The sequence below is a fragment of the Ovis aries genome, chromosome 7, assembly GCF_016772045.2.
Source record: "Ovis aries strain OAR_USU_Benz2616 breed Rambouillet chromosome 7, ARS-UI_Ramb_v3.0, whole genome shotgun sequence".
In the NCBI taxonomy this organism is placed as follows: domain Eukaryota; kingdom Metazoa; phylum Chordata; class Mammalia; order Artiodactyla; family Bovidae; genus Ovis; species Ovis aries.
The window spans coordinates 49,373,551-49,661,908 of NC_056060.1; the positions used below are offsets into that span (position 1 = coordinate 49,373,551).

At 37.0% G+C, this 288,358-nt stretch overlaps 3 protein-coding genes and 2 non-coding genes across 21 annotated transcripts; 3 read left to right on the forward strand and 2 right to left on the reverse strand.

Annotated features, from left to right (window-relative positions):
- Positions 1 to 4,556: 4,556 nt before the first annotated feature.
- Positions 4,557 to 88,786, reverse strand: RNF111 (ring finger protein 111). Of its 8 annotated transcripts, none has more exons than XM_042252387.2 (15): positions 88,436 to 88,786; positions 87,850 to 87,906; positions 55,268 to 56,166; positions 40,627 to 40,753; positions 37,811 to 37,974; positions 34,495 to 34,689; positions 27,223 to 27,542; positions 23,377 to 23,635; positions 18,182 to 18,530; positions 16,668 to 16,793; positions 15,324 to 15,450; positions 11,083 to 11,175; positions 9,064 to 9,159; positions 7,918 to 8,021; positions 4,557 to 6,212 (listed from the first exon to the last, which is right to left on the reverse strand). In XM_042252387.2, exons 2-15 carry the CDS (start codon positions 87,852 to 87,854, stop codon positions 6,095 to 6,097), a joined length of 2,982 nt encoding a protein of 993 aa, XP_042108321.1. In that variant the 5' UTR covers positions 87,855 to 87,906; positions 88,436 to 88,786; the 3' UTR covers positions 4,557 to 6,094. The 8 variants fall into 8 exon arrangements, with proteins under 8 accessions (XP_042108321.1, XP_060273839.1, XP_060273837.1 ...); XM_060417856.1 differs by having other exon boundaries at positions 7,918 to 8,045; XM_060417854.1 differs by having other exon boundaries at positions 16,668 to 16,820.
- Positions 88,787 to 103,760: 14,974 nt separating this feature from the next.
- Positions 103,761 to 103,822, forward strand: LOC114115923 (U7 small nuclear RNA). Its single transcript, XR_003590028.1, has one exon. It is a non-coding gene; the product is annotated as a U7 small nuclear RNA (small nuclear RNA).
- A 12,592-nt stretch (positions 103,823 to 116,414) lies between these two features.
- On the forward strand, positions 116,415 to 159,928 carry SLTM (SAFB like transcription modulator). 8 transcript variants are annotated; one of them, XM_060417857.1, is made up of 21 exons: positions 116,415 to 116,615; positions 117,582 to 117,669; positions 128,503 to 128,588; positions 131,191 to 131,388; positions 132,354 to 132,401; positions 140,201 to 140,228; positions 141,533 to 142,001; positions 142,622 to 142,671; positions 144,802 to 144,920; positions 146,730 to 146,879; positions 147,276 to 147,379; positions 147,478 to 147,644; positions 148,104 to 148,189; positions 148,403 to 148,566; positions 151,245 to 151,425; positions 152,142 to 152,266; positions 153,144 to 153,314; positions 154,065 to 154,370; positions 154,477 to 154,621; positions 156,635 to 156,795; positions 158,858 to 159,928. In XM_060417857.1, exons 1-21 carry the CDS (start codon positions 116,454 to 116,456, stop codon positions 158,964 to 158,966), a joined length of 3,117 nt encoding a protein of 1,038 aa, XP_060273840.1. In that variant the 5' UTR covers positions 116,415 to 116,453; the 3' UTR covers positions 158,967 to 159,928. The 8 variants fall into 8 exon arrangements, with proteins under 8 accessions (XP_060273840.1, XP_060273842.1, XP_060273841.1 ...); XM_060417859.1 differs by having other exon boundaries at positions 147,478 to 147,563; XM_060417858.1 differs by having other exon boundaries at positions 141,587 to 142,001.
- A 40,390-nt stretch (positions 159,929 to 200,318) lies between these two features.
- On the reverse strand, positions 200,319 to 281,896 carry MINDY2 (MINDY lysine 48 deubiquitinase 2). Of its 3 annotated transcripts, none has more exons than XR_009601207.1 (10): positions 280,963 to 281,896; positions 263,070 to 263,127; positions 248,143 to 248,207; positions 241,855 to 242,013; positions 230,315 to 230,417; positions 223,914 to 224,056; positions 210,154 to 210,327; positions 207,378 to 207,602; positions 204,060 to 206,822; positions 200,319 to 201,253 (listed from the first exon to the last, which is right to left on the reverse strand). XR_009601207.1 is itself a non-coding variant. In XM_042252390.2 (10 exons), the coding sequence occupies exons 2-10, from the start codon at positions 268,244 to 268,246 to the stop codon at positions 206,694 to 206,696; spliced, it is 1,059 nt and encodes a 352-aa protein (XP_042108324.1). In that variant the 5' UTR covers positions 268,247 to 268,295; positions 280,963 to 281,110; the 3' UTR covers positions 200,319 to 206,693. The 3 variants fall into 3 exon arrangements, 2 of the variants coding, with proteins under 2 accessions (XP_042108324.1, XP_027827596.2); XM_042252390.2 differs by adding an exon at positions 268,244 to 268,295 and having other exon boundaries at positions 200,319 to 206,822; positions 280,963 to 281,110; XM_027971795.3 differs by having other exon boundaries at positions 200,319 to 206,822.
- On the forward strand, positions 209,676 to 209,782 carry LOC114115995 (U6 spliceosomal RNA). The gene has a single exon (XR_003590092.1). It is a non-coding gene; the product is annotated as a U6 spliceosomal RNA (small nuclear RNA).
- Positions 281,897 to 288,358: the final 6,462 nt, after the last annotated feature.

Below are 288,358 nucleotides of genomic sequence, written 5' to 3' on the forward strand. Positions count from 1 at the left end.
AAACTTTAGTGCCTGAGCCATGTTCTTGCATTTGGCTTTCTGAGGGCACAGTTTACTTAGTGCTGAACCATGGATCAGATGTAACTGAGAGCCTAGGAAGCACTGAACTGGTCTCATAGAATTTCTGGCCACGGAAGTCCAAGGTCTGGAGACTGGATCTTGATATAGGGGATAAGACAGTTACTAACTATAGTATTTTAAAAATATGTACAGAAATTCTTGCTATACCTTCCTTCAAATTTTGGAACCCAGTCAACTCTCCTGAGTAGAGGCTATAATTCGTAACTTGCTTCTAATGAATATAATATTGCAGAAATGAGAATATTACATCAGACTAGATGAAAAATCTCTTTGTGGCTTCCTCCTTGCTCTTTCTCTGTGGTCGCCAGCTACCCTGCTGTGAAGACATTTGAGCAGCCCTATGAAGGGGCTCTTATAACAAGGAAGTGGGGTGGGGTCCCTTGGCCAACAACCAATACTGAACCAAGTCTCCCATCATCAGCCATGTGAGTGAACCATCTTCCAAAGAGATCAACCCGACCCAGTAATGACTACAGATGACTGCAGCCCCAGCTAGCACCTTGACTGTAACTTCACGAGCCACCCTGAGCCAGAAGCATCAAGCTAAGCTGTTTCCAAATTTCTGATCCACAGAAACTAAAATGTTTAAGGTTGAGCCACTAAGTTTTATGGTTACCAAGCAATAGAAGGTAATACAAAGCTTTGGGATTTGGGGTATGTGTAGCTAACAGTAAAGGAGGACCTTAGGAACATTATAACTTATTCTCTAAGCAAACACTAATAGAATGGTAGTCTAGATAGTTCAATAAACACATCTATCCCTTATTAAGGGCAAGCTGGGAGACTACCACATCTCTTCCAATTCTCTTGTCAAAACTCTTCTTAAAGAGGCTCCTGAGAATCTAAAAAACAGAATCCTTAGGATAAAACGTTTGGAGCATCCCATATTATGGGCCAGCTTGGAAATCTGAGTGTCTTGACCTGTTCTACCAGCCACATAGGCCGTGGCAGAAGCCAATCTCTTTCTTTCTAAATAACAAAATAGATCAGTAAAAATCTAAAGAATTTCATTTTAAAAGTCTCCCCACCCACCCGGCACACATATTGAATATTGCCACCTAAGGTAAAACTCACTTGGAGTAGCACACAATGAAAATCAGTGAATCTAACCATTCTGCTTTATTGATTGATTATGCCAAAGACTTTGACTGTGAGGATCACCACAAACTGTGGAAAGTCTTCAAGAGATGGGAATACCAGACCACCTTACCTGCCTCCTGAGAAATCTGTATGCAGGTCAAGAAGAAACAGTTAGAACCGGACATGGAACAACAGACTGGTTCCAGATTTGGAAAGGAGTACACCAACGCTGTTTATTGTCACCCTGCTTATGTAACAATGCAGAGTACATCAGGCAAAATGCCGGGCTGGATGAAGCAAAAACGAATCAAGATTGCCAAGAGAAATATCAATAACCTCAGATACTCAGATCTAAAGAGGAACTAAACGGTCTCTTGATGAAAGTCAAAGAGGAGAGTGAAAAAGCTGGCTTAAAACTCAATATTCAGAAAACAAAGATCATGGCATCCGGTCCTATCACTTCATAGCAAATAGACGGGGAAACAATGTAAACAGTAAGAGACTTCATTTTCTTGGTCTCCAAAATCACTGCAGATAGTGACTGCAGCCATGGAATTAAAAGACGCTTACTCCTTGGAAGAAAAGCTATGACCAACCTAGACAGCATACTAAAAAGCAGAGATATTACTTTGCTGACAAAAGTCTGTCTATTCAAAGCTATGGTTTTTCCAGTGGTCATGTATGGATGTCAGAGGTGTACTATAAAGAAAACTGAGTGCTGAAGAATTGATGCTTTTGAACTGTGGTGTTGGAGAAGACTCTTGAGAGTCCCTTGGACTGCAAGGAGGATTTCAGGCCAGTCAGTCCTAAAGGAAACCAGTCTTGAATATTCACTGGAAAGACTGATGCTTGAAGCTGAAACTCCAATATTTTGGCCACGTGATGTGAAGGACTGACTCACTGGAAAAGACCGTGATGCTTGGAAAGATTGAAGGCAGGAGGAGAAGGGGACGAGAGGATGAGATGGTTAGATGGTATCACCGACTTGATGGACATGAGTTTGAGCAAGCTCTGGGAGTTGTTGATGGACAGGGAAGCATGGCATGCTGCAGTCCATAAGGCTGCAAAGAGTCAGACATGACTGAGCGACTGAACTGAAGTGAACCATTCTCTGTAGTGATGATAAAGGATTACAAGAGACATGCGGTTTGTCTGGGCTAATCAAAAGCTTCCCCTGGAAACCTACACCTTCTACAGTCATAGCTCTCAGCATAAGAATAAAGCTTAGAAGCAGCTAATACAACATACGTGGCTCAGTAGTGTGCTTAGTTAACCGTTAGTGGGCAGCAGATCTCTATATAACACAATTTGATGGGAAAAATTAGGAGAGATTGAGGAATTCTGTTAATTTCTCCATAATATTTATTTTCTTTTAGCTCAGAAAGGGTGAATGGTTTCATATTCTGTGCCAATTCTGATCCACTGGCAGCAACCTAAAACACAGCATTAGATGGTTTTTATGGGCAACTATGTGCCTCATGTGAGTTCAAGGCAAAGGAAGAAAGCACACGTGCTCTGAATCTTCCATTCCTCTGGTAGAAGAAAAAAGGCCAACCTTTCAGAGAAGGGCTGAAAAGGATTGTTCATTCTTATCTAGTAATCAGTTGGTTGAATCCAGTAAGAGAAAGATTGCAGTAAACACTGATCTACGGTCCAGCACCTGCCTTTGCTATTATTTGTTATGAAGGGCAATCGAATCTGGGTGGTAGGGTGGAACAGAGCAAGCACTGGGAGAACTTACTTCTTAAGTATATCATACATGCAAAGCTCTTTATACTCATCTCATTCAATTCTAATAACAAACTATTTCTGTTATAGCTAAGAATGATGGAGCTCAGAAAGCTTAATTTTTTTTAAGTTGCACAATTCAAAGCCCAAGTCTTTCTGACACCAAAGACTATATTCTTTCCAAAATTTCAAAAGATCAACTGTGTAGCCTGTGAATCTGTACAGGATACAGAGGAGAGAGATGAGATTGTGTCCAGAAGGCACAATCACAGAATTGATAACATTTATTTTTGTAACTCTTATTTCAAGGAAATGAGTGAAATCTATAACTGAGAGAAAATATTTCAACCTTAATACATCGAATATTGTGACATGTTAAGTCTTGAATAAGCAACAAAATTTACTGTGTTTCCAGAAGTTTGGAAAGTTAAATTAGAAATCAGGATGCAGTAATAACCTAAATGGGAAAAGAACTTGAAAAAGAATAGATATATGTAATATACATATCTGAATCACTTTGCTATACACCTGAAACTAACAAAACATTGTAAATCAACCATACTCCAATATAAAATAAAAATTAAAAAAAAATCAAGATGCATTTTCTACAAAACTAAGTTATTCTCACTGATGAAAAACTAATAATGAAATGTCCACAGAGTCAACATTTTAATGTTACAAATGTTAATAGCATTTTTAAAACAGAGCTAGTTTCCTGTCAAATTGTTATGATTCAAATGATGAAACATGCTAGCAGCTAAAAATCACCAGATAAGAAAAATGCTTCAAGTATCACTTTATAACCTCCATATTAACAAAAATGAACATTAGGATTTGCTGACAAAAGAATTTTAGTTTTAAAGAATTTGGACAGCTATCACTGAAATTTTCACTTTGACATAAAATGTAGCAGGATATGGAAGACACCAAAACAAAGCACAAAAAGGTAAAATACTAAAAATTTCCTTCCATATTTGGTTCAACACTAATCACATTTTTCTGCAACTAACTGTAGTAGCTTAATAAGCTCCTACATAGTTCAGGTATATGCCACAAATACCTGCATAAAGTAAATTTTAAAGTAATGATAGTTTATATTTTTTAAAAATCAGTAGCAAATGTTAAATCAACAATTTAGTTGTGCATCTAAATCTGATGTAATAAAAAAATAGAGAAATCTGTATGTATTTGTGTTTTGGGGAGCATCAAGAGGACTTCGTTGTATAGAATTCTCCCCATTTTATCCCTTGGCCTGGACCACAGGTTTTCCAGTGGTAAAGTCCTACATCTAGGCCAGCAGAATATGGGCTACTAGCTCTTCTCCCCAGTAATATGGCAAAGTCTCTCTTTCTCTTTCTCATTCTGTCTTGCCACCCCTCCCACAACCCTTTCACAACTGCTGCTAGCATTCTTATTAATTGTATTATTTTATATCCAATTTTCTTAACCATAATCCACCCTTGATCTCTAACACCTACTATGCTGAAGCATGTTGATATTGACAATTACTCAGTGTAACATTCACTAATACAAAAAAAAGGCAAGTAGCCATAACTGAATGAATACAAACAAAATTAGGCAAATGTCAACCTGAGTGAGATCACTGTTTTTGAATCCCATAATGTTCAATGTAGGCAGTTTTATAAAAATGAATTATGAAACACAAAGACAATAGAAATATAAGTTATTTATTAATCAATCCACTTACAAAGCAGGTGGCTTAATGCAAGCTTATCGACATCTTCACATATGATCCATGGGAACATGTCTTCCACATACAGACAGTGATGTTACTGACTGATGCATTTGCAATCTGGGGCATATTAAGCATATTTAGACAAATAAAATTAGGCTATCCTGTATATGAAAGTATCTTGATAATATGCATCCTGAAGTGGATTAAAACTTTCTCCAAAAGAGAAATGTTAGTACATTAACTTAACTTTAATATTCTATATTATGCAGTAAATCTTAACTATAGAAATTAAAAATTTTAAATCAGTGATCGACTCTTGGTAATGTATGAAGTGGGAGTCTAAAACCAGAGCAACAGTAGGTTGACAGTATAATTTGTGCCTCACAGTATCTGCAGATTTACTGTTTTCAAGCTTAAAGAGAAATAAAACAAGAGACATGTAGATTCAGCTGACTTTATTTATCTTTAAACTAATAAAAATCCCTTTAAAAGTGATTCTGGGACCTTTAGAAGTTCTATGAATGCATAGATACCTGCCAATGACTGCAATTCTAAATCCTGACTAAATGTGTTTACAAAAATCAATGTAAGCAGATATCTTTACTACGCGTGCTTAGCAGAAGACTGAGTGAAATTCTACATGTCTTCTTCAATTTCCCTAAAATTTTGTTAAATCTGCAAGTATATACAATCCAGCTAATTGAAATTAATATTTAGTGTTCATCAGAGCTGTTTCACAGCAGCAAAAATTGGATCTGGGAAATAAAGTTCTAAATGATGGAGGAAAAAGATAAATACAATAGGAACAGCAGTCTAAATGTATGGTATTAATATTCAACTCTATCTGCATTGTGCTAAAAGGAAAAGGATACACCAAGAAGAATTCTATTGATCACTCTGGTGATGTGAGTACCACCTGCATCTGATTGAAAATGGTTTGTATTCTGTTCCCGGTATCAAGGGTGGTATTGAACTCAGAACTCCATATTGTAAATATACAGCAGCCATTTTGTCCTAATTAAGGAATGTCTTAATACACAATATTATCATTTTCTAGAGGATCTTTATACATTAAACTAAAGTACATGATTGATTAAATTAAACGTTAGTAATGGATAAAAAAATTCATAATTCTCAAGACCTGGTACTATGTAAAAACCAAAAAGACCACAAAATTCTACTTACTAAAGCAGCTAATCTTGCCTGCAAGTTTAGGGTCACAAGCCCATAATATGTGCAAAGAAATGCAATACAAGGAACCATGCAAAAATACAGTAAAATGATACAGGAAAAATGTCAAATCTAGAAAAAAAAAAAGCTTTTATAAATACATCAAAATCAACTGTATACATAAACTGTAGGTCTAGCATTAGTTGTACCATGTAGCAGAGCCAGCACTCTTAAGTTCAAGGCTTCCGAATCTGCGCAGGTAAGTCATGCCATCTTTGGTTGACTGCAGTACCAGGAGGGTGGGAATGAGAGGGAGGGTAAGAGTTCTGAAACATGGTGTCAACTTTCACTTGGCAGCTGGGCCTCAATGTCCACTCTGCAAATGGGGCACTTCTTATTGGTGATCAACCACTGGTCAACACACACTTGGTGGAAAAGGTGCATACAGGGAAGGCGTCTATTGTAAGTAAACAAAACAAAAAGCAAAAGTTTATTTTATGACAAGTGCAGTGGCATTTAAACAAATGATACATGTAATACTTCAGTAATATTATGAAGTTACTAAGCATTTTCTCTTTTGTTAAAAAAAAAAAAAAACCTCCCTACTCAAGATTATATACCTACATTAAATTAATACTTTGGGCAATGTAATGTATTAATGACCAAGATAATTAACTGTCACAGTTGAAGAATCAAATTATATAAAATCTCAAGAATTTTAAGAACAACAACTACAGTAACAATTATTCCAACTTTGTTTCTATACATGAGCTGCCAATTTATTAGAGTTGGCAATATGTTCCCCATAACATAATGCTGTAAATATATTTTTAATATCAAATCACTGTATTTATGAAGCACTTTCCAAAAAATTCTCACTTAATTCTCTCAAAAGAATTCTGTAAACACACAGCAGCCATATCATACTAATTAAGGAATGTCTTAATATGCAATATTATTTTCTCTCTAGAGGATCTCTTTAACACAATTAAGTACATGATTGATTAAAAGTTATTAATATTGTTTCATGAGATTATTTTCATGTTATATCATACTATGCTACTCTTCTAAAAGCAGATTAAAGAGATATGTTTGCTTTAGTACACTACACTATCAATTAGAAATAGAGAAATAAATAAAGCTTCCATGCACTAACATGCTAACATCAAACCTAATGGTAGAATAAAGGTTACTGACTTGAGTGTCAATTTCAACTTCCACGTTGAGTTGTTGTACATTTCAGATTTCATATTTTGTAAAAACAGCTAAAAAGAGGTGCTCTAATTACTCTGTACAGTATTGTCAATACTGTAAAAAACAATTATCTATATTTATAAATCTTCATTGGAAATACAGTGTTCAAACAACCTTCTATGTGATATAGTAGACAACAAAAGTTTTTTTCTCTTAGTCAACTGAAGAAATAGGATACAGTTGTTATATATATTATAGAACTTGCTTCATATGGGATTATGTTACATTAGCAAAAACAGAATAGGAACAAAATAGTTACTTAACAGATTATAAAAGGAAAAGTCTAAAATATTTGGTTAGCATAATAACATTTTCTAAATCACATAGTTGCAAGAAGAAAATAGTCTACAAATTGAGAGGAAATTTTAGGACAAGATCACTTTATAAATGATGATGTAAAACAAACTGCATGGAGTTACTCTGGATCCCTCTCTGTAAGCTTTGGAGAAACATTAATATACATGTTTTGGCCTCCAAAGTCTCTCATCTCTCAAGTTCTCCGTCCTACAAGATTCAGATAAGACAATATTGACCACAAAATCCCCCTGGCCAAGTCTTGGTGTGGCCCTAAAACAGGTAGTATATTTCTCTTTGATGTTAATACAGAAACTTAATCTTTTCACTGTTTTATTCACTATTAGAAGGCAATTCTACATATCAGAGACTGGTAACAGGGTACACTAGGAGTAATCTTTATTTGGTTTCTGGTCTGCTTTATAATAAAATTCCTCTTATTTTGGCTGTATTGCAGGTCTGTGGGAGATTAGTTCCCCGACCAAGGACTGAATCAGCACCCTCAAGCAGCTCAAAGTGCAGAGTCTTAACGACTGGGCGACAAGAGAATTCCCTCAAATAAAATCTCTTGTCCAGTTTTGACAATGAATTTTAGATAATTAGTGTTTAGTTACCTCACATCTTCACCTTCCTCTAAAATAGACAAACAGATAGTACATTTTTCCTCTGTGTCTTCCTCAGTCCCTTCTTCCCCATCTTGTTTGCAGTGCAGTTTCCTCTGTGAGAACCAATCAGTTGTTACCTTGTTAGTAGAGATGACATTATTGAACAACTGAGTGAAGTTCGTGTTTATTTGAAAAACAAAACAAACAAAACCATACATTCACCCACAACATATTTCCCAGATAAAATTGCCATGAATTAAAGGATGAATTAAGTGACTATTATCAACAAAGTGTTCTCGTAAGACCCTTAAATAATCAGCATCAAAATTAAAAGTAACATATTCATTAGTCTGAAATCTATCATTTCTAACCCACAATCAGGATCATATATACTGTTCTGTCCCATCATGAGACATAGACAGATACACTTTGTTTCATTAATATGTGTTTCAGATAATGTTCAAAAATGAATGCTAGTTATAGTATTTAGCTTAAACAGTTGAGAGGACTTACATTTAATGGTAATACCCCATTAATAATCTTAGGAAAAGGGTGAAAAATACAACAAACAGTCATTTTCAAACTTCATTAGTCTCTACAGTATAGAACATTGTTTGTTGAAAGAAATTTATTTAACATGCCTACTGCACATCTTCTAGATGTAACGCTACATAAGGATATAAGGGTAGAATGTAAGAAATGTAGGTCAATTAAGTTCCCATCCAAACAACTGACTAGCTGAATTATGGTACCACTATAGGATGGAATTCTGTATAAGCTATTAGTAGGAATACAGGTCATCCGTCGGTGCTGATATAGAATAAACAGAAAATGGACAAAAACTGTATGCATATTAGCCCCTTTGAGTTATTTTCAAAAGTGGAAGAAAAAATATATACATATGCACATTATTAAAAATACTTGGAAGATTACCTAAGAAATCTTTAAGCATGATTTTTCTTCTGGGAAGGAAAACTAGGATCATTAGAGCAACAGACTTCAATTTATAGTTTTAGATTTTTTAACCATATGCATATATTGTTTTAATAATAAAAAAATGTAGTTGATAGATTCCACAAACTTAAAAAAAGTCCATGATATTAAATGTTATGCATTTCAACAATAATGTAGATGTTTCACAGAATAAATGCTTACCTTTTTGTATTTATGTGGATATGTACATCTTTCAATTGTCCCCTGGGATGCTCCACGATTAACATTTCCTAATCTTTCTTCTAAATGAATAAGTTCCTGAAGAAGAATAACCAGTATTAAAAGCCAGCATTATTCCTTGAACAGCACAATCAGTATTATAAAAGCAATAAAGTACCATATTTATAAACATGCAATGTAAATAGAGTATTCAAAACCCATATATGGTAAGGCAAATGGCTGTTTATTTCTCAGCTAACTGAAGTGGTATGGCAAAGTTATCTTGGTAGACTAGAGCAACGTATTACGACATGATCCTATATAAGTCAGTAAGCATGTATACATCTAGAAGATGAAGTCACTGCAGTAAAATAGGGAAATAAGTCAAACAATAATTCTTGATTCCAAATTCCAAGCTGACATGAAGAAACAAAACTTTAATCATATCTAAATGATCTGTTCTTCCAGAAAGTTCAAAGATATTTGGCAAAAAACTGAATTACTTAGGTTTGTTTTTCTATAGCAATGCTTCTCTAAAAACTAAGCTTAGTCAAAAAGCATTAGGCATTGATTATAGTAGAAAAAATATTTTAAAAACCTAAATGTTTTCCTAGAAGAATGGTTAAATAAATTATATTCATCTACCCATGAGAATATCAGAACTATCAAAAACAATGTACTCGTCAAAAAACTGATAGTACTTATTTCCCAGATATATTGCAAAGAGTAAATTTATAGAAAAAATGTTATCACTAAATTCTAATGTATTACAAGCATCACATGGGTTAAGTAAAGCATATAAGTCTAGTGCATTAAAAAAATTTTTAACTTCTTATTTTGTATTGGGGTAGAGCCAATTAACAATGCTGTGATAGTTTCTAGTGAATAGCAAAGGGACTCGGCACATACAATACATGTATCCATTCTCCTTCAAACTCCCCTCCCATCCAGGCTGCCACAAACACTGAGCACAGTTTCAGGTACTACATTTATCAAAAAAAAAAAAAAAAAAAAACGCATTAAGGTTTTTCTAGCACATTTAATGGTATGGTTCTTTATCTGATATTTATATTTATTTAATAAAATTCTCAACATTCAGAAAACGAAGATCACGGCATCTGGTCCCATCACTTCATGGGAAATAGATGGGGAAACAGGGGAAACAGTGTCAGATTTTATTTTTGGGGGGCTCCAAAATCACTGCAGATGGTGACTGCAGCCATGAAATTAAAAGATGCTTACTCCTTGGAAGGAAAGTTATGACCAACCTAGATAGCATATTCAAAACCAGAGACATTACTTTGCCAACAAAGGTCCGTCTAGTCAAGGCTATGGTCTTTCCAGTAGTCATGTATGGATGTGAGAGTTGGACTGTGAAGAAGGCTGAGTGCCGAAGAATTGATGCTTTTGAACTGTGGTGTTGGAGAAGACTCTTGAGACTTCCTTGGACTGCAAGGAGATCCAACCAGTCCATTCTGAAGGAGATCAGCCCTGGGATTTCTTTGGAAGGAATGATGCTAAAGCTGAAACTCCAGTACTTTGGCCACCTCATGTGAAGAGTTGACTCACTGGAAAAGACTCTGATGCTGGAAGGGATTGGGGGCAGGAGGAGAAGGGGACGACAGAGGATGAGACGGCTGGATGGCATCACTGACTCGATGGACTTGAGTCTGAGTGAACTCCGGGAGTTGGTGATGGACAGGGAGGCCTGGAGTGCTGCAATTCATGGGGTCGCAAAGAGTCGGACACGACTGAGTGACTGAACTAAATAAATTTCTACATTCTTCTATTATTAGATATTTTCAATTACTCTTCTTCAATATTTGGGTAATTTCTGATGCTAAGATTAATATTACTAATAAATCTTTCTATAATAATCCCTAGAATCAATATAGATGTGTTACTGCCTTTTGATCCTCAGTCACTGCAGCAATCCTATACTTGTAACTATTAATATTACACATACTCTCTTTTTACATTACAGATACTGTGGCAAATATCTTCATTAATGCTATTACATACCTCAAAATTGCCCCTGAAAGGACCTCTGAATGATGTTCCATCCAAGCCTGATGAAATGTAACGAATGTGAGGATAGCCTGCCATGTCAGGAACCTATTTTAAGAGAACAGGTAAGCTAAATGAATTAAGAACAGGCTCAAGTTTTATTGCTACCATCGAATAATTCAGATACGCAATTTTCTCCACATAGCTTCTCAAAAAAATCAACTTCAGGAAGTATACATAACTACTAAAAAGGCATTCTGTTAACAGGTTCCTCTTCAAAACTGATCTCATTTATAATAACTTTTAAATTATCATCAGAAGGAAAAAAACAGAAACAGCAGTTCCATGAGATAACAGATTCTCTTCTACTTGATTTATTTTGCACAAAGAATCCTAAGTAGAGAATACTCAAGCCTAAGAATGATGCTCTTAGTAGCCTAAACATATACAGAGCAAAATTTTCATAAGATCTGGTCAATTTCATACAATATTATACAGTAGTTAGCCTTCAATTAAAATAAATAAATTTATATTAAAAAAAGATCTGGTCAATTTCAGAGAGCTTTATTATACAGTATTAAGAAACAGAAATGCATAAAATTTTCTAACAAAACTTAATTTCAGGATAAAAGTTTTATTTCCCTTTCTCTAGGTTCAATATCTATTTTGTCAGCATTCACAGTAACTCTATAGTACATTAACTACCATGAATAACAAAGGCACCTTTGGCTGCTCTTTTGGTTTGGTTCTATTAGTGAAAGTTTAACAGTTTCTATTTTTTTGTTAGCTAAGGTCAATCTTCACAATCTTATCTGTGAGCTCACCTACTTGACAGAATTTGTTTGTAACTCCAAAATCAATAGTTGTGCTCTCACAAGTCATCCATAGACCTGCACAGAGCAGCAAAAAAATCTAAGTTACCCAATACATGCTCCCAGCTGAGGAAGAACAAGACCCTGCCCACTTGTTTCAGTTCTTACACTGTAAACAAGTGTCTTTTTTGCAATGTATTAAGTGCAATGTTCTTCACATTTTTGTCCTTTGTATAGGTCATTCTGTTGTTTAAACTGATCCCCAAACATAATGCTTAATTGTTAGTTAGGGTTCCTAAGTGCAAGAAGGCTGTGACATGCCTTATGGAGAAAATATGTGTACATAAGCTTCATTCAAGCATGAATTATGGTATCATGAGCTTGGCCATGTGCTCAATGTCAATGAATCAACAGTATATATCAAACAAGGTGTCTCTAAACAGAAAAATACATTAAAACAAGGTTATGCATTGGTTGCTGGGACTGGAGGTTTGCAATAACCTAGGGCTGTATTTACCCTGGGAATAATGGTTCAATATCTATTTTGTCAGCATTCACAGTAACTCTATAGTACATTAACTACCATGAATAACAAGAGCTGACTGTAGTGTTAGGAAAGGGATATTCTAAGACCATTCTTGCATTTTTATAAACAGATCTCCAGAATTATGTGGCTTCTACTAAATCATAATACACTTCTAGCATGTTTTACAGCTTTAAAAGACAGTTCACACATGGAAAAGCATTTAAAATAAGCAATAATTTTTACCCTTTAAATAGTCTATTATTTAAGTATCTGCAACTTTCCTTATAATCAAGATCAATAGTATCCAGCTCTAAGCAGATAACCTATCTTCCTACACATCTCCAAGAGAAATGAAAAAATCAGAAAGGAACTCAGGCCTTCCAATTACTTAAAACCTGCACGTCTCTTATAACCCTCTCTAGCCTCCTTTCTCTAACTTTTAGGGATAAGCTTCCTCTTTCTCTTACCCAAAGGTGAGCTCTATCATTTGCTCCCTCTTTCTCTTGTTTCCCCAACCTGGACCATCCTTAACTGCTACCCACCCTTTTCCTGTATGTCTTCAAACAAGTCCTCTCTGTTACCACTGTTTTGTCTTAAACCTAAAATTACCTTCAAGTTTCTCCAAACCCAGGTTGTCTCTCTAATCCTAATAGTGAGAGAGTGTTAGTCACTTAGTTGTGTCCGACTCTTTGCCACCCCATGGACTAGCGCCCGCCAGGCTCCTCTATTCATGGAACTCTTCAGGCAAAAATACTGGAGTGGGTACCCATTCCTTTCTCCAGGGGATTGCACCTACCCAGGGATTGAACCTAGGTCTCCAGCATTGCAGGCAGATTCTTTACCATCTGAGCCACCAGGGAACAATCGTGGACTAAATGCCAATGCTATTTCCCACTTTCCCTTCACAGCCAAGTTTATAAGGCAAGTAGTTTATATTCAATCTCCACATATTTTAACTTTCCCTACCTTACTGTGATCTAAGAGGCACCCCAACCTCCATCCCTCACCATTACTGAAATCACTTTGACAAAAGCTGCCAGAAACCACTCTAATGCCAAATGCATTCAACATTTTTCAAACTTTACTTTTTTGTGATGAAACACTACTGACCATATTATTTTGACATTATTCTAACTTTGTTTCTCCTCATTACCCTAGCCAATTCTTGGAATTATTTGTTTGAAGTATAGTTGTTGTTGTTGTTTAGTTGCTAAGTTGTGTCTGACTCTTTTGTGACCACATGAACTGTAGCCCGCCAGGTTCCTCTTAGCACTGAGCCACCCAGGAGACCCTGAAATACAGTATTATCATTTAAATACAGTATTATTATTGGCCAAGGTTCTTTCAATCTCTCATCAGTTTGCACATTTTTCTTAGAAATCTAATCCTCTTCCATGGATTCATGTAATATGACAGACATGTGATACATGTAATATTTTATATTGACAGATCACAACCTATCTTTAACTCAAAGACCAGTTTATTCTTTGGAGATCCAGACCATAAACCCAACTTCCTACTGGACAGTCCACCCTGACACATATATCTCAGATTCAATATGTCCAAAATCTAACTCACCTAACCCCTTCCCTAAATCCTCATCTAATATTCTCCAAATTAGTGAATGGCAGCACCATACATACACCTAACAACCAAAGCTAGATATCTGGGAATCATCTTAAATATTACTCAAACAGAGCCCATCATTTTTAGGTCAACTGCCACTGCCCTTGTTCAAGCATTCATCAACTTTCATCTCTTCTACTATAATGCATCCTTGCTTCCATCATGAAAACTATTTTCCACACAACTGAAGAGATGGTCTATTTAGGTGCAATCTGATTAAATCATTCTAACAACATAAACATGATCAAGACATTACTCTTTCAATGAAGTCTAAGTTCTAGTTTCTTGGCAGTGCACATATTTCATTGCTGAGTAACCTTCACCCCTAAGATCTAGAAACAGCAACTTGGATTTCCCTGTGCTTATGCTATCTGATGGAGAAGGCAATGGCACCCCACTCCAGTACTCTTGCTTGGAAAATCCCATGGACGGAGGAGCCTGGTGGGCTGCAGTCCATGGGGTCACTAAGGGTTGGACACGACTGAGCAACTTCACCTTCACTTTTTACCTTCATACACTGGAGAAGGAAATGGCAACCCACTCCAGTGTTCTTGCCTGGAGAATCCCAGGGACGAGGGAGCCTGGTGGGCTGCCGTCTATGGGGTCACATAGAGTTGGACACGACTGAAGCGACTTAGCAATAGCAATAGCAATATGCTATCTGAAAGCTCTTTACATGATGTAGTCACTTTAAGAGGACCATGCTCAATTTCAAAGCTTGCTTAGAAGTTGCATGTATAGTAAAGTGTCTTGGAAACCTTCTCTGCAATACTTCTACCCCTACAAAACTACTTACTTCTCTGTATTATGCAATATGTATTATGTGAAAAGAAAACTCAATTTTTGCTGAATTTGCTCTTTAGAACTCAACCTGGTATCAACAAAATCTGAATTTGCTCAAATCAGTTACAGAGAATTAGTAGAGTCTTTCTACTGATCAGAAAATAAAGTATGAATGCATCAGAACAGACCCATTACCATTTATGATGATAAAGCAGATATCCCACTAAAAGCGGATAAAGATTATCATGTTGGTATAAACTGTTGGTATAAAAAATGTCATTTTTTACATCAAGAAGAGTATATGTAACACTGCAGATACAAACACATATTTTACTGTATCTAATATCTTCTTATAGCACAATTTCAATCTAATAATAATAATTCTAATCCTCTACTGAAACACCTATTAACAACTAATACATTTAAAATATTTCCAAAAAATAATTTAGAAAAGGAAGAACAGTTTTTGAAGGCAACTATGTCAGAATTTTGAAATCTTCCTATTTTACCATTAAAGGTAGAGCTCCTAATTGCAGGTGATGAAGCCGAGGTGGTGCATGGTAATGGGCCAAGTGAGGATGCAATGCTCCAGGTGTATAAGTAGCTGCAGTTACTCCAGCTTCAATTCCCAGTTCCCTGACAAAGGAGAACAGTTTAAATGTTAGACATCCTTACAGTGTCTATTATCAACAGAAATGCAGGAGTATGTTTACATTTTTTAATGTCATCTGAAGATTCTTATCTTACTTAGCTGAGAAAAAAAGATAATTTAGCCCAAAAGATATAACTAATAATTTCAAGTTCATTTTAGAAACCAAAATTCAAAGGTTCAACTTTGTGACCATGAGGAGCAAGGTATCTGTATCTAGTTTCACACCTTACAAAGGAAGGACATATGAGTGGCCCTAAGGTTCCTTCCAATCTAAAAGTCTGATTTTTCATAAGAAGCATATACAATTGAGTTTACTTTTTTGGTTTATATGAATATTGCCCCCAGGTCTTTTGTTTGTTGGATAGTGCCTCTGGATTGTTGGCATCAAGGATAATTCAAAGAGTAAACACTTCTGTACCTTATAAAGCAAGGGTAAACAAAATTTTAGAAAGTAAAACTGGTAAATATCAAATCTTCATTTATTTATTCTCATTTTATATTCTGTCTGAAAAGTCAATGTGGATCAAGATCTCAATAGCTACCTATAGACAACAGATTCAGAAAGAAAATTAATGCAAATTTGCCTCCATTTCTCTAGGAAATAACTCAAGCCTGGAGGATCCAGGCTGAATTTCCCGTATCAATAGCAGGGGTTAAGGGAGGTACAGCAAACCTGAGTACAAAGGTGGGGGTGCTGGATAAAGAAGATGAAAAATTTAGGGGTTTTACTTTGATGGTAGATCTCTGAGAAACAACAACAAAAAAGTTCTATTCCAGTTTGACAGGGTTCCCTGCCCTAGAACTCAAGTTGCTACTCTTTCCTCCCCAAGTCTCTTATGACTCACCCAGAGACAGTGAGTCACAGCTAAGCTGTAATTCAGTTTCTCTGTATTATCCTTAAAAAAAAAATTTATATATCTAGCTATTTGCTGTGCTTAGGTCTTAGTTGCAACACTCAGGATCTTCAATCTTGTTGTGACATGTGGGATCTTTACTTGCGGAATGCGAACTCTTAGTTGCAGCATGTGAGATCTAGTTCCTTGACCAGGGACTGAACCCAGACTCCCTGCATTCAAAGTCCAGTCTCAGCCACTGGACCACCAGGCAAGTCCCCACATTACCCTTCCCCTACAAAGTATCTCTTCCAACCTTTTCTACCACAAGAAACTGATCACAGCTCTGAAATAAATAAGATACTGACCAGGCAGATCTCTCCGGAGCCTGTCGAGGATGTGAGGACATAGTCTGAGGCACATGAATATGATGCCCATGACCATAATTTGGGTGCATCCTATGTGGATGGGGTGGGGGGCGTTCATGTGCCCGCCTGGAAACACAGAACACAAAAAGACCACTGGAAATAATTGAATAATTGGTTATTTCTTAATGTAGAAAAAAACAATCTAGTATTAATATTATAAACATCTATAGATTAGTCTTGAAATTAACTCTGTAACAATAAACTTAATGATTAACAATAAATCAAGAAACCATAGTCCCACAAATTCTCACTACTCATTTATTTCAATGTCTCCAATCCAAATATCATCCAAGGGAAAAAACAGTATGTTTATAATATGGCAGATAGTTTAAATAGAATAACAGGAACTAAATGAAAATAAAACTTAAAAAATTAATACTCCAGCATATGCTTTAGACACAAGGAAGTTGTTTATATAAACATATAAAACAGAAGAAATGGAAACTATCTTGCTTCATCTTTTTGCTATAATAATACTCATCTATTTTAATGGATAAAACTTCTAAGTTAAAAAAAAAAAACTTCTAAGGAAAAAAATTTAACCTGTGCATTTTCTTCAAACACATGCAAATACATGTCAACACATCTGGGAAACTGGTATTACTTCTATTCACACTCTTTATTCATCAGTCCAGCTTACTATATTTTCTCTTTCTAAAGTCTGTCAAATTTACAAATGTAAATGGTAACAAAGTTCTAAACGAATGGCACTTGAGAAAAAAACAGTTCTAGGGATTCATTTTTATAGTCTAATTCTCATTTTCTACTAGTTTCAAACACATACACAGTTTTCATGTTTAACCTTAATGATTCAGAACAAGTAATTTTCTAGATACTGGAAGATAGAAATATTAATTGGCAACTTTCTATATAAAGAGGCACTGTATTAAAATGACAAAAATAGTCACAGATTCTAAATATAACCTTAAATGATATAACTAAAGAAAGAAGTTACATAAGAGCCAGATCATTGATTAAATCAAGAGTCTGCAAACATTCTGTAAGGGCCAAATACTTAATACTGCTTGCTCTATAGGCCACATGGTTTCTGTTCTAACTACTCAACTTGGTTTCTGTAGTGTAAAAGAAGCTACAGACAATATATAGATGAACCAATGTAGCCATTTTCCTGTATAACTTTAATAGGCAGGCAGAATAAGCCCAACAAAGTACACTGCCCCAAATTAGAACATCAGATCCTGAGTTTTCCAAAGAAAATAAAAAGTTCTTTTTGTTTTTATAGTCTTTTCATATGAAATAACCCGATATAAAATTTTTATGTCAGCACCTACAACTCAGGATAAGACATTCTGGTTAGTAAAAAATTAATTTCCTAGTGAACTGAGGATTAAGTATAGCTATATCGCTTCTGAAGACTTCACAGTTTTAAAAGCCAATGGAAATAGAAGGCAAAGAATAAAGGGTGATTATCTTTCTAAAAATGTAGAACATACGTTGGGTGCTGCATCATTCTCCTTCTTTGAACTTCCATCCTCTGCATCATTTCATGAGGGTGCAGTCTTTGTGCTGGAGGTGCTGTGGTTGGAATATGGTGTGAAATTGGCTGGTGCGTGGGAGGAAGATGCTGAGGGATTGGTGCAGCTGTACTGGCTAAATGAGTTGGAGGTGGGGGTGCCACGGGGTGAGATGTTGCATGAGACGATATTTGAGAATGGAAAGCATGAACAGGATGAGGAATAACATAATCCACTTGAGGTGGAGGCTGAGTCTGAGGAGGAGGGTTTCCATGAGAGTGGGGGCAGGCAGAGGTTTGATGATGAAGTGGTCTTGTCAAAGAAGCGTCTGTAAGAAAAGCACAAGCACCACAACCTTAAACATATATTGCCATAACACATTCATGTTATACTTTACAAACATATTAGTGTATTTTATTTTATAAATACTTTATCAATGCTTGAGTCTGCTTAGTCTTGTTTGGCAACCTGCTTTCTTCTTTGAGTAATCATAGGTATCTTCTCAAGTCAATATATATAGCTTTACTTCATTCACAGCATTTCATTACAAGCTAAGCTAAGCTAAGTCACTTCAGTCGTGTCCGACTCTGTGCGACCCCATAGACAGCAGCCCACCAGGCTCCCCCGTCCCTGGGATTCTCCAGGCAAGAACACTGGAGTGGGTTGCCATTTCCTTCTCATCATTACAAGAAGGCACCAAAATTTATTGAAGAAATCGCCGTTGATAAAAACTGGAAGCAGGCCAAAGCTGCAATAAACATCTCTGTATAATTCCTCTTGTGCTCTCTTTCATACATGCCCCTGTACACGAGTGTCTGAACACAAAGGCACACATTCATACACACCACTCACAGAAAGTTTCTACAGCATAAATTCCTATAAGCAGTTCTGAGTCTGAAAGAATAATTTAAATTCAGATTACTGTTGTTGATCATGTTCGACTCTGTTATTCCATGGACTGCAGCACGCCAGGCTTCCTTGTCCTTCACTGTCTCCCAGAGTTTGCTGAAACTCATGTCCACTGAGTCAATGATGCCATTCAACCATTTCATCCTCTGTTGCACCCTTCTCTTGCCCTCAATCTTTCCCAGGATCAGGGAAAGATTGGCTCTTCACATCAGGTGGCCAAAATATTGGAGCTTTAGCTTCAGCATCAGTTCTTCCAATGATATTCAGAGTTGATTTCCTTTAGGATTGACTGGTTTGATATCCTTGCTGTCCAAGGGACTGTCAGAGTCTTCTCCAACATCACAGTTCAAAAGCATCAATTCTTTGGTGCTCAACCTTCTTTATGGTTCAACTCTCATATCCCTACATGACTACTGGAAAAACCATAGCTTTGATTATATGGACCTTTGTTGGCAAAGTGATGTCTCTGCTTTTTAATATAGTGTCTAGGTTTGTCATAGCTATTACTACAGGAGCAAGTGCTTTTAATTCCATGGCTGCAGTCACCATCCACAGCAATTTTGGAGCCCAAGGAAATAAATAAAGTCTGTCACTGTTTCCATTTCTTCCCCCATCTATTGCCATGAAGTGATGTGACTAGATACCATGACCTTAGTTTTCTGAATGCTGAGTTTCAAGCCAGCTTTTTCACTCTCCTCTTTCACCTTCATCAAGGGGCTCTTTAGTTCCTCTTTGCTTTCTACCATTAGGGTGGTATCACCTGCACATCTGAGGTTATTGAGGTTATTTCTCTCAGCAATCTTGATTCCAGCTTGTGCTTCATCCAGCCCAGCATTTTGCATGATGTACTCTGCAATAAGTTAAATAAGCAGGGTGATAATATACAGCTTTGACGTATTTCTTTCCCGGTTTGAACCAGTCAGTTGTTCCTTGTAAGGGCCTAACTGTTGCTTCTCGGCCCACATACAGGTTTCTCAGGTGGCAGGTAAGGTGCTCTGGTATTCCCATCTCTTTAAGAGCTTTTCACAGTTTGTTGTGATCCACCAGTGTAGTCAATGAAGCAGAAGTAAATGTTTTTCTGGGATTCCCTTGCTTTTTCTAGGATCCAACGGATGTTGGCCATTTGATCTAAATTCAGATACTAGTTGACAAAACACTTTCCCAAAAGTTTACCATAATTAATTACCATCAACAGTACACGAGAGTTCCTGACTAATTACACTGTCACATTTTTTACACGCTAACCAGAAAAAAATTTTGTATTCATTAATCAATTATATTTCTTCCCAGAATTATCTATTCACATTCTTAGCTTATAATTCACCTTTTTCTTATTGATTTATAAGTATTCCTTGTATACATGGGAGCTTTGTCATAAGAAAAAGTATAGTATAAACATTGTCATAGTATAAACATTTTTCCAAATTGTCTCTTGGCAATTTTACTTTGCCATAAGTGTTTTGCTTTTGTAAAATCAAAATGTATAAATTATATATTTATAAACACATAAATCATGTTTTCTTTCATCATTAATGGTTATATAGCAGTATAGAGAGGAAAGGAACTTGCAAGTCCTAGGCACGCCTGTAAACATGTATTTTCACCACTGCACTTCTCTCCCTGCCGCATGCTATTTTTCCTGTGCTATATATTAAGTAGAGGGCATATTTGCTAGCAACTTGCCATGAAAATCAGCCTTTATCAAGATGGTTTCACCCATTTCTTCAACCTGAATCTTTATGTTGCAAAATGACTGTTGAAAGGTCCCTTAAAGGAATACTTTTCTCTCTTACTCTTAAGAGATAAGCATCAGTTTGAGGTCTAAAAGTAAGTTTGTCTCCTCCATGGATTTCAGCCCTAATTTCATTTTATTTGTAAGATTTTCTTGGTAGCCTGGTATGGAGCCATAGCATTTCTCTAGTTTCATTACAGAAAGATTACCTTCAATTTTTAATTGCTTTGATTCGTGCAGCAGGGGTGAAAGTTAGGTAACCACAGACTCATTCAGCCATACTTCAAAGGAAAACGTGTTAGATATATTTAAAGGAAACTTTCACTGAGCTCAATTTAAGTTGTGAGACATATTTTTAAACTAATTTTCTAAAAGTTGTATTTTCAAATCAGTGTTTTACTCTAAGAAGTCACAAAGCTCAGTACTTCTTAGTCATCAAAAAAGAAGTCACTAAGTTCTCTAACTGTTAACTATTCTTCCTCAAATTTAGAGCATTTTGCCCAGTTTCACAGCAAGGTTCTCTAACTCTATAAATAATTATACAAGAAATAATATTCAAAAATATCACAAAATGCTAAAGTTTTGCTTTGGAACGAATCGATTTATTTAACCCTTCATTAATCATTTTTCAACTTTACTGAGGTATACTGAGGTATAATTAACAATTAAATCAATATATCTAAAGTGTATAATATGATAATTTGACACATTATACCACATGAAATGACTACCACAATCAGTTTAATTAACATATACATCACCTCACATAGTTGCCAATTTTTGTGTGTGGTGAAAACGTCAGCCATCATTATAATGCACTGTTTATCTAAACAAAATAATTACTAATCATTGTATAAAGGTGATATATTCTGCAATCCCACAGACCATTTCCCTTCTTCTCTGTATTATGTGTTCTTGCCAGTAAAAATAAACAAACAAAATTGTTCTTGATATTGTTTCTTAAAAGTTTAGCATGTCACTTTAACCCAGCAGTATCAATCCTAGAAGTTGCCCTACAGACTAGTAGAAAACTACAAATAATTTAAATGTTCATCAACTGAGGAATAATTCAATATACAATGGAATATTATGAGGATATTAAAAACAATGAGCTAGAATTTTATATTTTACAAAAATCTGAAACATATTGTTAAATTTTTTAAAAATAAAAAATGAAAAAGAGGGAAATACTATGTTTGATATGATCCCTTTTTTTAAAAAAAAGGAGAGATATGTCATAGTAAGAGATGTATCATAATAACATGTGCAGAGAAAGAAAATTTCTGAAAGGGTTTATAATGAACTATAAAACAGCTGCTATTGGGATTAGTGGGAAGAATGGAGAAGGACTTTTAACTTCTTATTTTATATTATTCTGTGATTTGAATTTCTTAAGGTGTACACAAGTTACTTTTATGATAAAAAGAAAACATTAATTTTTTAGATTAGGACATAAAAAAGCAAAGGATACACTTATAAACTGCTTCAGTATATTATTTTTAAAGAGGAGGGGGAGAAAACCACACATTTTGAATTTCCAATAAAAGATGATAAATGAAAGATGAATATCAACAACTATTACAGAACAGCCTGCACATCCTTCCAGCATTCACACACGGAATTCGTCCGCTGGTTAATGCTTTGCAAAAACTTGCACTCTTGAAAAGATAAATGATGTATCACCAGATTTCACTGTACAAATTCTGGGTTGACTCTAGCTGTATATGCAGGACACAGATTTTTGAAATTATAGGACTGGAATTGTTAAGAAGATAAATAACTGAACATTATCCCTCGTATGTAATCAGGGGACAAAAGCAAATTTCCTTGCCAATGTTTTGCTTTACTCCTGGCATGAATTTTCAGTGCTTTTTTAAAAAATCAAAATATTTAATAAGTTTCCATCTGATTATTAGCCTATGATTTAACAAAGCAATAAATACACAGCCTAAGGTTATTTCTCATTTCTTGTATCTTATAGATTTCAATTTCTTAGAAAAGTTATATCTGATTCTATTTTAATTGCTTGCATGAAAAGAGAACAGATAACCTTTCTACAATTGACTTTCTGTCAAGGAATTTTCTCCTGTATCTCAGTTAAGTTTCAGAATTCTTAAAAGTTTACTTTCCTATGCACAGAAACAACTACTAAACCTTCCAATTTCTTTTTAATACTAAAGGATAGATATAAATTCCTTAAAATCTCCTTTTATAGGAATCTAAAGTGCCATTCAATGTACTTCTAATAGACAGATATTAAAACATAAATGTTAAAATGTATATCAGACAAATATGACACTTTTTATTATTTTCCCAGACCTTTTAAAACAACATCTGCCATTTTTGCTTAAGAAGACCGCTTTAGGTATATGAGGTGAAGGAAGGATGAAATGGGAAAAATACACTCCACTTTTTGGTCAAGGAAATACTAGAAATTTATAAATTAGAATTACTGAAAGGTTATTAAATGGAGGAGAGTACAATGCTTCATTTATGTGCCTCTAAGTTCTTTGCCTATTAAATTTATACTTACAAGGAGGTGGCATATAATGTCGACAAGATGACAGTGAGGCTTGTGGAGGGGGCTGGGGCTGGGGCTGGGCAACCATGCTTGATCCATAACCATCTATTGATAATGGCTGACTCGGGGCAGCGGCAGCAGCAGCCTGATGGCCAAAGATTGCAGCTCGGGAAGAAGAAACAGGACAGCAGGGGTCAAATGCAGATGCTCCATGAAAACCAGCACTTCCATGACTTCTGATACCACTGCTGCTCAGGTCTACTGGCAATGCCTGCTGTATAAAGAGGAACTATGTTTTATCTTTCTAAAATTTGGTCAAAACATTGTTTATGGTATACTGTAAAAGTACTCAACGTAATCTAGAAAAATAGAATCAATAAATTTGAAACTGGTAAAATTTTGAGTGTGAAGACCTACTGAGCACCAAAATATACTATGTGTATCTTGGATTGTAAAAATTATAGTGCTTATCCACTTAAAAACTATAATCAATTTTAAATAACCAAGCATGTGATAGTGCTTGAACAAAAGTTAATGTATTATTTTAAGATCTATTTATCTTCTATATACTAGGTCTTAAGAGAAAAACTTTTAAATCATACTTTGATATCCTCCTTTACACCAAACTCTTCACTGGTAATTTAGGACTCCTTCAGAAAACATATAATCATGCCACTGAAAACATTTAAGGTTTCAGGTAAAAATCTGTCTCATTTTTAAACTGTACATAGCAAGGATTCAACTAAAACTCAAATAGTGAAAACATCCAAGATAACAAAGGGTCTAAGATTATTCAAGCTAAAACCATTAGTTAGCTTTGCCTCACAATCTTTTTCACTTAAAAAAAATTAAGCCATGATTACTTTTATTAGTAAGGTAATTTTAGGGAAGGATCATTTACCAAGTTGAAAAATCAAAGAGTCTAAATTCCATCCTTACTACAGCACTTTGAAAAGTCCTAAGGAAAACACTTTACCTTCTACTCTAGAGCAGATAACAGAAACAGAATTGCTTCTTTATAGTCTTAAGTATTTTAAGCATAAGCCTTTGCTTAGTGTTCAGTACAGCTGCAATTTTTAAAATATGATTAAAGAAAATGAAGATGTTATATACAGAATCATATGTAGGGATTGTTCACTATTGAAAGCTGAGGGGCTAGAGGTGAGGAAAGCTAGGGTAATGCATTTATTAGAGGCCCAGGTCACTCAGTCCAGTGAGGAACCATAGCGGTCTTAGTATATTTTAAAAATTTATTTTATTATTATTATTTTTAGAGACAGAGTGGTCTTTGTGGTTTCAATGGCCACCCTGTTCAGAGGATAATAGAAACATAAGAAACTCTGGATATTAAAAGGGAAGGAGGAAGACGGTACAGAATGAGGGAAGGACAATAGAACTACTTTCCTCTTGTATATTACGTGTCTACAATCAATTAAGTACATGTCTGACATCTTTCTTCTGAGTTGGCAAATATCAGCTTCTAATTTGAATAAGGTTTAAGAACAATATTTTAAGATCATGAATTATTACTGATGATTCAAATCCTTTGTGTATTTCCTATTTAGGTTAAAATTTGGCAAATGGACTGGAATATTAACATACTAGCAAGGTGAGCAAATTTTCTATCTTCTTCTTCAGTCAGTGATTAAGAAAACTCTCAAAGTGTGAGTAGAGTAGGGTGAAGGTCCTCGTAGAAGCAACCGAGGGTAAAGTTAACAGTAGAGAATAAAAAGAGGGAAAAAACCAACAGAGAGAACCCTCTTCTTCACAATTCTAAGAGTTCACTCAATTCTTCTTCTAGAAGGAAAAGAGCGGTTAAGCAAGATGGTACAGAAATAGCAAATATTACTTTTTTGTTGTTCAGTCACTAAGTCCTTGCGACCCCATGGACTGTGGCCCACCAGGCTCCTCTGTCAATTGGATTTCCCAAGCAAGAATACTGGGGTGGGTTGCCATTTCTTTCTCCAGGGGATCTTCCTGAAGGGAAGGCCAAGAATGCTGGAGTGGGTAGGCTATCCCTTTTCCCGTGGATGTGCCCAACCCAGGAATCAAACCAGGGTCTCCAGCGTTGCAGGCAGATTCTTTACCAACTTAGGCTATCAGAGAAGCCCTTTACATCATAAATAATGCATAACACTAATTAAACTATTCTATCGAAAGAGAAAGCTACACCCAAAGGAGCAGTATGATAGAGTTAAGTGACTACTAAAACTTCTCTGTTGTTAAGACTAATCCTCCCCAATCTTTCTCTGCCTATCTACAGTTTGACAATCATGAGACACCACACAATTATAAATCCTAAGATCAATCTCCTTCTCCTCAGCTTCCTACTATGTCCACACAGGTCTCAAATGTAGACTATATGAGGCTATCTCATGTACATGCGGTTAATTTCAGAGTCCTACAAAGAGCTACACGAATCTCAAACTGTTCATATCTCCAAAACCTCACTCTTTAGCGTCATATCCATTATCACTATTGAATGCCTGATCCTGCTGATTTTCCTCAAGGTTTGTGTATAGTCCAAATACTTCTACTTAGATATAGATGTTAGAGAAGATCTCCTGGAGAAGGAAATGGCAACCCACTCTGGTATTCTTGCCTGGAGAATTCTGTGGGCAGAGGAGCACGGCAGGCTACAGTCCACAGGGTCACAAAAAGTCGGACACAACTGAGCAACTAACACTTGAGAGAGAAACAGATCAGTAGGTTACACCTATATTTGACATAAAACAAAAAAGAGATTCTACCTATAATTAAGTCACTCAGGTGCTTTTTTAGGCCCAAAAGGTAGAACAGGTGTAGTCAACCAACAGATGTCCGTACTTAAAACTGCTGTTACCAGAGCCAAAACATCACCTAAGATCTCTTTAATCACATTTCCTACTAAACCCTTTCCATTTTTTTTAATATCAGCAGCTAGTTTCTTCTTCTTAAGGGAACACTTCACTTTCTTAATTTTAATTTGTCAGAACCAGAAGAGATAATCATCAAAAATTTAAAAGATGAAGCAAGTAAAGTACTTGAGGAAAGAGGAGAGGGTACAGTGGAGCAGTTACTCTGAATTTCACTTTAACTTTTTCTAGCCCATTTTTTTAAACACATGTGTCACTTACCATTTTATATTACCCATTTTGTTTTTTAAAGTATGCACCACCCAGGTTTACATCACAATTATATACAGAAACAACACAGCAAAAATTAAAATAGCACATAATACCTCACTTTAGTTACTCCATGTGATCACCAATACGAATTTAACATTATTGACATTTTAAGTACTCACTAATAATATCAACCAATTTACTTAATTAGCAAAAAAAATTACTGATAATTTTTTCTGCTGATATTTCAATTTCCCAGACACTAAAAACCTAATCTGCTCCTGAGAAACAAGAGGTTCCTCCCATATGGTTTTGCAGCTGAGAAGTCTGTTTATTTCTAGATGAGTGGAGATTACCAGGAGGCTCCAGAAGAGGAGGTAGAGGAGGAAAAAACTGGGAGAATTCCCCAATTTCTCATGAATGAGGCTGACACTACAGTTTCAACACCTTTGAAATGAAATCCTAAACATTAAATCCACTTATATTTAAGTAAAAACACTGAAAAACATTCCAGAATAAAAAATAGTATTCAACTATCCACATCCCTGGTCCCCTCAATTGGTTGCAATCATTTAAAAAATGAGAAAATCCTAAATATTTAATTTTAAAAAATCACAGATCATTAAATTACGCCACTCTTGCAGGGGCAAAAAGAATGACTTATTTGGTATATAAACTTTATCACTAGATTTTTTTTCTCCGGCAGGAACTGCAATTTTAAAAAATTAAGAAGAACTCATCAAATTCCACATACCTGGTCATGGTAGCTGGTACTAGACGTACTATTTGCTCCACAAGGTGGTTGTACTTGTGGAGGTCTTTCCACAGGACAAGTAGGATCACTAAAGGAAGGAGAAACTGGGACAGCTGGGTGGGGAGTATGATGATGGTGGTGATGATGCTGAAAATGGTGGCCATGCTGCTGAAAGCAACTTGTGTGTGGATGTCCTAATGCATGGTGATTCTGCGATGACCCTCCACAGGGCGAGTGCTGGGGACAGCAGGACGGTAACCTAGGCATTGCAGGAGGGCCAGTTTCTGTTACAGCATTAGATGCAGTTCTCCTCGAGTCATCTTGAAATGAAAAAATGCACAGATCAATTAAATGATCAAGTATCACTGTGTAAAAAATACGTGTGTGTGCTTATCTGCTCAGTCATGTCTGACTCTTCACAACTCCATGGACTGTAGTCCACCAGGCTTCTCTGTCCATGGGATTCTCCAGGCAAGAATACTGGATGGAGTAAGGTAGCCATTCCCTTCTCCAGGGGATCTTCCTGACCCATGGACCAATTCGGGTCTCCTACATTGCAGGCAGATTCTTTACCAACTGAGCAACCTTGTGTATAAATGTGTAAAAACAGGTGAATAATAAGTGATTAGTGAATTCAAGTATCTGTAAATAATAATGTGATATAATCACATTCTTAACATGTATATCCTATAATTTTAGGCAGTGGTCTTCACTGGGATTTTCTTCCAAGCTTCAAGAGGCTTGTATTTACCAAGACATTTAAATATGGCAATAAATCACCTTTTCCTAGGTCACGATAAATTTTTAATTTTTAAAAATAAATTATTAGTTTTAAATGCATTTTAAAAACTCCAAAGTATCATGGGAGTCCCTCCATTATATACAACAAATACTCTTAATACTATAAATCATTCCTATATAATGAAGACTACTATGTCACTTCTTAAAATCTTAACTTCTAAAAGATATAACCATCCAACTCAGAGCATATCTGGCTAAGTCTTACTAACTTCTAATTTTTTTCCCTTTCTCTGGTCTCTAACCTCAAACCCAGTAGAACAAAAGAAATGATAAGATTCTACCTGGTTGAAAATTAAAAGTCTCCTGTAATAATTTTGTGAATCAAAGTTGAATAGTGGGATAAAAGCATGAAGTCAGATGGGCTTAAATTCTAATCCTGAGCCTGTCTAATCTGAGTAATGCGACCTTAAGAAAGTTATTTAATCTCTTTCTCACCTATTAAATGTAGCAGTAACTATCCTGCATGGTTGTTCTTAGAAAAGATAAAAATCTTCTAGGTATAAAACATCTGAGTCCTAATTATGCTCTGTTGCATGCCCAGAGTTACTTTGAAGGTACATTCTTCCAGGCCAGAAGAAAAGCAAATGTGTCCCCAGAAGGTTTACCCTAGTGTTTCAAACTCCTCTAAGAAAAAGCACCCTTTCCTCAAACTACGTATGTGCAAATTAAAAAAAGATAAAAATGGAGATACATTTTTTACTTAAAAAATAAACATTAGAGGAATAGAAAACCCAAAGCCTTGTCCTTCCTTTCCCTCACATGAATCATGAGGCATCTCCTCAGAATTCTTAGGATTCTAGAGGAACACCTGTGTTCCAGTCATATTTCTAGAATAACCAATACCAGGGATACCCTACTCCTATTTGGCTCACAATACAAACCTATTCTCTTCTGGGTCAATGTACCAATTAGGAATCTTCTGGTTATTTATAAACAATACAAAAAATCTAACCAAAACTGGCTAAAACAATGAAGGGAATTTACAGACTCACATAAACGAATCTGGGTGGCTCTGACTGATGACACTTTCCTGTAATTCTCCAGGGTCTGCCCTCCTATACATGTCTTATTCTGCAGTTGCTGAGTCTCTTCTGGGCAAACCTAAACTCTTCCTAAACCCTGTTAGGCAGTATCTCTATTCTAAATCTCTGAATATTGTTTTTTTTTCCCCCCTCAAGTTCCTATTCTGGCCTATTTGGGCTAATTTCCTAAGCCCTTTTGTATGGGTTCTTAACCTGAGAACCAGAATTCAGGAGTCTGTAAACTCAAATAGAAAAGAATTACACTAATCTCCAGTAGCCTCCTGGAATTAATACTACCTTGTTATCACAAGTTGAGAGGTTAAATATCACAAGTAATTTGTAAGAAAAACAAAAAAGATAAAAAGAAAACAAGTTGTTTACTTTTAAAACATAAATGATAGCAGATTCAAAGTCAGTTTGATAACTACATCCCTTTCATTCATTTGCATTTCAAATTTCTTGAGTAACCTGGACAGAATCACAACTGGCATACTAGAAACTATGATCAACAGCTATCTTAGTTATGCTGAATCAAAAGTAGCTATTTTCTATAGGCTGTAATATTTATAGCAATATCATTATTATCCGATCTTCACTTCCTACAACATTTCTGGGGTTATATCTCCGTCTCCATGTCAAAATGTTACACAAGTAAATGTCATTTATTATGTGTTACTTCAGAAAAGAAAAGAAAATACCTTTAGGACACTAAATCCATTCAGTGGATGGACTAAATGACCTTCATGGTTCCTTCCAAGTGTGACACATTAATTCTACAAATCAAAAAACTCTAAGACTCAGGAGATGAGTCTGTAACCAGAGCAAGAGACCTAGGGACTGCATGACCAAAGTGATAGATACGACATTTATCTGTTTAAAAATGACTTGCCCTCTTGGTCTTCAATTATTCCAAAAACAAAGGTCAGAGTGAGAGAGTACTATAATATCCTTAAGGCTGAATATATATATAAGGGGTTAAATGATTAACAGTATGCCCTTCAAAAGAGAACTGACCTTATAGCTCTACTTTTGCTCAAACAAGGTAGAAATCCAAAGTAAAGACAACCGAATCTCCTGTTGTTCAAGAGTTAACAACCAAAGAAAATTGCCAGAGCAGAGTGAAATACAAAGATATCTGATTAAGTAAATAAACCCTGCCCTTTTTAAAAATTAAAATTAGCCTACTGAGTGTCCACTAAAAATAGATCATCACAAATCTACATCAGAGAAATTAACTCCACATCACAGTGACATCAAGCTGGTTAAAGTATTTTTACTGTAATTCAAGAAAGAATACTGAGATGTACTCATGCATTTATTCATTTATTTGGCAAGTCTTACATATAATAATAACATGGCTAAGGATCTATGAAGATACTGGAAAATACAACAGTAAAAAGGAAAGTCTTGATCATTAAAATAATTTAGGGATATTGTCTGCTTTTGTTGTTTTATCTCTAGCAACTAGAAACAAACTACAACATAGGCAGATCAATAAGCACTTGCTAAATTTAAGCTAACCTCACAAGGGAAAAGAGGCATGCCTGCATGGGAGAAGCTTAGTGCTAAAAAAAGGAAGACTTGATCTTTGGTCCTCAAGGAGCTCATCATCAAGCACAGAGAAAATTTTAAAAGAAATCAACCAGTATTGTCACAGAAGCACTGGGTTCTAGTACAGTATAGAACAACACTGTCCCCCAAAGAGTATCCAGCAACAACTGGGGATACTTTTGGCTCTCACAATTGGAGGGGAGGGGGCACTAATGGTTATTCAGTGGGTGGAAGCCAAGAAGGATGCTAAGTATCCTACAATGCACAGGAGAGCCTGCCTGCCCCTATAGGAACTCTCCAGCCCAAAGACAAGAGTACCAAGGTTGAGATATCCTGGCATAAAGAAGAATACAGGATTCAAGCTAGACTTTGTAGGTCTGAATTCTGGCTCTACTGTCATAAAACCTTAGATAAGTTACTTCACCTGCAAAATGAGAATAATCATAGAATCTGTCTCAAGGGGCTTCCCTGGTTATTACAAAAGTCAGAGCTACTATAAATAAGTAACCAATATTATGAGTTCAACAGGTGTTAGCTATTATTATCCTCTACAATTGTTAGCTTTTTTTATGTTGTGTTCCCAGTGTCTAGAACAGCGCCTGATACATAGCATGCAATCAATAAATAGTTTGCTGAGTAAATGAATACACAAGATATGTACACATACGCTAGGAACACATTGAGAAATCATACAGATGATAAGCTGACTGGAGGCATGCTGAGTTTGAGGTGATTGCAGAATGGCCCAGAGGAGGGGAAGCTGGATATGAAAGTTTAAAACAAGGAGAGCACTCCGGAAGCACAAAATGGTGAGTCATTGACTACTGGTGGCAGGTGAAAACACCTACACTTATGAGATGGATCAGTGAAAAAAAGGGATGAGAATAGAGTTCTAGGAGAAAAGAAGATGAGAAGAAAATTTACTGCCAGGTTTTAAACATCATGTTTGTTTTAAAAGGAGTCAAAGTTAAATGAGGGAGTTTAAGGTAAAGAAGATCCCTTAGGTGTACACAGACTTAACACAAATGCACAGGTACATGTATGAAAGGAATGAAACCAGCGCAGATGCTGAACACACAGGCAAGATTAAAACAAGCTCAAGGACACAAAAAAGAATAGCATGAAGAGCATAGATAAAGAAACTGGAAGCTACAGGAAGGGAGTTAAGAGACCAGCAGTTAGGAGATATCCACAGGTATAAACATACAAAAGTTTTTATTAAAGGGGTTGGAAGTTACAAGTATTCATGCATGAGAACCTGCATTTATTTTTTTAATCCTCCTTCCACCCCCAGAAATGAGAATCTTAAGGAAAATAAGACAATTTTGGAATAGACACTGAGGGGAAGGAAAGGGAAAGGAACTAATTGAGGTATCATACTATCACAACTTATTACCAACAGCCCCAAGATTTGAATCCATAAATTCAGGAGGCACTGATCTGCACGGTTCTATGATTTCTATCAGCCCCATTTAGAAACCTGAATAAGAGAGAAGCTAGACAGCTCAAGTGATTCAAGGTTGGACATATGCAAGAAGGTGCAAAGTAAAGACAGGATATGAAGAAAATAGGTGAATGATATTCTACAGTCCTGGAAGGAAATGAAGCCAGCAGAACTGAATGCCCCTAATACAGTCTATCTGTATGTGCTTTTATCAGATTTATACAGAGGAACAACTTGGCCTTGAAAAAGATTCTCCTAGTCTAGAGAAATGTAACATGATTAAGTCTATCAAAAGGGCCATCATAAAAACATAGAATAAATATCATGGAGAGGGTCCACTCATGCAATGATGTTACTACTTAATACATTAAATGTGAATCCTAACTAAACAAGTGTGTTAAAAAAAAAGTACATAAATAAAAGCTTTGAGATAAAGTTTTCTTGAAATAAAGTTGGGACTGTTTCAAAGTTGTCTTGAAATAAAGTTGGTACTGTTTCACATAACATCTAGTTAAACACAAGGTACAGAATGCAACCAGAAAAGAGTGTGCAGTCAATAAATGAAATAAAAGCCCATTTCACTTCTGCCTACATTTTCTTTTTCAAACATGCAGTATTTAAAAGATATCCCTAGGAAATCTTGTTTCCTCAAGGTTCACCTTTAGTTTCCAGGGGAGGGAGATCTAAACCAGACACAGTTTTCCAATCTGCTCAACGTTAATTTATAAGGATGTAAGAATTAAACATATTATTAAAAGCAAAAAAAATTGATATAAAATATACGGTGGTTTCATTATTAATGGTGATTACTATTATTACTGGTGATAGAGGCAATCTACGACCTACAGGGTCTATGATGTCTCTGTTAGTAAACAGCAAGTTCCTATCTCTGTACCATCATTCAGGAGAGAAAAAAGACTAGTTTAAGATCTAGTCAAACAGCTGATAGGAAAGAATCAGAGATAGCACTGCTAACTGAAACTTAAGAAATAATCTATAAGCTGAAACTATAAAATTCTCTCTTAAAAATTTTTTATTGATCAGTTTCAGGTATTAAGTGACTCAGTTATTTACATATATATATATATTCTTTTCTGGGGTGTGGAGTGGGTGGGCTTCCCTGGTGGCTCAGATGCCTGGAGAATTCCACGGACAGAGAAAGCCTGGTGGGCTATGGTCATGAGGTCACAAAGAGTCAGACACGACTGAGTGACTAACACTTTCACACGTCTTCTTTTTTTACATTCTCTTCCCTTATAAATTATTATAAGATATTGAGTATAGTTCCCCTGAGCTATACAGTGGGTCCTTGTTGGTTATCTGTTTTATATATCAAAGTGTATATATTTTAATCCCAAACTCCTAGGGATGAAGGAGGAAACATGTTGCTGCAAGAAGGAAATTGTTCTAGGACTAGTGAGAAGACCATCAGCTCCTACTGCACACAATCAGCACCATCATATTCCCTTAACTCCCCGGAGGGCCCTTCTTGCATTTATTTCTCCCCTTTATTACAACTATAAAACTCTTAAAACATAAGAGTAAATCTTTGCAACCTTGGGTTAAGCAATAGCTTCTTAGACATGACACCAAAAGAATAAACAATAAAACTGGGGAAATGGACATCATCAAGCTTCTTAAAACTCCCACTCCTATTTTCAATTCTTTTGGATATGTATTTAGGAGTTGACTTTTGGGTCTTATGGTAACCTCGTAGTTAACTTTTTAAGGAACCATCAGAGTGTCTCCTATCATTTTACACTCCTACCAGATGTTAATAAAGGTTCTAATTTCTCAATATCCTTATTAACACCGGTCATCCTCTGATATTCTTGTTTCTTGTTTTTGTTTTGTTTAATTATAGGCATCCCGGTAGGAGTAAAGTAGAATTTCATTCTGGTTTTGATTTGCATTTCCCTAATAACTAATGTTTTCATGTGCTTCTTGGTCATTTATATGAATGACCTTCTTCTTTGGGAAAATGGCTACATACATTCTTTGCCCATTTAAAAACTGGGCTGTTTTTCTTTTTACTGTTAAGCTGTGCAAGTTCTTTATATATTCTGGATACCAGATACTTATCAAATATACGATTTTCAAATATTTTCTCCCATTCTGTTGGCTATCTTTTCACTTTCTTATAATTACCCTTAATTTACAATAATTTTAAATTTTGATCAAGTCCTATTCATTTTCTTCTTTTGTTGATTGTATTTTTGGTGTCAGCCATTCAATTCTCCCCCATCTCTTTCAGTTGAGCTATAATACTCTGGTAACATAGCACACAGAAACTCAAATATGAAGTCATAATCTAATTCTAATACAGACCACTTTGTTAACATATGATGTTTATTCTAAGAATATACTTTTGCTAACACAGCTAAAATCTTAATAACAACAATTCTTTTTCTAACGAAGAGTCCCTCCCCGCCCCTTTTTATTTTTTAAACATACCTCCTGCAGAAGTACCAGTCATACTATTGCTTGTGAGAGTAGTTGAAGTCTCTGACACTGTGGAGGGTTGGCTACTAGTGACAGCTGCAGCAGTGTCAGAGGCCTGCTCAGAGGTAGATGGATTTGAATTGTTAATGGAAGCGCTTGTGGTTTGTGATTCCATTCTCGCAGAAGTGGTTGGTACTACAGTAGGTTCTACAAAATACAAAATGGTTACTTAGCATTTCAAAACAAATTAGGCAACGGGTTATATTTTAATGAAAGTTAATATTTTTATAGCTATTAAACTTAAAATGTGAACCCTCTGTAAGTACAATAAATACATAGTTTAAAAAGAAAAGCTTTCGTAAAATTAAATCAACATTAAAATGAAATGTTACTGTATTTTTAAACACGTGTGCATATTCCAATAATTCAAAGGACTAACATAGTTTTTTGGGTAAGGACCATGTAAGTTTTCTGATCACAGAAAGGTAAAGGAAAAGTCCCTCTGCTATGTTCACACACATTGTCACAGGCTGTTAGAACAGCACACAAATTGTACTTTCTCTGGTACCTATGGATTTTAGAGTCAAGCGGTTTGGATAGAAATTCTGATTTCACCACTGACAGATTGATCCAGGAGAAGTTACTCAACTACTCTCCATTTCCTCATCTACAGAACTAGTAAAGTACAAAATTTTCTTCATAGAACTGTTGTTAGGATGAACAGAGATCACACATATGAAGTACTTATAGATGATGCTTTACAAATAGAAGTTATTTAATAAACATTAGCTGTGATTTTTAATATGTTTAACTTTTCACGTCTTTTTGTATGTTTTCCCCCAATTTTTTTGCAAATATTTTTATCAGTGCTTTCTAATAACAATTAAAGTTTCTGTAGTAGAAACTGAAAGAAATTTCAGGTAGACCTTAACTTATGAATGAGTTCTATTTTAGACTCCAATTGTTACATGACTTTAATAATCAGTAATGGGAATAAATCTGTCCAAAGCATAGTCACAATAATTAGACTTGCAAAGAAGATATTTAAAAGTGATACAGAATAGAATGTGAAGACAACCATTCTATACCATACAGTACAGGAGACTGATTACTGAAACACAAATAGTGCCTGTTAGTCTATATGGAACCCTATACTTCAGATGCTTAAAGAAATATATTTGCCTAAACATAAAAGGGAGAGGAAGGAACTTCTGTTTATTTGCCAATAGTTTATCTCAGTTTCTCAATCAGAGGTATTGACTTTTTTGGTTGAATAATTCTGGACTGGTGGTGGGAGTGGCTTACAGGTGGGCTGTCCTTTGCATCATAAGATGTTTAACAGCACCTCTGGCCTCCACTAGATGTTAGTAGCACTCTCCCTCCACTCTGAGAATCAAAAGTGTATAGATACTGCCTAATGTCTCCAGGCACACAAAACGGTCACCAGGTAAGAACCACTAAACTTATGTTTTAGATTTACTTTTAGTAAGATGAAAGCCTTACCCTGAGAGAAGGGAGTCTGTCTACTAATCACTGGAATACTTTTAACATATAAGTATTCTGTTTGAACTAAATTCAAGTGGATTAAAAAGTTACTTAGATGGCAGGTGTCACATGGGTAAACACAAAAAGTTTCCAAAAGAGTCATCAATATTTAATTGGGTAATCTTTAATAAATCCCTATTATATTAACCACTTCTTACAGATGATTTATGGTACTTCCAAAATAAAAACCAAGACATTGTTAACTGAAATGTAGACATTGAGAAGAAATTCTCTCTTCATAAACACCTTAACTCCAAAGTACTGGTACTCTGAAAGTTATGATCATCCAAACTGCCAACAGCCAATATTAGAGTTGATTTCACAAGGCCCCTAACTCTTCTGACCTAGCAAATGTATTCTTCATCTAATTTATAGCTAACTGCCAAAACTAATGGGCTTCCCTTGTGGCTCGGATGGTAAAGAATCCAATCCATATATAGCTTACCAAATATTAAGGACATTATGATTGAGGGCTTCTTTTTAATTTATTTTTTATTGGAGTATGGTTGCTTTACAATGTTGTATTAGCTCCCACTGTACAACAAAATGCATCAGCCATACATATACATATACATATATCTCATCCCTCCTGGACTTCCTTTCCATTCAGGTTATCACAATTCATTAAGCAGAGTTCCCAACCATTTCCTTCTAAGATGTAACTATCAGTATCTGAAGATAATTCTCAATTTGAGGGAAAATTCACAAATGTATTCATATATTCATACCTGCTTACCACATTTCCTAACCTCTGCTTTCCAACTCTAGCATTGTTTCCTCAGTTACTTGGGTGTAGCTGTATGTAAGCCAAAGAAGTGAAGTGTAAATCTTAGTCGCTCAGTCATATCCAACTCTTTGCAACCCCATGGTCTGTCCATGGAATTCTCTAGGCAAGAACACTGGAGTAGGTTGCCATTCCCTTCTCCAGGGGATCTTCCTGAACCAGGGACTGAACAGGGTCTCCTGCATTGCAGGCAGGTATTTTACCATCTGAGCTACAGAAGCCCTGTAAGCCAAAACGAAACGCTAAAGCTAAGCAGCACATAAAGTAACCATATTATTACACTGAAAGATAACGTAACTTATAAAAGCAAATTCAACATCTCAAATAACTAGTATTAATCATTTAAACTCAGTTACACTGCTTTTCTGTTCTGTATTTTAAAACTGTTGTTTCTATTTTTCACAGTAAAGTATGACAGCAATATTATAAATGAAGTAACACATAAGTCTGAGAATAGATCAAACTACCACTTGTAAAAATAATTTTTTCTAAGAAAACAACTACCAAGCAGCGAAACAATAACCAGAAAGAACTTTTAGACACAACTTACAAACTAGGGTTATATTATCAATTGAAAAATAACATTAGGATATCTGCCAACTTCTCTGTAATTTAATATTATTGACATATTATTATTATCAATAATAAGTAGCAATAAGAGTTTCTAACATATTAAGATATTTCATTTTACTAAACTATCTTCATAATTTCACACTGCTAGCAATGGCAACCCACTCCAGTACTCTTGCCTGGAAAATCCCACGGATGGAGGAGCCTGGTAGGCTGCAGTCCATGGGGTCGCAAAGAGTTCGGCACTACTGAGCAACTTCACTTTCACTTTTATGCACTGGAGAAGGCAATGGCAACCCACTCCAGTATTCTTGCCTGGAGAATCCCAGGGACGGGGGGGCCTAGTGGGCTGCCGTCTACGGGGTCACACAGAGTTGGACACGACTGAAGTGACCTAGCAGCAGCAGCAGCAGCAGCACTCCAACTTACCATCTTCATCAACAGTAAGGTCCACAACTTCTGCTGCATTCTGCCTCAAGGGCTGTATAACAGTAGACATTCTATTGCGGTTCCGTGGCTCCTGTGGTCGACTTGTATGAGAACTTGAACCTTGGTTCCAGTGAGATCTATTGTGTCCAAGGGCTGACCGAGACCTAAATAACAAAATTTTTAGTCACCTAAGAAATCATAAGCCTTTCTTACAAAATAAGTTATGAAATTCTTCATGCAAGAATTCTCCAGAGAGATAATCACAACAGAATTTTAAATTATGACTAGCATAATGCCGAGCACTCAATAAACATTTACTGAATGAAATATTTAATAAATGTTCACCAACCAACTGACCTAAGAAAACAAAAAATATGTTAGGCCTATCATTGATGTAAAAATATAGGATTCTGTTTCAAGAATGCTACTCTCTTTTCAAGGTGTACTTTGAACAGTCACCTGGGTTATAATCAATCATTTACATTTTATGTTAATACCTAAATTATTCACCATAGATACAGTAACAAAAATATCAACACTCTAAACATTTAATAACATTCACATGATCTTCAGCGTTGGGAGTCCAGAACCAAGTTGTTTTTGGGACTGTCCTAAAAGAGATTTGAAGTACAAGAGAGATTTCCTGCTATCAGGAGAAGTAAGGATAGCTGTAGCTAGTTTACTGCAGCTAACTATACTTTGGCAGCTATACATAACATCATTGTTTGAGCCACTTTATGCTTTAAAGGCATATAACTACAAACCCTCAATACTGAATGCCTTTTACCATCTTTTAATTATTTGTATTGTACTAAATTACTTATAGGCATATATTTTATTATTAAAAAATTGTAAAGGATTCACTGTAATGATCTGGATTAAAGGTATAGAGACAGTATTTAAAATATGCAGTTCTCAGGAACCAAGGAGAAAAAAATAAATGTTTTAGGAAGATGGGGTTTATTACAAAGTTGGTTTTTCCTCCTGCCCCAAATGAATGTAAAACTGCCTATATGCTTCTATGCATGTATGTCAGCAAGTATGGAAAAAAGTGAGCCAGATTCACTAACATGTAGTCGTATGTGTGAGATTGATCACTCAAAGTTCATACAGAGAAGTTCAGAGAAGAACTCCAAAGTTCAAACTGAGCTGAAAATGGCCTCAGCAATCATAGAGCCTAGAAGTTTAGAAAGAACTTCAAATTGTAAAATTAAATTTTCAAGTAATAGGAGTATAGAGGTTAAATCCTGAGACACAGATTAAAAGAAAAAAAGAAAAAAAGACAGTGTATTCCAGCAAGAATTGTACATATTAAGGCATGAGGATAAACAAATGTTTCAAGATGAAATAGTTTTAGATAAGGAGAATGAATTCTTGAGAAACCAAGAGTCTTTGATGAAACTGAGCAGTCTATTATTTCTGATAAACTGTTAATAGCTGAAGAAACTTCCAGGTCTTTGCAGTACTTTGGTGAAAACTTCACAGGATATACTAACTCCAAATATAATGTTGAGTGAAGTACCAGCAAAAAGCCTGATGTATAAGGACAGTTTCAGAGAGGCCTTAGTGGCAATTATCAAATCCTGACACAAGGAGATCTGAAACACGGATACATTCTCTCTTAGAGAGGAAGGGCGAGGAGCCAACTGAAGTAACAAAGTTCGTGTTCTATGTAACCATAAGGAAAATAAATATGAGTAATGAGCATGCATGTCTTTTTCAAGAGTACTGTCTACCACTATGTGAATGCATTTGCTTCAATATTTACACATCTGCATGGTAAGAAAGTTCTTCAATTCCATGAAGAAAACAGGTTTTTAGTTTCAACAATCATTATAGCTCATAAAAATCAAGTTAATGTTTTATCAAGCACTATGGGCAGTCACAGGTATCAATGGCACATACCATGGAGTATCAATTTTCCTCCAAGTATGGGAAAATCATTTAAATTTAAACAAGGACATGTTATAGAGTGCTCTCTTCCATGCCATTAGAGCAGTACTCCAATGAGAAAGTGTTAAGAAGCAGTTCAGATATGACTGCAACATGAACTTTTTTTTTAATCAGTAACATTAAAATACATTTTTAATTCATTCTAAATTTCTAAATTCACTTTAGAATCCATTTCTAAATTCATTCCAACACAAAAATTAAGGTTCATCCATAGATTAGTTTTGTGCATGAAATGAAAGCGAGGACCAGTTCACTGCTTCCTTTACCAGTATCTGTAACCATCTAAAGCCCAAAATGAATACAGTATTAGGGTCTCTCTCTCTTTTTTGGTCAAAGTGATTCTCAAAAGGACAATGTCATTTCAATTATTTATCAAACAAACGAGGATATCCCACTCACTTTTTATTACAGAGCTTATAACAAATTACTGAGTGAAGGACAAAAAAATTTTAAAAGAGGTTTCATACAAAGTTGTCCTAATATAAAAGCATAAACATCACTGGTATTAATGAGAAACCAGGAGTTTGTGAACTCTGAATCATAAAACAAACTCAATTTTATAAAACACCAAGTAAAATCAATATTTATCCAGAGCAATGACTCAACTCTCACTGTATACTAGGGGTGCTTAAAAAATACTGATTCCTAAGATTCTGGTTCAACTGGTCTGGGCCATGATCCAGCAACAATATGTATTTTATAATCTTCCCAGATGAATCTAACTCAGCCTGGTTTAACAACCACATACTCACACTAGGTTTAAAAAAAAAAAAAAGTAAAACAATGAAAATATCTGCAGCACAAATGTGTCTAAATATTTATACTTAAAACTTCAAATATACAACTAGGAATTAAAATCTTACCGATAGCTTTCCCCAACTGTTACTATCTCCACTTCACTGTCAGTTGAGGTAACATTAATTTCTTCATTGGCAGTGATCTGGGGAGTGGAGGAAGCTTCTATCACCACAACATCTTCATCAATATTTCCTAGAAAGAAAATACATTTGAAGGGTATATGAGATAAAGTTCTACTGTACAGCATAGAGAACTATATTCAGTATTCTGTGATAAACCATAATGGAGAAGAAGAAGAAAAAAAAAGAATGTATATACATGTGTAATGTTATCAACTTGCCAAACAGAAGAAATGAACACAACATTGTAAGTCAACTACACTTCAATTTTAAAACTTAAGGGCATATGCCTGTCAGCTAACTTATAGACAAAAAATTTTGACAGAAATTAGTCACAAAAGTAAAAATTTTATCTGTCAAATCAAAGTATTTAAAACCAGAATTCACCACACATAGTGAAAAGTTACTTACTCTTTTTTAAAAATTTTATTTAGTATTTATTCTTGGTTATCCTGGGTCTTCACTGATGCGCGCAGGCGTTCTCTAGTGGCAGCAAGCAGGGACTACCCTCTAGTTGCAGTGCGCAGGCTTCTCACTGCGGGGGCTCTTCTTGTTGCAGAGCACAGGACTCTAGGACACGCAGGCTTCAGGAACCGTGGCATGTGGGCTCTAGAGTGCCCGCTCAGCAGCTGCGGAGCACAGGCTTATTTGCCCTGAGGCATGTGCGATCTTCCCAGACCAGGGATCAAACCCCTTGCACTGGCAGGTGGATTTTTAACCAATGGGTCACTAGGGAATTCCCTTTCTTAATCTATACATATTCATTTTTAATTCTTCTTATGATTTTTGTTTATGCTTTACAAACTTTCAGTAGTTTCCATATGAATTTGCATAATCACATAAGGACATTAACACTGTAATATTAGGAAGTAGTCATTTAAGATCTTATGTAAGATAGTCACATTCTGTAAGATATTAACCCTTTAACATATAAAATGAAGACACTACACTCTCTGCACACTTTCTTCAGGGTTGTTTTTATTTGTGTGATATGGTATTTTTTAAGAAACACAGTGACTTTTTAGTTTAATGCTACAAAATCTTTAATTTTTCTGTACACAATCTTTTCTAAAGTATTGTACTTGGAAAGTGCTTCCTTATCTAGAAGACATTATATTGGGTTCAGTGTGTTTCCTTAGTATTTACTTCACCTAGAACTAATTTTTACTTATGGCATTAGATAAGATTATTACTAGAATTTGGCCCTGCTAAATGAAATAATATAGTTGTGCGCACACACACACACACACACACACACACACACACACACACAGAGTATGATTTCACTTATGGGTGACTGTCTAAAGTAGTCAAATTCAAAAGTGGAATGGTGGTTACCAGGACTGAGGGGGGAAGAAGGAAAAGGGAGCTGTTAATTAGGTATGGAGTTTCAGATTGCAAGAAGAAAAAGTTCCAGAAATCCATTTCACAACAATGTGAATATTCTTAAAACTACTGAACTGGACCTTTTAAACTGGTTAAGATGGTCAAATTAAAAAAAAAAAGGATAAAAGTTACGCTCCATTTCTTCTCTTGCTGTATTTTCCACAAATCTAGGGCTAAACTATCTTTTTTAAAATAGTCTTTTCTCTTCATTACTATCACCTGTCTAAAGGTCCGCCAACAATTTCTAAGACATGTTTGAGATAAGAATTTTCCAATAATAAGGATACTGAGAGCTTAAAATTTCATCCACTTTAAGTGTACATTTCACTGACTTTAGTACATTCATGAAGCATAACCATCACCACAGTCCAGTTTTAAAATATTTCCAATACCTAAAAAGATCCCACAAGCCCTATTCCAGTCAATCACCATCCCTCTATCTGCATCCCTACACCCCTACAACAGGGAGAAGGAAATGGCAACCCACTCTATTATTCTTGCCTGGGAAATCCCACGGACAGAGTCTGGTGGGCTACAGTCCATGGGGTAGCAAGAGTCGGACACAACTTAGTGACTGAACCACCCCTACAACAACTGACCTGCTTTCTGTCATTATGGATTGATTTGTATTTTTAAAAGCTCAATATAAATGGAGTAATATATTATAGATACTTTCATACCTGGCTTATTTCACTAAGTATACTTATTTTGTGATTTATTCATCTTTCTAGCATATCAACAGTTCATTTCTACTGCTGAGTAAGCATCCTATCATATGAATATATCACAGTTTATCCATTCTTTTGTTACTGATGGACACCTAAATTTTTCTCGCTTTTGGCTATTATAAATAAATGCATGTACTTCATTGTATACATGTGATTTCATTTTTCTTGGGTAAATTCTTAGGAATGCAATTTCTAAATACTATCATAAATTTATGTTTAGCTTTTTAATGAAGTACCAAATTGTTTTCCTAAGAGACTGTTCAACTTCACATCCTTGCCAGGAAAATGAGGGCTCCAGTTTGTCTACATCTCTGCCATGAATTATTATTCTCTTTTTTATAACTGTTCTAGTGCATATATAGTAGTATCTTATTGTGGTTTAATTTTCATTTCCACAATAACTAATGATGTTGAGCATTTCTTCAAATGCTTATTAGCCATTGTGCCAAAATATCAATTCAGATCTTTCATTCATGTTTAACTTGGACTTTTGTGTTGGATTATAAAAGCTCTTTATATACTCATTTTCTTAATGGTGTCTTATGAAGCTCTGTCATTTTAAGATGGTACCGAAGAATTTATTTGCAGGGCAGCAATGGAGAAACAGACATAGAGAACAGACTTACAGACATGGGGAGAAGGGAGGAGAGGGTAGGATGTATGGAGAGAGTAACATGGAAACTTACATTACCATATGCACAACAGATAGCCAACGGAAACCTGCTGTACGTCTCAGGAAACTCAAACAGGGGCTCGGTATCAACCCAGAGGGGTGGGATGGGGATGGAGATGGGAGGGAGGTTTAAGAGGGAGGGGATATATGTATACCTATAGCTAATTTATGTTGAGGTTTGACAGAAAACAACAAAATTCTGTAAAGCAGTTATCCTTCAATTAAAAAATAAACAAAATTAAAAAGAAAAGAAGTCTTTCATTTTGATGAAACGCCAAGTCAGCAAATTCTTTAATGGATCACATTTTTAGTGACTGTTTAAACAAACCTCTGCATAAGCAAAGGTGACTGAGAATTTGTATGTTTCTTTAGCAATTGTGTAATTTAGCTCTTAACATTTATGTCTGTGATCCATTTTGTTAATCTCTGTGTCTGGCATGATATGAAAGGTCTAAATTCACCTTCTGAGCATGTAGATCTATAATTGTCCCAACATCATTTGATGAAAGGACTAAAATAATTCTATTTTGATACCTAGTACATTCAGGTTTTCTTAATTATTCTTCAGGATTGTAAATCAAAGGGAGAGAAAAACTCCTGAGATTTGGACTGGAATGGTGGCATTAGACATCACTTTAAAAGCGCTGATATCTCTAAAACATATATACTTCCATCCAAGATCCTATCTTGACATCTACCAATATCATAATTATAAACCCCTAAAACAACAGAGAATACGGTTTGATTATAAATGTAATTCTATAAAGTTACATAATTTTCTTCAGAGAAGCCAAATGTACTCACATTGAGATTATTCTTAGACACTGTATTCTCTTTGCTGATTTTGTAAACATGTTACCTTTTTCTCATTGTATTTTCTACTAGTATGTTGGTATTCCATTGATAGTTATATTCAATTTTATCCAGTTTTGACAGAACGCTTGCTTACCACATGATAACAAATGGCTCAACGTTTTTCTCAGTGTGGAGTTTACGCAGCCTACATTCCTTCACCTGAGGCACCATTTCTAGACCTAGAATTTCATCTGTAATATAGCTGTGTCATCAAATATCTGCACTACTTCAAAAGCTGACCAGTATTTGGAGGAGGTTACAAGTCCATGATTAGATATATAACATATTCTCTGATACTGATACTCCAAAGAGGATAACAAAGCAAGCACTAGTAAATCATAGAGACAATGAAAGATGTTATGATTGGAGAAATAGTTATTTTAAAAATATTCCATAACATTTCTATTTTGGAATACTTGTAAATTGTTCTATCCACTAAATAGAAAAAAAAATTAAGATTTGAAAACTATGAGATGTGCAAAATTTTAAAGTAGTTTCTAAGTCCTAAAGACTATACACATAGACATGTTCAGGTCAAATGTTTGTTTCTCGTTTGCTTGTTTTGTTTTACGTTTGGGAAACCAGGAGATGCCTTCTCTCTGTTTTTTAATTGTTTTCAATTTATTTATTTAGCTGCACCAGGTCTTAGATGCGGCATGCAGGATCCTTTATTTGCAACATGTGGGATGTAGTTCCCTGACCAGGGATCAAACCCAGGCCCCCTGCATTTCGAGGGCAGAGTCTTATACCAACTGGACCACCACGGAAGTCCCTAACTGTATTTTTAACATCATAAATATCTTATACACAGAGAACAACAAAATGGCGGCACTTAAGTGTCTACTTAATATTCTCAATTCAATTTCCAAAATACTTTTCTAATTCTTCATAATCTCATACATGATACAGATTAAGACAAAAGCTCCCAGCAATCATATATTTAGAACTAAAAGTATTATATATAAAAATAAAACACCATGGACTAAAAAAAAAAAACTCCCTTATTTTAAACTATCAAGTAGACATTACCATTTTACATGGAGAAAAGCTACATCTGCATATCAACTTTATTGGTGTTCCCTCCATGGTATGTATATATGAAATTTCTTTACAAGCCTGTAAAGAAATCACCTAACATTGTTGTTCAGTCACTAAGTTGTGTCCCACTCTTTGCGACCCCATGGACTACAGCCTGACAGGTAATATTAAACACCTTTCACATAGTTAAGCAAAGTGAAATATCAGATCCAATGATAAATGATACAAAGCTAGCTTTGCTACTGTATTAAAATTCAATTTGTATCATTTTTTATGAATATAGAGGTTGTATAACTAAAAGTTATATAAGTAAATCATTTAGGCACTGCTCCTCTATTTGCTTAAATGTAATTTTTCCAAAAAGAACCTTTATAAGCATTACTTGAACACACTACCCAAAAATCATGCAACTAAATAACATCACAATTAGGCAAGATTTGGGTATCTTTAGAATGACTATTATTTAAAACAAAATTTAAAGGAAATATCCCTGAAATTATGAAGTTAACCCTAAGAAAGCTTTAAAAAAATCAACAGGTCACTTCTTATTGAACCAATTTCATTTTTATGTTGTTTTTTACACATAGAAATATTAAATGACAAGAAATTTTAGTTTAACTAAAAGTGATGGGACTGCAGGTGATTTAGCTGTTTAAGTTTACTTATTTTATTTGTATTTCATGAGAAAAATAAAATGTAACAACCTGGATAGTGTAACACTGGTAACAAAAACAATGGTTGCTCTCATAGACTTCTTCAAGAATCCCTCCATATCACTTGTTATTTTCATTTCCCTGTGTCTTAAGTCTGGTATGATGCCAATAACAAGAAGAGCTTCCAATTTGTGAGCATATACTCTGTCCCATGTTTAATATTCTACGTTGTCTAGCTCCATAAGAACCTGAAACTTAGAAAGTTTAAATGACTTGTCAAACAAACATAAGCAACACTTGGAATTAACACCTAATTCCAAATCTGAACTCAGACTCTTTATATAAAATATATCATCATGTAACACATACTCAACAAGCTGATGCTTGTTACTATCAAAAGAATCTTCCTGTTACAGTTGCCATTGCTACTGCTCCTGTCTTTTGTAGTCACAAAGTTACTTAAGTTTTAATAGCTTTGACTCTTCTTCTTAGGGAGCTTTTGTTGGGTATCTATTCAAAATAATGAAAACATATACATACACAAAGAATCTGTACCCAAATGTTCACAAATAGTATTATTTACAATAGTCAAATACTAGAAACAATTAAATGTCCACCACCTGACAAATGGTAAACAAAATGTGGCTTATCAATACAATGGCATATTATAAAGGAACTAAGTAATAAATTGAATAGAAGTAAACAAAAACAAAGTGGAACTAATTACTGATATCTGCTACAACACAGATGAACCTCAAAAACACTAAGGGAAGTGAAAGAAGCCAGATACAAAAGATCACATATAGTATTATGAAATGTCCTGAAAAAGCAAGGCTATAGAGACAGCAGCAGATTAGAGGTTGTATGAGGAAGTAAGTGTAGGACAGAGACTAACTGTAAACAGGTAGGTGGGGTCTTTTGAGATTAATGGAAATGTTCTAAAACTGTACTGTGGCAATGGCTTTAAGTTTCCTAAGTCACTGAACTGTATACTCAATAAGGATAAATTTTAGACAGGTAAACTATACCTCAATAAAGCTGATAAAAAATCTACAAAACATTCCCTGCAAGATCAAAATTACATTTCAGTAAATGAAAAGACATTCCATACTCTGGAATAGGAACACTCAAAATCTTAAAGATGTCAGTTCACTCTAATTTAGCCTACAAATACAATTCCAAAAAATATATCGTCATGTGTCTCCCCACTACCACCATCCTCAAATAAAAAGTTTATTATACGTTCCCTTGGAGGAAAAAACAGGAGAAAATAATCAGGAAACTATGAAAGAGTCTATAATTAAAACTGTGCTTCTAGTGCACGGACAGACAGACCGACCAATGGAATAGTAGGAAAGCTCCATAAATAGATCCAAATGCTTATCGAAATTTAACATACGACAAAGGTGACATCTCAAGTCAGTAGGAGAAAGAACATTTTAAACGGTTTGGTTTGGGACAGTTGGATAGTCACGTGAAAAAAAAGGATCCATTCTTCACACTGTAAACATCAAATAGATCTGCACTTTGTAAGGGGGGAAAAAAAGGTAAACAATACAGGGGCCAGAGGGAAATGGGTTAGTTCCCTTATAAACTTGGAGTGGGAAAAACTTTACTAATTACGATCAAAAACACAGAAACAGTAACAGTCAATAAATGTGACTAATCCAAAACAATTTTTGACACTGCAGAGTCAAAAACTAAAGAAAATTTTGAGGAAAATGTGTGATACAGAATACATCTCTCTAATATATATATAAAAAACTTCTAAAAATGGATGGAATAATAACCAATTTTCTGAGAGAAAAACAGGCAAATGAAGTGACTGATCTCAAGAAAAGAAATGCAAATAATTTTAAATACACGAAGACACACAAAGATTACTCATAAAAAAATGTAAATTAAAATACACTGATATACTACTTTTCCCCTATCAAATGGACCAAAAAATTAAAATCTGATAACAGATGCTGCTGGAAAGGCTTTGGGGAAATAGGCACTTTCATACAACGATGATGAATCCAAAATGGTTACAATCTTCACAGAGAAATTTGGCCATATTTTAAAAATAACATACTCTTTTCTCTTTGACCCAATAATGCCCTCCTAGAATTCTATCCCAAAGATACAATGGCATAAACTATCAAATGACATATACAAAAAGCTATTCATTGCAAGCTGATTCATAATAGCAAAAGTGTGTAAATGTTCATCAATAGGAGACTGGTTGAACAAATTAGGATATAACTATACAACAAGCACTGTGGACCTGTGGAAAAAATAAAAGAGGAATGAAAAGGAATGAACAGAGGAATGAAAGCCTACATATCATATCCATTTTTTTATTCCTCTATTATATCTCTATACTCTAACAATTGAATATATTGTTAAGTGAAAAAAAGAGCTATGTTGTGAGTAAGGGGAGGATGTGTATATGTAAACATATATACACACACATATATATATTTGCTAATCTTTTTGAAGAGAAAAATGGAACAAACGAAGACAAAAATAGTGTGAAATGACTATTAGCGAGAAAAAGACAGGAAGAGAGGGCAGAGATGGAAAACTAGACCTCAGTGAATGCATCTTATTTAAAAGTTTTGATTTTGTTCAGCCGCTAAGTTTGACTCTCTGCGACCCCAAGGACTGCAGCATGCCAGGCTTCCCTGTCCTTTACTATCTCCCAGAGTTTGCTCAAACTCATGTCCATTGAGTCAGTGATACCATCCAACCATCTCATCCTCTGTCACCCTCTTCTCTTGTCCTCAATCTTTCCCAGCATTGGGGTCTTTTCCAATGAGTTGGCTCTTCACATCAGGTAGCTTCAGCATCAGTCCTTTCAATGAATATTCAGGGTTGATTTCCTTTAGGATTGACTGGTTTGATCTCCCTACTGTTCAAGGGACGCTCAAGAGTCTTCTCCAACACCACAATGCCAAAGCATCAATTCTTCAGCGCTCAGCCTTCTTTATGGTCCAGTTCTCACACCCATACCTGATTACTGGAAAAACTACAGCTTTTACTATATGGACCTTTTTCAGCTAAGAGATGTCTCTGCTTTTTAATGCCCTGTCTTGGTCTGTCATAGCTTTGCTTCCAAGGAGCAATCGTCTTTTAATTTTGTGGCTGCCGTCACTGTCTGCAGTGATTTTGACTTCAGAACCAGGTATGTGCTTCAAAGAATTAAAAAGCAAAACTAAAAATTTTTACAAATCCTTTAAAAGAAAAAAACAAAACCTTGCAGCAACCATGAAACAAATGATCCTAAATGCATACTAAATTGGTGGCATAACCACACAGAAAACCAGCCAAGGGCAACAAAGAAACACACAGAAAAAATTTTGTATTATATTCAACAGAATTATTGTTAGTAATAATTTTAAGTATTTTCATTTAAATTCATATATGAATGTTTACTTCTGTGTATTTATAGTTTGTATAGAATAAAAGTGAATATTGTTAAGAATCAAGATTTTCAATGTAAGAGTAAACAGATCAAAAAGTAAAACACAAGTTTACATAAAAACCCTAATCCTAAATTTTCAGTGGAAATAGTCACGTGAATTAATGATTTATCTTTCTATAATCTTTACAAACCACATCCATTAAGAAAGATGAAAAGCAGTGATAACCCAATAGAAAAATGAGCAGTTTTGTTCCCAGTGTATAACTTCTAAATATCATTTCTCAATAAAAAGCAATCAGGAGTACTTGGAATGACTAGTTCCAGGTTTGGGACAGGAAATGAAAAGGATGAATCTGGACTATCTTGTGAAATCAGAGAGTAAGGAAATTATCAAAGTTTACTTGAGTGGTATCAGAAGGACACAGACCAACTTGAAAATGCTCCCACTGGTCAAAGATGAAACTATGTGAACATCAAAAAGAATAAGAAGACTGCAATACATCAACTATGCCAAAATCCATGATCTCAAAACGGTACTTGAAAATGAAAAATCTCTTTAAATATTGCTAGAGTTTATTCTGAAAAAATAGCAAATGAAGGTTAAGATTCAAGCATTTGTCTTACCTTTCCTGTATGACCTACATTTCAGAGTAACCGATTAGTTGATGTAGAGAAAATTCTTCCTTTTAAGAGAACTCAGTTAATAAATGTAACAGAATGACAGAATTAGGAAGTCAGCATTTTAGAACCCTTAATGAAATAATGTATCTAGATAAGATCATCAAAGCTGCTAAAAGTATTTTATGAAATGTTGATGGGAAATTTTATGGTGGAAGGATCAGAACGACACAATCTAAACCCATCAATTTTAACATGTGATACAACAGAAAGTGCACAGCATCACCAAGGAAATGTTGCTAAACTGAACCTGAATCTAATCAAGCTTTTAGATCTACCAATCTGTAGGAAATACGTAGTATATAAAACAAATTAAATGGTATGATGTCAGAAACTGTTCTGAAATTCTCCATTAAAAAAAAAAGTGAGAGGTAAGAGATGAAATAATGGCAGAATGTTGAAAACTGAAGTTAGATTCTGAATATGTAGGAGTTCATTGTATACTTACATATTTTTATATTAAAAGTGTGAAAATTCCCATATAAAAATTATAAAATAAAAACTGTTATTTTTAGAAAAGAAATATTCATTAATTTAGATATAATTCATAGTGTAAGGACTTTACCATTCCAAGGGTTGAGCATCTTTACAAGCTGAGTACACTTGTAAATCCCTTAAGTCAATACAGTATGGAGTACAGTCACAAAACATGAACATACACCTGTTGGATACATTTTTAAAAGCTGTAAATAAAGTGTATACCTATGAGATATAAAACAAAACAAAACAAAAAACCTACGAAAAAGGGATTTTCCAATCATAATATAAGGAAAAAAGGTATATGTAGTTTGGGATAAAATTTCCAGTACAGCATCACTCATGGAGTCAGCAAGTGCTATATCTTACACAAAGATGAGAATAATATGATCTTGAAAACTGTCCAACTTAAAATGTGGTTCTAACAATTACCAAGTCACTGGTACCTAAGGTGCCTGTGTGAGTAATAATAATAATAATTATTATTATTATAATTCCTATTATAAGGAAATATAGGTACTGACATGCAATATTTCTAAATTGATATTTATTCAACATTTTATATATGCAAATAAATTAGTAGTGATTTAGTCTTAAGACTAAAACTACTACTTTAGATATGCTACTGCTTTAATTATAGACCTAAATGTATATATTTCAAGAGATTCAAAACTTTTTTCTCCTCAGTAGGCAAGTGGGACTGACATATTCTAGCTCTCTTATTTGGGGACATACATGGTATTTACATTTCCTTCAAGTCTAGAGGAAATAGAACCTATAAATATTTAATTTAAAGTTAGTAAAATAAGGAGATCCTCAAAAGCACAATTAATTGGGAGAAACCAAAGCCTATAGTATTATATAATAAAAATTTAAACAGCAGTTCAGAGAAGGCACACTGAATAATAGCTCTCTAAAACTTAGGGCCACTAAGTTACTTTAAAATATATGAAGTTCTTGGCAAATACTGAGAACAAAACAGGATGTATAAATTCTCTACCCAATTGGCAACGGGAGATAACTCAATGTCCAACAACTCAAGTTGTGTATCATTTTGGTCTTCTATGCTTCAACAGAGAGCTCTAATAAATTTAAAAGACAATAATGATAAAGCAAAAGGCAAATAGGGATTATATAGAAATCTGCTGACTACATATGAACTAATTTTTTATACAATATAAAGTACTGACTTAAATACCTCATTCTTGGTAATCTGGCAAAACCCCTTAATTATCTACAACAGTTTTGCCTTAAGAGAGTTTGAAGGTTAAACAAAAGACTTAACATGTAAAACATTGTTTCCATCAGTTCACTACAGTAATAATCAATAAGCGCTGATGAACGGCATTATGAAAAAGTTGTCCCAGTACTCCAGATAATGCCCATCCACATTACAAATCATATTACCTAAGTTCAGTAGATAAATCCTCCCCAAATCGTTTACACACACTAAAACACGCTAGACCTAGAGTCAAAAAGCCAGGACTAAAAATACATCTAGAAGAAAATCCTACCTCAAAGAATCTAAAGAATCCAATTTTTTGAGAGCACTAAAAATTTTTGACAATACACCATTCGCTGTTCACCTGAAACTATCATAACATTGTTAATCGGCTATACCCCAATACAAAATAAAAAGTTAGAAAATAAAGAATAAAAAATACAATAAAGTGGAAAAAAGAAAAAAATGTTTGACAATACAGCTAAGTCCTATCAATATTTAACTCTTCTGTATATAAATTATTCTAAAATGGTTTTCTAAATGCTTCCCTATGATATGAAGATGATAATGACAGAATCTACCTCCAAAGAGTGGAAGGATTAAATGAGAAGACATATAAAGCACTTAAAACATTACTGTGCACGCGTGCTAAGTTGCTTCAATCATGTCCAACTCTGTGATCCTATGGACTATAGCCCACTAGGCTCCTCTGTCCATGGGATTCTCCAGGCAAAAATACTGGAGTATGTTGCCATACCCTTCTCCAGGGGATCTTCCTGACCCAGGGATCAAATCCACACCTCATATCTCCAATACTGCCGGCAGGTTCTCTGCCACTAGCACCACCTGGGAAGCCCAGAACATTACCAGCACAGAGTAAATACCCAACAAATACTAGGTGTGTTTTAAATTTTTATTTACTTATTTGGACTAGTGAAGTCACTCAGTCGTGTCCGACTCTTTGCGACCCCGTGGACTGTAGCCCACCAGGATCCTCTGTCCATGGGATTAATTCACTGTTACACATGGGCTTCCTCTAGTAGCGGCAAGTAGGGGCTTCTCTTTGTTGCAGTGCACAGGCTTCTTGTGGCAGTGGCTTCTCTTGCTGCGGAGAGCGGGCTCTGGGCCCTGGGTTTCAGTAGCTGTGGCTTGCAGGCTCAGTAGTTGTGGATCACAGGCTTAGCTGCCCCATGGCATGTGGGATCTTACTGGACCAGGGATTGAACTCGTGTCCCCTGCATTGGCAGGCGGAATCCCAACCATGGGACTACCAGAAGTCCCCAATACTAGGTACTTTTACTATCATGATATCCTCCACTGTTGGGGAGTGAAGAACTTGAGGCAAACTCCTTGGAGGGCATCCTGGCAACAACGGCTACCAAATTTTAAAGTGCATACACCCTGTGATATACTTTTCAAATTATTCCTTAAGATATGCTTACTTAGACATGTAAAACATGCATGCAGAATGCTAAATACTGATGACTAGCAAATATCAACAAAAATAAGTTGATTAAATAAACTGTGGAACACGTATACAAAGGGAATACTATGTAGCTTTTTTAAAAAAAAATGAAGTAACTATACATACTGATATTTTTAAAACCCACATTACTTATCTTTATTTATATGTACTTCCACATTTTTTGAAGGAAGTAAGAAACTGCTAACTGATTACTTTTGGGTAGCAAGACTGGAACCTAAGAAGAGGTAAACTTACTTTTTACTTTATACTTTCTTGGAACTTTTAAAATTTCATACCAAATGAATATTATTATTAAAAACTAATATAAAATAAAATTCTCATCTAGAAACGAGAAAACATCAGGATTACTTGGCTTCAACTTTTGGATCTGTGTTTTCAGAGACAAACCATTAAGGGTAATGTTTGAAAATAATGAAATTCTTACAAGAAAGTTTAAAAACCCACATGCTACAACAGTACTAAACAAGATTTTTAAATGAATTAGAGTTTGAATTTATCTTGAGTATTTGAAGGTATACGAACTCCTTTCTTCCTAGATAAAGACACTGACCCAGACCTACATTTACTCTCCTCTTATGCTTCCTTACAAATACCAGTTCCTTGGAACTTCTGCTTTACATAACCAACCATGCTGTCTCATTAATTTCAAGCAGACACTAGATTATGTTACTCCTACTCCCCAAACTAGTCCTCACATTCCAATTACCTGAGAAAATGTAAAATGTGACATTTAAGCAAGACAATTCCTATCATCACTTCCCTCTTTCTCAAGAAACTTCAAGGAATGGCTGCTGTAATCTTCTTTCAAGTGATCTCAATGAACTTTTTTAAAAACAAGTATTTGGGTAGGTTTTAAAAAATAACGAACTAACCATAGCTAAGACTAAAATTAAGAACAAAGTTGCTGATTTCAGTGTTCTGGCAAGGATAGAAAAATAAACATAGAAGAGGAAAGGGAGTCTTTCAAAAAAGGAAGGGACCCATATAGAAGGAGAGAAGGGGGAGAAATGGTCATCTGCAGAGAAGGCTAGCAGGCTTTGCTCTCAACAGGAAGACACCAGGCAAAAACTGGGAAAGTTCTGCCAGTAATTGGAAACCATGATCTTTGCCCCATAAAAATCAAGCTCTCTCAAATCGCATTTTCCTTATACTTTCACAAGAAAGTAATCTTTTACTTCAGTTCAGACTTCACTCTTCAATGCTCACTTCATCAAACTACCTTAAGTGACTATGAAGTGTAAAAATGGTTTGTATGTAACATTTACTTTAGAGACTATACATAAACTTATTCCAATTAAATGTAACATTTACTGTGGTGAGGCGTGCACTCTAGCTAATGATTAATCCACTTTTAACGGACTAATCACAGGCTTGACTGAGCACTGTCAGGACTAAAAGTTTGTGTTCCAGTATCACAATAAAAGCTACCTCTCAAATGCTTGAAATTATTTTTTGGTTATAAAGAACATGACAAAAGAATCGTAAACAGTAAGAATAGAGTGCTTAATGAAAAATAAGTGTCTTTTTTAGTGACCAGAATTGTCCCTACTGTGGCTGAATGTAAAAGAAATCTGTCACATAGCTATCTAAAAAGGCACTCATAAAAGGTAATCATATTAAAGATGCACTATAGAAGAAAAAAAGAAACTGTACCATAAATCAACAATTCTTAAAATATAATCTGATAAGTATAAAATGAAAATTTTTTCAAAACAACCCTCAATAAAATCTCTTGCTTCATTTTCATCAGAAAAATTGAAAAATATACAATTTTCTATTTAAAATTTTAGAAAATTTAAACATTTGTATCTCAGAAGAGGAGTCATGGCTAAATAAAGTTGGTTATTTGTACAGCTTAAACATAAAATAGAGCCTCATATTCCTTTTAAATATAATGAAATCACCAAATGTAGAAGAAAATAAGGACAAACACAATCCAATAGCTTCCATGCTATACTAAATTTAAGGAACAAAATTTTTACCTGAGGCAACAGTTGGATTGTTTTGGTGGTTTTCACTGGTAGAAACAAACAAATCTTCTTCTCCTTCAGTTGATGAGCTGGAAGAGGATTCACTGCTGAGGTCATTCTCACTGGAACTACTAGAACTGGGGAGCAATGCATATTTTCTTCGGGCTAACACTTCTCGTTTTTTCCTCTGCATTAATATCCTCTCTTTTTGTTTCTGTGTCCTCTGTGAGGAATTATTTTTCACAAATCTCTTTCTGCATGGAAGTCTCCTTAATGAACTGCTATGAAAACAGGGTCTTTTCATTAACAATCCTGAAACGGATTCTGTCTCAGTCCGAGGCCACTTATGGGACCGTGAACTGTGAGTTCTACTTTTAGCACTCAAAATTGCCTGGGAATGTCTTACAGAGACTTCTTTATCCTCATCTGAAGTCACAGTATCAGAATCTCCAAAATGTAGACTAGATGAAGGAGAAGACAGACAATCACTAAAAGAGGAATCATTATCTTCATCACTTGGTGTTTCTAGGTGTTGTCTCAATCCTAATATTCCCTGGTTCTCCTTAGCACAATTTTGCATGTATGAAGGGCCAGCCTGCTGGCTTTTGCGTTTCTTCCTCACAACAACACTTTTTTCTTGCTCTTGTTGGTTACCATTCATGTCCTTCTCTTGTTTTTGAGAATCATCACACAAATGAGAGAATTCATTCCCCACTTTACTATTAATCATCTCAACTCCAGCAGGAAAACTTTTGGCTGCCCCAATGGGCTCTGGATGCAAGAGGATCCCTTTCAGACTCTCCTGTGTCTTTGGTGCATCAGAAGGAATCTCACTCTTCATATCCACTTTTAAGGTGTACAGCTTGTTATATTCAGGAGTCCATTGAGACATGGGAAACTTTAAGGAAGGCCTAGAAGACACAACACGATATTTAAAAGATTGTTAATGTGTTTTATTAGAATATTTAAAGAGTTCTCATATTCCACTGAGAATATTCCTGTGCGTGCATGCTAAGTTGCTTCAACCATGTCTGACTCTCCAACTCTTTGTGATTCCATGGACCGTAGCCATCAGGCTCCTCTGTGCATGGGATTCTCCAGGTAAAGATACTGGAGTAGGTTGCCAGGCCCTCCTCCAGGGGATCTTTCCAACCTAGGGATCAAACCCACATCTCTTAAGTCTCCTGCATTGGCAGGCAGGTTCTCTATCACAAGCGTCAATTGGGAAGCACGAATATTCCTGTAACAGGGCAGAAATGCCTTTTTCTCATCAGGATATAAAATGGCTATAACAAGTCTTTTTTCTCTGATACTTCTTACAGATCCAATTTTTAGAAACAGAGTAAAGACCTTAGAACATAAGTCCACTTCAAAACTTATATCAAAAAAGCTGATCTTATTGTATCTTCCTAACATCATCAGCATAATGTATTTGGTCAAAATCAAACAACTTCTCCAAACCCTATTATAGTAAAAACAGATAAAAAGATCAGAATTCAAAAGACTTTGATTAGTCAATGTTTTTCTTTTGGTATCACATTTTAAATTATAATATATAAATTATATAATATATAAATTATATAATATATAAATTATATACTATATAAATTATAATTATATCAAATACTTTCTGTACATCTTGATGGTTACTGTGATAGATGGATTACTATAAATAATGAATATGAATATAGCTTCTCTTTCATGGTTCTTTCCTTCACACCACACTAGTCTCTTAAGGAGACCCAACTCACCAACAGACAGCAGGCACAACTACTACATTTCATGAAGTTGTAGATACATATAGAAAGAAAAAAGCCAAGACTGAGTTGCTTCAGATCACTCAGTTAAAGCAACACAGCAGAACATAAAAATCAAACTCTCTACAGCCAATCTAAAAACCTAAATCACTGTATCTCTAAAATTATGAGCTGCACATCTGGGAAGCCCTAACAAGAGAACCTGAAATTAAAACATCTATACCAAAGCAGTGTATATACAAGAATGGTGATAATGTAAGGTATTAAATATCATGACTCAAAATGGAATACATTCTTGGGATGGGAGGTGGGAAGGAGGTTCAAGAGGGAGGGGACATATGCATACCTATGGTTGATTCATGTTGATTATAGCAGAAACCAACACAATATTGTCAAACAATTACCCTTCAATTGAAAACAAATAAATTTTTTAAAATGTATATATACTCATTTAAAAGGTAGTTAATACAAATGAAGATCTTTACTAGTGCTAAAAATGATTTTAAAAATGTTAACAATTTTAACTTAAGATTTTACTGAAGTATAACAAAAACACATGTATTCTAAGTTTACAGCCAATGAATTCTCACACACTTATGTAACTAGCTCCAAGATCAAAAAACATAAGATAACTAGCATTCCAGAAATCCGCTTCCAGTCACTCCACCCGCCAAGAGTTTTAACCATTATCCTAACTTCTAACACCATAGATGGATTTTTGTACTTAACACCCACTTTGTAAACTACTTCCAGAAAAAGAGGAAAACAAGATAGATATTTAGTAGCAAGAGTTTTCTTCTCCACAGTTGACAGTTACAGGAATAAACAATGTCACAGGTATATATTTTTGTTTGTAACTATTATCAAATAGATGAAGAGAAGATAGCGATTAAGAATTGAAATAACCTATTTCTATACGAAGCTATCAAAATCTCTATCTTCTTCAAGGGCAGGTAGTGTTGTATCCAAGATCAGTCATCAAGCCCTGTCCGGAATTCACCAGTATCAGCAGTAAAGGAGGAACAAAAGATGGGTTTACATATGTGTAGAGCAATGAGCAAACTGTAAGAGGCAGCCAGTCATACAAGGATTACCATAATTAAATGCAAGAAAAACAAGTCACAGTAAGGCACAGGTATATATGATTCAAGATTCAAGCAGGTTCCTTAGGAAAGCTACAATAAAAACTACAGATAATAACAAATGTTGACAAGGAAGTAAAGAAACTGGAACCCTCACACATTGCTGGTGAGAATGTAAAATGGTACATATACTTTGGAACAGTAGTCTGGCAGTTCCTCAAAAGATTAAACACAGAGTTATCATATGATCCAGCACTCCCACTCCAAGGCATAACCCAAGAGAAATGAAAATATATATCCACACAAAACTTTATACACAAATATTAATAGTTCCATTATAGCCATTCACAAGAGCCAAAAAGTGTTAACAAATGTCCATCAACTGATAAATAAGGAAGTCCACAAAATTGATTAACACTCAGTCATCAAAAGAAATGAAATACTGATTCACTTTACAACATTATACGGACCTCAAAAACACTATGCTAAAAAAAAAAAAGTCATAGAAGACCACTTATTTAAAGACTCCTTTGATGACTGTTCAACTCAGTGAATATTCTAAAAACCACTGAGTTCAGTACACTTAAAGTGAGATGTGTATGGTATGTGAATTATATCTCAATAAAGCTGTTGTCAAAAAGTAAAGCCATAATTAAGAAGCCATCAGATCGTTACGATCACCCTCTGGGTCTTGGTAAAGCAGATCCTGAGAGGCAATAAAAATCTGCCAAAAGAACAAGATAAATTCTGAGAACAGGAATCCGTAGGAGAATTTACAAGGAAATGATTCACAGCATAATTTACTAAATTCAATTTCTTTTCCATTACTTTATGCCCCAAGGCCAAAACAATTAACTCTTTATGTTAACTCTGCTCTGATTTTGGTGAATTTTGTCTGCTCAACTCAAGGTGGGAAGGGAGTAAGGGAGAGAAGTGTGGAGTAAGGGAGAGAAGTATGGTGCAGCACGTGGTATGTGCATTTGTTTGCCAGTAACTGTTCTCTCTACTGTCAAGCAGTCCTTAGATGCAATATTAACATTCCATATTACCTAAGATGTTCCCACCAAGGGAGTACAAATGTATGCTCTACTTTGAACTAAGAAAAAGAAGGGGAGCAAGGTCAGGAAAAGAAATAAATATCAATTCTACATCTTTTAACTAAAAAAGCAACAAAATTGACACAAAAGATCAATAAAGAATGCTCTGAACTACTTATTTAATAAGGTTACCATCTAGTATTTTATTTCTGTAAAAATTATTGGTTGATCTAATTTATAAAGGTAATTTTGTACTAGATATATCTAGTTCCTTGGCCCGATTATGAATGGTTTGATATTATACAGTGTTTCAATACTGAAACCATAATACTAGTTCTTCTTTGTACTGGTTTGATTTAATCACTTTACTGCTATTCACAACAGCAGCATACCAATTACTCCTGATATTAGTTTAGGATATAGAATGAGTAGTAAATCCTGCATGAAAGAAGATAACAGCTAAAAAGGCTAACTTTTAAAACTAAAAATTAGGGTTAGGATTTGGCAATTTACATTATAAATTAAGTTTATGTGACGGTATAAGTTTAATAATGGGGTAAAAATCCACTAACTTTATCAATACAACTTTTAGGAACTGTTACTTCAACACAGTGATAAAGTTTAGAAAGAGTCATCATTATTGGTACGAACCTTCACTACCAATGATAAATATACTTTTCTATGATTAACAGAATATTTTAAATTTTTAAATAAAAATAATTTTACAGAACCCTAAAGGAACAAAATTTTAAAAGGAATACATAAGATAATTTTGATTTTTCTATTAAAGTTTTAGAAGTTTTCAGAAAATGAACTAGAAACAAGTTTGCTCTTTATTTTCTTTCATATGTGAAAGTCGCTCAGTCGTGTCCGACTCTTTGTGACCCCATGGACTTTACAGTCTAAGGAATTTTCCAGGCCAGAATATTGGAGTGAGTAGCCTTTCCCTTCTCCAGGGGATCTTCCCCACCCAGGTCTCTGGCAGTGCAGGCAGATTCTTTACCAGCTGAGCCACAGGGGAAACCCAAGAATACTGGAGTGGGTAGCCTAAGCCTTCTCCAGTGCATATTCCCGACCCAGAAATTGAACTGGGGCCTCCTGCATTGCAGGATTCTTTACCCACTGAGCTATCAGGGAAGCCCAGCAGCCCCTTTCATATAATTAAATGGGAAAAAAAAAGGGAAAGAAATATAGGATAATGAAGATATAGGACAATGGAGTTTAGAACTGTCAGACTCTGAAAGTTGCCTTAGGAGAGGTCTGCTCAGGATCACTATCTCCCCTGAAAGGGTAAAAAGGAACCAGGAAGCACAGAGAGCACCAAGTTTACATTTAGAGTTCACACAGTCTGACTATCTCATCTAAGGCTTACTCTGTGAATGCAAAAGGCTTGTGCCCCACCCTCCCAGTACAAACTTGACCTCAAATGACTTAGGGTAGAGAACTAGCCAACTAACCAAACCACCAAGAGGAACATTTCAACACAAAGATATTTTATATCTCCAAAATATTCTAGGAAGCTAGAGGAAATAAAGGCATGACACTAATAATCAAAAAAGTTATAGTGAATTGAAGAACTTCGGGAAAATATTAAGGAAAAAGATATACTGAAAGGATACTGAGATCAAATTGAGGAACCAGAGATCAAACTGTCAACATACACTAGATCACAGAAAAAGCAAGAGAATTCCAGAAAAACATCTATGTCCGCTTCAACTGTGGAAAATTCTGAAAGAGATGGGAATACCAGACCACCTAACCTGCCTCTTGAGAAATCTGTATGCAGGTCAGGAAGCAGCAGTTAGAACTGGACATGGAACAGACTGGTTCCAAATAGGAAAAGGAGTATGTCAAGGCTGTATATTGTCACCCTACTTATTTAACTTATATGCAGAGTACATCATGAGAAACGCTGGACTGGAAGAAACACAAGCTGGAATCAAGATTGCCGGGAGAAATATCAATAACCTCAGATACGCAGATGACACCACCCTTATCAGAAAGTGAAGAGGAACTAAAAAGCCTCTTGATGAAAGTGAAAGAGGAGAGTGAAAAAGTTGGCTTAAAGCTCAACATTCAGAAAACGAAGATCATGTCATTTGGTCCCATCACTTCATGGGAAATAGATGGGGAAACAGTGGAAACAGTGTCAGACTTTATTTTGGGGGGCTCCAAAATCACTGCAGATGGTGACTGCAGCCATGAAATTAAAAGATGCTTACTCCTTGGAAGAAAAGTTATGACCAACCTAGACAGTATATTCAAAAGCAGAGATATTACCTTGCCGACTAAGGTCCGTCTAGTCAAGGCTATGGTTTTTCCAGTGGCCATGTATGGATGTGAGAGTTGGACTGTGAAGAAGGCTAAGTGCCGAAGAATTGATGCTTTTGAACTGTGGTGTTGGAGAAGACTCTTGAGAGTCCCTTGGACTGCAAGGAGATCCAACCAACCCATTCTGAAGGAGATCAGCCCTGGGATTTCTTTGGAAGGAATGATGCTAAAGCTGAAACTCCAGTACTTTGGCCACCTCATGCGAAGAGCTGACTCACTGGAAAAGACTCTGATGCTGGGAGGGATTGGGGGCAGGAGAAGGGGACGACAGAGGATGAGATGGCTGGATGGCATCACTGACTCAATGGACGTGAGTCTGAGTGAACTCCGGGAGTTGGTGATGGACAGGGAGGCCTGGCGTGCTGTGATTCATGGGGTCGCAGAGAGTCGGACACGAGTGAGCCACTGAACTGAACTTATCTGCCTCTGGAGAAACCTGTATGCAGGTCAAGAAGCAACAGTTAGAATCAGACATGGAACAACAGAGTATGCCAAGGCTGTATGTCAAGGCTGTATATTGTCACCCCACTTATTTATCTTATTAGAAGAGTGAAAAGAAAGTGAAACTGAAGTCACTCAGTTATGTCCAACTCTTTGGGATCCCATGGACTGTGGCCTACCAGGCTCCTCCGTCCATGGGATTTTCCAGGCAAGAGTACTTAAGTGGGTTGCCATTTCCTTCTCCAGGGGATCTTCCCGACCCAGGGATCGAACCCGGGTCTCCTGCATTTACAAGTAGATGCTTTACCCTCTAAGCCACCAGGGAAGTCAGAGTATATCATGTGAAATGCCAGGCTGGATGAAGCTCATGCTGGAAGCAAGATTGCTGGAAGAAACATCAATAACCTCAGATATGCAGATGACACCACTCTAATGGCAAAAAGCAAAGAGGAACTAAAGAGCCTCTGATGAAGGTGAAAAGAGGAGAATCAAAAAGCTGGCTTAAAACTGAACATTCAAAAAACGAAGATCATGGCATCTGGTCCCATCACTTCATGGGCAAATAGATGGGGAAACAATAGAAACAGTTAGACTTTATTTTCTTGGGCTCCAAAATCACTGCAGACGGTGACTGCAGCCATGAAATTAAAAGATGCTTGCTCCTTGGAAGAAAAGCTATGACAAACCGAGAGTCTATTATAAAGCAGAGACAGTCTGACGCAGGATGCAGCATGCTTGGGGCTGGTGCATGGGGATGACCCAGAGAGATGTTATGGGGAGGGAGGTGGGAGGGGGTTCATGTTTGGGAACGCATGTAAGAATTAAAGATTTTAAAATTTAAAAAACTAAAAAAAAAAAAAAAAAGCAGAGACATTACTTTGCTGATAAAGGTCCATATAGTGAAAACTATGGTTTTTCTAGTAGTCATGTATGGATGTGAGAGTTGGACCACAAAGAAGGCTGAAACTGAAAGTTGCTCAGTCATGTCTGACTCTGTGAGACCCTCTGTATAGTCCATGGAATTCTCCAGGCCAGAATACTGGAGTGGGTAGATGTTTCCTTCTCCAGGGGATCTTCCCAACCCAGGGACTGAGCCGAGGTCTCCCACATTGCAGGCAGATTCTTTACCAGCTGAGTCATCAGGGAAGCCCAAAGGAAGAAGGCTGAGTGACAAAGAATTGATGCTTTCAAACTGTGATGCTAGAGAAGACTCCTGAGAGTCCCTTGGAGAGCAAGGAGATCAAACCAGTCAATCCTAGAGGAAATCAACTGTGAATATTCACTGGAAAGGCTGATGGTGAAGCTTCAATACTTCGGCCACTTGATGCAAAGAGCTAACTCATTAAAAAAGACCCTAATGCTGGGAAAGACTGAAGGCAGGAAGAGGAGGAGATGACAGAGGATGAGATGGTTGGATGACATCATCGACTCAATGGATATGTGTCTGAACAAACTGCAGGAGATAGATAGTGAAGGACAGGGACGCACGGCGTGCTGCAATCCATGGTGTTACAAAGAATAGGACGCAACTTAGCAACTGAACAACAAAAGATACTGAGTGAAGGGAAGCTTGTAATCCACATTTAAGTGGGATCACTGACAAAAAGGAGTAAATAGTCAACCAAAATTAAGTGTTTTCATTTGTGTACTACAAAGACCTGGATTCAAGTCTCTGGTTGTGACTAGCTGTGTAACCTAAGGCATATTATTTAAACTAACACTGTTTCTCCTCTATAAAATTGGGACAATAGTAGTATTGATCTTGTGAAAGTACTTTTAAGGGTTAAATGAGAGTACCTACCACAGTGCCTAGCATAATGGCTGTTATTCCTTTTTCAGAGCAGCAGTTATACATATAAGGTTCACAATGTTTAAGGTCTTCCCTTATAAGCAAAAATAAATGAAATCCTCAGAGTCAAAGAAAGGCATAAAATCATCTGTTCCTACAGAACCTTAAAGTATAGAAATAAAGGACAAAGATTTTTTGGCACAAAACCTATGAACGCTAAAAATTCTATGATGCTGTATGGCAGAAACCAGCACAATACTGTAAAGCAATTTTCCTCCAGTTAAAAAATAAATTTAAGAAAAAAATATTTGAAACTCTCCTTTACTATGGAGGATTAGCTGAGGAGCAAGATGCTTCAGCTCCCTAATTTCTAATACAAGACATACTACTTTTGGAAAAAGAGAAATTAAATGTCTTTCAAATAATAGGTTTCTATTACTCAGTCAACTTAATGATTTTCTTGTTTGTCTTGTTTAAAGTACTCTAAAATCCCTAAGTATTAGTCATCACAGAAAAAATCAGCTAGGACCTATTTAGGTCTCCTATCAGTACAAACCGGGTGGAGTTCAATATATTATAGAGAGTCTACTGCTGTAGTCATGATTGTGTTATTATCATGGCCAGTAGCAAAATGTAGGGTGTATCTACCCTGCCAAGTCTGAAGAGTATCTGGCAGTCAGTTTCAACTGGTTAGGAAGGCAGTATTGCAAATTATAGGGTACAATGCACAAATGTCTAACATGGCTGGCTGGGACTCTGGAATTCATATTACAACATGAAATGTGAGATATAAAGATATTGCTAATTACCTATTATATAAAATATATTCTATCAAGAAAAAAATGAAAGAATCAACAAAAAAAGGCCTATATGCAATAAACTATAGAGCTGTACAACACACTCCTCATAAGTGGAGAGATAACCACATTTCTAAATGAGCAAAAACTCCAAATTGGCTCTGTTACAAATTAGAAGATAAATTTTTAAAATTTTACCTAAAGATTAATTCAAATTCATACTGTCTACATTCAGTTTCTCATCATTTTGCTCACTGGAAATTTCAAATAACATTTAATTAAAAATAATAGCAACTATATGGCTATGTGTGTAAGGAGGGTAGAAGTAAAAGGGCAAATCTGAACTCAAACTTTTTTTTCCTTTTCTAAAATCAAGCAATAATTTTACAACAAAGACAAAATTAGGGTATGTTCTGTTATCACTTATATGTAGAACCTAAAAAATAAAACAATGTTAGTGAATGTAATAAAACAGAGATAAGACTCACAGATACAGAGAACAAAGTAATGATTACCTGTGGGGAGAGGGAAGGAGGGAGAGCAAGACAAGCATAGGGGATTAAAAGGTACAAACTACTCTATATAAAATAAATAAACTAGAAGGATATACTGTACAGCACAGGGAAATACAGCCATTATTTTAAAGTTGATAAAATAATCTGCTATGCAGGCTTTGAAAATGAAGCAGCTTCTGTACAATAATTTTTTAAAAGCAGATTGCAAATAAGTCTGTTAAAATGTTGTCCTATTTTGTAAAACAACTTATGTTTATACATGCATGGAGAAAATACAGAGAAATATACACTTAGTTTGGGACTGTAATTGTGAATGGAGATTTAAAGCACAGGTTAGGAGCATATGTATTTTTATGTTACAAATTTCTGCACGGTTTGAATTTTTATAAAATGATCATTTGCCACTTTTGAAACCAAAGTACAAGAATTTTTAAAGGAGTGAAAAATAAGAACTGACTATATTCTATTTTTCCTCTAGACTAGGACACAACTTGTTATTAGCAGATTTCTATATAAATCAAATATATGATAGTATGATTTTTACGAGAATCTTGGCTAAGCATAAAATTTCTCATTAGTGACCAGAAATGACCACCTGTCCTGGACGATTTAATAACAAAATAAGGCAGAAACTGATAGATGGCAATTAATTGTTGGCAAATTTGAATGAAGTTGTCAAATTTGAGAATTGATTATCCTTTTTAGTTAATGATACTACTCTATAGTCCTAGGCATGTTGTTTCTGAACTTATCTCTATGAGGAAAATTTTCATGCTTGGAAAGTAATAATCCATCATCAAAGCATTTCACAAAATCTTTCACCAATTAAAGTATAATAACTGTTATTATTGAGTTAAATGAAAAGTATCAGTAAAAAGTCAAAAAATGTGCAAGGAAAACAAACCTCCACAATCTTGCATTCAAGTAATCAATCTGTCAGCTTTCAAAAGGCTTCAAATTTACAAACTACTCTTAGAGATTACTATTATTTAAACTTTCACTTTCCGAAACTGAACTTCAAATGGCCTCCAGGTTTCCTTGGCGATTGGAACTCGGTGAATTGAGAATTCTTTATTTTTTAAAGTGACAGAGGCCAACAAAAAGACATATAAGTGGGAAGATATCTGCTTTTAACTTGCCTAATATCTTATCAAAATTTAATAATATGCAAGAGCTAAATGTAGAATTAAACTATACTGCTAAATAAGATCTGAAATCTTCATCGGAGCACATTTAACATTTTGAACTAATTTTTGTCAGTAATTTTAAGAGATTTGGTCTTTTACTTATGAATAAACAGTCACATATGTTGAATGATGCCAAAGAAGGAGAAATAAAAAATACAAAAATAAAAATTACTGTAACTTATGCAAACCTCTTTGAAGAGAACCTCAACAAAGCAGTGAGCACATCCTTGTGAGAAGCAGGAAATACTATTTAAGATAGGTAGGGTGGATTCAAATGATGGTAGGCTGAGAAAGTCAAAATGAAAATTTCTCACTGATACAGTGTATGCCCAGTTATTCTATTAATTAAAGAATGACTAGAAGTCTACGTCAAAGGCAAATGCAATGACCAGTTAAAGTGCATACACAAGAATCACTACCTATGATGGGCTTTATGGTTCTGTGGGCAGAATATAAATAAGATACAACAATAAAAAACATGTAAGGAAAACAAAAAGAGACCAGGGAGAATGCTTTGCAGTGATGGGGGCAAAAGGTGGTTTTAGGAGTGGAGAGTCATGTGAAGGAAGGAGAACTTATTTACCAAATCAAGGGTTGCATATCTAGCATCAACCAAACTTGAGTCAAAATACCAAAATATGACCTTGAAGCCTTCAACATTTTTTTCAGAGCACTGGTCAACAAGCGAGCCAGAACTACAAACTGTAGAACACTACAGAATTATGCTATTTTGCAATGAATGTTGTTTTTTGCTGATACCACACTTGGTCCTAAATTTCATACTCCCATCCAAGCAAATACTCATGTTAAAATATGCTATATCTTTTATAATTCAGTAACTTATAATTCCTTTGCATAAAATACTCAAGTTTTATCATGTTGAAATAACTCCCCTTTTCTCTAAGGCAGAAATAAATACTCCATTTATTTGGAAGTCAGATTTATAGTAATTTTAACTCCTGAGAACAGAACCTAAAGGGAAGAGATTCTATGAAGGTTAAAAATAATTATCAGGAAGGTCACAGGCAATTAAATACTCAAAAACTATTGTTTCATATTTAATAATAATAAGCTTTTATATTATTTTATATTTAATGCTAATAAGCTAATATTAATAAGCATTGTTTGGATTTAACAGATGTAATACTGGTGGCAGCACCTAAAAATTAAAAGACAGAAGAACTAAAGCACTTGTCCCAATAACTAAAGAGTCAGCAGTTTGTCTAGATTAAATAACATTATTTATGTGAAAAGATTCTGAGGGCAATACTGAAATAAAGCAAAGAATAAAAGCTCATGTTCTGAATCATGATTCTGAGCCCTCCAGAAGACAGACTGTTCTCAATAAAAGAAGCATAGTTTCAGACATATTTATAATAATATGGGTAATTTTTAGTTGCTTACCATGGTTAACATGGTTACATGTCAACTGTGACTAACAATATCATCTTAATTTTTATTGAAAATGTACAAGATGACAATGTCAATAGTACAAAAAAACTGCAAATAAATTCACAAAAATGGTAAAAGCATAAAGTTTTTAAAAATACAAATTATCTTCAAAATAGGAAACTATATTCATAAATGCAAATTTTCAAATGATAAAGAAAACGCAGGTGACTTCTATCTATAATGTCTTTTTTTGAGAAATTCAGAGAGCAAAATAACCAAATAGAAAAAAAAGGAAAGAGATTCAGCTTTGTTATTTAAAAACTTTAATCCCTAGTGGGTATCATTCCTCAGATTTAAGTTGCTAAGTATAAGTAGGAGAACAAAGGCTGAACTATAGAATTTTTAAGACAAGAAACTGGAGAGTTCAGAAAACCTGTGAGTATCACTGACTCTTTCTTTAACTGTTACAAGGATGAACTCTGCTGTTCTGACTAAAACCTTTTCAGAGAGCTACAGTTACTATTTCAAATCAGGTTTTCCAAGATAATTCAACAATAAACTCTCTGCATGATCCAGGTGCATCCATTTTCTAAAATGTTTAATAAAGTTTCAAGGAAGAAATAGATTTAAAAGCTCCAATTTCCATTACTTGGAACCCAAGTCCAGCAAAAGCAAATTGGAAAAAGGTTCCAACCTTCCTAATCTTTTAACTGCCCTGACAGTCTGCAAATCATTACCCAAAATTTCAGCATTATGGAAAAGAAAAGACTGAAATAACAGCAGTTACAGCAAAATAATACAAATATTATTGATGATGACAGCAACAAAGATGAAAACGATGGAGAGGAACAGACTCTAAGAAGACTGCAATGTCTGTAAGCAGAAGTTCTCAAACACACTTCTTTGTCCATTGCAGGTTTCTTGATGATACCCTTTCTTTTTGCATCCAGAGAGTTCATTTTTAAGTTCAGAATAGAACAGAAGAACCTAATGATTCTTCCCTATTTGGATGCCCTACAACAAGCATGCCTTAAAGCTTTCTAAGTTTTTAAAAAACACTTAGAAGTACTTTTGAAAAGCTGCTTTTGTAACTCCACACCAGAAGACAAAGTCAACACACACAGACACTACCAAGTGCATGCTCAGCCTCTCAGTCATATCCGATTCTCCAACTCTTGGTGATTCCATGGACTATAGCCTGGCAGGGTCCTCTGTCCCGGGTATTCTTCAGCCAAGAATACTGAAGTGGGTTGTCATTTCCTTCTACAGGGGATCTTTCAGACCCAAGGATCAAACCCAGGTTTCCTGAACTGCAGGCGGATTCTTTACCACTGACCCACCAGGGAAGCCAAATACTTCAATTAATAAATGTATCTCCTGGCTTAAAGTGTTCAGCAACCATACATTAACAATCAATACATACACAAAGCACACGTGTCCAGATGTGTGAGTGACTGTGTTTTAATATGCTTTTGTGATATAAAGAGTAAAGGAAAGAAAACTTATCATATCACATGAAAACAGCTAGGAGCTACTTCCAAGCACAAATGTTACAGTGTCTTAATCACTAAATATATACTGTGTGTGACTGTGTGTTTTATCATGTTTTTGTGATATAAAGAATAAAGGAAAGAAAACTTATTACAGGAGAACAGTTAGGTAGTACTTCCAAGTACTAAATACTGCAGTGTCTTAATCATTAAATAGATACTACAATACATTAAGACAAAACACCAGAATTAAGCCATTTCTTCTTATGCAAACTAGGAAATCTTTGGTCCCAACTTTGACAAGCTTGGTTTGGCGTTAGACCATAACGAATCTTCTTCAGCTAGAATGTATACCAAATCAAAGAATTCATGTGTTATGGACTGAACTGTGTCCCATCTAAATTCATACGTTGAAATCCTAGCCCACAGTATCTCAAAATGTGACTATATATAGGTCCCTTTTACTTCTTTAGAAGCAATTAAGATTAAATGAGGTCATTATGAATGGGCCCTAATCCAATTTGACCAGTGTTCTTTATGAAAAGAGGAAATCTGAACACTCATAGGGACACACTTGTTCTTGGACTTCTACTCTCCAGAACGGTGACAAAATAGATTTTTAGTGTTTAAGTCACCCAGAATGTGGTATTTTGTTATGGAAGCCATAGCAAACAAATACACCATGCAATAAACATCTCCTAAATATCTTAATGTGCTAGACTGTCCCAAAAGATGAATAAGACATAGACTTGTCCTTAAGAAGTTCAGTCAGTTCAGTCGCTCAGTCATGCCCAACTCTTTGCAACTCCATGGACTGCAGCACACCAAGCTTCCCTGTCCATCACCAACTCCAAGAGCTTGCTCAAACTCATGTCCTTCGGGTCAGTGATGCCACCCAACCATCTCATCCTCTGTTGTCCCCTTCTCCTCCTGCCTTCAATCTTTCACCATCAGGGTCTGTTCTGATGAGTCAGCTCTTCACATCAAGTGGTCAAAGTATTGGAGTTTCAGCATCAGCATCAGTCTTTCCAATGAATATTCAGGATTATTTCCTTTAGGATTGATGAGTTTGATTTCCTTGCAGTCCAAGGGACTCTCAAGAGCCTTCTCCAACACCACAGTTCAAAAGCATCAATTCTTCAGTGCTCAGATTTCTTTATGGTCCAACTCTCATATCCATACATGACTACTGGAAAAACTTTGGAAAAATTATTGGAAAAACATAGCTTTGACTGTACTGATCTTTGTTGGCAAAGTAATATCTCTGCTTTTTAATATGCTATCTAGGTTTGTCATAGCTTTTCTTCCAAGGAGCAAGCGTCTTTTAATTTCATGGCTGCAGTCACCATCTGTAGTGATTTTGGAGCCCAAGAAACGTGCAGCAGACAGAGAAACCTATCAGTAAGTAATTAAAATACAGTGTCATGAAGGAGGTATGCACTGGAACACACTGAAGTAGAATCTAATTCAATTCTGAAGGGGAGGCTGTACCAAGGAAGGTTTTTCAGCAGAATAAAAGGGAAAAGTGAAATGGCAAGAAATGAGACTTGATTACCCTATTTTCCACAGTAGAAGTTCTCTGAATGAACTACATACTTAATGATGAAGTAAACCTACAAAATTTTAAAAACCAGTGATCTGAAAGACAACACATGATCTTCTGAAAGACAGCATATAATCTTCAAAGATGCCATTTCACTTCAAACAATTATGTCTAGAATTATTAATACTGTTAAGAATAAAAGAAGAAAATAACATGACTTCATTTATTTATCTACTTATTTATGACTGTGCTGGGTCTTCCGTGCTGCACAAAGATTTTCTCCAGTCGTGGTGAGCAGGGGATACTTTTCATTGCAGTGCTTGGGCTTCTCATTATGGTGACTTCTCCTGTTGTGGACCATCAGCTCTAGGTACAAGGGCTTCAGTAGCTGCAGTGTTCTGGTTCAGCAGTTGCGGCACATGGGCTTTGCTGCCACGCAGCATGTGGGATCTTCCTAGATCAGGATGGAACCCATATACCCTGTACTGGCAGGTGGATTCTCAAACACTGAACCACCAGGGAAGTCCAAGATGACTTCTTGGGATACTTATCACCATACAAAAGAAGAAACAAAGGTCCACAGAATTACAAAATTTCTCCCAGAAGTTTTCTGAATTTAACCTGAGACAGAGGAATCTACCTCACAAGAACTAAAGCCCTATGTTCTCCTTTAACCTCTACCTGTAACACTAAGCTCCTACCACTCTCATCAGGCAGCACAGTCTCAACTTCATTACCCTTCAGTAGACAGAGAAGAACTGTAAGCTAGAACACATTTAAAACAGAATAAAGAGCAGTCCCAAAACTTGTCTGGAAATGTACAGATAATCAGCAACATAAAATGAGATGTATAATTAAAAATTAGCCTACACCATGAATTCTAAAAGCTGTTTTCAGCAATGATTTCACATGAAAACATAAATGGAATGTTCACCGTAGTCTCAAGTGACACAAAGCTAAAAAAGAATTAAATATAAACTGACTAACAAAAATAAAGACCTGAAAGTAAAAGTTTAGAATGAGATGAGCAAAATTATTTAAAAGTAAAAACTTTATTATAAAGTACAACTAAGTATACCTTATATATAGATTAAAAACATAGGAGAGGAATTTTTACACTTTTCACCGAATAATTTCCCTAAAGTCAATAACTGCATAATTCAGAGATAGTCACTTACAAATGCTCCAAGGTGTAATTCTGGTCTAGTTCTACAAAAAGAATATATGACATAACCATCCTTTTTGGGGGCCTTAAATGTGAAAGTTTTCTGCTCTGAATTGATCAACTTTAAATTTTTCATGATTTTCATAAATCATCACTGTGTGGTCACTTTTATGAAAGTAGAATGAGAAAAAGTGAGTTCTACCAGCATTTTCCTCATCGATACTCACCTTCACAAGGATAATTCTCTAGACATCACTCCCAAATTTCAACAAAGAAATTCTCCCCAAACTAATAACATGCAAAAGTAAAATGCATGTCAATATAATAGTGCAAAGCACAGGAGGGAAGCAAAGAGAATAAACCATTGTAAGTTTCTTGTATTATACATGAAATAAACTATTATTCCTTGAAGGCAGACTCTCAAAAAAGTCAAAAGAAGGTAAGCAATAGGGAGAAAAAGGAACAGAAGAGACGGGACAAGTGGAAAACAAACAGCAAGATGACATTAAAGCCAACTGTATCAAAACAGGGTGCTATTAGCACACGGATAGACTGGCAAGTCCAGAAATAACCTCACACATATTATCAAATGATTTTCAACAACAGGTCCAAGACAATGGGGAAGGAGACAGTCTTTTCAACAAATGGTGGTAGAACAACCAGTGAATTACATGGGGAAAATTTCAACTCCTACCTCACATGAGACAAAAAAATAACTCAGATCACAGACTTAAACCTAAAAGCTAATACTTTGAAAAGAAATGGGCAGAAAATGTACATAATGACACCATGGGCAAAAATTCCATAGATCACAAAAAAGACTAAACATTTTAACTGATAAACTGGACTTTATCAAAATAAAAACCTACTCTTTAGAGATACCATTAATACCATTAAGAAAAAAGTCAAGATAGCAAGCTTAAGACAGATAAAATTACACATACATACACATAATTCAAAAAACTAAGATCATGTCATTTGGTCCCATCACTTCACCTCAAATAGATGGGGAAATCATGGGAACAGTGACAGACTTTATTTTCTTGGGCTCCAAAATCACTGCAGATGGTAACTGTAGCCAGGAAACTAAAAGACGCTTGCTCCTTGGAAGAAAAGCTATAACAAACCTAGACAGCATATTAAAAAGCAGAGACATTACTTTGCCAACAACGGTCGGTACAGTCAAAGGTATGACTTTTAGAGTAGTCATGTATGGATGAGAATTCAGTTCAGTCGCTCAGTCGTGTCCAATTCTTTGCGACCCCATGAACCGCAGCACGCCAGGCCTCCCTGTCCATCATCAATTCCCAGAGTCCATACAAACCCATGTCCATTGAGTTGGTGATGCCACCCAACCATCTCACCCTCTGTCGTCCCCTTCTCCTCCTGCCCTCAATCTTTCCCAGCATCAGGGTCTTTTCCAACTCCATGGTTTTTCCAGTGGTCATGTATGGATGCGAGAGTTGGACTATAAAGAAAGCTGAGTGCCAAAGAACTGATGCTTTTGAACTGTGGTGTTGGAGAAGATTCTTGAGAGTCCCTTGGACTGCAAGGAGATCAAACCCGTCAATCCTAAAGGAGATCAGTCCTGAATATTCATTGGAAGGACTGATGTTGACGCTGAAACTCCAATACTTTGACCACTTGATGTGAAGAGCTGACTCACTGGAAATCCCTGATGATGCAAAAGATTGAAGGTAGGAGGAAAAGGGGATGACAGAGGACGAGATGGTTTGATGGCACCACCAACTCAATAGACAAGAGTTTGAGCAAGCTCTGGGTGTTGGTGATGGACAGGGAAGCCTGGTGTGCTATATTCCATGGAGTCTCAAAGAGTCGGACATGACTGAGCAACTGAACAACACAACACATAATTTACATGTATGTATCACACAAATACACAGCCAACTTGAATCCAGAATATATGTAAAACTCTTACATCTCAGTAAGACAAGCCCACCAAATAACAGATAAACAATATTTAACATTTTTCTAAACATATACAGATACAAATGGCCAGTAAGTACACAAAAAAATGCTCAATACTTTCCATTATCAGGGAAATGCAAATTAAAACCACAAGATACAACTCTACACCCAAAAAGGGCTAACAGGCTAAGAAGACCAAAACACCATGTGTTAAGGGACGTGGCACAACTGGAACTCCACATACAACTCAAAGCAGCTTCAAATAAAGTGACATTGATCTAACCTATGATTCAGTAATTCCACACCTAGAATGGAAAATACAGGTATACAAAAATGTTTGTATGCAAATGTTCACTCATAATAACCAAACAGTGGGAAAAACAAATCTCCAAGTAGTGAAAAGATAAACAAATTTCGATATATAGGTACAATGGGATACCAAACAGCAACAGTAACAGCAGCAAAGAAGGAGCTACTGAAACAAGTAAACATAATAGATGAATCTCAAAAACATCCTGCCAAGGGAAGGAAATCAGATACAAAATATCTATACTAACTTTATCTGCATGAAGTTCTAGGATAGGCAAATTTAATGGAAGATAAAAATCAAAACAGTGGTTGTATTCTACAAAGGACTGGGAAAGAACTGAACATAAGGTACATGAAGGAACTTATCTGAGGTGACGGTAATGTACTCTCTCTTCATAAGATTTTGATTACACAAATGTATACATTTGACAAGACTTAAATGGTACACTTAATATTTGTGCATTTAACTATATGTAAATTTTACTTCAAAAACAAAGAACTATATATAAGTATTCAACTCTAGTTAATGACATGGAAGCTGAATTTGTTTAGGGGTAAAATGCACTGTTTGAAACTTAATTTAAAATACAAAGCCAAACAGCAATTGACTTGAATGGTAAATGATTACAGGAATGGATAGACGGAAGGATATGTGATAAAACAAAAAAGCAAATTGGTAACTGTAGAATCTAGGTAATAGGGAAATGGGCATTTGCTGTACAATTCTTTTAACTTTAATATGCTTGAAATTTTCCCCAGTAAAATGCTAGCGAGAAAACACTTGATGAGCAAAAGAAGCCAGACACAAAATAGTAATAATATATAATTCGTATGTATATGACATTCTAGAGCAAACAAAACTAATCTATAATGTCAAAAATCAGATCAGCGGTTGCCTGGGACAGGAGCTAGGGATGACTTAACAGCAAAGGAACAAGAAAGAACTTTCTAGGGTAATGGAATGTTTTATGTCCTGACGGGTGTTGGTTACATGGATGTATATATTTGCCAAAACTCACTGAACTGTACAGTAAAATATGTACCTTATACTTTTATAAAATTATACTTCAATTAAATTGATTTTTTAAATGTGTTCACTATAAAAAATCTGAAATACACAGAAAAAGCACAGAAAAATTAAGTCCCTCATAATCACACCATCTTTCCTTCTCTTTCGACAACAGCCATGCCCAGTGGAGAAAAAATACAGCTTAATGTTTTCCTGAAAGGCCATACAGAAATACACGTTAAGCTCCTGAATTCTGGAATTCCTTTCTTAGGTTGACTCAAACCCTAATGAACTTAAATCCCTTCAACCGCATCATTGCTATGAGCCTTCATCAAATTACTAACCATTCTGTGCCTAAATTTCCTCACCTAAATAATGGAAATATTTACCTCAAAGTTTTGTTGTAAATGTTAAGCAATCATCTTGGCAGAAAAAGTCCACAATCTGTCCCTGCCATGATTTTTTTCTTTTGCAGGCCTTCAATTCTGTAGGTACACCCACCTCAAAAGTCAGTCTTATTTGAGAGAACCTCAAATTCCTCGTTGATCAGACTGAAACCCTGAGTTGTTAAAGCCCGAAAACAAGGACTGGGGTAACAAAATAAAACAGAAAACTAGATTAGAAAAGATGTCCGTTGCATTGAGAATGTAAGATCTAACATCCTGAGCAACAGTATCCAAGGGTACAATTTCTCCCTGAGTGAGTTCCAAGATGTATACTTTGATACAAGTTGTTTCTGCTTTATCGATGTGATCTAGATCAAAATATGGAACCTGGAGAATATTCATTAAAGAATATGATGTTCTCAAGAATAAGAAAAAGAGTCATAAGAGAAAAACTGACATTTTACAACTGAAGGTAAAGACATGCTGAAAAGTGGATGGGGGAACACCTCTAGAGTGTACATCATATAAACTGAACCTCATGAAGAAAAAGAAATTAGACCATGTAGATCATGCCTGCTATTCTGCTCAACAAGTAAATGCCCAAAATGGACACAAAAATGAAACATTTTACTTCTTTCTAGTTGGTCTCACTTTCCATGCGCCTCTCATGATCTTAGCATCTTGCTGTGCTGTCAGATTCTAATGTTTAGAGCCATTTATTTTTCCTAGAACATGGACCATAAACACAGCCTACTACTTCATCTAGTGTTTAACAATGAAACACAATTTGTTCCAATACTGAAGGAAAAATAGGATGTTTGGGGCTTTTAGAGACTGTGTATCTGCATTTTACATTTTATGGGCAACTTTAGGGATTTCCAAGGTTATTTGGACTAAATGACATTTACGTCTTCCTTGAATCTGTGCATTCAGATAGCAAGTGAAAATCTTTTGTGGCAAAAAGCAAAACTAGCAAGCTATTAAACAATCCTAGAGTACTGGTTTGGGGAAACCAAGGAGTTACTATCCAGTATACTAATGTCAGCCACTTTACTCAAAAGAACCTTCTGAATTTTTTTTGCTACCAGTAACTGCTCAAGGTGATAATTTAAAAGATAGTTAAAACACTACCCTGTTCCAAGAATTTCACATTCTACAAATACAGAAATCCTAACCCTAATATGGATTCGCATACATGTTAAGTCTAAACTTCACTTACGCATATACTTTTGAGGCAATCTTCAGGATTTTAGCTTTAGTGTACGTAAACTGTGAGTTCTTCCTGTTATGGAAGACAGTGGCAACGGAGAGGCAACTAGGGATCAGTAAAGATGACGGAAGGCAAAAGAACAAAAATCTTTTAAATTGAAATTTGTTCAAAATAAAGGCAGATGACTGAAAAATAAGTCCAGGCCTTAGAACTGCTACCCAGAACTGCTATCCATGAGGAAAAATATTCACTTACACAGGAATAAAATGGGTAAACGCAAGTCTAGGAAGAAGGTTTTAGGAAGACCAATTCAGTTCTAGCAGGATAATAACAGATTAGGCTACCCAAACTTTTTAATTCCAAACATCTGGAAGCAGATCAGGATCTGGAAACAACTCCCAAGTAATAGAAATGAAATTTAGAGCAGTTTATTAACATGTTAAGAGATACAATATCACTGATAGTATATTAGTTACCATTTACTTATGTACTGTGGTCAGTCAATAAATATTTATTGAGAGCCCATTACAAGTTCTAGACACAGGGATCAGCAGTGAATGGAATATAAAAAGTTTCTTAAGGAATCTGCATGCAAATGAGGACAAACAAAACACAAGGAGACAAATAAATAATCAAGATAATTTTAGAAATATGTGCTCTTAAGGAAACAAAACAAATAGTAAAGGTTAACTATCAACACTGTCTTAGATAAGAAGCTAAAAGACACAATCATGAGAAGAAACCCACCAGTCAGCCAAGCTACACAGTTCTGGAGGAAGAGCACTCCTAGCAGGGGGAATAGTAAGGAAAGATCATGTGGCAGGAACAAACTTAACATGTACAAAGAACAGGAGTGGGATCAACCAGGGAGGATGACATACAAGGCAATCAGAAGTGGTCAAGGGCCAGGTCAGATAAAGCCAATAAGAAACTACAGGCCATCTTTTTATTTCATTTTATTCTCACTAAAAACTATTATCTCCAGGGAACTGAGAACTACTGAAGTCAAATGACTTGCCTAAAGAGTTCTGACACAAACACTTGGATCTTAATTCCTACAAAAATTGCTGGATTTGGTCTCTCTTTTTAAAAACTAAATGTATTGTTATGAGGGCTTTTACATGTTCACTCAATGCTTCAGTTCTGAGATCTTATTTTTACGTATAATCACTATGTTGCTGCTGCTGCTGCTAAGTCATGTCAGTCGTGTCCGACTCTATGTGACCAACAGGCTCCTCTGTCCCTGGGATTCTCCGGGCAAGAACACTGGAGTGGGTTGCCACTTTCTTCTCCAATGCATGAAAGTGAAAAGTGAAAGTGAAGTCACTCAGTCGTGTCCAACCCTTAGCGACCCCATGGACTATAGCCTACCAGGCTCCTCCATCTATGGGATTCTCGAGGCAAGAGTACTTACTGGAGAGAGTTGCCATTGCCTTCTCCGATAATCATTATGTTGCTAAGTCGCGTCAGTCATGTCCAACTCTATGCGACCCCATAGACGGAAGCCCACCAGATTCCCCCATTCCTGGGATTCTCCAGGCAAGAACACTGGAGTGGGTTGCCATTTCCTCCTCCAACACATGAAAGTGAAAAGTGAAAGTGAAGTCACTCAGTCGTGTCCGACTCTTAGCGACCCCATGGACTGCAGCCTACCAGGCTCCTCCGTCCATGGAATTTTCCAGGCAAGAGTACTGGAGTGAGGTGCCAAGTTACTCAACCACAATTTCTTCTCTTTATCATGAAGATTTTCAGAACTCAGCCTCCAAAGTGAGGGAATGCTTTAACTTTTAATAAAATGAAATAACTGCTAAATAAAGATAAGAAAAGCACAAAATACTACAGAAGAAAAAAAGGAAAGGATACAGATTCTGGAGGAGAAACCACAGAAGCTTACGAGCTGGTCCTTAAAAGGAAATGGCAACCCACTCCAGTTTTCCTGCCTAGAAAATCCCAAGGACAGAGGAGCCTAGTGGGCTATACAGTCCATGGGGTTGCAAAGAGTCGGACATGACTGAGCACACAGGCAAAAATAAGATTTCCTCAAGTGGAGAATAAGGATAATGGCAAATAGAGGAATGGCAGGCAGAAAGATGGTTATGAAAATAAAATGACCACTTTTATCTGTTACTATATATAGGTCTTTAAAGAAATGTGATTTCAGAGAAATTACAATTAAATCCTTGAAAATGAATCACAATCTGCAGAAATTCTGTAATTAAAATTTTTATCACATGATTTTATTAAGACTACTCTGTGTTAAAGAATACAGATGTTAAAAGTAGAAAAAGGTTTTATGAACATATTTACTGCATATATTTTTAAAAAGCTTTATTTATTCATATATTTAAATATGATTGAACCAATAGAATTAAGAAAAAAGCCCATTTGCATACCAACAATATAACCTGCTCCTAGTAATACTGTTATTATTTACCAAAGTAAAAGTTCACATTTAAACATGGTAAATTATACACATATATGTATCTCAAATTTCCATGCAATCCCCACTAAACTGTCAGTAAAAGTATTTTTTAAAACACACACACACAAAACTAACAACAAGTATGGAACAGCAACAAAACACGATCATCTGACTTTACAGCAATTACAAAAACAGAATAGAGGAAAAAACGACTAAGAAGTTATGAAAGCTAACATAAAAATATTTCCTAAAATCGAAGGACATAAACCCTTGCTATCTTTGCCCTGTTGTTCTTCAGTTGCTAAGTTGTGTCTGACTTTCTGCAGCCTCATGGACGGCAACCCATCAGGCTCCTCTGTCCATGAGACTTCCCAGACAAGAATACTAGAGTGGGTTGCCATTTCCTTCTCCAGAGGATTTCACTGATCCAGGAACTGAACCCACATCTCCTACATTGGCAGGTGGATTCTTTACCACTGAGTCACCAGGGAAGTCTGCCTTTGTCCTCTTAAAACATTTATATTCTTATGGTAAAAGGTTAAACTGATATTTATACAATAAAAGAGGGAATATGAAGTATGTTCTTAAAAAAACAAAAACAATAAAGCAAAATAATCTAAAATTGTGATTCAACTATATTAGGAGAAACAGTAAAGAAAGAAGTGTGAACTCCTTTTCCATAAGCAGTCAAAAGGTAAGGCTTTAAACCGCTTAATACTGGGACCTCCCTGGTGGTCCAGTGGTTGAGAGTTCACCCTGCGATGCAGGTGATGTGGATTTGACTCCTGGTTGGGAAACTAAGATCCCACATGCCTCGAGGCAACTAAGCCACAACACAACTACTGAGCCTGCTAGCCACAACTAGAGAGTCCACACACCGCAACGGAAGATGATGCAACAAAGCTCCCACATGCCACAATTAAGACCCAATGTAGACAAATTTTTTCTAAAAAAAGGCTAAAAAACTGCTTAATCCTCCACGTTAACCAGTTGTAGCAGCAGTTTTCAAACTTTTTGACTTGTGAACCCCTTTACACAATAATTGAGGAACCTAAAGAGCTTTTATTATGTGGGTTGTATGTATCAGTATAATATTATAAAAGTTGGCAAATGTTTTAAAATTTTAATTCTAAAAACAGCAATAAACCCATTCCATGCTAATAAGTAACACTTATGAATATATTTTCCAAAAAAACTGAGTGGCACTGCTGCTCATTTTTGTAAATCTCAATAGAGAAAACTGGATTCTTATATCTGCTTCTGTATTCAATCTAAAATGAAAATCTATTTCCACATAAATATGTAGCTGATAAAAGGAAGAATTTTTTTAAATTTTATTATGTATTTATTTTTGGTTGCTCTGTGTCTTCACTGCTGTGTGCACGCTTTCTCGAGCTGCGGTGAGTAGGGGCTGCCCTCTAATTGCAGTGCACAGGATTCTCATTGCGGTGGCTTCTCTCATTGCAGAGCACAGGCTCTAGGGCATACAGGCTTCAGCAGTTGCAGTGCTGGCTTACCTGCCCCAAGGCATGCGGAATATCCCCAGGCCAGGGATCAAATCCCTGTCCCCTGCACTGACAGGCAGATTCTTAACCACTGGACAACTAGGAAAGTCACAAGGAAGAATATTTTTAATAGTATTTTCAGGTAAGTGTGGATATTATCCTTCTTTGATATTAAGCTAAAACTTAAAAAGTGTAATTCTATAACAGTAAGTTGCAAAGTGGACTCTGCAACCTTATCAATTAAACTTTTCAGACCATTTCAGTTAAAATCTATTGCTCTATCTTTCACTTAAGTAGGTCTTACATCCACAACATGATTTTATAATATCATGCATGGACCTTTTGAAAACAGATGGTCCACTGCGTTATGCACACTTCCAAACACTGACACACTTCACTGTAAGATAGCAAAGAAAAAAAAAATCACATGTTAACATCATCAATTTCATCAGCAAGGTCCTAAGAAGTTGCGAAGATCATAGTGGCAGATATGTTTTCCAAAATTCTAATTTCTGCTTGAAAGCCTTAATTTTATATGGCAATAAATTTTGCTGGTCCAAGTGACAGGCTCACTTCATTTGTTTTTGAGAAAATAGGTACAAATATCCATGTTTAAATAACTATAGTTTGTTACTCTTTCAAGTAAAAATAGTGTTCCATGAAAAAAACAACCAGCTAGCTAGTTCAGCTCACACCTCAATCACACAAATATTTTTCTTCAAGACAAACATCATAGTTTGGTATGCAGCAGTAGTGTCTTATAACATTCTTCTCATTTTGTCACAACAAATATTAAAAAAAAAAATCTACTCAAGCATCAGGATTAATGAAATTAACAACCTCTACTGCTTCATGGAGGATATTCTTAAATGAAATCAGCTTTCCCCTCCCCAACCAAAAATGCAAAGCAATGAAGAATATGACTACTGGTACAATTTTTGCCACTGTCTTGCTATGCACTGCAGGACCCGGAGATTTATGCATCACTCTGTTTGTACCACTAATTCAAATGTCAACAGAGTAAAGTAGCAAATAACTTAGTATTATTATGAAATAGTTTCAAACCAACAGGTAATTTGAAACATTTGATGATCCTCTCAAGACTTCACAGAACACATTTTGAGAACTGCTGCTCTGGAGATACATATAAAATAAGAAGAGGAACTAAATCTCCAGGGGAAAGAACTCCATGGTAGGAAGACAGGAATGGTAAGGAGACATCTTTCCCTGTATACCCTTTGTACTATGTGAATTTGGTATTCCTTGTATGTATTTTATCTTAAAAAATTAGAAAATTATTTTCTTTAAATGTAAACTGACATCTTACAGTGGCTAAGTATATATATAAGCATATTATCTAAATATAAAGGTCAATATACCCAAAAAAGTTTTTTTAAGAGCTGAAAATATTCCCATTTAGGAAGCAGAACTAGGAGACAGGGAGAAGTGGCAGAGGAGACTGCTGTTTTTTCACTATAAGCCATTTGGAACTTTTAAACATGTACATTTTAATTGGTTCAAAAATAAAAAATCATTCAAAATACTGAATGGAAGAATACAAGCTAAAAAGACAAATAAAGCAAATACCTAGGCACAGGTGACAGAATGGCTATGAAATACACCAAGATGTACCAGCAAATGCCTGGAATAATGTGCCTGTGAGTTTTCACTCTTATATAAATATTATTGTGTATTATAACAAAAATATTTTCATTTAAAAAGCTAGTTTAAAAAAATTAAAACTTAGTTTAAAAGCAAAAATTTCCTTAGACCAGAATGTCTAACTCAGTTAAAAACAGTTAAGTATGTAAATCTTGAGTCATTTTTAACAGTTAAGTGGTTAAACCTTCCCCCCACATATCCATATCCACACACATACACAAATAACATAAAATAATCTTTCATTTTTTCCTTCTATTTCATTTGACCACAATTAAAATCAAATCAGAACTTATTTATTTGAAAAAGAAAATAAAAGAATAGCTTTATGGTAAATATAATTGCTGCTGCTGCTACTGCTAAGTCGCCTCAGTTGTGTCCGACTCTGTGCGACCCCAGAGACGGCAGCCCACCCAGGCTCCCCCGTCCCTGGGATTCTCCAGGCAAGAACACTGGAGTGGGTTGCCATTTCCTTCTCCAATGCATGAAAGTGAAAAGTGAAAGGGAAGTCGCTCAGTCGTGTCCGACTCCTAGCGACCCCATGGACTGCAACTTATCAGGCTCCTCCGTCCATGGGATTTTCCAGGCAAGAGTACTGGAGTGGGGTGCCATTGACTTCTGAAATTACTTCATAAACCCACTATCAAAGTCAATTTTAAATATAGTGTCTCATAAGATGTCCTGATCAGAAGAAGTGATTATTTCTACATATAAAATAGGTAACTCAAAAGCAAACTGCATTACCCACTATATGGACCCAGGGCTCCTTGGAGAATGCCTGAATCCAGGACTGAGATAGAAAAGATGTTAAGTTAAACTTAGAACATTTTGCTGTGCAAAAAGAGAGAATATACTCCAGAAAAAATGAGTATATCAAAAAGACAAAGAAGCCAGGGAAGAAAGGCTCCCACAGGACAAATCCAAGACAATCTGAGCAACAAAATAAATAAAGGCAGTAACGGTATAAACCATTGAGTAAGACAGGAAGTACATAAGTCCGTATCAATGAGATAAAAGGATTTTCTTCCTTAAAACAGAATGCCTACTGACATAAAAGAAACAGTCAGAAAATAATCATTCTGCAACCATCAGTGTAAACATCAGTACAGGCAAGAAGCATCAATGGATGTTAATATAGGAGGGAAATTTGATGAGGATACAGATCTGATTAGTAGCAGGATATCTGCACTATCTCAAAGTTATACCCAAAGATTGCTTATTAGGTGAAGAGAAAAATAATAACTATATACCCCTGTGAAGAAACCAAACACCACCATGATCAGAAACTAAAAAACTAACATCACCACTGAGGGGCAGGCCAACGGCATGTACTTCAAAATCATACCCTGGAAAGGATACAAAATCCCCAGTTGGGGATGCATAGCCCAAAACTAATTATGAGGAAACATCCACAAATCCAACCTGAGAAATATTCTATGACATATATAAGCCTCTATTCTTCAAAAATGTTAACACAATGAAAGAGAAAGCCTAAGACACTGTTCCGGATGAAAGGAGACTGAAGAGATATGACAACTAAATGCAGCTGGCAATCCTGATGCAAATCCTATGGGGGAAACACTGTGTGTGTGTGAAAGTCGCTCAGTCATGTCTGACTCTTTGCGACCCCATGGACTAGCCTGGCAGGCTCCTCCATCCATGAATTCTCCAGGCTAGAATACTGCAGTGGTTAGCCAGTCCCTTCTCCAGGAGATCTTCCCAACCTAGGGATAGAACCCAGGTCTCCTGCATTGCAGGCAGATTCTTTACTGTCTCAGCCAATGGTGTAATGGTACAAATGCTATTATTACTGGGACAAAGGGACAAGACAGGAATAGAGACTAGAGATTAGATAATGATATAGTATAATGTTAGATTACCTGAATCTCATTAACTGTATTGTGATAATGCAAAAGAATACAATACACAAAGAATATTTAGAGACATGGTTTAATACATGCAATTTATTTTCAAATGATTCAGAAAAGAGTACTAAAGCAAATGAGACAAAATTTTTAAAATGGTACATCTGACTAAAGAATACTGAAGAGTTCTCAGTACCATTTTTTAAAACTTTTCTCTAAGTGTGAAATTATTTCAAAATTTAAAAAATTTAAATAGAGGCATATTGGATGTCAAAAGGTGGTTTAAAAAATTATTTATTCTGATGCCCTATAACACATATAAACAGGAGAAATGAATGCAACAGTGACTCAGACTGGCACACTGCTGCATATAGAACTTCCTAAACTCTCAATTCTCTAGAAAAACAAAACAAAACAAATTTTGGGGGGTTGAGAGGGAGGGGGGGCAGTTCTGTATGGCATGTAGGATCTTAGTTCCCCCACCAGGGATCGAACTTGTTCCACCAACTCCCATCCTCAAATTGGGAGTGTGGAGTCTTAACCACTGGACTGCCAAGGAAGTCTCAAGAAAAATGCTTTTTAAGTAACCACATAAACACTAAGATGCTGATCCTGTATACCCTCAGGAAAACACAGAAATCTATGACTTCATGTCAACACAGACCACAATGAGGGATTCTCCATTCATCCAGCAAACCATAAGCTCCTTTGCAGGCAGGCCTTAAGGTCCTGCTCTTTGTTTTAACTCAAGCATTGACACAGGGCCTGAAATACAGCAGACATATTTGTTGAATAAATGATGAATGTTTAGAAAGAGGAATAAAAGTCTACATGTTCTCAAAATTGAGAGAAAGAGAAAGAAAAGGAGAAGACATCTAAATAGGGTATCAATTATTTTAAATGCATTTTAAAATATGAACATTTTCAAACCTCACAAAAGCACAGAATATTACTATGCATATACCTACCACTCCAACACAATTATCAGGATATTTCACAATTGCTTCATCCACACTCATTTCTCACATCTTTTTTTCGCTCTGAAATACTTTTAAACAAATACCAGACATCTTATTTCTCTTCCTCATTCTTCAGTTTTCATCTCTATAAATGGGAATTTTCTTATACAAATATAATGCCATTAGTATCCTTCACAAAAACTAACAATAATCCCTTGATATCATCTAACAGCTATCTACATTCAAATTTCCTCCTAAGTGTTTCAGAAATTACTTTCTACAATTGGTTTGAGTCAGGACTTAAATAATGTCAACACATTACATTTGGTCACTACACATAAATATTTTTAACCTTTTTACTACTGTCTATTAGTAACTGTGAAAAACTCTATTAGACAAACCAATTAATTAATTCACACTTGTAGTTTCTCTAGAATCAAACCCAATCTAATGCATTTACTATTCCCTCTGTCTGCAGCCATCTTCCTCCAGATTGCCACTATAGCTGATTCTTTCTAACCACTGATTGCAAATCAAATATTACCTCTAAAAAAAACAGCCCTTTCTAACCTCTCAATGCACAGCAGAGTCCCACTTTCATTCATTCTCCATTATATGCCCCTGTTTTCTTCATGGCACTTACCACTACATAATGCTGTTCTGTTTATTATTTCCTCTAATAAAACATCCACTTCAAGAAGGCAGAGTGCCTGCTTCACTGAAGGCCAAGAATAATGTCAATAACATGAGACAATCAATAATACTGAATGATTAAATAGCAAAGCAGTTAAAGTTCAGTTCAGTATTTTTTAAACATTTGTAGCTCACTGCTCACACCATGATATAAATTGAGTACCTGCAGAAACTCAGGCCAGCTGTTACCAAGACACTATGGGATACAGCAAATAAAGATTAGCGGTATAAGGCATTCAAAAGCATTTCTGGACTTTTACTGAACAATGATTACAGGTTTCTGAAAGAAAATGTATTCAGAATGATTTAAAGCACATTACCAGGAGTAAAATAAAGTTTCATTTTTTTTAGTATCATATGAGAGCTATTAAATTAGGCGTTAATATCTACAAAGGGACAGAAGTATTATTTAGACCACAGCTCACTCGCTTTTTTTCTTCTCCCTCCCCCCACCCCATCTCTAATATACATATACCATGGAAGAATTTTACATTTTCAGATAGCATTTCTTTCTGGGGAATGGGTCATGATGAATACAATTAATACTAAAAACACCTAACTAAAAATGCAAACCATTAAATTTGAGACCTGGAGAAAACTAGAGTTATCTGCCCCACACTTCTCATTTGACAGCTGAGAGAGATCTGAGGCCCAGGGTGGTCATACAAAGTCACAGACCTAATGAACAGAAAGCAAAGCTACATCTAAAATCCGTATCTCCTGTCTCCAACCCTATACTCTTTCATAAGATAATGTCACTCATAGAATGCTAATATCAAGTTATAATATTCTTTACATCATTTTTAGTAATGTCACTTCTTTTTTTCCTATTGAAATCCTAGTCACCAGAGGAAAAGTCAAAACAAGGACACCTGTAATTATACTCTAAGTAAAGCATGTTATAGAAACCCCTTTTTGACAAAATAATACAATAAACGTCTGAAAAAAACTAACTGGTTTGATTCAATCAAGTTTCTATTCCAGTTTACATTTTAAACTGAAAATAACTATTTAGAAATATCTGCTGATTATTCCTTCATTTTAAACAAGTAAATTGTTGACTTCTTATATTAAAGATCAGTATAGTTATTTTTCAACTACTTGCAGAAATTGAGTACTGATGTGAAACCTGTGAAGGTGAAACTTCCACTATGATGCATTCAAAACGAAATTATTTCTTACTTTATCTTTCTTCAAAAACCAACTCCAGTGAAGAACTAACATGCAAGTGACCGAAAGACACTAAGGGGGAAAGTGACAGAAAGATCCATACACATAAGATACAGCAACCCTGATAAACAAGAAGAGGCTCTACTCTTCCTAGTTTCCCTACAATATTATTCAGACCTATTCATAAATACCCTTGTCAGTTCTTAGAATACTAGTAGGAATTGTAGAGGCAAATAAATGCACAGGAGAGATGTCATTTGTCCAAGGTTAAAATGACAAGAGATGGACGAGAGTAAAACAAAGCAAGGCATTAAAAAATAATTAAGATTCTTTTCCGAGTGAAAGGGTTCTACTTGTTCTGTCTCATAAACACAACTAAACGCTATTGTTTGAAATGAAAAATAACTGCTTACACTGACATGAAAATTTTTACCAAAAACATACAGTAACAAAGTATCAAAATGTAGACTTTCACTCTAGTGAAATCAGTATTTTAAAACTTGTATGTGATATCCAAATCACATACTAACATTTGAAAGCAATGACAAAAAAAAAAAAAAAAACAGAAATGGGAAAGGAAATGGAACCTTAGTTATCTTTTTCCCAGTCTGTGCTTTTTGGTTAAAGAGATCCCTAAAACAAGAAAATTAAACATAAAACACCAAATGAAATAAAGTTTGGATTAAGTCAGGTACAAAAAGCGTTATGAACTATAAAATGAAATCTATGTCAGCTGGCATCTTATCTCCCCAGAGAGCTCTAAATTCATCCTGCACATAAATCAAGAAACAGGAAAGCATGCAATACAATGGAGTCACCCCACACTACAAACACGAACAAATTAAACGAACACCCTATACTTCCTGGTATTTTTTTAAATGTTAAAACTTAGACCTGAGTTAAGTTATCTGTAAAGATCTACTCTAACCTATTTAAGAACTATGTGACAAACCTCATTTCTGCAGCACAAATATTTCCACAACAACATTGCTACCGGCTCTGATAAACTCTGTAAAAAAAAAATAATGATAATAATAAAAATATTAAGCTTTTTTAATGGCCAGCCAACCAACTCTTTACAAAATCTGACGCGTCTGTATTTCTGCTGTTCTGCGGTCTACGTTTCCTTGATCACAGAAGGAGGCAACTCCCTAACCGTCAGGGCTGCCTTAGCGCCCTCCAACTCCCCGGGTGCGGGTTACCTTCATCACTCCATTGTCAAATCGCACTCCCACGCCTCAGTCCTCAGCCCCTGTCCTAAGACTCTAGAGAGTCAAAAAGGGGAAAGAAATCCCCTCACCCACCGTCCTTTACTGAGGAGGGTGGGTGTGTCTGTAGACGAACGCTCTGTCAAACACAATTAAATCTTCCGCGGAAACCTCGACCCTAAGCCACAACGGAGCCAGCAGTAACCGGCCGGCCGCCGACCCCAGCCTTCCGCGGCCGCAGCCCTTCCTCTTTCTCCCCTCCAGCCCGGCCCCTCCCCCGTTGCGCGCACGCGCGGCCTCCAATCGATCCCCTCCCCCCGGCCCCCTCACCTGAATCATTAGCCACCCTCTTCCCAGGCTCTGGGAATCGCTGGCCCAGGAAGGAAGACAGGAGATGTGAGCGGGGAAGAGGATGCGTCGAGAGCCAGTGATCTGCGCCTCAGATGTTGGCCTAAGAGGCCCCTACGGTCAAGAGCAGCGTCTGTCACCGCCACCAAAACTGTACCAGCGGCAGCGCCTGGTTCGGCCCAGCTGACCCGGCTTAGGGTCAGAATGCCTAATTTGGTCCCACGGGAACTCGTTCCCCGAAACTGCGGGCGTTTCTATGCTGCGCAGACCGAACACCTCGCCACCGTCGCCGCCACTGCTGCTGCTCTCCAGTCGCCGCCGCCTAACCAATCCCTCCTCTACCGAGGAAGCACGACACTCAAAGCTTTACGACAGTTCGCAAAGTGAGAGCGCAGTAGCCTTCAATCCTCCATTAACATCTGTTTGTTTCTGCGCTTGCTCAGATGCCTGTTTCTCACCGTCCGGCTCCCTCTTCGCTGGCCCTCCCCCTTTGTACTCGCCTTATCAGTCTGTTGCCGAAACCTAACGAAGTCCTAAAGCTCGTTTTATGTTCATTTTTGAAATGCGTTCAGTATTAAACAAAATATTGACTACATCTTGGTTGATTTTTTTCATAACTGAAAGTTACAACCACAGAATTAATAACTATACTTAAGGTAATGAACAAAAACGCCATGGTTTAGTCTGTCACAGCAAATGGTACTCAAATCATCCTTACCAATGAGATCATCACCGTTGAGGTGAATTTGCTTTCAAAATCAGATAAAAAATGGTAATAGATATCCTGGGAACTAACTGTACAATCATATACGTTTTCTTATTTTATAAAAATCAGGAGACAACAGATGCTTCATTACTTGCATTAATAGGCTGTAGGCAAAAGGGATGTAGGCCTTGGAATCAGTAAAACTTCCTTTCAAATTCCAGTGAGTGAACTTAGAGGTTTGGGGAAGGGGTTGGGAATAGGGATAGATGGGGCGTTTGGGGTTGACATGTACACAGCACTATCTGTAAAATGGATAACCAACAAGAACCTACTGAATAGCATAGGGAACTCTACTCAATATTCTGTAATAACCTATATGGAAAAAGAATCCATTCAGTTCAGTCACTCAGTCAAGTCCAACCCTGTGACCCCATGGACTGCAGCATGCCCAGCTTCCCTGCCCATCACCAACTCCTGGAGCTTGCTCAAACTCATGTCCATCAAGTAGGTGATGCCATCCAACAATCTCATCCTCTGTCATCCCCTTCTCCTGCCTTCAATCTTTCCCAGCATCAGGGTCTTTTCCAATGAGTCAGTTCTTTGCATCAGGTAGCAAAAGTATTGCAGTTTCAGCATCAGTCCTTCCAATGAATATTCAGGACTGATTTCTTTTAGGATTGACTGGTTTGATCTCCGTGCAGTCCAAGGAACTCTCAAGTCTTCTCCGACACTACAATTCAAAAGCATCAATTCTTCGCACTCAGCTTTCTTTATGGTACAACTCTCACATCCATACATGAGTATTAGAAAAACCATAGCTTTGACTAGATGGACCTTTGTTGGCAAAGTAATGTCTCTGTTTTTAAATATGCTGTCTAGGTTGGTCAAAGCTTTTCTTCCAAGGAGGCTGCAGTCACCATCTGCAGTGATTTTTGAAAATTAAAAAAAAAAAAATTCGGTGATGAAAATAGCAGGTGTCTAATTGATTTGAACTTTGTAAATCTGTCTCCAAAAAGAAAGGAAGGTCGGGGAGAAAAGAAAGAAAATGTCAATTATACCTCAAGTTTTAAAAATCAAAAGCAGGTTAAAAATTTTAAACTATGTTAGTAACTTATGTGATACTTCTGTTGCACAGTGCTAACTGGGATCCAGACCCATATGGCTGTTTACTGGTTATGTCTCACAGGCAATTCTAATGCATCTTGTCCAAAATAAATAAATGAATGTACATATATAGTGTTTAAATCTCATCCATCTCAGGTTTCACTGTCTCTTTCAATAGGACCAAGTTATCTAATGAGGAACATAATGGTCATATTTGATAACTCTCTGTTCCTCACTCCCTACCTCTAATCAGGCAGTAAGTACTTCCAATTCTGCCAATGAAACATTTCAAATATTGAAAATCCACCCATTCCTCTCTGTACTCTGTACCAGTTCAGGTCTTTCGTATATTTGGTATTATTCATTTGTATAACAAATATTTATCAAGTACTTACTATGTGCTAGACATTGTGCTGAGCATTGTGAGTACTAGATACATGACCACTGTTTTACTTGAAGTATTTGAGAAGACCCAGAAAGCAAGCCCACTATTTAGAATATAACGTGGAAGGTATAGGATGACACACTCACGCTCTGAGAACACAAAGACAGAATACTGTAGTCAAACCAAGAGAAGGTAACCTTTAAATTTTGCAACATTAATAAGACAGTTACATAAAGCAAATAGGGCATTGCCCACAGAAAGATTAGCAATACTAAGCTACAGAATCCTCTAGTTGAAACATCGTGAAACAAATTCTCTACTAAGATCTACTGAATGTATCCTGCAAGGAACGTCTCAGGAGATAAGGGAAGCAAAGTAGACAGAAATGTATTAAGTAAGATTTTTGCTAGGAAAAGGAATTTTAACTATTTTATATTTCAAACCATGAGAAGCTGTTAAAGGGTATCAATCAGAGGAGAAATAATCAGATTTGATTAAAGACACCATTCTATAAGGCAAGTAGAGGACAGACAGAGAAGGCCAAGAGGAGAGGAGCAAAGACCAGTCAGAATTGCAGGTAAAAAGGGGTGCGGGTAGTAGAAATGAGCAGGAAGGGACAGAAACAATAAGAAGAATGAATAACTATGTGGTTCTAGAAGGTGAAGGAGGGGAATCTCAGAGACTTCCAGATTTATGGTGAATGCTTGGGTGGTGGCACCATTCAAGAAAGAGACACAGGCTTGAAAAACCCAACTTTGGGGTCTGGACCTTTCAACTGGTTAGGATAAGGGAGGAGATTGAGAGAAAGGAAAGTATTACTTCCTATGTTGGGCAAGTTGAATTTACCCAAAGTGGAGATTCCAATAAGCTGTTTGAAGCTTAGGAGAGAGGTCTGGGCTGAAGACAGAGATCTGGACTCATTCACACAGAGTGTGACAGCCAGAATAGTTCTGATGAGGCCACACAGAGTAGAAGTGAGACGAGACAGAGAAGCCTGACATTTTAAGAGCTGAAAAATTAAAAAGAGTCCCACAAGGCTATGCGTGGGCCAGAAAGAAAGTGATAAACATGTAACAAACAGCACCAATGAGGAAAAGTTTCAATAAAGAAGTGAACGGTGAGGGACATGAAATGTCTGTTAGTTTCACAGTATGGAGATCAGTAAGCAGGAGCAGTTTCAGCAACTTGTCTACATTTTAGAACAGAGGTTTTCAACTGGGGTTGGTTTTGACTCCCAGCGATTATTTGATGCTATATGGAGATATTTTTCAGAGAAGGCAGTGGCACCCCACTCCAGCACTCTTGCCTGGAAAATCCCATGGATGGAGGACCCCGGTGGGCTGCAGTCCATGGGGTCGCGAAGAGTCGGACACGACTGAGCGACTTCACTTTGACTTTTCACTTTCATGCACTGGAGAAGGAAATGGCAACCCACTCCAGTGTTCTTGCCTGGAGAATCCCAGAGACGGGGGAGCCTGGTGGGCTGCCTTCCATAGGGTCACACAGAGTCGGACACGACTGAAGCGACTTAGCAGCAGCTGGAGATAAGCACAACTAGGCAGATGTTACTGACATCTAGTGGTCTGAAACAAGGAATGCTGCTAAATACACAGCACAGCCTCCCACAGCAAATAACTACCTAAACCAAAATGTTAATAGTATTCCAGCTTAGAAGTCCTGGTTTAGAAAGGACGAAATGGGGTAATTATACAAGAATCGGTACTTTTTAATGAAATTTGTAGTAAATGGAAAGGAAAGATACATATCTAGCAGCATATGGAATTTAAAAAGGGGAGACTTGAATCATGTTGGTAATTGAAGGGAAAGGAGAAATGAGAAAGGTGAATGGAAATAAACAAATGTTCAGTTGAGGCAGAAGAAATGAGATTCAAAGCTCAGATGGGAGAATTAGCCTTGGATAAGAGAAGGGATATTCCTTTCACTGAAACAGGTAGGGAGGAGGAAGAAGTGATTGTATAAATGAATTAGGTTTGTTAGCTTCAGGGAACAAGTTGAGGGCTTGATCAAAGAATGGACTTGATATCTCTGCAAAACATGAGGTAAGGCCATCTACTAAGACATCAGATTTGGAAATTGCTGATTGGAGAGTAATTAGAAGAGAGAGATTAAAAAAAAAACTCAGAATAGTCACTAACACGATGGCAGGGCAGACAATAGAGGCAACAGATCAAAGGCAGGAAGCCCAGAGCAGAAAAGGGGTGAGACTGACAGGAAAGACAGGTGCCAGGGGTTGTATTGAAGGGAACAGTGGCAGATTATACCCACTTTGGTATTCTGGCCTCGAGAATTCCACTAACTGTACAGTCAATGGGGTTGCAAAGAGTTGGACACGACTGAGCGATTTTCAGATAGAGGTGGGAAGTATCTCTCATCTGAATTACACACAATAGTTTCCTGGTTTCTATGGGTCTACTCTTGCCAGCATCGCCTGCACCTTCAACCACTATCAGAGTGGCAGAAACTGAGACACTAACTTAAAATTCTTCAATAACCCTCCATCAGCTTCAAGATAAAACCCCAAATCCTTAACTTGGCAAATAAAACTCTTCCAAATCCAGATTCTCCAGGGTCATTTCACACCACCTCGTTCTATGACCCTACTCCCTGTCCACACTTAGACTTAAGCAGACTTCTCAAACTCCTTGCATTCTGTATAAAAAGTATATAGTTCCAGTATCTTCCTGCCTTTGCACCTGCTGCTGCTGCTAAGTCACTTCAGTCGTGTCCGACTCTGTGCGACCCCATAGATGGCAGCCCACTAGGCTCCCCCATCCCTGGGATCCTCTAGGCAAGAACACTGGAGTGGGTTGCCATTTCCTTCTCCAGTGCATGAAAGTGAAAAGTGAAAGGGAAGTCGTTCAGTTGTATCTGACTCTTAGCGACCCCATGGACTGCAGCATACCAGGCTCCTTCGTTCATAGGATTTTTCAGGCAAGAGTACTGGAGTCGGGTGCCATTGCCTTCTCCGGCCTTTGCACCTACTATCCATTATTTCAAAATATTCTCACCCTCTCCCCGACCCCATCCCCACATTCATCTGCTCACTTCAAACTCTTACCCATTCTTCAAAGCCTTCCTCATGAAACATTGCCATACCTCTCTCCTCACTCCCACAACAGACCTAATAATCATTACAACTTTGGTACGCTCTTCAATCTTTGCATATATTTCTATTAGAAGCATTATAATTATTTATACAGACACATGTCTGTCCCAAAAAAACTAAGATCAAATATATGTATATAATGTTCTCTCTTTAGCAGAAAAATATCACTAAAAATATTTATTGAACTTACTGAATAGGAAGATTGGAGTTCTACAGACTTGTGGTTGCTAAGGAGGAGAGGGTTTGGGAGAGGGCTAAAATGGGAGTTTGGGATTAACAGATGCAAACCATTGTGTATAGACTGGATGAACAACAAGGTCCTCCTGTACAGCACAGGGAAGTAGAGTCAATACCCTGTGATAAACTATAATGGAAAAGAATATGGAAAAAAGTGTATATATATATATATATATATATGTATAAGTGAGTCACTTATACATATACACACTTACACATATACACACTTACACATATACACACTTACACATATACACACTTACATACATACACAAAAGTAGAAACTAACACAATATGGTAAATCAACTACACTTCAATTTAAAAAAATTTATATTTCAATAAAAAATTAAAAAAAAAGAAGATTGGGGTCCTAGTCTCAATTTCACACTAAGAAAACATAAATCTTTAGTCTTAAATCTTTGAACTCTTCCAAAAAAGTTAACTTTACTTTCTATGGAAAGATCAGGGCTATCCAACATATATATTTCAAACCAAACTCTGTCAGGAACAGCAGCAAAATTATATTTACCAAATTAGCCTGCACACATGGGCTAGTAGTGCCTAATATCTGGTAGATAAGAATTTGAGGAGCTGGTTCTAAACATGGAAATACTGAACTGTGCTAATGGATCAGCTGCAATAAATGGGAAAAAAAGAAATTTTCTCCAAATTATTGAAGTCAGAGGGAAAGGCTGGTATGCCCACCATCCATTGCATAAATACTTCATAACTGTACAAAGTTTGAAAGTGAGAGTATGCTTATGTGGTCAGCTTCGTGAGCTCTTTCAAAAAAAAAAATGAAGCAAAGATTGGAGGTTTAATGCAATGAGATAGGGGGTCGGGGGAACTTGTTGAGATATTTACTAAAATATTTCCTCAGATAAAAGCTTTGGGAAGAATTAAGAGGATCTAAGAGAGGCACTCATCAGAACATTTACTGACTTGCAACATTCTACTTTCTTGTTGATGCACCAAGGTATCACTGGAATCTGAAGCTAAAAGGAAAATTTTATAAATTCCATAGCACTGCTGATTTAGTTAAGGCATTGCAAGTCATCATTAAAATTCTCTGTATATAATTTGATTTCAGACAATAAGGTTGCAAACAGACTGTGGTTAGTTTGAAGATTACAATCTTTATTATACATACACAGAGAGACAGAGACAGAAAAATAGGAACAGAAGGTAAGGAGTCATTAGGCACTCCACTTATTTCCTACTACTAAACAGTTCTGAAGTCGATGGAATCAATTTTGAAAAACTGGGGAGCTCTTTGGTGGAATGATAACTTCAAAAGATAGAATAATCTTCATGTGTATTATCATTTTTTAAAGTTTCTCTGATTGTCTTTGGAATGCAACCTTCAAGATATATTTGAAGTGGTCAAATACTAATATTATCTGTGTGCCTCAGATATTGAAAAACAAAAGTAACAAATTATGGACTAACAAGGAGACATAATATGCCTGGAAGTTTGTAGACAAGCATTTGAAACTTAAAGTATCTTGAAATATTTCTGGCTATCTGGCCAAATTCTGTGTATATTTAAGGCCACGTGGTTCTGTGAAAGTATATTTTTATGTATGGAGAAGGACATGGCAACCCACTCCAGCGTTCTTGCCTGGAGAATCCCAGGGATGCGGGGAGCCTGGTGGGCTGCCGTCTATGGGGCCATACAGAGTCGGACACGACTGAAGCGACTTAGCAGCAGCATGTATTTTTAAAGTGTCTTTATTTATTTATTTTTAGTTTTTAAGATTTCCTCTTCATATTAATTTTATTTATTTTAATCTTTTGGCCAAACCATGTGGCATGTGGGATCTTAGTTCCCCCACCAGAGATCAAACCCATACCCCTGCATTGGCAGCTCAGAGTCTTAACCACTGAACCACTGGGAAAGTCCTAAAAATATATTTTAAACATAAAACTGTAGAAAAATAAAAGATAAAGTCACCATTCACCCACGGTTACATAAGCCTAGCATCACACTGAGGTTTCCAGACAGATTGATAATAGTTCTCAGAGCAGTTTAGTCTTCTCACTACTAATATTTTTTACATATTTTGTCAAAATTGGTCACAGATTTACCCGTGAACTTTTACAGTAAGTTGTTTTAACTCTTTTTAGAATATTTTTCCAATGTTGTTGAAAACCATAGTTTTTAAAGAGCTCACTTTTGTAAGTAATAAACAAAACAAGTTAGACTTATGCTCTCCGAAGTCCCTTACAGCTCTAAAATTTCATGGTTTGCTTCAGACCTAATAAGATTTATGTGAACATTGAATATTACAATTTCAAGAATGATTTCCAGACTGGTAAATTATTTGCAAATTCAGAACAGGAAGTAAAGATGTTTCTCTGTACTTGCTTGTTATTAATAGAATATATAAAGTTTTCCAAAAGCACTCAATGTTTCCCTAAACTGTATTAGTATTTACTTAACTGCCAACATGTATCTTGACTATGATTTTTGATTATAGGATTGTTAACAGACATTGTAGGAGAAGGCAATGGCACCCCACTCCAGTACTCTTGCCTGGAAAATCCCATGGACAGAGGAGCCTGATAGGCTGCAGTCTGTGGGGTTGTTAAGAGTCGAACACGACTGAGCAACTTCACTTTCACTTTTCACTTTCATGCACTGGAGAAGGAAATGGCAACCCACTCCAGTGTTTTTGCCTGGAGAATCCCAGGGACAGGGGAGCCTAATGGGCTGCCGTCTATGGGGTCGCACAGAGTCGGACACGACTGAAGCGATAGCAGCAGCAGCAGCAGCAACAAACATTGTGCTTTGTTTACTCTACAGATTGTACACATATATCAGTACATTTAAAACACTGATACATTGGGGGAATATTCAGAAAGAAGGATAGAGAAGAAAAGAGAATGAAATGAACCTGCCCATGCAATAAGAGGTTAAATAAAAATAAATAAAGGTTAAATAAATAAGCTGTTAAATAAAAATATTTAACAGCTTGAATCTGAATGTCTTTAGTACTCAGTATTTCTGATAAGATTTTAATTATTTTTAACTTTCGATAAAGCATAAGTCACTATTAACACTACTGTTTTAGAAATTTGGAAATGTTGGAGATTTTAGTTTTTGATTTTTTTCAGATCTTTACTTTGAAATTTAACTCAAACATTTTAAGTTGTGAAAATATAAATTGGTCAGAGTTGATAACCCAATTCTGAAAACATATTTATTTGGATTATAAGGATAAATAAAATCTTTCTACCCTGAACTGAAATTCAAACACTAATTTAGGATTGAGTTTAACTAGTAAAGAGTGCCACCTACTGAATCAAAAATACTTAAACACCTCAACATTAAGTTCAATTCTCAGAACCTCTAAAGTTCTAGCATCAGAGAGGTACATTTTAGAGACTTTTCATACAGAAAATACCCTCCGAAAAGTTATTTAACTAAATATTTCTTCCTAGTAGAAGAATAACAGACTAGTTATGTGTGTTTATCATGCCCAATATCACCTAACAAATGGCAAAGGAATCAAAATGGTACAAACCCAAAACAACAAGAGTGGGAGCAGGTGATCACCAAGCAAATTATTCCACCAAATATCTGGAAGACAGAAATCAGAGCAAGAGCTGTTAACTGTTGAGCAGAGTGAAGAAAAATCTACACCATGAAATACTACCGGAGGGGCTGCACTAGTTAGGCAGCTGGTGCACCTTGCCGAATACACCAGAGACTACGGACTCAGGCCAAAGCCAAGAGAGGCCAAGAAAAAAATGTAGAGATGAAAACTAAGAGAGTAAGTCTACATGTTGCATGGTGAAAACTCTCTATGCCTCTCTTCAGCACACAAAGTATGTACAGCATGACTTTCCCAGTGGTCCCGTGGCTAAGAATCCACCTGCAATGCAAGAGCTGTAGGAGACACAGGTTCTATCCCTGGGTGGGGAAGATGCCCTGGAGGAGGGCATAGAAACCCACTCCAGTATTCTTGCCTGGAGAATCCTATAGAGGGAGGACCTTGACAGACTACAGTCGATACAGTCGCAAAGAGTTGGACACGACTGAAATAACTTAGCACGCAGGCAGGCTAAGACACCTCACTCCCTATGCAGGGGCCTGGGTTCAATCCCTGGTCAGGGAACTAGATCCCACATGACATAATTAAAAGATCCCTTGCCTAGCCAAATAAATACTAATACAATATATTTTAAAAAATAGAATGCATAGTATCTAGGTTTTGAAGTCCTAGGCTAAAAACAAGGGCAGGGAGATCTGAAAGAAAAAAAAAGAAAAAACAGACTGAATTAGTTAAGTAGTTGGTGTGATAGCTTACACTAACTGCTGCTGCTGCTGCTAAGTCGCTTCAGTCGTGTCCGACTCTGTGCGACCCCAGAGACAGCAGCCCACCAGGCTCCCCTGTCCCTGGGATTTTCCAGGCAAGAACACTGGAGTGGGTTGCCGTTTCCTTCTCCAATGCATGAAAGTGAAAAGTGAAAGTGAAGTTGCTCGGTCGTGTCCGACATTTGCAACCCCATGGGCTGCAGCCTACCAGGCTCCTCTGTCCATGGGATTCTCCAGGCAAGAGTACTGGAGTGGATTACCATTGCCTTCTCCGTTACACTAACTACTTCACTTTAAATACTAAAAGGCCCATCTGCCAACACCTGCCTGGCAGTAGACATCATCCTTTTACACATTAAAGTTTTTATACTATATAATTTTAAACATTTAGTTTTTATACTACATAATTTTAAAACATTTATTAAAAACCAAGATATGCTAGGTATTTGAGGAAAACCTGTAATGCAAAAGAGATCAAGTTAAACATTAAGAAAAACTGCAGAGATAGAGATAATTTAACACAGAGACAGGGAAAATATTTTAACCCTCCTGCTAATATCCTCAGATATTTTTTAAAAGTGACACTGCATACTTTAAAACAAAAAAAAAAGATGCGATGATAAAAGCAAGAAAGAATGGTTGGAAACTAAAATGATGATTTCTAAAATTAAAATTCAATAGAAAGTTTGAGAGATAAAAGGAAGAAAATTTTCCAGGATATAAGGCAAAAAAGGAAAGAAATATGAGAGAAAAGGTAAGAGTTATACAGGACCATTCCTAGAGGTAAAATTTCTTGCAGAAGTTCCACAAAGGAAGAACAAAGAACATGGAGAGAAGAAATTATGAAAGAAGTAATAAGACATTTTCCAAAACAAAGATTTCTGAAGTTCTAACCTTGTTTATTCATTCATCTCTCCAGAGTCACTGCGATTGTTTCTGTCTTTGGCTACTGTGAATAATGATGCTATAAGCATAGATGTACAAGTCTCTGAGTTCCTGTTTTCAATTCTTTTTGATGTATACGTATGAATGGATGAATGGAAATGCTGGCTCATACTGTCACTCTATGCTTAGCTTTTCGAGGCTTCTCATATCTCCATGTCCTGGCCAACATGTTACTGTCAATCTTCTTTACTAGTAGGTCATCTAGTAGTCATCCTAGTAGGTATAAAACGGCATCTTATTGCAGCCTCACTGTTTTATTCTCTTACTAGTTACTTTAAAAGTTCCTTAACAAAACCATTCTTACTTTTATTATCCTCCTAGGGAAGAATTTATGAATGGTGTAAAAGCATTTACCACATACATCCCCCAACATGCACACACATCTTTTGCGATATTTTCACCATTTAGTATTGTAATTCTGTATAATTTAAATGCCACATTGTTCTTTCTTCAAACCTCCTACTTTCACTGTCAATGTGATTTACTCTCATAATTATAATTTTCTTTGGTCTCCATCACTTTCTGCATCTGTTCTTTCATGCAAGAGGGTTTTCTTTCTGCATAATGAATGATTTAGAGAATATTCTTTCTGCTTATCTCCTGTTGGAATAACTTTAATTTTCTCAAAAATATAATTTCTTTTAATATATTCTAAAAACATATTAATTTTACCTTCTTTATTGAAGTATATCTAGAAGAGTAGTTATTTTCTCAAGGCACCTTGGAGATAATATTTCACTGTTTTCTGAAGTTCTTGTCATTGAAATGTCAGTGTTGGGTTTAAGTGCAGTTTCTTCAAAGTTAATGTCTTTTTTGTTTGTTTGTTTTTGAAGAGAGATATCAGATACAGTGAGGGAACCTAACAAGATAGATTGAAGTCCCAGAAAAAAAAGAGAAAGAAGGGATCTGAGACAATATTTTGAAGAGATGATCATTAATAGTCTACTAATTCAAGATGCCCCACAAAGCCCAAGCAAAATAAATCCTCAACTAAACGCATCTTATAAAAATGAAACTTCAGTAAATCAAGACAGGGATAAAAAAATTAAACAAATAAAAACCCCAAAATGATAGCAAAATATACATTCTTGTTGAGTGTACATGATATATTTACCAAGCTATATCAGTTATGTTCTGTGACATAAAACAAGTCTGTTCAGAAAGATTAAATTCATACAAAGCATCCTCTCAACTTAAAGTATTCTAAAATTCAGTGACAGAAAGATATTTGAACAAATCTCCCCAAATAATTAAAAGTTAAACACAACACATAAATAACCAATGGATCAAAGGTCACAAAAGAAAAAGTCTAATATTATGGACTGAATGAAAACAGAACCACAATTATTCATAAGTTATGGGATGCCATTAAAGCTATGTTTTCAAGGAAACGCATAGCATCTAATGTTTACATTAGAATAGAAAACTTTAATATCAATGACCTATTCTTCCAACTTAATAAACTACAAGAGCAACTTAAACTGAAAGCAAGCAGAAAGAAGGAAATAAAATTTTAAAACTTATAATAAGGCACGTGGGCACCAGCTGGGGCTGTGCGGCCCCCACAGGGCCTCAGAGGCTACCCAGCAGCTGGGCTGGAAGCTCATATGGCTCCTGTGTTTCCCGTGGCAACAAGAACTTGTTTAAGAAATTTTCCTCAAAAACCATTTAGTTCATGTCACCTTAGACTCCTCTAGACTATGGTGGTTTCTCAAGTTTTCCTTGTTTTTGACGATTTTGACAAATTGAAGAGTTCAGTTCAGTTCAGTTGCTCAGTCGTGTCCGACTCTTTGCAACCCCATGGACTGCAGCACACCAGGCTTCCCAGTCCATCACCAACTCCTGGAGCTTGCTCAAATTCATGTCCATTGAGTTGGTGATGCCATCCAACCATCTCATCCTCTGTCATCCCCTTCTCCTCCTGCCTTCAATCTTTCCCAGCATCAGGGTCTTTCCAATGAGTTCTTCGCATGAGGTGGCCAAAGTATTGGAGTTTCAGCTTCAGCATCCGTCCTTCCAATGAATATTCAGGACTGATTTCCTTTAGGATTGATGTGTTGGATCTCCTTGCAGTCCAAGGGACTCTCAAGTCTTCTCCAACACCACAGTTCAAAAGCATCAATTCTTCGATGCTCATCTGTCTTTATACTTTGAACTTTATACTTTGAAGAGTACTGGTTAGAAAAATGTTTTAGTATGAAGGTCTTTCCTTGGGATTTCTACTTCCAAATCATTCAGGTTGGAATTACTAACAAAGAACACTTCAAAGAACACCAAGGAGGAGGATCGTGAGCACTAAAGGCCCACGATGGCCTCCTTTATAAAGCACAGACAGAGTCTCTGAACACTTCTGATGTGAGCCAAGAGATCTGTAACCTGAATGTGGGGTTTCCAAAGTCTCTCTGACTTTATACCTTTCAGCCTGCTGTGTGTATCGGAAGACAGCTCTTTTTGCTGAGCAGAATGAGCACAGGATTTAACCATCTTACAGAAAAGCGCTGTTCATATGAGGCACCATTTGATGTCTCAGTAGACCCTGAGGAGTGTGTTGCCTATAGTGTTTGCTTGAGACAAAATGAAGCTCCATCTGAGACTGATTAGTTACTGGCAGTTGCTGATTGTGGACCCCAGATGAAAAAGAAGACTACATACAAAATGACTTAAGAGAATCTACTGCTGCTGCTGCTGCTGCTAAGTCGCGTCAGTCGTGTCCGATTCCGTGCGACTCCATAGAGGGCAGCCTACCAGGCTCTGCGGTCCCTGAGATTCTCCAGGCAAGAACATTGGAGTGGGTTGCCATCTCCTTCTCCAATGCATGAAAGTGAAAAGTGAAAGTGAAGTTGCTCAGTCACGTTGGACTCAGCGACCCCATGAACTGCAGCTTACCAGGCTCCTCTGTCCATGGGATTTTCCAGGCAAGAATATTGGAGTGGGTTGCTATTGCTTTCTCCAAAGGGAACCTACAGCCTCCTCTAATATCATGAAATCTGCTGTGCATTCAAATCTGTGTGGACTCAATCAGGAGGCACTCAAAAAGCAAATAATAGTATGACCAAAACAAAAGGAGAAATGACTGGTTAAGTTGACAAAGTGGTAGAAAAAGAAAACAAACCCCTCATGGATGATGACATCTTTCCTAAAGAGGATCTGCTGCGTTGGAATGAGTGTAAATGATCTACACTTTGCTAGTGCATTTTTGGAGGAGCACACACTGGAATATGAATGTGAACTGCTAGAAAATAAATTAGAGGCAGAGAGAAGAGGTGACAAAAAGGAAACAAGTTAACTTGTTACAGAATGTGAATTAGTAAGTCTGTGAGACATTAGCTCTGCTGATAAACTTCTTTTGTGAAGTTAAACTGATGAAGAACAACAGCTGCCATTAAAATCGCTACTATTTTAGACCTACCATATGATCCTGCCATCCCAATTCTGGGCTTATATCCAGAGAAAACCATAATTTAGAAAGATGCATGCACCCCAATGCTAATGGTGGCACTATGTAAAACAGCCAAGGCATGGACAAGCAACCTAAATGGCCATCAACAGGAGAATGGATAAAGAAGATGTGGTGTAAATATAAATGGAATATTACTCAGCCATTAAAAACAATGAATTAATGCCATTTGCAGCAACATGATGGACCTACAGTTCATCATACAAGTGAAGTAAGCCAGACAGAGAAAGACAAATACCGGATGATATCAGTTACATGTAGAATTTTTTAAAAAATGATACAAATGATCTTATATACAAAACAGAAATAGACTCACAGACATAGAAAAGAAACCTGTGGTTACCAATGGGGAAAGGGAAGGGGGAATAAAATGAGTAGGAGCTTGAGATTAACATATATATACTACCATATATCAAGTGGATAAATAAGGACTTACTGTATAGCACAGGAAACTGTACTTGATATTCTGTACTAACTTATAAGGGAAAATAATCTGAAAAAGAATATATATGTATATCTAACTGAATCACTTTGCTGTACACCTGAAACCAAACACAACATTATAAATCAATTACATTTCAATTTTTAAAAAGTCTGTACTATGTTTATCTCTATGTACTATGTCATTATGCTTACACACATTATGAACTCCACTATGGAAAACAAATTTTTTTAATTTTCCAGATAGAAAAAAAATAAAGAGCAGAAATCAATGAAATAGAAAATAAAAACAAAAAAGAAAAGTGAGTGATATCTAAAGCTAGTTCTTTGAGAATGTCAGTAATACAGATAAACCAGTAACCAGACTTTTTATGATTAATATAAATAAGAGAGAAGAAATAAATTGTCAATAACAAGAATGAGAGAGAGGACATCACATTAGAGCAAAACATTGACTTCATTGTTTTAGAACTTCCCTAAAGAAAATATGAGGTCCAGATGGCTTCATTGGTGAATTCTACAAAACACTTAAGGAACAAATAATACCAGTTCTATACACAAACTCTTGTAGAAAATAGATGACTGAGTGTTACAGCTCTTTTGGAATTTGTCTAGCAGGTTTTCCAGTTCACACTGGAAAGCCTAAAGAAAAAAAATAGGTGATTGAATGTAACTCAACTCATTCTATGGGGCCAGCATTGCCCTAAACCAACGCCAAACATATTAAAAGGAAATTTAGAACAATATCCCTCATGAAAATAGGTACAAAACTCCTTAACAAAATATTAGTAAATCAAATTTGGTGATACAAAAACATGGATACTACGTCATGGCTTAATCACAAGAATGCATGATTTATATAATAATACAAAAATCAGTCAATGTAGCTCATATTTTCACACTATGAAAGAAAGACTAGATGATTATTTCAAATGATCCAGAAAAAAATCTGCAAAATTCAATATCCATTCATGATAACTCACAGCAAATGAAAAATGGTTGGGGGAAACCTTCCTCAATCTAGAAAAAAACTCTATAAAACACCTACAGCTAATATCATCCTTAATACTGAAATCCTAATAACTTTCCCCCTAAAATAAGGAACAAAGAAAGTCACTATCACAGGCCGAATTTCCCTCTGCCTTTGCACTTAGAGCCCATAATTCCCTTTCTGTCTCAATGAAATTATGTTTATATCCCCTACTCAGTTCAGTTCAGTTCAGTCGCTCACTCGTGTCCGACTCTTTGCAACCCCATGAATTGCAGCACTCCAGGCCTCCCTGTCCATCACCAACTCCTGGAGTTCACTCAGACTCACGTCCAACAAGTCAGTGATGCCATCCAGCCATCTCATCCTCGGTCGTCCCCTTCTCCTGCTGCCCCCAATCCCTCCCAGCATCAGAGTCTTTTCCAATGATTCAACGCTTCACATGAGGTGGCCAAAGTACTGGAGTTTCAGCTTTAGCATCATTCCTTCCAAAGAAACCCCAGGGCTGATCTCCTTCAGAATAGACTGGTTGGATCTCCTTGCAGTCCAAGGGACTCTCAAGAGTCTTCTCCAACACCACAGTTCAAAAGCATCAATTCTAAGGCGCTCAGCCTTCTTCACAGTCCAACTCTCACATCCATACATGACCACTGGAAAAACCATAGCCTTGACTAGACAGACCTTAGTCGGCAAAGTACTGTCTCTGCTTTTGAATATGCTATCTAGGTGAGTCATAACTTTTCTTCCAAGGAGTAAGCATCTTTTAATTTCATGGCTGCAATCACCATCTGCAGTGATTTTGGAGCCCCCCAAAATAAAGTCTGACACTGTTTCCACTGTTTCTCAAGAGGCAGGTCAGGTGGTCTGGTATTCCCATCTCTCTCAGAATTTTGCACAGTTTATTGTGATCCACACAGTCAAAGGCTTTGGCATAGTCAATAAAGCAGAAGTAGATGTTTTTCTGGAATTCTCTTGCTTTTTCAATTATCCAGAGGTGTTAGCAATTTGGTCTCTGGTTCCTCTGCTTTTCTAAAACCAGCTTGAACATCAGGGAGTTCACGCTTCACATATTGTTGAAGCCTGGCTTGGAGAATTTTGAGCATTACTTTACTAGTGTGTGAGATGAGTGCAATTGTGCGATAGTTTGAGCATTCTTTGGCATTGTCTTTCTTTGGGATTGGAATGAAAACTGACCTTTTCCAGTCCTGTGGCCACTGCTGAGTTTTCCAAATTTGCTGGCATATTGAGTGCAGCACTTTCACAGCATCATCTTTCAGGATTTGAAATAGCTCCACTGGAATTCTATCACCTCCACTAGCTTTGTTCATAGTGATGCTTTCTGAGGCCCACTTGACTTCACATTCCAGGATGTTTGGCTCTAGGTAAGTGATCACACCATCATGATTGTCTGGGTCGTGAAGCTCTTTTTTGTACAGTTCTTCTGTGTATTCTTGCCACCTCTTCTTAATATCTTCTGCTTCTGTTAGGCCCATACCATTTCTGTCCTTTATTGAGCCCATCTTTGCATGAAATGTTCCCTTGGTATCTCTAATTTTCTTGAAGAGATCTCTAGTCTTCCCCATTCTGTTGTTTTCCTCTATTTCTTTGCATTGATCGCTGAGGAAGGCTTTCTTATCTCTTCTTGCTCTTCTTTGGAACTCTGCATTCAAATGGGGATATCTTTTTTTTCTCCTTTGCTTTTCACTTCTCTTCTTTTCACACCTATTTGTAAGCCCTCCTCAGACAGCCATTTAGCTTTTTTTACATTTTTTTTTCAGGGGGATGGTCTTGATCCCTGTCTCCTGTACAATGCCACGAACCTCGGTCCATAGTTCATCAGGCACTCTGTCTATTAGATCTAGTCCCTTACAAAATACAAATAGTTCAAACAAAAGCAAATGTTTGTATTTGTTACAAAGAAATGCATAGTTCAAATCTTCTATGTCCTTACTGATTTTGTCTGCCTGTTATATTAATTACTGTGAGAGGTGGGTTAAAATTTTTCCAAGAATGTGGATTTGTTGATTTTCTTTATAGAGCTGTCAAAGGTTACTTTATATATTTTATTTTATTTTATTTTATTTTTTTTACTTTATATATTTTAAATCTTTGGTTTTGGTTCATACAGAAGTACAGTTGTTAAATCTCAATCATTGTTAAGTGAGCCTTTTTTCTTTAATGGATTTTTTTTCCTCTTTAATACTGTACTAGCTGTCTCTGGGGTCGCCCAGAGTCAGACACGACTGAAGCGACTTAGCAGCAGCAGCAGCAGCTGTCTCTTGGCTAGTGTTTGCAAAGCTTTGCCTTCAGCCTTTATGTGTTTCTTAAATGTGCTTTTCTAACTAACATACAGTTGGCTTTGTTTATTTAATCTAGGCTGACAATCATTTCTTTTACCTGAAATATTTAATACAGTTATAGTTAATGTAATCACGCTTAAATTTGGATGTACGTCAGAGTTCTCCAGAGAAACAGAACTATCATCCAATATGTGTGTGTGTGTGTTTGTGTGTGTGTGTGTGTGATCTCCTCAGCTTCTTTCTTTTCATGAAATTCACCATGGTAATCATTACAGGTATGTTATTAAGGATGCTGTTTACTGTTTCACAGTGCTCCTTTAATATTATCTTTTAATAATAATATTTGTTTCTAGTCTCAACATAAGGAAGATTCCTGATTCTTCTGAGCTATATTACCTTGTTGATACTTGTGAATCTTGTAGCTGATTTCATTTCCCTATTGCCTTTGGCTGAAAGGAATCTAAAGCTAGATTTGTGGCTCTTGTCTAGAATTTGTCCATATTTTGTGGTATGTATTTCTGTATCACAACTATCTCTGGGTAAATTTTCCTATCCTCATTTATTTTTCATTGGTTCTCTACAGTCTAATTCTATTTAGGTTTCTACCCTGATATTACCTGTATTCATGTAAACTCTTGCAAATACTATTAGAGAATAGGACTGGCAATGTTTAAACACATAAGTAAATGTAATAAAATATGGTTCATTTGAAGTGGCACTTAGGGCTTCCCTGGTGGCTCAGTGACAATGACTCTGCCTGCCAGTGCAGGAGACACAAGTTCAGTCCCTAACCTGGGAAGATCCCACATGTCATGGAGCAACTAAGCCCCTGTGCTAAAACTATTGAGCACCCTGCCCTGGAGCCCGCGTGCCACAACTGCTGAGTCCATGTGTTGCAGCTGCTGAAGCCTGTGTGCCCTGGAGCCTGTGCTCCACAACAGGACAGCCACAGTGAGAAGCCTGGGCACCAAAACTGGAGAGTAGGCCCTGCTCACACTATTTAGAGGAAGTCCATGCAGCAACGAAGACCCAGGACTGCCAAAAATAAAATGAATAATTATTTTAAAAATATAAATAAACTGGCACTTATGGCAAAGAATTAGTGTGTATTTCACATCGAAAATTCAGTTTCAGAATTTTAGATTGCATCACTGTCTCCTTGTTAAGACAGGTTTTGTTGCGTAAACCAAAGGTGAAGCAGTGGAAAATATTTTTAACATGAATCATTTTGTCTTTGTGTACAGCTTAACACTTAATATTGACCATGGTCAAGTAATTTAAACTTTCTCAGCCATAATTATCTCATTTATAATGTGAATGAAGTTGACTTAATGATCAGTTCGAGGAGATGGTACCTCTTAGGTGAAAAAACAGAATAGATTATTACTACTAACTAAATTGTTCTGGGATATTGGAAAGCTATCTGATCTCTGTAGGGTTTACTTGACTCTGGTGGAAAACAAGATGACTGAACTGGATGATCCTTAACACCCTTTACAACTCTTTTTCTTTTTTAGTTTATTTTTGTGCTGAGTCTTTGTTGCTGCTCGAGCTTTTTCTAGTTTCAGAGAGCAGGGCCCACTCTCTAGTCGCAGTATGCGGGCTTCTCATTGTGGTGGTTTTTCTTGTGGAGCTCTGGCTATGTGAACTTCAGTAGTTGTGATGCACAGGCTTAGTTGCCCCACAGCATGTGAGATCCTCCCCAACCAGAGATCAAACCGGAGTCCTCGGCATTGCAAGGTGGATTCCCAACCACTGTACCACCAGGAAAGCCCCCCTTTACAGCTCTTAATTGAATTATTCAACAAATATTTATACAAAACTGAGTAAAACAAAAGACTTGGCCTTTAGAAGGTCACAGTACGGTTAGAGGGTAAATGGATTAATTAAATTATTAAATTTATTAAGTAATGATTTATTATTAAATTAATTAAATTATTAAATTATCCCTGAAATCCCCAGGTCAGTAGGTGTCCAATATGCTACTGGGGATCAGTGAAGAAATAACTCCAGAAAGAAAGAAGGGATGGAGATAAAACAAAAACAATACCCAGCTGTGGATGTGACTGGTGGTAGAAACAAAGTCTGATGCTGTAAAGAGCAATATTGCATAGAAACCTGGAATGTCAGGTCCATGAATCAAGGCAAATTGGAAGTGGTCAAACAAGAGATGGCAAGAGTCAACGTAGACATTCAAGGAATCAGCGAACTTAAATGGACTGGAATGGGTGAATTTAACTCAGATGACCATTATATCTACTACTGTGGACAGGAATCCCTCAGAAGAAATGGAGTAGCCATCATGGTCAGCAAAAGAGTCCAAAATGCAGTACTTGGATGCAATCTCAAAAACGACAGAATGATCTCTGTTCGTTTCCAAGGCAAACCACTCAGTATCACAGTAATCCAAGTCTATGCCCCAACCAGTAATGCTAAAGAAGCTGAAGTTGAATGGTTCTATGAAGACCTACAAGACCTTTTAGAACTAACACCCAAAAAAGATGTCCTTTTCATTTTAGGGGACTGGAATGCAAAAGTAGGAAGTCAAGAAACACTTGGAGTAACAGGCAAATTTGGCCTTGAATATGGAATGAAGCAGGGCAAAGACTAATAGAGTTTTGCCAAGAAAATGCACTGGTCATAGCAAACACCCTCTTCCAACAACACAAGAGAAGACTCTACACATGGACATCACCAGATGGTCAACACCAAAATCAGATTGATTATATTCTTTGCAGCTAAAGATGGAGAAGCTCTATACAGTAAGCAAAAACAAGACCAGGAGCTGACTGTGGCTCAGATCATGAACTCCTTATTACCAAATTCAGACTTAAATTGAAGAAAGTAGGGAAAACCACTAGACCATTCAGGTATGACCTAAATCAAATCCCTTATGATTATACAATGGAAGTGAGAAATAGATTTAAGGGCCTAGATCTGTTAGATAGAGTGCCTGATGAACTATGGAATGAGGTTTATGACATGGTACAGGGGACAGGGATCAAAGACCATCCCCATGGAAAAGAAACGCAAAAAAGCAAAATGGCTGTCTGGGGAGGCCTTACAAATAGCTGTGAAAAGAAGAGAAGCGAAGAGCAAAGGAGAAAAGGAAAGATATAAGCATCTGAATGCAGAGTTCCAAAGAATAGCAAGAAGAGATAAGAAAGCCTTCCTCAGCGATCAATGCAAAGAAATAGAGGAAAACAACAGAATGGGAAAGACTAGAGATCTCTTCAAGGAAATTAGAGATACCAAGGGAACATTTCATGCAAAGATGGGCTCGATAAAGGACAGAAATGGTATGGACCTAACAGAAGCAGAAGATATTAAGAAGAGGTGGCAAGAATACACAGAAGAACTGTACAAAAAAGAGCTTCATGACCCAGGTAATCACGATGCTGTGATCACTCATCTAGAGCCAGACATCCTGGAATGTGAAGTCAAGTGGGCCTTAGAAAACATCACTATGAACAAAGCTAGTGGAGGTGATAGAATTCCAGTGGAGCTATTTCAAATCCTGAAAGATGATGCTGTGAAAGTGCTGCACTCAATATGCCAGCAAATTTGGAAAACTCAGCAGTGGCCACAGGACTGGAAAAGGTCAGTTTTCATTCCAATCCCAAAGAAAGGCAATGCCAAAGAATGCTCAAACTACTGTACAATTGCACTCATCTCACACGCTAGGAAATTAATGCTCAAAATTCTCCAAGCCAGGCTTCAACAATATGTGAAGCATGAACTCCCTGATGTTCAAGCTGGTTTTAGAAAAGCAGAGGAACCAGAGATAACTTGCCAACATCCGCTGGATCATCAAAAAAGCAAGAGAATTCCAGAAAAACATCTATTTCTGCTTTATTGACTATGCCTAAGCCTTTGACTGTGTGGATCACAATAAACTGTGGAAAATTCTGAGAGAGATGGGAATACAGACCACCTGACCTACCTCTTGAGAAATCTATATGCAGGTCAGGAAGCAACAGTTAGAACTGGACATGGAACAACAGACTGGTTCCAAATAGGAAAAGGAGTATGTCAAGGCTGTATATTGTCACCCTGCTTATTTAACTTCTATGCAGAGTACATCATGAGAAATGCTGGGCTGGAAGAAGCACAAGCTGGAATCAAGATTGCAGGGAGAAATATCAATCACCTCAGATATGCAGATACCAGCACCCTTATGGCAGAAAGTGAAGAGGAACTAAAAAGCCTCTTGATGAAAGTGAAAGAGGAGAGTGAAAAAGTTGGCTTAAAGCTCAACATTCAGAAAACGAAGATCACGGCATCCGGTCCCATCAGTTCATGGGAAATAGGTGGGGAAACAGTGGAAACAGCGTCAGACTTTATTTTTGGGGGCTCCAAAATCACTGCAGATGGTGACTGCAGCCATGAAATTAAAAGATGCTTACTCCTTGGAAGAAAAGTTATGACCAACTTAGACAGCACGTTTAAAAGCAGAGACATTACTTTGCCAACAAAGGTCCGTCTAGTCAAGGCTGTGGTTTTTCCAGTAGTCACGTATGGATGTGAGAGTTGGACTATGAAGAAAGCTGAGTGCCGAAGAATTGATGCTTTTGAACTGTGGTGTTGGAGAAGACTCTTGAGAGTCCTTTGGACTGCAGAAGGTCCAACCAGTCCATCCTAAAGGAGATCAGCCCTGGGATTTCTTTGGAAGGAATGATGCTAAAGCTGAAACTCCAGTATTTTGGCCACCTCATGCGAAATGTTGACTCATTGGAAAAGACTCTGATGCTGGGAGGGATTGGGGGCAGGTGGAGAAGGGGACGACCGAGGATGAGATGGCTGGATGGCATCACAGACTCGATGGATGTGAGTCTGAGTAGACTCCAGGAGTTGGTGATGGACAGGGAGGGCTGGCGTGCTGCAATTCATGGGGTTGCAAAGAGTCGGACATTACTGAGCAACTAAACTGAACTGAAACTATGTATTTGTATGGAACAAGCATTTTTATTATTTTCAGAGGGGACACATCTGATTTACCTCCTCTGTGATTACCTGAAGAGCTCCATTAGAAGGATACAATGATATAACTATAGCCAACGGTAAATATGGAGGTCAAGCAAGGATATTTCATGATACAAAAGGTTTTAAGGCCTACTTGAGGGCTTCCCTGGTGGCTCAGTTTGTGAAGAATCTGCCTGCAATGCAGGAGATCCACGTTCAATCCATGGGTTGGGAGATGCCCTGGAGAAGGAAATGGCAACCCACTCCAGTATTCTTGGCCTGGGAAATCCCAAGAGGAGCCTGGTAGGAGACAGTCCATGAGATCAAGAAGACTTGGGCGTGACTTAGCAACTAAACCACCACCACAAAGGCCTACTTGAAAGTAGGAGTAAGGAACAATTGACTTTGGGCAGGAAGATGGTAAACAGAGAGTAAGATGTCTCCAAAAAAATAAAACAGTGAATAGGATAAATTGGGGCTTAGCATTAGGAGGAAGGAAAAAACACTCTTTTCAGGGAATTCAAATAAACTTGGATGGAAAACAGATGTTACAGAAAAAATTGCAATAGGTTTGGAATCATCCTAGATTTTCTATTTACTAACTCTCTGTTTTAGACTACTTATTGACATTTTTCTTTAAATTAAAACATTTTTTTTGACTGCACAGTACATGGGATCTTAGTTCCCTGACCAGGGATCAAACTCAGGCCCCCTGCATTGGAAGCTGGAGTTTTAACAACTGGACCAACAGAGAAGTCCCTTATCAACATTTTTGAACCTCAGTTTTCTCTTTCATAATATAAGGATCATTCTAACTTCCCTACAAGGGTTAGCTTTTCCTACTATAGGCTCTCAGAACACTGTATATTTCTTTCATCCCCCTAGCTACATTTGCAATTTCAGATGTCTTTTCATGATTGATGATGTCTTTAAAAAGACATCATCAATAAAAGATTATGCCTTAAAAGGCTGAGTGCCAAAGAACTGATGCTTTCGAATTGTGGTACTGGAGAATTGTGGTACTCCTTGGACAGTAAGGAGATCAAACCAGTCAATCCTAAAGGAAATCAACCCTTAATATTCATTGGAAGGAGTGATGCTGAAGCTGCAGCTCCAAGACTGTGGCCACCTAATGTGAAGAGTGGACTCATTGAAAAGGACCCTGCTGTTGGAAAAGATTGAGGGAAGGAGGAGAAGGGGGCAACAGAGGACGAGATGGTTAGATAGCATCACCAAATCAATGGGACATGAATCTGAGCAAACTCCTGGAGACAGTGAAGGACAGGGAAACCTGGTGTGCTGCATGCCGTCCATGGAGTCACAAGGAGTTTGACATGACTTTCCAACTCAATAACAACGACATGGGTTTCCCCCAACTTAATTTGAATTACTTCAAACTTACAAAAAAATATAAACAGTATACGGTGAACAACCTTCTGCCCTGCATCTAAATTTCCTAATTGTTAATTTTGCCTGATTTTGTCACATTCATCTCCCCAATTATTAACATCTTGCCACAGTTATTGTAACTTATTTGTATGTTCTCTCTCTTCCTCTCTCTCACACTGCGCTCCCGCCCACCTTTTCCATTTCAAAATAAATTGCAGACAGAACTACACTCCACTTCTAAGAACTTTAGCAAGTATCTCCTAAGAACTTGGACATTCTAAAAAGTAACCATGATATAACACTCCAGATATTTATCATTGATACCATAACACAATCTAACACAAAACCAAAATTTCCAGTTGTCCATTTAGCAGCTTTTTCAGTCTTTGATCCAGGATCCAAACAACAGTGATAGATAAAATTTAGTTACCATATTTCTTTAGCTATCTTTATTCAAGAAGTACCCTACTATTTTTACTTTCACGATACGGTCAGAACCTCCATAGCCATGGATTCAACCAATGCTGGATCAAAAACATTCCCCCCCAAACTCCAGAAATTCCCAAAAAGCAAAACTTGAATTTTACATGTACTGATAACTCTTTATATAGCATTCACATTGTATTTAAAATTATGTATACATCATTTGCGTTGTCATAGATATTATAAGTAATCTAAAGATGATGTAAGAGCTGCAGGAGGATGTGCACAGGTTATATGCAAATATGCGTGTTGAGTCCAACTCTTTGTGGCCCCATGGACTGTAGCCTGCCAGGCTCCTCTTTCCATGGGATTTCCCAGGCAAGAATACTGGGGTGGATAGCCATTCACTGCTTGAGGGGATCTTCCCTACCCAGGGATCGAACTGACGTCTCCTCCTGCCTGTATTGGCAGATTCTTTACCACTGAATCACCTAGAAAGCGCAAATACACAAATACAGATTCAAATGGTAAAGAATACGCTTCAAATGCAGGCAACATGGGTTCAATTCCTGGGTTGGGAAGATCCTGCAGTGAAGGGATAGGCTACCCACTCCAGTATGCTTGGGCTTCCTTGGTGGCTCAGACAGTAAAGAATCTGCTTGCAATCTGGGAGACCTGGGTTTGATCCCTGGGTTGGGAAGATCCTCTGGAGAAGTGAATGGCAACCCACTCCAATATTCTTGCCTGGAGAATCCCCATGGACAGAAGACCCTGGCAGGCAAGATCCATAGGATCGCAAAGAGTAAGACATGACTAAGCCCAACATGATACCATTTTATCTAAAGGATTTGAGCATCTGCAGATCTGAGTATCTGAGGAGTTCCTGGAGCCAGTCCCCCACTGATACCAACAGACAACTGCACTGCTTTGAGAATCCAGATGAGTTATTTTGTGCAATGTTCTACTGCTAGATTTGTCTGATTGTTTTCTCATAATGAAGTTAAACATTCTTGACAGTTTGGCAGGTGATGTGTCCTCCAGTGATTCAGATCTGAAAGTACAGGTCTCCATTTTAAGATAACTCCACTGTCAGATTTTTTAAAAGCCAAAAACTCGTTTATTCAACAGATAACACGATCTTTGGGTTAATATAGCCTAGAGAGTATATTAAAAACCAGAGACACCACTTTGCAGACAAAAGTCTGTCTAGTCAAAGCTATGGTTTTCCAGTGGTCATGTATAGATGTGAGAGTTAGACTATAAAGAAAGCTGAGCACCGAAGAATTGATGCTTTTGAACTGTGGTGTTGGAGAAGACTCTTGAGAGTCCCTTGGACTGCAAGGAGATCCAACCAGTCAATCCTAAAGGAAATCAACACGGAATAGTCATTGGAAGGATGGATGCTGAAGCTGAAGCTCCAATACTCTGGCCACCTGATGCCAACAGCAGACTTATTGGAAAAGACCCTGATGCTGGGAAAGACTGAGGACATGAGGAGAAGAGGGTGACAGAGAATGAGATGGTTGGACGGCGTCATCAACTCACATGAGCTTGAGCAAACTCCAGGAGGCAGTGAAGGACAGCGAAGCCTGGGTGTGCTATAGTCCATGGGGTCCCAGAGTGGAACACAACTGAGTTACTGAACAACCACAAATGTAACCCCCCCCCCCCCTTTACAAGTGTCCACAGAAGGTGAAAGCAATGTGGTGAGTGGAAAAGACACTGGCGTGAGAACTGAGGTTTAGAGCCAATTCCGTCAGTAATTAATTGTGGGTCCTTAGGTTAAACTCCAAAAAACTTCATCTATTAAAAAGAGAGAGAGGATTGAGCCAAAAGATTCCTAAAGATCCTTTGAATTCTAATATTCTATGACTGTGGGTCAACTTGTAATAGAGACAGAGGTGGATTTTTGAATCAGGAGACCGGATTTCAGCACCAGTTCAGCCACATACCAGCTATGTGAAAATGTACAAACCACTTAATCTCTCTAAGCCTTACAGAGATTTTCCTCACAGGGATCAGAAGGATTAGGGGTTATTACAAGTCATATAAACCATAAATACTTACCTGACAAGTATTATTGTATAATGTCCAGTTTTCCTCTTTTTGCTCTAATTAGCTAATGAGAAAAGGCAATCTAAAGCGACCCAGACTTCATCAATTTGAATTTTTAAAACCAGGAAATGCCAAGAATTAAGAATTAAGCGTCATATTCTGTTTATGGAGTTTGTAGAATAGTTTTAATCCATAAATGCTTTTGATTTGATTATTAGTCATATTGGCTAAAGTTACTTGTACAGCGTAGTCCCTCATAAGATGGTCATTGTTCCTGGAAGCCCAAATTTGACGGGAGAAAACAGTGAACAGGGTATATGAGAATGGTAACAAGTACTTACAAACCAAATTCATTTTTCAGTAATCAACTTTGTGTTGAGCCGCCAGGACCTCTGGAGATGACAACAAACTAAGGCTAGTGCAGATGGGAAGGTGTCCTGTTTTGTTTTGTGTTTTCAGTGAGATGGGCAGCCCTAGAATAAACTAAACCTCCTTGGAAAAAAAAGACGTTTTCCCATGAGACGTCCCAAGAGTGGGACTTGTTACACAGGCCAGCCCTGTATATTCTTTATATTAACCGCTCTCGAGTTCCTTTCCTGCCTTTGAACGGAACTCTGGGAACCTAGTTCTTTCGCGTACGGTGGCCACATTTTTCCGATTATTCAGCAGGGCCGGTAAAGTATTTCCCTGGAAAAGGTTTAGGGCAAGGACACGCCCCTTGGTTCGGGTTGAGTAACGCGCGAACTATCTATGACGAGAGTGCCCGGCGCACTGCTATTGCTCAAGACTCGAGACGTTGCCAGAAAGTGTGTAACGAAGCGGCGGAGGAACGGCGGCACGGCAGACGTTGGTGCGGTTGAACGCGCCCGATCTCCCAGTCCTAGCAAGGGGTCGCACCGCCCAGGTGGCCGCGATCCGCTCCCCTGCGCGCGCCGAGCGCCTTCCCTTCTCCACCCCGTTAGTGCGCACGCGCGCCTGTCATCCGGGTGCTGGTGGCCGCTGCAGGTTGCGCCGGGGTGGCGAACAGGGGGCGGGGCCTGCGGCTCATTGTGCGCAGCGCTGCGCGGCGCCGGCGGCCGGCGAGGCCTGAGTCGAAGTTGGAGCCGCTGCCGCCGCCCTGCAGTTCACTCGCTGCCTTGGCAGCGCGCCGCTCTTCTAAAATGGCTGCCGCTACCGGTGCTGTGGCAGCCTCGGCCGCTTCAGGTCAGGCAGAAGGTAAAAAGATCACCGATCTGCGGGTCATCGATCTCAAGTCCGAGCTGAAACGGCGAAACCTGGATATCACCGGAGTCAAGACCGTGCTCGTTTCCCGACTCAAGCAGGTGAGGCCCGGCGAGGTCCGGGAAGGCGAGCTTAGGCCGCGCCTCGGAGCCCCGACTACCGCCGCAGTCCCTGGCCGCTCAGCCTCCGGGGCCCACGGTGCGGTGCTGTGGGGAAGTCCCGGGCGTCGCCCGCGCGCGCGCGGGGAGAGTGAGGACCCTCCCGCAGCACCCCCGCCCCCGCGCGCCGGGCCGGGCCTGCCAGGGGCCCGCGAGCCGCCCGGGACTGGCCGCCGTAGCCGAGCGCGCCTCTGCCTCCCCCGGGACGTCCCCGCCAGGCTGCCGAGGGCTGCGGCCGGCCGGCGCGGCCTCCCAAGGGCGATCGTGGAGACCCGGGAGGCGCTCGGTCCCCAGTCTTTAGAGATGGTGAGCGCGTGCATTTCTTGGCCTCGTAGGGACTGGTTACTTTGGTGACTTCTGCAAAGTTACCGTTTAATTGTGCCCAACCGTTTTCTCCCCATACTAGCGGGGAATTGGTAGTGGGATTTGATGGGTGGGTAAGAGAAAGGTTTGTCCGCTGGGTTTTCAGGTTTTGCATTAGCACAATAATTTGCTTTTTCTTCCCTGATTATCTTTTTGGTTTGAGTGAGCGTTGGAATTATAGTAGAGGAGAACTAAGTTTGCATTATAGACATTAGGGAAGCTCCTTTTCGTTCTTTACTTTCGTAGCTAGCAACTTTTTTGCAATTGAGAATATTTAGAGTTTTGTTCAGTATGATAATATGTGATAGTCAATTTTCTCGACTAGGTAAAGTGTAAAGCTCCATGTGATTTTTCTACCTAATGATATTTCCTCCTGAAAGTTTCTCTCACTTGTTTAGTTTAATTGCTCCTTTGTGAAGTTGGTTTATGAAATGACTGGCAATTCTAATGTCTTGAGGCTTGAGGTTTGCTTTTTTTTTAAATTTCGTTTTTATAAAATAAGTTTAGATAGACTGTGTAGCATATTAACTTCTCTTTCTAATGTAGGCTATTGAAGAGGAAGGAGGCGATCCAGATAATATTGAATTAACTGTTTCAACTGATACTCCAAACAAGAAACCAACCAAAGGCAAAGGTTGTTACGAGTTATAAACATATTTTAAAATATATTTTGGTTATATAACTTGCCTCTGCTCTTATGCCACTTGCCCTGTTGATATAGTGCTACTCTTTGCTATTTCCCTCTGGCACTCTGCCTTGTTGGGTCAAGGAAGAAAAGTACTGTTGCCAGGCTTTGGGTGACTAGTAGCCCTTAAGATTTGGCTGAAGTTGTCCTGAAAGTGAAACCAGTTCTTTATTGCTTCTGAATAAATTACAAAGTCAAGTTTCATAATATTTCTTCCTTCATAGTGTGAAGACCTGAAGAATAAAATATGGTTTAAAACATGTCTACCTTGCCCCACAATTGGCAGAGTATTGATGGAATTCCTACCAAATCTTTCACCTTGGCTCCTTGCTGTTTCCTCTAGTATATTAAAATTTTATAACCTTTGTGTTTACTATTTTGTTTGTCTTGGTGAACTTAATTTGCATTTAGGCCATTATACATTCTAATTTTCAGTAAAACTCAAAAAGACCTCACCAATCATACTAACAAGGTAGGGGAAAAAGAATCCAAAAATCCATGACTAATCAGCTTTTAAAAAAAGTTTTAACTCACAGGGATATATATATTAAAGATGTTAATTTTCTAACTTTTAAACTAGGCCAGAATATATTTCTGGGATGTGGTGATTTAGTGAATAGGTAAAGGTGGTTTTAAATTAACATTTTAACAACGTAAGTGGGGCTTAGATATGTTTAAAAGGTTCTAGCTGGTGAAATCCTTATTTGAATGACTACGGATTTCTCGCTTTGTCCCATAAGGGACAGTGTTAGAGGGTGGGCATGGTGTGGGTGTCTGAATCCTGGTACCTACCTACAATTTCCTTGCAGCTGCAGCATTTTAAAAACCTAACACTCTTTACTGCTTGAAGTGATCGATTTGCTACTCTCTGCTGTAGACCAGACTGATTACAACTGCAGTAAAATGGTTGAATGGAATAACGTTGAAAAGAAGGGAATAGTCAAGTGTGAGCTTAAGCAATCTGTATGAGTATCAGGACCAGCGACATCTTGATGGTATCTCTCTATGCGAGTTTTCCTACCTTTGCAAGAGTCTCCTGTTTGTGCCAAAGGAAATTAAAAAGGGCTAAGAAGCATTTCCAGGATAGGATGGGAATGACTGGTGGAAATGGAGTTTACAGGAGTTAGAAAATTACCTTGAAGATATGTGGCTTTCCATTAGTTCTTGCTCAGTATGTCAGTTTGAGAGATACATTTCCCTGTGCTTAGAGAAGCATGTTGAGAAGCCTCTGCCGACAAACCCAGAGGCAATTTCAAAATGAGGAAGCATAAAAAAATTCAGGAATAAGTACATCAGGAATTAACCCTGTTTCTTATAGTGATTTCTTATAATGATTTTGATTCATGTCATTTATTTAGCACATTGTGATAGATAGATGTATGTGATAGATGTTGTATGTTGCCTATGGTCCCAAGTTATTCAAGCTGATTAATGACTTAGCATGTAAAGTAAACCTCATTTATTTATTTTCACCTACTTTTAATTTCTGTGTGTATCCCTTCCTGTTTCAGTCATTAGGAACTTCATCTTACCGTTAGAAATAAATTCAGCAATAAACCATTTTAAGAAGTTTTTCAGTATACATATGTACATACGTATATATGTGTATGTGTATAAAATAAGTATGTTAATTTTTCCCTCTTGTATAGATTATAAGGATACTTGAAATTTAATTTTTCGATAACCCTATGTTAAGGTATCTTATGGTATTTAGTTAGGAGTTGCAATATTAATTATTTGTCTGCAGCAGACTACAACTGAGGACTTCATCAGACTCATTCTGGGACATGTGTGATAAATAGTTCTTGTCTCCTTGAGTTCCATTTATCATTGTTCTCAAAATCCTATGAATTACAAAGAATAAAATGTAAACCCCAAACTAAGAACCTGGTTTGAATTAATTTACAGTTAAGATGCTTATAAATAAGATTATTTTAAATTTTAAGTTGAGAAATAACTTTTTAGGCATCAAATTTGAATAGGGAAACTTTAAATATATCAGTAATTAACAGATTTTTAAAATGAAATATTATTCTAAAATAAGGTTCTTTGTGCCACATCTTATTTCACTTAGTATCTGTCTTGAAAATAATTTTATCTTGATCATATTACTTTTCTTTCAGTGGGTCTACTTCTTTTTTATAAAAGTGGAAAATTTACTAGACCATCTGTAAGTGTCTCTTAATTCTGAAATTTAATAATAATATGTAACCAGGAGCCAGAAGAAAAATTCTGTTGAGCTAAAATAGATATATAAGGAAGGAACAGGAAAGCTCATAGTTCCTCAGTTTGTATAGATTTCTTCAGCTGAGCATACTAAAATAAAATAGGAAAAGAATAAAGAAAGGGTTTACTTAGAGGCAGTCATGTAGACAAGACCAAGATAAAACATTTAATAGCTTGTTAGGCAAAATAAATAATTCTTACGATGATGTGGCTTAATGTAGCAAGTAAAAGTTAAATGGTGTTGAATGATAAGGTGAGAGATGCTTCCTGGGTCTTAACATTTCTTAGGTGAAATATTAAGCTTGTCCTCTTACAAGTGCAGAGTCCCTGTTTCTTAAGAAAATTTTTTGTGTTAAAATGATTGTGTTTTGACAGATTAAAGGAAAAGGAATCTGCGTTCTTAAGTATTTTGTGGGATATTTAAAAAATACTGTTATTATAAGGACAAACTCACAAATTTGTAACAAATGTTGATAATGTTATAGTGAGTCCAAATGTTTATGATTAACATATTTGTAAAAATCTATCTACTTGTAGTTGTTATGGTGAAATTTGTAGCTTAGATTGGTTCTCACTTCTGAGTCTTTTCTCATTCTCTTTGCTATGTAGAAGAAAGCTTCACCAGTGAGATTTATGGTCATTATTTGGGTGTGTGTTAGAAAGCGGTTAAACAGGTAGAACTAACTCCTCATTAGCCTCTTTTAGAGATTATAGATGTAAACTTTCTTTTGGTTCACTTGTAAATAGCATATCATTCTTTTGGATCTTCAACCTTTAGAGTCACCTAAACTTTGGCAAAAGTTACTTAAAGTAGTTAATCAGTGCAGTATTCAGAAGTATATATAGTCAGTATTTAACTGAACTGAAATTCACAATACTTTTAAGTTTTTAAAAATCTGATTTGTTCCCACTATAGAGTATATTTTTGGGTTACAGGTTTATCCAGACATAATGCCTGATTAATGTGTGTAAAGTACCATACTCAGTATACACAATCAGTATAATTAATTACATGTTTACTCTGTTAAGCTTTCTAAAATTTGTATGCCAAGTAAAAATATAGTGATCAACCACATAAAATGAATTTAATATAGTATCATAGTAAACTGTAACTTTTTTTAACTGTAGTATGTTTGGATGTTAAAGAAATTTTAATCAGAACTGTGGCATTGAGAAGCATTCTGAGGCCAAAAGTGTCAAATTTTTTTGGGTACCTACTGGGCTAGAAGCTCTGTGAGGGTAAGGACAGTCTTTTATTTACATTAGTTTCTGTAATACCTAGCAGCTCGCTTTGCGCATAAGAGGTGCTCAGAAAATACTTGTTGAATGAATACCAAGGGTCATATAATGACTTTCTTAACAACTGCTTTGAAAAATATGTCTTTTGGTGATTACTTTAACTGCGTATTTCTTTGTAGGAAGCACCGTATCAGAGATTAATAGTCTTTACTATCTTCTATATGATTTTTCTTTCTAAGGTCCCTTTCTCAAAAACACTAGTGGCTTCTCCTTAAACACTGATACATGAAATACAGTTACTTTTAGAACACATGAATCATGGGCACCTGCCTTTTCTCCCTTACCAAGTTGTTGCTGTGTTGGAAAGCCTCATAACTTTTGCTAGAATATTGTCTGACCTCAAAAGTTGTGTATGTCATTTTCATTTCACAATCAGGCAGTTTTACCTCTGTTCTTAAAACCAGCATTTGAACTATGCAGTTGTATATGGTAGATTATGTTTATTATCAAAGTACTTTTTTACTTTTATTTTATTGTGTCAAATATGGTATGTATCAACAATCTTGGTGGAGAGAGAGGTAAAATTTTCTAGTACTTTAAGAAAATGTCTTTCTCCCATGTCATTCATCTTCCAGGCATTTTGAATCAAGGGTAGAAGATTCTGACTTTCTCTTTCATGAACTCATGTAAAATGAAGTGTGAATTGTCTAGGAATTAGAGGAAAAAGCAATCATTATTACCAGTTGGTGGCATCAGAAATGACTTTAATGAAGAGGTTGAATAATGGCTTAGGATTTAAGGCTGAAATCTACTGATTTATTTAAGATCTCACATATGACAGTAAAAGGGCCTCAGTGTGGTGCAGTTCCAGGAGTTAACCATTCACACCATAAACTCCACAGTCCCAGTTAGCCTCTAGTTCTGGTATCCTGGAATAGTTTGTATTATGGCTTTACAGAATTGTTTTCCAGATCATAAAAGTGAACTGTTTTCATTTTAAAAACTAGGTAATCCAGAAAAGTACAAAAAAGTGAAAATTGCCCATAATTCCACCACTCTGACTTTATCAGAAGTTACATTTTATTGATCTAAGCTGTATATGTACATGTGCACGTACTTTTAAGAGGTTTATGTTTAAGGATTTGTTTTTGTTTTTACCTTTTTGAGAACTAATACAGGTTTATACCTACTCTAGTTGTTTTGTGGAAGGTAGGCAGAATTTAAATTTTCTCTAGTCTGGAGAATCTGAAAATAGTAACCTTCCTCATAGTCTTATTCCATCTTCTTTGGTTACACTCAATCTAACCTACATTTGAGTCATTTAAGTTTTAAAAACAGATACCAGGCTCCTGCCCCCCAGAGAGTTGGTTTTGTTTACTCTTTGGGGGCTCCAGGAATCAGTATTTTCTAAAAGTTCCCCAGGTGATTTTCAAGCAGCTAAAGAACCACTGGGTGCTCTAGCCTCATTGAAACTTAGCGTCATTTTCATTCATCCCTTTCTGCCTGTTGGTTAGTTCTCTATACCTTACACAATTAGTCTCTATTTGCATATATATGTGATTAATTCTCTATACAGTTTTCAGAATACTTTCATATTGCTTTACTTGATTTGGACAAAAATGCTGAGAGTTAAGCAGTACTACTTTCTTCTAATTGATAGGATAGAAAAGTAATCCACTAAGAACTCAGTTACATTTTTGCTGCCTTTGAAAATCTTGTGCAAATGTTCACAGGTGTGTGTGGATGTTCAGTTTGGTTGTCTTTAGATGATAAAGTTAAGAGATTTTTAAAATATATGTTTGGTATTTTTCAGATTTATTTTATTATATGAATATGAACTATCTTTATGGTAGACTTTTTAAAAATAATAAAATGACCTATGGGATGACTGCTATATTTAAGACAATATGCAAATCAGAAATGTGATTCCTTTAATACAAGAGAGGCTAAAACACATATGCAAACAGTTAACAGAAGACAATAGTACATGATTATTTTAAGATTCTGTGCAGTTGGGGAGAGGCTGTTGCTGGAAACGCTAACGCTGTTCTGTTTGGCCTGGTCTCTGAGTCTTATTCCCTCTTCTCTAACAGAAATTTTGTGACTGAACCTTTTCTGTGTTTCATAACTTCCGTTAATATTTAGTGGAAAAGTTACTCAGCCACAAAGTTTTTTGGCAAATTACTTTAAACTCTACTTACTAAGTAGATTTTTTGTTTTGTTTTTGTTTTTGGAGGTATTTCTGAACTTAAAGAGGAAAATTACCAACCCTTTTAAGAACATAAGGAGAAAACCAAATTTTCATCTTGAAATCTATATTCTTAATTCTGAAACACAAGTATTCTGAAAAGTTTGGCAAAAGTGAAGCTATTTATAATGTTATTTCCGTGATTAATTGAGAGACTGGTCCAGAAGCCATTGGAAGGTTTAAATTAATAATTAGTATATACACTATTGTACTCTTTTAAAATCTGACAGTTCTAAAACATGTCTGGCCCCAGTGGTTTCATTAAGGGTTTGTGGACCTATACAAACTTAGGATGCATAAATAAGGAGGTGTTTTAGCATCTTCTTCCTTTGGTGTATTTTTACTTTTGACTCTATAATCGTGCAAAGAACATTGCAGTGTATTTTATGTAATTTCAAGATAGCTGTATGTTACTACTATGATAGTTTGAGATGTGATAAGTAATTTTGCTTCCATTTTTTATTTTGCTATTCAGACTATCTTTTTACTCAATTTCTTTTTTAGTTTTGTTCCTCAAAGCATTAGTTAGGTGTCTGTTTACATTGCACTTTCAGTTAGCTTCCTCATCCTCGTGGTGCTGCTTTCCTTTGGACCAGTTCATATTTCTTTGGTACATGCCAGATTCCCTGAAGAACAAAAGATTCATTTATTAGTTTGTTATAGGACATTTCATAGCACAGGCTTACATGGGAGATGAGGTATAAATGGTTACTGACTGTACAAAGATGTGTCTAAGCTGGTGGTGCTTGTTGAATTAAGTGGGATTTGATTTTTAAGTTATTTCTTATCTGTGACATCATAAAAGTTAGGAATCTGTAGATATACTTTGTAGTATCATTCGACTCCAAGTTTATAGTCCTTACTGACAATATGGGGTTGTACATGATGCTGATTTGATTGGCGTGTCACAGTGAGGGCTGAATAAAAGTCTGAACTCTGTTTACTGCTAGCGACCAGCTTAGAAACTGCATCATTGCCGTTCAAGACCTATATGATGCTTGTTATACAGCACTGTACTAGGTTCTGGGCTGGATGATGAGCATCGTAGCTGTCTGAGAGGTGAATTATCTTTGTATGGGGGAGGGATGATACTTTTTATAGAGGAAGAAATTACAATATAGTTGCTAATTGAGCATGTGTAAATAAATGCAGTTACAGATTATGAGAGCAGTCAAAAATTAGTGCGTAAAATGTCAGTTTATTATGTGCCTGTCAGATTATTACTAGTTTCATTAATGTATGTTTGAAAAATTTGGTCCTTTTAGTTTTTATGTTTATAAGCTGCTGACACATTGTGTCCAGTGCTTTCATGTGATACAATTGTTAAAAACAATAAAGGATAGCAATTTGGACCTTTCTCTGTATCTCTGCCTCTTGCTGCCTGTTTGTCATGGGACAAGTTACATAATCTCTGTGACTGTCTCATTTTAAAATTTTACAGATGTGGCTTGTGGAGCCTCTGTTCATGCTAAAAGAGATGACATTTTTAACTGCTGGCACCTTGTCGTTTTTGAGGAGTGGAGTAGAGCCGGGTTTAAACTGAAGCACTGCCCTTACTAGCTTTGTAATCTGATTAACTTTTCACTATTTTGTAGAATGGGGCTAGTTAAGAGGATAAAATACATGCATTGATATATATGGAGCATGTGTCCTAGTGCCTGCACTGTGGAAGCTGCTTAAGCAGCGGTAGTGACTGCGTCTGTTGTTTTTGTTGATGTAGTGTAATTTAGTTTTCCTTTAAGTAAATGAAAGCAAGTGAAACTCGCCATGGAGTGTGCATAGTATATGTAGCTTGTTGTTATGCTGAGGGCTTCCATTTCAAAGATGGTGTCTATACATTGAGTTAACCACTTCTTACTAAAATAATGTCTTTTAAGTAGGTCATAGTAAGATGAAGTGGAAAGAATTTTAGTCCTGGAAATGAAGCCTTGGCTTTTCGGTCTGACAGTGCCATTTACTAGCCTTGGGCAGGCTGTGTAACCTTGGTTCATTTTCTCTTTTGTAAAGTTGTGATTACTTGCCCTATGTACTGTGAGGTGTTAGAAAAATATCACCTGAACTTTTTTTTAAAGTGCATTGCAAATTGTAATGCATTTTATATTTATAAAGAGTAAATAGTATTTGCAAATGATCTGAAGGAATATCACTCAAAAGCTCCGCTCTATAGGTTATTTGGTGGTGTGGGTGTTGGGGGTGGGTGGTGGAATCCTGTAGCTTTAAAAAGCTTATTTCTTCTCAAAGCTTTAAGGTTTTATATTGTGGTGGTGGTTGTTCAGTCACTCATTCATTTCTGACTTTGCAACCCCATGGGCTACAGCATGTCAGGCTTCCCTGTCCATCTCCTGGAGCATGCTCAGACTCATGTGCATTGAGTTGGTGATGCCATCCAACCATCTCATCCTTTGTCGTCCTCTTCTTCTCCTGCCTTCAATCTTTCCTAGCATCAGTTCAGTTCATTTCAGTCCTCAGTCATGTCCAGCTCTTTGCAACTCCATGGACTGCAGCATGCCAGACTTCCCTGTCCATCACAGACTCCCAGAGTTGCTCAAACTTGTGTCCATCTATTCGGTGGTGCCATCCAGGCATCTCGTTTTCTGCCGTCCCCTTCTCCTTCTGTTTTCAATCTTTCCCAACATCAGGGTCTTTGCTAATGAGTTGGCTCTTCGCATCAGGTGGCCAAGTACTGGAGTTTCAACTTCAGCACCACTCCTTCCAGTGAATATTCAGGACTGATTTCTTCTAGGATTGACTGGTTTGATCTCCTTGCAGTTCAAGGAACTCTCAAGAGTCTTCTCCAAAACCACAGTTCAAAAGCATCAATTCTTTGACACTCAGCCTTCTTTATGATCCAGCTCTCACATCCATACATGACTAGTGGAAAAACCATAGCTTTGACTATACAGACCATTGTAGGCAAAGTAATGTCTCTGCTTTTTAATATGCTGTCTAGGTTTGTCATAGCTTTTTTCCCAAGAAGCAAGTGTCTTTTAATTTCATGACTACAGGTCACCATCTGCAGTGACTTTGGAGCCCAAGAAAATAAAGTCTGTCACTGTTTCCATTGTTTCCCCATCTATTTGCCATGAAGTGATGGGACCAGATGCCATAATCTTCGTTTTCTGAATGTTGAGTTTTAAGCCAACTTTTTCACTCTCCTCTTTCACTTTCATCAAGAGGCTCTTTAATCCTTCTTCACTTTCTGCCATAAGGGTGGTATCATCTGCATATCTGAGGTTATTGATGTTTCTCTCTGCAGTCTTGATTCCAGCTTGTGCTTCATCCAGCCCAGCATTTCACATGATGTACTCTGCATAAATAACCAGGGTGACAATATACAGCCTTGACGTACTCCTTTCCCAATTTGGAACCAGACTGTTGTTCCATGTCCGGTTCTAACTGTTGCTTCTTGACCTGCATACAGGTTTCTCAGGAGGCAGGTAAGGTGGTCTGGTATGCCCATCTCTTTAAGAATTTTCCACAGTTTATTGTGATCCACATAGTCAAAGGATTTAGCATAGTCAGTGAAGCAGAAGCAGATGTTTTTCTGGAGTTCTCTTGCTTTTTTTATGATCTGTGATAGAACAGTTTAGTAAGCTCTTTCTCACCTGATACTGTTTCATTTTTTAAGGAAGGAACATCTCCCTCATTGCCCTTGTAGTAACTTCTAATTTGTGTTTTCTCTAAAATACAAATGCCACTAAGTTCCACATTTTGTTTCTCTTTTGTTTCAAGCCCTCAGGGATATGAAGACCTCTTTTACCTCAGTGGATAAAAGAAAACTCTTTACTCTTCATCTTTTCACATATCTGGAAGAACCAGTATCTTGTTCCCTTTTTATCTCTCATTCATGGAAAGGATTTCCAATTGGGATTAGATGGAAGATAGGAGTTGGTGAGGAGACATGGGAAAGGGAGTTAACCTAACTTTCTTTTTTAGAGTTACCTCACAGCCAAACTCTCTCTCCTCTGGGGTCATGGAAGCTTGAGATAGGTATGTGGCAGTTCCTGTTTTAGGCCAAGGAAAGGTTGATTAGTTGGCTTCAGGAGAAGACATCCATTAACATCTCAAAATAAATAAATTTTTAAAAAATAGTAAAATTTTAACAGCTGTGATTTTTTTTTTAACAGCATTTCTCAACATTATGGGTTATCTAAGTAGATTTTTATGGACTTGCTTGAAAACACAAACTTTTGGCCTTGGATCTGTGGAAAATTTGTGTGTGTGTGTGTGTGGCATGTTTAGCCTTGGATTTGTGGAAAACGTGTGTGTGTGAGGCACTTTTAGCCTTGGGTCTGTGGAAAACATATGTGTGTGTGTGTAAAACATTTAAAGAATTCCAACCACCAATTTTCAAAGTTTTGAAGTTGAGGGTTGGGTCAGGGAGGCCTGTAGTCTATCTGGAAGCTGTTAACAGTTTTTGGTCTGAAGTAATTTCTACTTGCCTTAAATCAGTTAAATCAGTCATCATGTTAAAGCACTACTTAATATTTAGGCCTTTGGAGAAACACAAAATAAGCATAAAAGCAGTCACTGTACTTAAGGTATTTCTTTAAATGGTGAGCAAGAGGTACCCGACAGAACAAGGCAGTATATCATCAGCTGATCATGGATTGCGAGGTGTCAAGTGTGAGAATTTTATTTTAGAGAAAGCTTGTTGACAAGAAGAACTTAGGAAGGCTTTATGGGGGATCTGAGTCTTGAATTTAGCTATCAGATGTCTGGTTATATATACAGTTAGTAGAGTACTGTTGAAAGTTGATGCTACTTCTGGGAGAATTGAAGATAGAGAATTTGACTGGTGTAAAGAAAAATGGATCTCATATGTCAAGTCAGTGAAGGTGATGGGTTCGTATGCAGGATTAATTATTTGCACAGTTTATTTCAATGAAATGCAACAGCATGACATTGTTCATAAAGCTTCTCTTTTTTGGTTTGGGACAGCTAGGGCCAGGTGGTTTATAGCAGTTGGCATTTGCTTTGTCAGATGATTTGGGAGTGGAGAGTGATACCTCGGGGTAAACTTGTCTGAATGTTTTTTGCTCTTAAAGTAATAAAATATTGGTTGTTAGCCCATTTTCCTTCTTTCGCAGGTAAAAAACAGGAAGCAGATGAGTTGAGTGGAGATGCTTCTGTGGAAGATGATGCTTTTGTCAAGGTAAAGTGTTAATTACACAGGTTAAGATGTCTGTTTTGAGCCTAGTATTTTGCATGAGGAATTCATGCATATTGCTTTAACAATAGACACTGAAATATGTTGGTAAATAGGTATAGAGACAAATAATATTGTCAGTCTTACTAATTCTCATAGTTGAGAAATATAATAAATAACTTTAGTTAAATGAGACAAAGCAAAGAATGTTTGTTTGGGGAGACATAGGGGCCAGAGGAACCGGTACAGGACAATTGATACCTTAGTTCCTGGAAAGGGTACTGTCCATCACATTTAGCTTTTGTATATATTAATAATATACAGAAATCAGATTAATATAGTCTTTAAAATGGAGAAAGTTGCTGATATATTGCTACTTAGTGAAGATCAGATTAAGAAATGGGTTTTGCCCATTAAAGATAAATAAGCCAGGTCTTTATTGGTTTAAAAATATATTTTATTTTAAGAATGTCCAACTAGGAGAACAGAGTATGTAATTTTAATTGAGGTTGTGGCAGTTCAATATACTGTTACTTTTAATCATAGTTTTTATTGTTGTTCTCATTTTAATGAAGTGTGATCTATTGACTGATCATTAGGTCTTAAGTAGTGTGGCATTTGCAGAAATTATTTAATGAGCATAGTTCGTTTTAAATTACATACATTTACACCACATGTATTCTGTTTTCTGTGTACAGTTAGGTCATACTGCCATAACATCTCGGATGTCTGTGTGGTCCGCCATGAAGTCAGCTCATGTCCCTTCACTCACTCGTTTCCTACCATCTAACTCTCTACCCTCCCCCCACACACAGGCTGCACAGGCACCATGTACCTCACTCTTTGTATCTTGCACTTTGACGGCATGCACAGAGAGAAAGAGATGTTTGGTTGAGGAGTTAGCCCTGAAGTCAGGTAATTCAGGAAATGTGTGCTCAGGGATCCATTAAAATGGGTGATTACGTGCCTATAACCGGCTTTTCTTTGAGCCTTTAAGGGGTGTTCAGTCTTTGTATTCTGTTATCCTTGTGGTATATCTTCCACTAGGTTTATTCCTTTGCTTTCATTTTCTCTAGTTGTCTTCACTAGTGAGTGTATGATTAAATCAAAACTATCCATAAGCCGGAAAAACATTATGACTTAGTAAAAACCCTTTTAGTTTTCAAATTTCTAACTTCCTTTCAGCTCTTCAGTGCACAAAAATGTTTTAGTCATTTAAAATGTTACGAGGAGATGTAATATTGCTGTCTTATATGTACCACAATGGATGCCTTTGTGTAATTATTAAATGAACCTGGTCATAATGTCTAAAAGAACAAAAGAACTTTTACAAAATTCTATTTAAATGTATCGTTACTTTTATATTTCTTTTTCCCTTTGGAGGTATCCTCATTTGTGGTAAATATGATAGAAAGAAAGTGGATATACTTGGCCTTGTTTCTCAGAGTTGGTAATTTTGGAATTTATACAGTGATGATGGTGGGTAAATATCACCTATTGCTTAGATATGTGAATACTATAGAAATTACTTCTAACCTGTAGGTGAGGAGAATAGTCAAAATTGTCACTTGAAAGTAGGTGAAATTCCCTCAGTGACTTGCCTTGTTTTGTTTTTTGTTCTGTACCAATTCTTGTAGCATCATATAACCAACCACCTCCTCCACTGTCAGTTCCCAGTGTCCCCCCACTCATAGGCAGATAATAAGCTGGTTAGACCTGCTCTCCCAGCGATGACCTGCTCCCCAAGCACTGCACATTCCACACAGTCATGTTTCTTCTCTGTGACTACCTTCCCAGAAATTTCTAGTCCCTCATTGTAGTTCGTCTATGAATAATTAATAGTTATACCCCTACACTTTTCCCCTTTTAACCCAGAAACCTTTAAATCTGTTGTTTAACTCCTTTAAATCTCACCATGAGAGTAGGAAAGGAGGAAGAATGTCCATTGCTTCTAACCCTTTGTCTGCAGTTAATGAGAGAGGGAACTAGGCTGATTGTTGCTTTTCTTTATTTCTACTGAGGTACCCTTATATCCATAAACTTTAAGAGGCTAACCAATATTCTTTGCTTCACAGAGAGAATCCTAATCTATGTTCCCCTGTTTAATTGGCTTTGTGGCATGGTGGTAGATTTCAAAACTGATTAGTTATTTGCATATTTGTAAGAACAGACATTGGTGTAACAGTTGGGATTCCTTATTATAAATTAGAAATAAAGTTTATATTATCATGTATAAGATGTCCACAGTCTTTGAAGGTAAGCCAAACTGTGGCGTGTAGAAAAAAGAAGTCATTTCTTTGAAGCCATGTCTTATAGGAAAGCTCATAGGATGTAACTGGAACTTGAGAGCAATCCAATTAGCATATATTTATTTCAGTGTAAGTGATTTGGGAACTCAGATGCACAGTATAATGACCTTGGTATTAGATCCCCCCTTTGATTTTAAAGGCACAGTTAGTACGTAATATAAAATTATTGAACTTTGACTTTGGGAGTAATGTCAAAATTAGAAGTGAAAGCATTTAGAGATGTAAATTACCAGAAAGGTTTGGTGGATAGCCCGCAGTACTTTGCCTCGAACTGTATCAAATTTTCTTACCATTAAAAGGACTGTGAATTGGAGAATCAAGAGGCACATGAACAAGATGGAAATGACGAACTGAAGGACTCTGAAGAATTTGGTGAAAATGAAGAAGAAAACGTGCATTCCAAGGAGTTGCTTTCTGCAGAAGAGAACAAGACAGCTCATGAATTAATAGAGGCAGAAGCAGTAGAAGAAATAGAAAAAGAGGACATCGAAAGTCAGGTCTTTAGCCAGTTTTTTTAAAACGTGATACAGTTAAACTAAGTACTAAATAATAAAAAAGTATTTTTCTGGTTCAATGTGGAAGTCACAGAACTTTCAAAAAATATATTTTTAAAGTTACTTATAAATCACTCAGAATCCTGCAATCTAAGATGACCTTTCAATTTTTGCTTATTATTTTCCACATATGTATATGTTTTTACCTAGTAGTTATCATGTTACAAATTGCTATTTAGTCTATATATTTTCACATAATATATAATGACTTCAAAATTCATACATTACATCGTAATTTACTAGACTATTTTCTGGGTGTCTAATAGCTACTCTTTTATTTATTTATTTTTACTCTTTTTTTTTTTTTTTTTTACTCTTTTAATTTGGGATATTTAAGTTTTAAGTTGTTTACTATCCCACTATGAAAGAGTGTACCAATTTAACACTGACCTTGCCAATATTACCAGATAGTAAGTTTTTTTTTTTTTCCTACTTTAGTAGATGTAAAACATTAATTTGCATTTATTTGGTTATTATCAAGGGTGGGGAAATTACTTATGAAAGTTTAACTTAAAAGCTTTAAAGATATAATTTTTAAATCTTTTCTTTGAATGAAATAGACCATTTGTCCTGCTTTGAAGCATGTTAGTACTACTTAAGAAAATCAGTGGAATAGGGGGTCAGTATTCATGCTTAGAACACTGTTCTACCTAGCTTAATAAATGAAGGGCTCATGAAAGACTTGTTTCTAATTCTTTTTTTGGTTTCTAATTCTTTTATCAATGTGACTAAGCTTTTATGTTGGCATAAAAATATAGTCTGAATTATTAAGCATTGGCTTAATACCCATGGTATCCATAGACACTGCACAGAACATGAGGCAAGTGATAATCGGGTGTAGCATAAAAGCATTCTCGTGTTACCCAGATATTTTGTAAAGCAAAGCTATTGTATACCCTTTTACTTAGGAAATTGAAGCTCAAGAAGGTGAAGATGATACCTTTCTAACAGCCCAAGTAAGTTTACATTTAGTCCTATGAATATGATATTGTTGGGTGGAAGGGCTTGGAAAAGGAATCTCATTTTGACTTGATAATTATTTAATTCATAAAATTGCTTTAAATATAATACTGAGTTACGTGGTATATACAAAATACTTTAAATTGGTGGTTGAAATTTCTCTTGCTGTGGAGATAATTGGAAGTTATTAAAATAAGGTTCCTACCATTCTCAAAAATAAAAACAGTCTATCCTTTTTCTAAAACATAAGTCTAGTTATCAGTTTTTTGGGAAGCCTTCACACTCCTTGATTTTTGTGTGTGTGTGTGTGTGTGTGGTCACTTTGGTATGAAATAAATCATTTAAAAGTACTAATATTCTATTAAAGCTTTAAAATTTTGTTAATTTAACACCCCTATGATAAATATAGTATAAGAATGATAAAAATCTGTGTAAGTAATTTACTTGGGATATGTGTATTCATGTGGGTATGTGTGTGTATGTGTAGAAAATGATTTCTGTTGTGTATTAGATTTTGGTTTTGGTCTATGTGATATGCATAGTGTACATTTTAAAGCATGATGTACAGATGCTATAAACAGACATTTATAGCTCAATTTCTGTATTAAAAATTAGCCTTTGTCTTTTTCCCATTTGTGTACTCAAGAATACCTTGTTCATGTACCCTCTTTAAATAGTATACTTTCAGATAGAGATAGGGGTTCCCATTCCCTCTGTTTACTAGATTTAGGAAAAATAGTGATCAGGTGTGCTATTTCCTCACTGTAATATTTACTGCAAGGGTATATAATGTGGTGTATATTCATAGCCTGCTTAGCTGATTGCCTCTGGTCACTCCTTCTTTACCCCAGCTCTCTTACATTTGGAATGCTGGTGAAGCTGTATATTGGTTCTCTGTGTTCATTGTAATGGGAGAAATTGCATTTCTGGGGGAAATGTTTTTGGTAGTTTGGAATATTCAGGAAGGAAATGTTAGGACATTTGAAAGTCTGTAGACTTCCCCCCATACTATCCTCAGGTATGTTCATTTTTGAATGATAAAAAATAGATGAGGAAGATTAACTCCCAAATTGGAGGAGTACCTTTTCTGGATATTACTAATTTGCAAAAAGGTAGAGTTGAACTCTTCATATTCGTTGGCAAAAAGTTTTTAAATTTTCATCAAAGGCCTCTCCTTCCGTTGCACAAGTTGGAGTGTGTGAAGGGTTACATCTGAGTGTCCCCATTCTCATAATAGATAATGTATGTATTATAAAAATCTAACAGAAGTATCTTAAGGAATGAGTGCCTTTTTAAATTTTTACAAATTTTTATGGGCTAGATTTGGCCTTGCTCTCCTATTCCATCATGAGAGTGAAAGAACCTTTATTTACTTTTTATCAAAGGGCAGGTTTTGCTTATTGTGTCAGGGAGGTTACATCTTCAAATAAGTAAAATGACCTTTTCTCCTCTTCCTTAATGATGTATGGTGAAATATGTAGAAATATATATGAATGTATCTCCATTCCATCATGATTTTGATGCTTCTAAGCATGACTAATGAATGTGTTGTCTTATTGTGCATGTTAAGGAATACTGCACAGAGTATTCCAGTTACACAGCTTCTGCTTTACCAGTTCAAGGGCAGTATTGTTTCATCTATTCCTCCATTCACTTTTCTTTTTCTACACTATTTTGAAACAAATTCCAGACATATTTTGCCTTAAAAATCCAGTGTATATCTCTGAAAGAGAACTATTTTATTTTTCACATTATTATTCCTAATATATGATTTTTTAAAAAATCTTCAAATGCTCAGTTATCTTTTTTTTTTTTAAGAAAGTTTTATTTGAATCTTTATTTGTGTGATGCAGATAAGATTGAGATATTGTGATTGATTGAAATGTCTTTTAGGCCTCTTTCAATCTATAGGTTTTCTGTTCATCTCCTCCCCCCTCCACTTTATTTGTTAAAGAAATTGAGTTGTTTATCTTATAGAGCAAGAGGTGGCAAAGTTTTTCATTAAAGGCTAGGTGGAAAATATGTTAGCTGTGTGGGCCTGGGATCTTCCCTGGTGGCTCAGACGGTAAAGCATCTGCCTACAATGCAGGAGACCTGGGTTCAATCCTTTGGTCGGGAAGATCTCCTGGAGAAGGAAATGGCAACCCACTCCAGTATTCTTACCTGGAAAATCCCATGGATGGAGGAACCTCGTTAGGCTATAGTCCATGGGGTTGCAAAGAGTCAGACACGACTGAGCGACTTGTTACAACTATTCAGCTCTGCCACTGAGTGTAAAAGCAGCTACAGGCATTAGGTAAATGAATGGACATGGCTATTTCAATAAAAATAGCTACAGAAAGAGCATCTTACATAGTTTGACACCCCTGTCATTCATAGAGCTTCCAACGTCTGTATTTTGCTGATTATGTTCCTGTGAATTTAGTCAACATGTTTCTCTGTTTAGTATATTTCCTTTAAATTGTTGTTTATAGGATCCTGAGGCTTGCTATCTGATTCCGACACCCCATCCCTATCCCCCCAAGAGATACAACTAATTCATAGGTAGTGTTGTATTCTTCTATTTGGATACACATAATGTCTGACTGTATCTTTTTGGTGATGGTACCAGTCATTGATGATCTGTACTGCACTGACTTAATCAAAGTGGTGGTATTCTTTTATTTTCTTTATTTATTAGCTGGAATGTTCCTTGGGAAAAAAACTTCTCATCTATTATTTGGTTACCTTGTGGTATCATTTACAAAGAAAAGCCAGGATGTATGTTTGATTATTTTTCCTTTATTTACCAATTTTCACTGTCAGACTGATAGTGACTGATTTTTTTTTCTTTTTGCCCCTCTGTTTCATTTTGAACTCATGGATTTAAATATTTTTAGTGTATTTCAAGCCATTGTAGTTACTATCCTTATTAATGCTCAGACTGTCCTGTCTGTAGCCAGTAAGAGTCTCTTCAGGTTGTCTCTTTAATCCTTTCAACGTGATCCAAGTAGTCTTTACTTCCTTGCTGTCTGGTTCAGATTTCTATTTCCTGCTCTGGACCTGTAATTAGCCACTTCTTCCTTTTAGTGGTAAATGGTATTTTGAGACAATAATCTTGATGGTAGGAGTGGAGTGTTGATTGCCTCTGGGTTGTTCATATTTTCTAGACCTTTTCAATGTACAGTGCTAAAGAATGTGTTTTTTATTTGTTTTTGTTGGTTTTTTACTTTTAAGATAAAATAGATTTTGAGTTCATAAGGGATACTTCTAAGTTAATTATTTCCTTTATCTCACAGTATATGTACAGTAGTCCTAGGATGATAATACAACACCATCACCAGTGTGATTTCTGAAAGTAAGGTTTTTTCCACTCAAGTTATCTCTCTTAAAAGGATATACCCTCTAGGAATGAACAAATCAGTGTGTTTTAGATTAGTTTTCTGTATGATCATCAACTAATACATATTTAGGTTCACTATAGTTTTTTTTTAATTTTAATCTGTAACTTCTTGTGAATCTATAACTATTCCAAAATAGTTAGATATTTAAGTTTTATAATTTTTAAAAATATTTACATGATTCCAAAGTCAAATCTAAGAAAGGATACATTCAAAAAAGTCCCCTTTACCCATCCCCTTATTGGTGAATTTTTTAAAATTCAGGATTAATTGTTTTATTCCTTGTCTTTAAAAATTAAGTAAATAGGCAAGTGCATTTATATAGGTATTCTATTCATTTAAAGCCAGTCTTCAGGCTTTGACTTGAAGCTTAGAACTTTAGCTTTTAAACAGGTAGAATTTGGTTCACATTTTACTTCTGTTAGTTACTTAAAATATTGTGACTTCAAAGTGTGTTCTCTTAGTCCATTTCTGTGTCTGTAAAATGAACATTGTAAATCTTACCTGCTAGGTTGATGTGAAGAGCAATCTTATATCCTTCACATAGTACATGTGTAATTAGTGATTACTTGTAGTATTGTTTTACTAGCGTGGAGATACCAGTTATTTAGAATTGTTTGGAAAATTTTCTCTAGAATGTTTATATTTGGTAATGCTTTAATTCTTAAAAATTTCCTCTAGTTTCAGTCTTGTCAATCTTCTATGAGTGCATCATGGATTATTTTTTCTATTTGCCTTTGCCCCAATGTTTCATCAACTTGAAGTACCTTCCCTTTTTTGCCATATGAAGTCTGTATAACTCTCAAAGCCAGATTTATCTTACATAGTGTTTTACTGTTTACAGAGAACTTTTTACACCCACTGTGTTAAATAATCCTGTATATCCTATTTAGGTCATATGTTATCTCTAATTTATAGGTAAAGTTCACCTAGGTAGATGACAGTGTTGTTGTCTAGTTGCTCAGTCTGACTCTCTGCGACTGCATGATCTATAGCTCACCACGCTCCTCTGTCCATGGGATTTCCCAGATGAGAATACTGGAGTGGGTTGCCGTTTCTTTCTCCAGGGGATCTTTTTGACCCAGGAAGATCACAATATCACAGAGTAAAACTGTTTCAGTGGTAAAGATAGAATAAATACCTACATATCTTGGTGCCTAGTCTGTATTCTTTTCACAAGTAACTCCACATTAGTAAATGTTTTCTGAATTCCATTGTACTTACACAGTGCTGCAGTTAAACCCTCTGCCTACATAAAATGAGCAGTTAGTTAAGTCCCTCCACTTAAAAACAGCAGTGTCTTACAGTACATTTATTCAGTAAACTCATTCAACAAATATTTATTAAGTACTTATTATGTGCCAGTACTTCTTATTTCCTATGGTCTTCAGCATATTTCCAGGAAGGTAGTAGGCAATTGGTGGTTTAGGGTTATTTTGACAGTTTATTGTAAATTAGTGAGACTGAATACAGTGTTTATGTACAAGTCAAGGGAGAGGAGGCCTTCCAGAAGACGTCTTCTTACTTAGCACTTGTACATGTATTGCAGGATTAACCTTTGGGAAAGGTACTAGAATGGGTAGAAAATTAACACTCTGTTAACTGAAAGTAAGTCCTAGGTTTGTCTTTATCATTAGTCATTGCTGTTCCTAGAATGAAATAAAAATAGAGAAGCTTTCTGTATGATTTTTGCATTCAAATGCTCTACCTCTGAGCTATACGCCCCTGTATGATTTTTGGCACTTAAGGGTTGTAAATCCCATTACAAAGATAAACAACATGAACATTATAAAGCGTTTGCTTCATTTTCATATGTGAAATATTATATTTTTTCAAGATAAACTAAAAAAGTAATTAAAAGGATGCTTTTTCATGGTGGTTACTTATTTACCATATTCCTCATTCTGAAAAAACATGTTTTCAGTGGAGGAAGATTATTTTGAAATAAGGCACATATCATGTCTGTGCATATTCAGGGAATTTTCCCAGTATTCTTGGTTTGTTTTTTTATTGCAAGAAGTGATTTAACCTTAGTAGTTCTATGTTTATTACACATAGAAATATAATGCAAACATGCACTGATGTGTGGCTCATCTTTTCTACTAACCCTAGTTGTTTTTGCGCTCCATCCCCATTGTAATCAGTTTGTTTTCTAGAAATTGGCTCAGATTCTTTTCCTTGGGGCATTTAAATGTATGTAATAAGGCTAGTGTTACCATTCGTTTAGAAACTAAAGTTACGAAACCCTTCAGAAGACCTGTTGAGTGATTAGGATAGATATCTAAAAACCAGCAAAAGTAAGGCAAACCTTACTGATGGTTTTAGCAGCTAGAAATAACATTTCTACTTGTCAGAAAGTACAGCAGAAAGATTTTGTTTTTTACATCACAGTATTTAAAAACATTTTGTTTTTTAAAATAGCAAATACTTTGACTATTTCTTTTTTTCCTTGAATCTTATTGATACTGAATCTCTAAAAGAATAACTTAGAAGTGGTGTGCTGTTTAATTACAAGTAGATGAAGAAGCAAGTTACATTCTTTAAGTTCTTTTATTCTTCTTTTAAGTAAAAGTGAAGATATTCCAGTTTATTTATCCCTTTAAGATAAATTACTAAACTAAAAGAGAATTTGGGAGAAAAAGATCTTCTCAGTAATTCCAGCATAACTCATCCTTTCTTTGCTGCCACTGCCTGCCAGTCTACCCTGTCAAATCATTTTTCTTTCCTTTCCAAATGTTGCACAATAGAAATATAATGATTAAAACTAAATTCCAGTATAACAATTAGGAGATTATTAGAGCACAGTATAATGGACATATATAATAGGAGTCACATTGCTACCAATTAGTAATCTTCTTTTGTACTAGTCTACATACGAAGCTTATGGCTTAATTGTTTCAGTGTTTTCAGTTTCCTTCATATTACTTTAGTTTGTAAAACAATTGGTCTTTCCCTAAATGGGGCACATATATGTCAACTTGCAGTTGAAAAATTATTTTAAATGATTCTTAGAAATATGTTTGTTATCCAAATATAACTGAGCGTATGAAAAAATATGTGTTATTTTTAAGAAATCTGGACTTACATGAACCTAAAATTGTGTTAGGAGATACATATGGCATTTAAAATTTGTTTACAGTTAAATTTTGCCTTAAGTCTAATTTCACTGCTAGGCTGTCACTCTCAGGCATAGTTCTTAATTTGTAGTCTCTGGACCAAAAGCATCAGCATCACCAAAACTTGCAGAGATGCAAATTTCCAGGCTCTACTCCAGTCTTGAATCGGAAACTGTGGGGTTGGTGCTCAGCAGTCTGTTTTAACAGTCACTCCAGGAGATTCTGATACAAAATCAAAGTTTGAGAATCACTACTGTAAGGCTTTGCATTTGGTAGCTTCACACCACCTTGACTAAATATGATCTACTTATACTCAGCTTTTATTTTAAAAGTTGTAAGTTAAAACATACCTTAATTCTATGCATATTTGTTATGATCTTTAATTTTGGGAAATGTTTCTGTCTTGTTATAATTTCAGTTATTTTTGCAGACTTTTGCTTGGTGTAAATATTTTCTTCCTTGTGATATTCCTGGTTTCAAGCCATTACGTGCTTAATTTTAGATTACATGATGTCACATATATAAAAATTAAAATAGCACATATTTAAAAATTAAAATCAGTAATTTAATAAAATTATTAACTTGTTTTGATTACCTGTAGCACAAATACCGTTTTTAAAGTGGCTGACCACCAGTGTGTATATGAAACAGTATATGAATTCATTTTTAACAGAGAAAGGAATGAAGAATTTGAAACTACTCTTGTCATTCTTCTTACTTCTGAGATGCCTAAATTGGGAATGTTCTTTGTTTATTAATATGCATTTCATCCCTTGAAAAAGTATGTCTTCGTGTTATATTTTCTGGTACATTTTGAATAGTATGTCCTAAAAGTGCTTTCGAACGGAGTCATGCGGAATAATCAGGGCAGGCTTTTTATTGGTGGCTTTTTGCATCTCTCTCTCTCTTTTTTTTTTTTTGGCCATGCCCCATGGCTTGTGGAATCTTGGTTCCTAGACCAGAGATTGAACCCCGGCCTGGCAGGGAATTCCTAGCAACTTTTTGATATGAGTAAGATTTGGATAGTTGAAACCAGTTTTGAGTAGTGAAACTAAATATTCCAGTTTATTGTTGATATAACTGTTGATACATTTGCCTGTTTTCTTGTCTAAGTCATGTACATTAGACATACGCTACATTTCTTTGTGTTTTGGTTCTGATTGGATTATCTTGTGTTTGTTAGTAATAGGTGTCTCTAATTAATATTACTCTACAATTTAACTTGATAGATCTTGTACTGTTACTGAAATCCAGTTTTAAATGAATTCATTTTACATTTGATTATTCTTTGACTTTCAGGATGCTGAGGAAGAAGAAAATGAGAAAGGTATGTTTGATGCTAAGTAGAGTTTAAAAATTGGTGACATTTAGAAAAACAGTAAACTCTGATAATAAAGCATTCCTTATTCAAAATCTTATTTTTGAAATGAGTTTATTTTCAAATTTATCTATTTAGTGAGTTAAGTTAGCACCTTGATTTTATTTTTTAATTGGTTTAATTTTCTTTTTAACACTTTGAAGACATGTTCTAACTTAATGGTACATATCAGTTACTGTGGTGGACAATGCCATTTTTGTTTAACCTAATTTAAGTTTTATTTTTAAAACCAATTTCTAGCATACGGTAAGTTGATATTATCCTTAAGACTGGCACTGCAGTAACTCATACGTGCTTACTGGTAATCCTAGTATGGAATGGATAATTAATTTTATAACTAGTTCTAAAATTGTTGGGTGACCAGGAGACTTGACTTTTTGTTTGCTGCTTGGAGAAATTTTGTACAGTCTTCTGATAGTTTCAGTAGTTCTGGAGACCTATCTTATCCAATACAATTACAGGGACATTAGTAGCAATATATGTGGTTGGTCTGAGGTTATAGAAGAGCTCTTGGAAGGACGTCCAAGGATCCTCCTACTTTGGACTAGAAAGGACATGGAACAGGCAGAAAAAAAACCTAGAAGCAATGAATGAAGCAAAGCTACCGACTGAAAATATCAGATGCTCGAGGCCTTTCGCTTTTGGGTGAATGCAAGACGTCTTTGAAAATGGTAATTGCAGGACTGACTGGACAGGATGAAGCCTGGAAATGACCACTTTCTTAAACATTATGGAGCAGGCCATCTTTGGAGCCTCTTGTAGCAGTTTTCGGACTACACAAGAATAAGAAGAGTGAAAAAGATGAGGCCCTGAATACTTTGAAGACTGATTGGTATCCTCAGACTGTGACCACGTCACCATGGGAGTTCTGAAGGTCACAAGGGTTAAATCCCAAGATAATTTGAACATTGAATAACAACTCTGCTCATTTGTCACTCTCTCATGGAGGAAAAACACCTTCCATATGCCATTAACTTATAACCAGAAATGAAGAGCTGGTATCCTCAGGATGGAACTCTCTCCTCACTTTTGTTGTTTGGTATTTGTATTTAGAGATCATTTTTTCCATGAAGAATAAGTGATCCTGGGTAAAGGATTGTTTATGTTAGTTAATACCCTTGTGTTTTTCTTCCTAACCTTCCATCAGTGCTAATAACTGGGTTTATATTTTCTAGGTCCTATTCTAGCTTATGAATATGAAAATTGTTTAAACTTCTTGTTTTGCCATATTTATTCCTGTTAAATCCTCTTAGATATAGCAGGTTCTGGTGATGGTACACAAGAAGTATCTAAACCTCTTCCTTCAGAAGGGAACCTAGCTGAGGCTGATCACACAGCTCATGAAGAGATGGAAGCTAATGCGACTGTGAAAGAAGCTGAGGATGACAACATCTCGGTTACAATCCAGGCTGAAGATGCCATCACTCTGGATTTTGATGGTGATGACCTCCTAGAAACAGGTAAAAATGTGAAAATTACAGATTCTGAAGCAAGTAAGCCAAAAGATGGGCAGGACGTCATTGCACAGAGCCCGGAGAAGGAAAGCAAGGATTATGAGATGAATGCGAACCATAAAGATGGTAAGAAGGAAGACTGCGTGAAGGGTGATCCTGTCGAGAAGGAAGCCAGAGAAGGTTCTAAGAAAGCAGAATCTGGAGACAAAGAAAAGGATACTTTGAAGAAAGGGCCCTCGTCTACTGGGGCCTCTGGTCAAGCAAAGAGGTTTGTTTTTCTATGTCAGTTCTTTACGATACTGAATTCCAGCATTCAATAAGATCACTCTACATTAAGGGGGTGGCTTCAAGACCATGTACAGTAATTAGTACTTATGATCCTGCCTATAATATTTTTGACCGTCATAAGTTACTTTAAAAAAAATTTTCAAGATCTTCGTAATATGCAGTGTGTCCTACTGATTGCATTGTCGAATTGTCAGCATATATTTGGTTTTTTGTTGTTTTTTTTTTTTTTTCAAATTGACAATTTTTTTGTGTTTCATTTTTAAAAATCCTTGTGATGATGGTTAATGAACAACTATCAGTCCTAAGAACACAAATGAAGTCAAGTCCCAGTCCTGAAATCTGGAGAAGATGGCCATATATCCACTGAATAGAATTGTCAGAAAATCTAGATCTTCAGGAATCTTGGGGAAAATCAGTGCAAGAATGCTAAGGGAATCATTTGTTCAAATAACCTAATCTAGGCTTTTGGAATTGTTAATTTGTATGGATAGCACTGGTTTGAAATATAGTCAATATCAAGCTGTTCGATTTTTGTTCTTTTTGTTCTTTTTGTTTTTGCTTTTTTGTTTTCAATTTTCTTCTGGTGATTTGCTTCTGTAGCTCTTCAAAGGAATCTAAAGACAGCAAGACATCATCCAAAGATGACAAAGGTAATATATTTTTTCCTGCTTATTTCAGTGATACTTTGAATGTTGTCTTTAAAAAGTAGTAATTGTCTAGGGTTTCTTTTGACAATTAGTCCTTAAAAACTGACATAGTAAATTTTTTGGTGGCTTTTGTGTGAACAGTGGAGTTAGATTACAGCAAATTCTGAAGTGTGATTGAAGCATTACTTTCTTAATTATTTAATTTATAAACTGGTATGAATTTGAGTCAAATATATTTGCTATATATTTTTTACATTGTGTTTTAAGTATCTGTATTGAATATTCATAGAATAGACATTTCATTTCTTAAAATTTCTGAAGTATTTCACCTTTAATTATCACTTGTAACCCCCACACAATACCACAATCTTTTTCTTGTTCTGGCTAGTAGGAGATGTGATATAAATAGTATTTGTGGAGCTGAAAGCAAGTTAGCCTTGACATTTGGTTTTACTTTTTTGATTCTTTAAATCAGGGCACACAACTGTTAATATAGCCAGTTTATAGGATTTTAATTCTTCAGAATTTACTTCCTAATTGACTTACTTTGCATTGATGAGAGTTTTAGGTAGAAAAGTAGTTTTATTTTTAAATTTTGTAAGTTTAAAGGTGCATTATTTGATTAGTCTTTTGTTACTGGGAAGTCTCTGCTTATCTCCTGGTCATGTGCTTTAGTTTCTTCTTATATATGCTGTATACATGAAAAATATTTCTTGTGTTTTAAAAAAGCATTCTAAGGGAAGAGTAATACCATTTGGGTACTACAGAATCGAAAATGCCTCTTGAGTGCCTAAAAAAAGGAATGTTATGTGTCCCTTATCTTTTTTTAGTATATTTTGTTGGCATATTTTAATAATTAGAAATTTTAGTGATTGACTTAGTAATTGACAGTTAATTGCATTACCTACATCCCTTACAGTTTTGGTTAATGGATAAGATATAATAAATTTATTAAATATTATCCTTTAAATTTAGAAGCTTAGTGTAGTCTTAATTAAATATTAACTTCCTATCATTAAAATTTTTTTTCTCAAGTTAAGAGGAGTATGTGGGCCCAGGTGTTCCTGGTAAAATATAAAAGATACACGAACTTCTGGTTAACATTCATAAGATAAAACATTTCCTTTGATAATTATGTTTGTTAAGAACAGAAATGCAGCAGTCATTAATAGTTAAAATATTTGAGTTAGGTGTGTGTTGTCTTCTCATAAGTACACTGATAGAAGTTCTTTAAAACTTGTGGCTTGTAGTTTTTAAAGCATTAAACATTTTACTCTTTCTATATTTGATACCGTGAAGTTATAAAAATTGTTACTTTTATTGCTTAGATACTGTTTCTCTTAAAGTGGGTAAGAATTGTTTTCCAAATAATGAAATGAAAATTCCTTTTTTATAGTAGCACATTGGAAGTAAAATACTGAAGGGTGACTGACCAGGAATGTGTTTTAAGAAATGGCATTTATCTGTATGAAACAATAATTTGTGTATGGAAATAGTGCAGAAATAGTTCATATAACCATTTACCTTTTCTAAAGAATTTTGGGGTCTCTGATCTTTGTAACTGATTTGCTTTAGAAGACTTTTTTTTTAAAATCCAGAGTTTTCTAGTTGCATGTAATTTCCACTTTCTCTTACCCTTTCTCTAATACAAAATGAAGATGAACTGTGGCTAGTCTTTGTTACTAAACATTTAAATTTTTGAAAACAGTTTATCCCTTTGTTTGACTTTTCTGTTTGTGCTCTCAATGTCTCAGGAGCTAAAGCTCACGACAGGTGTAGGTAATTAAGCAGTCTGTACATTCCTATACCACTGCTTCCTGGTTTCTTGAATATAGTGCGGTGGTTGAATATAAATGAACGAATTTAAACAACAAAAGTCCAAGACATATAATTGATTTTTTTACCCACTTTGTCTTAAAACTCTTGCAGTAGAAAATGTACAAATTCAGACATGTTTGTGTTATGTTATTGTGTTCAATTTTAGTTATAGTAGATGTGTAGGATTTTGATGTAGTGAAGTCATGCTGTCAAAATTAGAGGGTTTTATAATTTTGGAAGTTTATAGCCTTAATAATTTTGTTTAAAAAATTTCCAATTGAGAAACTTAAACTTCTGATATTAAATCTATTCTAGGAAGTACAATTAGTGCTAGTGGTAGCAGTGGAAGCTCAACTAAAAATATCTGGGTTAGTGGACTTTCCTCTAATACCAAAGCTGCTGATTTGAAGAACCTCTTTGGCAAATATGGAAAGGTACATTCTTTTTATCTTTTTATCCATATTTCTATGTCCATTTTAAACAGAGGTGGTATTCAAAACAATACATATAAAATCTAATTTCTTGTCTCTCTCAGGACTGTTATAGGCATAATTATTTAGTTCTGTGGTAGTCATGAGTTTTACTATATCATATAATCTCACTCTGAGCCCTGGGAATCTTTGTATTAAAAGTTCATTTTTTTGAGCCCATTTAAGCCAAGGAAGGACTGAGTTTGTTTCATCACATTCATCATGATTTATCTTGGACCTAAAATTGCTGAGGCTGATCTGGTCATCTGGAAAATAGAAGCACTGGGATATAGAATATGGGGTGGAACCCCCAAACTAATGTGGTCCCTTTTATTATACAAACTCTAGTACAGTGGTGCAGAGAATGTAAAACTGGTAAAATGGACTTAATCAGAAGTTTTGATATGTGCTGTGAAGGAAGAGTGCAGGGTTTAGAGAGCAAAAAAGGAGGCTTTACTATGATTGGTTGATCAGAAGTTTTTCTGGCATATAAGGGGAGACCTAATGAAAAAGAAAATGTTGATAATTAAATTAATTGAATATTCAATTAATAGCTGTTGAATGAAATTGTAGTTGATCTGCATCCCTTAGGGCACTCACTATTTTCTCTTTACATTGTAGTTTTCAGTATGCATCATATATGTAAGCTCCTCTGCTGTACACTCTTTGATAACAGGGGTCTTAACTACTATACTTTGTATGCACATGATAGGCTTTCAAATATTCATTTAATTAATGACCACCAATATCAGTAAATAGCCATTAATGAATGTTATAAAAATCTGTCCTATTGATTTTAGAAATTGTTTTTTTTCCCTCTAATTAGAGAATTGCCTACAGAGTAAGGAGGTTCTTGTAGATGTCAGATACAAAACACTGAGAATTGTGGTCCCATGATCAGTTTGTGGTATATTTTTGATTCTGTTTCCAGCAATTTAATTAGGGCTAAAACTATATAAGGAAACCTTGTACTTATAACATGAAATTGCTGTTGGGGCAAGTCATGCTTTCCCAGAGTTGAGATACAAGCTGATAAGTTTCCAGCTACTCACACCAGATTCCCTCTGTTCCTCTTCCTGACATTGTGTCTGTGTTCCTATTTGTTCAGCACTAGATTGTTCTTTCCCACTTTTCTTCTCACTCAACCATCCCTGCCTTGTCTCTCTTGGCTATTCATTTTATTGAGCTGAAGTATTTGTCACTTTTATATTAGTATACATTTTAAAAGTACATAAATGGAAAATATGTCTTTTTAGAGTGTGTTCTGTGGAGTATATTTTTAAGGCTGCTTTTTCATGTTTGGGAGACTATTAGACTATTTTTGAGAGACTCATTATAGAAGAGTGTTAACACTTACCCAGACCCTTTTCGTTTTAATATCTTTAAGAGACTAGGGATGGGCCTTTGATAGGAAGGCCCTATCAATTTGGTCCAAATCTAATTGAAAATATTGTTTCTTTGCTTTTGTTAATTGTGCCATTACTTCCTGATGTGACTGACTGTGTTTTGGCAATGTATTTAAAAAAAAAGAAAAGTAAAAAAGTAGGTTATATTGATTTTTAACATTTTAAATTGTTCCCCTGAATATTATAGGCAAGGTAGTGGGTGAGTGCCAGAATATGAAACAATAATATATATTGTCCTCAATTTATCCTTTATCCTGAATTTATACATCCTGAACATATCCTTTAATTTGAATAGTCTGCATTCTGAAGTTTTATCTTAGAAATGTACGTGAAACTGTAAAACTAAAGGATAATCTCATTTTTATAGGTTCTGAGTGCAAAGGTAGTCACAAATGCTCGAAGTCCTGGGGCCAAGTGCTATGGCATTGTAACTATGTCTTCAAGCACAGAGGTGTCCAGATGTATTGCACATCTTCATCGCACTGAGCTGCATGGACAGCTAATTTCTGTTGAAAAAGTAAGCTTGCTTAACTGAAGGATAGTAATTCTCAATTTAACAATATTACACTAGTAAGGAATAGAATTGGGAATGACTTTTATTTTTATATATTCATTTTAATTATTTTACTTCTGTTTTCCATTTTTTTTTTTACCATCCACATACTTGTTACAAACATAAAAATGTAACTTTAAAACTTACCTATTTGGGACTTCCCTGGTGGTCCTTTGGTTGAGACTCCGCCTTCCAGTGCATGGGATGTGGGTTCGACCCCTGGTTGGGAACTAGGATTCCACATGCCTCAGGGCAGCTAAGCTGTAACTACTGAGCCTACGAATCTCAACTAGAGAGCCCATGCACTCCAGAAAAAAAAAATAAAATTAATATTTTTTTCTTCCTGTTTAAACTTTTCAGGTTAAAGGTGATCCTTCTAAGAAAGAACTAAAGAAAGAAATTGATGAAAAGAGTAGTTCAAGAAGTTCTGGAGACAAAAAAAATATGAGTGACAGAAGTAGCAAGTAAGGATTTATTTTGTCAATTAGCCTATAGACTTTTTTGGTACATTGATGAAGTAGTTCTCATTTTGTTGTTTTCTTGTGTGGGGTGGTATGGTCAGGACACAAGCCTCGGTCAAAAAAGAAGAGAAAAGGTTGTCTGAGAAAACTGAAAAAAAAGAAGGCAAGGATACTAAGAAAATAGAAGGTAAAGATGAGAAGAATGATAATGGATCAAGTGGCCAGACTTCAGAATCGATTAAAAAAAGTGAAGAAAAGAAACGAATAAGTATGCTATGTGTCTTTCTTCTCAGTCCATTTCTAATGCATCCTACAGCTTAATTTTTACAGTGAACGGGGAAACTTGAGAATACAATCTAAATAAATATTTAAACTTTGTTGTTAGATGTCACTGTGGTCAAAAATGAGATCTAATAGGACTGGGGAAACAGCTATCTTCTTCCACCTAAGCCCATTTACTGTTAAATCTGGGCTGACTGAAAATGGTCATTGAATAACAGAAGAATTATTGAATAATAGAAGAATTGATCTTTTGGTATCTTTGAAAGCATTTACATTAGGGGATCAAGTTTTAATAACTCATTTAATTCTCATAGAATAAGTTTTTTATACCATGTATTGGTTTGTAAATATTTGGTTGTCGTAAGAATTCAGCATACTTACATTATATTTTCTTTTTGATGGGAATAGTTTTAGACATTTGCTTATCTAATTTTTTTTCTCTTAGGTTCAAAGAGTCCAGGACATATGGTAATACTAGACCAAACTAAAGGCGATCATTGTAGGCCATCAAGAAGAGGAAGATATGAGAAAGTAAGTCCCTGATAGGGATGTTGTATACTATTCTGCCTGTTTCCAAAAGAAGATAATTCAGTTATCTCTAACCATTTTGCATGTGTCCATGATAGAAAACCTAAGAAAAGGGGAATGTCATTATTCATTTAAGCTTTTTAAATTACCAGCTTAACTTGAAAAGAGAATTATTTTAACTTCTAGTCCTGTTAACAATTTTTTATTTCCCTGTAGATTCATGGAAGAAGCATGGAAAAGGAGAGGGCTAGCTTAGATAAAAAAAGGGACAAAGACTACAGGAGGAAAGACATCTTGCCTTTTGAAAAGATGAAGGAACAAAGGTTGAGAGAACATTTAGTTCGTTTTGAAAGATTGCGGCGAGCAATGGAACTTCGAAGGTAGGGAGAGTCTGTTTTATACCTGTTTTTAACTATATAGGTATGTTTTTAACTATAGGTGTATCTTTAACATTAGTTATAAACCAGAGTTCTGGAAATTGTATTTCTATAGAAAGATATTTGTCACTTCTAAGAAGTAAAACCTAATGATTTCTTTAGTTTGCATAATATTTTACAATTTAAAAAATACGTTGGCATCTATTATCTCTATCTCAACAGTTCTATAAGGTTAGTTATATCCATTATATAAATGAAAAAAATGGAGGCCCAGAGAGGCTAAATGGCTCTTCCAATGCCACATGGCTAATGAGTGGCAGAGTCGGGACTCAGACCCAAGTCTTCTGACTCCAAGTCCAATGCTCTTTCCTCTACTTCAAAGCTGCCGCCATAAAAAAACATGACTTTGAAGGCAAATTTTGATTTTGATATAAGATAGTCTTAATGTAAGCTGTAGTGGCCAAATAATACATTGACATTTTAGGGAAAATTTATTGTACTTTGAATTGGAGCCCAAGTAAAGGAAGATTTAACCTGTGAACCTTATTGTGTTCAAACTCTGTCCTAGAGCAGGCATCCTCTTTAAAACAAAATGAGAACAAAACATTTCTACTTTTAGTGGCCGTATCTCAAGTTCATCATGAGTTGCCAGTTTGCTGTCGATTTTTGGATGCCACTTAAAATTTTCTTGTGAAAGTGTTTCAAAATATAAATTTCCAAATATTAACCTGTACTGTTGAATGGTCACTTAGGGAGTTTCATCTGTTCATTCAGAAGGGTGCTAGGAACTACCAGAGATACTTTTAGCAACTTAAATAATACTATGATTGCCACACAGTTTACTAAAAGGAAATAATTCTTGCATGCTGCTGCTGCTGCTGCTAAGTTACGTCAGTTGTGTCTGACTCTGTGCGACCCCATAGACGGCAGCCCACCAGGCTCCCTTCCCTAGGATTCTCCAGGCAAGAACACTGGAGTGGGTTGCCATTTCCTTCTCCAGTGCATGAAAGTGAAAAATGAAAGTGAAGTCACTCAGTCATGTCTGACTCTTCGTGACCCCATGGACTGCAGCCTAGCAGGCTCCTCCATCCATGGGATTTCCCAGGCAAGAGTACTGGAGTGGGTTGCCATTGTCTTCTCCAATTCTTGCACACTCAGAACTTTTTTTGTTTTGATGAAGTCTCAGTATGCTTGGCTTCCTGTTCAGATGACCACAGCTGAGAGAAGAGTGAAAGTGGGAGGTTATTAGGCAGCACTTCTCAAACCTATCAGACCAGCACCCGTTTCACAGTAATAAAACAAAAAAAATTGTAGCACCTTCTTTACTAATCTGAAATGAAATTGATATGTAACATACTTATTATTCAAATATACAAAAAAGAACAATATAAAGCCTTGACTCTAATATGAAGAAAACATAAAGTAATTTATAATGAAGCATATATTCCAGATATGAATGTTTAGGCATGACGCTCTACAAGATCTTATGAAGTAGTCAGATGTTTGCACCTCTCTTAAGACTCAGTGAGAATGTGACAGCTACAAACACAGATTGATACCGGTTTGTCATATTGGTGAGTCAAATACCAGGAGTAGTGTTGATGTTATGGAATGACTTCTGAAATGGTGAACAACTCTTGGTGAAGTTCTCAAGAAGGTGTAATTTTTCCTCTTTTTATATGGAGCTGCATTCCTGGGAACTTTAGTGTACATAAAAGGCCAAAGGAAATGAAACTAGCATTTATTAAAAATGAGTTAAATGCTAGAGCCAGATTTTTTTTTTTCTAGAAGTGATTTTGTTTTGATGACATGAATTACATTATGGCATTTGAAAGGTATTTGGAGTGTTGGATGGTTCTTTGTGATGCAGGACTATCTTGACTATGTCATGCATCAAACGATATGTAGACTCCTTGGTCCCTTTAACTAATTGCTGGTAACAGCCCCCTTGGTCATTGTTATAATTAGAAATGCCTTTCCACAGGGGCTGTACTGAACCATTGAGAACCACTGGGTTACTAGGAGAAGACATGCTGATTGACAGAACACACTGGGTGCCTTAAAGTGAGGAAATGATTAAAAACAAACAGAAAAATAACCCACTTTTAAAAGTCTTGATATAATAATTTAGTTGAGCACATATTTGAACTCAAAGAAACGTGTTATTTAGAGCCATCTATTATGGGTTGTGAACACTCCAAAAGAGGCCATGAGGGCAGCCATTTAGTATAGCATTTGCTGTAATTCATGTTGGTGGCTATGATCCCAGTTCAACAAAACTAAGGCTTACTTCATTTAAGGAGAAAGAATATATCCTAGATACCTGAAATTTTTCTATCAAAAACAGAAGTTTGTAGTTCAGTAAATTCATATATGTAGACTATCCTTTTAAAGATGTTGACTAATTAATGGGCTGTTATAGTGGGATTTTTATTTAAACAGGAATCATCTAAGAGGCAACTACTCTGTAAAATTGTTCAGTTGACAGTCTTAAATAAGTGACAGTATTGAAATCTGTTTAAAGTTTTATTTTGAGTTCTCTTTCCAGTTACATTAAAACTATTTAGAATGAGTCGAAGTATAAAATTGCCAACCTCAGGGAAAAATAGAAATTCAAAAGCTATTCTCTTTCACACAGTGCTAGCATAATTTAAGTATTTCTAAATACTGATTTTTGTTAGACGAAGAGAGATTGCAGAAAGAGAGCGTCGAGAGCGAGAACGCATTAGAATAATTCGTGAACGGGAAGAACGGGAACGCTTACAGAGGGAGAGAGAGCGCCTAGAAATTGAAAGGCAAAAACTAGAGAGAGAGAGAATGGAACGCGAACGCTTGGAAAGGGAACGCATTCGTATTGAACAGGTGCAGTCAGAAAATCTTTTCATCTTAAATAACTGACCTTTTTCAAACCCTGTGATTTTTGCCCTAAAATTTGCTTTACATGCTGTAAAGCTTTTATAGAATAAGTTCAGCTAATGAGCATCTATTAAGTGTCCCTAAGATAACAGTGAATTAGGTGCTAATTAAAACTACATTTAGTCATGACTTTGTTCTAGCCAATTGGTAATAACTTGAACTCTGCGATATCATGGCAGCCTAATAGTCTGAGCATAGGACTATGAGTCCAGAGTAGTTGTAATCCAGGCTCTGTCACTATCCCATTCTTAGAAAATAATAACTATTTCCTTACTGATTATAGTGGGAATGATTCCCCAAGGCTGGAAGGAAACAATGCCTCTCTGCAGAATTGCATCCAGGGTTTTAGGACACTTGGTCTTATTAATAACTTCATCTCTAATTACTTTTAGGTGCTTTTGTTTCAAATTATTAAACTAAATCTGACCTTCCATATTACTTGCCAGCTTTCACCACCCAGTCTCTGTTATTTTTACTACAGAACAGTAGTCATAGCTTAGATTGCAATTACTGAAGTCAGATTTTTTTGTCCCAGGTTTGTCTTTTGCCTGGTGCTTGCTTATAATGTTTTCTTAATGATAGGATTAAAGCAAGGTTGCACATATACTTACCTTATGTTTTCATTTTGCATTGGTTGGTTCTTCCTTCTATGTTGTCTGAAGGAACGTCGTAAGGAAGCTGAACGTATTGCTCGAGAACGAGAGGAACTGAGAAGGCAACAGCAGCAGCTTCGTTATGAACAAGAAAAAAGGAATTCTTTGAAACGCCCACGTGATGTAGATCATAGGTAGTTGCTTGCTTTCTTTAACAGTTAAACTTGCTGTCTTATTCCTTTTATGCTAAGACTATAGAATTAGAAAGTACAGGCACCTGTCGCTGGAATACAAGGTCATGATCAAGAGGGATAGGAATGATTGCAGTAATGAATTGGACATCAATAGATTTTCAAGTAGAACAGAATTCTTCCCCATTCCACCCACTGGCCCCCCACCTTTTTCCTTTCTTTGCCAAATGTTTTCCACTGTGACTTGAAGTACTGAATACAGATTTTAATAGTAGATTTTAATAGTAGATTTTAATAATGGCTCTCAAACTCGGACCCATTTTGAAAATTCTTACAGGGTAGTACAGACAGTACAGAAATCAAAGTCACAAACTTGGGAACACTAAAATATAGATTTTGTAATTTGTTTGCATTCATAGTTCTTAATAGACTTCAAAATATAATATAGTAATTTAATTTTAATATAAATTCTGTGAGATTTAGTTGATTGTGTTGAGAAATAAGTGGAGCGGAGTGAATGAATTGTGCTTGGGACTGACCTCTCTATCCTTTCCACAGTTAAGTATAACCACAAGTGTTGTATTCTCCTGGTTAGAATTTTATTTTAGAATGGTATCAAGTATTTGTCTTATTTGCCTTTTTCATTTAGTAATTTGAAAACAGTTTTTCAATTATTTTCTGTGAAATTCCTCTAATACTATATAACTTTATATAATTTGATAATTTTTTGCCAGCTTGTTCTTACAAAAGAATGTTTTGTCTTGAGTTTATTAGCCCTTTGTATCCACAGTTCCTAGCATGTGGTATGTATGACTCCAATAAGTGTTGTTTTGTTGCTGTAAAACTAATTTATATAAACGAGCAAATATTTCTCTTCAAGGCGGGATGATCCTTACTGGAGCGAGAATAAAAAGTTGTCTCTAGATACAGATGCACGATTCGGCCATGGATCTGACTACTCTCGGCAACAGAATAGATTTAATGACTTTGACCACCGAGAGAGGGGCAGGTTTCCTGAGAGTTCATCAATTCAGTCTTCATCTTTTGATAGGTAAATGAATATGTTGAAAATTACTGTATTTGGTGTATGAGCCTTGTTAGTGATAGTTTGGTTCTCTTAAAATCTTAAGTACAGGTCATAACTGAGTATTCAGAACAAATCATGTTTGGTTTTTCTATTTGTTAATGAGAATGTGATTCTGTATTCAAAATTAGTTTTATAGGCCACCATAACATGCTTAAGTAGGTAGGCTTTATCTTCTTAACCTTTAAAACTAAGTGAAAGTATTGTTACCTTGGGATGCGTCTCACTTGTGAAGGATAGTAAAATATCCTTCAGGTTGGTAGTGACTTGAGTGTTTGATGTAATTTCCCTTGTATGCCAAGAAAAACACCCTTCATGCCAGACATTTAGTTCAGTTTAAAAGAACATAGGTTATTATGCTCAGTCATCATTGTGCTCAGGCATGTCTGACTCTTTGCAGCCCTGTGGACTGTAGCCCGCCAGGCTCCTCTGTCCATGGGGCTTTCCAGGCAAGAATAGTGGAGTGGGTTGCCATTTTCTCCTCCAAGGAATCTTTCCAACCCAGGGATCAAACCCATTTCTCTTGCATTGATAGGGAGATTCTTTACCACTGAGCTACCTGGGAAGCCCCATTACAATCAGTAATTATGGCTATTTTGTTCTTTGCCTTAAGTTATTTTTTAAAGAAGGTGTTCTTATTGTAGGTTATGCAAATAAAGTTAAGAAGAATCAGACCAAGTACTTCTCAAAACCTGTTTTCTTTGTTTTGGATAACAGGAGAGAACGTTTTGTTGGTCAAAGTGAAGGGAAAAAACCACGTCCTTCTGCACGAAGAGAAGATCTAGGTTTTGAAAGGTATCCCAAAAATTTCAGTGATTCCAGAAGAAACGAGCCTCCACCACCAAGAAACGAACTTCGAGAAACAGACAGACGAGGGGAACGAGATGAGAGGAGAACAGTGATCATTCATGACAGACCTGATACCACCCACCCTAGACATCCTCGAGAAGGAGGGCCCAATCCATCTAGACCAACCTCCTGGAAGGCTGAAGGAGGCATGTCCACTGACAAACGGGAAACAAGGTATTTGTATAGTTTCTAATGCCTGGCTAATGGTGGTAATAAAGCACTTGGGTTTTCAAAAAAGGTTAGAGTTTGATTGTATATGTTCTTGAATTTTGTTTAACAGAGTTGAAAGGCCAGAACGATCTGGGAGAGAAGTATCAGGGCACAGTGTAAGAGGGGCTCCTCCTGGAACTCGCAGTAATGCCTCTGGCTATGGAAACAGGGAGGGAGACAGAGGAGTAATCACTGACCGAGGAAGTGGAGCACAGGTAAGTGCTTATGAGAGTTCATTGTCAACTCTCCAGAAATAAATTTAGAGGACTCATTGAGACATTGTATTTATAGTATCATTTGGGCATGACCTTGTTAGATTGGCATGATTGGCAGACTCGTTTCTCACGAAAGGTCTTAATGCGCCTTGTATTTTTTAAAAAAATATTTGCTTGTTTCCCTGCATCAGGTCTTAGTTGCAGCCTGTAGCGTGTGGGCCTCTCTAGTTGTGTGCAGGCTCCAGAGTAGGCGGGCTGAGAAGTTGCTGTGCATGGGCTTAGTTTCCCTGTGGCAAGGGGGATCTTAGTTCCCTCACCAGGGATAGAACTTGAGTACTCTGCATTGGATGGCAGATTCTCAATCACTGGACTACCAGGGAAGTCCCTTTCAAGACAGTAGTTGAACATAGTAGTCCAGAGAAGCAGGATACTAGCCCTGAAGTTTTTTTTTTTTTATTCTAGTTTTTTAAAATATAATTGACAAACAAAACCATGTAAGTTTAAAGTGTACAACATAATAATTTGATTTAATCTCTAAAGTTTTTATTAAAATTCCTGCTGAAATTTGAGAATTGTTGTATTTGGTAGATGAACCTTCTTAATGATGACTTTGGCTTTATTTCTTTTTTAAGAAATTGAGATTTTTCAAACTGGATGGAAAATCTTTGACCTGTACATGTGTTTCTGTCATCGTTTTCCTTTTTTTTTTTTCTTTAAGTAATACTCTCTCTTTCCTCCTACTTAATTAAATAAAGTGTAAAACTGAAATAAAACACTTGTCTCTTTTTTGTTCTTTTATTTTTAGAGGTAGGTAAATGGAATATTTTGTGTTTTTTAATTGCTTTTTACTCCTGCAACACTTCATTGATTTGAGTATTTTGTAAGTTAATGAACAGAGGACATCTGTTTGCAATTCAAATGAGCAAAAACCTTTTACCTGATTTGTTGATGAAATAACTGGCATGATATAGGTTGACAGTAGTGAAGATAGAATATTCTTAAATTACAGAAAAGAATTTGGAAGTGTATATATGTGTGTGTATCCATCCTTCAACCTCTATTATCCTCTGGTGCTCTGTGGTTTTGTAACAACTTTTTACCAGAAAACTTTTTAATCTCTAGGCATTCTAGTTAATACCACTTTGTGTTTTCCATTTCATATAAAACATTTTTGAAACACATTTGGGCCTGCTGGGATTTATAAGTTTCAGTGTTTCTAGTAAGTAGAAATATTCAGTAGATCAATTCATTGAGCTATATACCCTGAATAGAACCTTTTAAAATTTGGTTAATATAATCCAGATATTCTGCCTTATTTAAAGTTTAATGCAGTCTCATAGACTAGCCCCTGTGCATTCAGTTACCCTTTTTGCAAAAGGTATCTTTAGGGAAAAGATCTTATTCCTCCCTTGGAAATTTCGTTTTCATGGTGTTGGGTCTGTAAGCTGTTCTGACAGCAGTATGTATCTATAGAGCACCTTCAGATTTCTGTAGGCTTTCATAACTTTTGACTCTTTTTTTTTTCCTCCCTCAGATCCTTAGTTTTGTTTCTTTATGTTCAGTATTCTTTTTTTAATAGTTGTGGATGTAAGGCCTTGTAAGAGCCATAACAGTAACTACTACTATGTAAAATAAGATGACAGCTCCTATTTCTATGTGGTACTTGCATGTGGATCGTATACCCTACCCTGATTGTCTTAAGGTTCTGATCTCTCAGTATGCCTTCTTAACACATGTAGAGATCTAGGCATTATATATAGATCCAGAAATACTCAAGGGTCAAAAAGTACATGGGTGTTAGAAGGTATAGAAATAACAATGCTGAATCATTTTCTACTTTTCTACCCTTGTAGCCTGAGTAGCTTCCCAGTTCAAAGTAGATGGGAACCTTTTTTCATATTATTCGTTCTTTCATCTTCTCAGACATCTTAATTTCTTTCTGACATGAGAAGTATACCAGCATAAGTAAATTGGCCTGAAGCTGAGGTTTTCTTTTAATATGTTATTCTTTAGCACTATCCTGAAGAACGACATGTAGTTGAACGCCACGGACGGGACACAAGTGGACCAAGGAAAGAATGGCATGGTCCACCTTCCCAAGGGCCTGGCTACCATGATACAAGGCGAATGGGCGATGGCCGGACAGGAGCAGGCATGATAACGCAACATACGAGGTAAGTAATTAATCAGTTCAAGTTTTCCTGCCAGCATACAACCAAACCTTTTTTCTTTAAAAGTCGTTATGGTTTCTGAGAGATTGAATTATAATGAGTAACAACCATAGGTCTGCCCAGAATATTTCTTCATATTAACTCAAAGTCTCTAGGAGATTATATGCAGGGTTTGTGCTCAAGCTCTGATGTTAATATTCCTCATTATAAGTTAATTAATTGGTATTTTGGCATAGATCTTGATATAGGTAGGTATACATGTCAGAATCCAGCAGACAGGAATATTAATTTCATATTGGAACAATCTTCTTGTTCACTATCATTACAAAAATTTTTAGAAAGGAAGAAGAAACTGAAAGTATGTTCTGCTTCCTCCTTTCTCAAATAGCTGTATCAGAATTTTTGGACATTTACCCCAAACCCTGTTCAGATGCTAAGAGATGAGCTTTATTTTCTCTTCATACCAATATCCACTGTGACCCTTCAGGTGACAAGTATTTGGCCTATCTCTTCTATACAATTCATTCTTTCCCATTCATCTATCTTAGAAGAGACATTGGCTTAGCTCACTGACCTAGGTTACTACTATTCTATTGGTTGCTTCCACCATCAGATTTAAGTGAGTGTTATACTTGTGCCTGCCCAGCCTTATCACTCATTCTTTTTTTTTTAAAGTGGAGGATAATTGTTTTACAATATTGTGTTAGTTTCTGCTGTACAAGGAAATGAATCAGGTATATGTATACATATATCCTCTCCCTCTTGAACTTCCCTCCCACCCCCTACCTCTGTCCCATCCATCTAGGTCTTTACAGAGCACCTAGCTGAGCTCCCTGTGCCGTAGAGCAGTTCCCAGTAGCGCTCTCTCTTACACATGGTAGTGTATATATGTCAGATTTTTCCCACCCTCTCCTTCCCCTATCCTTAGTTTTTAAAGGTCACCCATACCTTTTTTCTTGATAAATACAGATTCCTTTATTTTATTTTTAGTTCTTGGGCTCTTTGGTGATTAAACCCTTTTGATTTTCCTTTTTTGAAACATTCCTCTGTTTTCTAATGTACCATAATTTTATTTTTATTTATTTTATTGGCTCCTTCACATGGTTGGATTTTAGACAGTATTCTTTATTGTTTTATATTGTGATCACCATGTAGATGCTTGGATGAGTCAATAAATTCAAGGTCACAAGGAAACTCATTTCCCTCCTGTTTCAGATCTTTATGTTCTGTCTCCAACTTCTTTGAATTTGCCAGTACCAGACTGGAAAAAATATGGGCCTCATCTTTATTTTTCTTCTTGTCTAGCATAAACTTCTAAGTATGGTTCAGTTAAAAAAAAAATTTGTGGTAGCTTTGTCTTCTTTTTCATTTCAGTTCCTGTCGATCTTCCCAATATTTTTCTCTCCTCCATTTTTTCACAGTATTTCTAAATTTAACTGTTGAGACTGTTTTTGTACACCATTTACTTGCTGCAGAACTACAAACAGCTTCTTTAGATTACTTAGCCTGGCATCCAAGCCTTTCTTTAATCAGGTTTTATCCTTAAACCATTTCACCATGGATTCTTATCTTCCAAATTTGTTTTCTTGGGGTGGGTTTTTATTCCTATATTATTTATTCATACCTACTTTGCATTATTCATATAAAAGAAATTCCAAAAGTATTTCTTAAATGATGTCCTGTAGTTCAGAGGTTCAAGTTCCTAGTTGATGCTGATGCAGCTCTGGGGACCACACTTTGAGAAGTCCATTCATATGCAGACCATGACATGGCTTACTAAGAGGCAGGGGTTTAACACAAGACTGTCAGAGCTGAAATCCTTACACCACTGTTTATTATCAGATAATCATTGTGATCTTAGGCAGGTAACTTAAATGCTGTATCACTCTTCATCAGGAAAGCAGGGTTAGTAATGGTACATACCTCACAGAACTGTAGAAAAAAGTAAATTATTTAATATGAGTAAAGTACAATGAACAGTGTCTGTTAAATGATAATCACTTTTTAGGTATTAGCTGTAGTTATTTTCTTCTCTGACATTTTTTTCTTTTAAACCTTTTTTCAGTAATGCATCCCCAATTAATAGAATTGTACAAATCAGTGGCAATTCCATGCCAAGAGGAAGTGGCTCTGGATTTAAGCCATTTAAGGGTGGACCTCCACGACGATTCTGAAAATTACTTGCTGCCATGGTTTCAAGATAATTTATTGAAATCTCCTGTAAACTTTACTTGACTACTTATGAAGAGGACCTCTGACTTGCTTGAGAGTTGTCAGACTTTTCCTTTTTCTCTTTTTTTAAAATTTAACATGATTGCTTTTCTCAATTTTGGAGAAGATGTTTAAATAGTTCCGTTGTAACTTTTAATAGTTTTGTGTATCATTCAACTTTTTTTCTTGCAGCACCAAGACACATTGGAAAGGATAGGAATCAAAACCATTTTGTTTAACGCTGTGTGAATATAAAGAGTAGTTTGCAGGTGTGTGGTAGTGGTTTAATTTGCAGCATTAGCTCTGTGGTGTCAGGCTCTAGAGTTACTTCTTATCAACAAGAATTTTCAGCCTCCATTTTGAAGGCTGTTTAAGCTTAAGAAGTCTGCTGTTTAATTTTTAGAAAATAAGATTGTTCCTTGCATTTCTGAGTATTATGTAACCTATTTTTGCAGAAGGTACTGTTACATTAAGTGCATCTGTGTATCCTGGTTTTAAGAAATGTACTCTTTTTTGAAATAAACCTTCATATTCTGTATAGTTGCTAAAGCGTTGAGAACCTTTTTAATTGTAAAATGAAAACCGATTTTCAGTTTAGTGTAGCAGCACACTTGTTCAGGTTTGCATGGTATGAAACCAAATAGATTAATGAAACCTTGGCCATGAGGTTTGTATCACTGAGGTTCTTAGACTGAGTTGTGCAGGTAAGTGCACTTTTAGGTAATCTGCACTGTTTGATGGATAAATTCCATCTCTGGGAATTGTGTTGGTATTAATGTTTCCATATTCCCAACTATGTTGAGAAGTGGAAAAACAAAAAACAAAAACCCAGGTTCTAGATTGGTGAATCAGTTGGGTTTTGTAAATACTTGTATGTGGGAAGGCATTGTTGTCTCTTTGTGAAAATAAAAATCCACACCTGGAAGTGTATGTGTCTTTGTTTCCAGCGTTTTAGGTATTGGTCCTCCAGCCCTTTTCCTTACTCCAAGTAATTGACTAAGTTTAGAGCTTTAACGACTATGTTTTGGTTTTCTTCCTAAGCTATAAGTTTGACTGACTCTTCACTTTTACTGAAGTGTTGGAAACTTAAGCACTAACCTTATGACTTTTTTTTTTTTTAAAGCATCTTTTCCAGGGAAGTCCTTCAAGGAAAATTCTGAATACCACCTCTTAAAGCCTCCCATATTCCTTCATGTGAATCAGTAGTTCAGATGGTCTAGATTCTTGGAAAACTCAGCAGCGTGTACAAAGTAAAAGATGGGTGCCAAGGGATTGCCCAGAGGCCACCTTTTGATTTGAGAAGGAGTCTTTATAGAAGTTCTTTATTGAAGGCAGCCAGGGTACCTTTGTCTTTGACTGTTTGGGAAACTGGCACTTTTTCTATTGTTCTGGATTTCATACCCTTTTCTTCCCTTCCTAACCCTGTAGTTTTGGAGCAGGGGTCTGTCTGTGTGTAGAAGTCTACTTCTTCATTTCCTGATCCCCTCTGCACATTGTAGAATGGTACAATAGAAGTCTCAGTTATGTACTGCAGTGAACTAACTGTAACTTTTCTGCTTTGCCTCTTTGTAAACTTTGGGTCTTTAGGTCACTTTTGATCTTTTTCCCTACTGGTAGAGTGGAGCTATGCTTACCATAATGGATTACCCAGTTGCTAACATTGCTAAGCACTTTATTTGCTGGGCAATGTACTAAGCATTTTAAATGCATTGCTTGCCTAATACTCAAAAAGAATCCTACTAGCTGTAAGTAACAATTATTGTTCTATCCATTTTCAGATACGGATCTGAGAAGTAATCTCTTAAAATATTAGATCTTTGATTTGTTATAATCTTTTCTACACCTAACACTGAATGGCACAACTGTCCAGACTGGTAGGTAGTTATTTTTTTCCTCAAAGTTGCCATAGTATAGCATTTTTAAGTTGAAAAAACCTAACAGAACTGCCTTCTGAAGTTTTGGCATTGGGTTTGGAAGTAACCCTCAGGGTTCAGGGGCATCAGTTACTAGATATCTGGCTGGCTAAGGATCAGTAGAGAAATCCAATTTTAAAGAGTTTATAAAGGAGGATGAGTTCCTCAAAACCAAGAGAAAAGAGAAAATTTTGTTACTCTCCATATACTTATCAAACAATCCAAAACTGTTTTAGCATTATGTTAGAAGGTTTCAGTGATTGAGGAGTAACAGACAGCTTACAGTGGTTCAGGAAAGATGTGGTTTTTAAAAAAGAAGAAAGAGGCAGTCTTTTTTTTTTTTGAAAGAGCCAGTCTTAATAAGCTTGGACAAGACACTGACGTCAGAAACTTCAAATAATTATAGTTTCAAATAATTGCCCAAAATAATTGTAAAAGAGATGTAAAAACTTCAGAATTGCATAGAAACATTTAGAAACCCTTCTGCCTGTATTGAATCCCCTGTGTTGAATTCCTCCATATTTAAGCGGGTTCCAACAATTAAACACTTACTGAATCCTTAAACTACAAAAATGTCAAATTACTTTTGCATTCTTTCAAACCTCATCTAATCCAGCTTGTTACCTAAAGATGAATCTTTTCCAACACCTCTAACTGCTTAATTAGCTTTCCTCTCAGTGTCTCTAATTTAACATTTCAGTCACCACCACCCTCCAACAAACTAGCTAATCCTCACAAATGTTTAGCCGCTCTCTTCAAAATCAATAAGGTTCATACATAAAATTTTCTTTTCTACATCGTGTGAACTGCATCAGTCAAATTGCATCATGTAAACAGATCAGTCAAACTGCATCAGCTTATTTTTACCTGAAAAAAACTGTTTTCTGAAGTCCTTAAGTGCTTCCTGCAAAATAAGGTTCTGTCTTTCCTTTCTCTCTCTTTGTTATACTTGGTGCTTCTAACCAGGCTTAAGGGTAAGCTTCCAAACAGTTAATTTTCACGTATGTATTCTGTACCAATTACTTTTATGTCTCCCCCACCAAATGGCAGATGTTTTTCTTTTTTCTGTTCTAAACCTTCAAATATTGCCATATCTCCCTTGGAATAAACCCAGCCTTTGGAATTGCGCTACTTCTGATCACCTTGTTTCCTGCTTCTCCTTGCAAACTTTGTTTCCGCCACATCAGCCTCTTCCTGTTTCTTGAATACAGTCTCCCATCTCTGGCCTTTTGCCTTGATCTGGAATACACTCCCCCGCCACATCCACTTTGTGAAAATGTCACTTTCTCAGTGATGCCTTCCCTAGTATTTATAACTTTTATAATACTTTTATCCATTCTCAATATTCTCCCTCCCCCTTCCCATCTGACATTTATCATATCTTTCTTCCAGCTTAGATGTACACTCCAGGAGGGCAGCAGTTTTGTCTGCAGTTTTTTTTGTTTAGTTTTCACTTCCATATCCGAGCACCTCACACTTAGTAGCTACTCAATAAATAATTGTCAAGTAAATACCTATATGGAGAATTCAGAATTTTTCTAGAAGGTACTTAGGGGCTGCAGTTTGGTAGGAATAGCGGTTGGGGTGGGGGTCTGGGCTTGGTACAAATGAATTGGTGTAACCAACACAGTTTTCTAATTAGAAGAAATTAAAAGACACTTGCTTCTTGGAAGAAAAGCTATGACCAACCTAGACAGCATATTAAAAAGCAGAGACATTACTTTGCCAACAAAGGTCCATCTAGTCAAGGCTATGGTTTTTCCAGCGTATGGATGTGAGAATTGGACCATAAAGAAAGCTGAGTGCGAAGAATTGATGCTTTTGAACTGTGGTGTTGGAGAAGACTCTTGACAGTCCCTTGGATGGCAAGGTGATCAAAACAGTCCATCTTAAAGGAAATCAGTCCTGAATATTCATTGGAAGGACTGATGCTGAAGCTGAAACTCCAATACTTTGGCCACCTGATGCAAAGAACTGACTCATCTGAAAAGACCCTGATGGTGGGAAGGATTGAAGGCAGGAGGAGGAGGGGATGACAGAGGATGAGATGGTTGGATGGCATCACCAACTTGATAGACCTGAGTTTGCGAAAGCTTTGGGAGTTGGTGATCGACGTGGAAGCCTGGCGTACTGCAGTCCACATGGTCGCAGAATCAGACATGACTGAGCGTCTGAACCGACTGACTGAATACATTTTCTAAGATTGAATACGTGTAACTTTGAGAGTATCTGGTGAAAACTGAGGTAAGCACTTGAGGAGGGTGAGCATCTGCTCCCTTTGTGGCCGCAAGAAATGGGACTGTTTAGAGACAGGTTGCCCGGACCATCAGACTTAAGCCAAACAAAGAGTAGATGCCTGCCTTAGGCAGGATGTGTGTGCTCAGTTGCTTCAGTTGTGCCCGACTCTGTGCAACCCTGTGAACTGTGCCCAGCCAGGCTCCTCTGTCCTTGGGATTCTTTGAGGCAAGAATATTGGAGTGGGTTGCCATGCCCTCCTCCAGGCAATCTTCCTGAACCAGGTTACTGAGCCCGTGGCATCTCCTGCACCTGCATCGCAGGCAGACTCTTTACTACTGAGCCACCTGAGAAGCCTCTTAGGCATGAATATTAACCATCAAATCATCTTTGCTCCAGTTCCAAGCTCACCAAATCATATATTTACTTCCCACTTGGATTTGACATCTGGGTTAGGAAGCAAGAATATGAAATCTGCTCAGTGGTTAAATTTTTATTGATTTATTAAGAAAATGCTTACATCAAGAGCTCAAACAATAACCAGTCATTTGGATAAAGACTGTTTTCTGTCTCAAATTTCTGTCAACATATATTAACTTTATTACTTTACTCATTATGGTCTACCAGGCAGGCATTTGGGAGATGGAGTGGACAGGAGACAGATTAGATACCATGAGAAGTAAGATATATAGTACATTTCTTAAGTATACAATAGACTAAAAATTCTAAAACATCCTGTAAGATAAAAACCCTGAAGTATCCCAGTTTTTTAAAAATTATCATATACCTATGAGCTTTTAAAATTACTTTTACTCTATTTCCCAAATGATCTGCAATCCTTGGTTCCTCTTGTTCTTGGCTTTCTGGATTCAGGAAAAGCACCCTGACTGGGTCTGCTTCACCTTGTGTACATTTCACTACCACAGAACCACTCTTAACAAATCACACTTGGGCCAGACTGTACCATAGGAAAGGCCCTCGTTTCTGGACAACCTACAGGACTGTCCAGTCTAAAGACTTAGGGATATGCAGGAATTAGGAGTTCAAGTGGCAGTTTGCCATTTACTAGGTGGGTACAATTATGGGCAGCTTATCTGTAAGTCCAAGATGCTATGGTGAACTTGGCTTACCTTGCAGGGCTGTTGTAAGGATTTAAATGGTGAAAACATGCATGGAATACTGAACTAATTCTCACTCATTCTCTTGCAGCAAACTTGTGCTCTCTGATGATAAAAAAGAAAAATTTCATCTGTAAATGTTGCTGGTTATGTAGAGAATTGAAATAGTATAGCTGTTGCTGATAAAATCTTAGGTCTAATTTGGTGAGATAAGGCAGTAAATACTTCTCAAGCCTGGACCCTACTCCAAGACATTCAGGGCAGCACTTCAGCATATTTGTCTGCCAAAGCTTCCCCAAAGGATCCACGTGTACAGCCTGGGTTGAGAATCATTATGGAGATACAGCTCAGAGTAGGAAGAACCAAATGTTCTTTGAAGAGCAGCTGCCAATTTTATTAGTAGAGTTTTCCTCATCACTGCTCCAACATGTCATTTTAGTTTTAGAAACACCATCTTGCCAGTGGGATGAGATGCTCTGAATAATGTAATTTTCCAGTTAACTGATGAATAATAATTTCATATCGTTGAACCACTTGGGATAGGGGAAGGTTAACTTCAGCATTGGGAACTTGTGTCTAGGGCTTTAAAACTGTCTTGGTTAAGCTGTGAAATACTAATTCTGCATATTATTTAGATAAGCAGTACTTTAGTATATTAACTGGGAGAGTCACCTTTTAAAAGCATTATAGATTGATATCAAGGTTAAGAGACTAGATCCAGAGTTAGAAGTCTTGGAGTCTGGTTCTGATCCTACTAGCTGAAGCATATAATCTAACTTTTATGGACCCCACTTTCTTTATCTACAGATTTATGACCTTTATGATTCCTCTCTAACTTAAAAAAAATTCAAATATAGGCAACTCTATTCATTCTACCTAATCACAGGAGACTAAAGGGTAACATCATAGGGCATGTTACAAACCTTGATTGTCATCACAGAAGTTTGTATTTATTGAGCACTTACCATGTACTAAGCATTGTACTAAGTAATTCAGTTCAGTCGCTCAGTCGTGTCCGTCTCTTTGCGACCCCATGAATTGCAGGACACCAGGCCTCCCTGTCCATCACCAATTCCCAGAGTCACTCAAACTCAAGTCCATCAAGTCAGTGATGCCATCCAGGCATCTCATCCTCTGTCATCCCCTTGAACTCCTGTCCCCAATCCCTCCCAGCATCAGAGTCTTCCAATGAGTCAGTTCTTCGCTTGAAGTGGCCAAAGTACTGGAGTTTCAGCTTTAGCATCAGTCCTTCCAAAGAAATGCCAGGGCTGATCTCCTTTAGGATGGACTGGTTGAATCTCCTTGCAGTACAAGGGACTCTCAAAGAGTCTTCTCCACCACCACAGTTCAAAAGCATCAATTCTTTGGCGCTCAGCTTTCTTCACAGTCCCAACTCTCACATCCATACAGGACTACTGGAAAAACCATAGCCTTGACTAGATGGACCTTTGTTGGCAAAGTACTGTCTCTGCTTTTGAATATGCTATCTAGGTTGGTCATAACTTTCCTTCCAAGGAGTAAGCATCTTTTAATTTCATGGCTGCAATCACCATCTGCAGTGATTTTGGACCCCCCAAAGATAAAGTCTGACACTGTTTCCGTTGTTTCCCCATCTATTTCCCAAGAAGTGACAGGACCAGATGGCATGATCTTAGTTTTCTGAATGTTGAGCATTAAGCCAACTTTTCACTCTCTTTCACTTGCATCAAGAGGCTTTTTAGTTCCTCTTCACTTTCTGCCATAAGGGTGGTATCATCTGCATATCTGAGGTTCTTGATATTTCTCCCGGCAATCTTTATTCCAGCTTGTGTTTCTTCCAGTCCAGCGTCTCTCATGATGTATTCTGCATATAAGTTAAATAAGCAGGGTGACAATATACAGCCTTGATGTACTCCTTTTCCTATTTGTAACCAGTCTGTTGTTCCATGTCAAGTTCTAACTGTTGCTTCCTGGCCTGCATACAGATATCTAAAGTGGCAGGTTAGGTGGTCTCGTATTCCCATCTCTTTCAGAATTTTCCACAGTTTATTATGATCCACACAGTCAAAGGCTTTGGCATAGTCAATAAAGCAGAAATAGATGTTTTTCTGCAACTCTCTTGCTTTTTCGATGATCCCGCGGATGTTGGCAATTTGATCTCTGGTTCCTCTGCCTTTTCTAAAATCAGCTTGAACATCAGGGAGTTCACGGTTCACGTATTGCTGAAGCCTGGCTTGGAGAATTTTGAGCATTACTTTACTAGCATGTGAGATGAGTACAATTGTGCGGTAGTTTGAGCATTCTTTGGCATTGCCTTTCTTTGGGATTGGAATGAAAACGGACCTTTTCCAGTCCTGTGGCCACTGCTGAGTTTTCCAAATTTGCTGGCATATTGAGTGCAGCACTTTCACAGCATCATCTTTCAGGATTTGAAATAGCTCAACTGGAATTCCATCACCTCCACTAGCTTTGTTCGTAGTGATGCTTTCTAAGGCCCACTTGACTTCACTTTCCAAGATGTCTGGCTTTAGATTAGTGATCACATCATCCTGATTATCTGGGTCATGAAGATCTTTTTTGTACAGTTCTTCTGTGTATTCTTGCCACCTCTTCTTAATATCTTCTGCTTCTGTTAGGTCCATACCATTTCTGTCCTTTATCGAGCCCATCTTTGCATGAAATGTTCCCTTGTTATCTCTGATTTTCTTGAAGAGATCTCTAGTCTTTCCCATTCTGTTGTTTTCCTCTATTTCTTTTCATTGATCGCTGAAGAAGACACTTTTTTTTCTTTATGAGGATTCATGCTTTGAAATTCCTGAACACTACTGGTATGTGTTTAGACTAGTTACTTAATCTCTCTTTGACTCAGTTGCATCATCTGTATAATGGGGGTAATGTAGTGCTTACTTCATTGGGTTCCAATTGAGATCAAAAGCACTAATTCATGTAAAAAAATTTAGAACATTTAAGTTACTATTTTAATGTTTATTCTACTTAATATGACATGTTTTATTATTACTGTTTTTTACAAGGACCCAATCAGAGGAGTGGAAGTCTAATTAATATTGGCTCAACTATTTTATCTTACATATGCAGACAGAAGTTGGTAATTAATCTGGTTGACTCACACCCCACACTGTTTTCTGATGTTGCTTGTCTTGGAACAATTCTAAGTTATCCTTCTGGTGTCAGCCACATCCCAAACCATCTCTTTCCCTTGCATGAAACTATCAAGTCCTAGTCAAGTGGATGTACATTTCCAACATCCTAGATCATTTTTGGCTGCACCTAATACAAATGCCAAGGTCTCCTCTAAGAACAATGAGTGAGATTGTCACAGTACAGCTTCTGCCTTATTTATCTGAATCCTTCCTGTCCCACCTATATGATTCAAACAAACTAAGCACACACCCAGGCCCTGGAAAACGGAAAGAGGCCTATGTATTTGCTGCCGTGGGAAATGTGTAAATGGCATCACTAGTCCATCCTTTCTCCCACTGCAGATTGAAGTCATTCTGCTCACAATGGACATGTCTGAGGCTGAATGTAGCCAGCAATGGCTGAGGAGTTGACAAATACGAATTTCTTGCTAATTCATTATAAGTTTAAAACACAAGCATACATAGTATATAATCTTTTTTTTTGAGTTCTCCCAGTTTATTGCTACTAACCCATCTCCCAGCCCCATGCACACATGCTCAGTCATGTAACCCCATGGACTGCAGCCCACCAGGCTCCTCCGTCTATGGACTTTTCCAGGCAAGAATACTGGAGTGGGTTGCCATTTACTTCTCAACATATTACCTAATCTTAATATAATAAGTTTGACATTTCTTGTTCAAAAGAAGAGCTTACTCTCTTTCCAAGGAGAGGAAATAATAATAATGATATCTGTAGAAAATTTTTCACAAGAAGTGCCAGCTTTCCTTTTATTAAATTGAAAGAAAATTATAAGTAAAGCTTTAAAAAAACTTCAACACAGGCATTTTTATGACCAGTATTGGATGACAGGCCAACCAGATATCCCATAGCAAGCCCCTTTAAAGTTGCAGAAGTTACACAAGAAAATGTCTCATAACTGAAGGACATGATCATTTAGATTGAAAAGAGTCACCAAGTCCCTTCAATGGTTTCCCTTGTGGCTCAATAGTAAAGAATCCGCCTGCAATGCAGGAGACCTGGGTTCAGTCCCTGGGTTGGGAAAATCCCCTGGAGAAGGGAAAGGCTACCCACTCCAGTATTCTGGCCTGGAGAATCCCATGGACTGTATATAGTCCATGATATCGCAAAGAGTTGGACATAACTGAGCAACTTTCATCAAGTCCCTGGAACAGTGAATAAAAAAGACTCATATCAAGGCAATTCATTTTGAAATATCAGGCCACCAAAGATGGAAGATCCTAAAACCTTTTAGGCTGTAAGAACCACATACAAAGAATCCGAAGTCAGAAGCACATCTTGGTAGTAATATTACCAAGCCCAAGCTCATTCTGCTCACCACATGACAGGCCAATAAACTGGGAGACTCTGTTATTGGAACAAGGAAATAATGACTTTAATGAGAAATATCTAGCAGATGGAGAAGAATTTTCCACAGTTTATTGTGATCCAAACAGTCAAAGGCCGTGGCATAGTCAATAAAGCAGAAATAGATGTTTTTTTGGAGAAACCTATATGCATGTCAGGAAGCAACTGGATATGGAACAACAGACTGGCTCCAAATAGGAAAAGGAGTACGTCAGGGCTGTACATTGTAACCCTGCTTATTTTACTTATATGCAGAGTACATCATGAGAAACGCTGGGCTGGAAGAAGCACAAGCTGGAATCAAGATTGCCGGGAGAAATATCAAGAACCTCAGGTATCCACCCTTATGGCAGAAAGTGAAGAGGAACTAAAAAGCCTCTTGATGAAAGTGAAAGAGGAGAGTGAAAAAGTTGGCTTAATGCTCAACATTCAGAAAATGAAGATCATGGCATCTGGTCCCATCACTTCATGGGAAGTAGATGGGGAAACAGTGGAAACAGTGTCAGACTTTATTTCTTTGGGGTCCAAAACGACTGCAGATGGTGATTGCAGCCATGACATTAAAAGACACTTACTCCTTGGAAAGAAAGTTATGACCAACCTAGATAGCATATTCAAAAGCAGAGACATTACCTTGCCAACAAATGTCCACCTAGTCAAGGCTATGGTTTTTCCAGTGGTCATGTATTGATGTGAGAGTTGGACTGTGAAGAAACCTGAGCGCCTTAGAATTGATGCTTTTGAACTGTGGTGTTGGAGAAGACTCTTGAGAGTCCCTTGGACTACAAGGAGATCCAACCAGTCCATCCTAAAGGAGACCAATGCTAGGTGTTCTTTGGAAGGACTGATGCTAAAGCTGAAACTCCAGTACTTTGGCCACCTGATGCAAAGAGTTGACTCATTGGAAAAGACTGATGCTGGGAGGGATTGGGGGCAAGAGTTCAAGGGGATGACAGAGGATGAGATGGCTGGATGGCATCACCGACTTGATGGACGTGAGTTTGAGTGAACTCGGAGTTGGTGATGAACAGGGAGGCCTGGTGTGCTGCGATTCATGGGGTCGCAAAGAGACAGACACGACTGAGCGACTGAACTGAACTGAGATGGAGAAGATGGCAGACAGCAGCTCAAAAAACCATCTTCCCTCATTCTGAATTCAGGCAAATTTTACACACAGGAGGGGAACGGCGGGGCCCACTATGGCGCCAACCAATGGCTGAGCAGTACCGCTAAGGGCACCAACCAATTGCTGAGTGCCTCTGCAGGACAAGCAGAAAGGTGCATCTCCAGAAAGCGGCTGGTCTGAAGGACCCTGCTTTTGCAGAATGTCCTCCTCCAGCCCTCCATGGAGAGAGGCACACAAGCGGCAGAGACCACAGTGGCCATGCAGAGGCAGCAGACATGCCTATTAACCAGGATCACTGTCTGAGGCTGCGGGTGCCATGGGATCAGCTCACCACTGGCCCCAGCAGTCAGCTTGTGCCAGCGAGGAGGCCTGGAAGCTGGTGCCCTGGAGCAGAGCTCCCACCTGCCCGCTTGCCTAGTGGGTGGGTGGTGGGAGCAGGTTGGCCTAGTGGGCTAGGTGGAGCGGGTCAGCAGCTCCTGCCTCAGCAGAGCACTGAGACTGGCACCAGGGCGGGAGCAGGGAAGGGCCATCGCATCTGGGTTCAGGCTGAGGAAGCCACCACCGCAGTAACACTGGAAGCAAGACCGGTACCTGTGAAATCCTGAGAGATGCATGTTTCCACTCTAAACTTCCGCATGCAGATGAGCTATCCATTGAGTCTGAGGGCGAAACAAAGACATTGTCATACCTGCTTCTTCCCACAGATGTACCCCATCTGCACACTTCCTAAGGAATTTACTTAGAAATGCAAACCATGTGAGAAGTAAACCAAAAGGTCACACTATGTACAAAATAGATCAACAACAAGGATTTACTCTACAGCACAGAGGCCTGTGTTCACTATTTTGTAATAACGTATATGGGAAAGGAATCTAAAAAAAAAAAAAAAAAAATATATATATATATATATATATACACACACATATATGTATCTGTAACTGAATCCCTTCATTGTACACCTAAAAAGTTAATTAAAATAATTTAAAAAGTAAACCAAAAAGAAATAGACATGGGTCCAAGAAGTGGAAAATCCACTCCAAAAGAAAATTCTTAGGATTATGACAAAAGTCACACCAGGACTGATATCCAGCAGGTCTTTTGGAGAGCAAGCAGCGCAGGTTGAGGCAAGAAGAACACCACAGGGAAGATATTCCCAAGAAAACGAAAGAGAGCTAGAGAGAATGTGTGAGAGAAAGACGAAACAGCTTACCTAGTATGTTTGTACCAGTGAAGGGAGTTATAATTCTATCAAAAAGTTTATAGATGAATTAGTGAGAAGTGCAAAAAGAACTAAAGCAGTGGCCAAAGAAGGCAATTATTAATATGAAGAGAAGAAAAAAAGTTGTACAACCACACATAGCTCAGCTGTGAACAACAGACATAATATAAACATTGATTACCAGTTTAATCAAAAGCTGGTACATTGCCAAATTGGGAAGATTGGAGGAAAAGCATATGTGGCAGAAAGTCCATAGGCAACTGTGAAAGACCAAGAAACATCATATAAGCAACTTAAAAAAATTATTTTATTGGAGTATAGTTGATTTACAATGTGGTGGCCGTTTCAGGTGTACAGCAAAGTGAATCAGTTATGCATATACATATATCCCCTCTTCTTTAAATTGTTTTCCTATATATATCATAGAGTATTGAGTAGAGTTCCCTGTGGTATACAGTAGGTCCTTATTATATATTTTATATATAGTCGTGTGTATAGTAGAGAAGGCAATGGCACCCTACTCCAATACTCTCGCCTGGAAAATCCCATGGATGGAGGAGCCTGGCGGGCTATAGTCCATGGGGTCGCTAAGAGTTGGACAGGACTAAGCGACTTCACTTTCATTTTTCACTTTTATGCATTGGGGAAGGAAATGGCAACCCACTCCAGTGTTCTTGCCTTGAGAATCCCAGGGACGGGGGAGCCTGGTAGGCTGCCATCTATGGGGTCACACAGAGTCGGACACGACTGAAGCAACTTATTAGCAGCAGCAGCAGCAGTGTGTATACACTAATCCCAAGCTCCCAATTTATCCCTCTCTCCCTTCCCCTCCTGGTAACCAAAAGATTGTTTTCTACATCTGTGACTCTGTTCTGTTATGTAAATAAGTTCATTTGTACCATTTTTAAAGATTCCATATATAAGCGATATCATCCAGCCTGACAATCTCTAAGTCCATTTATGTTGCTGAAGCATCTTTGACTTTATAAACTAAGTACATATATTTGTTTGATGCAAAAAAGTTAAAGGAAAAAATCCAGAGTTATGAGGAGAAAATTACAGAGTATTTTAAAAATACATGTACCTATTATTTTGAAAATCCTCAGGTTATTTATTTGTCTTACTACCGCCTTTCTTCCTAGGACATAATTTCTATATTTCTATTTCAGACACTCTCAAAATGTGTGGTTAGCCAACCACAATTCTTCCCTTTGAGAATGGCATTATGAAACCTTTTTCAGAGGACATAAGACACTAAGTTAAAAGCCAATTTTGTTCAAAAGAACATAAACTCATTGACTGCATAGTAAATTGTTCTAAATTTGTTTTAATAACTTTCTGACAAATCAGTATATGGCTTTTCCTATCAGTTTTAGCCCATTAAAAATAGGATAGTCAAGGTAAGGCCTATTTTATTAACACAAAAACATTTTCCAGATACATAAGAGTATTCATTAAAGGTGTGTGTGTGTGTGTGTGTGTGTGTGTGTGTGAATAATGTTTTACAGCAAGGAAAAAGAAGAAAGTTATTTTAGTTAGCTTTTAATAAGCTTTAAAAATAACAAAAAGCCAGGGGACTTTTTTCTATTACTCAGATAATGAAAATAATTGCGTTCTGAATGTATATTACAAGCATTATCAGGTAGTAGAAGGGCTCCAGAATTCAATGTGAAAGACTTAGGTTCAAATTTTGGCTTCATCTCTTACTCATTGGATGATTTTGGACACATCATTTAAGTTTTTTGATTCTTAATTGCTTCATCTGTTGAGAACCTAGACTGTGACAGGCACTATTTTAAGCATGGGGGTACAGTAGTCATGTGCAGTCTATCCCTCATGAAGTTCATCTTTTAAATGGGGAAGATACTAAGCAAGCAAAGCAATTTTAGAGTAATGAGGCTCCTGGAGAAAATTAAAAGAGCCATAGGGGGACTTCCCTGGAAGTCTAGAGTCTAAAACTCTGCACTCCCAATGTAGGTCAGGGAAGTAGATCCCACATACCTCAACTAAAAAAAAAAAAAAAAAAAAAAGATTCCACACACCACAACTAAAAATCTAACATACTGAAACTAAGACCTTGTGCACCCAAATATATAGACATGCATTTTTTGAAGACCCATAGGATAGTGACCAATGGGGAGCAATGTCAGCCAATTTTAGAAATAGGGCTAGCATGGACTTCTCTGAGAAGCTGGTATTTGACACCTGGATGATCCAAAGTCTGCTACGGGAAGATCTGCTGCTGCTGCTGCTAAGTCGTGTCAGTTGTGTCCGACTCTGTATGTGAGGATCTAGGGGAAGAGATTTCCAGGCAGAAGGACAGCCAGTCCAGAAGGGGCTTGGTGTGCTTGGGGCTAAGAGAAAGCTGGTGTGGCTTACATGCAGAATAGGGGCGGGGACATGGAGGGTTGTTTACTGAATGAATTCAGAGGGCATTGTGTGCAGGAGCTTGAAAGCCACAGCAAAGAGTTTGAGTTTAATCTGAGAAGAGAAACAAAGGATGGTTTTAAGTAGGGGAATAACCTGATCTGATTTGCTCTGATGGCTGTTCTGAAAATGAATTACAGGAGGGCAAAAGAGAAAGCAGAGAAACTAGTTTTAAGCTATTGTGTATATTGTAATGAGGTATGATGATGGGTGATTCTTTCTAAGGCACACTGGACTTCACATTCCAGGATGTCTGGCTCTAGATGAGTGATCACACCATCGTGATTATCCGGGTCGTGAAGATGCTTTTTGTACAGTTCTTCTGTGTATTCTTGCCACCTCTTCTTAATATCTTCTGCTTCTGTTAGGTCCATACCATTTCTGCCCTTTATTGAGCCCATCTTTCCATGAAATGTTCCCTTGGTATCTCTAATTTCCTTGAAGAGATCTCTAGTCTTTCCCATTCTGTTTTCCTGTATTTCTTTGCATTGATCGCTGAGGAAGGCTTTCTTATCTCTTCTTGCTATTCTTTGGAACTCTGCATTCAGATGCTTATATCTTTCCTTTTCTCCTTTGCTTTTCGCTTCTCTTTTCACAGCTATTTGTAAGGCTTCCCCAGACAGCCATTTTGCTTTTTTGCATTTCTTTTCCATGGAGATAGTCTTGATCCCTGTCTCCTGTACTATGTCACGAACCTCATTCCATAGTTCATCAGGCACTCTACCTATCAGATCTAGGCCCTTAAAGCTATTTCTCACTTCCATTGTATAATCATAAGGGATCTGATTGAGGTTATACCTGAATGGTCTAGCGGTTTTCCCTGTTTTCTTCAATTTGAGTCTGAATTTGGTAATAAGGAGTTCATGATCTGAGCCACAGTCAGCTCCTGGTCTTGTTTTTGTTGACTGTATAGAGCTTCTCCATCTTTGGCTGCAGAGAATATAATCAATCTGATTTCGGTGTTGACCATCTGGTGATGTCCATGTGTAGAGTCTCCTCTTGTGTTGTTGGAAGAGGGTGTTTGCTATGACCAGTGCATTATCTTGGCAAAACTCTATTAGTCTTTGCCCTGCTTCATTCCATATTCAAGGCCAAATTTGCCTGTTACTCCAAGTGTTTCTTGACTTCCTACTTTTGTATTCCAGTCCCCTATAATGAAAAGGACATCTTTTTTGGGTGTTAGTTCTAAAAGGTCTTGTAGGTCTTCATAGAACCGTTCAACTTCAGCTTCTTCAGCATTACTTGTTGGGGCATAGACTTGGATTATGCTGATATTGAATGGTTTGCCTTGGAAACGAACAGAGATCATTCTGTCATTTTTGAGATTGCATCCAAGTACTGCATTTCGGACTCTTCTATTGACCATAATGGCTACTCCATTTCTTCTGAGGGATTCTTGCCTGCAGTAGTAGATATAATGGTCATGTTAAATTCACCCATTCCAGTCCATTTTAGTTCACTGATTCCTAGAATGTCGACGTTCACTGTTGCCATCTGCTGTTTGACCACCTCCAATTTGCCTTGATTCATGGACCTGACATTCCAGGTTCCTATGCAATATTGCTCTTTACAGCATTGGACCTTGCTTCTATCACCAGTCACATCCACAGCTGGGTATTGTTTTTGCTTTGGCTCCATCCCTTCATTCTTTCTGGAGTTATTTCTCCACTGACCTCCAGTAGCATATTGGGCACCTACCGACCTGGGGAGTTCCTCTTTCAGTATCCTATCATTTTGCCTTTTCATACTGTTCATGGAGTTCTCAAGGCAAGAATACTGAAGTGGTTTGCCATTCCCTTCTCCAGTGGACCACAATCTGTCAGACCTCTCCACCATGACCCACCTGTCTTGGGTTGCCTCGTGGGCATGGCTTAGCTTCATTGAGTTAGACAAGGCTGTGGTCCTAGTGTGATTAGATTTACTAGATTTCTGTGAGTATGGTTTCAGCATGTCTGCCCTCTGATGCCCCCTTGCAACACTCAGCAGTGGCCACAGGACTGGAAATGGTCAGTTTTCATTGCAATCCCAAAGAAAGGAAATGCCAAAGAATGCTCAAACTACCACACAATTGCACTCATCTCACACGCTAGTAAAGTAATTCTTAAAATCTCCAAGTCAGGCTTCAGCAATACGTGAACCGTGAACTTCCTGATGTTCAAGCTGGTTTTAGAAACGGCAGAGGAACCAGAGATCAAATTGCCAACATCCGCTGGATCATGGAAAAAGCAAGAGACTTCCAAGAAAACATCTATTTCTGCTTTATTGACTGTGCCAAAGCCTTTGACTGTGTGGATCACAATAAACTGTGGAAAATTCTAAAAGAGATGGGAATACCAGACCACCTAACCTGCCTCTTGAGAAATCTGTATGCAGGCCAGGAAACAGGAGTTAGAACTCAACATGGAACAACAGACTGGTTCCAAATAGGAAAAGGAGTAAGTCAAGGCTGTACATTGTCACCCTGCTTATTTAACTTATATACAGAGTATATCATGAGAAACGCTGGACTGGAAGAAGCACAAGCTGGAATCAAGATTGCTGGGAGAAATATCAATAACCTCAGATATGCAGATGACACTACCCTTATGGCAGAAAGTGAAGAGGAACTAAAAAGCCTCTTGATGAAAGTGAAAGAGGAGAGTGAAAAAGTTGGCTTAAAGCTCAACATTCAGAAAACGAAGATCATGGCATCCGGTCCCATCACTCCATGGGAAATAGATGGGGAAACAGTGTCAGAGTTTATTTTTTGGGGCTCCAAAATCACTGCAGATGGTGATTGCAGCCATGAAATTAAAAGATTCTTACTCCTTGGAAGAAAAGTTATGAGCAACCTAGATAGCATATTCAAAGCAGAGACGTTACTTTGCCAACTGAGGTCCGTCTAGTCAAGGCTATGGTTTTTCCAGTAGTCATGTATTGACGTTAGAGTTGGACTGTAAAGAAGGCTGAGCGCCGAAGAATTGTTGCTTTTGAACTGTGGTGTTGGAGAAGACTCTTGAGAGTCCCTCGGACTGCAAGGAGATCTAACCAGTCCCTGCTAAAGGAGATCAACCCGGGGATTTCTTTGGAAGGAATGACGCTAAAGCTGAAACTCCAGTACTTTGGCCACCTCATGCGAAGAGTTGACTCATTGGAAAAAACTCTGATGCTGGGAGGGATTGGGGGCAGGAGGTGAAGGGGATGACTGAGGATGAGATGGCTGGATGGCATCACTGACTCGATGGACGCGAGTCTGAGTGAACTCCGGGAGTTGGTGATACAGTGAGTCCTGGCGTGCTGTGATTCATGGGGTCACAAAGAGTCGGACACGACTGAGCGACTGAGCTGAACTGATGATGATGGGTGGATTACAATGGTTGCCAGGGAAATGGGGATAGGACTTTACTGATTTGGAATATAATATAAAGATAGAGTTAAAGTTATCATGAATGAGTTAGGGATAAAGGAAAGAACAATTCAGTTCAGTCACTCAGTCATGTCTGACTCTTTGTGATCCCATGGACTGCCAGGCCTCCCTGTCCATCACAAACTTCCAGAGCTTGCTTATACTCATGTCCATCGAGTTGGTGATGCCATCTAACCATCTCATCCTCTGTCAGCCCCTTCTGCTCCATTCAGTCTTTCCCAGCATCAGGGTCTTTTTCAATGAGTCAGTTCTTCATATCAGGTGACCAATGTATTGGAGTTTCAGCTTCAGCATCAGTCCTCCCAATGAACATTCAGGACTGATTTCCTTTAGGATGGACTGGTTGGATCCCCTATCAGTCCAAGGGACTCTCAAGAGTCTTCTCCAACACCACAGTTCAAAAGCATCAATTCTTCAGTGCTCATCTTTCCTTATGGTCCAACTCTCACATCCATACATGACTATCGGAAAAACTACAGCTTTTACTAGACGGACCTTTGTTAGCAAAGTAATGTCTCTGCTTTTTAATAGGTTGGTCATAGCTTATCTTCCAAAGAGCAAGCATCTTTTAATCCTGAAGAAAAAAAAAATTAAGGTTTTGTTTTTTTTTTCCAAATCTGAGCAAATGGGTAAATTATGATGCTATTGCTCAGATCATGAACTCCTTATTGGCAAATTCAGACTTAAGTTCAAGAGAGTAGGGAAAAACCACTAGACCATTCAGGTATGACCTAAATCAAATCCCTTATGATGATACAGTGGAAGTGAGAAATAAATTTAAGGGACTAGATCTGATAGAGTGCCTGATGAACTATGGATGGAGGTTCATGACATTGTACAGGAGACAGGGATCAAGACCATATGCCTGGAAAAGAAATGCAAAAAAGCAAAATGGCTGTCTGAGGAGGCCTTACAAGTTGCTGTGGAAAGAAGAGAAGAAAAAAGCAAAGGAGAAAAGGAAAGTTATAAGCTTCTGAATGCACAGTTCCAAAGAATAGCAAGGAGAGATAAGAAAGCTTTCCTCAGAGATCAATGCAAAGAAATAGAGGAAAACAACGGAATGGGAAAGACTAGAGATCTCTTCAAGAAAATCAGAGATACCAAGGGAACATTTCATGCAAAGATGGGCTCCATAAAGGACAGAAATGGTATGGACCTAACAGAAGCAGAAGATATTAAGAAGAGGTGGCAAGAATACACAGAAGAACTGTAAAAAAAAGAGCTTCACCACCCAGATAATCACAATGGTGTGATTACTCACCTAGAGCCAGACATCCTGGAATGTGAAGTCAAGTGGGCCTTAGAAAACATCACTACAAACAAAGCTAGTGGAGGTGATGAAATTCCAGTTAAGCTATTTCAAATCCTGAAAGATGATGCTGTGAAAGTGCTGCACTCAATATGCCAGCAAATTTGGAAAACTCAGCAGTGGCCACAGGACTGGAAAAGGTCCGTTTTCATTCCAATCCCAAAGAAGGCATTGCCAAAGAATGCTCAAACTACTGTACAATTGCACTCATCTCACACGCTAGTAAAGTAATGCTCAAAATTCTCCAAGCCAGGCTTCAGCAATATGTGAATTGTGAACCCAGATTTTCAAGCGGGTTTTAGAAAGGGCAGAGGAACCAGAGATCAAATTGCCAACATCTGTTGAATCATGGAAAAAGCAAGAGAGTTCCAGAAAAATGTCTATTTCTCCTTTATTGACTATGCCAAAGCCTTTGACTGTGTGGATCACAATAAACTGTGGAAAATTCTTAAAGAGATGGGAATACAGACCACCTGACCTGCCTCTTGAGAAATCTGTATGCAGGTCAGGAAGCAGCAGTTAGAACTGGACATGGAACAACAGACTGGTTCTAAATAGGAAAAGGAATATGTCAAGGCAGTACATTGTCACCCTGTTTATTTTACTTATATGCAGAGTACATCATGAGAAACACTGGGCTGGAAGAAACACAAGCTGGAATCAAGATTGCCTGGAGAAATATCAATAACCTCAGATATGCAGATGACACTACCCTTATGGCAGAAAGTGAAGAGGAGCTAAGGAGCTTCTTCATGAAAGCAAAAGAGGAGAGTGGAAAGGTTGGCTTACAGCTCAACATTCAGAAACTAAGATCTTGCAATCTGGCCCCATCACTTCATGGGAAGTAGATGGGGAAACAGTGGAAGCAGCGTCAGAGTTTACTTTTTTGGGCTCCAAAATCACTGCAGATGATTATTGCAGTCATGAAATAAAAAGACACTTACTCCTTGGAAGGAAAGTTATGACCAACCTAGATAGCATATTGAAAGCAGAGACATTACTTTTCAACAAAGGTCCATCTAGTCAAGGCTATGGTTTTTCCAGTGGTCCTGTATGGATGTGAGAGTTGCACTGTGAAGAAAGCTGAGCATTGAAGAATTGATGCTTTTGAACTGTGGTGTTGGAGAAGACTCTTGAGAGTCACTTGGACTGCAAGGTGATCCAACCAGTCCATTCTAAAGGAGATCACTCCTGGTGTTCATTGGAAGGACTGATGTTGAAGCTGAAACTCTAATACTTTGGCCACCTGATGCAAAGAGTTGACTCATTGGAAAAGACCCTGATGCTGGGAGGGATTGGGGGCAGAAGGAGAAGGTGAGACAGAGGATGAGATGGCTGGGTGGCATCACCACTCGATGGACATGAGTTTGAGTAAACTCTGGGAGTTGGTGATGGACAGGGAGGCCTGGCGTGCTGCGATTCATGGGCTCGCAAAGAGTCAGACACAACAGAGCAAGTGAACTGAACTGAGCTAATAAGATGGATATCTCTGTGGGAGGATCAAGTTTAGGGGTAGAAATCAGGAGTTCAGTTTTAGTCATGTTAAGTATGACATACCTATTAGACCTCCAAGGAAGAACTATGCTGGAACTATGAGTTTGAACTCTGGGGGAGCGTTTGTGCAGAAGATATAATTGGATTAGCATTAGCATATGGTTGGTTCTTCCAGTCAAGGGACCAGATAAGATCATATAGGGAATACTGACAGGCAGATGAGGAATAGTCTGTGTCCTGGAACCAAGCCCTGAGACAGAGAAAAACAAACTATATGCTGGAGTCAACAACCAAGAATCCAGAAAGGAGACTGAGAAGGAGGAGCCTGTGTAGATGAAAGAGAGTCAGGGAAGTATGGTGATGCAGAAGGCAGAGGAGTTTCAAGGAGGGCATTGACCTTGCAGTTAGCAGGGTCAAAGCTGCCAAAAAGTTTCAGAAGGCGCCAAAAGAGAATGATGGACGGAGTTCAAAGGAGACCTTGATGAGGGCTGTTTCAATGGAGTCGTGGGGATGGAATCTATTTGAACAAGTTGATGAAAAGATGGGAGATGATTGAAGGAGTGACCACAGACAATGCTTTCAAGGAGGCTTGCAGTGAAGAGGAGCAGAAAAACAGGAAAGTAACCAGAATGACTTTTTATTTTTTTTTTTAAAACAGAAGACATTAGAACAAGTTTCCTTTCTGATAGTGGTGATCCAGGAAAAGATCACCTGGGTGATGCAAGAGAATCATGATTTTAAAATCCTGACAGGACTTCCCTGGTAGTCCAGCTTAACCACTTCCCAACGCAAGTGTGGGATCAATCCCTGGTTGGGGAATTAAGATCCCACATGCTATGGGGTACAACTAAAAAAAAGTAAAAAAAAAAAAAGACTCCTAACAGTTGAATAATTAAATAGAAGTCCATTAAATTATATGAAAAACTTCCAGCAAAACTCCCTAACTTTGACCAGTTTTATGAAGATTTCTGGGGCTTCCCTGATGTCTCTCCGGGTAAAGAATCCACCTGCAATGCAGGAGACACAGGAGACTCAGGTTTGCTCTCTGGGTTGGGACGATCTCCTGGAGGAGGATATGGCAACCCACTCCAGTATTCCTGCCTGAAAATTCCCACAGAGAGGGGAGCCTGGAGGGCTACAGTCCAAAAGGGTGGCAAAGCGTCAGACATGACTGAGTAGTCACATGCACGCACGAAAATTTCTGGTGTTTTTTTTTTAGCTTTTTCTCATTCCTTGTTTTTAAGCATTTAAACTTGAGTTTACATGTATCTAGTTTTTTTGCTTTCTGAGAGTTTAACTTTCTTTATAATCCATACTTGTCACAGATAATAAGTCTGTGTCCACATGAGGTATTATTTTGTTGTGAGTAAGAGATCGAGTCCTGGCTGCAGATTGGCTTGGATTAAGCCTCAGCTCTGCCACTTGGTAGAAAGAGGAGCCTGGCCGGCTACAGTGCCTGGGGTCACAAAGAGTTGGACACAACTGAGCCACTAAGCACAACACAGCACTGCCACCTGGTAGCTGTGTGGCCTTGACACGCGTTAACGAAAATCTCTGAGCTTTGGGGGTATTTTCTATCCTTAATAATAATACCTAGTTCATTAGGTTATTCTGAGCTTAAATAAGCAGCTATATGAAAAGTGTCTGGCATGTAGTAGGCATTCCATAAATAACAGCTAATATTATCATTACCACCTAAGCAAACAAACAAAATTAAAAAATATTCATGTAGTTAAAATATTTACGATTTTCAGAGTTAATAATTTGCCTGATAAATTCAATAAATGACAGAAATTTTTTCCTGAATCACCCAAGTAATCTTTACTTTCATACAGCTTTGAAAAGGTAAGTGTTAATTGTTTTGGGGAGCAGACAGAGATGCTTGCACCAAGCATGAGTGTATACTGTACACTTTAATACATGAATCACACACTTGCAAATGCTTGATTTTATTTTCATGAATTTTACCTCAATTTTTTAAAAGTGTGCAATGAATACCTCCTCTGTGCAAAGCACATACTATGTGCCTCTATCTTATTTTGTTCATGAAAATATAGCCACAATGTGGGCTTCCCTGGTGGTGCCTCAGATGGTACTGCTTGAGATGGTACTGCCTGCAATGCAGGAGACCCAGGTTTGATCCCTGAGTCAGGAAGGTCCCCTTGAAAAGCCACAAAGAACTTTCTTTTCCTTTATTGGTCAAGAACATCAAATTAAAGCAGAGATGGATGAAAATAGGTGGATGGATGGGTAGATGGATGAGTACAAGATAGACAAGAGACAGACAAATGATCAGGGTTTCGTGGTTTAGAGAGTCTATCCCCAAAGAAAGAGCTTAAAGACCTCAATATTTTTTCCCAGGCAGGACCAAAGGCTCCAGATGTTAGCTAGAAATAAACACGAGGGATAGTCAAGCATCAAAGTCCAAGAAGGGCACATTTTCAAACAAGGATTTAGATTGATGTTTTGGATAAGAGCTAAAATTCAGGAGGGGATCCTGCAAGGAAAGGAGACTGGGGAGAACTCTCAAGCAGCACCAGGGAGAGCTCCCAGCCAGTAGGCATTTCTGCCTACTAAGAACAAGCTACCCATTTTCCTTCAGAAACTCAGGTCTTCCTCAGCTTGTTCTGCTTTCAGTACAGGGCTATCCCTAAATGGGAAGGAAATCCACGGAAGAGGGAATATATGTATAAGTATGACTGATTTACTTTGCTGTATAGCAGAAAGTGACACAGCAGTGTAAAACAGCTATACTCCATTTTTTTCTAAATGGTAATTAACAACAACAACGACAAAAAACTGGGTCATCTAAAACTTAAGGACCTTTCTGACCTCCAGTCCTAGGGACCACATCTGCTTGCACACAAGCAACTTCAGTCAAGCTTTCAAGGACTGCCTCTCCACAGAGACCTAACTCTGTTTAGAACATTGCTACCCAAAGTGTGGTCTGTGCACCAGGAGCACCAGCACCATTTCTGTGTTAGAATGGAGATCCACAAGCCTATGAAACTGAATCTGCATCTTTACAAGATTCCAGTTGATTCACATGTATCTCAAACACTGAGAAGCATTTGTCTGGCAAACATGACTCCACCAGAATCAGACTTTTGAAGACCTTTGTTTTTTCCCCTGGATAAGAAACAGTGGTTCAAGAGGCAGGAACCCTGGTCATTGGAACCACTGGAAAAAAATCTAGAATTTTCTGTTCAGAAAGACTCCTAGTGATGTCTTGTCATTTGGAATTTATAAGGAATATCTATTTGATTATATAATAACTCATATAAACCACCAGGAAGACGTGATTAAAAGGAAGAAACAAATGGGAAAATTCTCTCTAGGTTGATATTCAGCATGCAACAATATGCAACAGATATTCAGTATGAAACATGTTTATTTTTCCATTAAACTCAGCTGTACTAATTTAAGAGACTCTCCAAAAATATCAGTTGCTATTTAGCCTCCCTTGGTTAAGAGTTGTTTAATTTTCCTATAGACAATTGAGTTGATTCTCATCACCACAGAAGGGAGAACAGAGTGTCATAAAGTCACAGAAGGACGTCCCCACTTACACACGGTCACAGTGCTATAAGAAGGGGACACTGTGACTAAGGGCATGTTCTGGTCATATAAACTTAGAGGGATATGATGGGGATTGCCAGAATCAGAATCAGAAGTTGTATAAAGTGATGTGTTTGCTGCTTGTGTTTGCTTTTTGCATTTCAGTTTCGCAGCAGGAGCATTTTTGTCCTGCTTCTTAGATGCCAGTCCCCAAGGAGTGATGCTCCATTTTTATCTTGCAATGGATTTTCTAGGTCATCATTTCAGGGAAACTCTCTGTGAATCAATCAAATATGCACCAGGCACTTGCTCTGAGTCCAGTTCCAGGCTGGGGAGTGTGAAGGGGTGAGGGGAAGGGAATTGGGGGGTGAGACTCAAAGTGTGTTTAAGTTCCTCGATTCCTAGCCTTGACAGGTTTCTTGTCTTGCTGGCTTGAGTTAAAATAAAAAAGATACACACACACACACACACACACACACACACACACACAATGACACAAACAAAAAAACCCAGAAACCATTGGGAAGAAATGAAAGAGAGTAATACAGTGCTTCTATCACCAGTCATATCCACAACTGGGTGTTGTTTTTGCTTTGGCTCCATCCCTTCATTCTTTCTGGAGTTATTTCACTGATCTCCAGTAGCATATTGGGCACCTACCAACCTGGGGAGTCCCTTTCAGTACCCTATCATTTTGCCTTTTCATACTGTTCATGGGGTTCTCAAGGCAAGAACACTGAAGTGGTTTGCCATTCCTTTCTCCAGTGGACCACCTTCTGTCAGACCTCTCCACCATGACCCGCCCATCTTGGGTGGCCCAACACGGCATGGCTTAGTTTCATTGAGTAAGACAAGGCTGTGATAGAAGCAAGGTCCGATGCTGTAAAGAGCAATATTGCATAGGAACCTGGAATGTCAGGTCCATGAATCAAGGCAAATTGGAAGTGGTCAAACAGGGGATGACATTCTAGGAATCAATGAACTAAAATGGACTGGAATGGGTGAATTTAACTCACATGATCATTATATCTACTACTGCCGGCAGGAATCCCTTAGAAGAAATGGACCATTATGGTTAACAAAAGAGTCCGAAAGCAGTACTTGGATGCAATCTCAAAAACAAAAGAATGATCTCTCTTCGTTTCCAAGGCAAACCATTCAATATCACAGCAATCCAAGTCTATGCCCCAACCAGTAACGCTGAAGAAGCTGTAGACCTACAATACCTTCTAGAACCAACAGCCAAAAAAGATGTCCTTTTCATTATAGGGGACTGGAATACAAAAGTAGGAAGTCAAGAAACACCTGGAGTAACAGGCAAATTTGGCCTTGGAATATGGAATGAAGCAGGGCAACGACTAATGTAGTTTTGCCAAGAGAATGCACTGGTCATAGCAAACACCCTCTTCCAACAACACAAGAGAAGACCCTACACATGGACATCACCAGATTGTCAACACTGAAATCAGACTGATTATATTCTTTGCAGCTAAAGATGGAGAAGCTCTATACAGTCAGCAAAAACAAGACCAGGAGCTGACTGTGGCTCAGATCATAAACTCCTTATTGCCAAATTCAGACTGAAATGGAAGAAAATGGAGAAAACCACTAGACTTTTCAGGTATGACCTAAATCAAATCCCTTAAGATTATACAGTGGAGGTGAGAAATAGATTTAAGGGACTAGATCTGATAGACAGAGTGCCTGATGAACTATGGACGGAGGTTCGTGACATTGTACAGGAGTCAGGGATCAAGACCATGCCCATGGAAAACAAATGCAAAAAAGCAACATGGCTGTCTGGGGAGGCCTTACAAATAGCTGTGGATAGAAGAGAAGTTAAAAGCAAAGGAGAAAAGGAAAGATATAAGCTTCTGAATGCAGAGTTCCAAAGAATAGCAAGGAGAGATAAGAAAGCTTTCCTCAGAGATCAATGCAAAGAAATAGAGGAAAACAACGGAATGGGAAAGACTAGAGATCTCTTCAAGAAAATCAGAGATACCAAGGGAACATTTCATGCAAAGATGGGCTCCATAAAGGACAGAAATGGTATGGACCTAACAGAAGCAGAAGATATTAAGAAGAGGTGGCAAGAATACACAGAAGAAATACAAAAAAGAGCTTCATGACCCAGATATTCACGATGGTGTGATCACTCATCTAGAGCCAGACATCCTGGAATGTGAAGTCAAGTGGGCCTTAGAAAGCATCAGTACAAACAAAGCTAGTGGAAGTGATGGAATTCCAGTTAAACTATTTCAAATCCTGAAAGATGATGCTGTGAAAGTGCTGCACTCAATATGCCAGCAAATTTGGAAAACTCAGCAGTGGCCACAGGACTGGAAAAGGTCCGTTTTCATTCCAATCCCAAAGAAAGGCAATGCCAAACAATGCTCAAACTACCACACAATTGCACTCATCTCACATGATAGTAAAGTAATGCTCAAAATTCTCCAAGCCAGGCTTCAGCAATACATGAATTGTGTACTTTCAGATTTTCAAGCTGGCTTTAGAAAAGGCAGAGGAACCAGAGATCAAATTGCCAACATCTGCTGGATCATTGAAAAAGCAAGAGAGTTCCAGAAAAACATCTATTTCTGGTTTATTGACTATGCCAAAGCCTTTGACTGTGTGGATCACAATAAACTGTGGAAAATTCTTAAAGAGATGGGAATACCAGACCACCTGACCTGCCTCTTACGAAACCTATAAGCAGGTCAGGAAGCAAGAGTTAGAACTAGACATGGAACAACAGACTGGTTCCAAACAGGAAAAGGAGTACGTCAAGGCTGTATATTGTCACCCTGCTTATTTAACTTATATGCAGTGTTCATCATGAGAAACTCTGGGCTGAAAGAAACACAAGCTGGAATCAAGACTGCCGGAAGGGATATCAATAACCTCAGATATGCAGATGACACCACCCTATGGCAGAAAATGAAGAGGAGTTTAAGGAGCCTCTTAATGAAAGCGAAAGAGGAGAGTGAAAAGGTTGGCTTAAAGCTCAACATTCAGAAAACGAAAATCATGGCATCTGGTCCCATCACTTCATGTTAAGTAGATGGGGAAACAGTGGAAACAGTGTCAGACTTTATTTTGGGGGGCTCCAAAATCACTGCAGATGGTGACTGCAGCCATGAAATTAAAAGATGCTTACTCCTTGGAAGGAAAGTTATGACCAACCTAGATAGCATATTCAAAAGCAGAGACATTACCTTGCCAACAAAGGTCCGTCTAGTCAAGGCTATGGTTTTTCCAGTAATCATGTATGGATGTGAGAGTTGGACTGTGAAGAAAACTGAGCGCCGAAGAATTGATGCTTTTGAACTGTGGTGTTGGAGAAGGCTCTTGAGAGTCCCCTGGACTGCAAGGAGATTCAACCAGTCCATTCTAAAGGAGATCAGTCCTGGGTGTTCTTTGGAAGGAATGATGCTAAAGCTGAAACTGCAGTACCTTGGCTGCCTGATGCGAAGAGTTGACTTACTGGAAAAGACTCTGATGCTGGGAGGGATTCCGGGCAGGAGGAAAAGCGGACGACCGAGGATGAGATGGCTGGATGGCATCACTGACTCGATGGACATGAGTTTGAGTTAACTCTGGGAGTTGGTGATGGACAGGGGTGCCTGGCGTGCTGCAATTCATGGGGTCGCAAAGAGTCAGACATGACGATCAACTGAACTGAACTGAACTGCATACAGTGCTAAATTATATGGTTCACACTTTGAGTGCTAGAGAAGGTCAGGAAAGATGGAGTTCTTTTCTGAAAAGGGGAAAGGAAAGCTTAAAATGGGTTCCAATGAATGCATGGTATTTTAGTGTATAGAAGTGGGAGTAGAGCAGTTCCTAGAGAGAAAAAAGGAGAGTAAAAATGAGCTATTTAATATCTCTCCATCTGCCTTTTCCCTTCCCTAAATGGGAAAAAAATTAATAGTATTCATTTTGATTGATTCATAGGTTTTTATGTGAATTAAATGATATTATGCTTATAAATGTTTTACATCCAAATAGTTAATCAAACAGATGAAATTATCTCAGTAACTAAATTATCAGTAGTGATTTGAAACCAGTATATCAATTTCTCATGACTAACTAGAGAAAAATAACCCAAAGACTTGTATCAGTCTTCTACATAGGTTTTTTCCTGCAGTCAATCTAGAAATCAAATTACAAATCAAAAGGAGAGTGATGATCCTGATAATACTGACTACCATTTATTGTATCCCAATGTCTTGAGCTCTTTGTCCTCATGACGTTGCTGATTCTTCACAGCAGTTCTGTGAGGAGGAAGTGTCACCACTACTCCGCAGTGGCCAAGCTTCACAGCTTGTAAGTGATGGTCCAGTGGTTAAGGCTCTGCACTCCCAAGGCAGGGGGCCTGGATTCAATTCCTGGTCATTGAGTTAGATTCCATGTGCCACAACTAAGAGTTCATATGCCACAACTAAGACCTGGCACAGCCAAATAAGTAAATGAACTAATTTTTGAAAGGAATCATTGCAAGAAATGGGCTTTCCTGGTAGATCAGCTGGTAAAGAATTCGCCTGCAATGCAGGAGACCCTAGATAGATTCCTGAGTCAGGAAGATCCCCTGGAGAAGGGATAGGCTACCCACTCCAGTATTCTTGGGCTTCCCTGGTGGCTCAGCTGGTAAAGAATCTGCCTGCAAGGTAGGAGACCTGGATTTGATCCCAGGGTTAGGAAGATCCCCTGGAGAAGGGAATGGTTACTGACTCCAGCATTCTGACCTGGAGAATTCCATGGACTGTTTATTCCACGGGGTTGCAAAGAGTTGGACACAACTGAGTGACTCTCATCATATTTCATAGACCAAGAAACATTATTTATTAAAGTTTTCCCTACCTTGCCTCCTGTTAGCATAAACAACATTTGGAGGAAAAGATAGCTGAAAAAGTGAAGTGGTCCTTATACCAGTCTTGAGAAGCACTTTTGCAACTTATGAGCTATCAACCAGACTACATTCTAACAACCTGTTTCAGCTTTCTTAACTCACTCTTGGGAAGATTAGATTCCAGAGAGATCACAGAACTACTGTGTTTATTCCTGTGAAGTACAGGATATTGTCTTCTAAAAGAGGAAACATTAAGTTACAGCTCATGAGTTTGATGGATTGTGAAAATCAGTTTGGATAAGTTACCAAGCACCTTTTTCCTGCATCAGGGAGGTTTTCTGTTGCCACTGTTCACTGCCTCACCTCTGCAACTAGTCCATCAGCCCAGTCTTAGAACTAGCTCCCAGCTCGTATTGTATCCTCAATGTACCATGAAGCTTATACTAGAATGTTCATTTGGTTCCCTAGAAGAGAAAGGCTTAATGCCTTCCTGGTAAAGCAGAATGAGTTTTTGGCTTTTTTTTTTTTCCTATAGCTATGTTGATTCCAGAGTAAATTTAACACTTAGAACTTGAGGAGATGATATTTAGAAAACCAAGTAAATATGAAAGGAGAGATGAGGGAATTCCCTAGTGGTCCATCAGTTGGGACTCCAAGCTTCCACTGCAGGGTCACAGGTTTGGTCCCTGGGTCGGGTGACTAAGAGCCTGCATGCTGCACTGCTTGGCCAAAAAAAAGTGGAGAGGGAGATGGCAATGGAGCCACTGACTCGGCATCCACAGAATTTGGGGGATGGGAAACTACTGAATCAAGACAATGGAGATCTCAGCACTCATCCATTTGGAACTGCAGTGAGCTCCACTCATGTTTTTAACCTATAAAGTCACCAGTTTTGATTTTCCTTTATTTCCCAAGATTCTTCAAGGGCAATGACAGAAGCTCCTCTAGCTGCTTCACTACACACTCCCCACTCTACCCCCCATGAACTCTTTCAGTGATTCTGGGCACATCACTTGGGAAGACACACACGCAGAAGTCTAGGACAGTGGTTTACAGACTCTTCAACTGCTTACAAAGAATTTTGAAAAACTACAAACCCTACATATATTTTAAAGTTGACATCTCAAAATGTTCACCATAAACTCAAATAGTTGCAAAAGATGTAATTTCTGGCACAATAACATTTTAGAACCGGTATGGACCTAATTAACATGCATTAATTCATTTAATTTCCAGAAACAGGCTTATGGGTTAGATCTCGGTACTAATATTATTCCCATTTTAATGTGTGGAAGCTAAGGAACAGTTTGTCCAAGATAGCAAGTGGTAGAACCAAGATTCAAACATAGGCACATACTTAAAAGAAGATCAGTTCCAGTCATTTCATCCATGTAGGGGAGATAAGACCAGTGACTTAATATGTAATATATTTGATACCATAAAGCAAATAATTTCTAAACACTTCCTCCTCTGTATGACAAAATTATTTTCTGTAATAAGCATTTCCTTTATTCTTTGTTTTAAAATAGTGATTAAAAATGAATTTTCAATTTATAAGATATTACTACACTTCAGTATTTTTTGCAGTAACTAAAATTTGTACTTAAGAAACAAAACTATTATACTTTACAATTCTCACTCTGTGTAACTAACTTTAAAAATTTAAATGTAAAATCTCAAGGTGGACATGGACAAAGACAGAAATGAGGTAACTCAAGGTTACGTTTTCAGTGAATAGGTCTTATGCATATTTTGTCAAATTTATATTTAGTATGTTTGATAAATTATACATGGAATTTTAAAATTTCAATATTCAATCATTTGTTGCTAGTATATAGAAATAATATTTTTTAAAATTTTAAAGTAAAATTTAGAAATAATATTATGCACACATTTCAAGTGTACAGTATAATGAGTTTTGACACATTATACACCCAAGTAACCACTACCATGGTCAAGATGCAGAATATTTTCATCACTAAAGGTCTTCCTTGCGCCCTTTTCTGGTCATCACAAGTCACATCTTCAGCCCTAGGCAATCGTTGATCTTCCTGTCACCTGGAGATGTTGTTTCCTTGTTTCATATAAACAATCACACAATAATGTCTGATTTTGTATCTGGCTCCTTTTGTTCAGTGTAATGTTTCTGCTATTCATCTATGTTGTTTTGTCGTTCCTTATTGTTGCTGTATAGTACTGCACTGTATGGGTGGGCTATAATTTTTTATGCATTCACCTATTGATGAAAACTTGAGTTGTTGAGATTTTGGCTACTATGAATAAAACGTATGAATATTTGTGTACAATTCTCTGTGCACATTTTCATTTCTCTGGAGTAAATATGTAGGAGTGGAACTGGTGGGAACATATATATTTGTTGTTGTTTGGTCACTAAGTTATGGCCAATTCTTTTGCAACTCCACAGACTATAGCCCACGAGGCTGCTCTGTGCATGGGATTTTCAAGGCAAGAAAGCTGGAATGGGATGCCATTTCCTTCTCCAAGGATATAATATTTATACTTTTATTACATAAGGCATGCCTCATTTTATCATGCTTCATAGATACTGCTTTTTTACAGGTTAAAGGTTCATGGCAACTGTGCATTGAGCAAGTCTGTGGGTGCTATTTTTCCAACAGCATTTGCTTACTTTATGTCTCTGTCACATTTTGGTTCTTACAATATTCTTACAATTCTTACAATATTTCAGACTTTTTCATTATTATATTTGTTATGGTTATCTGTGATGAATGATCTTTGATGTTGCTACTACAACCCAGTGAAGGCTCAGATGGTGGTTAGGACTTTGTGGCAGTTAAATATTTTTGTTTGTTTAAAAGATAAGGAGGAATTTAATCATTAAGGAAAATTTGATATTTAACATGATACAAGGCTTTGAAAAACATGGAATTTATTACTTTAGTACACAAGACAATAAAATGAAAATCACGGACTCGATGGACGTGAGTCTGAGTGAACTCCGGAAGATGGTGATGGACAGGGGGGCCTGGCGTGCTGCGATTCATGGGGTCGCAAAGAGTCAGACACGACTGAGAGACTGAACTGAACTGAACTGAACTGAACCATCATTTTATGTGTTGAGTTGGACAGAAAGTTCATTTTTTCCCATTAAGATGGCTCCAGTAGCACTTAGTCGTCTTTAACTTCATTTGAAACAATTTTGTTAGATTGTATTGTGATAGCTGTCATATCTGTGCATTTTTTTAAAAAACTTATCAAAATTGGTGATTTTTGTGTAGCCATTTTAATATAGAAGATGGAAGCAAAAAGTAACATTTTGGGCATATTATGCTTTATTACTTCAAGAAAGGAAAAAATACAACTGAAATGCAAAAAAAGATTTGTGTGGTATATGGAAAAGGTGCTGTGACTGATTGAATGTGTCAAAAGTGGTTTGCGAAGTTTCATGCTAGAGATTCCTTGCTGGACGATGCTCCACAGCTGGGCAGACAAGTTGAAGTTGATAGTGATCAAACTGAGACATTAATTGAGAACAATCAACATTATACCACGCAGGAGATAGCCACCATACTCAAAATATCCCAATCAAGCATTAAAAGTCATTTGTACCAGCTTGGTTATGTTAATCGTTTTGATGTTTGGTTTCCATATAAGTTAAGCAAAAAACAAAACAAAACAAAATAAGTGTTGACTGTATTCCCACATGCAATTCTCCACTGAAATGTTAACAAAAATGTCCCATTTTTAAAACAAGCTGTGATACACAATGAAGAGTGGATACTGTACAATAATTTGGAACAGAAGAGATCATGGGATAAGTGAAATGAACCAACCACAGCAAAGGCCATTCTTCATCCAAAGAAGGTGATGTGCATATAGAAGGATTGGAAGGGAGTCTTCTATTATGAGCTCCTTCTGGAAAACCAAATGATTAATTCCAACAAGTCTTGCTCTCAGTTAGACCAAGTGAAAGCACAAAAAGCGTCTGGAATTAGTCAACAGAAAATGTATAGTCTTCCAACAGGGTAACAGGAGACTGCATGTTTCTTTGATGACCTGGCAAAAACTTATAGCTTGGCTGGGAAGTTCTGATTCCTCCATCATCCTCACCAAACACTGGATCTTTGGATTTCCATTTATTTTAGTCTTTATGAAATTCTCTTAATGGAAAAAAAATTCAATTCCCTGGAAGACTATAAAAGATACCTGTAACAGTTCTTTGCTCAACAAGACTACAAATGTTTATAAAAATGTGCAGATGGGGCAATTTGCTGACTAGGGCATTTGGTGCTAAGATAACTACCCACAGTTTGGCCAATTTTGCTGACCCTTGTATACCATCCTTCATCAAGGACATCTCAGACAAAGCAGCAACATTGCCCTGAACTCCCTCACTTACGATGGTGGCAACGCCATACAATCTATGAGCTCCCCCACTGCTGTTCACTGTTAATCCCAAATGGCTCCTCAGGGGGTCAAGGGATCTGGAGGGGTCGTGACATCTGGCAAGGAACTAAGAGCAAAGGAGGTCAATTCTCTTTGAGGCAGAACATGCCCATTGGCCCAGGTTTGGATCCACCCTGCATCAAGGAGGCCTCAGGAGCAGTGCCAGGCTTGTGCCGTGCTGCTTCCATAGGCTCAAGGCATAAGTGGCAGATGGGTACAGAGAGTCACAGGCTTGGGATCTGAGACCCTGTATTTCCAGGATATCCCAGCATGTGACCAGCAATTTCTGCTCTAATGATATATAGCATGAATCTGAGGTTAGCCTGTGGGTAATTTATGGTCATCATAGGTGGTCCAGAGACCCCAGGGGGCATGTGGGGAGCTGTCAAAGCCTCTACAGCAAAGGAGTCTCTAAAGGCACTGATGGAAGTGCCCTTGATTTTAGTTTGGACAGATTTTAGACCCTTTTGTTGAAGGAAGCCCCGTTTAAGATGGCCTGATTTATAAATAGTGGCGTCAGTGAGATTAAGTTAAATCTGTAATTAAGTAATACAACGTCTTTAGAGCTCCAAAAGGACTAAAAGATGTTGGACTTGTGTGTCCTTAATGAATCTATCAAGTGAAACTCCTGAAAGGAGGACATCATCAATGTATTTATTTATTTATTTTTTTTCATCAATGTATTTAATACTGATGCTCCTGGGGAAAGGTGAATGCAATTAAGATATTGTTTGAAAATATTTTGTATGATGGCAAAGATGTTGAGGGACCTCATGGGTAGCCCAATAAAGGTGTATTATGTTCCTTCAAAGGTGAAGGTGAATTGTGGTTGAGAAGTTGTGTAAATAGGCACCAAACAGAACATGCTAGTCAAATCTTTAGTAGCTAAATTACCAGTCTCTGGATGGCTGCTATTGCTACTGCTGCTAAGTTGCTTCAGTCATGTCTGACTCTGTGCGATCCCATAGATGGCAGCCCACCAGGCTCCCCCGTCCCTGGGAGTCTCCAGGCAAGCACACTGGAGTGGGTTGCCATTTCCTTCTCCAATGCATGAAAGTGAAAAGTGAAAATGAAGTTGCTCAGTCGTGTCCGACTCTTAGTGACCCCATGGACTGCAGCCTACCAGGCTCCTCGCCCATGGGATTTCCTAGGCAAGAGTACTGGAGTGGGTTGCCATTGTCTTCTCCCTCTGGATGGCATTAGTAATTTAAGTAATATTCAGTACTGGGTATGCAGGCCTTAATGGATAGGACCACAAGAATTAAGACTGCTGTAAGCCACTCTTGAGACATCATGATTTTTTCTAGGTTTAAGAACAGGAAAAACTGGGCTGTCAAATGGAAAATCAGTGGGAATAAAAACTCATTCATCACTTAGGTCTAATAAGACCAAATTAGACTTTTATCTAGCTTTTTTTACTCAGCATACTTAGAGATTCATTTACATTGTTGCATATATCAATAGTTCATTCCTTAGTGACGAGCAGTGCTTCACTATATGGATGAATGACATTGTTTATGCATTCAGCTGGTAATGGGCATCTGGGTTATTTTTAATTTTATGCTCTTTCAAATGAAGTTATTCTGAATATCTGTGTACAAATCTTTATGTGCACATATACTTTCACTTCTCTTTGTTAAGTAAGAGTGAAATAGGTAGGTTGCATGGTAGGTATATTTTTAATGTTTTAAGAAACTGCCAAACTTTTTTCCAAAGTGATACTGTTTTATATTCATACAAGCAGTCTAAGAGTTCTAATTGTTTCACATCCTTATGAACACTTAGTATTATCAGTCTATTTAATTTAACCCATTCTAGTGGGTGTGTAGTTGTATCTCATTATGATTTAACTTGAAATTTCTTATGACTAAAGATGTTGAGTCTCTTTTTATGTACTTAACTTACCATCTGTTTATTTTCTTTTGTGAAGTGTCTATTCAAACTTTTGCCAACGTAAAATTTTTTTTGCCTTCTCTTGAGTTGTAAAAGTTTATCTATTAATCCAAGTCTTTGACAGTATACACTCTGAAAATATTTTCTCTCAGTATTTCACTTGCTTTTTCATTTTCTTAAGTAACCCTAGCAGAGCAAAAGTTTTAAGTTTTGATGAAGTCTAATTTATTTACAATGATGTCCACAGACTAAGAGATTAAATATTAAGATGTCATTGCTTCAGAAATTATTCTATGGATTCAATACAATCCAAATAAAAATTCTATAGGGCTTTTCTTGGAGAAATTGGCAGATTGATTTTAAATGATTTTTTAAATTATATAAAAATGCAACTATATAGAATCTATAAAGGTCAGAACAAACTGAAAATGGCAGAGAAAAATTCAATTACACCTCCTACCTTATTTCAAGACTTTTTGTACAGCCAAATCAAGATGTTATGATATTTACATAAAGATAGAATAATAGATCAATGGAATCAAGAAAATAAAACTTCAAACATTCATGGTTAATGATTTTGACAAAGGTACCAATACAAGAAAATGGGGAAAGGATCATCTTTTCCACAAGTAAGGCTGAAATAATGGAATGGTTGTATGCAAAAAATAAGTTGATCTTTACTTCACACCACATAGAAAAATTAACTTGAGGGAAGTTAGCCTCATGGCAGTGTGAGTTGTTCCCTTTTTCCTTCCCTTTTGAAGTGAAGTTGCTCAGTCGTGTGTGACTCTTTACAATCCCATGGACTATAGCTTATCAGGCTCCTCCGTCCATGGAATTTTCCAGGCAAGAGTACTGCAGTGGGTTGCCATTTCCTTCTCCAGGGGATCTTCCTGACCCAAGGATTAAACCCAGGTCTCCCACATTGCAGGCAGACGCTTTACCCTCTGAACCACAAATTGGATATCCATGAAAAAAAAACCACTGCATAGCAGGACATCTGAGAGATCCATCCATGTGTGTGCCTGACTGGAACAGAGAGGAGGCCGTGGAGTTAGGGAAGTGGTGGTGGAGCCAGCAGTGGCAGAGGTGGTTATGGCAGAGAAGGTAGAAGCTGATTCACTGGGGACCAGAGGAGGAGGAGGGTGAAGGCAGTGAGTGGGTGAGTGGCTCTAGTGACTAGCTGCTCTCTCCAAAGAGAGATCACAGCAAAAAAGAAAAAAAAAAAGAGAAATCACAGTGACTAGAGGGGGTGGGTATGGGAGGGAACTACATTGGTAATTTAACAGAGATTACATTGAATCTATAGATTGTCTTGAGTAGTATATTCATTTGACAATACTGATTCTTCCAATGCAAGAACTTGGTATATCTTTCCATCTCTGTGTTATCTTTGATTTCTTTCATCAGTGTCTTACAGTTTTCAGAGTACAGGTCTTTAGCGTCCTTAGGTAGGTTATTTTTACTATTTTTGATGCAATGGAAAGTGGGATTGTTTCCATAATTTCTCTTTCTGATCCTTTATCGTTAGTGAATAGAAATGGGAGGGATTTCTTTGTATTAATTTTGTATCCTGCAACTTTACCGAACTCATTGATGAGCTCTAGTACTTTTCTGGTAGTATCTTTAAGATTTCCTAAAAAGTTAGTTTTACTTCTTTTTTCGGTTTGGATTCCTTTTATTTCTTTTTCTTCTCTGAATGTCGTGGCTAGGACTTCCAAAACTATGTTGGGTAAAAGTAGAGAGAGGACATCCTTGTCTTGTTTCTGATTTTAGAGGATATGCTTTGAGCTTTTTACCACTGAATATGTTAGCTGTTGGTTTGTCATATATGGCCTTTATTGTGTTGAGGTACGTTACACTTTCCAGAGAGTTTTTATTATAAATGATAGTGAATTTTATCAAAAGGTTTATCTGTATCTATTGAGCTTGAGCTTTTTCTGGTGAAAAATCAGCATAACCTTATCAAGAGTCCCTTTGATGTTATTTGCTGCTTTTCTATTGTTGCTTTTAATATTTAAAAAAATTTTTTGTCTATTTGATATGTATCTCAGCATATAAATAAAATCTCAGAGCTAGAGTGATAATGTAACTATATACTAAGCAACTAAATTATAAATGGCATTAAAATTTACCCTGAAGTTGGAAATTCAGATTATCATTAGCAAATACAGATTATCATTAGCAGAAAAGTTTGACTGCACAGAGACCACAATAAATGAACTGGTTGCAGACTCATATCAAAACCCTATCAGTGAGTGACAAGTGACAATTAAATTATATCTGGTAACAGGCTTTATAGCGGCAACTGAGTTGATGTACTTCAACTAGACAGCTGCATCTGGTCATAGGCAGATGATGATTCTGACTTGAAATCAGATCCAACAATTATTTTAGTCCATGCATGGCCCTCCCATTATTCTGTTTGCCACTTCAGTCTGTGCCTCTTTCCTGCACTGCATACTTGTCTCAGCCACAGTATTGGTAAGTCCAAAAGCTGTGTGTGTTAGTCACTCAGTCATCTCCGACTCTTTGCAACCCCATGGATTGTAGCCCACCAGGCTCCTCTGTCCATGGAATTCTCCAGGCAACGATACTGGAGTGGGTTGCCATGATCTTCCCAACCCAGGGAGCAAATCCAGGTCCTCTGCACTGCAGGCAGATTCTTTACCATTTGAGCTACTTGGGAAATTGAAGCCCACAAGCCCACAAGCTAACCCTAGCCAAAATGAATGAAAAACTAATGTTGCCAAAGAGCTTCTTTGAAAAGGTGGAAGGGCCCAATGTTGAGACAGCAGAACACTCTAAGACTGCCAAAAGAAAAGCTGAGAAAAGAAAGCTGCATTTAAAAGAAAATACTAAGAGTGCTACTTAAATTATGGGCTCACTGCAACAGGTGATTCACTTCTCCAAGTCTGCTTTGTATAATCTGTGGTGACCAGCTATTGAACAAAGCCATGAAACCTTTAAAACTGCTTCACCACATGGAGACCAAGCACTCTCCATCAAAAGACAAGCCTTTGGAGTTTTTCAAAAGAAAAAACTGTGAACACAAAGAACAGAAGCAATTATTGAAGGCCACCACTTCATCAAATGTGTCTGCCAAAAGCATCCTTCTTAGTGTCTAACCACATTGGTAAAGCTAAGAAGCCCTTTACTATTGAAGAGTTGATCCTGCCTGCTGCTAAGGACATTTGTTATGAATTTTTAGAAGAGATTGCAGTTGAAACGGTGGCACACGTTCCTCTTTTGGCTAGCACCGTAACTAGACAAACTGATAAAATAGCAGAGGATATTGAGGCACAATAGTTAGAAAGGATTAATGAGTCACTGTGGTGTACAATCCAGGTTGATGAGTGTCTCAGTGTTGACAAGGAGGCAACAATGCTGGTTTTCGTGTGATCTGTTTTTCAGGAGAATGTGCATGAGAATAGGTTGTGTGTACTTCTGTTGCCAACCAACATCACAGTTGTAGAACTATTCAAGTCTTTGAATGACTACATATCAGGAAAATTGAATTGGTCATTTTGTGTCGGTATATGCACAGATGGAGCGGCTGCTGTGACTGGATGGCTTTCTGGTTTCACTACTTCTGAATGTGAATCTACACACGGTGTCATCCATAGAGAAATGCTAGCAAGCTGAAAAATGTCACCTGAACTTCACAGTGTTTTGCAGGATGTGATTAAAACTGTCAACCATGTGAAAGTACATACCCTAACTCATGTCTGTTTGCACAGCTCTAAAAGGAGATGGACACATACATCTCTTATACACAGCAGTGAGATGGCTTTCTAAAGGTAGATCACTGGCCAGAGTTTTTGAGTTATGAGAGCCTCTCCAGAGATTTCTTCTAGAAAACCAGTTATCACTGGCAGCACATTTCAGTGACATAGAATAGGTCGCAAAACCTGCTTATTTGTGTGACATATTCAACCTGCTCAACAAACTCAACCTGTCACTTTAGGGGAGAGCAACAACTTTTTTCAAGGTACATTCAAAGCCAACCTGGAACTGTGGAGGAGACAAATGAACATTGGGATTTTTGACATTTCAAACATTACCAGAGATTTAGAAAGAGACTGAGCCAAGGCCCTCATTCTCTCAGCTGGCGCATGATCATCCATCTCAGCTTTCAAAAGAGTTTGGGCATTACTTTCCAACTACAAAAGACCCCCAAGCTGGGAAAGAATGGGTCCGTGACCCATTTTTTAATAAGCCAGGTGAATTAACTTTGTGCTAGAAGAGGATCCACTGTTTGAGAATGCAAATGACGGAGGCCTTAAAATTACATTTGTGACAACTTCAACTCTCCATACATTTTGGATTAAAGTCAAGGTGGAATATCCTGATATTGCCACAAAAGGACTGAAAATCCTTCCATTTCCCCACATCCTATCTTTATAAAGAAGGGTTTTCTGTAGTGACAGTAACCAAATGAGATTACAGAGTAGACTGGACATAAGCAATATAATTAAGGTGTCACTGTCTCCCATCACTCCCACAGGGAATTGTCTAGTTGCAGAAAAACAAGCTCAGGGCTCCCACTGATTCTGCATTATGGTGATTTGTATAATTATTTCACTGTATATCACAATGTAATAATAGAAATAAAGTACACAATAAATGTAATGTGCTTTAATCATCTGGCAACCATCCTCCCCCACACTGGACCATGAAAAAACTGTATTCCATGAAACTGGTCCCTGGTGCTAAAAAGATTTAGGACTTCTGTAATACATCACACTAATAAAATGAAAGGTAAAAATCACCTGCTCATCTCAATAGATGCAGAAAAAGCATTTGATAAAATGCAGTATCATTTTATGATACTGCATACTGGATATAGACGGAACATGTCTCAACATAATAAAGGCCATATACGACAAACCAACAGCTAATATTATACAGAATGGAAAGAAAGTGAAAATGTTTCCCTAAAATCAGGAATAAGCCAAAGATGCTCAGTTTCATCACACCTTTTCAATACAGTTCTGGAAATCCTCACTAGAGCAATTAGTCAAGATAAAGAAATAAAAGGCATCCAAATGAAAGAAAGAAAGAAGTTAAAATGTCATATAGGATCATGATCCTATATATAGAAAATCTCAAGAATTCAAAATTCCCAACTAATTAAAAAATCTTGGAATTAGTCAATAATTTCAGTAAAGTGGCAGGATATATAAATCAATATACAGTACAGCACTGGAGTATAGTAATGAGCATGGCTGCCTTGCTATGCTAAACATCAACATACAAAATCAATGAAGTATTTGAAGAAGAAATAAACTTATCTCATTTAAAATGGCATCAGAAACAGTTAAATACTTAGAAATAAATGTAACCAAGTGAAATATCTGTATAATGAAAACTATAAAACTTCACAGAAATTGAAGAAGAAAAACAAATGAAATGATAACCCATGCTTACAATTGGAAGAATTAATACTGTTAAAATGGCCATACTACCCAAAGCCATTCACAGATTCAATGCATTACCCACCAATATGCTAATGACCTTCTTCACAGAAATAGGAAAACAATCCTAACACCCTGAATAGCCAAAGAAATCCAGAGAAATAAGAACAAGGTGGAGGTATTACCCTTCCAGATTTCAAACTATACTACAAAACCATAGTAATCAACACAGTATGGTACTGGCACAAAAACAGACACATTGGAAAAGATTAAAAAAAATTTTTAAATAAGAGTTGGTCCAAGTATGTTAAGAGCCAATCCTAGGTAAATGTGAATTAATGTTAATTCCCCATTTTCCCACTTATTTTAAGTTTATAAGAAGTAGCTTAATGAGATGAATATACATAGCAGAAATACTTTTGGGTCTAAATATCAAAGTTTATTGAAATAAAATATAATCTATAATAAAAAATACTAATAGTGTTACCACTGGTTACAGATTTAAGTATATTAACAAAAATCTAACATTTTAATCCAAAAATGACACTATCTTTGTGGTACAATAACAAACATGAAATTAAAAGTTGAATAATACTGAATAATTCCTTCAGAAATATTTTATACTTTCTCATCTTTGTTCAATATGCCCCTTATAGGAGTATCCTCCAAAAGTGAAACTTCTGAAACTTAAGACTTAGTTTTTAAATTCAAAAAGTTTTAGCATAATTAGCATATAAAACAACAATTTTCTTAAAAATTCAGTTCAACCCTAAGCTGGGGAGATGCTTTTAAGTGTTTTCATTCAAAAACTGTATTTCAGTGCTCTTTTCTATCAACCTCTAGGGCTGCTATTTATTATTCTACAACTGGAATTCAAGCTGGTCATAAACCAAAACAGATATATTACTTCAGAAGCAGAAAGGGCATTAAGATAGTAAAGGAAAGAAGGAGAAAAAAATAGGCACTCGTACACAGTCTATATATTTAAACTTTTTGAGAACTCTATTTCAGTTGGCCAGTCTTGGCCTGGTACAGAGATCTATCATAGCAACCTCCTGACCCAAATAGCTGGACAATAAAGTGAAAGAAGAAGAAAACCTTTTCTCTTGTTGTATTTCAAGATCACTTTCTCTGTGGTCGTTACACCATTTCACTTGCTAGGCCCCCAAATATGTGCGACATTCCAATTATTCCGCACAATAAAAGGAAAAAAGACACATGCACTAACTTTAGGAAATTACTTTCAGGGTACCTCTGAAGTTTCACAAGTGATGATTATCCCTTTTGCTGATTGTTGGGTAGCAAGCACACATCAATCTCCAATCATATTATCCTACTTGTGATGTGTAGATCTGTGAAAACAATAGTTATCATTTTATTAAGAAAACAGCATTTTAACAAAAACCACTGGAAGCTTTTCAAATTCTCATCTTTAAAAATCTGTAAAGCTCTAGGATATCCTATATACCCTGGAAAAAATGGCTATTTCATTCAACTACCATGTAAAAAACAACAAAAACAGACAAAATTGAGAGACATATAGGAGAGGATTAAATGCCAATCTTAGTCTTAAAACATATTTCATTAGTTAGAACTGTTCTGCAGGGTATTTCAGTTATAATGCTCATTTGGACAGGTCTTTGATTTGAGAATTTAAATAGGTATTTCAGTTTCCTGAATTCTTATTTAAAGCTATAACTACACTAGTGCCAAAGAAGCCAGGATCACCTTCAGAAAAATTTTGCTTTGTCTACCATCTAATCTAGGAGGTACCTCTGCCTGTCAGGATATTGCAGTAAGGATAGATACAAAATCCTTAAAGTTAATTGTGACAAATTAAGTGGTTTGAAGGAATTCTTAGAATTAATATCAGACTAAGTAGAGACATTGTAACATATAACTTTTTGATCTCTAAATCTACAGTGGTTTAAAGTTTAGGTTTTATGTTTCTGCCATGGTATTTTAACACCTTTTCTGGGATAGTTTTCTATGCTGTAAAAAAATGTATTATAGGTAGACAAGTCTAAATTTCACTCCTTCTCAGGTCAGCAGTATAAAGCTAAGCTTGAGGAAACAGTTGAACACCTTTGCCCTGCATTATGAGCTGAATTTTTTGGGGGATCAGAAAAGGAAAGTCAGACATTAGAATCCATGTAAAATACATATATGCATATCATAATTTACTAAACTCTAATTTCTAACAGTAGAAATAATGGGATTAAAAGACATGCATGAGTTAAAATTTAAATAAATCTTCAAAATAAATTAACAGGGTCCTGCAATTTGTCCCTTTAGACTGCATTATCTCTGTATTATAGTATATTTTATTCAAGAAGCCTTTGATTATAATTTTAGTTTTAAAGTGTCATTCCAAAAGAGTAACCACAATTTTTCACTTTTTCCAAAGAGCGCTGGACATCTGTAAAAATGACACTCAATAACTAGAGGACCTAAGAACTGAACTCTGATTCCAGTTAGTTCTTTTACTATTTTTGGTTACTTTCTAACAGAAATTTAACTGTATATATCAAATAACATTTTATAGTTAAAAAAAATTAAATAATCCTAAAAAGGACAATACATAAGAGATCTAAATGAATTTTATCCAGCAAAAACATTCATATATATGTATCAGTAATCTGATCCCACTGTACTTTATTCCATGAAGGAACAGAATCTAAATATTTAGATATATTAAAGATACTGGAAAAGATAGATTTTCAACCCTTTTATACTCCCAAGTACTCTTGGTTTTGATTTTGTAGCCCTACGGAACACAAAAGCAACTGTAAAATCCTACATTTGTGGAAGAGGGAAGTCCCTGGCATCCAGTGGTTAAGATTCAGCACTTCCACTGCAGGGGGCATGGGTTTACTCCCTGGTTTGGGAATTAAGATCCCACATACTGTGCAGTGCAGCAAAACAAAACACACACACACTTGGGGAGGAGAAGATGCCATACTCAAACACAAGACAACTCTCCACACTTAACAGCATTCAGAAAAAAACTGGCTGTAGAAATATTGCCACTGGGGGAAAACATCTACACATTCAAGAGCAAAAGATGTGTAATATTTATGATTATTTCAATAATACCCTGTGCTTATCGAAGGTGCAAAGCACTAAAATGAGCACTCTTTAGATACTTAAACTGAGGCACAGTAAATTTGCTGAAGGCAGGATAAAAGCCAGGTTTTCAGACAAAATGCTTCAGAATTTCACATTTCCCATCCCTTAAAATACAAATTATATGCTATCTTTAATGCGATCTTATTTTTATCAAATTTTAGTAAATTTATTATTAGGGTTTAAGTTGTATGTCCAAATATTTTGTGATAGGTAAAAGCCATAAGCTTTCCATCATGTTTTACTATAACTTCATTTAATAGGAAAGTTAAATGAAATGTCATCAATTTGCTTTTTAAAAAAAAAAACAAATGATTTGTTTTAGGACAGCTCTAGAAATTCTTGCCTTGATTTTTGTCCAGTAGGATTTTATAAGTATCTGCTTGAAAGGCCAACATTAATATAGTTCTCTTTTTAAATATATATTTGACTTCTAGTCCTTTCCTCTCGAGATGTTTTGTCTCTTAGTGAACTGAGCTGCTTATTCATTGAAAACAAAATGTTACAGTTTTGTGAAAGTACAAAATGGTTAATGTTGGATTCAATCAATCTGATAGTAAACTGCTTGTTAATTAAGCTAAGATCAAGAAGTATGGGGAAAAATTCAAAACATAATGTGGGATAAGTAGTCAAATACTAGAGATGTTAGACAGAAAATATATTCCAAAGCCTAATTCTAATACTTAAATCTATATGTCTCATTCAACTACTTACTGGACACCTTGAAACATGAAATAAGATACTTTACCTATGCACAATGAACTAGCATTTTACAGGAAGCAGCCAAATGCCAGTTTTAACTGCCTCAAATAGCTTGGTGTGCGTATGCTTACAATGATTCTTAAATTTGAGGAACATTCCCAGATTCCCTTGAGAATCTATTAGATCTAGGAGTCATAGATCCTTGCTTCAGAAACACACACACACACACACACAACACAATTTTTAAGTGTTGATAACACTGTAAATCACAGCACTGTTGGGATTGGCATGAGAAAATTTTCATACTGTTAATAAAGACTGGTCACTAACCTTAAGGAATAGTCTTTGAAAGTACGAGAAAGTTCAATGACCGTATCCATTCATTCATCTGCCTCTTTTGCTAGCTCTAATGGTGACTGGTTGATGCAAATGTGCCTCTAATCTAGCCTATAAATCTTAAAAACAAAAATGTTTAAGTTCTAATTTCTGCTAGTCTTATACATGTAACAATTTTCAAGCATTACAAAGTACTGTGAAGGAAAGACTAATACACCACTATCAAATTCCAATATACCCAAACCAACAATGACATGTCTGAATATGTAATTTGTTGACTTGAGCAAAATAAAAACATAATTGCTCTAAATTCTTTTTTACTTTCAAGGATGTAAAACCAGATCTCTAAGAAATTTTTTTAACAGAATTAAACATTTAATTTTCCCCCCACAGTATTCAAAGTAAACATTTTATCATTATTACTCTTGGTATACCAAACTGAATTTCAGGAATGTAAGAAAGCCCAAGTGGGAAATATTACATAGAAAAAGGCTGAATTAGCAAACACGTTATATTTCTTACTTATTTCTCATAAGTATACATTGACATTTACTTATCTGATAGCAGTACTGCTGGTTTCGAGTAAATTTTTCTTCCTTCAATGGGAATGCAGAATGGCAGTGTTGTCTTTGGAACAAATTAAGAAGACAGTAACAACTAACAGAGGAATAACTTCTACACATATGTTTTTCAAGGGCAATGAATAGTTAAGAATATAATTATGGAAAAGTATGCCTCAAATACATTTTTAAAAATTTCTCAGGATTTATTGTTTTGTTTCTTAATAAAATATAATGCACCGACACTGTGTTTCCTCCTTTAACCAACAGTGATATCAAGAATAAACTCGGCCTAAAAATCAATTGTTTGAGCTAACAGAGAACTGTGTAATACATTTTATATCTGATTACTTGAGCACTATATGCATATTTTGGGTTACGGTCAAGAGGCTCACCAAATATTTTGTATGAAAGTTTTATAAACCAAACAGGTTCTCTGATGACTTACCATGCTAGCATGTGAAATTTGAAGGAATAACAAATGGTATAACATAAAGAGACATGTGATACAGGCGGACATAAAAGATACAGCTTGACCCTGAATATTTCTCTTAGAATAACTTCATCCATAAATAAGACTTTACTTTTTATATATAGATTTATCCCACAACTGGTCTTGGATCACAGAGAATGTGAAGGACATAGCTTAAGAAATCAAGACGATGGGTTTTTTTGTAGTCTTTCGTCCCCTCAGACCACAAAAAGCATTCTCTAAGTGGATGCTCAGGTTAAATTAAGATGCTCTTGAACAGACAAATTTACTGAGGCTTAGAATGTAAATCACGTAACTACTTACAGCAGCAATAGTCTTTTCAAAAATGACTAAAACAAACTTTTAAATATAAAGCATATAAAAAGGACTATCAAGGATAGTTTTCCAAACTATAGAAATACAGGAAAATATGTGTTGCCTCATAATAAAGTTCAATAAATATTCTTTCTGAATCCTAGAAACACTATAAGATGTTATAGGTTATTTGGTTCTTATAAGTTAGAAAAATCTGATTGTTTCTACATAAATTCCTCCAAATTCTTATCTATCGTCAAACAGATTTTTAATAATGCTTTTCTACTAGACTCAGAGACTATCTCTAACATCCTTTCAGAAATGTGCTTTTTTTTGATTTAATAAGTATACTTAATTTTCTACAAAATAAACATGATTTAAATTTTAAGGTTCAAGGTAATTATAGAAAAAGGTAGACACTGAACTATCTCTTTTTGTAAATCCCTATATTTACAAGGGCTAGCATCCACTGTGGTTTTCTCTTTATACTCACTTGTCACACTGAATAAATAGTAACTGTGGTCCAAGTAACCTATATTAAAGATTTTAAAACTCCTCAAAATTTTACAACACTACAAAGTTTTAAGATCTAATTTTGAGAGTATTAGTGTTATGTAATTTTGTTACTGGAAAAGAAATAAATTTTTTTTTCTTATCTAAATTAAATCCAAGTTCCATTATCAGTTTCTCAACGTATATCTAAAATGTACATTCCTAAACAAAGGTAAAGCTGTTCAAGGGCTGAACTAGTCCAATATACAACTGAGGGTTATTTATTATTATTATTATTGTCTTTTTTTTTCTTTTTAAATCTATATTAAACCCCTGGTTTCTCATGGATCAGATCATAATTTAACATTGTAAAAATTAATTTCAGAAACTATTGTGCTAATATTTAGATTTGAGGAAGGAATCAGACAAAATCAATGATCTCTATTCATTGTTAGAACAGAAAATGAAATAGCTTACTAACTGATATGAGTTATGAATGTCACTATGACATAAAATTTGCTGTTATTTACTTATTTGGCTACAAGTGCATTATTTTTCATGAATAACAACACAGCATTTCCAACTTGTAACATGAAACTCCAGCTCATAAAGAGTATACTGTGTGATTTTAAAAAGTCTGATTGTAATTAAGTAACAACCTTTCCCCTGATAAACATGAACAAAATCCATTGGGAAATCAGGCACAGACGGTATTTATCGGTTTTTCTTCCTTTCCTCCTATGGTTGTTTCTGAAGACATACAGATGGCTCCAACAGAATCCACACTTGTTACAAAATGACACAGCTATTTTTCTCCTTTTCCTTTTCTTTATCTTTTTCTCGTGGTTCCTTTCGTTTACGTTCACTGTTTCCAGATTGTCTGCCACTTGACGGAGAGGCTTGCGCTGGCTGGCTTTGCTTTAAGGAAAATAAACAGGAAGAAATTATCACAATTTTTCTAAGATGCTTAAGCAGAGTTATCTAGAAAGAAAAATCATGAAAGTAAAAGGCATCAGTAACGGAAAAAAGGCTACTGGTATATAAATTTTTAATGTTATATGGTACCTGCGTAATTGCCTCTATCATTCAGAATAGATATAATTAATGTATCCATTATTGTAAGTAAATAAACAATAAATAACATGTGAGCAACTTCCCTTTCACTTTTCACTTTCATGCATTGGAGAAGGAAATGGCAACCCACTCCAGTGTTCTTGCCTGGAGAATCCCAGGGACAGGGGAGCCTGGTGGGCTGCTGTCTATGGGGTCGCACAGAGTCGGACACGACTGAAGCGACTTAGCAGCAGCAGCAGCAGCAGCAAGATAATCACAAACTTAGGACTGTGTCATAAAACCCATGGATGCTAAAATGCTAACAGAGTCAATACCTAATTTAAAAGTTTTAATCTCAGCACACATTTCTTTATTGCTAAAATGATCCTTATATTTAAGAGTCAGAACACTAGTCTTTACCGGGGCCTGTGTAGAAGCAGAAGCAGAAGCGGAAGCAGAAGCGGAAGCAGAAGCAGCAGCTGCTGCAGCTTGTTCCTGTTCCTGGTAATATTGAGAAGCTCGTCGATCCTCTTCTTCTTGGAGTTTCTTTGCTAGTTCCAAATCACTGATTCCTTCAGGTATTTGTTCCCAATTGATCTCTTGGCTCTGCTGTTCTTGTTGTAAAGATAAAGCCATAAGATAGTCCTAAGAAATTAAATGATAACCATCTTTAGCTGTGAGATTTTACCCAAGAACTAATGTGTATAAATTCAGAGCTTATATCTACAAATCTATGAAAATGGCTTTTTAAAAACATACTAGATGTTAAATATAAAAATAAAAGTTTATTATTTCTGTTTGTGAAACAGTATTATTTCGGCAATGCTGCCATTGTTATCAATATTTTAAAAATTCATTTAAAATTCTCTCTAGCAGCAGTATATAAGGCATTCAAGAAAGTTTATAAAAGAGAGAAGCACATGTCTATAGAAAATTGATACAAAATAAAAAAGCATAAATAGGAAAGTTAAGATTACCATATTATCATCATAGAGTCAACTACTGTTAACAATTAATATATAATTCATCTCGGTTTTTTCTATATTCACATATGGATTTAAATACATCTTCCAACTCCTGAAACTTTCATAATGTTTTCTTTTCTATTTAATGTCATAAAAGTCTTCTGTTTTAAAAAAAAATCATAAACACAGACCCAAATTATTTATTAAAGTCTTCCAAAGACAATTTTTAAAGCCAATGTAGCTGTCCATCAAACAATCATATGCAGTTACTTAATCATGCTCTTCCTCCTCCTATACACATACTCAGATTATTTCCTATGAGATAAAGTGATGCATCTTTGGTCAAAAGTTATACATCTAACTTAACGTCCACTTTTATTACGAATTAGTGCTGAATGAAACTTGACTATTCTGTGCACCTCCCCCAGCACACTCTCAAAGTAAGAGAATTATAAATAATCACAGAAGATATGTAAAAGGTTGTTGCCTGTGAACACCTTGTACTATCTAGCATGATCATCTTAGAGGCATCAAGAAATTGTCCTTCAAATTTTTCTCCTCGATTCTTCAAACTCCACTCTTTGCCAAGTCTTTGATACTTAAAAAAAAATTTATTTTTATTTATTCACTTATTTGGCTGCACTGGGTCCTAGTTGTGGCAAAGGAGATCTTTAGTTGACACACATGGGATCTTCGATCTGACATGCGGGATCATTTTTCAGTTGTGGCATGTGAACTCTTAGTAGCAGCATGTAGGAGCTAGTCCCCTAAGCAGGGATTGAACCTGGGCCTCCTGCCTTGGGACCGTGAAATCTTAGCCACTGGACCATCAGCAAAGACTCGCTTCTTTGTTACTTTGCAAACAATATCATATGTATAGTCTCAAGATCTTATGACTAGATTACTGTGGCAATCTACTGCTTTACTAAAATCCTTGTGTGCCAATATTTTTTATATACAGTGGTTTAAAAATCTTATATATTTCTCTTAAATAACACTTAAAAACAATGCCCCTGTATACCTTCTGGAGGAAAATGAGTATGGATTACTATGGCTGTTTGTCAAAGCAAAGTTGAGAGTCCTAGAAAGATTAGCATTTGTTTGAATCAAGTATTCTTTTGTCCATTCACAGCTTGCTATTCAAACTGCCATTACAGAACTTATATATTAGTTGGTAAAATACCTGCCTCCCCAACTGACTGCCGAGTCACTGAGAACAGGACAGAATGATTTATCTTTGTGTCCCCAGGACCTAGTTACAGTGTTCAATACAACTGCTCAATGAATACTGGCTAAACGAACACAGTCTCTATGCACTTAAATTGTTATCAGCAAAACATGTGCCAACTGTTTAACATAACCATATTTCCACCTCAGTTAGAAAATGTCACATCATTGTTAGACTTCTAGTAATAAACGCAACTGTGGCTCTAAGTCTACCCACCAACAAGCAAAAATTTCATCTATCTCAGTTCTAAATAAGAATTCTACCAGCAGTGCAGCTCCCGCTGTAAAAGTGTCTGTTCCTCCTTACCTTGGATTCTAAGGCTTAGAACACCCCCTACTCTTTACCCAGTGCATGCAATCTTGAAGACTCCCTCTGTACTACTTTTTTCTAACTAACCAAAATAGATCTCAAATATGTACTCATCTCATCGTCTCTACCACTAAAGCTAAGCAAATCGCTACTTTGCTTACACCAGTGTCCTTCCTATGCATTTGCCACATAGCAGGTTTTTAAAAAGGTAAAGCAGTGCTTCCTTCAGCAGCATATATACTAAAATTGGAATGACACAGAGGAGATTAACATGGCCCCTATGCAAGGATGACATACAAATTTGTGAAGCATTCCACATTTTTTACAGAAGTAGACATATACTGTTGTACATATGAAACATGTTATAAACTAATGTTACCTCACTTTAAGAAAACAGGTAAATTAGATCATTGTCACTTCCATGTTTAATATCTGGCATATCTTCCCTCCTACAATTAGAATAAAATTCCAACTCTTTACCATGACCTTCACAGTTCAATATAATTAGGCCTTCTGAACCAAAGTGTACAATTAATGTAGAATAATCATTTACCTATTTAGGAAGTAATAGAATTTCACAAGTATTGATATATTAATTAACAAATCTTTAGTTCAAAATTCTGAATAACCAAATTCATATTTGAAAGGAATGAGCATTTATCAATAAAACAATATGAAGATGAAACATATTTACCTGATCTATCTGATCTTGTTGTCCTCTGTATACAGTTTCAGGATCTGAAGGAGGCCGCAGATGAAATTCTGAGTCACAGAAATTTCCATCACCATCAACATTGTGTAGGCTTTCCCAAACAACTTTTTCTTCAGTGAGAAATCCTTGGTCTGTTACCAACAAATATAGTAGACCCTTAATAAGAAATAAGAAAAAGGACTGTTAAGTTGATTAAAACTAGTTTAAAAATTTATAATTTAAAATAAATTATATAATCTGTTTAAAATATAATTATTCCTACTAATTTCCTGTTATGTCATCCTACTATATGACATAATAAATAGTAGACCAAGTAGATAACTTACTTGCTCACTAAGTTATATCCACTTGACTTTGAATATATTTTATAATTGCTACACCATAGTATAATGAGAATTAGGAGCTCTTAGCGTCTCAACTAATTCATAACTTATAAACAGCCCCTTGGGATTTTTTAATCTCCCTTCACAAAATAGAAAAATACTAGACAATAAGTCCCTAAAAAATACATCAAATAACAAGACATAGTACAAAAAAATTATATAATATTGCCTGTTTCTTAAAAAAATTAAGCCTATATCACTAATCCAATCCATATCAATTTTTCCCTGTCTGCACCATTTGCTGCTCTTAATTTATATACACCAATGGTACTTTGTACTTTTTTTATTGTAGCACTGAATCATACTACACAATGATTATATTTTCCTCCTTGTTCTCCAGACTATATAGTCTATCTCTTGGCCTACTGTAGGCTGTATCATAAAGCTGGAGTCTAATATTTATTGAATCAATGTATTCATAATGTATTTATAGTCATTATCATAGAATTTAGCATTGATCTCTAACTGTTCATATGCATCAGTTCTAATTGCAATCGTATGTAAAGGGTCCCTAGTATAATGCTTGTAAGCAATTTTTTCCTCAGATTTGCCAAGGATAAGACTTTCAATTACTTAGAGTTCCCACTGGTTAATATAGTATTTATAATTGCACAAGAATCATAGTTTTCAAGTTTTCACTTATACACAATCTTAATAATAAGAAATTCCTTTAAAGACTTGTGGTACGTGTAGCAAAATTACTGAATAAATTCTGAAGCTCAAAAAAAAAAAACTAAGTAGTTACTCTGGAACATTTATTATGTGTCCAGCACTGTGAGACACAGCTCTTCCTAGGGTACAGTCTTTCCTATTGTCTAGTAGCAGTTACATTCAAGCATCAGCTGTAGACATTGGTTAATTTATAAGGTCACTGAAATGACTACAGCAACATGAAAAGTATTTATAAAGAAAAACATTATGGTATAAAGTTTAAAGATACTATTTTAAGCAAAAATTAAGTCCAGGATCATTTTTTTAAAAATCAAGTATGTTCCAATTTATCAAATATTGAGTGCCTGCCATATACTCAGCACTATGCTAAGTGATTGAGGATTCATATCATGGATTGTAATGATCCCACCTTACTCTGGTATTAGCTTCTCCTTTTCTGTGATTCCACAGAATTCTGAACTTAACACTATTACAGCACTTCATACACTGAATTATCATTGTCTGTTTACTTACTTATCTCTACTAATACATTTCAGGCTTGACCTAACATATTTTTAATACCTAGATAGGGTTTACCTTGTTCTAGGAAAATTAAAGAGTAAAAACTTAATTTTCCACTGAACAAGTCTGACCCTTTTTGTTTAATACTTATCACAATGCATTTCAACATATTATACAATATATAAGTTTTACAATTTATTCTATGTAGGTCGTATATTAGATTGGCTGTTTGTTGGGAAAGAACTATAATCTTATCAATAATTTTTCTCCAAATGACACTTTAGGAAAGGTAAATTCTAGGAGGGTTTTTATGAAAGCTATTACTAACCATGCTGCTGCTGCTCTGCTAAGTCGCTTCAGTCGTGTCCGACTCTGTGTGACCCCATAGATGGCAGCCCACCAGGCTCCCCCGTCCCTGGGATTCTCCCGGCAAGCACACTGGAGTGGGTTGCCATTTCCTTCTCCAATGCATGAAAGTGAAAAGTGAAAGTGAAGTTACTCATTCGTGTCCGACTCTTAGCGACCCCATGGACTGCAGCCTACCAGGCTCCTCCGTCCATGGGATTCTCCAGGCAAGAGTACTGACCATAGCACATGAATATTTAAAAGTTTTAATTAAAAGGGTAGTCATTTCTTGCATATCTAACCTATCTTCTTATGGACACCAGCCTCAATTTCTTCCTCTTTTAGATGTTGACATTTATCAAAAAAGTCTATAATTGGTCCACTGACAACAATGCTGGTTATTACTTAACAGTTCCTTGACACAGCTGCAGTGTAAAATAGCAAAGCATGTATCCATGCTGTACTGAATACTTTAAGTTCATTTGTTCCTGACAGTCTACAATTAAATCACCACTAAGAATATTTCTTGGGAATTCCCTGGATGTCCAGTAGTTAGGAAGTAATGTTTCACCACTGTGGCCCAAGTTCAATCCCTGGTTTAGGAACTAAACGCAAACCATGTGGTGTGGCTAAAAAGGAAAAAAAAAAATTCTTGCTTTTGTATCCCAGCACTGCTGTGATATTGTCTAGCCAAAGTTTGCTTACCTAACCTTAAATCTTTTTCCTAATCTCACTCACCAGTCTCTAAAATATTAATTTCATCAAAAAATACAAAATACATATATTAAATTCATAATTATTAATATATAAATGTACATTTTATTATGTGAAAATATATTAGATAATTTTCATAATTTTTTAAAATGGGCACTTTTAACTATTAAAGACTGAACAAAAATCTATTCTATGTAAAATATACTAATAATTTCATACAGAGTATATAGTATTTGTATTAACAATATACATAAAGCCATCACATTTTGTAAATTGGCAAGACAGAAGAAAATCTGATAATACTGTAATACAAAAGTAATTCCAGCCTTTAAGTACAGAGGAAAACACTGCTAGTTTCTGGTTAACTAGGTTGGATTTGAATTATTTAAAGCCTGGTCTCTCGGATGTAAAGTGGGAATAATAATATCCACTCCTCAGAGGGGAGTTGTGAAAATTAAATGAGATAATGATATGGGTACCAGAAAGCATAAAAATCTTTTCTACAAATCACAGTAAAAATAAGCTCCATTAATGGAATAATACACTTACAGATACTTTTGACTGACTGCCAATTTATTATAGACTGGTTCAGTTCAGTTCAGTCGCTCAGTTGTGTCCAACTCTTTGCGACCCCACGAACTGCAGCACGCCAGGCCTCCCTGTCCATCATCAACTCCCGGAGTTCACTCAGACTCGCATCCATCGAATCAGTGATGCCATCCAGCCATCTCATCCTCGGTTATCCCCTTCTCCTCCTGCCCCCAGTCCCTCCCAGCACCAGAGTCTTTTCCATGGAGAGGGAAATGGTAACCCACTCCAGTATTCTTGCCTGGAAAATCCCAAGGATGGAGGAGTCTGGTAGGTTACAGTCCACGGGGTCGCAAAGAGTCGGACACGATGGAGAGACTTCACTTCACTATGCTGGATGAAATTTAAATAAAGATAAGTCTAGAAGTACTTCCTTAGAGTTAGTAAAGCTACTGCTGTATTATTTGCTCAAAGATTATTAAAAAAAAAAAAAAAAAGTCTTTTCCAATGAGTCAACTCTTCGCATGAGGTGGCCAGAGTACTGGAGTTTCAGCTTTAGCATCATTCCTTCCAAAGAAATCCCAGGGTTGATCTCCTTCAGAATGGACTGGTTGGATCTCCTTGCAGTCCAAGGACTCTCAAGAGTTTTCTCCAACACCGTAATTCAAAAGCATCAATTCTTCGGCGCTCAGCCTTCTTCACAGTCCAACTCTTAACTTCCACACATGACTACTGGAAAAACAATAGCCTTGCCTAGATGGACCTTAGTCGGCAAGGTAATGTCTCTGCTTTTGAATATGCTATCTAGGTTGGTCATAACTTTCCTTCCAAGGAGTAAGCGTCTTTTAATTTCATGGCTGCAGTCACCATCTGCAGTGATTTTGGAGCCCCCCAAAATAAAGTCTGACACTGTTTCCACTGTTTCTCCATCTATTTCCCATGGAGTAATGGGACCGGATGCCATGATCTTCGTTTTCTGAATGTTGAGCTTGAAGCCAACTTTTTCGCTCTCCTCTTTTACTTTCATCAAGAGGCTTTTTTAGTTCCTCTTCACTTTCTGCCATAAGGGTGGTGTCATCTGCATATCTGAGGTTATTGATATTTCTCCCGGCAATCTTGATTCCAGCTTGTGCTTCTTCCAGTCCAGCATTTCTCATGATGTACTCTGCATATAAGTTAAATAAGCAGGATGACAATATACAGCCTTGACGTACCCCTTTTCCTATTTGGAACCAGTCTGTTGTTCCATGTCCAGTTCTAACTCTTGCTTCCTAGCCTGCATATAGATTTCTCAAGAGGCAGGTTAGGTGGCCTGGTATTCCCATCTCTTTAAGAATTTTCCACAGTTTATTGTGATCCACACAGTCAAAGGTTTGGGCATAGTCAATAAACCAGAAATAGATGTTTTTCTGGAACTCTCTTGCTTTTTCCACAATCCAGCGGATGTTGGCAATTTGATCTCTGGTTCCTCTGCCTTTTCTAAAGCCAGCTTGAACATCAGGAAGTTCACGGCTCATGTATTGCTGAAGCCTGGCTTGGAGAATTTTGAGCATACTTTACTAGCATGTGAGATGAGTGCAATTGTGTGGTAGTTTGAACATTCTTTGGCATTGCCTTTCTTTGGGATTGGAATGAAAATGGACCTTTTCCAGTCCTGTGGCCACTGCTGAGTTTTCCAAATTTGCTGGCATATTGAGTGCAGCACTTTCACAGCATCATCTTTCAGGATTTGAAATAGCTCAAATGGAATTCCATCACCTCCACTAGCTTTGTTTGCAGTGATGTTTTTTAAGGCCCACTTGACTTCACATTCCAGGATGTCTGGCTCTAGATGAGTGATTACACTAATGTGATTATCCGGGCAGTGAAGACCCTTTTTGTACAGTTCTGTGTATTCTTGCCATCTCTTCTTAATATCTTCTGCTTCTGTTAGGTCTATAGTTTATTATTATTATAGGTCCCTAGTTATAGACACCATTTATCTATACAGTGTTGAGAAAATATTCTATCCAGATATTAAAATTATTTTTTGTTGAAAGTATATCTAGAATTCCATGGAATGAACTGTGTTTCTACTCTAGGTGTTCCAAAGAGTTTACAGAAGCAGGAAGAAACAAAATAAAGTGATCATTAAATACAAATGCAAACGGCCCTAAAAATATCAGGGTCTTTCAAAAGTGAAATGTTAGAAATCTTCCTGTTCCTGCTCAGTAAATGATCTTGCCTTACACATTAAAGAAAATAGAACTACCGAAACAATAACTTTCTCTATTTCCTGCCATCAAATCTATAAACCTACCTGTAGCCATTGTTGTTATTTGTTGTTCAGTTGCTCAGTCATATCTGACTCTTTGCGAACCCATGAACTACAGCACCATAGACCTCCCTGTCCTTCACTATCTCCCAGAGTTCACTCAAACTCAAGTCCATTAAGTTGGTAATGCCATCCAGCCATCTCATCCTCTGTTGCCCCCTTCTCTTCCTGCTTTCAATCTTTCCCAGCATCAGGGTCTTTTCCAATGAATCAGCTCTTCGCATTCAAGTGGCCAAATATTGGAGCTTCAACTTCAGCATCAGTGCTTCCAATGAATATTCAGGGTTGATTTCCTTTAGGATTGACTGATTCGATCTTGTAGTCCAAGGGACTCTCAAAAGACCCAGAGGGATGGTACGGGGAGGGAGGAGAGAGGGGGATTCAGGTTGGGGAACACGTGTATACCTGTGGTGGATTCATGTTGATGTATGCCAAAACCAATACAATATTGTAAGGTAATTAACCTCCAATTAAAATAAATAAATATTTTTTAAAAAGTCTTCTCCAGCACCAGAGGATTAATTCTTCAGCATGCAGCCTTCTTTATGGTTCAACTCTCACATGTATACGTGACTACTGGAAAAACCATAGCTTTGATTATATGGACCTTTGTCAGCAAAGTGATGTCACTGCTTTTCTTCCAAGGAGCAAGTGTCTTTTAATTTCATGGCTGCAGTCATCATCCACAGTGATTCTGGAGCCCAGGAAAATAAAATGCCACTGTTTCTACTTTTTCCCCATCTATTTGCCATGAAGTGATGGGACTGGATGCCATGATCTTAAGTTTTCTGAATGTTGAGTTTGAACCCAGCTTTTTCACTCTCATCTTTCACCCTCATCAACAGGCATTTTAGTTCTTGCTTTCTGTCACTAGGGTGGTAACAACTGCATATCTGAGTTTGTTGATATTTCTTCCAGCAATCTTGATTCCAGCTTATGAGTCAACCAGCCTGACATTTTGCATGATGTCCTTTGTATATAAGTTAAATAAGCAGGGTGACAATATATAACCTTGACGTACTTCTTTCCCAGTTTTGGACAATTGTTCCATGTAAGGTTCTAACTGTTGGGTTTCTGTCCTGCATACAGGTTTCTCAGGAGACAGGTAAGGTGGTCTGGTATTCCCACTTCTTTAAGAATTTTTCATTATTTTTTGTGATCCACAGAGTCAAAGGCGTTAGTATGGTCAATGAAGCAGAAGTAGATGTATTTTTGGAATTCCTTTGCTTTCTCTATGATCCAATGAATGCTGGCACTTTGATCCCTCAGAGAATGTTCAAACTACCATACAATTACAATTTCACATGCTAGCAAGGTAATACTCAAAATTCTTTAAGCTAGGCTTTAGCAGTATATGAACCGAGAACTTCCAGATAATCAAGCTGGATTTAGAAAAGGCAGAGGAACCTATAGTCATAGTCTATTCTTTCCCTTCTTTATGATGAAGAGGTCTCTTTTTAAATCAAAGGCCAACCCCTTTCACCTATGAAAGTGTCTATCCTTTCTCATCTTCCTTATCTATTTATCTGTTGATGTACACTTACGCTGCTACATGTCTTGGCTATTATAAATAGTGCTGCTATGAACACAAGGGTTGCACGTACCTTTTTCCACTAGGGTTTCCGTCTTTTTTGGATACACACCCAGGAGTGGAATTGTTGGATCAAATGGTAGTTCTATTCTTAGTTTTTTGAGGGATCTTCATACTGTTTTCCATAGTAGCTATACCAATTTACTTTCCCACCCACAGTTTACCCTTTTCTCCACACCCTCTCTAGCATTTATTATTTGTAAACTTTTTGATGATGGCCATTTTGACCAGTGTGGGTAATATCTCACTGTTGTTTTCATTTGCACTTCCCTAATAATTAGCAGTTTTGAGCACCTTTTCATATGCCTGTTGGCCATTTGTATGTCTTTTGGGAGAAATGTCTATTTAGGTCTTCTAATAATTTTTGATTGAGTTATTTTTTAAATTGAGTTGTATGAGTTCTTTGTAGTTTTGGAAATTAACCCCTTATACGACACAACATTTGCAAATGTTTTCTCCCATTCAGTGGGTTACATTTTAGTTGTTGATTTCCTACACTGTGCAAAAGCTTTTAAATTTGATTAGGTTCCATTTGTTTATCTTTGCTTTTATTTCTTATGCCTTGGGAGACTGAGCTAAGAGAATACTGCTGTGATTTATCAAAGAATGTTTTGCCTATGTGTTCTTCTAGGTAACGGCCTCATAGAATGAATTTGGTAACGTTCCCTCCTCTTCAGTCTTCTGGAATAGTTTGAGAAAGATAAGTTCTCTGTATGTTTGGTGGAATTCTTCAGTAAAATTATCTAGTCTGAGCTTTTGGGGAGTTTTTTGGTGTTGTCATTGTTAAAAAAAATTTTTTTAAACAGATTCTGTTTTACTTCTAGCGATCAGTCTGTTCAAAGTCTGTTTCTTCTTACTCAGTTTTAGCAAGCAGTAGGTTTACAAAAACTTGTCCATTTTTTCAAAGTTGCCCCAATTTGGTGGCATAGGAGTTTTACGGTGTCATGTCTAACATTTAAGTCTTTAAGTCATTTTGAGTTTATTTTTGTATATGGTGTGAGGGAATGTTCTAACTTCATTGATTTACATGCATCTGTCCGACCTTCCCAACACTACTTCCTAAAGAAACTGCCTTCTCTCCATTGTCTATTCTTGTTTCCTTTGTTAAAGATTAATTGTGTGAGTTTAGGTGTGTGAGTTTATTCGTGGGTTCTTTATCTTGTCCTACTGGATCCATATATCTATTTTTGTGCCAATTCCATGCTTCCCCCCCACCCATGCTTTTTGATGACTGTAGCTTTGTGTTATTCTAAAGCCTAGGAATATTATGCCTACAGCTGTTCTTTTTCTTCAGGATTGCTTTGGCAATTCTGAGTCTTTTGTGGTCCTAAAAAAATTTTAGGAATGTTTGTTCTAATTCTGCAGAAAATGTCATGGGTTATTTGAAAGGGATTGCATTAAACCTGTAGATTGCTTTGGGAAGTATGCCCATTTTAATAATATGAATTCTTCCATCCAAGAGCACAGGATATCTTTCCATTTCTTTGAATTGGCTTCAGTTAGCTTTACCAATGTTTTATAGTTCTCAGTATACAGGTCTTTCACTTTCTTGGTTAGTTTTATTTCTAGGTTTTCTGTTTGGAGGGGTTTCTCCATAAAATTTTGAACAGGACTTAAAAAAAATATTTCTGATACTTGTTGGCTTAAAGAAATTCAACGCATTTCTGTATATTAATATGGTATCCTACTACCTTACTGAACTTATTTATTAGATCTAATAGTTTTTGTGTGGAGGATTCAGGGTTTTCTGTATAAAGAATCATGTCATCTGCATAGGATGACAGTTTTACTTCTTTCCTTCCAATGTGGATACCATTTATTTACTCTTCTTATCTGTTTGCTGTGGCTAGAACTTCCAATACTATGTTGAATAGAAGTGATGAGAGCAGGCATCTTTGCTTTGTTCCTGAATTCAGCAGGAAGGTTTTCAGCTTTTCACCACTGAGTATTATATTAGCTATGGATTTGTCAAAAATGACTTTTATTATGTTGAGATATGTTTCCTCTATACTCACTTTGTTGAGATTTTTTAAAACATAATTTTATTTATTTATTTTAGGCTGTGCTAGATTTTTGTTGCTATGCAGGTTTTTCTCTAGTTGTGGCAAGCAGGGGCTACTGTTTGTTACAGTGCATGAGCTTCTCTTGTTGTAGGGCACAGGCTCTAGTGCACACAGGCTTCAGTACCTGTGGTATGTGGGCTCGGCAGTTGTGGTTCCCAGGTTCTAGAGGACAGGTTCAACAGTTATGTTGCTTTGGCTTAGCTGTTCCACAGCAAGTGGGATCTTCCCAGATCAGGGATTGAACCTATATTTCCTACATAGGCAGGCAGATTTTTTACCACTGAGCCACCAGGTAAGCTCCTAGTGATAGTTTTTATCATGAATGTGTGTTGAATTTTATCAAATGCTTTTTCTGCACCTATTTAGATGATCAGGTGGCTGTCATCTCATTGATTGATTTGCATATCTTGAACCATCCTTGCAATTCTGGAATGAATACAACTTGATCATGATATATGATCCTTTTTATGTATAGTTGGATACAGTTTGCTAATATTTCATTGAGAATTTCTGCAACTATATTCATCAAAGATACTGGCTTGTAATTTTCTTTTTTTGTGGTATCTTTGTCTGGTTTTACTATCAGGGGTGGTTTCACAGTATGACTTTGGTAGTGTTTCTTCCTCTTCAATATTTTGGAATACTTTGAGAGGGATAAGTTTTTCTTTGTATGTTTGGTAGAATTCTCCAATAAAGCCATCTGGTCCTGGACTTTTGTTTGCCAGGAGTTTTTGGTTTGGGGGTTTGTTTGTTTATTTGATTACAGATCCTCTTTCATTTCTAGTGATCATTCTGTCCAAATTACCTGTTTCATTTTGACTCAGTTTTGACAAACTTGTTTACAGAAACTTATCCATTTTTTTCTAGGTTTGTTGGCATATATTCACAGAATTTATGAGTTTTTAAAATTTCTACAATATTGGATGTTATTTTTCCTCCTTCATTTCTTATTTTATTTGGGTCCTCTCTCTTTTCTTCTTAGTGAGCCTGGCTAGAGGTGTCAATTTTGCTGTTTATACTTTCAAACAATCAGCTCTTGGTTTCACTGATTTTTTTTCTATTTTTAAAAATTTCTGTTTTATTTCCTCTTTGATCACTACTATTTTATTCCTTCTGCTGACTTCAGATTTTGTTTGTTCTTCTACTTCTCTTAGGAGGAAGGCTCGGTAGTTTGAGATTTTTCTTGCTTTTGAGGAAGCCTGTATGACCATAAAATTCCTTTTAGAACTGACTTTGTTGCATCCCCTAGATTTTGTAAGTTGTTTTCATTGTCATTTGTCTTAATGCTTGAAATAATTTCTATCCATCTTAATCACCAAATCTGGTTGATTATATCTCCTAAATGTCTATGGAATCTGTCTACTCTCTATTTCTTTACAATCTTAGTTCAAGTCATTACAATCTCTTACTTGCCCTCCTACAATAGTCTCCTAACTAAATACACGTCCACTCTTGCCTCTAAGTCCAAAGCATCTCAACACATTATTGACCAGGGGATTTTTGCAGAAACTAATGCCTATGGCATTAATAGGTTTTCAGTCAATAATGTGTTAATGTTATATAAGGGGCAGGTGTATCACCACTAGTGATATACTGTTTAGCCATGAAATAAGGTTCACTGAGAAAACTTAGAAGTAGAGAAATAGCAGGATGCACATATTCCCTCAGCTATCATTATCTCACAGAAATACATACTCAATCCAGAAACAGACCTAACATAGAATGAGTTCTAGGAGAGGGTCACTCTTTCCAACCACATAGGAAAACTGCAAATACCTAGATGACTATTAAAGGACTTACAGGTCAGGGGTATGGCCTTGATTTTTTTTTTTTTTAAAAAGGTAACATCTAAAGTTCAATTTTGGGAAGTTGTAAAACAATCACCAAAGATAGTCAGTGATCTTGTTTTCTTAACTAAACTATCTCACCCCTGCTAATAAGCAAAAGGAAAAAAGAGAGACAGAGAAAGAACAAAAAGAATCATTAGGCCATTAGGAGACCAAGGTCTATTTCTCCTTTTTTTTTTTGGATGGCATCATCGACTTGATGGACATGAGTTTGAGCAAGCTCTGGGAGTTGGTGATGGACAGGGAAGCTGGGTGAGCTACAGTCCATGACGTCAGCAAAGAGTCAGACACGACTGAGCAACTGAACTGAACTGTGGCTTATAGGATCTCAGTTCCCCAACCAGGTATTGAACCCAGGCCCTGGCAGGGAAAGTGCCAAGTCCCAACCACTGGATCACCAGGGAATTCCCTATTTTTCCTTTTAACTGAGAACTCTATAAGATCTGGTATCTATTTCTTGAGCCTTATTACATCATGCCTCCTATTTTCTATGCTTTAGTCACATAGGCCTTCTTTGAACTCCTTACAAAGTTAGGTTATTTCCCTCCTCAGGGCATTGCACACATGTTCCATCTGCTTAGTTAACTGCAACTCCCCTTTTATCCTGACACTCTCAAATAGGTTATAAGTCTAATAAAAGTATTCACAGCATGTTGTATGTAGCATTTACAGAGTAAATCTCAGAATAAATGATAACTACTTGTGCAATTATTTAACGTGTTTCCCTTGCCAAATCAGGAGCTGCCTTGCTCAGGCTGCAGTCCTGGTACTTAGTTGAGCACTCAGTCATAATCATGCCCAATAGATATTTGATTAAATGAATGAACAAAATGTGGACTTGAGGAGATAAGGTAAAATAAAGCAAGATGACCTAGCAGTATTTATTATGTAGGAATAATTCTGATTTTGTAGTTCTTTGGCCTTAGATTTCTGAGGAATATGGATAAATCTGGGTCTATACCTATCACATATCTAGCTTAAATATGGCAATAATACAAATAAACCCTTGCTATAACAAACAGCAGAGTAGGAAAGCTAGGACTATAGAGTATTCCTATGTAAGAAAACAAATCATTATTTTATACTGCTTTTTACAGTTCACTGATTAATGTGTTGAAGGAAACATGAAGTCAGATTCTTAACTTCAATAAGCCTGCACACCTCAACTACTGAGGCTGCATGCCACAACTACTGAGCCCATGCACCACAACTACTGAAGCCTGAGGACCTAGAGCCTACGGTCTGCAACAAGAGAAACCACTGCACTGAGAAGCCCATGACCACAAAGAAGAGTAGCCACCACTCGCTATAACTAAAGAAAGCCCATGGGCAGCAATGAAGACCCAGAACAACCAAAAATAAATTTTTAAAACTTAAAAAAATCACCTGGCAAGTGTTTTTTTAAATATTCAACCGTCTATGGGGTCGCACAGAGTCAGACATGACTGAAGCGACTTAGCAGCAGCAGCTGCAGCAGCAGCAAGTCCCACCTCTACAGATTCTGATTTAATTGAGATCATGGTGGGATCTGGGCATTGGGATTTTTTTAAGAGCTCCCTTAAAACTGTATGCTAGGCAGTTCTAGTATACAATCTGGGTTGAGAACCACTGGTTTAAGGAGAAAAGAAGTAGCTTACTGAAGAGTTAGTATTTGAAATGCTCCTTAAACAATAGGTGAAAACTGGATAGGCAAAAACGGGTGAGAATGGGGGCTTCCTTGGTGGTTCAGTTGTAAAGAATCAACCTGTAAATGCAGGGTCATGGATTTGACCTGTGGTTCAGGAAGATCCTACATGCTGCGGAGCAACTTAAGCCCATGCACCACAACTACTGAGATGGCGCTCTGGAGCCTGTGCTCAGCAACAAGAGAAGGCACTGCCATGAGAAGGCTGAGCATGACAACCAGAGAGTAGCCCCTGCTCGTTGTAACTAAAGAAGGCCCATGTGCAGCAACAAAGACTCAGGACAGCTAAAATATAAATAAATAAAGTATTGAATCTTAAAAAAGTCAATAAATCTTCTAAAGAAAAGAGGGGTGAGAATGTAAACAAAGGGATTAATGAGTAAGAAATGGCAATAAAGGTGCATAAATGGGAAAACATAAACTGTATATGTGGATGAAGGGTTACTAATGAGTAGACAGACCATTATGGCTGAAGCAAAGTGTTGGCACAAGGGGAGAGTAGAAAATATCTTGCATTTTTATCCTCTAGGAACTACGTTCTACTGAACATTTTTGCTATATTATTGACATGATCAGAGCAGTATTCTGCCACAGAAGTCTAAAGATAGGTTGATAAACTCCTGAATTAGGTGGCAGCTCTAAAAATGGAACGGCTGAAGAGATAACAAGAGGGATGAATCAGTAAGATTTTTTTGGCAAAGCCATAAATGGCACAATAAAAAGAATTTAAAGGCACACTGATAACTATAATAATAGAAAACACTATCATGCAAACAGATCTTGATTCTTTCCTCTAAAGTCCTTTAGATCTCAAATGTAAACATCCATCATCAGCAGTCATCCTAGTTTTATCTCTAGGGTTTAACTTCTTTTTCCTTAGAAAGAAAATAAATACGTTTTAATGCAATAATCTGTGCAAAGGGAATTGAGACCTACATAAATACAAAAAAACTGATTTCCATTCTACAGAATTAATAATTACCTTATAATTTGATGGTTAAAGAATATTATGCTAAATTTTTTTTTTGAAGCAGATCATAAGACACCTCTATATCAAGCTCCTTTAGTTCAGAATAACAATAGTTATTTCTGTATCATACCTTGTATTTGGTCATGGTGCTAAAATGATTATTCCGAAAGAATACACAAAGTTCTCCTTCCTGAACCGTTGAAGTTAGTTCACATAATCCATGGTATGTCAGTTGAGTGGCTGTGTTATTTAGAAACTGCTCAGCTACAAAGCCTAGGAACCAATGCATAATATTAAATGGAAGAATAATTTCAAAATTTAAAAGTTTTTCTATTTACACTGTGTTCCAAGTATGAAGAAAGGCCAATCAAAATAAGACTTTTCTATTATAACATGATGGTGCCAAACTGGAGATTCTTCTTTCTTATTCTGCTATGGAAGATGTATCTGACATTTCCAGGCTAAAGAAATAATTATCTGAAATTCTTTTTATCAATAAATGCATTTACTTATACCACACCTACTTTTGCAAAGAATTTCAATAAAAGAAAGAGACACAATAAAACTAAAACCCAATATAACAAATGAGAAGGCAAGGGTTAGCAATTTAAAACGTGGGTAGGAGCAAAAGTTGTATGTTAACAACCACTTCCCCAAAGGATAGGTGTTTAGAAATTAAAAGCAGCTTCAAGAAACTGAGTTGCTTAAGATTTTGACAAAGATCTCAGATAATTTTCAATTCACAAACTGTTCAATTCTTGCCTTAAAACTAAAAGTAGGCATAAAACCTAACAGAAAACAGTGGGGTAACCGATGACATTTTTATCCTGTTCTTCAACATATGCCACTCATTATATAGATATATTAAGATCAGAAATAGAAATCATCTCTTTTCTTTTCAAACATAATGAAATACAAAGAAGCTTTCTGGGGTTTAATTTAAAAGACATGTATGTACAGTTGATCCTCATTATTCACATGGGTTCATATCTGCAAATTTGCCTATCTAAAATTTATAACTCCAAAAAATAAATACTTACTGCATTCCTAAGTATGTACAAAATAGCAAAAAAACTGAGTTACCCAGTATGCACATTCCCCACTGAAGACAAAACAAGCAACACTATGCTTCTTGTTTCAGCTCTCATACTGTGAAGAAGTGTCATTTTCATGTTCTATTTAATGCCACACTTTTCACATTTTGTGAAATTTTTGTGCTTTTTGGGGTGATTTTTAATGTGTAAAATGGTTCCTAAGTATAATGTTGAAGTTAGTATTCCTAAGCACACAAAGGTTGTGATGTGCCTTATAAAGACAATACATATTTTTTACAGCTTCGGTCAGGCATGAGTTACGGGGCTGTTGGCTATGAGTTTAATGTTTATGAATCAACAGAGGTGTCTCTAAACAGAAGCACACACAAAAAACAAGGTTATCTCTTGCCAAGCTGATGAAAATGTGACCAGAAGCTCATAGCTACCTAATCTTCTGTTTCCCTTGAGAGTAGTGGTTTGGTATTGGCTAATTCAGTGTTCATAGCAACTTTGCGGGACATAACTTTCAGTAATAATGAAAGTCAATTGTATAAATATTTTAAAAGCCTGTATTTCTCTCTTTCCTTCTCTCTCTTCCTTTCTCCTTTGCTCCCTTTCTTTAAAAGGAATGGAGGGGAGGAGAATGCTCTAAAAAGTTTTATAAGTGAGCAGAGAAGTGCAGATATAGGGAGTAAAGATGAGTCTGTGTTAAGAAACTGACACCTCAACAAAAAATTGAAAAAAAAGTTGGTAGAAACTTGGTAGGGCCAGAGGCAGCTGTATAATATAGGTTTATTCCACTCCTTTATCATCCCTTACTTTTAATTACTTTTTAGAATTGTGAGTTAAGTTTTATTTGGGGCAAAATGAGGACTGCAGCCCAAGAGACAGCACCTCAGATAGCTCGGAGCGACTGGTCCAAAGAGCGAGTGGAGGAAGGTAATAATGTAAGATTTTGGTGAAGGGGGAGTTCAATGCAATCAAGCACTCATTTTACAAAAGGTTTTCTGTTAGTCACAAGGAGCTAATGTCACCATGAAGGGATTTAGTGCTTTTCTAGATATGAGGAGATGCAAAGATTGGGATCATGAAATCATTCCTGAAAATATCTCACTATCTAAAGACCTGTTACACCAGTTTCCCTGGAGCAAAGACTGCCTCACTCTCCATACTGAATTCCCTTCAGGGAGTGTCAAAGGTCAGCAGCTGCAGCAGCACAGACAGATGGCAAATGCCCTTGCTGTTGTTCTTCACTTGCTGGCAAACGCTCTCAGCAAGTGCCAATTTGTAGTTGACAGGCAAGTGTCAATTTATAGTTGACAGGGCCCATCCCTCACTTTCAGCGTCAAGCCATAGCACTTCCAACTACAAACAGGTTGTAAAAAGTTATCAACATACCACGCTATTCCAAGGAATTGGTAAGGCAGGAGGGAAAGTGCAAAAAGTTATACAGAAAGCCACAGCCAAAGGAAACTTATAGCACATCTGCGACTTCTTGGGTTTTATACATTTAGAAATAAGATTCCCCTTAATTATTATCATTACTTTGCTAAGTACTAAGTTACTGAGTGAAACGTATTAGTTATATATTAAAGCACTTACTATTATCTAACATTTAAAATGTAAGTATTATATCTCTGAAAAGTACCATTGCTGTTAGAATATCCATGTAATTAAACATTTCTTTCAGACAGATGTTTCTAAATGTCCCTTTCATACCACACTCACACAACATCCTCTCTATAAAACCGTTTCAAAAAGATACAAAAATTCAGTGGAGCTATAGCACAATATTACTTTCATATATGAAATTCCAAAATTTAACCCTAGAAAAGTCTTTCTCAGCTATTCATTTGTTTCTGGCGATCAGGACATGGATTCATGAGAAGAAGCGATTTGCTTAAGGACATAAAACTAGTTATGGCAAAGTGAAGACTGGAACTTAACGGTATTAAGTTAAAAAACTTACTGCATTATAAATGCAAATTTATTGCATTATAAATGTAAACTGAACTTTATTTCTCCCTGAACCACAGAGCATAGCTTAACTTAGACTCAGATAAATGTTTCCTAATTCTTCTACCAATTTATAAACAGTGACATATTCAAAAGCTTAATCTAGTTTTAACTTTTCATAACTAAACAAATTATGGAGTTTCCAAGCATAATCTCAGTGATTATTTATTAATTACAAATGGCAAAGGTCATCTTTCCAATAAAAATATCTGGTAAATATCACCTTAATTGAATTTGAACATCACCAACAACAGGACAGTCAGACATGATGTGCCACTCGATTTAATGCACTAGGAAAGACACAATGTCACCTATGTAGTAACCCCACTGAAGATATTTAACACAAGTCTACTTAGGAGGGAACAATCAAATGAATCAAAATTGAGGACTATTTTATAAAACAATTAGGCTGGATTATAAAGAAAAGTAAATACCACAAAAGACTAAAAAGAAAAACAGAGATCTGTTCTAAATTACAGGAGACTAAGTTGGTATGATAATTAAATGATACCTGATTGAAGCCTATATTGAAAAATCTTAAAAAGTTATAAGGGGCATTATTGGGATAACTGGGGAATTTTGAATATAAATAGTATGTTAGATACTGGTAGTGTATCAATGCTAAATTTCCTGAGATAATTGTATTGTGATTACAGGGGAATATTCTTTGTTCTTAGAAGACAAATACTGGGGAGTTAATGGATAGTGTTATAATATTTGCAATTAATTATTACATGATTTAAAATCAGGAAAAAAAAGTGTGTGTGAATACAGAAAGAAAGTAAAATTTGAATACATTAGTAATTTGTGAATTTAGATGAAACATATATATGTATGTACATACACACATATTCATTGTGCTATTCCAACTTTATGGGTTGGAATTTTTTCAAAATGAAAGAGAAAGAAAAACAAAAGGAAATCAATATTATTTAATAAAAAATAATACGAACTCAAACTATAACCTTCAGTGTTTATGGCACATAATAAAGGCTCAGTAGGTACTTGAATAAGTGAATATGCTGGAAAAATTTCCTTAAGCTTTTTTTTTTTAAATCTAGAGACAGTTGTTAAAGAAATTATTCCTGAGAGAGCACCTGGAATTAATGACAAGCTTTGTGGAGTCTGGCAGCTAGTACTGAGCTATTTTTTTCCTTGCTGATTTTTGCTGCCATGCTACAACCCATCATTATAACTTGAATCAAAAAAATATTAACATCCAAAAGAGGCAGCAAATAATAAATAGTCTATATACAGGAAAAGTTCTGTACTTTTACTTACGAGATACTGCCATCAAAAGAAAACAAATATTTTCCGAAAGAAGTTGAAAGAATGTCTAATTCTATTTGACCAATAGCTAAATAATAATTCTTTTTCATCAAAAAAGAATGATAGTAAAAGTATTTCTTGTATTCTGTACCTAATGGAAATGAAACTTTTGAATTAAAAAAAAATAAGCAGTTACCATCTAAGGCCAAAGTTCAATAATTTTTAATACAGGATTAGAAATAATAAAACATTTTGGGATATTTTATGATTCAGAAGGAAAGTTACAGTTGTAAGGCTAAATAGAAAAAGAAAGCAGACTTCTTCAGCTGAATAACATACCCAAGAAAATACGGTGAAGAAAATGGAAAAAAGCTAATTGCTACATCATATAAGTAAAAAGGTCCATCATGGTCTTTCATTTCATTACTGATGTCATAGTGCCTTTATACATGCATCCACTGGGATTGAATACTTATTTCAATCAGACTACATATTTGTAATTTCTTATAAACAAAAAACTAGTTGAGCTCTTTAATTGTACTGAATTCCATATATAATTTTTCTTTGAAATGGAAATCTGATAAGCACAATTTCACCATTATAAAATTTACATATCAAGGAATTAATCAGCTTGGTATATATTAACTGAAAATTCTGTACCGCTAAAGAGGAAGATTCCTTCTTGTTTTTACCAAGATGTTCTTCTCAAGTTATCAATATTATACAAATTAGCTACCTTTTTCAATATCCCAGAAATCAATGCCAGAGAAATAATAATATTAAATAGTTGTAAAACCACTTTAGTGATGAAGGGACTTTCAGTTGCTGTTCATTCTGCAAGTGTAATAAGTGCTACCCATGTTACAATGCAGCCTCATTTGGTGAAAATGCTGTTAATACTGTTTCCTATAGTTTCTTACCTCATAAATATATTCGTCCAAATATTACTTATTGGCTATCATTTTATCTGTTAACACTTTCTAGATCCAATTGTTCTCTCAATTATTATTGAATAACATACTGCAAGTTACTGAGAAAGTAGGAATCCACAGAGAAGTAATTTCTTTGTAGCCTGCTTTCTAAGAAATATTTACAGAGCATGGATAAAGAATAGAATGTTCTAGTGAGTAGAATTTTGTTAACTAAGGGAAGACATTTTTTGTGACAACTTTTCTTGCTCCTCCCTCTCCTAAAATTTAAACTTTGCTGCCTTAGGTTGTAGAGAAAGAGGTGTCACACAAATCAATCATCAATATCCCTGAATATTTATGTCTAGATAATTGAGCAGTAATTAGTTGGGTTCTTATTAACCAATATAGTTTGAGATTCACTTACATATCTTCTTTCATATGTTCTTAACTCTTGTAGTCACTTGGCTTTAATTTTTTAACATGTAGTGATTATAATAGATTTTTATTATACTTCATGTGAAAGAATTGTGTCTGAGACAGAAAGATGAAGCTTATCACCTCCTTTTCACTATTCGTCTTTCTTTTGTTAATCCTTCAACCCGAGGAGAAGAGGAAACTTAGTATTTGTGTATATTTATGAAAAAGTGAAGTGGGTGTTAGGGAAATTATACCAAATGCTATGGTTCCTGACAGCATTTTGGTTTCAAATCTGCTCTTCCCTTCACTGATGGGAACAGTTTTAAAAAAAGAAAAAAGAAACCATTTCTATATTGATGAATTTAGCAATACTTACTTTTAGTTAAGAATTAGGAAAACTGATGATCAAGAGTGTACTCTGATCCAGAACAGAACTTTAACATACTATACTGTACTGAAATGTAAGGCAGAGCTCTACTAAAATGAACATGAGTACCATAACACACATCTCACTCAGTCAACTAAAGTGTTCAAGATGAATTATAAAGTTCCCTCAGTACTTCCAAATAATAACCCTTTTTTAAAAGAGCAATTATCAGTAACCCCTGGTAATTGGCCATATCAAAGATAGCAAGTGATTCCAAAGACTTTTATTAGAATCCAGACCTGATTTTACAAGGCAAGTAAAAGGCATTCTAGGAAAAACCTTTCACTGGCACCTTTATGAATAATTACTTCTTTTTAAAAAATAATTACTTCTTTTAATTCCCACAGGTAGCATCACTTTTATTTTTAGAAGTTGTATTTAAGACATGTAAAAGATATTAAATTATAAGACAAGTTAGTCTGCAAGAATAAGTCAGGTATTAGCAGCACTCACCCACCTTCACTAACCAGCTCACTATTTTCTGACTGCTTACAAGAGATGATCTTCTCCACTAGTTGGTTGTAGCTGCAGTTACCAACAGCTTTTACAATGTCATCAATCTAGAAAACAAATGACTGTCTCACTAATCATCATAAAGTTATTATAAAAACAGTTACAAAAAAACTTACATCACTCTTGAGGCTTTTGTTCTAATACAATACTAAATTTAAAATTATTACTGATGAAAAAAATTAATCACTAAAACCAACACCCAACAGTTTTCAAATTTGTTTATAGCTCACTATAGCATAGTATGAAAAATACTGCTTAGTTATATTTCAATTATGCAAAAAATTATAAAATGGAATTATTATATACAACTTTATTTCTAAAGATTGTAAAGATGTATTTAAGTCATTAAAATTTAAAAAGTAATCTATTTCAGGAAGAAAATTAAGAAAATCACATTTCTTTTAATTGAAAAAACAAATGTTTTGTATTTAAAGCAAGGCAAATCTAAAAGATGGTAATTTATGGGCTAATAAGGTTTTCCCATTTTATTACTTAGTTCCCTAGCAAAGTATACTGGAGATACAAGTAAACATAACTAATGTTACTTCCTTAAAGGAAAGTTAATATATATTCTTAAGGGAAAATATTTGCCTCATGATTCTTATTTTGTCTGTGGAGGTAAGGCAGAAAAATAAATTCAAAGTTTTAAAGTATAGGACAATAAAATTGGGCATCTCTACTCTCCTTCCATTATACTTTGCTTTGACTATTGAAGAAAAACAGATTTCTGCTGTCTAAACAACTTGCTTTGATTTCACTCCCATTCCTAAAATATATTTGTAAGTTATTTACATGTACTTAATTAATACATTAACATAAATTTATATAATGAAATAAAAAATAAGAGGGGCAATATTTTCTTTCCATATCCAAATGATCTTCTTGAATACCACAAGAATCGACAGATTTGCACAAGTAACAGTAAGAACAGTAGTTTTTAAACAGAGAGTGTTTTAAAAAGTTAAAAGATTTTGAGACTCAAGTTGTTTCTCAAGTATCTAAGTTTTCATTCCACTGCTGTATAGCAAAGTTTGAGAACAACTTCTTTAGGCTATAATTTATTTCCTCTATTTCTGCAAAATTTAAGGGTGGTAAAAGCCTCTTAATCATGCAAGTGTACTAATGGTTGGCTGAAGATAAGTTAATTGAATAAGTTAAAGCAGAGAACTGTGGAAAATGTTATATACATATCTTAAACATTTCATGTTAACTTAAAACACAACTGTACTCACTTGTCAACCTTCTAACGCAGAGCCAAAATAAGGCTGTTTCTTTGAAAGTGGATCATTTGGCTATGATTCTATGTAAACAACACAAGAATATGCCTTCCAGTTTTAATTTATTTAAAATGAAAACTTAGGGCCCTAAGAAGCAGTTTGAGAGTATAATCTCTTTAGATTTTCATTATTTTTTGGAACATCTTTACTGATTACAACAACTATCTTTAGTGTTCAACTTCATTGTCTTTCCAAAGTACTGAATTTTCAATCCTAAGAAATCCACATAAACACACCTAGAATAATACATGATCAATATATAAAAATCAGTTGTACGTCTATAGACTAGTGATGGACAATACAAAGATTTCAACTTTTCATAGGCAGAATCTCTACATTAATTAGTATTTTATCAATTAACTCATCTGGATGTCTTTTATGTACTACTATGTACCAGGTGCTATTAGAGAAACTGAAGACTAAGCAGTGAATAAATATATTAGCAAATATATAATATACTAAGTAAGTGTATGTAGTGATAAGAAGCTGTTCTTTGTTTTCATTGTACTACAGCATTCCATAGTATGAATATAACAGTTATTCATTCATCTTTTGATGAATATTCAAGTTGCTTTCAGTTTGGGGTGATGACAAACAACACTGCTATGAACATTGTTTGTACATTTATCCTGTTTCAAAAATCTAGATTTTCTCTAGCAAATTTGCCTTGTCAAATTCCTGAGTCTTATCTTCAACTTTACTAGATAACTCTCAACTGCTTTCCAAAGGAGGTAGTCAGTTTATGTTATCATTAGCATGGTATGAAAATTCTCTATATTGCATATCTTCTCCAACATTAGTATTCTCAGACTTCTAAACGTTAGCCATTCTGAAGTGTGTATTTTGATTTTAATCTGCATTTCTCTGATGACTAGTTCATATGTTCACAGGTCATTTGGGTATCCATTTTTTGAAGTGTTTCTTCAAGCCTGTTTTGAAGAATTTTAGCTTTGCTAGTCTTCTTTATTATATATTTATTTTCTATTTTAATACTTTTGCTCTTAGGATAGATAAACAGCTCATTAATTTTCAGTCTTTTACTATTCCTTAACATATGACTTTTAGGGCTTTAAAAACTTTTAGCTAAATCTCATAAATTTTGATAAAGATTTAGCTGCTGTGTAGTTTAAAACACACTTTGTTTCATTATGAGTGTTTGACTCAAACAGTCTCTACTGATTTTCTCTACTGATTTCTAGATTAATTACATTGTGGTCAGAGACTATTTTACACTTCGTTTATTTTAAATCCTTACAAATTTGTTGAAACTTGGCTTTATAACAGCATTAGGTCAAGCTGATGAAAGTGAAAGAGCAGAGTGAAAAAGTGGGCTTAAAGCTCAACATTCAGAAAACGAAGATCATGGCATCTGGTCCCATCACTTCATGGGAAATAGATGGGGAAACAGTGGAAACAGTGTCAGACTTTATTTTTGGGGGCTCCAAAATCACTGCAGATGGTGACTGCAGCCATGAAATTAAAAGACGCTTACTCCTTGGAAGGAAAGTTATGACCAACCTAGATAGCATATTCAAAAGCAGAGACATTACTTTGCCAACAAAGGTCTGTCTAGTCAAGGCCATGGTTTTTCCAGTAGTCCTGTATGGATGAGAGCTGGACTGTGAAGAAAGCTGAGCGCCAAAGAATTGATGCTTTCGAAGTGTGGTGTTGGAGAAGACTCTTGAGAGCCCTTTGAACTGCAAGGAGATCCAACCAGTCCATTCTAAAGGAGATCAGCCCTGGGTGTTCTTTGGAAGGAATTATGCTATAGCTGAAACTCCAATCCTTTGGCCACCTCATGCGAAGAGTTGACTCATTGGAAAAGACTCTGATGCTGGGAGGGATTGGGGGCAGGAGAAGAAGGGTATGACAGAGGATGAGATGGCTATATGGCATCACCGACTCGATGGACGTGAGTTTGAGTGAACTCTAGGAATTGGTGATGGACAGGGAGGCCTGGCGTACTGCGATTCATGGGGTCACAGGGTCGGACACGACTGGGCGACTGAACTGAATTGAACTGAACTGAGGTCAAGTTTTATAAATATCATTAGTACATAAAAAGAATGGATAGTCAGGTTCATAGAAAACAAGGAAAGGCTGAGAAAGCAGCATAGACAAGGGGAGACTGTGAAGATACAATGATTAAAATGCAATATAATACTCTGGACTGGATTCTGGAATATAAAAAGAATTAGTGAAAAAACTAGTGAAATGTGAGAACTGTAATATAGTTAATAGTAATGTACCAACATTAAATCTCTAAGTTTTGACACATGTATTATGGTCATGTAAGAGTAGGAGAAATTGGGTGAAGAATGTATGGGAATTCTGAATACTATCTTTGCAAATTTCCTGTAAATCTAGAATTAGTCAAAAATAAAAAGTTCATTAATTTTTTAAAAAGAACATATGTTTATTAGGTTATCTTTTCTGCTTCTATCAATTACAGTGAAAAGTACTGTAAAAGCTTCCAGTATGACAAATTTATTTCTTCTTATTAAATTCTGCTTTATGTACATGGAGCTTATATCATTAGTTGCATACAAATTCTGTTTTCCATTTTTAAAAACTGACCTTTACTCTCTGTGGTGATTCCCATGAGTTCAAGGAATAAATAGTCAATCAGAGTATTTATTTTCCAGGTGTCTCTAGATACATACACATTTGAAATGATTATATCTTCTTAGAAAATTAAACATTCTGTCATTAGTAATGCTTTTTGACTCAAAAGTCTATTCTTTCTGATATTACTATTGATACATCAGTTTTCTTTTGATTAGCAATGTATGGCATCTCTTTTATCTCTTTTTTTATTTGCAATCATTCTGTTTAACTTCAGACTATTTTATATATGTCTCTTCTAACAGCAAATATATATATTTTGATCTGACCTCAGAATCACTGACTTTTAACTAGAGCATTTAGTCCTATTGATATTATTACAATTATTCATATATCTGAATATATTAAATCTACTGTTCTCTCTTTCCCAACCGCTCTACATTTCTTTACCTCTCCTTTCTTCTTTTTGGATTAAACTTCCCCCTTTTACTAATCCAGAAGTTACCTACTATGTTTTCTATTCTTTCCATGGTTACTCTAAAGTAGCATTATCCATCAGGACATGCTATAATAATGGAAATATTCTAAATCTTTGTTGGCCAGTAAGATATCCACTAGTCACAGGTGGCTACTGAGCAATTTAAAGTGTGTCTAGTGAAACATAGGAAGTAAATATTTAATTAAATTTAACTAGCCGTATTTGGCTACTATATTGGACAGAGAAGTTATAAGAACTATAATATCGACCCATAATCATATCAAACTTAGAACTTAATATTCTCTTCTTGATCAACTAATTCTAGGGCCTTAGAAAACTTTACCCTTCTCCCAGCTTATGTTATTATTTTTGCATATGCTAATGTTTTTAAACTGTAAAAGATGATGTTATTATTTAATATAGTCAACAATGATTTACATTTATCATGTTATTTTCTCGCCACTCACTCTTCCATCTGGGATCACTTTCTCTCTTTTCAAAATCCTTGCTCAAAATTTCCATAAATAATGATCTACTGGCAGCAAACTATCTTAATTCAATTAATCTAAAAATGACTTTAGGGACTTCCCTGGTAGTTCAGTGGCTAAGACTGCAACTCAACACAGGGAGCCCAGGTTAGATCCCTGGTCAGGGAACTAGATCCCACATGCAGAGACATTACTTTGTGAATAAAGGTCTGTCTAGTCAAGAATATGGTTTTTCCAGTGGTCATGTATGGATGTGAGAGTTGGACTGTGAAGAAAGCTGAGTGCTGAAGAATTGATGCTTTTGAACTGTGGTGTTGGAGAAGACTCTTGAGAGTCCCTTGGACTGCAAGGAGATCCAACCAGTTCATTCTAAAGGAGATCAGCCTCGGGATTTCTTTGGAAGGAATGATGCTAAAGCTGAAACTCCAGTACTTTGGCCACCTCATGCGAAGAGTTGACTCATTGGAAAAGACTCTGATGTTGGGAGAGATTGGGGGCAGGAGGAGAAGGGGACGACAGAGGATGAGATGGCTGTATGGCATCACTGACTTGATGGACGTGAGTCTGAGTGAACTCCGGGAGTTGGTGATGGACAGGGAGGCCTGGTGTGCTGCAATTTATGGGGTCGCAAAGAGTCAGACACGACTGAGCAACTGAACTGAACTGATGCTCCAACTAAAGATCCCACATCTAAGACTCGGCACAGACAAATACATAAATAAATATTTTTTAAAGATGAAGCCAATCTTACAAATGATTTTATTTCTCTCCATTGTTGAGAGATAATTTTTCTGGGAACAGGAAATAGGCTAGCATTTGTCTTCTTTTAGTACACTGAATGTATGATTTTCACTATCATCTGGCTTCCAAAGTTGCACTTCAAGAATTAATTACCAATAATGGAGAAATACGTTCTCAGTGGCTGAATTAGTGTCCACCTGGGGCAGCGACCAAGAGCACCAAGCTGAAACGGCGCAGGAGCAGCCAAGATGAGCTACCCCATGCCCGAGGTCAAGGGCGGTGGTTGAGACGAGCTACCACACGCCCAAGGTCGGGGCGGCAGCTGAGAGGAGATACCCCTCATCCAAGGTAAGGAGCAGCAGCTGCGCTTTGCTGGAGCAGCCATGAAGAGATACCCCACATCCAAGGAAAGAGAAACCCAAGTAAGAGGGTAGGTGTTGTGAGAGGGCATTAGAGGGCAGACACACTGAAACCATAATCACAGAAAACTAGTCAATCTGATCACATGGACCACAGTCTGTCTAAAGAAACTAAGCCATTCTGTGTGGGGCCACCTAAGACAGCCGGGTCATGGTGGAGAGGTCTGACAGAATGCAATCCACTGGAGAAGGGAATGGCAAACCACTTCAGTATTCTTGCCTTGAGAACCCCATGAAAAGTATGAAAGGGTAAAAAGATAGGACACTGAAAGATGAACTCCCCAGGTCGGCAGGTGTCCAATATGCTACTGGAGATCAGTGGAGAAATAACTCCAGAGAGAACGAAGGGATGGAGCCAAAGCAAAAACAATACCCAGTTGTGGACGTGACTGATAACAGAAGCAAGGTCTGAAGCTGTACAGAGCAATATTGGATAGGAACCTGGAATGTTAGGTCCATGAATCAAGGCAAATTGGAAGTGGTCAAACAGGAGATGGCAAGAGTGAATGACGGCATTCTAGGTATCAGCAACTAAAATGAACTGGAATGAGTGAATTTAACTCAGATGACCATTATATCTACTAACGTGGGCAGGAATCCCTTCAAAGAAATGGAGAAGCCATGATGGTCAACAAAAGAGTCCAAAATGCAGTACCTGGATGCAATCTCAAAATGATAGAATGATCTCTGTTCATTTCCAAGGCAAACCATTCAATATCACAGTAATCTAAGCCGATGCCCCAACCAATAATGCTGAAGAAGCTTAAGTTGAACAGTTCTATGAAGACCTACAAGACCTTTTAGAACTAACACCCCAAAAAGATGTCCTTTTCATTATAAGGAACTGGAATACAAAAGTAGGAAGTCAAGAAATGCCTGGAGTAACAGGCAAATTTGGCCTTGGAGTACGAAATGAAGCAGGGCAAAGGCTAATAGAGTTTTGCCAAGAAACACACTGGTCATAGCAAACACCCTCTTCCAATAACACAAGAGAAGACTCTACACATGGACATCACCAGATAGTCAACACCAAAATCAGACTGATTATATTCTTTGCAGCCAAAGATGGAGAAGCTCTATACAGTCAGCAAAAACAAGACCAGGAGCTGACTGTGGCTCAGATCATGAACTCCTTATTGCCAAATTCAGACTTAAATTGAAGAAAGTAGGGAAAACCACTAGACCATTCAAATCAAATCCAATCCCTTACGATTATACAGTAGAAGTGAGAAATAGATTTAAGGGACTAGATCTGATAGAGTGCCTGATGAACAATAGACGGAGGTTCGTGACATTGTACAGGAGACAGGGATCAAGACCATCCCCAAGAAAAAGAAATGCAAAAAAGCAAAATGGCTGTCTGAGGAGGCCTTTCAAATAACTGTGAAAAGAAGCGAAGCGAAAAGGAAAGATATTCCCATTTGAATGCAGAGTTCCAAAGAACAGCAAGGAGAGGTAAGAAAGCCTTCCTCAGCGATCAATGCAAAGAAATAGAGGAAAACAACAGAATGGGGAAGACTAGAGATCTCTTCAAGAAAATGAGAGATACCAAGGGAACATTTCATGCAAAGATGGGCTCCATAAAGGACAGAAATGGTATGGACCTAACAGATGCAAAAGATATTAAGAACAGGTGGCAAAAATACACAGAGGAACTGTACAAAAAAGAGCTTCACGACCCAGATAATCATGATGATGTGATCACTCACCTAAGTGGGCCTTAGGAAGCATCACTACGAACAAAGCTAGTGGAGGTGATGGAATTCCAGTTGAGCTGTTTCAAATCCTGTAAGATGATGCTGTGAAAGTGCTGCACTCAATATCCCAGCAAATTTGGAAAACTCAGCAGTGGCCATAGGCCTGCAAAAGGTCAGTTTTCACTCCAATCCCAAAGAAAGGCAATGCCAAAGAATGCTCATACTACTGCACAATTGCATTCATCTCACACGCTAGGAAAGGAATGCTCAAAATTCTCCAAGCCAGGTTTCAGCAATACGTGAACTGTGAACTTCCAGATGTTCAAGCTGGTTTCAGAAAAGGCAGACGAACCAGAGATCAAATTGCCAACATCCACTGGAGCATCGAAAAAGCAAGAGAGTTCCAGAAAAACATGTATTTCTGGTTTATTGACTATGCCCAAGCCTTTGACTGTGTGGATTACAATAAACTGTGGAAAATTCTGAAAGAGATGGGAATACAGACCACCTGACCTGCCTCTTGAGAAATCTATATGCAGGTCAGGGAGCAACAGTTAAAACTGCATGGAACAACAGACTGGTTCCAAATAGGAAAAGGAGTTCATCAAGGCTGTGTATTGTCACCCTGCTTATTTAACTTATATGCAGAGTACATCATGAGAAACGCTGAGCTGGAGGAAACACAAGCTGGAATCAAGATTGCCAGGAGAAATATCAATAACCTCAGATAGGCAGATGACACCATCCTTATGTCACAAAGTGAAGAGGAACTAAAAAGCCTCTTGATGAAAGTGAAATAGGAGAGTGAAAAAGTTGGCTTAAAGCTCAACATTCAGAAAACAAAGATCATGGCATCTGGTCCCAACACTCCATGAGAAATAGATGAGGAAACAGTGGAAACAGTGAAAGACTTTATTTTGAGGGGCTCCAAAATCACTGCAGATGGTGACTGCAGCCATGAAATTAAAAGACACTTACACCTTGGAAGGAAAGTTATGACCAACCTAGATAGCATATTAAAAAACAGAGACATTACTTTGCCAATAAAAGTCCATCTAGACAAGGCTATTGTTTTTCCTGTGGTCATGTATGGATGTGAGAGTTGGACTGTGAAGAAAGCTGAGCGCCGAAGAATTGATGCTTTTGAACTATGGTGTTGGAGAAGACTCTTGAGAGTCTCTTGGACTGCAGGAGGTCCAACCAGTCCATCCTAAAGGAGATCAGTCCTGGGTGTTCATTGGAAGGCCTGATGCTAAAGCTGAAACTCCAGTACTTTGGCCACCTCATGCGAAGAGTTGACTCATTGGAAAAGACCCTGAGGCTGGGAGGGATTAGGGGCAGGAGGAGAAGGGGACGACAGAGGATGAGATGGCTGGATGGCATCATCGACTCTATGGACATGAGTTTGAGTGAACTCTGGGAGTTGGTGATGGACAGGGAAGCCTGGCGTGCTGCGATTCATGGGGTTGCAAAGAGTCGGACACGGCTGAGTGCCTGAACCGAACCATCCAGAAAAAGCACATTTATTTGCAAGATAATTATTTGCAGGACACATATTCGAAGAATACAAAGAATCAGCCAGTGTGAAGAGATATTTCATAGAAGCCTATGGATTTTAAGCTTTTGCCTTGTTCTTTTTTCTTTCTCAGCATTAGAGTCCTTCAGTCATGAAACAAGTAAGTAAAAATAGATAAAACGCACAACTCTCAGGCCCAACAGTTTGAAAACCACTGTGCAGACCAGAAAAATCTGATGAACAATGTGTATCCTACATTAGAGTATACTTTTCTTTAAGCATATGAATTCAACTCTTTGCCAGACAATATGCAGCTACACATACAGTCAGAGGGATGATCTAAATCCAGTTGATTAAGTTCCTTAGGCCATAAGTTCGTTTTCCTCAAGAATCTAGGCTACCTGGCATTGCCATTTGCCAGGACACAACATGATTTACCTTGGAGGAATCAGATGCTGGACATGGTATACTTTTCAGTGATGTTCTCAAGAGTCAGAGTGCCAAAATCAATAAACAGATGTCTCCCTACTGCAAGCCTTTCACTGCTCAGAAATACCAGTTACTTTTACCAAAGGACAGGGATGAAGAAACATTACCAAATCTTTGCTATATGATCTCTCTGTCTCTGTAGGTAATGCATACATGAATGTTCATTTCATCAGTTAATATTTACTGAGAATCTACCATGTGCCAGGCACTCTTCTTAACAATAAGAGCCTAGCCTTCACAAAACATACTCTTTACTGGGAGATGACAGTTAATCAAGTAAATAAACAATTCTAGATAATGACTTGGGAAAAGGAAGGTGACTAATTTCAATAAGGGAAGCCTCTCTAATAAGATGATATTTGATCTAAGACCTGAATAATGAGGAGACCAGAAATGGAAAGATCTGGGAGAACAATGTGTTAGGGCAGGAAAACAGTGTTCCACAGTGGGCAATCAGCTAGTACGAAAACCTGAGCTAGAAATGAGCTCTGTATATCTCAAAAATAGCAAGGCAGCTGGTGTTGTTGGAGGGCAGTAAAAAGGTGACAGAATTATATAAGAAGTGAAGTTGGACATGAAGCAGAGTTTAGATTATGCAGTGTATCATAAAAATTCTAATAAAGATTTTATATCTTATTATAAAAAATGAAATAATGCCATCTGCACAACATGGATGAACCCAGAGATTGCCATATTAAGTGAAGTAAGTCAGATAGAAACAGATATATTATATCACTTATACATGGACTCTAAAAAAAATGGTGCAAATTGACTTATTTACAAAACAGAAAGAGAGTCACAGATGTAGGAAACAAACTTATGATTACCAGAGCTGGAAGGGGAAGGAGGGATAAATTGGGAGACTGAGAGACTGACATATTTACACTACTTTATATAAATAAATTAGTAATAAGGGCCTGCTGTATAGTATAAAGAACTCTACTCAGTACTCTATAATGGCCTATATGGGAAAAGAATCTAACAAGGAGCAGATACAATATAACTGACTACACTTCCCTGTAAACCTGAAACTAACACAAGACTGTAAATCAACTATACTCTAATGAAACTTGAAAAAAAAAAAAGATTTTGTATCTTATTCTAGTTACAGTGGAGGCTTCTGATGAAAGGAGTAGGGTGCAGGGATAAAGGGGAGGGTTTATTTCACAAAGATCATTCTGAGTGCCAAGACAATTCACTGTGGGGAAGAATAATCTTTTCAACAAATGAGACTGAGACAACTGAATATCCACATGCAAAAGAATAATGTTGGATTCCTTCCCCAAACCACATACACAAATCAACTCAAAATGTATCAAACTCCTAAATGTAAGTACTAAAAGTATATACTTTATATATTATAAATATAGAAAAAACTCTTAGAACCCAGTAACAAAAAGACAAATAGCCCAATTAAAAATGGCCAAGAGATTTGCAGATATTTCTCTAAAGACATACAAATGGCTAATAAGCACATGGAAAGATAATCAACAACATTAGTCATTAGAGAAATGCACAATGAGATACAACTTTACACCTACTAGGATGGCTACAGTCAAAAACATAGACAATAACAGGTGTTGGTGAGGATGTGCACTCAGCTCTGTAGTTGGCCTCTAACTCCATGAAATTATAGTCAGAAGTCTTGAGCAGATTTAGCAGTCTAGAGGACTGTGCTCTTAACCTCATAATGTGGCTAATTCCATGTAAAGCACAAAAATATAAATATCAGAAAATGTAAACCTAGATTCCTTTGCCAAATTAATAAATTTTTACTATATTTGTGTTCATATAATTTAAGATTTTGTACTTACCTGAGGGTCCACTAACCATCCATGATACAAAGGAATATCAAGAAGATCAAATACTATGCATTCTGGTGTATATTCAAACACTCGAACACCAGTGAATTTTACATTTACATCCAAGCCTGTCTGTAGTTTGTGCAATACTGCCATAGCATCACTCATATTCTGAAAATAGAAAGGGGAAGAGAAAAAATGAGAAAAACAACAACAAAAAAAAGATATTTAAATACAGGCACATTTACTACAAATTTTCCACTTTATCCAATTTATTCATCCTTTCCATTTTTATTATTAAGTACCTGCTATGTTTAAGGGGCTTCCTGGTGGCTCAGATGGTAAAGAGTCTGCCCGCAGTGTGGGAGACCCAGGTTTGATTCCTGGTTTGACTACGCCAAAGCCTTTGACTATGTGGATCACAACAAACTGTGAAAATTTCTTAAAGAGATGAGAATACCAGACCACCTTACCTGCCTCCTGAGAGATCTGTATGCAGGTCAAGAAGAAACAGTTAGAAATGCACATGGAATAACAGATTGATTCCAAATTGGCAAAGGAATACGTCAAGGATGTATATTGCCATCCTGTTTGTTGAACTCACATGCAGAGTACATCATGTGAAATGCAGGGCTGGATGAAGCACAAGCTGGAACCAAGATTGCCAGGAGAAATATCAAAAACCTAAAATATGCAGATGACACCACCCTTATGGCAGAAAGTGAAGAACTAAAGAGCCTCTTGACAAAAGTGAAAGAGGAGAGGGAAAAAGTTGGCTTAAAACTCAACATTCAAAAAACTAAGATCATGGGTTTACGGCAAATAGATGGGAAACAATGGCAACAGTGAAAGACTTTATTTCCTTGGGCTTCAAAATCACTGCAGACGATGACTGCAGCCATGAAATTAAAAGACGCTTGCTCCTTGGAAGAAAAGCTATGACCAACCTAGACAGCATATTAAAAAGCAGAGATGTTACTTTGCCAACAAAGGTCAGTGTAGCCAAAGCTATGGTTTTTCCAGTAGTCATGTATGGATGTGAGAGTTGGACTGTAAAGAAAGTTGAGAGCTGAAGAGTTGATGCTTTTGAACTGTGGAGAAGACTCTTGAGAGTCCCTTGGACTGCAAGGAGATCAAACTAGTCCATCCTAAAGGAAATCAGTCCTGAATCTTCATCGGAAGATGAAGAATGATACTGAAGCTGAAACTCCAATACTTTGGTCACCTGATATGAGGGGCTGACTCATTTGAAAAGACCCTGATTCTGGGAAATATTGAAGGCAGGAGGAGAAGAGGATGACAGAAGATGAGATGGTTGGATGGTATCACCAACTGGATGGACATGAGTTTGAGTAACCTCCGGGAGTTGGTGATGGACAGGGAAGCCTGGCATGTTACAGTCCATGGGGTTGCAAAGAGTTGGACAGGACTGAGCGATTGCACTGAACTATGTTACAGGCATTAAAAATGAGTTCTAAAGATAAAACAGTGGATAAAACAAAGTTCTTAATCTCATGGAATTAACATTCTACTATGAGAGAAAAATACATAAATTATAATATCAAGTTAAGTATTAGTAAGAAAAATTGGATAGGATAAAGATATACAGAGTGAGAGCAGAGAGGGATCTATGTTTAGACCAGGAAGTTCAAAGACAAAAGTTTCTAGTCAAAGAGAAAGTCCTCTCCCACTTTCAGGTATATTCCTAAAAGAATCAAAAGCACCATCTTAAAGAGATGGGTGTACACCTATATTCACTGCAGCATTATTCACAACAGCCAAGAGGTGCATGTAGCTCAAATGTCCATTAGCAGATAAATGGATAAAGGAAACATGTGTTATATATATATATATATATATATATATATATATATATATATGTGTATATATATATATATATATACACACACAATGGAATATTATTCAGCCTTTAACAAAAAAAAGGAAATTTTATTACATGTTACAACATGGATGAAACTTGAGGACATTATGCTGAGTGAAATAAACCACTGTAAAGAACAAATATTATGTGACTCCACTTAGATGAGATATCTAGAGTAGTCAAAATCATGGAAATAGAAAGTAGAATGGTAGTTGTCAGGGACTGGAGGGAGATCTGGGGAGTTGTCCAATTAGTATAGAATTTTAGTTTTACAAGATGAAACTATTTTAGAGATCTGTTACACAAGCATATAAATACAGTTAACACTACACTTAATGGTTAAGAGAAAAAAATGGTTAACAGAGTAAATTTTATATTTTTTTAACCACAATTTAAACGAAAGAAAAAAAAAAAGAAATCAGCTATCAAGCCATGGACAGACATGGAAGAAATCTAAATGTACATTACAAAGTTAAAGAAGCCAATATGAAATGTATTGTATGATTCCACATGACACAAAACAAAGGGAAAAGGCAAAATGATGGAGACAGTAAAAGCTCAGTGGAGGAGGAAGGGATGTAGTGGCAAAGCACTGAGGATTTTTAGGGCAGAGAAACTATTCTGTATGATACTATAATGGTGATACACGTCATTATATATTTGTAAAAACCCAAAGAATGTATGGGAAGATCCCCTGGAGAAGGGAACAGCTACCCACTCCAATATTCTGGCCTGGAGAATTCCATGGACTATATAGTCCACTGGGGTTGTAAAGAGTCGGACATGACTGAGACACTTTCAAAGAATGTATAAACACCAAGATTGAACCCTAATGTAAACTATGGACTTTGGGTAATAATTCTGTATCAGTGTAAACAGTGCGAGATGAAGTCTGTAAAAAAGAGGCTCAATCACAAAGGCTTACTGGTCAAACCAGGGTCATTCTGTCCACACCAGGTTTCTCATTAAACATGGTCATGTAAGTGTGTAATGAAGACTATTTAAAAACATGTTTTTCTAAACATTTTAATATATTAAATATGGACATAAGTATAGAGGGTATATTTGATGGAACAAATAAAATTCAATATAGAAAATTTGATAAAATTTTATTAGATCTATACTGTTAATCAGATACTGTGCTACATACTAAAGATATAAAATAGGCAATAGACTATAGCCTACTGGAGGGCTTATAGTAGAATGGCTGAACATGAAATAAACCCTTTTACATTACAATTAGGGACTCTCTGAAATCTGGAAAGGACAAATTTAGGTCATAAGAAAAGTTTTACCAGTTAACTTACAAAATTCTATCGTAAGAGACTACACAGACTAAAAACAGAAATTAATCAAATGTTTTCAATTTATGAGTGAGAAATTTACAACAGGATAGCACTATTATAGAGTTTTTGGTTTTTTTTCAGTTTCACCTCTAACAATTGCAATACCCTGAAACACTTATTTTCTCAGTCTTTCCTAAAGTTGAACCTTTGAAAACAATCAGCTCACATTTTTTTTCCTTTCAGTGTTTTAAAACTTTTCCTAAAACCATAACAATGATGAATGTGGGAAAATATGAATGAATATGAGCCACTGTAGGATTGTAGTTTTACTACTACTGATTTTTTCTGCTATTTGTTAAATTCTTGGTTGCCAATCACCCAATTTTCTTCAAGGGGGAGTATAATTTCAAGTTTACACCTATATATATCTTCTACATTTTAAACAGATTATATAATATTAAAATAAGTAAACTAATATAACTAATAATCTCCATAAAGAATAAAACTGATATAAATAAGTCTATAAACAAAGAATTTGAAAGATTATTTTGCCATTTTGTTCCTAAATTCATATTATGATAATTACCATAAAATATAAATTAGGGAAGGGTGCTTATAAAAGGATTACTACTTCTTTAAGCCAATAGTTCAACTGCTTCTTAGAATTTTTCTTAAAGTAGTTAACGTGGTGAAATTTTAAATTTAAACATAAGATATATTTTAAAAATGTATTTGCAGTCATATAAAAATCTGTCATAAACACACAGTATTTTGTGTTGTCATCATTAAGCAAAACTGGAAAAAATACTCTGTTTATATTGCAACTTCTGGTAAGGATTTTAAATTAGGAAGACTGAAGTTCTGCACTGGTCTTTTTAAAATCTAGGCTTGAACATTTCTGCTCACACAAAAGTATACAAAAAGATTATTGTTACATCATACCTGTGGAGCATTAAATACCAGCTTAGACTCAATTTTATCAGCTTGGTACTAACCCTGATCCTGGGAAAGATTGAGGGCAGGAGAAGGGGACGACAGAGGATAAGATGGTTGGATGGCATCATCAACTTAATGGACATGGGTTTGGGTGGACTCTGGGAGTTGGTGATGGACAGGGAGGCCTGGCGTGCTGCGGTTCACGGAGTCACAAAGAGTTGGACATGACTGAGCGACTGAACTGAACTGAACATACTATTCCCAAAACGAATGGTAATTCAATCACAGTACCTTATAAACAGTTTTAGAGCTTATTTTAAACACGGTACTTTTTGTCTGACATGTTGATAAGAAATGCAAGTGGCTGTGTTTGTTTCAACTTTGAAACAAAACTTCCAGTCATTTTTCAAGAGTCCAGATCATCTTAATGGAAGCACATCCTGAGACTGCAAGACAAGACTTGAAACAAAGTGCTAGTATCATTTGCAAATACTTTGCACTCAAGATTTTCTCAAGTCTGTGCAACAGAAATGAACTGAAGCACAGTGATGACCCAGAGAGATGTTATGGGGAGGGAGGTGGGAGGGGGGTTCATGTTTGGGAACGCATGTACACCCGTGGTGGATTCATGTCAATGTATGGCAAAACCAATACAGTATTGTAAAGTAAAATAAAGTAAAAATTAGAAAAAAAAAAGAAATGAACTGAATTTTGAGGTTGATATGAAACTGCAACTATGATCTATAATTTCTAATTTCAAGTTTTTGTATTAATTACAATAGCCTTACTGATTTCAATAAGAACTGATACAAATTTGATAAATGATATATATTCACTGGCTTTATAAATTGAAGGTTAACATAAGATTTCATTTGAAAACAAGTTTCTACTGTGAAAAATGTTTGGAAATCCTTGCTTTAAGTTACAAATTCCAATAGAACTGAAATGACTTAGTATACCTATTTGGCTTTAACTACAGATTTCCTGGAGGAGAGCATGGCACCCCACCCCAGTATTCTTGCCTGGAGACTCCCATGGGCAGAGGAGCCTGGCAGGTTATAGTCCATGGGGTTACACAGAGTCGGATACAACTGAGGCGACTTAACACACACAGAGACTTCCTACCTTACACAGTGATTCAATGTAACATACTAGCTTTTCGATCTTATTAGGACTAGATTATCTAACATTCAAACTCAAGAAATTTTACAATATTGAAATGAGTTTTCTTTTTGCTATCTGGACACTGGTGAAAGTATGTAATAAGGGTTACTTTGAAAGTAAACATAAAGTTCCAATGATATGTTTCTTCCCTAGCTGATATATCTTCCACTGCAAGAACCTGTGTTCTTCTTGCCTTCTACTTCTACTTCTATGCTTCTACAAAGGAAGCATACTGAAGAAAATGAAGCTCTGCTTGCTTACTTCCAGCTCCAGTAATTCTGAGGCTAGTGGTCCCCTCATGTATTACAGAATAGTATCTCCAAAGAACATGCCAAACAATGTAAACACATTTAAACAAAAGTTCCAATGATATGTTTCTTCCTTGGCTGATACTTCTTCCACTGCAATAACCTGTGTTCTTGCCTTCTATTGTCAAACAAAGGAAGAATACTGAAGAAAATGAAGCTCTTCTTGCTTTCTTCCAGCTCCAATAATATTGAGCCCAGTGGTCCCCACCTATATTACAGAATAGTATCTCAAAAGAATGTGCCAAACAATGTAAATACACTGAAACTATGAAATAGCAGATTTAGTCCTAATGGCATACCCTAGACATCATTTGCTGAACGATTTCCAAAATATAACTTAATTGTAAAATATAAACAAATGAGGGAAGATGAATAATAAATTCACTTGAGAGTCAATTTTTTCAAGGAAAATACTAGGTTATGATTCTTCATAGGTGTGTAGAATGGTATCCATGTTTCATTCTTCACGTTATATGGTTTAGTCACTAAGTCGTGTTCAACTTTTGTGACCCCACGGACTGTATATAGGTTCACATAAAAGAGAGATCGGCAAAGTATGGCCTGTGGGTCAAATATGGCTGTGGGCTGAAAACGGTTTTTACATTTTTAAAAGGGCATAAAAAAAAAGAAAACAATATGCCTGAAAAGCAATTGATAGAGACCAATAAATATATGCATAAGGGTAAATTATCTATTTTAACATAACAAAAATTGGGTCTGTTACCTGCTCATAGTTTAAACGCTGAATTTCTGAAATTTCTTTTGGCTTTGTATCAAGCATGTAATCTCCTGTAAAAAGAAATTGTAAAGTTGCCTTTTAAAAATATCACTTTTTTTTCTAATTACAAAAGTAATGTATTTAAATTATAAACTGTAACAATAAGTAACATAAAAAAGAGCCCCTGCCCAATTCTATTCAGAGAAAATCATCAGAGAAAATCAATGTTAACTATTAGCTAAGATCTCATATTTTTTTCAGTGTACATCCTATGTTTTAAATTTATTTTTCTTCCTTCATGAGCATCTTTCCACATCACTACAATAAAACTCTAAAAGGCTTTACAAAGTTTCACAGATATCAGCAATATAACTGTTACCCCAATACCTTTCCGAGAATGGGAGTTATCAGTCTTCTGAATGTTGCTTTTGTTAGAAGTAAACAAAAACTTTTTTGAATTTAAGAAATTGATATATTAGTGATTGCCAGTAGGGAGAGGGAAAGGAGAAAGGCAAGAAAGTGGTATGGAATTGAGATACAAAGTACTATGTATAAAACAGATAAGCAACAAGGATATATTGTATAGCACAGGGAATTATAGCCACTATTGTATAATTTTAAATGGAGTATAATCTGTAAAGATACCGAATCACTAGGCTGTGCACCTGAAACTAATATTGTAAACCAACTATTCACTCCTCCAAATTTATATCTTTTTATACATGTATTTTTATTTGGTATCACCTTTTTAATATATAAATGACTTTTAGTATATGTGACACTTTTTAAATATATGTAGCATCATTTTAATATATGCAGTACCTTTTGATCTATGTTTTGCTTTTTAAAATATATATTAGTTATATATACTTTTCTTCAAATTGCCTGCCTATACCCCAAAATCACTGCAGATGGTGATTGTAGCCATGAAATTAAAAGACGCTTACTCCTTGGAAGGAAAATTATGACCAACCTAGATAGCATATTCAAAAGCAGAGACATTACTTCGCCAACAAAGGTCCATCTAGTCAAGGCTATGGTTTTTCCAGTAGTCATGTATGGATGTGAGAGTTGGACTGTGAAGAAAGCAGAGCGCCAAAGAATTAATGCTTTTGAACTGTGGTGTTAGCGAAGACTCTTGAGAGTCCCTTGGACTGCAAGGAGATCCAACCAGTCCATTCTGAAGGAGATCAGTCCTGGAATTTCTTTGGAGGGAATGATGCTGAAGCTAAAACTCCAGTACTTTGGCCACCTCATGCGAAGAGTTGACTCACTGGAAAAGACTCTGATGCTGAGAGGGATTGGGGGCAGGAGAAGGGGACGACAGAGGATGAGATGGCTGGATGGCATCACTGACTCGATGGACGTGAGTCTGAGTGAACTCTGGGAGTTGGTGATGGACAGGGAGGCCTGGCATGCTGTGATTCATGGAGTTGCAAAGAGTCGGACACAACTGAACGACTGAACTGAATTGAACTGAACTGTTGAACTATTAAAGCTCTTTTTCAACTAGAGAAATGAGAACATTTCCTGTTAAATGTGTGGTAAATTATTTTTTCCCCATATTGGCTTCTGACTTTATGATGGTGCTTTTTTGCCTATTTTTCACCACATAGAAATATTTAATTTGAATATAGTCATATTCTGCTATTACAGCTTCTGAGCTTAATGTTATGTTTAGAAAGATTTTCACCTCTTCAGAGTATACCAAGATTCACATATACTTTCTTCGTGTAATTTTATGTTTACCAGGCAATAGAGTCCATCAAAGAGGCTGCCTCCCTTAGTGAGGCCATTCTTCTCTTGTCAAAATCTTTTCTGACTTCAGGAAAAGAGAAGTTGCTTATCTGAGTCTTTCCCAACAATTATTACACTCTTAACACATAAGCTTTAATCTATGATAGCATACCTAGGGTCATTTAGTATTGAGTTATATAATATTCTGCATCCTGACCCTGCTAAAATGTTAGAAAAACACACATTACAGTGTTTTATCAGGATAATTACAGAACTTAAATGAAATACAGGATCAAAGTATAGCAAATATTGTCTTTTTTTACATTTAAGTCTTTCATTATCTGGAATTAATTTTTATATAAACAGGGATATAACCAGCTTCTCACTCAGCCTCCCAAACCACTAACAAGTTGATAAATTGCTTTTATATAACTTTTACTTTCAAATTCAAAATAAACTTCCAAAGACTGTAGCAAGTACTCTTTCCATCTCTCCAATTTTGATAATCAAAGAATTCCTATAAACATCAATTTATTATTATCTGTGGGTTTATTTAGAATTTTAAGACAGCAAGATCTAACTAATAACAATTTTATTCCACCATAGGTAAAGGAACTTCAAAAATACTAAATTCATTCATTCACAGAAATATATAAGCAAGTATATTTAACAAATATTTTTGAAACCTTACTATAACTGGCACACTGTATATGTACATGTTGAGATTTTAATATAGCACTTAACTGAAAACTACATTGAGTAAATTTTATACATTATTTACTCAAATAATTGAGACCATATTTGCTATACTTTGATCCTATATTTCATTTAAGTTCTGTAATTATCCTGATAAAACACTGTAATGTGTGTTTTTCTAACATTTTAGCAGGGTCAGGATGCAGAATATTATATAATTCAATACTAAATGACCCTAGGTATGCTATCATAGATTAAAGCTTATGTGTTAAGAGTGTAATAATTGTTGGGAAAGACTCAGATAAGCAACTTCTCTTTTCCTGAAGTCAGAAAAGATTTTGACAAGAGAAAAATGGCCTCACTAAGGGAGGCAGCCTCTTTGATGGACCCTATTGCCTGGTATTCATACCTCTGTATAATCCCCTTCTCTTGACTGTGGACTGGACTCACTTCCAGTGAATAAAATACAACAGAATTAATGAAATATTACTTACAAAATTGGAAAAGAAAATGCTGTGTCTTTCATCATGGTGCTCTTTCACTGCTCACTCTGAAAAATGCCACGTGTCATGTTCTGGGCGGCCTTATGGGAGAGGCCATGGCAAGCAACTGAAGGGGGCCTCTGGCCACAGTCAATGAGAAACTGAGGACCTCAGTCCAACGACCTGTGAGGAACTGAATCCTGTCAACAACCAAGTAAGTAAGCTTAGAAGCAGATCCTCCTCAGCTGGGCCTGGAGATAAGACTGTAGCCCCAACTGACACACTGACTGCAACGGTATAAGAGACCTTAAACGAGAGTCACTCAGCCACATTCAGATTCCTGACCCACAGGTACTTTGTGACAATAAATGTTCATTGTTCAAAGCAACTAACTTTTGAGGTGATATGTTATGTAGTAACAGACATCTATATTTTTAGGAAAGTTTATAATAGAGAATTAGATATTTTTAAAAGACTGATTTTGAGTTTTTAAGGGAATATCCTTCAGTTTTAGATATCTAAAAAAATCACCTCTTAAGAATGCTGTTTTGTCTAGCTTATCTAGCCTTTATTTCAAAATTGATCAACAACACTATTTCAATCAAAAAGTGTTTATTAATAGTTTATCCCGTGTTCAGCAACAGGCTAAAACAAATAACCTGTTTGGAAATGATTGTTTCTCTTAAAAAACTAATAATCTGGTAGGGTAAAGAACATACAGAAAACAGAATATGATAATAATAAGGTATATATAATATACTGTAAACTGTAATAAATGCCTTAAGTATTACACGATTTTGAAAAGAGATATTGAGATAGTCTGTAGCACTTAGAAATATCCTTTGGAGCAGGTAGTATCTAAAGCAAAACTTGCCAAGGCAGTGAGGAGAAAAGCATTCTTTGAGGGAGAAAGAATGATGGAAAAAGTATGTATAAGAAACATCATGCCCTATGGACAGCTTATAAGGAGGTTTATACATAAACTCTGGTGGCTCAGATGGTAAAGCGTCTTCCTGCGATGCCTGGGTTCGATCCCTGGGTTGGGAAGATCCCCTGGAGAAGGAAATGACAATCCACTCCAGTACTCTTGCCTGGAAAATCCCATGGACGAAGGAGCCTGGTAGGTTAGAGCCCATGGGGTCGCAAAGAGTCAGACATGACTGAGTGACTTCACTTCATATATAAGATTGGAGAAGGCAATGGCAGTACTCTCGCTTGGAAAATCCCATGAGCCTAGAAGGCTGCAGTCCATGGGGTCGCTAAGAGTTGGACACGACTGAGCAACTTCACTTTCACTTTTTACTTTCATGCATTGAAGAAGGAAATGGCAACCCACTCCAGTATTCTTGCCTGGAGAATCCCAGGGAGGGGGAAGTCTGGTGGGCTGCCGTCTATGGGGTCGCACAGAGTTGGACACGACTGAAGCAACTTAGCAGCAATAGCAGCATACATAAGATTTATGTTGCAGAGTGGTGGGAAATATGGCTGGATGGGTAACCTTGATCAGATTATAGGAAATCATAAATAACACACTGATAAGTTTGGTTGCTTGTGAGGATCTTAAGGGATCTTTATGTTTTTAAGTTAATAAGTGAAGGATGAAATTAGTGCTTTAAGAAGATAATATTTGTAAACAGGCCAATTTGGATCGTAGAAAAAAACAAAAGAGCTTGCAATAAACCACACTCCAAAGTACCAGGATACAGAGAGGAAAGAATTTCAAAGAAAGAATCCCTAAGACTTTTCTGCTGCTGCTGCTGCTAAGTCGCTTCAGTCGTGCCCGACTCTGTGGGACCCCATAGACAGCAGCCCACCAGGCTCCCCCGTCCCTGGGATTCTCCAGGCAAGAACACTGGAGTGGGTTGCCATTTCCTTCTCCAATGCATGAAAGTGAAAAGTGAAAGGGAAGTCGCTCAGTCGTGTCCGACTCTTAGCAACCCCATGGACTGCAGCCTACCAGGCTCCTCCACCCATGGGATTTTCCAGTCAAGAGGGAGTGAGTTGCCATTGCCTTCTCTGAAGACTTTGCTACTAATAGGATATTCCAGACAAACAGATATCAAGAAGCAAAAACGTGACGGTTCCATTAGGCCGAAAACAGAAGACAGGGTTTGTCAGTAGGGAACCTATCCCATGTTAAACACCTGGAAAAAAGGAGACACAATTAACTGTAGGCAAAATTCAGTTCAGTTCAGTTTAGTTACTCAGTCATGTCCGACTCTTGGCAGACAAAATTTTGTAGGCAAAATTAAAATGCTTCAATATTGCTTTTATAGTATTTATGTTCAAAAGATAAACCATCTTTTAAGAGAGCGAGGGATTGACTTGTTTAGCTTTTGTTGTTGTTCTTCTCTGTTATCTGCTTAATAGAGAGAACTGTGTGTGGTGGGCAAGATGTTTAAAACACACACACATACACACAGTATATATGGGGCAATGCACAGGTGGGAGCTGGCAGTGCAGAGAGGAGACACTGGTCTGCAGCAACAGCTTCTGCTGCTAGCCCTTGGGGCACTCACCCCTGTTCTCAAGCAATCATTGTCAATGACAAAGTGACTACTGAAGTCATAGTTGTATTAAATTAATGCTAATAACTTGGATATTTTATTTTATTTAGGGCTGCTCAGGTAATGTCAGCCCTTAACCAAGCATATGTGCTTCTTTCCTTTTTTCTCTTTCTTTGTGGATACAGCTGTAAAATATTTGGATATAGGAAATGTTGTGTTATTCTTGCAGCCTTGATATTCAGGGTGGATTGTAAAAGATAAATTTTTGTGAGATTTCAAAGATTAATTTGATAACATCATTTACAGATTTAAAAGATGTGGTTATCAGAAGTCTTTTGAGGGGGGAAAACTACTGCATAAAATAACTAACTTGGAATAAATATTTCGCAGCAGTTTGAAAAAAAAAAGATAAATAATCTTTTAAAAAGTCAGACAGCACCACCATCACACCAACTATTTTCCTTACTATAATACGGTGCTAATCTCACGATCATACAAACTACAAAAATCATACTATACATTTGAAACAGGAGGGAAGGGGACAGGGCACAACCTCTGAAAGAATGACAAAGTCTGAGGACACAGCATAAACTGATCAGAACCAAATGGGTCCACGATGGCAGACACGTCAACTTGGACTAGACCTTGATCCTCAGTCTCAGTGTACATTCACTGTAAAATCAACAAGCTAAATGACACACCTAGAGGCACCACAACAGTTTCAAGGGCTGACCAAAAAGTAGACAGTGGCCCAATTTCTGAAAATCTCCACCCCTTTCCCAAAATAGCTGGAATAATCCTCCCACTTAATAGCCTGTGAAATTATCCAGCCTCCAAAACCTAACCACACCACATTTCAAGACCACACTCTCTCTGTTCGAAGGCCCATGATGTTGTCTGTGGCATGTGCTTTTCCCAAAGTTACTCCTGCCTTCTGACATGGCCTACACTCTGTCTGTGTATTGTGTTTCTTCTTACCTATCACTTTGTCTCTCACTGAATTCTTTCTGCTATGAGACATCAAGAATCTGAGCTTCCATTACATCCTGAAACCAGCTCTGTGATCTCAGTTGGAAGACTGGGTTTTGGCTGGGTTCAAGTTCTGGCCACATGGGTTAGAGTCCCAAGCAGGGTTTTGGCCAGGTTTGAGTCCCAGCCACGTGGGTTCAAGTCCCAAGCTGAGATGAACAGTGTCACATTCTAGTTTGTGTTGTGCTTCTTTACCTTATCTTTCTAACCATTTTCTGCCTTTCACCTACATGTCTTTCCCACTTTATTTTATTCGATCTCCCAGTACTTCCTAGGTAACCAAGCTTTCATGTTTCTTTCTTGAGGCCAAAGTTCTCCAACAATCCATGTCCAAGCTTGGCCCTGCTCTTGTTATTATTCAGTCGTGTATGACTCTTTGCAACCCCATGGACTGCAGCATGCTAGGCTTCCCTGTCCTTCATCATCTCCCAGAGCTTGCTCAAACTCATGTCCATTGAGTCAGTGATGCCATCCAACCATCCTCTGTCATCCTTTTTTCCTCCTGTCTTCAATCTTCCCCAGCATCAGGGTCTTTTCTAATGAGTCAGTTCTTTGCATCAGGTGGCCAAACTATTGGAGTTTAAGCTTTAGCATCAGTCCTTCCAATGAATATTCAGGACTGATTTCCTTTAGGATGGATGAGTTGGATTTCCCTGCAGTCCAAGGGACTCTCAAGAGTCTTCTACAACACCATAGTTCCAAGGCATCAATTCTTCGATCCTCAGCCTTCTTTATGGTCCAACTCTCACATCCATACATGACTACAGAGTGGAAAAACCACAGCGTTGACTATATGGACCTTTGTTGACAAAGTGTTGTTTATGCTTTTTAATAAGCTGTCTAGATTTGTCATAGCTTTTCCTTCCAAATTTCAAGGTCCTGTTCTAGAAATTTCCAAATTAAAATTCGTACCTCTTCTAATCTTTAACAATCAAAATTCCCATTCCCCATGGTTCCTCATGTGGGTACAGGAAAGTTTTCAATGTTTTCTTTTACCATATTTCTACTAGTGCTTGCTTATTAATGCAAAATGTCTCTGGTTCCTCCAGAGAACTTCAGTCATCTCAAGAGAACAAAATCCAAATAGCTTAGAAAACTAAACAGTTAGTTCTGGCAGAAATGGCCTTGAATAAATTTTATTTTTGGCAAGGCAGAGTTTCCAGAATCTCTCTTCTCCCCCCACTCTTGCTCACTTCTCCCCCACCTCCCATTAGGATCATATTACTTTCACGCTATCCCTAGTAGATGAGTACCCTCACCCAGGACTTCCAAACCTCTTCACCTACCCCAGATCTAAATATTTCTTCAACAGGTTTTCTTTTCCCTATAATTAAAAAAATCTCTATGTCCTGCTTCTTTAGGACTTTTTAAAACATAGCAGTTGGATAAATTTAAAATATCAAGATGTACTAATTATTTTCTTTCCAAGAAAAATACCATGTTAACATTTTCTCAGTAGAGTACATTTGTGCAGTCACCTGACTGTATTGTTGACAACTCCGAACAATGTGTCCATAGTACATGATCAGTAAATATTTGCTGGATAAGAAAAAAGAAAAAGGAAGATAGAGACAAGTAGTACAAATTTAAAATATACACCTGAGTGGTAGAAAGGGAGAAGAGATATACTTTTGAGAATACTAACCTTTCAGCATTTAAAAAATAATACTAGAAGGTGCCCAGGTAGAGAGCACACATTATTTAACCTTTCTGAGCTTTGGTTACCTCATCTGTAAAATCAAGAGGTACTATAATTTATGATGCTTTTATTGCGACTTCAGTCTTATCTTTTCCTACATCAATTCATATGCCTTCTGCCTCTGCTCATGGGTCTCTGCCATTACAACTGCATTCTTTAGCTATGGGAACCAACAGCAAAAGAGCTTATTTTGTCCCAGAAGACAGAATAGAAAAAGGCAAGTAGACTGATGGTAATAACAGCAAGAGCAGGTTAGGTAAACAGTATCAGTCTATGGTAGCACAGAGAGCAGAGCCAGGATGAAATAAGAAGCTGTGGAGAGGTATCACAGTTTAGGTTAGCACTGTCCAACAGAAATATAATGTAAGCCATATGCAACCTCAAATTTTTAGTAGCTACATTTTTAAAAAGTAAAAAGAAATAGGTAAAAATTAAAAAAAAATTATTTGGCTGTGCTGGGTTTTAGTTGTAGCACTTGAGATCTTTGTTGTGGCATACAGGATCTTTAGTTGTGGCATGTGGGATCTAATTCCCTGACCAGGAATCGAACCATGGCCCCCTATATTGGGAGTGCAGAGTCTTAGTCAGTGAGCCACCAGGAAGTCCCAGAATTAGGTAAAAGTAATTTTAATAATATATTTTATTTAGTGTAGTATATTAAAAATATTATCATTTAAACACATAATCATTACAAAAATTACTGATATGTTACCTTCTTTTTTGAGCTAAATCTTTCAAATCCAGTATATATTTTACACTTACAGAAAATCTCAATTCACTCTGGCAATATTTCAAGTGCTCAAAAGCTACCTGTGGCCAGTGGCTACTATGCCAGGTGGTATAGGTTTAGGTGACTATAGTCATGATATGAAAACAAAGAAAGTAGGAGAAATATTGGCTGGATATGGAACAAATGGATAGGAAACTGGGCTCAAAAATATATGTTTTCTATATATATATTAGGCATTGAAAAATCTATTGATATTTGACCACATCTGAACTGCTATTACTATTTCCTAATTGGTCTCAACCAGACAATCCTAAAAACTACACTTAACATGTTGTTTATGCCTCTTGAACTAAAATACATGAAGCAGCCTACCATAGTAAACAACTTCTCTGCCTGGCTTCCAAAACTCCTCAGTTTAGCTGTAGCCTACTAATCCAATCTCCAATCCAACTTTCTGTAACATGCAGTTACCAACCACAGTCAAATTGTACTCAAATCACCCTTCTTCCAAATATATCTTACAGGGTTTCCCTGGTGGCTCAGTGTTAAAGAATTCGCCAATGTGGGAGACAGGGGTTCGATGCCATGCCTCGGAACTACTAAGCCTGTGCTACTGAGGCCATGCGCCACAACTACTGAAGCTTGGGTGCCCCAGAACCTATGCTCCACAAGAGAAGCCACTGCAATGAGAAGCCCACACACCACAACTAGAGAATAGCCTCTACTCACCACAACTAGAGAAAACCCTGCACAGCAACAAAGACATAACACAGCCCCACCCCCCAAAATAAATAAAATTAAGGGAAAAAAATGCCTTATATTTTTTTACCTTGAGCTTAAAATAGTTTACACCTAGCCCTAAAACAATCTTTCTCCTTTTTTTTCACAAGGGATCTAAGTATACCACCTTCTTTACAAGGATTCTAAGTATACCATGAAACCCAAGATAAGTCACATGTACTCTACTAAACCTTTTCCTACTTTTCACCTACTTCTCATACCCATCTATAGATAAACTTCTCAAAAAGTTATCTGCATTTGAGTCTTCACTTACTTATCTCTTAGATGCTCCTCAACTCACCATTTCATTTTATCCCATCACTCTACTGACATTGTTTCTGTGAAGGTTACAATAACTTCCATGTTGTCAAATTATGTAGAAAATATTCTCCAGTATTCAATACTCTCTTATTCTCCCTCCTAGCACTCTTCTCTTTTTGGCTTCACTGAATCACCCTCTTCTGGCTTTTCTCCTCTCTTAGTGGCTACTTCTTCCCTTACCATTCTGTCCTCTAACCTATATATTTCAGTAGGGGCGATGATGCCCCCACAAGAGGGCAAAAACTGACTCTGGGAGCATAGGGGCAAAAATATCTTAGATATTATAAGCGCTTGTGGCCTTCAAAGGACCATAGAGCATGAAGAGACACACAGTATGTCTGTGGTATTAAAATTTCCTGTAGTGATTAGGACAAAGATGTCTACAAAGGCTCCTTATGGGGGCAATACTGAAAAAAAAGGGTTGAGAAACACTGTTCTACACAATTTGGGCATGCTGGGAAACTTCAGGAGACAATCCTGCACCCACTTCTCTCTTTATTCTTTCTCTCTTAATGATCTCATCTGTTTCCACAGATTTAAATATAATCTTTATACCTGTGTGTGCTCATTCGCTCAGTCATGTCCAACACTTTGTGACCCCATGGACTGTAGTCCACTAGGTTCCTCTGTCATGAAATTTTCCAGGCAAGAATACTGGAGTGAAATGCCATTTCCTTCTCTAGGGGATCTTCCCATCCATGACTTCTAAATTCCTATTTCGAATTTCAACATCCTCTGGAACTCATGGTCTCTCAACAAAGCTACTAAGTGTTTTTTCTTAATGTTTCCTTCGCCTTCTGCCTAAGTGAAATCTGGCTCTGCCTTGATGACACTGCAGCCCTTTCAAGTGATAGCTCCTTTCTCGCTTATACTTCTTTGCCAGTGAGTCTGCTGGTGGCAGATATCTACTTGTTCCTTATGATCATTCTTTCCCCCCATCCTCCCTAAAACTGTTTTAAAACCCATGCCATGATATACTACTACCCATTATTTATCCACCTGGTTATAGTTCTCTACGAACTTTTAGGTCAATCTCTCTCATTCCTAGCTCACTGTCTCTCTCTGATACAAATCCTGCCATAATTTTTGATAATTTTAATGCTCATAGAGATGACCCACCTAATATTCTGGCCTTTCTGTTCCTTGACCTCTTTTCCAACAAAAATCATATATTCCACCTTATGTCAGAAACTCATTCCCTATGATCATACAATTTTGTTACTACCAGGTTCCAAAAATTCTTTGACTGTATTAGGGCCTACAATCCACTAAATCTGTCACATTTTCCTTCAATGTATTTATATCTGCATCTCCTCTTCGTGCAACTTAAATATTATGGCTCATTATTATATCACAGGTATATCTACACATAACTTCAATTCCCTAGACTCTTTCTTCAACATACTCACCTGGCAAAAACCCAGCTCTGGTTAAACCCTGCTCCTCCATGATTCAGGCCTATACTCATGCAGCAGAATGTGACTACAGAAACCATACCACCAATGTGGCTGGCCTCACTAACCCCAGGGTAAAACCCAGGAATCACTGCATCTCCTCATTCACTCTCCCACTTGTCTAAGCAACTATTTTATACCTTCCTTCTCATCTTCAATAATTCCTCCTTCATTCTCACTCTCAGCTGATGACCTGATTTCCCACTTATTGAGAAAATAAAAGTACTTAAAAGACCTTCTATAAGCTACCATACCCACATCTACCCATCTACCTGTATCTTTTAAAAATTTTTTGTATCTATTTACTTTTGGCTGCGCTGAGTCTTTGTTGCTGCCTGTGGGCTTTCTTCAGTTGCAGTAAGCGAGGGCTACTCTCCAGTTGCAGTGTGTGGGCTTCTCATTGTGATGGCTTTTCTTGTTGTAGAGCACAGGCCCTAGAGCATTCAGGCTTCAGTAGCTGTGGTGTAGGAAGGTCAGTAGTTGTGACACACATGCTCTGTGGCATGTGGGATCCTCCCAGGCCATGGAACAAATCCATGTCCCCTGCATTGGCAGGCATATTCTTAACCACTAGACCACTAAGGAATTCCAACCTGCACCTACTTTTAACAGTCTATCTTCCCTTCTATCGCCAAGGATGAACTATCTGTATACCTAAGACTAATTCTTCATTTATCTAAAGCATATTTTTCAATTCCTTTCTTCCAATTTTCTCTTGTTAAAACCAGCTTTATTGAAACATAACTCACATACCATACAATTAACCCATTTAGTGTGTACAGTTCAATGTTTTTGAACTATATTAACAGGATTGTGAAATTATCATCATGATCTAATTCTGGAACATTTTGGTCCCCCCAAAAGAAGTTCTATACCCTTTAGCAGTCAATCTCTATTTCCCCCCTATACTCCCCAGTCCTAAACAACCACGAATCCTACTTTCTGTCTCTAAATTTGCCTATTCTGAACATTTCATATAAATGGAATCACATAATAAGTGGTCTTTTATGACTTGGCTTCTTTGACTTAGCCTTCTTTAAGGCTTATTTATATTACAGAATACATCAGTACATTTCCTTTTATGGCTGAATAATGTTTCATTATATGGATATACCATAGTTGGTTTATTCATCAGTTGATGGCTATCTGGATTGTTTCCAATTTTTTGGCATATATGAATAATGCTGCTATGAATGTTCCTATACAAGTTTTTGTATGGACATATGTCTTTACTCCTCTTGAGGGAAGCTTATATGGTAATTCTATATTAGCTATTTAAGGAACTAACAAACAGTTTTCCACAGTGGCTGCATTATATTCCATTCCTATTGGTTATGTCTTAGGACTTCTGATTTTCTCCTGTGCCTGCTCCAGTCAGGTTTTCATCCTGTGGACTTACTGAAGTTACCAAGTACCTCTGTATGGCTTCAATCAGTGGTTAATTTTTAGTCTTAATCCTGCAAGGCCTATTAGCAACATTTGACTCAGACAGTCTCTCATTCTTTACTGAAAATCATCATTTAGATTCTAGGAAATCAGTCTCCAGTTTTTCTTCTACATAGCTGAGTTTCTATTCTTCTTCTTCTCCAGCTTCTAATCACTGGCATGTCCCAGATTCAGTCCACTGATGTCTTCTCTGTCTACGTTTATATTATCTGTGATTCAGTCTAATGATCCTTTATATGATAGTTACTGCTCCCAAATGGGTATTTACAGGCTAGATGTGCACTATCCAACACAACAGCCAGTAGTGACATGTGGCTATATTAATTTAAATTAAAATTAAATATTGAATTTTCCTACAATTTAAAATGTAGTTGAATATTCGCTACATTTTAAGACATCAAGAGCCATATGTGGTTAGTGGCTAAGAAACTGGACAGCACAGATAAAGAACATTTCCATCAATACACAAAGGTTCACTGTACAGTGCTGATCTAGACCTGTCTTCTAGGCTCTAGATTTATACATCCCACTGCCTCCCTGATATCTCCACTTGAAAGTCAATAAACATCCCCAAACCAAAATCCTGATATTCTTCTGTAAACATATTCCTTCCATTTGTTCCTGTTTCAGTTGATGTTAATGCCATCCTTCCAGTTGCTCAAGCCAAAAATCACTGGGTAACTCTTGACTTCACTCTCACTCCACATTCAACTAATTAGCAAATTCTGTCATCTCTATACTCAGAATCTGACCATATTTTATAATCTCACTTCTATTACCCTGTTTGAAGCCACAGAATTCTTGTTAAAGAATCTCAAAGATCTCAAAGTCAGATCATGTCAGTCCTCTGTTCAAAATCCTTTAATGGCTTCTCAGATCACCCACAGCAAAAGTCAAAGTTGCTATAAAGGCCTAGGATACTCCATATGATATGATTCCATTGTCTCTAACCTCATCTCCTGATACTTCCCCTTTGCAGTCCTGGGCAGTCCTTTTGGCTGTTCCTCAAAACCATTAAGCATATTTCAGCCTTTTTCTATGAAATATAATTTAGAAATCACAAAGTTTAAGAATCACCAAGCTAGAGTAAAAAGAGGTATAAACAAGAAATTCTATTTTCAGATATCTAGATATTGAAGTAATCTACACTTAATGATGAGGTTCCCTAGCCAGTGAATAAGATTAAATTATATTAATTATGTAAGTAAAAAGGTCTTCCAAAAGCTGTAATCTCAATTATTTCACTAAACTTACATCTCACAAAAAAATCAGTTAGCTAGTTGTCTGGAAGAGCACAAACTAATCAGCTAATAAGATCTTTTTAATAGAAATTTAATTACTAAAAATAAGAATACGGATTAAGATTTCTCATTTGGTAACAGTACAAATATATAACTTCTCATTTGTTAAGTTGTAAAAGACATCAGTGTGATAAAAAACTACCTGCTCTGTAAACAAGTTCTATTGAGTCTGCAAACTGTGTATTACGGTCTGTTTTAAAATAAGAAGCTTGCATAAGAATGCAACTCAATATGCTGTTTCCTTCATCAAGAAAAACTCTCTGTAAAAATATTTCAGATGGACTAAACAGTGTGCTTCCTAAAGTAAATGTTTTATACTCTAGAACAAGCCTCTATTTCACTGCAGACTGGTCTAATATTTTATTGACTGGCATAGGTTCGTGAACCATATTTTGGGTACCACTGCTCTAAATCACTTCCCAGATTTTAATTCAAGTCTATTCAATATTTTTAAACACTCTCTACATGCAGTGTTAGAGTTTCTGTGCCATTTCCCATTCTGTAATTTATTGGAATTAACATATACCTTGTTGTTTTCTAGATGTCACTAGTCTCTTTATTTACATTAAAAGATTTCAATGCTGGTTAGAAAGAAGTCTGTAACATCCAAGAACAGAAACACACTAATAAAATTATTTAGTTAAGAGATTAAAAATAGCTTCGAAAAGGTGAAATTTGGTAATATATTAGCTTTGAAAACTTTGTTTTATCTTGAAAGAGATATAAAAATCATTCACTTTTCAACACTAACCTAAATATTCCATCAGCTGTTCAGCAGTTATGATTTCCATCATCGGTGGAAGTTTCACCTGAAAAACAAAGTATTTTTTCTATAAAATCAAATGTTTTAGGTAATTAAAGTGTTTCTTCAGTCAGAAACACAAGTATGTATATATATGTATCTACTATATGTATACCATACTCACTTTAACTAATCTTTAATACAACAATAGCTTTGTTGTATTAAAGATTAGTTTAACACAATCCTATCACCATAAAATTCAAGATCTCACAGAATCACTGAGAAATCTGTTTTCAAAAACAAGTGCTATGCCTTTCATCACCCATGCTGATTGTCATTAGGCACATGCAAGTGTCCTGCATGACAGAAAATGCGGTTAAAGGGCAGGAAGTGGCACCAAACATGTTTTGACAGATCACCCATGAAGCAGTTTTTCTGAAGACAGGCTGGAACACAGCTCAATATCCCATCACTTCAGTCTACCCTGACCATTTTTTCTTGTTGTTGTTGAACAGCTAAAATGAATACAGTATAAAGGATTGGTCATAAACTGAAGTATTCATACTATATGAGCCCACCTATAAAATTTAGAAAAACAGGCCAAACAAACTACACTGTTTAGAGCTGCACATGTACTAAAAAAGAAAATAGATACTATAAAAATCAGGACTGTAGTTAACCCTAGGAATAAGGGAAGGGGGTTATAGTTAGAACGAGACATACAAGAGGCCTCTGGGGTGCTGGCAATGCTTTATATTTTGACTTGCATGGTAGTTCCACTGTTGGCTTTATAATTAACCTGTTAAACTGGACATCTCTGTTTTATGTATTTTCTGTGCTACATGTCACGATAAAAAGTTTAAAAGTAGATATATATGTTACAGTCACATTTAAGTTTCAAAAGTTAATTCAGCTGCAACACAGTCTAAATTTTTCAAATGAATTATCTGCTGAGTTACACAGATATTACAGCCAATGATTGTTAAGTATTTCAGCTAACTTATTAAAAAGGATACTCCTTGGTATATTTATAGAAGAAAAATAAATACTATAGGATGCAAACTCAAAGTAATTAACATATCAATGATAGAATAGCAGCATAATTCAAAAATCTTCAAGAATTAATATTTTAGCAATTATTTTCTGTTCAACCAAGGAAATCATTTAAATCAGCAATTCCTCCAACAAGTGTTGAAGAAGGTGCTCTGAGTATTTATGTTACCAAATGTAGTAACAGTATGTGACACCTCTACCTCTTTGTTCGCTTTCAAGTCCTAAAAAAAATCCTTGTAAAACAGGACAGTTTTAGACCCTCTGAAAGCATACCTGACAGTTGGAACAGATGAGTCAGTCACCCAGGGGTTTTATCACTCAGTGAAAACCAAGAGATGTCATGGAGGTTTTGATCATTCTAATTTTTATTTTCTAGGACATTTATAAAAATTGTGTAAAAAAAAAAAAAAGAAAAAAAATTGTAATAGACTTTTTTTTTTTTTTGGCTGCACCATGTGGCATGTGGAATCTTAGTTCTCTGACCAGGGATTGAACCAATGCCCCCAATAGAGGAAGCACAGAGTCTTAACCACTGGACTGCCAGGGAGGTCCCAGAAACTGTAATAGACTGTTTTTGGAGCAGTTTTAAGTTTATAGAAAAGTTGAGCAGAAAGTACTGAGAGTTCCCATAAATAGTATTTTTTTTTAAGTTGAAATTCATTGGCAAGTTAAAGTCCCCTGCTTTTCTAAATAAAGTTTTATTGGGTGTCACTCTCATTTGTTTATGTACTGTCTTTGGCTGCTTTGCACTATAATAGCAAAGTTGACTCTTTGCAGCAGAGAACAGGTACAGCCCATAAAGCCTAAAATATTTACTATTTGGTTATTTACAGGAGGGCTTGCCAGGTGGCACTAGTGGTAGAGAACTGGCCTGCCAATACAGCAGATATAAGAGATGGGGTTCCGATCCCTGAGTCAGAAAAATCCCCTGGAGGAGGGCATGACAACCCACTCCAGTATTCTTGCTGGAGAATCCCATGGACAGAGGAGCCTGGCAAGCTACAGTCCATAGAGTCGCACAGAAGTTGCACACAACTGAAGCAACTTAGCACGCACATACCTTTACAGGAAAAGTATGCTGAATGCTGCTTTAAATGATTTTAACTGCTTTTAGATAATATTTCATCAAGGTGTTTCAGTACCACTTTGAAGGTCTGATATTTAAACTAGTAGTTTACATACACTGTGAATATTTACATTCTGAATAATTGTCAGACCAATCTGAAAGTCCCATTTACACCTAACAATGCTTTTTGAAAAAAATAAGACCTATACATTCTTTTATTTCCAGACAAATCTAGTACAGAAACAGATTCACTAGAGGGCTTCCCTGGTGGTCCAGCGGTGAAGAGTCTACCTGCCAATTCAAGGGACATGGGTTCAATCCCTGGTCTGGAAAGATCCCATATGCTGTGGAGCAAACAAGCCTGTGAGCCACAACTATTGAGCCTGTGCTCCAGAGCCTGCAAGCCACAACTACTGAAGCCCACATACTCCAGAGCCTGTGCTCTGCAGTAAGAGAAGCCACCACAATGAGAAGCCTGTGTACCACAACTAGAGAATGCCCCTGCAGAGCAACAAAGACCCAGAACAGCCAAAAGTAAAATAAATATATATATTTTACTAGAAAATTCCATAAACAAACAGCTTATCCGCTTTTGGTCAATGTAGTGATCTTACTATAAAATTGTCAAAATAAAAAAGCAAAGCACTAACAAGTATATGTATTTGGGAAATACATTCTATAATCCTAGATTTCTGCAAATAGATGATTTCAGGTTTTAGTCTTGAAATTTCCAAATAATAACAACCGCCTACCACATCTTGCTTCAAGTATTTGAAACAGGAAATGACAATCTTTATATAGATTTTAGAAGTGAGACAACAAATATGTAAATATTTTAACTGACTATTCCCAAGCATACTCAGTAGTATATTCCATTCCTGAATCTTAGCCAACTAAAAATCATGGATGTTCACTAAAGCTCGAGATTAAAGAGTACAACAGTGAAGAAATGCTTGTTTCCCACTAATACTTAGGAACCATCAACAGATTTTAATTTTTTTTAACCACAAAATGATCTTCCTGAAAGCTCCTTCTCTTTTTGCTTCCTTCTATCACCATTAAAGATGCTTACTCCTTGGAAGAAAAGTTATGACCAACCTAGATGGCATATTCAAAAGCAGAGACATTACTTTGCCAACTAAGGTCCATCTAGTCAAGGCTATGGTTTTCCCAGTGGTCATGTATGGATGTGAGAGTTAGATTGTGAAGAAGGCTGAGTGCCGAAGAATTGATGCTTTTGAACTGTGGTGTTGGAGAAGACTCTTGAGAGTCCCTTGGACTGCACGGAGATCCAACCAGTCCATTCTGAAGGAGATCAACCCTGGGATTGCTTTGGAAGGAATGATGCTAAAGCTGAAGCTCCAGTACTCTGGCCACCTCATGCGAAGAGTTGACTCATTGGAAAAGACTCTGATGCTGGGAGGGATTAGGGGCAGGAGCAGAAGGGGACAACAGAGGATAAGATGGCTGGATGGCATCACGGACTCGATGGATGTTGAGTCTGAGTGAACTCCGGGAGTTGGTGATGGACAGGGAGGCCTGGCGTGCTGCAATTCATGGGGTCACAAAGAGTTGGACATGACTGAGCGACTGAACTGAAATGAACTGAACCACCATCACCACAAAAGCAAATGCCAAAGATTTTGTTAATGATCCTAAGACTTTTTTTCCATTGTCTCTTTAGAGTTTATTAAAGGGAAAACACACACACACACACACAAAAACATGTTATGGGAAAGCTAGCCAAGAATACAGGGGGAAAAAGAAAAATCAAAGAAACTAAGAGCTAGTTCTTTGAGAAGATACAACAAAACTGATAAACTTTTAGCCAGACTCATCAAGAAAAAAAGAGAAGGGGACCAAATTAATAAAAATAAAAATGATAAAGAAGGTACAACTATCACCACAGAAATACAAAGGATCATAAGAGAGTACCACCAACAATTATGCTTCTGAGGTGGCGCTAGTAGTAAAGAACCCGCCTGCCCATGCAGGAGACACAGAGACACGAGTTCAATCCCTGGGTCAGGAAGATCCCCTGGAGGAGGAAATGGCAACCCACTCCAGTATTCTTGCCTGGAGAATTCCATGGACAGAGGAGACTGGTGGGCTGTAGTCCACAGGGTCACAAACAGTTGGCCACGACTGAAGTGACTAAGCACACAACAACAATTATACTCCAATAAAACAGACAACCTTAGAAGAAATGCACAAATTTCTAGAAATGTATAATGTCTCAAGACTGAACCAGGAAAAAAAAGAAAATATGAACTGGTCAATTACCTGTAATGAAACTGAATCAGTAATTTTAAAAACTCCCAACAAATAAAAGTCCAAGATCAGGCTCCCTAGTAGCTCAGTGGTTAAGAATCTGCCTGCAAATGCAGGAGGCACAGGTTCTGTCCTTGATCCAGGAAGATCCCACATGTCACAGAGCAGCTACGCCTGTGTGCCTCAATTATTGAGCCTAAGCTGTAGAGCCTGGGAGCCTGAGTCTACAGGACATAATTACTGAAGCCCAAGCACCCTAGAGCCTGTGCTTCACAAGAAAAGCCACTCCAGTGAGAAGCCAGCACACTGCAACTAGAAAGTAGCCTTCACTCTCGACAACTGGAGAAAAGCCCACACAGCAGCGAAGACCCAACAAAACCCCAAAAAACCTATTGATTAGGCAGGACACTGGTCAACCACGTACTGGTAGCAAATAATTGTGTGTGTGGTGTCTGTTGCTTTCCAGCTTTGTTTCCAAGCCTATTGATGTTTAGTACAATAATAATTATTAAAAAAAAAAAAAGTCCAACATCAGATGGCTTCACAGATGAATTCTAACAAACATTTAGAATAAAGAGTTAATACCTATTCTTTTCAAACTATTCCAACAATTGCACACGAAAAAAGGCTTCTGAACTCATTCTACGAGGCAAGTATCACTTTGATACCAAAACCAAAGATATCACACAAAAATGAAAATTATAGGTCAATATTACTGATGAACATAGATGCAAAAATCCTTAGCAAAATAACAGCAAACTGAATTCAACAATACATAAAAAGGATTACACACCATGATCAAGTGGAATTTATCCCAGGGATGCAAGGATGGTTCAGTTCAATATCTGCAAATCAATCAATGTGATACATCACATTAACAAACTGATAAATAAAAATTATATGTTCATCTCAACAGATGCACAAAAAACTTTTGACAAAATGCAGTATTAATTTATGATAAAAGTTCTCAACAAATTGGGTATAGAGAAAACACATCTCAACATAATAAAGACCACTTATGAGAAGTTCACAGCTAACATCATACTCAATGGTGAAACGCACTTTACCATTTCTTCTCAGATCAGGAAGAAGACAAGGATGCTCACTCACACATTTTTTTTTGGCTGCACCATGTGGCTCTGGGACCTTAGTTCCCCAGCTAGGGATTGAACCTGTGTCCCCTGCAGTGGAAGGACAAAGTTCTAACCTCTGGAGCTCCAGGGAATTTCCATCACCACTTTTATTCAACATAGTATTGGAAGTCCTAATCATAGCAACCATGCCAGAAAAAGAAATAAAAGGAATCCAAACTGGAAAAGAGGAAGTAAAACTGCCAATGTTTGCAGATGACATGCTATACATAGAAAATCCTAAAAACACCAAGAAACCACCAGAACTCATCAATGAGTTTGATAAAGTTGCAGGATACAAAATTAATATACAGACTTCCAAAAACAGTAACACTTTCTTTCAATGAAGTCTTATATAAAACATCATCTGAAATATATTTTAAATGAAGAATTGACAGAACTTTATGACCAATGAAAAGTGGAGTATAATGGGAAAAGAAAAATTAACTCTAAGGTTGACTCTAAGGTTTAGGAAACTACAAAAGTTAAGATCCCTACACCTAATGAAAATAAAAAATTTGGTAAGTTTGTACAAGAAATAATATCTGCTTCATAATTGTGAAATTTAGTTTGACATTCAAACAGCAATTTGAGTTGGAACTTGGGAGACAAAGATTTTTAATTTGTCCATGAATTATTTGATTCCTATGCTGCAGTCTATTTTTCATTACTTATGGTAAAATGGATCACTAAATAATACATAAATAATATAATTTCTTGGAAATTCCCTGGCGGTCCAGTGGTAAGGGCTCCACACTTCCAAGACAGGGAGGCACAGGTCAGATCCCTGGTCAGGAGACTAAGATCCTGCAAGCCATCCAGCGTGGCTAAAAAAAAAAAAAATTTTCTCAGCTCAAGTTTCACTGATTTTGAATATGCAGTAAATCATATAGTATTGATGAGTTTTTAAGTTCAAATTGTAAAATAATTATACTGTAAGTACTCTTAATTGGAATCAAAGAGAAGAATGTAGGTTTTTTCAAAATAAGAGCTAAAAAACTTAAGGATCCTTTCAACATGCCTTTAATTCTGGCTCCAGCAAATAAACATGTATTACAAGCTATTGTAAATCATGTTTTATATTCTAATTTCTTATAGGTAATATTCATTTATTATTAAAAATAATTACTGTACTTTAAAATACTAAACATTTAACTTTCTACTTGCCATCAGTATTTCAAATCAGGAACATTTAATAAGAGACAAGCTTCAACTTCCAGTGATTTGCAACACTTTTACCACCAATGTTTATCATAACTCAAACCCCACACTCAGAGTAATATCAAAGCCTATTTAAAAATGCTTAACATCAGAAATTATAGATGCATCCATATGTATTAGATTTTCAAGAATGTCCAATTTTATATGCAATTCAAAGGATTATAAAACAATGAAGAATGTTGCTGCAGAGAAATTTTCCCAGTAAAAGATTCATGAGTAAAAGAAGACATCTTTAGTTCAAATTTCACTGGGTTTATACTTAAGCACCTCAGCAAGCTTACCAATGTTGAAAAACCTACTAAAGCAAGTGTAACAGTGAAATTTTTATATTAATTGCTTGCAAGATAGATGACAGTCGGATAAGAGACCAGTTAAAAGGTACAGAAGATGGTAAGTGGCCTGACTTAGGATAGTAGCAGGACAGAGAAAACCTACTAATTTTTGAAAATATTAAAGAATACAGTCAATAAACTTTCATGGTTAAGGCAAGCTCACTCACCACAGAACTCAAGAAAGGCTCTGAAATTGAAAGTGTCAGAGAATTCAGAGGACATGGGATAAAATATATGAGGCTGAAACCAGAACGAATCTGTGCAAAGAGTAGATCCCCAGGATTTGTTCTAAGGAATCATGATTCATAACATCTATTTCTGCTTCTCTGACTTTATCACTAGCTCTTCTTCCACCTGGTTTGTCCCAGGCCTATTGTCTGCCAGGTGTTATCTTTAACTTTCCAACCAAATATCTGAACTAAGGGCTCAGGTTCTGGAGTGGGTATCAACTTACCTTGGGGGAGTTATCTGAACTTAATGTACCTCAATTTTCTACGTATGTAAAATAGGAACAATATCTACACAAGGATCTTATGATGTGGTTGAGAAAATTAAAACAGAAAATGCATACCATACATATAAAATACTTAGCAGAGTATCTGGACTAAAAAATAATTGAGTGCTTAGGATTATTATTAATCTTAGGTGGTACCCTAAGATTACTGATACTACCTGTGTGAGAATGCTACCTGGGACTCAACATCGACAAGGATGGAAGGAAAATGGGAAAGTTTTCCACTGAAGGACTATTCATAGCAAAGGGAGGAGAAAAAATGAGGACATCACTAATAGGACAACTACCACAGGGAGTATTCATAATATCATCTGCCCATTTCCACTTTATCTCACAAATCCAGAGATATTACACCAATCCTAATTTTTAGGACTGACTGGAAATGAAAACTTCAGAAGTGCTGCTTGCATCTTTTGTGTAAACAAACTCCACCACTGTGTGAAGTTATTATCTCTCCTTAAAGGATCTGTATTTAAGAACAAATAGGGTGGACAGAGGCAAAAATACATTCTTTGGCTCACCATCTATTTTTCAATTTTATAAGTAATAACTTGGCCAAGAGGAGCTACGCCAAGTCTGAGATCAGCGGCAGAGGCTGGGAGGAGCTACCCCATGTCCGAGGTAAGGAGCAGCGGCTGTGCTTTGCTGGAGCAGCCGTGAAGAGATACCCCACATCCAAGGTAAGAGAAAACCATTCAGGAAAGATGGGTCATGGTGGAGAGGTCTGACAGAATGTGGTCTACTGGAGAAGGGAATGGCAAACCACTTCAGTATTCTTGCCTTGAGAACCCCATGAACAGTATAAAAGGAAAAAAGATAGGACACTGAAAGATGAACTTCCCAGGTTGGTAGGTGCCCCATACGCTACTGGAGATCAGTGGAGAAATAACTCCAAAAAGAAAAAGGGATGGAGCCAAAGCAAAAACAACAGCCAGTTGTGGATGGGACTGGTGATAGAAGCAAGGCTGAGTGCTGTAAAGATCATTATTGCACAGGAAGCTGGAATGTGAGGTCCATGAATCAAGGCAAATTGGAAGTGGTCAAATAGGAGATAACAAGAGTGAACATCAACATTCTAGGAATCAGCAAAGATGGACTGGAATAGATGAATTTAACTCAGATGACCATTATATTTACTACTGTGGGCAGGAATCCCTTAGAAGAAATGGGAGTAGCCATCACAGTCAACAAGAGTCCAAAATGCAGTACTTGGATGCAATCTCCGAAACAACAGAATGATCTCTGTTTTCAAGGCAAAGCATTCAATATTCAAGTAATCCAAGTCTATGCTCCAACCCATAATGCTGAAGAAGCTGAAGTTGAACAGTTCTATGAAGACCTACAAGACCTTTTAGAACTAACAACCAAAAAAGATGTCCCTTTCATTATAGGGGACTGGAATGCAAAAGTAGGAAGTCAAGAAACACCTGGAGTAACAGGCAAATTTAGCCATGGAGTACAGAATGAAGCAGGGCAAAGGCTAACAGAGTTCTGCCAAGAGAACACACTGGTCATAGCAAACACCCTCTTCCAACAACACAAGAGAAGACTCTACACATGGACATCACCAGATAGTCAACACCAAAATCAGACTGATTATATTCTTTGCAGCCAAAGATGGAGAAGCTCTATACAGTAAGCAAAAACAAGATCAGGAGCTGACTGTGGCTCAGATCATGAACTCCTTATTGCCAAATTCAGACTGAAATGGAAGAAAATGGAGAAAACCACTAGACCATTCAGGTACAACCTAAATCAAATCCCTTATGATTATACAGTGGAAGTGAGAAATAGATTTAAGGGACTAGATCTGATAGACAGAGTGCCTGATGAACTATGGACGGAGGTTCATGACATTGCACAGGAGACAGGGATCAAGACCATCCCCATGGAAAAGAAATGCAAAAAAGCAAAATGGCTGTCTGAGGAGGCCCCACAAATAGCTGTGAAAAGAAGGGAAGCAAAAAGCAAAGCGGAAAAGGAAAGATATACCCACTTGAATGCAGAGTTCCAAAGAATAGCAAGGAGAGATAACAAAGTCTTCCTCGGTGACCAATGCAAAGAAATAGAGCAAAACAACAGAATGGGAAAGACTAGAGATCTCTTCAAGAAAATTAGAGATGCCAAGGGAACATTTCATGCAAAGATGGCTCATTAAGGACAGAAATGGTAGAGATGTAACAGAAGCAGAAGATATTAAGAAGAGGTGGCAGAATACACAGAAGAACTGTACAAAAATATCTTCACGACCCAGATAATCACGATGGTGTGATCATTCACCTAGAGCCAGACATCCTGGAATGTGAAGTCAAGTGGGCCTTAGGAAGCATCACTATGAACAAAGCTAGTGGAGGTGATGGCATTCCACTTGAGCTATTTCAAATCCTGAAAGATGATGCTGTGAAAGCACTGCACTCAATACGCCAGCAAATTTGGGAAACTCAGCAGTAGCCACAGGACTGCAAAAGGTCAGTTTTCATTCCAGTCCCAAAGAAGGCAATGCCAAAGAATGCTCAAACTACCGCACAATTGCACTCATCTCACACACTAGTAAAGTAATGTTTAAAATTCTCCAAACCAGGCTTCAGCAGTACGTGAACCGTGAACTTACAGATGTTCAAGCTGGTTTTAGAAAAGGCAGAGGAACCAGAGATCAAACTGCCAACATCCGCTGGATCATGGAAAAAGCAAGAGAGTTCCAGAAAAACATCTATTTCTGCTTTGCGGACTATGCCAAAGTCTTTGACTCTGTTGATCACAATAAACTGTGGAAAATTCTTAAAGAGATGGGAATACCAAACCACCTGACCTGCCTCCTGAGAAATCTGTATGCAGGTCAGGAAGTAACAGTTAGAACTGGACATGGAACAACAGACTGGTTCCAAATAGGAAAAGGAGTACATCAAGGCTGTATGTTGTCACCCTACTTATTTTACTTATATGCAGAGTACATTATGAGAAACCCTGGGCTGGGTGAAGCATAAGTTAGAATCAAGATTGCCGGGAGAAATATCAATAACCTCAGATATGCAGATGACACCACCCTTAGGACAGAAAGTGAAGAACTAAACAGCCTCTTGATGAAAGTGAAAGTGGAGAGTGAAAAAGTTGGCTTAAAGCTCAACATTCAGAAAACTAAGATTATGGCATCCGGTCCCATCACTTCATGGCAAACAGATGGGGAAACAGTGGAAACAGTGGCTGACTTCATTTTTCTGGACTCCAAAATCACTGCAGATGGTTATTACAGCATGAAATTAAAAGACGCTTACCCCTTGGAAGGAAAGTTATGACCAACCTAGACAGCATATTAAAAAGCAGAGACATTACTTTGCCAACAAAGGTCCGTCTAGTCAAGGCTATGGTTTTCCAGTGGTCATGTATGGATGTGAGAGTTGGAGTATAAAGAAAGCTGAGTGCCGAATAATTGATGCTTTTGAATTGTGGTGTTGAAGAAGACTCTTGAATGTCCCTTGGACTGCGAGGAGATCCAACCAGTCCTTCCTAAAGGAGATCAGTCCTGGGTATTCATTGGAAGGACTGATGTTGAAGCTGAAACTCCAATAATTTGGCCACCTGAGGCAAAGAGTTGACTCATTGGAAAAGACCCTGATGCTGGGAAAGATTGAGGGCAGGAGGAGAAGGGGACAACAGAGGATGAGATGATTGGATGGCATTACCGACTCAATGGACATGGGTTGGGTGGAGTCCAGGAGTTGGTGATGGACAGAGTGGCCTGGCGTCTGCAGTTCATGGGTGGCAAAGAGTCGGACACAACTGAGCGACTCAACTGAACTGAACACTTGGAAATTCTCAAAAGAGCTTTGTACCTACTCTAGGAAAAGTGGAATACGAGAAAATTTGTGTGGCTACAATATTACTATAAGTCAGGAAGTAAAAAAAGGAAAGTAAAACCTAGTCAAAAGAAGAGGCATTGTGAAAACGGTCCAAAAAAAGAAAAGTCAGGAGGGAAGGAGAATTAGAGCAAAAGCTTTCTGGGAAGAAGCACAGCCTCTGCAGGTGATAGTGAGAGAGAGGATATGTCCATTTGAACTTCACTGAATTTTCTGCCAATGGCTTTCTGCTCATTTTGCTATTGCATTGCTCATCTTTTTCTATTTGTTTTTAAATATTTATTTGGCAGCATGTAGGATCTAGTTCCCTGACCAGGGATATAACCTGTACCCACTGCATTGAAAGCATGGAGTCTTAGCTCCTCGGGCACCAAGGAAGTTCCTTTTCTAATTTATGGGGGTTCTTTGTAAATTGAGAAATTGGCCCTTAGACACACAGTAGTCTAGCAGATAATTCCCTGTTTGTAGTCTGTGTTTTGAATTAGTTCCTGGTGAAGTTTTTTGGGGGAAGGGGTATATTTTTGTCTATTTTTAACTTTAAGCTCTTTTTTTTTTTTAGTGAATCAAATATATCAATTCTTCTTTTACAGTTTCTAGATTTAATGTCTAAACCTAGGAGCAACCAGCCTAATATAAACAAACTTAAGAATCCTGCTGTACCTCCCTTGATGTGGAGTAGGTGATCACTTCAGCTCCTGCTAAGCAAAAAGAGAATGTTCCACCCAAAAGAGCTAGGCAGGAGAGCAGATGTGCATGCACATCTTAAATAGAAGATATTGGAGTACATCTTAAGTAGAAGCACATCTTAAATCAGAATAGTGCATTTAGTCTTCCACTAACATGTTACATACCAATTAGGTATTACAATACTATATGTCCTCTACTACAAGTACAGTATAAGTTATATATACATATATATGTCTATATATGTGGCTCAGCTGGTAAAGAATCCACCTGCAATGAAGGAGACCTGGGTTTGATCCCTGGGTTGGGAAGATCCTCTGGAGAAGGGAAAGGCTATCCCCTCCAGTATTCTGGCATGGAGAATTCCATGGACTGTATAGTCCATGGGGTTGCAAAGAGTCAGACACGACCAAGCGATTTTCACTTCACTTCTTATGTCTATATATATATTTATATATATATATTTTTGAGTATGTGGGCCTTAAACCTATATTCTTTCTATAAGAAAACAAAAGTGTGACAAAGGAGGGACTCACTCTGTTATTAAACATGTCTCATGATACAAAAATATTAATATAGAAGCTTTTAAAAATGTTTTATAATGCAAAAGTTAAATCATATGCAAAAGTAGAAAAAATAACAGCATAATGACAGTACCCATCACTCAGATTCAACATTTATAGTATAGGCCAGTATCATCAGAAAATAAATTTTACATTTCTTCTGACTTGTTGATTTTTATAAACATAACTGATTCACTGGGTCACAGTCCTCAAGTAAACCTATAAAGGACATTGTTTTTGATAGACAAAATGAAAGATTAAAGAAAAATTATTTTAAAACCACCAAAACCATTCTCTTTTAAAGAAGCAAATGAAAACGTGTTTCAAGACATAAATTTGAGTCAATTTACCTGGTGTCAGTTAAGAGAATTAGAAAATTTCAGCTCAAATTAATGAACAGATTTCGTTCTTTCCTGATTTATTAGATTATCACAGCTCAACTATTTTACAAATTATTAATGATCACCTATTTTCCATCAGTCCTAAACCAACACGTCTAATTAAAACTCCAACATTTCCAAATCAGTACTTACCATGTTTGATAATTTTACCTGTCATCTCTCACTCAGAAACATGGCACTTCCTTCCTTTGTATCACTCAAATCCTCCTAAAGTATTCAGTTTATTGATTGATTTCTTTCTTTTTTTATAAGTTTCCCAACCAGGGACAGAACCTGTGCCCTCTGCAGTGGAAGTGAAGAGCCCTAACCACTGGACTGCTAGAGAATTCCCTAGCAGAAAAATTAAAAATTGATTTTTCTCACTGCTTCATTCTCCCCCAAAAGAGATGATCAACTCTTTTATTTTCAACCCTTAACTCCATTGACTCACAATGAATCAACCCTTGAAAAACCCAATACTTGATAATCCTAACCAGTCATTCTTCCTACTCTTGTTTCCAGAGATAAGAGAACTAACGGGGGGAGGAGCAAAACTGACATACTAGAAGTTTTAAGAGTACCCCAATTTATTCATGGCCACTTACAACTTTCTACTTATGCCTCAATTCCTAGGCATAATTTCCAATGAGAACTTCTTTAAAATACAACATAATATTCTCACAAAATCACACTTTGATCCTTTGCAACCTCTCCTCTTAATCACTGGCAAGTTCAATAGTTACTACTGATGAGATAAACTATTATTTTGCCAAAATTGAGAATGAGGCCTCAATTTTCACTTCTCTCTCCATTTTAATTAATATAACCTTGTCTTTGTGTCTTCTTTCCATTACTTCAGGGTAAAAAAAAAAAAAAAAAAAAAAAGATTGTTGTTCTTTTCCTCGGAAGAGAATTTTACCACCTCTGAGGACTCCACAATATCCTAACTTCGTAATGCCCTGTTCTCATACCTGTCCTTTTTGGCAACAATCTTTCCTACTTCGCCAGTTTCTTAATGCTGTTGCTTTTGATAATAAGTCACTTAAATAAAAATAAATTAAGAGTCTCTCTCCCAGACTACTGTTATGACATTGTCCCATTTCTAGTTCTCATGTACATCTCAAATTGGGCCAATACTGGTTTCTTTTATACTCTTTCATCTTTACTGCTTAGCATTCCCTTCTCCCCACCAACTTTATTTATTTATATTTATTTATTTGTCTGTGCTGGGTCTTCACTGAGGCATGTAGGACCTTTAAGTTGCAGCATGCAGGATGCTTAGTTGCAACATTCAAACTCTTAGTTGCAGCATGTGGGATCTAATTCCCTGACCGGCAATGGAATTCAGGCTCTCTGCACCGGGAGTGCAGAGTCTTAGACACTGGACAACCAGGGAAGTCCCTCCCCAAATAGTTGAGAACTACTGTTCACCATTTTCTATGGAGAATTAATTTATTCTCATAGATACCATACTTAAATTTATGCAATAATTCTCCAACTCAATTTTTCCCATAATTTTGACCTCTTTTCTGAGGCCCATTCTATTCTTCTGAAGGTATAATAAACATTTATATTTTTATGACTTACTGTTAGTAAGACAATTCCAATCTGACACAACCAAACTTTGCATCAACTTTCCCATCTAAAGCACATTCTCTATCTTTTGAATAATCCAAGCAATTCTCTATTACTCAAATTGGAAAAAGTATCACATCCTTAATTTCCTATACAGTTAGTAGTCAATTCATCATTTAGGCTGTGTGGCCCTCATCAAAGAGAAAGGCCAAAGAATTCCCCATCCAAAAGAGTTAATCTCATCAATTCCTGTTGCTACAGTCACTACAGTCTGACTTCTAGTTTAATCTCAAATGAAAAGATCCCTTTCATTATGTCATTCCTTTATCCAATAAATTATAATAGCTTCCTATTGTCAACTATATATAAAGTCTAAACAAGCCTAGGGATGGGTCCTCTGAAATCTGACAATTACCTTCATACACTGAAAGAAAGTTAAGTCACTCAGTCATGCCCGACTCTTTGTGACCAAGGACTCTAGCCCACCAGGCTCCTCTGTCCATGGAATTCTCCAGGCAAGAATAACTGGAGTGGGTTACCATTTCCTTCTCCAGGGGATCTTCCCATCCCAGGGATGGAACCCAGATCTCCCGCATAGCAGGCAGACTCTTTACTGACTGAGCCACCAGGGAAAACGTTCATACTCTGTTTACTATTTTTCTCTACAACTGCATTTCTCAAACTTTTTGTTCTCAAGACCCTCTTCAGTCCTAAAAAATCACTGAGGATCCTAAAAAGCTCTAGTTTAAGTGGATTGTCTATCAACATTTACTATACTAAAAACAAAAACTGAGAAAAATTTTAAACACAAGAATGCAGAGCACATATTCCACTAACCATCAGGGCAAGGATGCCATCACACATCATACAGCTTGGAAAATTCTACTGACACTGAAAGAATGATAGTGAAAAAGGCAAAAAAAAACCCACAAAACAAAACTAAGTACTATTCTGAATAGTACTGACTTCAGAAACCCTGGCTCACTTTTAGGACACTGCTCTACCCAAGCTTGCTTCTCTTAATATATCTCCCTATCAATCACTGAGGATTACTAAGTAGTTTTTGTGTGCATCAATAACCTTTAGAGAAAAAAAAAAAAAAAGCAAGAACCAAAGACTTATAAAATAATCTTAAAGCTCTTTAACATGCTTTCTCATTCAGAGTCTAACCTAACATCAATTTTATTTCCTGCTACTGCCATTTCCTTCTCCTCCTCCGCCACAGTCCAACCAAGGCTGGAATCCCCAAATAGAACAAACCATTTTCTGCTTCAGCATCTTTGAATACACTATTCCCTTGGCCTGAAAGGAACTTCATTTACTTACCCATCAGACCCAGTACATAGGTTACCTCTTCTATGAAGCTCTCCCTTGACACATTCCACTCTCACTTACACTTTCCTCTGTTAATTCCATAGCATATTTCTCTGTAATTCCATAGCATAATTCCACACTGCACTGGGATTATGGTTTATATGTCTGTCTCTGAATCAATACTAAGCTACATGAGGGCACTCTTGCAACTTACTCATCTCTGTATTCTATTATCTCACACAAAGTGGGAACCCAGACGTTATGGTCATTCACTTGAAGCTGTCTTTCAAAGACCAATTCAATGCTCATCTATCCTCAAATATTTGAGACCACAGCACTTGCTCTTTCCTTTGAGCTTCTGCAGTACTATGCAGAAACTAGGAAGTGAGAAAAGCCTAAAGGAAACAGTTACTCCTTCAGACAAACAGACTGGAGATTTTGGCTTATAGGATGAAATCTAACTCCTTAGTTTAACATGCAAGGTCCTTCATCAAGTGGCTCTTCACCTTTTCAATCTTATTTTCTATTATCTTGCAATATGAACTTTCCACTCCTGTCATCCAAAACACATACACACACACATCATTCATTCTATTTTCATTCCTTTTTGCTTATATCCTTCCCTCTCTCAGGATTCCCATTTTTCTGTTATTTTAAATCCTACTTTTTCCTTAAAAGCTTCCTTCAAGATATAAAAATTTCATGAAGCTCTCTGGAACTATGCCAGACTAAAGGAAAATTTCCCCTCTTGGGATGTCTAATGCATTTCAATCTGCTTCCTATAACCTAGTATTTATAGTATATTGTCTTGCACTGTTCTTTAGTAATTTCAAGGAAGTCAATGCTGCAGTTCCAAATAGCTCAACAGCTCTTCAAGAACAAGCAATCTCCACTCAAAACATTTGAGTGCCATTATGTACTTGATACTGGTAAGATTTCTAATCTTATTTCTTTTGCATTATCCCTTGCTAGACAGAAAGATGAGGGAATTTCATAAACACTATTCCCTTTACTTAATTTTCTTTCTAACTGGTCACAATAATCCAGGTTATTTTTTTTCTAGGGAACATTTTATCTATAGATACAGCTCTCAATTTGACAATAAAATATGTGCTCTAAAATGCATCTTCTCAGCACTCTAAAACTGCAGGCTTAAATAAGACAGTTCATGTACAGGTAACTCACTCCTGAGTCCTCAGTACAGTTACTTTTGAGGGGCCCTTCCCTTTTTTACTCCTTTATCTTGAATATATCTTATTTGTTATTATAATTTTAGTTTTCTTAACACATTCTGTGTGGTTATGGGCAATAATGCTACACTATTTAACTAGAGTCAAAGAAATGAGGCAAATAAAAACCATCCATAAAATAAAAACAATCTTTGAAAACCAAGAAGTTATGGTAATTAGGTCTCAGGCCATTACTTTTCCTTAAATGGAATTTGTCTAAGGGGCCACATCTTCCCTATTACCACGTCCTTAAGTATCCACACCCAAATGGAGCATAACATAACTATCAAAACTTGCTCCCTGATATAATGGATTGATGATAACTTCTGAAGATGATTTTGTCCAATTCTTCACGCTTTTGCATATAGGATAAAGTCAGTAAGAAGGAATAACAGAAAAATATAGTTAAAAAATAATCAAAAGATTTAGGATGCCCTAAGACCTGGCTGTTTTCAAGTGTATCAGGCACAGCTGTTGAAAGCTAACCACTAAACGCTAGAAGAGAGATCTTAGGTTGCCGGCAGTTCTTTCTGACATACATATGAGAATATTCCTTAAACAAGACAATCTCAGAGTGAGTTTCGTGTAGGAAGAAACGGGGATTACTGATGAATGAGGAAAGAAAGGAAGAAGGTATCAGCTGACAATGCAGCAACACTCTCACCCCCCTTTTACCCCTCCCCAAAGCTGTAGGAAATAGAAGCTGCGGAATGTACCTTCCAGGCCAGAAGCAAAACATTGAGGATGGCCAGTAAAGGGCAGGGGCCATTCTCATTCTGGGTGATGATAGGTGTGTTCTCTTCCTTCCACTGGATCCACTTGATATGATAGACAGACTGTCCCGGGAAGCGTTCCTTGGAGGCCGCCAGCACCTGGGCTGTCTCCCCTTCCTCCTCCTCCACCTCCTCCTCTCCACACAGAGGCACAGCCCCGGGCAACACCGCCGCGCCCTCCTCTTCCTCGGGGACCCTGTTCTCAGCTCCTTCCTCACTATTAAACTCGGAGCTACTGGGGAAAGAATGTAGGTTAGAGAACGACTCCAGGGAGTCCAGGCTCGGCGATTCCCCAGGAGGGCTCGGGTCGCTGCAACTGCTGCTGAGGCCGCCGCCGCTGCTGGGCTCCGAAGAGCCCGCGGCCGCCGACTCTTCCTGGCAGGTGCCGGCGGGATCCGGGCGGGCGCCCCCGTCTCCCGCTGGACCCAGCCCATGGTCAGCTCCGGCCTCGGCTGTCTCCCGGGAGGCGGTCACCTTGTGCTGCCCTCTTACAGGCTCCTTCTGGGCAGCAGGACTCTCCAAATCGCTCTCCTTCAAGTCCAAGCTCGGGAGCGAGCTGCAGGGTACCAGAACCTGAGGAGAGCCTGCGGGAGAAGCCGAGTCCGAGAGGCTCCTCCCGGCGGCCGCCGCCCCCTGCCCCTTCCCGCCGGTGCTCTCCGCCGCCCATACTCCAGGACCATCCCCAGCGGCGAGCCTGGTCTCTTTCTGCCCTTCCTGCGGAGAACCTGTCCCTGGCGCTGGCCCGGCGGCCACTCCGTGTTCTAGCGGTTGCAGGCTCTCGGGGCCGCTCTCCATACCCAGCCGCCCGCCCCTCGCTCTAAAGAGACCGCGGCGGGATCTCCTCAGACAGCGCCTCGGACGCCATGACAGCGGCACTGGCAGCTACAGCGCCCTTGCGCGGCCTCGGCCAGGCACGTCACAGGGGAGGGCACCGGGAGCGCGCGCGCGCGCCGCCGCGCTGTCCGTGGGCCCTGGGCGTGCCTGCGCGTGCCTGCGCGTGCCTGCGTGCCGCCGGGTGAAAGGGACACTCACAGCAATCGCCCACGGGGCTCCGCCTCGCCGGCGCGCCCGCGCGCTCTAGCCAGCGCGGGGCGTGGAGGGCGTGGCTAGGGGGCGTGGCCAGGAAAAAAAACATCCTCTCATTTTGTGGCCGGAAGTTGAACTCTGGGGCAGCTAAACCGCGCGCGGCTTCTTTAAAGGCGAGCGGGGAGGTGGTCAGCTCGGGTGTGACCCTTGAGAGCTGAGTCTTGTGTGGTTCAGCCTGGGGCTGAAGGATGGGGCGTTGGTAGCAGTTGTAGTATGTGGAAAAGAACTCGTCCCTGAAGAGCTCAGATTTGTTTCCCCAGGTTGTAATATGGAAAATTGAAGGAATTTCTTAACGAAATGTAAATTTTAAAGGCTGGGATCCACTCAAGGTGTTTGATTACTACACCGCACAACTTCCAGTCTCTCTCGGTTTTGGCTGAGAAACACCCTGCTCCTCATCAGCTACTGGGAAAACGTTCGCTCCACATGAGGCGTCAGTGCGGTTGTGGATATTGGCCTGCGCGGCAAAAAAAAAAAAAAAAAAAGTGGGTGATTTGGGCCAATCATAATAAATTAACTCGTGCTTGCATTAGCCAAGTCTTTGCGGTTCTAACTTGGCCTCATTTTGCATGGAGTGGAAAGTGCCTGTGTCAGAAAAAGTCAGTTTTCTATTGAGTCTACTCCTCTTAAGGACATTCAGTTTTCAGAGAGGGGAGAGTAGGCTTGTGCTCTTCTGATCTGTGATCTGTTCCTGACAGGGGCTTTCTTCTTTTTTCGCTTTTCAACATTCCTTAGTAATGGAGATCCGAAAATGGCAAGACATATCTTCCTTCCTAGTCAGATGTATCAGTTCCTGATATCTAACAATGTGGTCTTTCTGTATCTCTTGATTAGAGAGGATAAACAAAGTTACTAAGCAGTGTTTCATTCACGCATTTAACATATTTCAGTACCCATTACATTGCTGGATTCTGTGGCACTAGTGATGCCTGGTGAATAAGAGGAAGGGCTCATATCTTCTTGCTGTTTACTGTCTAATGTTTTTTCTTATTGCTACGTTTTTGATATTTGCTTGGGAAATACTATTTCCTCTAGAAATTATGTTCCTTCCACCTTTTTTACAGTGGCATAATATTATAATACTTATCCAACTCTTGGCAAAGAGGAAAATTAGAAGAGATAATAGAAAGCCCATCACTTCATGGGAAATAGATGGGGAAACAGTGGAAACAGTGTCAAGACTTTATTTTGCTGCTACTGCTGGTAAGTAGCTTCAGTCTTGTCCAACTCTGTGTGACCCCATAGACAGCAGCCCACCAGGCTCCACCGTCCCTGGGATTCTCCAGACAAGAACACTGGAGTGGGTTGCCATTTCCTTCTCCAATGAATGAAAGTGAAAAGCGAAAGTGAAGTCGCTCAGTCGTGTCCAACTCTTGGAGACCCCATGGACTGCAGCCCACCTCCAAAATCACTGCAGATGGTGATTGCAGCCATGAAATTAAAAGATGCTTACTCCTTGGAAGGAAAATTATAACCAACCTAGATGGCGTATTCAAAAGCAGAGACATTACTTCGCCAACAAAGGTCTGTCTAGGCAAGACTATGGTTTTTCCAGTAGTCATGTTTGGGTGTGAGAGTTGGACTGTGAAGAAAGCTGAGCACTGAGGAATTGATGCTTTTGAACTGTGGTGTTGGAGAAGACTCTTGAGAGTCCCTTGGACTGCAAGAAGATCCAACCAGTCCATTCTAAAGGAAATCAGTCCTGGGTGTTCTTTGAAAGGAATGATGCTAAAGCTGAAACTCCAGTACTTTGGCCACTTCATGGGAAGAGTTGACTCATTGGAAAAGACTCTGATGCTGGGAGGGATTGCGGGCAGGAGAAGGGGAAGACAGAGGATGAGATGGCTGGATGGCATCATGGACTCAATGGACGTTGAGTCTGAGTGAACTCCGGGAGTTGGTGATGGACAGGGAGGCCTGGCGTGCTGTGATTCATGGGGTCACAAAGAGTTGGACACGACTGAGCGACTGAACTGAACTGAACTGAATAGAAAGCTTCTTTAGAATATTGAATTTAGGAGTTTTGTGTGTTTTTGGTCTCCATGTCAGTCCATAAGCAATAAATACTATTGTTCAAATTAGAATTTTTCCCTGAAAAAGAATTGCAAATGTTAACAGATTAAGATATGTTGCTGGATTAAGCACTTTACAGTATTTAAGATCATTAAGTACAATTAAGAATATTACAGATTTCAGGAAATTCAGAAGTCAGCATGCTGCCTTGATTATAAAAAGGATATTTATAAAAGTGTATTACATGAAAAAATTGAATGGATGAATCATTTTTACAGGACAGAAACCATAGTAGAGCCAAAAATCTTGAAAGTGCATCTCAAATAATGACGATTCACCATTTTTCAAAAATGCTACTTAAACCTTCTTGCTCTTGTAGTTTTTATGCGTATATGTTTCAAATGTTCACATGCATAGTTTAATAGCTTATCTAGAATAAAAACAAAATCAGTTTTTTCATAGCAATTATATAAATCAAGATGACCAAATATATATTTTTATTTAAATTTGTGAAAATGTGCATAGTATTTTCTAAGAGAGGTAGCAAGTAGCATCTAGGGAGAAATGTCAGAAGATACTAAACTGGAAAATATCCCATTCTTTTTTGCTTATTTGCATCTCTAGTTAAAATCAGTTCAGTTCAGCTCAGTCGCTCAGTTGTGTCCGACTCTTTGTGACCACATGAATCGCAGCACGCCAGGCCTCCCTGTCCATCACCATCTCCCGGAGTTCATTCAGACTCACGTCCATCGAGTCTGTGATGCCATCCAGCCATCTCATCCTCGGTCGTCCCCTTCTCCTCTTGCCCCCAATCCCTCCCAGCATCAGAGTCTTTTCCAATGAGTCAACTCTTCACATGAGGTGGCCAAAGTACTGGAGTTTCAGCTTTAGCATCATTCCTTCCAAAGAAATCCCAGGGTTGATCTCCTTCAGAATGGGCTGGTTGGATCTCCTTGCAGTCCAAGGGACTCTCAAGAGTCTTCTCCAACACCACAGTTCAAAAGCATCAATTCTTCGGAGCTCAGCCTTCTTCACAGTCCAACTCTCACATCCATACATGAGCACAGGAAAAACCATAGCCTTGACTAGACGGACCTTAGTCGGCAAAGTAATGTCTCTGCTTTTGAATATGCCATCTAGGTTGGTCATAACTTTTCTTCCAAGGAGTAAGCGTCTTTTAATTTCATGGCTGCAGTCACCATCTGCAGTGATTTTGGAGCCCCCCAAAATAAAGTTTGACACTGTTTCCACTGATTCCCCATCTATTTCCCATGAAGTGATGGGACCAGATGCCATGATCTTCGTTTTCTGAATGTTGAGCTTTAAGCCCACTTTTTCGCTCTCCTCTTTCACTTTCATCAAGAGGCTTAGATCATTTTAAAAACAAACTGGTTATTATCCATAATTTAAATTTTTTTTTCAGGGTTACAGATGTAATAGCCTTAAAAGTCAAATGTTTTTATTTAGTTATTTAGTCTCTAAGTCCTGTACCATGTTTTATGACCCCATGGGCTGTTTTATAGCCCACCAGGTTCCTCTGTCCATGGTATTTCCCAGCAAGAATACTGGTGTTGTCGTTTCCTTCTCTAGGGGACCCTCCCAACTCAGGGGTGGAACCCGCATCTCCTACATTGGTGGGCAGGTTCTTTATCATTGAGCCACCAGGGAAACCCAAAAGTCAGATAGTGTATGTAAAAAAAGCAGTTACTGCTCTATCCCTCCACATTGATGCAGACCCGTTCAACTCTTAGATGTCTTTAGCTCCTTCTCCCCATATTTCTGAGTAACATGATTACACTCTGATGTCTTCATTTAAAAGTTGTAGATATTGTTTATTGATTTAGTCCTATAAAGATGAGGATTTAGGGTGTTTTTTTTTCATACCATTTTTTCCTCCTTTTGCTCCAATCTCCCAATTTTTTTCAAAACTTTGATCAGAGTACTCAAAATGTAAAGCATTAGATTTATTCACCACAAAATCAGGTATTTTACTGTGACTCTGATTATTTTTTTGCTAAAGTTTTATTTTCCCTGAAATTAACAATTGCCTTATCATTTTGTTGCTTGGCTTTAAAACTCCACCTACCACTAACCCAGCCAGACTTACCAGTACTGTCAACCATATCATGTTATTTCTCAGACCCATTTTAATCTTGTGTACATCTCTCCTGAACACTCACTTCTGCTCTGATCTGGACTTGTTGTTTTATAGGCCTGCTGAGCAGCTGTCATCCTGGGATTTCTTTTTTCTGTTGTTTTAGGAATTGCTTCTTCCTCTCTTCTATTTTGATTCCTTTCTTTCTTGGATCTCCTGTCTTCCTGTTTCCTTGATTTGGTGGAATATATTCTCAGTTTCCTGAGAAAGAGTACATAAGAAGCATATTTTTGTAGGTCATATTTGTCCGAAAATAGCTAGACCTTTATTCTACCTTTATATCGTATAGTTTGGCTGGAATATAAAACTCAGCATTGGAGATACTTTTTCTTCATTTTAGTTGTTGAGAAACTGTCTTCTAGCTTCCAGGTGATTATAGAGTAGTTTGATACTATTAGATTCTGAAACCTTTGTATATAGCCTGTTTCTTCTCTCTGACATTTATTTGATCTCTTTCTTCTTGGTGTTCCACCATTTCAGTATTTGATATACCTCTGGGTGGGTCTTGCTTTATTCATTGCACTGGGTATTTGGTGATCACATTCAATGTAGAGACACATCCTTCAGGTCTGGGAAATGTCTTTTTCCTTTCTTTTATAAATCTTATCTTTTCTCTAATTGTTTTTATCTTTTTGTTCTGCTTTCTAAGAGATTTACTCAAGTTTATCTTTCAATTCTTTTTGATGCATTACTTATTGACACTATTGTATATTTAATGTCCAAGAGTTCCTTCTAGTTCATCTCTTGGAATACTGATCATAATTTTTAATATATCTTTATATTTTTCAAAGGATGTTTGAACCATATGCAATAAAATAGTATCATTTAGTTAGTATGGAGTTATTGGTGGTGCCAGAGAGAGTGAGATATAGGGATACTAGTGTAAAACATTGGTTTTATTCTTTAGGAGAGCAAAATCTGCTTCGAGAAATAAGATTCACGTGAATGTGAATTCTCGTGAATTGATCATTAAGTATTGATCATTAAGAATACAAGTTAATAGTTAATACTGAAGGAGTGGTAATAAGCAGTAACTTAAAAAGATTCAGATGAGAAAAAAAATCTTTTAGTGTGAGATAATGAAGCAGTAATTAAACTACACTCGCCTGATTAAAATCACAGGCTGATTATTACTTCAGCCTTAAGAAATCTAAAAAATATATTTCTTACTCTCAAAATAATAGTTTTTTTCCTTTTAAATTAATTTTTATTGGAGTATAATTGCTTTACAATGTTGTGTTAATATCTGCTGCACAGCAAAGTGAATCAGCTATACATATACATATATCCTGTCTTTTTTGGATTTCCTTCCCTATTAAGTCACCACAGAGCACTGAGTAGAGTTTCCCTGTGCTATGCAGTAGTTTCTTATTATTTATCTAGTTTTTACATAGTAGTGTACATATATCAATGCCAATCTCCCAATTAATCTCACCTCTCTTCTTTTCCCCCTTGGTATCCATACGTTTGTTCTCCACGTCTATGTCTTTATTCCTGCTTGGGAAATAAATTCATCTTTATCATCAGAATGATAATTCTTTTAAAATTCTGTTTTTCATAGTTAGATCATGGCTTTTTTAGCTACCATGACAGAAAAAATTGATGCTATATCTGGCTTTTACCTGAATTTATTTACTATTATCTCATCTGTCAAGTCTTCTGATATTGTATACCTTTACTAGTTCATTTATGTATAGCCACTTCCTCACTGAGTTCTTATCATTTTTCTAGCAGCAAATCTAAAAATTTCTAGCAGAATCTAGCAGCATTTTAGTTATTCCCCAGTCTATGATTCTGTCTTCCTCACCTTATCCTGCATAAACCTATCAGAGCTATAGCTTAAACATCTCGATTTTATTTTGTGGATTCTACTAAAAATAATGCAGTGGTTCTTTATTGTTAGTTGAGTGAAAATTGGCTCTGATTACTGCACAGGTACAAGACATGTATACTTTTACTCCCCTTAGCATTTTACACAAGATAGAGTGATAAAATTCTGAGTTAAAATCAAGGGTTTCCATGTAATTCAAATTGCCCTGGCTCTGGCCCTTGAGTGACTGCAGAAATTCCAGCCTCCTGTAAAGT

Excerpts from the sequence above, each read along its gene's own strand:
- RNF111 (XM_042252381.2), bottom strand. Across the intron at positions 16,821-18,181 it reads AGAATGATGCAGCACCCAAC|TGGTCTTTTTGTGTTCTGTG; the intron begins GTATGTTCTACA and ends AATTATTTCCAG. Across the intron at positions 11,176-15,323 it reads TAGGAGCTCTACCTTTAATG|GTTCCTGACATGGCAGGCTA; the intron begins GTAAAATAGGAA and ends CTCTTAAAATAG.
- SLTM (XM_060417857.1), top strand. The coding sequence starts at position 116,454 with ATGGCTGCCGCTACCGGTGCTGTGGCAGCCTCGGCCGCTTCAGGTCAG. Across the intron at positions 131,389-132,353 it reads AAGAGGACATCGAAAGTCAG|GAAATTGAAGCTCAAGAAGG; the intron begins GTCTTTAGCCAG and ends CCTTTTACTTAG. Across the intron at positions 142,002-142,621 it reads GCCTCTGGTCAAGCAAAGAG|CTCTTCAAAGGAATCTAAAG; the intron begins GTTTGTTTTTCT and ends TTGCTTCTGTAG.
- MINDY2 (XM_027971795.3), bottom strand. The coding sequence starts at position 281,814 with ATGGAGAGCGGCCCCGAGAGCCTGCAACCGCTAGAACACGGAGTGGCC. Across the intron at positions 242,014-248,142 it reads AGCGTTTAAACTATGAGCAG|AATATGAGTGATGCTATGGC; the intron begins GTAACAGACCCA and ends TTCTATTTTCAG. Across the intron at positions 210,328-223,913 it reads GCACCATGACCAAATACAAG|GGTCTACTATATTTGTTGGT; the intron begins GTATGATACAGA and ends TTTCTTATTAAG.